The following is a 256,074-nucleotide window of genomic DNA, read 5'->3' on the forward strand; positions in this document are numbered from 1 at the left end:
TATCATCTCCGCACCAGTAGAGAGGGGTTCACAGGACCCTGTAGGGCAGGACCCTACCGGCAACATAACAAGACCTCCTCTCCTTGAACATAAAAAAACCTAGCTGGGTGAGTGGTCCTGTAGTCTTAGCTACTGGGAAGCTGAGGCAGGAGGATCACTTGAGCCTAAAAGACAGAGGCTGCAGTGAGCTCTGATTGTGCCACTGCACTCCAGCCTGGGCAACAGAGTAAGACTGTCAAAAAAAAAAAAAAAAAAAAAAAAAAACCAGAAAAAGAAAGAAGAGAAGAGAAAATGCTATTGGCTTGTTTTCTGATTTAAAAAATTTTAAGTCCAGGCAAGGTGGCTCAAGCCTGTAATTACAGCACTTTGAGAGTCCAAGGTGGGTGGATTGCTGAACTCAGAACAAGCTTGAGACCTGTTTGGGCAATGTGACAAAACCCTGTCTCTACAAAAAAAAAAAAAAAAAAGAAGAAAGTACAAAACTTAACCTAGGATGGTGGCATGCACCTGTGGTCCAAGCTACTTGGGAGGCTGAGATGGGAGGATTGCTTGAGCACAGGAGGTCAAGGCTGCAATGAGCCAGATAGTGCCACTGCTCTCCAGCCTGAGTGACAGAGCAAGACCCTATCTCAAAAAAAAAGTTTTAAAAATCATTTTTATATTTTAATAGACAAATTATCCACAAGTTATAAAAATGTAAAAGTACAAAGGGAATATAGTTTTCCTGCTTCTGTTTTCTCCAGCTGGAAAGATCCTCTCCTTGAGGGCAAACACTGTTACAAGCTTCTTGTTTTTCCCTTCTGGAAATATTCCATGCATTTACAAACACGTAAATCTGTTCATTTTTAGTTTTAGTTTTACTCACATAATTGGTAACACATGATCTACCTGCACTATCCAATATGGTAGCCCCCAGCCACAGGCTTAGGAATACTTGCTATGTGGCTGGTGCGACTGAGGTATTTACTGGAACGCTAAAAGAAGAAATTGATCCTTCTCATGTTGCCTTATTTCACTTCAGGGTACACATTGAAGATATTTGTGCTCAATTTTATGAAATTAATTCTATACAAGTCTCATGACTATAGCTGTTAAAACTAACTCAGTATTTAAGTGGAAATGCTATGAATCATTACTGGCTTTATGGAACTGTTGAAAGCCATGAAAGATAATGAACTTAATGTCTTTTCTTTGTCAAAGTTCATTGCCGGGGTTGTGGAAGAGTTATTCTAAAAAGCCGGGCGCGGTGGCTCAAGCCTGTAATCCCAGCACTTTGGGAGGCCGAGGCGGGTGGATCACGAGGTCAAGAGATCGAGACCATCCTGGTCAATATGGTGAAACCCCGTCTCTACTAAAAATACAAAAAAATTAGCTGGGCATGGTGGTGCGTGCCTGTAATCCCAGCTACTCAGGAGGTTGAGGCAGGAGAATTGCCTGAACCTGGGAGGCAGAGGTTGCGGTGAGCCGAGATCGCGCCATTGCACTCCAGCCTGGGTAACAAGAGCGAAACTCCGTCTCAAAAAAAAAAAAAAAAGAGTTATTCTAAGATTTACTGTACTTTTTAAAAAATTTTTTTTTATTTTTTCTTTTTTACGAGACAGAGTTTCACTATGTTGATCAGGCTGGTCTCGAACTCCTGACCTCAAGTGATCGACCCACCTCGGCCTCCCAAAGTGCTGGGATTACAGGCGTGAGCCACCACACCCGGCCAGATTTACTGTACTTTTAACTAACTCTAAGATTTTCCTGAAACAGGAGCCATGATTACCAAATATACAGTAGTAAGTATTATTACTATTTGTTTTATGGACAAGGTCTTGCTCTGTGGCCAAGGCTGAGAGTGGTGACTTAAGCCTATAATCCCAGCACTTTGGGAAGCTGAGATGGGAGGGTCATGCAGTGTGTGATCATAACTCAGTGCAACCTTGACTTCCTGGACTCAAGCAATCCTCCCATCCCAGCCTCCTGAGTAGCTGGGACCACAGACTTGTGCCACCACATTCCGCTAATTTTTTAAACTTTTTTGTAAAGACAGGATCTCTCTATGTTGCCCAGGCTGGTCTTGAACTCCTGTGCTCAGTGATCCACCCACCTTGGACTCCCAAAGTGGTGGGATTATGGGCATGAGTCACTACTCTCTGTCCAAATATTTACTAATTAAAAAAGATCAGTGTTTTCTCACCAATATCACACTACATATAACTGGGCTAAATTTGAATATCCAAGGAAAGGAAATTCCATTGTGATCTAGCCAGAAAACATAAGCGTTTCAAATTAAATATTTTCATAATAGTAACAAATAATTACAATATATATACTTTTGTCACAAGAATTAACTTAGAGGTTTTAATTATACAGCATTATGTCAATTGGCTATATTTCAAGAAAAATTTGAAGAATACTTAGTTGATGTTGATAAATTTAGAGTGGCTTTTGAATTTATGCAATATCCATTTTGAATTTGTGTTAATGGTACCAAAATGGCACAGGTTGGCAGAGGCACTGAACTTGGACAGCTGTAGTTTTGCAACTGATAGGCTCTTGCTCCAAAGTCAAATCACTTCTTCCAAAAGAAATAAACTATTTTGTCAATGTGTTTGCAAATATTAAAGGACAATGTTTTTTGGTACTCAGTTCAGTTATTGGAAAACTAAGCTTGGAACAACTTGGATATGTGAGTCTGCATTTTTAGCTGTGATGACTGGGAAGATCATTAACCATCATTAAATGGTTAAATCCTGTTGTTGCTCCCCTGGATTGGGACGTGTTACCTGGAGCTGAGCTCATGAACATGCTTAAGTAGTCCTTTCACACGTCCACACTCGTGAGTGCTCTGCAGTAGGACTGTCCACCTCCTTGGGGTGCACCTCACATACCTACGCCCACAGCGAATTTTGTGTGGCCACCGAAGTACAGCCAGACTGGCTCTTCCCTAACCATCTCCCACCAACCTGTTCCCAACCTACCTCCCCACCTCAATCACCTCACCTCCCCTGCGACAGGTGTGATGCAACTTTCCCCCCAGGCCCCAGGCAGGATGAGTTTCCTGCTTTGCTCAGCTCGAGTCCCACCTTGTCCTGGAAGATTTCTTTCCTCACCCATCCTCAGGACGTCCCCCAGCATCCCCCAGCATGGGTCTGTGGGGGGGGCAAAGGAAAACTTCCCCTTTGCCTTCTGAAGGTTTGCTGAAAAATCAACTGATGAAAGGCAGATTAATAAATTATTTATATTTTAGAGACAGGGTCTTGTTCTGTCCAGATAGGCTGAAGTACAGTTTCCCAATCATAGCTGACTGCACCCTTGAACTCCTGGGCTCAAGTGATCCTCCTGCCTCAGCTTTAATAGGAAATACTCATTGACATGCATGGGAGAGAACCACAGAGCGATTACTCCAACCCCTCAATGGGATACAGAAGCTTATTTGCCATCTTGAGTTTATACAAAGATGGGGGCTTAAATAGTGGCAAGACAGGTTATGCATGGGAGGGAAGACGAAGCCTGGTTAGCAAAGGCAGTCTTGTTATGTAATGACACCTCATAGGTAGCAGTCCTTGGAAATAATTGACAGTAAATGTTTCAGACCTGTAAAGGTGTCAGACTCTCAGTTCGTCTTTCCTAGATCCAGACAAGGGAGGGCCTCAGAGAAACCCTAGCTACATCAATGCAGATTTCCTCTATAGATGCCGATCTCTCCACAAAATCAGCTTTTGGTTATTCTATTTCCAGCCATTCTGAACAGCCACCTTGAAATGTGTCAAATAAGTATCTTTTGGGGTGAAATACTTTGATTTTCTTCAAGTTCTTGGGCTGGGAAACATCTTTCAGTGCATCTCTTCTCTCTAACCCCGTCTAAAGCTTTCAGGGAACATGGATCCCCTCTCTTATCTCTGCTTAAGGACAGCTGAGGAGCTCATAGCTGGGGAGTGAAATGCCAGTGGTGGTATTTCAGGCACACGGAAGTGGCTAATGGAAGCCGAGTTTCCTTCTGGTGGCCCAGAGCACACTGTAAAGGAAGCTCTCAGCTCTAAGTGGAGAATCCTGGCCAGGGGTGCGTAAGGAGGGCACAAAAGCCTGGGCCCCACACTGGACACCAGTTGCTTTTCGTGTTTCCTCATTTAATCCTCAAAACAACTCCTCAAGACAGAGTTTCTGATGCCCATCTTACAGATAAAGAAACAGAAGCTCAGAGAGAGCCATGAAGTTTCATGAGATCCTCTACTTGAGGCCATCAGTGCAGTGTGGGAACTAGAGGCATGATGGTGGTGGTTACTGACGTGCAAAGTCCCAGAGCTTCCTCGTCCTTGCTCCAGCGTACCTGGGAATCCAGCCGGTATTTGGACAGTTTTCCTTGACTTTCCGTTCACTTTATGAATTCCATCATGCTGCTCTGCCACAGACTCCCCACGAGAGTCTATCCCATGGAAAACGGGACACGAGGAACGGTCAGGAAAGAGATGCAGGATCCACACTGGACATCTTTGCTGTCGATCAAGGTTGCAGGCACCAGAGTCCTCCCTAAAGGAGAGACCTTCCCTCTCAGTGTGGCTCAGGGAGTGGGAGGTGGGGGCGGGGGAGGGGCCTCCTCGAGGTCTTCTTTAGTTTGAGGATGTCTATATTTCGGGAAAGAATTCCCGGGATGAGTGTCTCAGGGACGCTACGCAATGGTCCCCCGTAAAAGACCCAAGACAGGGCAGCCCTGCCTGGGCAGGAGTGGGGTGCAGAAAGCCCTTGGGGGAGCACAGCCACGGAGAAGAGGCCCAGGCCGGCCGAGACCGCGGAATGCGGGACCCGAGCCAGGCGGAGGTGGGACCGAGGGCTGCACGCCCGGGCTAGCCGCCTGCAGCCTCGGCGAGGGTCAGGGTCATGAGGGTTGGACCGAGGGGAGGGAGGCGGGTGGGATGGGGCGGGAGGGCGCGGGAGGGCTTCCCGCTCAGAGAAGGCCAGTCCACGTCGGGTGGGGAGGAGCCGGAGTTGCTGGAGGGGGCCCAGGAGGTGGGGGTGGGAGGAGGTGGGGACCGCCCGCGGGAAGAGCGGGAAGAGGCAGACGGCCAGGCCAAGATTTCAGCTGCGGGACGGTCGGGGGAGACCTCCAGGTGCAAGGAAGGACGTGAGGAGGGGAAGCGGGCTGGGGCGCCCGGCGGGCAGAGGGGCAGCTGCGCCGGGCGGAACGAGGAACGCCTTTGCGCTAAGGCAACGGCCCTGGCAGCTCTTCACTGAGGGGCCTCGCTTTCCACAACTGTGGCTTTCGGGTCCCAGGACGGACGGGGCTCTCCGGGAGGGTCAGCCCCTCCGGGTGGCCCCAGTCATGCATCAGGGAACCGATCAGAAAGGCTGGGAGAGGGGTCGTGGGGAATGCCCCAGAAAAAAGAGGAAGGAGGGAAGATTTTGCCTGAAGGGGGAAAGCTAAGGGCTGGGGGGTGTGAGACCCCCCCCCATTCCTAACGACTGGGGTGGGCTGGTGGCCACGGCAGCCCTAGCGCCGGGAGGGTTAGGCCTCCTGCGGCCTCTCCACCCAGCCAGGCTCTCCCACGTGTTTGGGTCCAGGCCCTTGCCCTTTCCCCATGGCTGCCTAGGCCGGGAGGATGGGGGCACCCCATGGGAGCAGGGGGATTCTAGAGGGGGAGGGAGTAGCGGTTGGGGAGAAGCTGAGCGGGAAAGCAGAGAGGGGGTCCGGGGACTTCAGGGAGGAGAGGGGGTCCTGCCGGAGACCCAGGGAGAGACAGTGGGCCAGATGAGGGGTGGAGGGTGGGAGTGGGCAGAGGCTTGATTCCCGGCAGGGCAGGGAACTTAGCTAAAACTGCGGGCCCCAGGGAACAGCGCAGGCAGGGTGGGAGGGAACGGAGAGGACCAGGCAGACCCCAAGGCCAATTTGGATAAAGAGCCATTTCCCAGCTCCTTGCACCTCCGCCCAGGGTTCTGCTGGCCTGGCTCCCCAGGGCAGGGCATGGGAGGAGGTGGCTTGGGCTGGCTCAGAGAACTGAGGGGCGCACACCCGCTTCGCAGGACCGGGGTGACACGAAAGCATGCGACGACTGCTGATCCTGCTGGCCCTGTGGCTGGGCGCCGTGGGCGTGGGCAGCACCGAGCTCACGGAAGCCCAGCAGCGGGGACTGCAGGTGGCCCTGGAAGAATTCCACAAGCACCCGCCTGTGCAGTGGACCTTCCAGAAGATCAGTGTGTACAGCGCCGAGGACACGGTGAGTAGCATGGCCCCTGCAGAAGGGAGGGTCGCACCCGGGAGACAGGCCCATTCCCAGGAGGCAGGACAGCTCTGAGCGCCCAGCCCTCTGGAGAAAGGCCCCAGTATAGCCTGCTGGGAGGCTATCCTGACTGCGTGAGGGAAGCACAGGTCACACTAGGGCTTGCTCTGGACGCTCAGCTGGCCACTGGCCATCCTCTGCCTGCCTGTCCACAGCCCTTCCCAGCTGGAATATTTGTGAGGCTAGAATTTAAGCTCCAGCAGACAGACTGCCGGAAGGAGGACTGGAAGAAACCCCACTGCAAAGTCAAGCCCAATGGGGTGAGTGAAGGGGCGTGAGAGTGACGAGCCTCCTGAGAGGTGGAATGGCTCAGCCTGAGCCCCACGCTGGGAGGGTGGTCGAGCTGGGGGCCTGGCAGGCAGGGAAAGGGTTTGGTTACCCCTGGACTTACCTTCATCATAGCAGGGCTCACCTCTGAGTTCCTCTCTCAAGCTTCAGGGCCTGGGTGGAAGGAGCCTGCTGTGTGGGTGTGTGGGGTGCCCTTGTAAACTAGCCGGGCTCCAGTCATCAGCCACGGTGGGGGCGATCCCTGGGCTGAGACTACGGTGACTGTGTTCTAGTTCCCACTCTGTGAGCACCACCTGGGCTCTGTATTACAGGTTCTGTAAAGGCCCCAGTTCTCTCTGTCGGCTCAAGGAGGGTGCTGGATTGTAGCAATGATTCACCAACCTCAAATCAAATCTTACAAGAAAATGGAAATAGAATAGGTGACAGTTGAGCCGCTCTGGAGGAGTTGGGTGGGAAGAACCCATCGGAGGAGGATTCTTGCCTTTGCACTAGCATCGGCACACCCATCCCCCACACTCCTGCACACAAACCACAGACAACCCATCTGGGAAGGACTCCTCCTGCACACACACGAAATTTCCATAGTTCGAAAGCTGCATGGGTCTGGCTTCCAACATTCTGGGTTGGGCTGTGCCTGAAACCCGCTGGCCTGCATGATCCCTCACCCCTGGGCTTGAGGGCCTAGCTGGGAGCTGGTCCCATCACGGGCAGCCCTGGCTCCCACCCTCATGATGCCCAGGCCTCCCTCACCCCTCTCCTCTGCTCACCCTTTGCTCCCCTCCCCAGAGGAAGCGGAAATGCCTGGCCTGCATCAAACTGGGTTCTGAGAATAAGGTTCTGGGCCGGATGATCCACTGCCCCACCAAGACACAGGTTCTGCAGGTAAGAAGGGGCAAAGCTGGGCCGGGTGCGGTGGCTCACGCCTGTAATCCCAGCACTTTGGGAGGCCGAGGAGGGTGGATCACGAGGTCAAGAGATCGAGACCATCCTGGTCAACATGGTGAAACCCCGTCGCTACTAAAAATACAAAAATTGGCTGGGCATGGTGGCACATGCCTGTAGTCCCAGCTACTCAGGAGGCTGAGGCAGGAGAATTGCCTGAACCCAGGAGGCAGAGGTTGCGGTGAGCCGAGATCGCGCCATTGCACTCCAGCCTGGGTAACAAGGGCGAAACTCTGTCTCAAAAAAAAAAAAAAAAAAGAAGGGGCAAAGCTGCAGAGAGGTTGGGACGGGTCTGGGAAGATGGCTGGAATCTCAGCCTACGGGCCAGTCACATTACAGACAGAAGTTTGGCCAGATGCGGAGAGAGGGAAGTGAGGGCTAAAAGGTGCTGTGCCTGGTCCGGACATTCTCCAGGGGATATAGAGGTGGTCCCTGCCCCGGATGCTGGCAACCCTCCACCAGCACTGCCTGCCCCACTCTCCTGGACACTGCCCACCCCTCCCACACTGCCTGAACAGTTGTGGGCACTGACAGGAGCCTAAGGAGTACCAGGAGAACCAGTGCATCAAGGTGCAGCAGGCTGGTGAGGACCCCAACAGCTTCGGCTTTCCTGGAAACACTGCTCTTCTCCAAGGGCCTGCCCAGCACTGGTAGGCACCAGGGGCAGGGGGCACTGTGTGGATGGGGCCAGCCCTGGGAATGCTGGGGGGCTGGGCTGGGCTGGGCTTTGGGAGCCTGGGAAGAAAGCTGGGACTGGGGCCAAAGCAGCCTCCCTCACCCTCAAACCCGCTTCCCCTTTTGTCTAGAGCTTCGTGGCACCCCCAGGACCACCGCCGGTGCTAACCAGTGCAAGACCCCAGCTCCAAGAGAAGACCCCATTCTATCCCCAGCCATGATAATAAAGCTGCTCTCCCAGCTGCCTCTTGGCTCCTTGCATTGCAGGCCTTCCTCCTTGGAGGCGGCCAGAGAAGGCAGGGGGACAGGACCCTTCCTGTGAGACCCCAGGAAGCCACGGGCAGGGTGAGGAGAGCCTCCTGTGCTCCAGAGGCAGAGATGTCCCCGTGAAATGCCAGGCAGGGATGCAAATGAAAACAGAAGCATTTAATAGATGCGTGGGCGAGAACAGGCAGAGAAGGTGCCCAGGAAATACAGGACCAGCCTGGAGAGGCATATTTGCAAGGCAGGAGAGTTCCGCTTCCAGGAGTGCTCTGGCCACTCAGCCTGCCTCTCTCCCAGCAGCTGGGAGTGGAGGCTGGCCCATCCCTACCTTTCTCACCTGTAGCCTCAGGAGGAAGTAATTCCTTCCACTAAGTCTCAGGCTGGAGCAGCCCGGAGTGGCAGCAGCTGTGGACACAGGCTCACAGGTGGTGGGAGCCTTTATACCTTTCAAGGCCCCTCAGTGCGTCCTTGCAGCACGTGGAGGGAGAGCGGGGAGGGGCTTCCCTCAGGACAGGGATAAAGGAATAGCCCAGCAGGCAGTGGCCAGTGACCAGGGTGAAGAAACCAAGACGAGTGTGGAGGCAGGGAGGGGAGCTGTGGGCAGCAAGGTCACCTGGCTGTCCTGGGCCACAGCTGGGTTCAGAAGACGAAGGAAGAGGTGGGGCCCACGGAGCCGAGTGCCTGCTCAGCCTGGGCCAGGCTGTCGCTGGCCTGGCGGTCCAGGTCCCGGCACTCCTGCAGCGTGTCCTGGAACTGCCTGCAGGCCTCCTCCAGGATGGAGCCACTCCGGCTGGGCCAGGACTCCCAGTAGCCGGGCTCCACCCAGGGCTGGGCCTCAGTGGCTCTGGGGCCTGGACTGGAGCTGGGACGTAAGGAGCTGTCCAGGTCTCGGCACAGCTGGTAGAACTCACTACCCCGCCCCATCACACGCTCACCATCGATGACTTTCAGGCCAGGCAGCAGCTCCCGGACTGCAGCCCAGTAGGAGGGGCTGGCACAGAGCGGGTTGCTAAGCCGGGTCAAAGGGTCTCGGAGCCGCAGGTACTCAAGGCACGGCAGCCCAGCCAGACACTGCAGCTGGCCTGGGGTGGCCAGTAGGTTGCCCGAGGCATTGAGACTCTGCAGGTTCTCACAGGCGGCCAGTGGCTCCAGGCCCGTCAGCCGATTGTTGGAAACATTGAGCACGGCCAGCTGGCGCAGGGAGGCCAGCGGGCCCAGGTGGGTGAGCGCGTTCCCTGATAGGTCCAGCCACTCCAGGCCCAGGCACTCTCCCAGGCAGCCCAGGTCGGCCAGCCCCAAGCCACGCAGCTTCAGCAGCAGGATGGACTCCAGGGAGAACTCGCCTGTGCGTGACTTCAGCAGCTGGGGTGTGATTCGCAGCCCACCAGCCTCTCCTGGCTTCTCCCCTGAAGGCTCCATGAGATGGAAGTCGGTTGGGATGGCCTGGGCCCTGGCAGGACTGTCACAGGGTTCTGCTGGGGATCAGCCGGTGCTCACCCCAAAGCAGGCACCTTCCACTCTCCCCGGGGCCAGTGCCCGGAGACCTGGTTCTGATGCCCTGCTCAAAGCCAGCCAGTCCCTGAAGAGAGACAAACAGTTAGCAGGCAGCACTTTGTGTCCCATGCAGCAGGGGACCACAGGGAGTCTGACCCTGCTTTTACCACGAGAACCAACAATCTCGGCCAGGCAAGACCTAAGGACCAAGGTCTGGGACACAGACCACAAAAGCCCACCCAAGGGGGCAGCCCAGACTGGCACCAGCTAGCCAGGGCCATGCTGGATGGATTTGGGCCTAATGTTACCAGTTCTTTCTGTCAAATGCAGAGTAGGGGCAAAACATCATTATTTCACTTTTTCAGTAACCACTCCAATCTCTCCTGATTAATTTTGGGGTGTTTCTTTTTTAACCAGTTATTTTTGAGTAGACAATAGGTAACCACCATCACGAGTTTCTTTTGTTTTCTTCCTGGGATAACCAATGTTTATGCAATGCAAATAAGAGTACACAGTGCCTTGTCTGAGTCACTCAGTATTACTGCAATTCTTTCTAACAGCAATTAGTTCAAACTTCTTTCCAGATTTGGGCCAACTGGTGCCTCTTGTTGGAGCTGTAGACCCTAAGAAGTTGAGCTTTTGTCCTAAAGGACAAAACTGAGGTCAAGGTAGCAAATGGACAGGGAAGGCTGGGGTAAGTGGCCTGGCCAGGCCCGCCACCCTTGCCCCCCACCACCTCACTGCCCGCCAAAGCAAGCTCTTCTGCTCTGGCCTCAACTGGACAGAGATCAACAAACAGCACCGGTAAATGTGCCAAACAGCATGGTGCCAGCTGGAAATACAACATAAATTCCCCAAAGGGCAGCCCCTCTCAGAGGGAGGGGACAGTGGCTCCAGAAAGCCAGGGGAGGGGCACAGCAAATCGCCAGGGGCTGCAGGACTGTGGCACAAAGCAGAGGTGGCCTAGTAGAGGGACCTCAAGATTTAAGCAGTGAGGAAAACAACAGACGTCTTCCAAGCACAGCTTTCCCAACCTGGCAGCCTTTGGCCAAGTCCAGCCCCGGGAGGCTCACTCACGCTGGCGGGGTGATGCCTGCCTTGCAGATCCATGGATGCAGGCTGTCGGAGACTCCGGAGTCGGGAGTTTACATGTCAGCACTTTCATTTTCCCCTCTCCAAGGAAACCAGGCCCAGAGCCTGGTCTACGTAGCTCCTCCTCCCACCCCATCAACAAAGATATTTACTATGTTCCCAGCCAGGGAGCTGGCGAGGATGTAAATGGGTCTTGCCATCCTTATGCCCTCTCCACCCCACCTAGGAAGAGGGTCCTTGTGCTTATGGTCTCCATTTCCTTATCTAGCTCCCCTCTAGTCTGCGAGTCTCCAGTTCATTCTCTTTATACTTCATTTCTTTCCAACGGGACTGGAAGCATCGGCTGAGAAGCGTGGATTCCCTCAATGGGAATGGAATCTTCTGGGGTTTGTAAACAGGGAGTGATGCAATCAACTCTGCATTTAATTAAAGCTGCTCTGGCCCCTAGGGTTGGGGGGCGGATGTGCAGGAGGAGCACCAGGCACTAGACACCTGTCTGCTATGAAAACAAGCAAAAGATACAGGCCCTAAGGAGGGCAGGAACTGATGGGGAGGAGGAAACAGAGCCTAGAACAACTGGGGTTGGGGCTGGGTGACCATATGCAAGGGGCTCCCCCCCACTTTTTTTTTTTTTTTTTTTTTTTTTTTATCAAAACAGAGTTTCACTCTTGCTCCCCCGGCTGGAGTGCAATGGAGTGATCTTGGCTCACCACAACTTCTGCCTCCCGGGTTCAAGCAATTCTCCTGCCTCCTCCTCCCAAGTAGCTGGATTGTAGGCATGCGCCACCACGCCCGGCTAATTTTTGTATTTTTAGGGGTTTCACTATGTTGGTCAGGCTGGTCTCGAACTCCTGACCTCAAGTGATCTGCCCGCCTCGGCCTCCCAGAGAGCTGGGATTACAGGTGTAAGCCACTGTGCCCGGCCTGGGGCTCCCTTCTCAGATATGTGAAATACAGGTGGGACAGGTTGGAGACAAGACATCTTGCTACACAGCACTGAGCTTGAGCGACAGTGTGGCATGGGGCTCAGGAGACAGCTGGAGCTCTAGGCTAGAGGGATGCAGGCACCATCAGCAGGGAGATGGCAGCTGGCATCAAGAAGGGCATGCAACACACAGGACCAACCGTGCTGGGGATACAAAGCTAAGAACCCAAAGGCCTCTCTCTAGGAGCAGGCACCCCTCCCACACACCTCCTACTTCAGGAGTGAATGCGGAAGGTGCCCTGTGCACAGTGAGCAGCAGAGGTGGAGGCTGACCTATGAGGCTGAACGAATGAGTCCGTGAAGATCCTGCCAAGCAGCCAGAGGGAGGAGAACATGGGAGGCTTTTAAGGAGGGAGACCAGCACTGCTAGGACACTCCACTGGACTCAGATGAGATGAGGCCTCAGACGCAGCCACTGGATGAGCAGTCCTGGGCACAGGTGAGCCCAGAGCAGGACGGCAGAGGTTAAGAAGTGAATGCTCTGAGGGTCAGTGGCTTTTTAGATGGAGATGATAGCTCAGCAAAGGGAGAGACCAGAGGAGCAGGCAGACAGGGGCACACAGGCAGGCAACTGTGCATGCTCACATCAGGAACATGGTTTACAGGAGAGGAAACGGAGTGGAAAGACCCTACCGGGACAGAGATCAGCCCTTCCCTGCCGCCCTCCAGCACACAGCCCTGCACCAGTGTGGCCCCATCCTGCCCTCACCACGATGCAGGCCACCTGGGTCTTGGTAATGGGTCATGCAACACCCTCATTCTCTTGGGGGTCAGTGACCTCTGCTGTGTTCCTGGTCCATCATCTGCACACCGCAAGCAGGTGGCCTGGGAGGACTGAGAACCAGCTGGTGCCGACCTGCGCAGACCCAACTAACGTCAGGCTGCCCACAGACACATGGTGGATGGCTTTCTGCACGTCCACCTGCTTCAGCACTCCTCTACAGTGGGAGCCATCCTTGTCCTAACTATGGAAATGAAGGGAACAGAGACTTCCTGGCCCAGCATGAGTCTGGAAAGAGGACTGGTGACAAGGATGACATCCTCAAGTTGGCTGGCAAGGAAGACACTTAGGCCCCTTCGGAGGGAGGCTGACTGAGAACCAGGGAAGATGGTCCCAGGCCTTGGTGAGTGTCATCTACCCGGGAAACGATGCCTGCAGGGCAGAGCTAAGTTTAGGGGGCTCTAACTAGCGCTCCAGAAGAGGCCTTCCCAACCCTGGCGTTACTGCCATCTGGGCGGGCTGAGCCTTGGTGTGGAGGCCGTCTGTGCATTGGGAGAGAGTGCTGAGCAGCAACCCTGGCCTTTGTCCACTAGACACCAATAGAACCACTCCCCATACCCCACTTGGAACAACTACAAACGCCTCCAGACATTGTCAAGTGTCCACTGCAGGACACACTGCCCCTAGATCACAGTGAAGGCTCTAGAGTCCAGGCCCCGTAGCTCAGTGCCATCAAGCTCTCTCCCCATCTTCCTTTCACTCCCACACCCAATCTTCTCAGGTGTTTCCCCCGAGCCTCGCTGCCTCACCATCCTAGGCCTCCCCGTCCTCTCCCGGAACACAAGCCTGCTCGGTGATGCTGACAGCAGAGGGACGACACCATTTCCAAGAACAGCTTGGACTGCTCGAGGATGGCAGCACAGACATGCCAGCCAACTTGAGGATGCGTCACATTCCCGGATCCTGCCCGCCCCGACATGGGTGAATCAGGATCCTGGGAGCGAGGTGCAGGACACTGCAAGGAGATCCAGCCAGCCCTGCCCCTACTATCCAAATGCCGGCTTCAGAGCCAGGGACAGCAGTAAGGCCCCTCCCAGACAAACCTGGCCTCCTGTCACCCAGAAGCCTGCGAATGTGTCACCATACCATTCCCACACCTAGTGCTACAGGCAGTGGAGTGATCTAAGCAATTTGGAGGCCAGACTTTCATCCAAATCATGCTACTCCAGACATTAAAAAATGATGTTTACAAAGCTTTATTTAAAAGGTGCAATTATTATGCTGTGAAAACGAAAATGCTGCATACTAAACAGTACCTAGGGTATCATCTCAATGTAAAAAAGGGGAAAATGTCGAACTATTGACAGAGGCCATATCTGAATGAAAGGAATGTAGTTTTTCCCGCTTTTACATCTTCAGCAATATGCAAATGTCACAATGAACTGGTCACAGTGAAACACAGGACTAACAACCCATCCAGGAGAGGTGAGGGAACAGGCTCCTGGGGCTGCCAGCCAGTGAGGGGAGAGTCTGTCTCCTCACCCCATGGGCAGTGACATGCTCCAAGTTAGGCCTGGAGCCTGTCCCTGCCTCTTCCAACTTGCATCTCAGCAGCCACCGTGCCTAGTGACCAGGAACCCTCAGGCTACCTGGATGCAAGTCTTGTGGGGGTAACGAGCCTCTCCCCTTCCTGCTTCTCCTGTCCAATCCCACTGGTCCCTGGATCCCAGGCCCTCAGCTCTACCCTAAAGGAACTCTGAGCAATCCAGGATGAGCGTGTGCTACACACATCCTTTCTCTTCTCCAATAAGGGACGTCCTCTTTAAAAACGGCCCAGGGCAAGCAGGGGCAAGAGTGATGGCTGGCAGGGTGTACAGCCGCCAAGAGCCCAGGAGAGCGACTGAGGCTGCTGTCACTGGAAGGAGAAACCCCAAGGTTTCCAGTAGTCTGGAAATAGATTATTGGTAAACAGGCCATTTGAGGACTGGTGTCTCAGCTCTCCTGGCTAGCTGGCCACTCTGAAATCCCCAGAAAGACTGGTGTGTTGGGTATGTGTGCACTTCGCTCTGGAAATGGCTATTCTACCCTGGGATTTCCTTCCCCTACAGTGAAAGCCTCAGAAAGTGCTGCAATAGCTTACCCAGGTCCCCAGAGGCTGAGGATATATCCCACCTGCCAGCAAATGCCCATTCCACATCCTTGGCCACTCTGAGAAAGCAAGCCTCTCAAGGGCATGTATCCACTTATCTGCACAGCAAGGTGTAGGCAAGGTCCTTCACACCCACTTATGTTTTAACAGAGCATCACATGTACAAAGCCATGCAGTACAAAATTCAGTCAACTACGAAGAGTAAGCCTCTTCTCAGCACATACCACTAGACATAAAGGAGGCAATGGGGAGATGGAAAATGACATCTCCCAGGAAAAAAATACGGCTATCTGCCAAGAAGGGAGAAACTGACCCATTCTTACCAAATAGGTTAAAGATTCTGGCCATCAGCATGTGACGCTCAGGATGCAACACCCTGCTCTCTGCTTTGACCTACTACAGGCAGGGGATCTCTAGGAGTTCATGGCAGGGTGGGCACTGGCACCTGCCATGTCTGCCTTCCCACCCTGAGCAGACTGCAGGCTCTGTTCCCCTTCGGCCAGGTCACCACTGGAGCAGACAAGGGGAGGCGGGGTATAGTTTGGGAAGTGTTCCAGGTTGGTCTTCAGGAAGAGGAGATGCTCAATGGCCTCCACCTCGAGAGAAGAGTTTTGTTCTACAAGGGTGGGGCTGTTCAGGGAGGCAAAGACGCTTTCAGAGAAGGCTCCCGTCGGGGGGCAAGACAGATAGATGGTGGCCAGTCTGGCCAGGGCTGGCCAGGCTGCTCGCTTCTTCTCCCAGTAAGCCAGGGGGTCATCCTGGGCTCCAATGGTCTCATTCTCCCGCAGGTACTTCTTGACGGTGATGCTGGCCAAGTGGTTCTCAGTGGACAGCGAGCCCCCGCTGCTCTTGGAGGCCAGCAGCCCCACGCTCTCCAGTCGCTCCAGCAAGCACTTCTCCCTCTGGGCAAGCAGAAAGGCCCCAGAGCGGCCGCTACTCTGTAGATGCTCTCCCTGGCTCTTCCCTGCCACCTTGGGGCTCTTGGCTACCCCGCGGCTTTGCAAGGGGCTTGGGATGGTCAAAGAGTATTCAGACACCATAATCTCCTTCACCTTGTACACAAGGACTTGCTTCCAGTGGTCAATGTCAGCCCCCACGGGCAGGATGGCCTCAATCTTGCCCTTGAAGCGGGGATCCAGCAAGGTGGCCAGCACGAACTCCTCGCGGTAGAAGAGCTCATTGAGCTGACAGTCGGTGCAGAGCTGCAGGGCCAACCCCTCAGCCAGCCGGACAGCTGCGCCCGCCTCTCCGACACTCTGCTCCTGAAAGTGTCCGTGAACCTGCTCCAGGAAGATGTGCAGGTAGCGCAGCTGGGGCAGCACCTGGCTCAGAGAGGCCTGCGCCGCACTCGCCTCGCGGACCGCCATCTGGAAGGGCTGCAGGAGCTTGACAAGACTGTCAGCCAGGCCCCAGAATGTGGCCGACAAAGCGGTACCAGCCTTCCCTAGCTGGTGCCTGACCTCGTACTCTTGAAGGGGCTGCTGCTGCTCCACCAGCCACTCCAGCAGGTGGCAGGCCGAGACCCAGTGGTCTGAGAGCTCCTCAAAGGGCTGGTGGGCTGGGAGGCCACACTGACGCTGGAGCTGGGCGAGGAGCCCCTGGGCCTCTGCGGAGCCCTGGAAATGGCTGCAGATGGTCCTGGCAGTGTCCAGGATGATCTGGACACTGTGGTGGTGACGCAGAAAGTTTCTCACCAGGGAGTCGAGGCAGTGGGCGAAACAAGGGATGTGAGTATAGCCGTCATCCTTGGCCGCCTGCTCCAGGCTGGGGCAGCCACTCGATACCAGGAAGCCCGCCTGCAGGGAGCCACGGCCAAGCCACAGGCCGGCCTGCTCCAGCACCTCCAGCTGCTGGTCCTCCATGGTTCCCTCCAGGGGCAGGCCTCGCACCAAGAGCACGGCTCGCTTCCGCAGTCCCCCTGCCAGCCTGCCGCCCGGTGGTGCTACCCCCCAGTGGGCAGTGATGACCATGTACTTCACAAGGGAGTCCCGGGCCGCCATGGTGACAGCGAGGTGCACGCGACCCCCCTCGGCCCACTGCATCTCCTGAAGCACCTGCTCGCCCACAGCCTCGTGCAGCAGAGGCAAGGCTTTGCAGGAGAAGAAGGCTGGAGAGGGCAGGCAGTAGCAAGGATCTACCTGGGCCATAAACCTCCTGAAGGGCCGGGACGAAACAATGGAGAGCGGCAAGGCCAGGCTGCAGAGCAGCTCTGTGATGCTGTGGTTCCAGGCCTGTGCGCCGGGCTGCCTGGGGGTACAGGTGCCACCTCCGTTGTCCCCGACTGCTGTGGGGGAAGCAGGCAGGGGTGGTGGGGCCAGCAACAGCTGCTCTGGCCTGCCCGGAGCCAGCTCCCTGTCACTGCCTTCTGGGCAGTGTCTTGGAGACGGGAGGCCCCCCAGGGCAAGGCTGGCAGGACCCATGGACGAGCCCTTCTGCTGCATCTCCTGTGCCCTCCTCGTGCCCTCCCCTTGGCTGGCAGGGGTTGCCCTTCTCGCCCACTTCAGCCCATGCTTACTTGCCAAGTGGCGGATGAGGCCCAAGGTTTGGGACCGCCGCTTTGTTTTGCCCTGTCTGACGCTGACATGACACAAAGTGCAGATGGCACGGCCCACGTTCTTGCTGTCGATGGTAAAGAACTGCCCCATGTCCTGCAGGGCCTGCGATTCTGCAGCATGCAGAGAGCCTGGGAAATGCTGGGCGGGACCCAGGCCTTGGGACTCAGCCTTCACAGCTCTGGCCAACTTTTCCAACCAGGGGGACTTCCGGAGGCTGGGCTGGGGCCCCGACTTCTCCCGCACGCCTGGAAGCAAATGCTTTTTCTTCCACTGCTGGAGGTGTCGCGCCTCTCTGGCCAAACAAGCTGTCAGGATGTCCACCTGCTTCACTCTCTCACTCTCACTGGACTGGTTCCCCTCCAACCTGTCAGGACTGGACATCTGCCAGGGGCCCGAAAGGGCTGGCAGAGAAGGGGCCTGGCCAGAGCCGAGCGACAGGGACCTCAGCTTCTTTCCCGTCTGCTTCCCTTCCTTTCTCCATCCCCGTGGCTTCTGCCGGGGTACCTTCTTCTTCTCAGGTGGCACAGGGGGCTCCTGCTCACACGCAGGTTTGAGGCCACAGACTCCAGGGTCTCGGCTTGGCTTATTTGGCCCAGGGATGGACCAGCGCTCTGCATGGGAGGTGGGCGGACGAAGCCTAGGCCTCCCCACGGAGCGGGTTTTTCTCTTTTCACTGCAAACAGGTGGGCCAGGAACACTTTCTACCTGCTTTTCCAGGAAAACTTGGTCCAGGTTAGGTGAAAGGATGGATGTGCCACTGGGCAGGGGGCAGGGGCTGCTCCTTTGCAGGGACAGGACCCTTTTCGGCTCTTTTTGGGAGCCAGATGATCTGATTTTCCTCCTACAGCCACTACCAATCTTCTTTCTGTCTACAAGCTTACGTTTGGCCTCAGTCTTTGGCAATCCCTCCCTGGTCGCCCAGTCAAGTCCTTGAGAGGTGCTGGTAGCTTTGGTGCTGAGCTTAGGGGCGGGACAAGTCAGGGTGGCAGCTGAACTCTTGGGCCTAGTCATAGGGGAGTCGGCACACACAAGGGGCTCCTGGCCCACTGATCCTGAGGGAGGCAGTCTTTTGGGTTTTTTTTTTATTTCTTCCACTTTCGTCATGCTTGGAAACTTGGGGAAATGAGATGGACCCACACTGCAAAGCAAGATGAAAAGAATGGCTCTCAGCTGCCCTACTGAGCTCTGTGGAACACGGAGGGGAAGGGGAGGATCAGCTGGGAAAGGAGAGAGGAGGTGTAAGGTGCAGCAAGATAACACAAAGTCAGCCCCAGGACAGAGCTCTCCAGACCCAATCTCCCTGCTGGTACCTTTCACTCCCACAGCTGAATGGGGCAGCCCCCCAGCAGGATCCCCACTGCCCTCTGCACAGGAGTAGTTTCTGAGGCTGTCTTATTTGCCAAACTGACCGATTTTCCTCTTTTTCTCTTTCGAGGTTTATTGGAAACCTAGGACACGTGGCAACTTTTCTATGTGTCGTGGATGTCACTGCCAAGTAGGCAAGGACCCTGTGTCCACATGGCCTTGGGCAGTGGGAGACAGATGAGCATAAAGGATCCACATTGACACAAAGAACTAGAGCCACAGTGACGCTGCAGGGAGGGAACTGACCTCACCAAGACGTCACCAAGGTCTCCCCAAGAGAGAGGTCAGTGCTGGCTGCTGTGGGTGCTGGCCAGGAGGGAGTGAAGCGTCTCCATCGCTGTGTCCTGAGCAACTGGGCTGTACCTGGCACCTGTCAGCTGCTTTCAGAGAACACAGGAAGGGGTGGCCCCTAACTGCATCCCCACAGGCCCCCAGGATCCTCTCAATCTCCATTCTGTGGCACAGAGAAATTCCTGGAAGGGCTTAGATGTTCTCACCTCCCATTCCCCTCAAAACCCACTCTTCTATGGCTCCTGCAAAGGCCCCCAGTGTCCACTCTGTCACTCAAATAGACTTTTCTCCATCACCTGAAGGCCCTGCCTCTCCCTCCCTTTGAGAGCTGTCTTCCCCGGCCGGGATGCCACTTGCCTGGATCTCCTCTCACCTCTCTGGCCCCTTTCACCCGGCCTGCCCCTCAACTGATGCTCCTTGGGCTGCCTTCCCAAGGCCCTTTGCCCTGATCCATCCCAGTCTCCGATGACTTCCCTTCTCCCTCGGCTTGATCACCACCTGCATCCTAACCACGGCCAGGCCACACTCGGCTCACCTCTTCCTTAGGCTCTCCTACCTGTTCTTCCCAGTCAACACAAGCTGGGGAAGTGGGATGCCCTTCCATCCAGATGCTCAAGCCCCAAACCTAGGATAACCCTAATTCCTTTCCCCATAATTCATTTCCCAGAGATTAGGTTAAGTTCAGGGCTCTAAAGAGAAAAGAGACACAGAGAAGCCAGAAGAGACATAGACAGAGGGAAGAAAAGAAAATGATAGGAAAGGAAAAATCCAGTGAACTAGGATGTGCTTCCTTGGCACAGAAAAGACTCCGAGGAAGATGACTTAATAATCCTTCCACAAACATCTGAAAGTAAGCAGGCTTCATCCCTTCAAATCAGGAAGATGCAGATGGAAAATCTGGCTCGTCTGCCTCTGTACTTCTCTGTGGCCAACAGCTGCTGACCAGGGGCCCGGGGTTGCAGGCTCCGCCCCAGAACATGGGCTCTGGGTCCCACCAGCAGTTTGCAGGTGGCTGTGCCAAGGCAGCAAAGGACAGGCAGCGAGCGAGCTGTAGCTGCGGCACAATGCCGGCAACTGCACGGGGTCCAATGTGTGCATGAGGTTCGGCATCCTGCCCATGACTGCCAGCACTGGGGCTGCACTCACACCTGATGGATGTCTTTGTGCACCAGAGCGAGCTGCACACAGAGGGCTACAGGAACCTGATGAAGGGTGAGGCAGTGGGGCTCACCTTGAAGAAGTCCACTCAGGGCCTGGTAGGGTGTGCTGCACTGAGAGTGAGGCAGTCACAGAGGAAGAACATGCAGGAGTGCAGATTACGGGGAGACAGTGCTACAGCTGGAAAGGCCTAGACCATCATAAGCTGCTATCCCAGCCCTAGAAGCTCCCCTTCTGCCAGAGGCTCAGCCACACAGTGGCCTCATGTCCACGGAAGGCCCAGGCAGCCCCCAGTGCACAGGAAAAGCCAACCCACTTTTGGGAGGAAGAAGAGATCCGCAGCCCTGTCCCGCTCCCAGAGGCCAAGACTTGAGTCACAGGGCTGTGGGCTATTCCTCTGCTACCACGAAGTTTCAAGGAGCAGGCATCTGTCAGTAGAGTGGAGAAAGTGGGGCTGGGGTGGGTTGGGGGTGGCTGGCACTACCTACCATGCATCTCAGGCCAGGGTTCACAGCACCAGCCCTTCTACCCTCTTGGTGGGGGAATTGGGAAGGCAAAGGAACCCCAACCAAGCTCCATCCAAATGAAAAGGAGGGGAGCTCTGGGGCCTACAGGCTTTGTCTGAGGCGTCCCCGCTAGAATCTCCAGCTTTCAAAAGTGGCCTGGTCAGGGAAGTTGTTTTCCCTTTTAACAAGGATGGGTAGGCCGGGAATGGGGGCTCACGTCTATAATCCCAGCACTTTGGGAGGCCGAGGTAGATGGATCACGAGGTCAAGAGATCGAGACCATCCTGGTTAACATGATGAAACCCCGTCTCTAATAAAAATACAAAAAAATTAGCTGGGCATGGTGGTGCGTGCCTGTAATCCCAGCTACTCGCGAGGCTGAGGCAGGAGAATTGCCTGAACCCAGGAGGCGGAGGTTGCGGTGAGCCGAGATCACACCATTGCGCTACAGCCTGGGTAACAAGAGCGAAACTCCATCTCAAAAAAAAAAAAAAAAGAAGGATGGGTAATCATAGTATTTCCCATGCTGGAGTGAAATGATTAGGCATGAGACCAGATTAATTAACTAATTAATGGACCCAACCCACAGCCACTACCTTCTGAGGGAGGAAATCCCTCATAGCAGGCAGGGCTTTATTCGCATCTTGTTTCCTCACAGCCCACTCTTGGGAAAGGGTCCTGGGAACGGTCCCAAGCAATGGGTGGCAGAGACAGGCAGACAGGGTGGCTGGGGGACCCACTGCAGACCTGCTGCTCCCACACTCACCCCAGCCCGCTCCGGGCCAGTGGGTTGGGACTGATTCACTCCTTTAGATGCTGTACCTGGGTCCCGTCTCCTGGGTGCCCAGAGCGCTAGCTGTGCTACTGATGTATCCTGCGCATCTTAGTGTCTATTCCTCTTAATGTTCTGTTGCTATTGTTGTCTGTTTTAATCTAGGACTCTCATTCCTGTACTGTTCTCAGGTACTGAGCAACCTCAGGGATAAGTCAGCAGCAGCTCCAGGTCTGCACAGCTAGAATACTTTTGGTTATTTTTCTCACCACGAAGAGCAACTATGTGGAGAACCCCGCCTATTGAACTACCTCATTTCTGCCAATGAGTCGGCTTTTCCACCAGTGTCCTCCTGAAACCCCCTCCACCTTGAAAATGTTTCACGGGAGACTAGGTTTCAACTGGATTGCCCAAGACTTCATCTCTGGCTACTGGAAGATTGAAAATTAGACTAAGGTACAGAGATACCAAGGGACACCAAGGTTAGACAAGGGTTTCCTAATCCTAGGGCATGGGACTTGCTTCACACACCAGATCCACCCTTCATTGGATTGGGTTGGGCCTACCATCCGTAACAGGGGGTATGCGTGTGTATTTGTAAACATGTGACTTGTAAGGCTAAGTTTTAAGACCAGTGCCTTGTACTCATCCTGTGCTTTCCAGAGGATAAATGAGGCAAGGACTAACATTCTTTTTTTTTTTTTTTTTTTTTTCCTTACTTATTTTTTTGAGACGGAGTTTCGCTCTTGTTACCCAGGCTGGAGTGCAATGGCGCGATCTCGGCTCACCGCAACCTCCGCCTCCTGGGTTCAGGCAATTCTCCTGCCTCAGCCTCCTGAGTAGCTGGGATTACAGGCACACGCCACCATGCCCAGCTAATTTTTAGTATTTTTAGTAGAGACGGGGTTTCACCATGTTGACCAGGATGGTTTCGATCTCTTGACCTCGTGATCCACCCGCCTCGGCCTCCCAAAGTGCTGGGATTACAGGCTTGAGCCACCGCGCCCGGCCAGGACTAACATTCTTAACCTTTCTAAACTCTTGGGTCCAAGGGAGGGCCTCCCCATGTGGTATGCATAGCCAGCGTCCCGCCCTGCTGTAGCATGAATTCAGTATGACAGTAACTCAGGGGAAAAGGGAGCTTCAATTACATGCTGTAGGATCACCACAAACCTCCCTTGCTGGACTGAGACAAGCGTGACAGAACGTGTTTGGGGGTGCACATCTGACCCTGGGTTTCTTTGCTGCCCCCTTAATTCCTGTTATTTCTCTGGACTTTGTAGGACTTCACCACTTCTCAGGTGGTGACTGCTAGGTGGCCTAGTTTGTGTAAATAGAATGTGTTGGTCTTTCTCCATGTTCTTTTGGGGTTTCACGGTTTACAAACTTTTTTGTATTGAGAAAAATGGCCAAAGCATCTTTACAGAACGTTCTGAATCAGGCAAAAGGGATCTGAAACATTAGTTTGGGGACCTCTTCTCGAAGTAGGGATCTTGAACTATCCTTTCTTTGTGTTCCCCTACCTCTATTTCCTATTTTGGACCAGATCTTCTAAAACTTGACTTCTACCCTCCCCTCTTCTCCATTCACCTCCCCCAAAAGACAACCTACATACCCACAAACGATTTAATTCTTGGGCTGTCTCTGCAACTCTTAAATGATTTATGCAAACGCCCTGAAGAAATTTGGAGCTCTCCACCTTTCGTTCCCAACCAGAGTCAACGTGGTTCACCCCAAACACTTACAACACTGCTTTACATGGATGGATCAAACGGATTTAATCTATAATCTCAAAGGAAAGAGACGCAACTCGGGGCCTTCCACCTACAAGTGGAGTCAGGAGACCAGGCAAAGGAACATGAGTATATACACAAGTCACTTAGGGACTTTTATGCAGGTGCAAGAAACTTTTTTTTTTTTTTTTTTTTTGAGACAAGGTCTTGCTCTGTCGCCCAGACTGGAGTGTAGGGGTATAATCTTGGCTCACTGCAGCCTCGACCCTCCAGGCTTAAGCGATCCTCCCACCTCAGCCTCCCAAGTCATTGGCACTACAGGTGTGCACCAACACGCCTGACTAATTCTTTTTATTTTTGTGAAGAGACAAGGTCTCACTATGTTGCCCAGGCTGGTCTCAAACTCCTGAGCTCAAGCAATCTTCTTCCCCCGGCCTCCTAAAGTGTTGGGATTACAGGCGTGAGCCACCACGCCTGGCCCAGTGCAACAACTTATGCCAAAGTGGCCACAAGATTGTTTAAAAGGAGACAGATGAATGTAACCTCCATGTTTACTGCTAGAAACCAAAGCTGTATGTGAAATCTTGAATGTAAGGGCAGGGAGGGAGGGTAGAAAGGCTTACACCTTCCCTGATCCCTTCCCCTGATTCCTGAATTGCAGGAGGCCAAGGACCCTTGGGCATTGGTGACCCCTCCCTGCGGTGCATCTGTTGGATGGTTGATTTTTCTGTACCAGGTACTTCCTTTCCCTTTGTAACGCACATGCTGACCCTTTTCACTTCCCTTCTCCTTTCCCTGGAAACAGACAAATAAATGAAGACTGACTGGTATTGAAACTCAAAAAAAAAAAAAGATAAAAAAGATCTGACAATGAGTGATGTTAAACATTACTCACCAGGCTAATGTTTCAAGAGGGTCACCATAGATAGCAGGGCTGCCTCTAACAGGTGACAAGATGGCTAAGGAGGCTCAAGCAAGACTCTGGCCAGAAAGCGGAGCTCCTTCCAGCCAGAAGAGCCTCAGAAACGTTAAGTGGCAACAGCTTCAAGCCCATCTCGCAAGAACTTTCAGCCACTAATAAACCCAAGAACTGAAGGCCCATTGCGAGATGGCACTTGCGGAGGGGCTCGGTAAAGCTGCAGAGGAAACACAGGCTACTGTCTTGGGCCCACAACTGCTCTTGGATGTCACACTGGAGGGGACTTAACTCAGCTCTCACTTCATGACTGAGGAAACTGCAATCCCAGAGTATGAACATCCAGGCCTCCACAGACCGTCTGCAGAACAGGGTCACACTCCAAAATCTTTTTTTTTTTTTTTAGATCTAGTCTTGCTCTGTCACCCAGGCTGGAGTGCAATGGCGTGATCTTAGCTTGTGGCAACCTCTGCCTCCTGAATACAAGTAATCCTCCCACCTCAGCCACCCAAGTAGCTGGGATTACAGGCATGCACCACCATACCCAGCTAACTTTTGTGTTTTTTGTAGAGACGGGATTTTGCCATGTTGCCCAAGCTGATCTTGAACTCCTGGGCTGAAGCCATCCCCCTGCCTCAGCCTACCAAAGTGCTGGGATTACAAGTGTGAGCCACTGCACCCAGTACACCCCAAAATCTTCATCTAAAGACCTACCCAGTTACTCCAGGACACCAATCTTGTTCTGTTTCCCAATTAGCCTTGTCTTATCATAAATGCTATACTCTGTAGATACTCTTGATTCACTCATTTAACAGAAATTCATCAAATGTCTACTATGAGCCAGCATTGTTCCTTCGTGATATGAATAGAGGACAGTAGCTGCCTGGCTGGCACATAGGACTCAGGATGAGAAGACAGCCTGGAAAAGGGCTCATCACTAGACCAGGGGAAAGTGGGGTACGGTGCTGTGAGGTGGGGAGGTGTCCCTGGGGGGTCCCCAGGCTGACTTACTGAGGAACAGGGTCTATTACATTGAAGGGCTTGGACCTGTCTTTCAAGGGGTTTGCTTACCTTAGGCTATTGCTTCACGATCTTCAGTCCCTGACAGACCCGTCAGGTAGGTCTGGGATCTTGCGTATCACTGGCACAACAGTGACACCACCACGTTCCCTTCCACAGGAGTACTTCAGGATGACTGTGCAGCTGGCACTGTTGAGAGCCAACTTTGAATCCAAATGAATCTAAAATGTAAATTTTAAAAAGAAAGTCATTGACAAGCTGTAGTATTTATTAGTAAGAAGTTACTTGTGGCCAGGTGTGGTGGCTCACACCTGTAATCCTAGCACTTTGGAAAGCCAAGGTGGGTAGATTGCTTTGAACTCAGGGGGATGAGACCAACCAGCCTGGGCAACATGGCGAAATCTTGTCTCTACAAAAAATACAAAAAATCAGCCCGGTATGATGGTTCGTGCCTGTGGTCCCAGCTTCTTAGCAGGCTGAGGCTGGAAGATGGCCTGGGCAGGGAAGAGGAGGTTGCAGTGAGCCGAGACTGTACCACTGCATGCCAGCCTGAGTGACAGAGTGAGGCTCTGTCTCAAAAAAAAGAGAAATGACTTGTGACACACATCACCACAGCTGACCACACACTGGAGGCCTACAACCATGGCAAGCCAAGATTCCAAGGGCCTCCAAGCTGAGGCACGGCCTTTTGGGCTCCACACCTGCCCACAGTCCATCACGTGGGCAGCAGCTGGGAAGGTGCTCTGGCCAGGCCACAGAGGAAAAAGGCACATAACTGGGAGGCAAAAGGGAAAGAGGGCCAGGGCCGGGTAATGACAGAGTGGGTGGAGGAGACCGTGCAGAGAGCTGTTCAGGGGGTAGCCCATGCCTGAGCCTCGAGTGGAAGAGGAGGAACGCTAGAGAGAGACTCCATACTGATCCTCTTTACTCCATACAGGTCCATTTGGGCTATTTTGGGGCAAATCTTCAGGCAAGTTTCTAGAGAAACTGAGGGAAAACACCAGAGGGGGGCTGCCCAGGTAATGCTGACAACACGGGGAGGTGAAAGGATGAGCAGATCTCAAAGGTGACGAGAAGCAGAGGGGAGAGACAAAGAAAAACCAAAGTAGCCGGGCGCGGTGGCTCAAGCCTGTAATCCCAGCACTTTGGGAGGCTGAGGCGGGTGGATCACGAGGTCGAGAGATCGAGACCATCCTGGTCAACATAGTGAAACCCCGTCTCTACTAAAAATACAAAAAACTAGCTGGGCGTGGTGGCACGTGCCTGTAATCCCAGCTACTCAGGAGGCTGAGGCAGGAGAATTGCCTGAGCCCAGGAGGCGGAGGTTGCGGTGAGCCGAGATCGCGCCATTGCACTCCAGCCTGGGTAACAAGAGCGAAACTCCGTCTCAAAAAAAAAAAAAAGAAAAAGAAAAAGAAAAACCAAAGTAAAGTAAAGTTAGGGAAACCAAGAAAAGACCTTCCAGAAAGCAGTGGTTCATGGGGTCAAAGGTCCCTTCGGTGGGCAGTACAGCAGGAAATGGGGGAGAAGCAGGATGGGGAAATGCTGGAGGTGGGAATGGGAGGGGAAAGGCGTGGCTGCGTCCCTAAACAGAGAGAGGGTGCCACTGGAAGACGGGGGAGGCTAACTACATAGGGAAGGGAAGCTTCCTGGAGAAAGGGATCCAGGGCACAGGAGGCAGAAAAGATCAGCCTCCGAGACCAGGAAGGAATCTTATTTCTCCCGGCAGAGGAAGTAAGATGGGTCTGGTGACAGGCAAGTCCTAGAGTGCAGTGTAGGAGGGAAGTGAGGCAGTTTATGCTTGAGAGCCAGGCTGTCGATTCCTCATGGGGAGCCGTACATCTGTAACGGCAGCCAGCAGCTGGCTGAGTGATCTGGCTTAGGCTGGGCTGGGAAGCATCTCTGCACAAACTTGTATTGGTTCAAGAAATTAGAGACGTTCTTCTCACTACTCATATCAGGCCTTTTCCCAAGTGCATGCTCAGAAGGAAACGGGCTACTTTTCTACTTCTCTAGTGCCTACAAGAGAAGTAGAACCCCACCCTGGGTATACCATGATTAAGCCAGGCCTTTCTCACCCTCACTCCGTCCAGGTCCAACAGCCCCTCTGCTCTCACTCCAGCACTACGGGAGGAGGGGGTGTCTACTCCACCCCCACCAGGTAGGGGAGTTTAAGCACCTGCTGGGGCCGCAAGTCTCACCTTCCCCCACAACATCCGTGAGAAGATTGAAAGGTGGTGAGAGAAAGGGATTGAGAGAGGAACGTGTGAAAGGAAAAGAGGAGAGCAAGCCATCCCATCTTTTGAGGTTTTGTCCCATATGCAAATTTGCTTTCTTATAAAGCCTAAGCAAGATGTCTTAAATAATCATGCAACATTAGGTTTCATACTGTTCAAAAGAGACGCAAAGTGAGATCTGTTTCAAACCATACGACAGCACTCTGCTCTTTTGTGGAAGCTTAGGGCCAACAATGGAGTCGGAACATGGCATCCAGAGCCCGTCTCCGCGCAAGGCCGTGATGGTGCTCGGTTTCCTCGTCTACGCCGTGAGAATAGTAACAGCACCCGCCTCATGAGGTTGTTAGGGTTAAACGAGTTCATTAATATCACAGTATTTCAGGGCAGTTCTTGGCACAGAGGGAGCGATGGTTAAGGGCCGGCTGTTCCGAAAGATCTCGGCCTCGCCCAGTGTGTTTGGGCGCGGGGGCAAGGGTAGGGGGGCGCAGCTTGGCCTAGGAGGGGGCCCCCGGGGTCGGCACGGTCCCAGTAGCCGCCCCTTCCCCTGAACCTCTGCGGCCCAGTTCCCTCTTACCTGAGAGGGTGGGGCCGGCAGCCCGCGAAAACCACGCAGGCCAAGCTGGGAAGAGCCCCGCCGCCCGCCGCCCGCCGCCCACCGACCCCAGCGCCCACCACCCGAGAAGGCCAACGTGCTTCCCCGCGCCAAGGAGGTGGCAAAAGTCCGGGGTGAGCTTCCGGAACGCGCCAAGTTGCTGGCAAAAGTCCGGGGGGGGCACCCTGGATTCCGGGACGAACCAGGGGTCACTTCCGGGAGCGCAGCCCGCGGAGTCTCCGCGCGCACCCCTGCCCCACAGTTGGTACGTTCCTCCTGCAGGCAGCGCCTGAGTGCGCAGGCGCGAGCCACGCGGCGCGATGAGGAGGGGCCGTGAGTTAAACAGTTGCTAATCGTCTATCTGTGTGGCCTTAGAGAAAGGACTTCCAAGTCCTTATTGAATTACATGTTGGGTGGTGGTCACAAGTGCCAGCCTCCGGGCAGGTGGCGGCCTAGAGTTCCTCTCGGACTCGGTGGCACCCAAGGCCCCTTGCACGCCGGCGCTGCGCTTGCCAGGCCGACAGTTCGAGTGCAACCCGGGCCTCGTCTGCACCACAGACATTAAGGATCCAGGTCTCTCCACGTGGAAGGCCCATCTGTCGGTTCAGGAAACCCACCAGGGTGGCCCCTGGTGTTTCCAGAAAGGGGTCCCGATCCAGGCCCCAAGAGAGGGTTCTTGGATCTCATGCCAGAAAGAACTCAGGGCAAGCCATAGGGTAAAGTGAAAGCAAGTTTATTAAGAACGCAAAGAATAGGGCGCGGTGGCTCAAGCCTATAATCCCAGCACTTTGGGAGGCCGAGGCGGGTGGATCACGAGGTCAAGAGATCGAGACCATCCTGGTCAACATGGTGAAACCCCGTCTCTACTAAAAATACAAAACATTAGCTGGGCATGGTGGCGCGTGCCTGTAATCCCAGCTACTCAGGAGGCTGAGGCAGGAGAATTGCCTGAACCCAGGAGGCTGAGGTTGCGGTGAGCCGAGATCGCGCCATTGCACTCCAGCCTGGGTAACAAGAGCGAAACTCCGTCTCAAAAAAAAAAAAAAAAAAGAACGCAAAGAATAAAACGAAGGCTACTCCGTAGGCAGAGCCTCCTTAGGGCTACGGGTTACCCATTTTTATGGTTATTTCTTGATTATATGCTAAACAAGGGTTGGATTATTCATGAGTTTTAGAGAAAGGGGTGGGCAATTCCGGAAACTGAGGGTTCCTCCCCTTTTTAGACCATATAGGGTGTTTCATGACGTTGCCCTGGCATCTGTAAACTGTCGTAGTGCTGGTGGGAGCGTCTTTTAGCATACTAATGCGGTGAGGATGAGCAGAGGCCCCTCCCACTGCCGTCTTGGCTTTGGTGGGTTTTAGCCAGCTTCTTTACTGCAGCCTGTTTCATCAGCAAGGGCTTAATGACCTGTATCTGGTGCCAGCCTTCTATCTCATCCTGTGACTTAGAATGCCTAACCTCCTGTGAATGCAGCCCAGTGGGTCTCAGCTTCATTTTACCCAGCCCCTATTCAAGATGGAGTAACTCTGGTTTAAACACCTCCGACACTGGGGCAAAGGTGTCTGATGACTCCCAGAAGTCCTTACACCCAACCCAGAGAACATCTGGGTCTGCATCCACTGGGGTGCTCTGCCACTCCCGCAGACTACAAATTGTGCAGCAGCCAAAGAAGCCGCGTTCCCTGGGCGAGCGCAGAATGCCTCTTTCTCCCGTGTTGGATCCACATGTGCACCAAAGTGAACAACTTTTGTCTCCCTGGGTACCTTGAGCTTCTTTCCACTTCCTGAGTTGGACATATTCAAGGGCCTGGCCTGGGGGCAGGCTTCCCTATTCTTCTCAGGGGCAGCCTCAGCTTTGCCCATCTCTTTCAGGTGACCCCCCTCCTACCCCAAGCAAATTAATTCCAAACCAGTCTAGTTCTCCAGCTTGGGCTACAGCTGGGACCCCTGCCCAAGAATGGTGATTTTTATCTTTACACTTTTAAGTTTTTTATTTTTATTTTTTTGAGATGGAGTCTCACTCTGTTGCCCAGGCTGGAGTGCAGTGGTGCGATCTCAGCTCACTGCAACCTCCTCCTCCTGGATTCAAGTGATTCTCCTGTCTCAGCCTCCCAAGTAGCTGGGACTACAGGCATAAGCCACCACACCTGGCTAATTTTTGTATTTTTAGTACAGACAGGGTTTCACCATATTGGCCGGGATGGTCTCGAACTCCTGACCTCAAGTGATCTGCCCGCCTTGGCCTCCCAAAGTGCTGGGATTACAGGTGTGAGCCACTCTGGCCAGCCATACCCAAGTTATTTTTAATCTCACTTGATCTTCTCCATGCCTCAGAGATGGAGGTATTAGTTTTTCCATTATACAGATGAGAAAATCGAGATTCACACAGCATGTTACAGTGGGAAATGGGACTAAAAGAAAAATTATTCAGACAATTATTAAAGAAGGTAAGAGACTTTATTCAAGAACAGCTGCAATGGGGGTTTTGCTGTAGGGGCGAAAGATCAGGCTTAACATCAAATACCAGGACAGGTGGAGATTTATAGTTAAGCAACAGGGTGGAGGTCAGTAGATGGAAAATTACTTAGAGGACACATAAAGGCTAGGGGGATGTTTGCTGAGCGCGAGCCAAGATGATCAGATACCAAGGGTAGGGGATTTTTGCTGAACTGACTCAGCAGGATTCTTGCTAAAACTGAACTAAGTAAGCTAAGGACCAGCCCAGGGTCAGAGCCTAGTCCAAAAGAGGACTGAGAGGAGCCTGACTCAAGTTTGGTCAAGGAGTGAGTCCTTTTCTTGAGCCACCAATGATTTGAGTTGTATTGTCAGAGGCATCCTAACCAGAGTGACTCCATCTTAAAGAAAGGCTGGAGAAAGCAAGACCTGCTGCCGGGCTGCACTCCCAGGAAGTTAGCACTCTTGATCACAAGATGTTTATGGTTGAGGAAACAAGTTAATGGAGAAAGGTATTCTTGTTTTTGTTTTGGAGATGGAGTCTTGCTCTGTTGCACAGGCTGGAGTGCAGTGCCACTATCTTGGCTCACTGCAACCTCTGCTTCCCAGATTCAAGTGATTCTTGTGCCTCAGCTTTCCAAGTAGCTGGAATTACAGGTGTGTGCCACCTGGCTGATTTTTCTATTTTTAGTAGAGACGGGGTTTTGCCATGTTGGCCAGGCTCATCTCAAACTCCTGACCTCAAGTGGTCTGCCCGCCTCAGCCTCCCAAAGGGCTGTGATTACAGGTGTGAGCCATGGCACGTGGCCTGGAAAAAGGTATTCTTAATTTAAAATATGTTTTGCTCTAAAGATAATAGACCACTCATAAATTCTTGCTGAAATTAGTTGTACAAGAGAATGATAATACAAATAGTTTGTCATGAGCTGATCACAAGCCTTTACAGTAAAATATACTATTCTTAGCTCTAATATCTTACACAAGCAAGCATTACATTTGAAGTAGGGGTTCCCCCTCTTGCTTTCTGAGGACACCCTACTCTAATAGATGAGTTTCTAATAAACCATTTTAACTTTACTCAGCAACTCACCCTAAATTCTTTCCTGTGCAAGATCCAAGAACCTGCCCTTGGGGTCTGGGATAACACCCCTTTTCTGATAATAGTATTGTTACACAGGATCCACACTATGGGCTCAGAGCGGGTCCCTTTCCAGCGTTAATCCAGAAGCACTCCAAAACGAGTTTCTTACACAAAAGAGGGCAAAAGACCAGTCAGGGTTGGATTGGGAAAGAAAGAATGGAAGGAAATTCTAATATTCCTGTAGGTGAAAAACTTGTCCCTGCAGCCAAGCCAAATTTCAGGAGGGTGTACCTAAAACCATCTTCTCGTTTTGTTAGGTGTTTTACAAAAGGATAAGTAGGACTGGCTCCTGCCCCTAGAGCTTCCAGCTACAGCATCCCTGTTTGCCTTGTTTACAGGGGTGACAGAAAGTGGGAATTAGCTACATTAGCTGCTAACTGTCTCGGTACAGGGGAGAGGCTGGTGGGGTTAGCCCCAACAGTGTTTTAAAATGCAGAGTAATAGTTAAGACTGGAGTCAGGGCAAACAAACAAGCAAACAATAAATGTAAAGTAATTGGATGGACAAAGTGCTTTGCCTCTATCTCCCCAAAGTCAAAGGCGTCTGAATTTGCTATCCTGTCCTAATGCTTCCTGGACCATTTCATAGCCTTGTGGAATGTCAGAGCTTCACTCTTGTTGCCCAGGCTGGAGTGCAATGGTGCCATCTCGGCTCACCACAACCTTCACCTCCCGGGTTCAAGTGATTCTCCTGCCTTAGCCTCCCGAGTAGCTGGGATTACAGGCATGTACCACCACACCTGGCTAATTTTGTATTTTTAGTAGAGACGAGTTTTCTTCATGTTGGTCAGGCTGGTCTCGAACTTCTGACCTCATGTGACCTGCCTGCCTGGGGCTCCTAAAGTGCTGTGATGACAGGCATGAGCCACCACACCCGGCCTGGACAGACTCTTAAGAAGTCTATTCCACTCTCCCAATTATACAAATACTGTGCAGTGAAGAAGTGTCAAGAGTCACTCAACTTGGAACCGGGGATTTTCCCACTAGAGTGTACACTTTAACTCTTAAACTGTCTAAATTGACAAGACTTGCTCAGTAATAGACCAGGTGAAGATTAAATCCAAATTTTTGTCTGCTGCCCAGGTATCTTCCTACTTCAGCAGTGGTTTGGGATGTAGAAGAACCTGGGAAACTTGTTTGAAAACGCAGAATACAGGCCGGGCGTGGTGGCTCACGCCTGTAATCCCAGCACTTTGGGAGGCCGAGGCGGGTGGATCACGAGGTCGAGAGATCGAGACCATCCTGGTCAACATGGTGAAACCCCGTCTCTACTAAAAATACAAAAAATTAGCTGGGCATGGTGGTGCGTGCCTGTAATCCCAGCTACTCAGGAGGCTGAGGCAGGAGAATTGCCTGAGCCCAGGAGGCGGAGGTTGCGGTGAGCCGAGATCGCGCCATTGCACTCCAGCCTGGGTAACAAGAGCGAAACTCCGTCTCAAAAAAAAAAAAAAAAAAAAAAAATGCAGAATACAGAGCCCACACCCATTTTGTAGGACTGGAAGGAGCCCAGAAAATGACTTAAACTCCCAAGGGAGTGAAATACATCAGAATCACATGGTATATGCATACTTTTGAAAAACACTGACCTAGGCCAGGCGTGGTGGTTCACACCTGTAATCCCAGCACTATGGGAGACTGAGGTGGGCAGATCACGAGGTCAGAAGTTTGAAACCAGCCTGGCCAATATGACGAAACCCTGTCTCTACTAATAATACAAAAGTTAGGTGGGTGTGTTGGCGTGCGCCTGTATGTCCAGCTACTTGGGAGGCTGAGGCAGGATAATTGCTTGAACCTGGGAGGCAGAGTTTGCAGTCAGCCGAGATCGTGCCACTACACTCCAGCCTGGGTGACAGAGCAAGACTCAATCTCAAAAAAAAAAAAAAAAGAAAAGAAAAAGAAAAAAAGAAAAGAAAAGAAAAACACTGATCTAAAGTGAATTTTTGGGCTCACAGTCCCCCTAGAAGAATCTTGAAAAACTGTACATTTTAAAGTTGACATCTGTATTAGTACTAGTTTTCCAGGACTACAGTAAGAAAATACCACAAACAGCATAGCCTAAAACAACAGAAATGTATTGTTTCATGGTTCTGGAGGGTAGAAATCTGAAATCAAGGTCTTGCCAGGGCTGGACTCTCTCTGAAAGCTCTAGGAAAGAATCTCTTCTGTGTCTTTGTCTTAGCTTGTGGTGCTCTCAGAAATCTTTTGTGTCTTTTGACAGAAATAAGACCACTCCATAATGATGTCTGAGCACAGACAAAACAAGAATATTATCCAAACCGCAGGAAACCTCCCTATCCTGGATGATGCAAATAACAACTGCTTTTCACATCATAGCTTTAGCCTCACTCTATTCTTCTCATCTTCTCCATAAGAATTATCTAAAAGATACACAATCACAGAATTAACCATACTTGCTGACATCATCCCATTGAGAGGAAATCCCCACTTTCTTGCACCCTCCCCCAAATCTACTAAAACAAGCCCTGTCCTATAAAAATTCCTTCCTTACACCCTGTTGTGAGACACCCCATAGTTCCTCTTGGTTTACGTTCTTCCTCCTTGCAAGGAACCAATAAACCCAACCCCATTCAACTGCAGGTATATTCTTGGTGGTCATAGATTTAAGGAGAAAAGTCATAATCCATTTCCTCAGCTGCTGGAATGGATTCAACAAAATTCAGTATCCATTCTGGATAATAATTAGATTGTAGTGAAATATAAATAATCTGTATTTCCTTAGCATGATCAACTATATCCACCTCAACCTCAAAGGTTGTCTAATGCTTAAATGGAAAACATGAACTGTATTCCTGTTGAAGTAAAGAATAAGATAATCGGCCGGGCGCAGTGGCTCAAGCCTGTAATCCCAGCACTTTGGGAGGCCAAGGAGGGTGGATCACGAGGTCAAGAGATCGAGACCATCCTGGTCAACATGGTGAAACCCCGTCTCTACTAAAAATACAAAAAATTAGCTGGGCATGGTGGCGCATGCCTGTAATCCCAGCTACTCAGGAGGCTGAGGCAGGAGAATTGCCTGAGCCCAGGAGGCGGAGGTTGCGGTGAGCCGAGATCGCGCCATTGCACTCCAGCCTGGGTAACAAGAGCGAAACTCTGTCTCAAAAAAAAAAAAAAAAAAAAAAGAAAGTGTATATGACTAATGGACTAGATCTATATGTAACAGCATTGTATCAGTCAGGTGTGCTGCAATAATGCTGCATAACAAAACACCCTAAAACTGTGACTTATAACAACAAGCATTTAATTTGGCTAGTGTGTCTCTGCATCAGCTGGGATGTATTAGTCTCTTTTCGCACTGCTGATAAAAACACACCTGAAACTGGGGGGAAAAAAAGAGATTTTATTGGACTTACAGTTCCACAAGGTTGGGGAGGCCTCAGAATCATGGCAGGGGGCAAAAGGCACTTCTTACATGGCAGCAGCAAGAGAAAAACGGCAGGAGGCAAAAGGCACGTCTTACATGGTGGCAGCAAGAGAAGCCGCAAAAGCAGATGCTCCTGATAAACCCATCAGATCTCTTGAGATTTAGTCACGGTCATGAGAATAGCATGGGAAATACTGGCCCCCATGATTCAGTTGCCTCCCCCTGGGTCCCTCCCACAACATGGGGGAATTCTGGGAAATACAATTCAAGTTGAGATTTGAGTGGGGACACAGCCAAACCATATCATGGGGTTTGGCCAATCTAGCCTAGGGTTGGCTTGAGCTGGGAGCCAGTTTATATATCAACTCCTGATGGCCTGTCCAGCCTGCTGCCCAGGAATGAAGCCACTGCTGGCAGCTGGAAGGCACTTGGCGTGCATGGGAGCATGAAGATCATGGGGAGATGCACCACAGCGGCCACCACAGACTCCCCCATTCTGGTCTGTTCTCACAGTCTTGCTCTCTGTTAATATGGTAGGTAACAAGGAGGTTACATTGCTGTTTGTTTTGTTTTGAGATGGAATCTGGCTCTTGTTGCTCAGGCTACAGTGCAATGGTGTGATCTCAGCTCACCACAACCTCCACCTCCCAGGTTCAAGCAATTCTCCTGCCTCAGCCTCCCCAGTACCTAGGATTACAGGCATGTGCCACCATGCCAGCTAATTTTGTATTTTTTTACGGGGTTTCCCCATGTTGGTCAGGCTGGTCTCGAACTCCCAACCTAGGGTGATCCACCTGCCTCAGCCTCCCAAAGTGCTGGGATTACAGGCGTGAGCCACTGCGCCCAACCACATTGCTGTTTTAATTTGCTTTCCTTTATGAAATTATGTTTAACATCTCTTGATGCTCAAAAGTCTTTCATATGTCCTTTGTGAATTATTTTGTGTCATTTGCTCATTTATCTACTTGTGTGGTTTTTGCCTTGAAGAAAATGCAAATTTTAACTTAGTTAAATGTATAAAGCTTTATCTTCATAGCCTCTGGATTTTTTTCTTCCCCTCAGATAGACCTTCCCTATAATATGATAATTTTAAAAATTCCTCCGTGTTTTTTTCTAGTACATTTATGGTTTGCTTCCATTTTGTATTTGTTTTGTTGCTGGGACTCTGGACACTGTTCATTCCCCTATTCATCTCTTCCTTATGGATCTGGTTTGCCATGTTTATAATATATATATATTTTTTTTGAGCCAGTCTCGCTCTGTCTCCCAGGCCAGAGGGCAGGAGCACAATCTCTGCTCACTGCAGCCTCAACCTCCTGGGCTCAAGTATTCCTCCTACCTCACCTGGCTGAGTAGCTGGGACTGCAGGCTCACACCTCCACACCTGGATAATTTTTGTTTTTTTAGTGAAGACAGAGTCCCACTATGACACCCAGCCTGGTCTCGAACTCCTGGGCTCAAGGGATCCACCCACCTTGGCCTCCCAAAGTGCTGGGATTACAGGTGTGAGATGCCGTGTCTGGCTGTTTGTCATATTCTTAATTCCTGATTGTAAATTTATTTCTGTACTCATTTTTCCCACTGAGTTGTCTGTATGTTCATGTGCCAACCGCACTGTTTTCATTTCTCTAGCCTTGCAAATTGTATCTTTATCTTAGACTTTTTAGTATCTGGAAGTGCCAGTGTCCCTCTCAATGCTCTGCTTTTCCAGGAATATCTTGGTTATTTCTTACATGTTTGTTTTTCCCAGAGGGCTTTTGTAACAGCATGCCCATTCTAGTATCCACTTCCTCCGAAAGCATTTGAGTTTTTACTGAGCAGATGCTACATTTCCGCATTAAAGACATTTCACAGGAAACAGAAATAAAGCTACATAAGCAGGCCCCAGGTGTTTCTCATGACACTTATTTGTCAGGTCTATCTTACATATAAAAGCACGCAGGGCACTTGCCACCTCCTCTTCCACAAAGTGCATCAGTGTGGTGACCATGACAGGAACAGAAAAGGGGAAGGAAGCTGAGATCCTGGCAGAATAAAATGTGGCATGGAATTAAATAGTTAATATGTAAATATAACGAAATTAATAGCAAGCATTTATCGACCAGATAAGCACTTTAGTCTGTTATCTCAGTTCATAGCTGCAACTTCTAGAGGCAGGTTCTACTAATATTATCCTGATTCATCAATAAAAATGAAGCTCAGAAAGATTAAGTCACTTTCATTCAACTAATCATCAGTAGAGCTGGAATTTGATCCAGTTGTACACTCTGCACTCTGAACCTCCAAGCTGAGCTGAGCTGCTAAGAGAAGGTAATCTGCTTCTGGGAGGCTGGGTAGAGAAAAACAGAAATATCTTTGTTCAATCAATTGCTGCTGACCAAGGGCAAGGCCTTTGCACCTGGCATCGAAGCTGATTGAAGCTGCAGAATCCACAGGAATTCAGAGCCAGGGGCTCCTGGACACAGGATGAGAAGTTGAAGTCACCACCCCGTATGTCCCGGGTCTTTGTCAGAGGATGAAATGCTGACATTTCAGGAGGGAGGAAGACCCTTCCTGCTATCATGGCCCTTAATCCTGAGGTTAGGGAGCCAAGATGGGGTTCCTGTAGGGGTCTGAGAATATCCATCCCAACCATGTCCACCCACTCTGCTCGGGGAGCCTCCTGGAGGGAAGGCACAAAGTTCAGCTGGGCTCAGGGCAGTGCCAGGGATCCCTGCCCCCGGCCTCCTGGGAAGCACCAGCTCGCAGAGGGACCAGCTCATGCCTGCTCTGACACCTGGTAGTCCCTGGCAGCTTGGGGGCTTCCTTCTTTCTGGGGCGTGGTCTCCTGGTCAGACGTTCCAGTCCTGCTGGGGAAGCCAGGGGGAAGGCTCCCAGCTCCCCTCAGGGCCTCCCAGCCTCTTCCCAAGGGTCTGGGTTGATAACTAAGTTTGGAAATCCCTTGAGGGGTTGAGGTTCTAGAGTAGTGGTTTCAATGGTAGGGGTGCTTCCCTAGGGAGCATTTCAAAATGGCTGCAGACATTTATCGTTGTCATGGCCAGGAGCAGGGAGAGGGGTTCTGCCAGCATCTGGTGGGCAAAGGGAAGGGTGCTGCCAAGCATCGTGGGATGCACAGAACAGTGCCCTCCCTTGCTCCCCTTCCCCCACACAAACCCCAAATAATTATTTAGTCCAAATTGTCAGCAGTGCCAAGATTCGACATCCTGTCCTCGAGGGCTTCAGTTAGCCCCAAAACCCTTGGGAGCTGGTTTAAAATGTGAAGTCTAGAACCCCCTATGTGACACTAAACCCATTGGGTGAAGTGTGGGACCCAGGAACCCATACTTTCAAGCATTTCAGATTATTCTATTTCAGGAGACCGTATTCCACATTGAGAAGCAGCACTGCAGGCTGCACCTGGTGCATGAAGCCGGAACGCTGGCCCTGGGTGGATCTGCCTGCGGGAGAAGCACCTGGAGAGCTGGCAGAAGTCCCAGCCTCCTTCATCCCTGGAGCTTCTGTCATAATAGACATGGCTTCCATCCCAGTATTCCGTGGGTTGTTTGGTTTGGTTTGAGTGGTTCTTTTTTTTTTTTTTCCCAATTATTTTTAAGTTGACAAAAATTGCATACATGTAGGTATATAACACGTTTTGAAAATGTATGTGGAATGGCTAAATTGAGCTAACAACAGATGTGTTACCTCCCTTTTCAATTTGTGAAATCGACTCTCATCGATTTCCAAGCATAAACACAGTGTTGTGTGCTTTGTCAGCATGGGTTGCACATTACATTTCTTGTGTTTATTCCTCTTGTCTAACTGAAATTCTCTTATCTTTTGACCAATATCTTTCCCCAAAGAGATTCGCATTTAGATTTGCTAATCCAGTATGTCGTCTGAATCCACACAGGACTCTGGTCATCTGCCCTCACATTTCGGTGTTATAGGTCAAGCAAAACTGTGGTGGCCACCAACTGATTCTGTTCCTGGAAGCCCAGAGGTTTATCCACAGGTTACTTCCAGCACACAGATAAGGCCATTAGCCACTCGTCTCATTCCACCTCTGGCTCCTCACTTTTCCAGAATTATCAACTACCCTATTTCTGTTCAATGCAGCCAAAATTAACTGAGGGCTGTTTTCTGGGGGCTTCAGCAGGGAGTGTGGACCCCATGGTCAGCAGGAACAATACCTCCCTCCCCACAGCAAGGATCTGTGGCGTCCCTGTGATAGAATGGAATGTGCTAGATCTCTCAGGGGTGTTGAGGTAGGAAACAGTTCGGGAAGATGGAACCAGAAGACGGTTCCAGAAGCCTGGGATTGGAGTGGAGAATGGCCAGGCTCTTCGCATGGCCCTTTGGTTTCCGAAGCAGCACCTGTAACTGCTCAATGCTCATAGCCACTGCCACTATGAAATATCCCTGAAGGGCGTTTCCTCCAGTCTGTGGCATTGTCTGGAGAATTATTGTGGCTCCCTGCCCAAGCCTATGGCTCTAGGGCCACCATCTCTGACCTCAGCACCATCCATCCCCAGCGATGCATAGATTGGACAAGGTCTCGCTGGAGACTTCATCCTGCACACAGGTGCTGCCCTCTATCGGCCACACTCTGTGTGTAGCTTCACTTTTCTTGGCTACCTTCACTTTTTGGTCTCAGTGGCTTTGTCCTCTGTCCCAGGGTGGCCTCCAAGGCCACTTCCCGCTCTGCCACTTGGTATGGTTCAGGGCGGCCCTACTCTCAGCCACAGCCCATTTCCAGAGCTGTTTGGCCTCATGTAGCTTCATGGGCATCTGTGTCAGAGGCTGACATTTACTGATGTGTCGCCCATATTGGGGTGGTATCAGGGATGGGTGGGGTTTGAAACTGAGAACTGTAAAAGAAGTTGGGTACACAGTGACTGTGTCCAAACCCCGGCACCAAGAGAATGGATCGACCCTAGCACAGCTTCTGGCAGCCCAAAGCGGCATCCCTGGGGCCACCCAGCCACCCTTTGAGTTCCTGTCTGAAAAAGCTCCAGGCCGTCAAAATCATTTCGTGTTTGTTCCTACCAACACCTGACAACAGGCCTCTGACGACCCTCCCCCAACACTTACATTACTTAGAGCACTTACATTAAAAAGGCTTAGCGTCGTACCTCCTTCTCTTGTCACTTTGAAATGTACACGCATGTCTGTCCAGGAGTGTCTTTCTCAAGACCCTAAGAGCTTTCCTTTGAAATGGCATCCTCAGAAAGGATGGGGCCCGTCTCCCAGGCTCTGGGGGAGGACAGAACCCAGCTCCCAGCACTGCCAGCTGGCACACACGGCTGGCCCGGCCACGCTAATACGACAGCCCTTTGTAATATTTCATTCCCATGGTTCCTGAGCCACAGAGTGCCCCTTCCTGACTCCTACATTCTCCCATTAAACTGTCCAGTCCCCTGCACAGATCTGAATGGAGCTCAGCTTCTCCCCTGACGGTGGTTAATGAATAAGATCTGTTTTCGTAGCTGTAACTATAGTCCAGCTTAGTTTATCTTTGACAGACCCACTTACTTTGCAGGTTCCCACCTCGGGCGTGGAGGGAAACCCTCTGCGAGGAACATGGTCCTCACCAAAGTGTGGGAGACCAGACTGTGCCAGGGAGTGGAGTGGACATGAGCTCTGGGCCCCTCTCCTCTCTCCCGAATGGCTGCACCGGAAGGAAGGATGGAAAATGTGGGAAAGGCCACCCTGCCAGGGAAGGAGCTGCCAGCCCTCAGCAGTCCAGAGGCTGCCCAGAGAGCAGGCAGCAGCTCTCCAGGACTCCTCCTCCCAGGCCTGGAGGATGCTGCCCAGGGGGCTCAGTGAGAATTCAGCCACAGCCCCACATTCCAGGAGAGTGTCTAAAGATGCCACCAATCCAACACCATGGAAGCCAAGAACCCAGAGAGCAGACATGCCCCCTACCCTAATCCTGAGCCAACACGGATCTTCAGCATCCTGAGCCTGAAGCCCTCATGGTGGGCCTGTGGTGGGCTGGGCATGGCTTCAGAGGTGCAGCGGCAAGAGCTGGCAAAGTGGTTCCCCTAGGCCCAGGGCTGACCCACAGCCACCTGGGAAAAGGGGCACAGAAGGTCCCTCTTTGTTTAGTTCCTTTTCATCTTTCCGGGCCCAGCTTCACTGGGCCCACAGGGTCCACACCCCTAAGGTCACTGTGTTGCTCACCTCCCACCTGCCCACTCACTCCAAGCCCACTACAGTCGGACTTTACTGCCCATCACCAAAGATGCCAGCTGACCTTGACTTCTTGGGGGCAGAGGACAATGGGGGTCTGTGCTACCTCAGCCGCTTTCCTGTTGAACCTCTTGTCTTCCTGAATGACACTCACCTGGTTGTCTTCCGGCTGCCTGCCACCTCCTGGCATCCTCCATGGGCCTACCTTCACCCGCCTACCCCACGACCTCACATTCCTTGGGATTCTTTTATGGGTTTTTCTCACTCTGAACCACCTGAGCAACCCGCACCCCTCAGGGATCACTGGTTATTTATGCCGACGGCTCCAACTCTGCATCCTGCAGCCTCATCTTCCTCCTGACCATCCACCCCACCCATCCAACCACTACCAACACTTCTGCTGGGTGCCCTGGACACACACGACTCAGCAGGAAGCAAAGGGAAACCCAGCTCCTGCACCTGCTCAGACCTGCCCCTGCCGCGCTCCCCACCACTGTGCAGCCTTGGTCTCTGGGTCACCACCATGCAGCTCCCTCGCTTCTCTGTCCTCACCACATCCACCAGGGACCCTAATAAAGATGTCAAGCCAGCCTGCCATCCACTGTGCAGCTTGTAGCGATCATGCTAGAAATCCAACTGGCCATGTCACGGCCCTGCTTTAAATCTCTTTCGCGGCCCCCATGGCCCTTGGGATCCATCCGAGCTCCTCAGCTGGCTTTCAGCCCTCAGTGATCTGGAGCCTCCACTCTGCACCTCCCAGTCCTGCCCCAGCCTCCTGTCCCTCCTGGGAAGTTCTCCCAGCTCTGCCCATGAGCTGCAGGCTGGGCTGGAGTGCTGCGCTCCCTCTGCCCACCTCCCCACTGGCCCTGCAGGAAGCCGTGCAGGCACGTCCCAGCCCCAGGATGTTTAATGAGGTAGGCCTTGGAGCCACTGGGGACCTGCTTCACTGCCCAGCCCCAGGAGTCCTCCGCTCTGTCCTCTTGGGGCCTAGACGAGTGGTACTCCAAGCTGCACTTGAACAAGTCCTCTGCCTTCCTACCAGGCCTGGTTGGTTCTCTGCCAAATCCGGGCAGTCAGCAGGGGCCCAAATTTTCCTCCAGATCTCAGGAGGGCAGACGGTAGCTGCTGGGACTCTTTCCTGCTCCCTAGACCCACCCACCAAAGAAAGAAGAGTCAGGTGGGTTGCGGGGGGACCTGCACACAGGCAGAGGCCAGGGCTTTGTCACCAAACAGGAATCTTCTCATCACCGTTATTTATTAGACATGAACCAGGTTTATCAGCACAAGTCACACTCACAGGAGTGGCTACGGAGGCCGGGAGAGGGAGTTTTTGGGGAGGATGTCAATGGGAGGCCCTGACCTGAGCCTGAGCAGCTGGCCAGCCTGGACCCAGCATATGAGTGAGACCCATCCTATTCTCCTCCTGCTCCAAAGACAATGCCCGCTAAACAGGATGGCAGGCCTCATCAGCAGTCCATACAGAAGTGAGGCTGGCATTTCTTCCCCTGGAGCAGCAGTGAGGACAGGCCCCCGGCTGGGAGCCAGGCAAGGTGGGTGAACTCTGTGTTAAGCATACCAGGACCTCAGGTAAGCATGAGGGCAAGGCTGGAGAGGCCCGGGACCCCTGTGTGCCGCTTCCCACTCCTGCCAAGCCGGCACGCCCCTATTCTTTACCATTCCTGGCACAGAGCCCGGGGCTGGGGGGCAGAGGGTGGGGCTGGCTCAGGAGCAGGGCTGGGCAGCCCAGCAGAGCCGCTCACACTGCCCCTTCCCCGTCTCTCATCCCAGCTTTGGTCACTTACTTAGATGCTGCCATAAGAGGCTCTGAAATCCACCCCCGCTGCAACCCGAGGCCGAGACCGAGCCCAAACCTGCACAGACTGACAGGCTGGGGTGGGGGAGGGGAGAGATCTACTGAGGGGAGGCCCAGGTGGGAGGAGGCAGAACAGGATAATCTGAGGAGAGGCAGCAAAGGGCACCACATCTAGCACTGAGGCCATCTGGACCCACATGACTGTGTTGCTTTTGTGTGCGAATGTTTCTCTACTTCAACATTTGCAGAAATTTTACATCTGGATGTGTTAGAAAATCAACAAATAATTCCATGTCAGAGAAAAGGCATTGCCTATAACCCAGTAGAGGCCCCCAGTTCCCAGCAGGCTGGTGGCAGAGCTGCTGACTGGGCACCAACTCCCTGGCCTGGACTGGAGCACCCTCTCCACGAGGACACATGTCCTCCTCAGGCTGGGCCGAGTCCTGGCATCTGCCCCATCTGTAAAGGGGAAGACCCCACCCTTACCAGCTCCTCAGCAGCATCTCCTCGGGAGACAGGGCAAACCCCAGAGCAGTGCGGGTATTGGAGCAGGACATCCCCTCAGCCGCTGCTGTGCTCAGGGCTCCCCAGGGCCCGGGCTGGCTGGGAAGACTGGGAAGACTTCCACGAACCAGGCAGGACCTGCAGGCCGGGTCCCTGGGTGCCAGCAGGAGGGAGCTGAAGACCAGACACAGCTGAGCGGGGGAGGGTCCAGACGAAGGGGCAATCAGGGACAGCGGAGCCACGGTCATCCTGAGAGCTTGCACCTGGAAAGCACATCACATGGAAGGGTCCTGGCCTCACAGTGGAGACTCTGCTCCCCTCGCCCCTCCCTGGAGAGCACCCTCGCCCCTGCCCGGATATTCCTCAGCTTACTTTCTCCCTCCAGCCAGGTTAGGGCCCAGGTTAGGGCCTTGCCTTGGGGTGAAGCCCTGTGAGGATGGGGGGCTGTGGGAGTGTGGTCCCCATTTCATTCCTGGCAGCCAACGCAGTGCGAAGCAGGAAGGGAGTCGATGCTCAGTCCCCTCCCTGCCTTTTTTCCCACAAAATAGATGCCTGAATCCCAAGGAGAACTCACACCACAGCCTTGTCTTTCCCTCTTCCCCACCCACACCCCTCACCCACACGGTACCTGGGTGGGGGTGGCAGGTCACTCCCACAGGAAGCGGACATACCAGATGGTCTCATTCTTCAGCTGGGGCCCGAACAGGGGGTTCAGCTGTGCCAGGATGGCGATGAGCCAGCTGCAGGGGACAGCAAAGCGCGGTGAGCCCGGCACAGGAGGGTCCTCCCTTACCCACAGGGGAGGCCTCGGTCTCACTCTTTTGGATGCGACCAGCCCAGCGGATGGCAGGGCCTGTGTTCTCAGGGCAGACGAGCCCAGGGCAGGTGCATGGGGTTGGTATGGCACTTGTGGGTTTGGTTTGATTTGATGTTCAGTAGATCTGTAGGTCAGCCCCGAGCTGAGGCTGGACCTGGAATCAGGAAAGAGGGGAGGCAGCTTCGGGGGTGCTTTGGGAGTGACTTCCAGCTATGCCCTCAGACATCTCTGTCTGGGTCTCCAGACTCCACAAACCAGGGAGTGATCAGGATGGGTCTGGCAGGCAGCACATCAGAATCACCTCCTCTTAGGAGGGAGGTGAAGGAACTATCCCAAGACATGAAGAGCTGAAGGGTCAGGGGCCTCCTGCCCAGGCTGCTGCCAGGCCACCTCTGTTCTTCAGGCCAGGAAACCGTCAGGGACTTGACCTCCCTGTCATCACTGCTGGACGTCTGGGTGGCTGTCTGGCCCCGTCATTCATGAAAAACCTCCCAACCTCATTTACCATGGTAGTTAGTAGGTCTCCACGCTCTGACAGTGCCTGACTTGGAAGGGCCCCCAAGACCACATTCACACTGCTTTGTCTGTTTCTGTAGGAAGGATTGATATCTTTCCCTCTGAATCCCCCACAGTAACTAGGAGGGCTTAATGCCCAGGAAGCCATCAGAAATCATTACCTGCTTTATGTTAGCATTCTCTCCAAGTTTATGTTTTGGAAATATAATTTCTGGGCGTGACATTTTCTTAGAATGGCCCCACCTTTCTACCTGTATGCATCCAATTTGCAGCATGTTTTCTGTTTCCCATATGTTGATTCGGTTGGTATTTGGGATTACCCCGTATCCTGTGTAGACCCGTCTCTACCACCCTCCCAGCCACCAAACCCAAGCCCCTCTGAGGCCTGGCCATGGGCAGATGAGGATATTTTGTCAAGCCCTGAAGGACCTAGAAATAGCATTAGAAAAAGGGACTTAGAGATGCTCTGTCCAGAGAGAACTTTGAACAAACCATGTGTTTAAGTTAAACCATGTATTAAGAGTCATCATTAAGCCGGGCGCGGTGGCTCAAGCCTGTAATCCCAGCACTTTGGGAGGCTGAGGCGGGTGGATCACGAGGTCAAGAGATCGAGACCATCCTGGTCAACATGGTGAAACCCCGTCTCTACTAAAGATACAAAAAATTAGCTGGGCATGGTGGCGCATGCCTGTAATCCCAGCTACTCAGGAGGCTGAGGCAGGAGAATTGCCTGAACCCAGGAGGCAGAGGTTGCGGTAAGCTGAGATCGCGCTATTGCACTCCAGCCTGGGTAACGAGAGCGAAACTCTGTCTCAAAAAAAAAAAAGAGTCATCATTATTTCTAACACGTTTAGTTTTTGTCAGTAGGAGGTATTATACATTTCTGGGTACAGTGGCATGTGCCTGGAATCCTAGCTACTCAGGAGACTGAGGTGGAAGGATCAGTTACACTAAGGAGTTCAAGTACAGCCTTAGCAACATGGCAAGACCCTGTCTCTACAGAAAATGTAAAAATCAGCCAGGCGTGGTGGCACACGGCTATGGTCAAAGCTAGGCTGAGGTGGGAGAATGGCTTGAGCCCAGAAGGTTGAGGCTGCAGTGAGCTGTGATACCACCACTGCACTCCAGGCTGGGCAAGACCTTGTCAACTAACTAATTAATTAACAGCCAGGTGCAGTTGTATACACCTATCACCCCAGCTACCTGGGGAGGCTGAGGCAGAGGATCATTTGAGCCCAGGAGTTTGAAACCATACTAGCTTGGTCACAAGACCCCATTTCAATCAATCAATCAATAAAATATAAGGAAAAATAAGAGAATTGATTAATAGGAATAAAGAATCCATGACCTAATCAGATAAAACAGTTTTAACTGTAACATGCATCAAATTTGAAATCAATCAAGTAAAGTTTTTTAAAGTGGGTTTTGTCTATGCATTTTGAAAAATCTGGCAGCTCTTAAAAATATTCCAGTTGCTTTCAAAAGAATCTGTTAGCTCTTAAAGAATTAGCGTCTCATCACTTTACCTGGCCTGTTTTGATTGTTCTCAATTAAGAACACCCAACCATGCCAAGCTTAATCCATAAAAATAATGTACAAGACATAGGAAGACAGGAAACGCCACAGCCTTAATGAAGCTTGATTAATCACGAGACAGGCCTCCCCACAAACTAGAACTTGAAATTATCTCTTGGTTGGCAGCCAGGATTATCCAAACATGGAACAGTGTGACAGCAGAATTGGGACCCAGTCAGGCACAGACAGCACTGAGGTGGCCCAACTCCTTCCTTGCCCAGGTGAGAAAACTGCGGCCCATTGGGGCCAGAACACTGTGGGTAGGGCCAGAGCCAGAGCCCGGGGTTCATGACTGCTGACCTGCTCTCTTTCCCATTCCATACCACCTCCACCCCTGTTGTTTTATAGGTTCAGCCTTTCAAGAGGCGGTCACTATCAGGACAGATGGAAGAGCACGCTAGGGTGAGGAGGAAAGGAGAGAGGACAAAGGAACTGACTGATTTTGAGCTGGGGACAGTAGTACTTACAAGAGGTAACAGCAGACGGCAGTGGCGACCAGCATAGTGATGATCACTCTGCAGCAGAAGAGGACACGGGTCAGGTCAGATGCTGCCAGCACCCTCACAAGGCCTGGCCAGGGCCAGAATAAGAGCTCCTGGTATCAGCTCTTCTCCATTGGCCTTCCTGATGCCTCCTGGACACAGGAGGCTGAATTCTATTCAGGGTAAGAATGGCAAGCCAGAAAATAAAAACTGAAAGTGTCAACTCACAGAGAAGCCAACCTTGACCACATCCAAGTTGCCTGAAGAGTCCTTCCCTTCAGCTGAATGTGGTGGCTCATGCCTGTAATCCCAGCACTTTGGGAGGCCAAGACAGGTGGATCACGAGGTCAAGAGATCGAGACCATTCTGCCCAACATGGTGAAACCCTGTCTCTACTGAAAATACAAAAATTAGCCAGGCGTGGTGGCACGCACCTGTAATCCCAGCTACTCGGAGGCTAAGGCAGGAGAATCGCTTGAACCTGGGAGGCAGAGGTTGCAGTGAGCCGAGATTGTGCCATTGCACTCCAGCCTGGTGACACAGCGAGACTCCATCTCAAAAAAAAAAAAAAGTCTTTCCTTTCATCTCCCTTCTCCACCACCCAGTATTTCTCCATCTTAACGCAGATGTACAGCAGAAAGGCACTGCACAGAGCTGCGTTTGTGATGACCCACGGGGGAGTGGTCTGTGGAATTCAAAATTCAGGGGGCAAGGAGAAAAAAAAAAAGGCTAGAAGACAGGGCAAAAAGCAGGGAGACTGTCAGCCACTTCTGAGGCACAGTGAGTTGTTACAAAGAGAACAGGGACTAGCCACTTTGTGTCTACTCAAAGAAGACCAGAAACAGAGGCTTCGAGTGCAGCAAGAGAAATTTCAGTCAAACGGAAGGAAGAGCTCACCAGGATTAGCAGGGGAGGCAAGACACGAAAATGTCTCACAAAGTGAAGTTGTGGGATGCCAAGCCCTGCATGTCTTTAAGAACAAAGGCAGCACTCATATGTCCAAGCAGCCTTTGGGCAAAGCTAACTTTAATCCAAACCAGGCCCCTGATCTCTGATCTAAAGCCCGCCCTGCAAGCTGCTGCTGGAGACGGGGGCACTCGATCCCTTTTTCAACATTACTAAGCAGCTTGTAGCAGTCCTGGCTGGGCACTGGGTAGACAGTGGTGAACTGGACAAACTCCAGCCTCCGAAAAGCAGAAACTGAAGAACGGTGTAGCAATCTGGTAGAGGACCTTCAAAAAATAACGCCAGCTAAACTATGTGCGATGCACTCATAGGTGTTTTAAATGCGTTACCGCGGGACATCCTCATAGCAGCCTTTTAAGGCAGGAGTCGACATTCTTTTACCCATGAAAAAACTGAGGCTTGATATTGGCTTGAAGAAACGGCGTCAGTGCCCACCCATGCCCTTTACTGGCTGCAGGAGGGGTGACAGCCATCTCCAATGTGACTCTCCTCTTTACCTTCTGTATCTGCCCTCTCGCCCCACCTCCTGCGTGTTCCCGGCTGTCTGAGACCGAGGTGCAGAGACCTCAGAGGAGGTGTCCGGGATCCTGGCGTCCCTCCTGCGGATGCTGGGGCTCGCTGCAGGGCAGGAAGCCAGAGCCCCGGAGCGGAGGGGCAAGTCCGGCCAGGGGCCCGGGATAGAGAGGTCTCCAGGGCCTGCAAGCCTTCCTTACCCGCGGTTGGGTCCCTTCGGCACGAACCAGGGCCCAGCGATGCCGATGAGGCCCCAGAACGTGGTGAAGATGATGACCGGGAGGGCGAAGGAGTGCGCCGTCATGGCCGGGCGCGGGATGCCCAGGCGGGATGCAGGGCCGAGCGGCGGGCGCTGCAGATCCTCTGGTCCCCGGCTGGGCAGCGCGCTGAGCATGCGCCACAGGAGTCGCGCCCCCGAGGCAGTCAGCCGGGCCGGTCCGCGCACGCGCACCTCCTGACCCAGCCCGCGGAGCTGTCACTCAGGGCCTGCCAAGGAGCCCACTCGCTGATTGGCGGAGCTGGGCCACCGACCAAGAGAGATGCGAGATTGAGGGGCGCGGCCTTCGCGGGTCTGCGATGTTGCTCTATGGTCCCCGTCGGTCCCGCGCCCGCATTGCCAACGTCACGCAGCGTTATTTTCAAAGGCCCCTGGAGCTTGGGGTCCCACCCCAGAGGTCCTCTTTGGCGCCCTCTGCCCGTCACGCGCCGCGCCGGCTTGGCCCGAAGCGCCCTGGGGACCCGGAGCCTGGGCTGCTTGGAACTTGGACGACCCCACGGGGGTCGGACGCGGAAAGCACGGCCTAGCCCTCGGAGACGCAGCAGGAGGGCGGTCCTCGCCGTCTCTCTGGCCGGGTTCTCCTTACACCGGGGACTAGCGGGGCGGCGGGCGGCGCAGCCGGAAAGGCGCGAGCGCGCTGAGACGTTTGGGAGAGGGCGGGGCTTCGCCGGGACCGGAGGGTCTCGGTGGCTGGACGGGGAGTGAGGTTGGGCCGACCGCGCCCGCGTTCAGAGCCCGGGCGGGAGGCAAGAGTGCTGGCGTCCTCGCGGACATCCATCTGCAGCGAACCCGGCAGAGGCTGTGGGATTAGATCCCTGACTCCTTGGGTCAGTAGCTACAGCTTGTTTAACTATAAAAATGGGACGGTTGTTCTTACAAGGTTGCTGAGGGGTTACTTGAATAGGCATAATCAGGCTCGGTAGTTTCTTCCATCAGGGCTGGAAGAGACCTCGGAGCCGGGATTCCTTCTTGGGCGTTTGGATCGCACATATTCCTTTGAGATAGGAGCCAGTAGAGGGCCACACGGCCACAGACCTAGGCACCGACATCTTGCAGTGACCTAGGTGCCGCCGCCTCAGAATAAGACCCTGAAACAACAACTGAGGCATAGCTGCAATTCTCAGAACTGTCATTTTCCGTTGCTTCTATTTCCCCATAAACCGCTGACCTTGGCTCCTGTACAGACTGCTTGCTTGCATAACCCCCACACTCCTGGAAACAGCATGTGGGTTTTCAGCTTAAAAACCCTGCTCCGCCTGAGGACGGGGCCACGGGTTGGAGAGACACGAGTCCTCCGTGGTCGCCGGCAATAAAGACCCTGTAATTGATCTGGCCCTCTTTTGTCTTGGTGGTGATTTCTTGCTCGCTCAGTTACATTTGGAGGCCCCAGTGAGATTTTCCATCATCACTCAGACAAAATCCCTGGAGTCTCGCCCAAGTGGCCGCTCCCGCCCCAGGGATGTCTAGGGGAGGCGCTCCCTGAGACGTTCCAGGGCCCCAGAGTTCTGGCCCGTGGCGGAAGGGCAACTACTCGGCCGACATTCACCCAAAATTCCTCAGGGTCTCAGGAACCTCTGGAGGTAAGTCAGGTCTGGAAATCGGGGAACAGGTCTGTCGGGAGCCTAGGTCAGGAGACTGGACGTTTTCGTTAATCTCTGACTAGGCAAGCCTACCGTGAGACATCACTGGAGGCCTGGGTAATTCCGTTGTCAGTTGTCTTCCATAACCTCTGTGTGAGTATGAGAGTGAAAGTGTGTGTGTGTGGTTCCCTGGCCAGAGGGCTACGGGGCCTGTGTGGGCCTTCACCTTCGGTTCCACGGAGATGCCACAGGGCATAACGGTGATTCCCCTCCACAGTGACCAGGCCTGGGGTTTATACAGGTACACCAAGACGCTCTGAAATATCCCTTCGGGGATGCGGCTGCGCAGACGTCAGACTGGTCTCCCGTGGGAGACACCCACTCTGTGTCTGTCCTCCTTTCATGTGGTCCCGTCTTCTTTGTGGGTTTTCTAGTTTTCTAAGACATTTGTTAGCAGACCTGCAGTGGTTTAAACCTGCCTTTCTAGGGCCAGATGATGTTCTTAAGTGGTTAAATGACCATTGGCTTCAGGGGCCTTTGGCCGAGTTTTGGCCCCTAGAAATAATCTTGTTCTCCTTCCTCTTCTAAAATTCTGTCCTCGGTGACTGGAGTGTAGTTCTTTCTCTGTCCATGAAAATAAAACACTAAAAGGCTGTATGAAGTGTAGTAATAGGCTCCCCTAGGCCACCCGGATCAGTTTCCGTACCTTGACCAGTGGCTAGGCTTAGTTCAGCAGCCCTCTTCTTGGCTTAAATGCTACATAAAGCATGCTGGCTTACAAGTTATGCTGGCAGGCCCTAAGAAAGCCCCTTCGACACCAACCATACTCCCCTCCCCAGCAGAAGATCAATAATTACCTCCACCCTACTCAAGGCTCCTCGAACTGGGGCCTCAGCATCCCGTCCCAGACAGCACCAGTAACCAGCTTTTGTCCCCCCGACACACCCGTAGCGGGGCTCCACACCGGCAGTTCTTCCCCTCCGAGAGGCACCCCCAGCGGGAGGAGACAGCTGGGGTCGTCCATTCTTTGTCCACATTCCCTTCTCTTCGAGTAATTTATATAACTGGAGGGTTTCACATCCCCAGTTCTCTAAAAGCCCCTGGCTTTGGCGGGGCTCTTAAAGTCTGAACTCTAAACTCATCGTGCCAGCTGGGATAACTGGGTAGAATTAGGCAGGAAGCCCTTAAGGCCATCATAGGTCCAGGGGGAGGCACAGTAGAGGAGAACCCTTTGCTCAGCCCTAATGGAACCTCAATACCTCAGGGGGGAGGTCACCAGGCTCTAAACACTTTCCACCGGTATCTTCTAGCAGGGATTAAGGGAGTGGCCAGGAGACCCACTAACCCTTCCAAGATATGAACCGTGACTTAAACAATTGTGGAGTCTTAAGAAGGTACACTCCCCTGTCACCAGACTTTATTGAAGGTCAGTGAGCACTAGAGGACAAGTTTAGTACCCAGTCAGCAGCAAACATCAGGAGGACGCTTTGGAAGTGGGCTTTGGGACTAGAACAGAGTTTAAACTCACTGCTAACCAGACAACCTCAGTGTTCTACAATAAACACCAAGACAGAAAGGACGAGGGAAACAGGAGAGATCAGAAAAAGGCTGCTGCCCTAGTTAAGGCTTTCAGGCAAGCAGACCCCCGGGGCTCAAATACGGGATGGGCTCAAGCTATCCACTGGGCTTGAGTATAATATAAATAAAAATAAAACCTCCAGTAAATGGCAACACTTGACATCAACTGTCCCCAGAAGAATAGGCCAATACCTCATCTGTACCCGCTGTGCCAGCGGGATCACTGGAAAGCACTCTGTCCTAGGAGGTAAAAGTCCTCAGGGCCTGAGATGTCTAACCAAATGATCCAATGGCAGGACTAAAGGCGCCCAGGGCAAGCGCCAGCTCAAGCCGTCACCCCCAATGAGCCCCATGTAATGCTGACCACAAAGGGCCAAGTTAAGCTCCCCCTGGACACTGGCTCAGACTTCTCTGTATTGCTCTCTGACTCTCCTTGTAACTCTACCAGCCCCAGTTCTGCTTCCCACTCCTGAGTACTCCACAAGTGACAGTGACTTTGCTAAGGAACAAGATGCCACACAGGACCCCGCAGGGTGGTGGATTTTGCCAGACCAAAGGATTGTGGTCCCCGAGGCTCTAGGACGGGCCCTAGTTAAGGACACACACCAGGCCACTCACTTAGGACTGACCAAACTAATTGAACTGCAAAAAGCCACATATCATATACCTCATTTGCATGAACTTGTCAGGGAGATCACTACTCGATGTGAAGTGTGTGTCCGAGTAAACCCGGGAGGGAACAGGTACACCCAGGTAGGAGTAAGACTCAGAGGGACTAGCCCTGGAGAGCTCTGGGAAGTAGACTTCACTGAAATAAAACCTTCAGTAAATGGCTATAGATACCTCCTTGTGTTTGTAGATACATTCCCTGGATGGGTCGAGGCCCTTCCCACTAAGTCTGAGACTGCCATGTGGTTGCAAAAAAACTATTACAGGATCTTTTTCCTTGGTTTGGCCTCCCTCTAACGTTGGGATTGGAAAATGGGCCAGCCTTTACTGCACAAATTTCTGAGCCTAGCCAAGGCTCTGGGTATATCCGGGAAATTACACTGTGCCTATCGTCCCCAGAGTTCAGGACAGGTTGAGCGAATGAACCGGACCCTAAAAGAAACCCAGACAAGGTTTATCCTGGAAATGGGTGAAAACTGGGTCAGCCTGCTCCCTTTTATTCTCTTCCATGTCCCATGCACACACAATCAAAAAGGCTTCTCTCCTTTCAAAATCATGTTTGGAAGGCCCCCACCCTTACTCCCCAGGCCCACAGACACCGTGCATGCTGAAGTCCATAACCATGCACTCCTTAAGTCCTTACAGGCACGCCAGTCTGTTCAGTCCCAGGTGCATCGGCTCATCAAGGACACCCGTCCCACCCCAGTGGACCTCGCAGACTAGCTGACACACTCCTTCCAGCCTAGAAACTCTTTCCTTGTTAAAAGATTCGCCACCTCCTGCCTGGCCTCCCACCGGAAGGGACTGTACACAGTTATCCTGACCACTCCCACCACACTCAAAGTGGACGGATTGGCGGCCTGGATTCATCACACCCACGTCAAGACTGTCCCACCAGAAGAATGATGGAGCATCGACTACTCATCCCCAGATCCACTAAAGCTAAGACTTGGGCGCTCTTTGTGGTCACCACCCTCGCCACCTTAATCCGTGCTGTAAATCCCTATGGCAACCCCGCCTTAGAACCCACCTACCATCAATGGGTCCTCACCGAGGGCTCCACTGGAGAATATGTTAGTTCCTTGACTGGGAAGGGATCCACCCTAGTCAACATAACCCTAAAGGACATTCCGAAGACCCCCATTACCTTCTCCCTAGACCTCTGTGCCCTCCTGGGCCCAAACCTGAATTTCAGAACAAGTGGAAGTGTAGCCGGGTGCGGCAGTTCAGGGGCAGAGCAACAACTCCAGACCATGGGATTGTATCTGTGCCCAGCATCCACCCCACAAAAAAGATGGAACTGTGGAGACCTAAATGAGTTTTTTTGCCCCCACTGGAGCTGTGAAACTATCTCCACTATATCAGGGTACACCAAAAACATAGACTTCTTCATCTCTTTTGACCGAGACTCTCCCCCATCCCCATGCTACACCGGGTCTTGTAACCCACTCAAGATAACCATAACTAACCCCGATGATAAATGGACAACGGGGCGAACCTGGGGTCTCAGGGTATATATGTCTGGGTGGGACATGGGAAACATTTTTACCATCCAGCAAGTAACCCTGCCCCAACCCAACCACCCTATAGGACAAAATGTGGGGGTCATACAACACTCCCGAAGCCCTCCCTCAAACAACACAGATCCTCCTCCTTCACAACCCCAGTTCTAACCTCCCGTACAACCCGACTACCCTCACCTCCTCCCTCATCACCCCAGCCCTGACCATGGAGGACATGAACCGGTTAAACTTGTTGTCCTCAACCCACCACCTCCTTAATCAGTCTGACCCAGAGTTGGGAGCAGACTGCTGGCTTTGCCTGAACCCACAATGGCCGTTCTACACTGGCCTAGCAGCCCTACTACCAGCAATCCTGTCCAGTTGCCCGTGCACCCTGACCATGCTCCATCTGACTCTAGGGGATCTGGAGGGACCCAGAGAGTGTTACTACTCCCCTGATTACAGTTCAGAGAACTCCCCCTATGAGCTATGTTGTAACACCTCCCATACTATAAGCTATAATGGAACCAACCTCTACTATCAGGTCCCCAACACCACCTGGTTAGCCTGTACGTTTGGCCTCACCAGCTGTATTTCCACGTTCCAATTTAATCACTCCATACTCTGTACTCCAGTGCACTTCCTCCCTGGGGTAAACATCTATGATGGTCAGCAGGGGCTCAATCTCCTGGCCCCCTCAGACACAACCACCCGATGGAAGTGATTCCCCCTTGTTATTCCCCTGCTGGTGGGATTGGGCATTGCTGGCTCCACCTCGGTGGGAATATCAGCCCTCACAACTGGAGACCAAACTTTAAAATCCTTTCTCAACACGTAGACACTGATAGAAGCCATTTAAAAAACTGTATCTCAACTCACTGACCAGGTTGGGTCTCTAGCTGAGATGGTTCTTCAAAACAGGCGGGGATTAGATTTGCTGTTCCTAAAACAGGGAGGTCTGTGTGCTGCTCTTAATGAACAACGTAGCTTCTATGCTAATAGGTCAGGCCTCATTCAAGAAAGCCTTTCTTTGGTCAGGCAGAATCTTGAAACCAGAAAACAACTTCGGGAAGCATCAGAAAGTTGGTACCAGAAAATGTTTTCCTGGTCACCATGGCCCACTTCCCTACTCACAGGTATGGCAGAGCCCCTGATCCTGCTCCTACTAGGTCTCATGTTCGGCCCCTGCCTCTTAAATCACCTACTCAAGCTAATACAGACCAGAATAAACTCTGTAAAACTAATGGTTCTAAGGACTCAATATGAGCCCCTGAAGCAAACCACTCAGTCAGTACTGGTGGAGGAATCAATGATTTGACTCATGTGCTAAAAGACAGAGAGGAATGAGATAGGACCAGTACAGGGCCAGTACAGGGCCACACGGCCACAGACCTAGGCACCGACATCTTGCAGTGACCTAGGTGCCGCCGTCTCAGAATAAGACCCTGAAACAACAACTTAGGCGTAACTGCAATTCTCAGAACTGTCATTTTCCATTGCTTCTATTTCCCCATAAACGGCTGACCTTGGCTTCTGTACAGACTGCTTGCTTGCATAACCCCCACACTCCTGGAAACAGGATGTGGGTTTTCAGCTTAAAAACCCTGCTCCCGCTGAGTACGGGGCCACGGGTTGGAGAGACATGAGTCCTCCGCGGTCGCCGGCAATAAAGACCCTGTAATTGATTTGGCCTTCTTTTGTCTTGGTGGTGGTTTCTTGCTCCCTGGGTTACAACACCTTCTTCTGTGGCAGTCAAAAGGCTCCATCTTCTGTAGAGATCCCTTTTACAGATCAGTGGCCTCCAGGCAGCATCTCTAGCAGGAAGTGCTACCCCAAGCAGCCGGCCACACATATTCCCTGGCTTAATGGCATGGGAAGGCGCAGCCCCCACGTGATGCAGAAGGGAAATGTGCCTGTCCTTACACTGACCCTGTCAGCGATGTGTGCTCCTGGCTGCTTTCTGAAAGCAAGAACCAGTCACATTCGTCCTTCCCTGTTCCCTAGTTGAGACCTCCATGTCTATCCTTTCAACATTCATGCAAGTTGGAGGCGGGTGTGGGGTGACACCAAAATGTTAGGTATAAAGTACCATCCCAGCCTTCAAGGGGTTTCTAAAGTAGTTGCGGAGTGATCTATTCCAGTAAAATCATAATGCTGGCCAGCTCATTTCTAAGAGCCCTGTGATCAACGTAGCCAAATGCCCATTATGAGAATTCAAAGGGTGGAGAAATCGGGGAAGACTCCCTCGAAGAGGTGAAATTTTAGCTGGATTGTAAACCATGGTTATCATTGTCATCCAGAGTGTGCCTTATTGACAACCCTGGCCTAGGAGAAGGTGCACTTGGCATCCAGGAGATAGAGTTAACAGGATGTCCACACAGGCCTTCAAAAAATCACCATGAAAGTTCATACCTCAAAGAAGATGAACTTTTCTGAATTTTGTTCAGTTAAAAAAAAAAAAAAATTCCTCTGTTTAAAATGACAGCTGTAGAGTGAAATGTATTTCCTTCTTGCCTCTGCTCCTTTGTCTTGGCTTCAGCCAGAACCAGAAACAGTGCTGAGTCTGAGCAGCCATTCACGTTAGCTGCCTGTAGCTCTTACTGTTTTCCTTTAATGTCTTTGAAGTTTGATTTCGGTCCAATTTGCATGTGATTGCTAGTGTCATTTGTTTGGCAGCCTTGTGATAGTCTGAGGTCCATGAAGGGATTGAAACCAGGAACTGGCTCCTTTTCCAACCACTAAAGCCTCATTTGGGTCACAAGCTCTGGCTGTTCCCTGCAGCATGACTGGAAGATGTGAGCAGCTCAGGGCTGGAACCCCATTTCCAGGTGCAAACTGTTCACCTGATCAAGCAGCTCCCCAAAATAGAGTTCCACAGTAACACCTGTTTATTTTCTTCTTATTATTCTTTTTTTTTTTTTAGATGGAGTTTCGCTCTTGTTGCCCAGGCTGGAGTGCAATGATCTCAGCTCACTGCAACCTCCACCTCCTGGGTTCAAGTGATTCTCCTGCCTCAACCTCCCCAGTAGCTGGGATTACAGGTGCATGCCACCACGCCCGGCTAATTTTTGTATTTTTAGTAGAGATGGGGTTTCACTGTGTTGGCCAGTGAACTCCGACCTCAGGGGATCTGCCCGCCATGGCCTCCCAAAGTGCTGGGATTACAGACAGGCGTGTGCCACTGCACCTGGCCTCACTTACTTCCATACAACTTTGCTTTTAGCTGAAAGGGATCTTAGAGGCATTCTAAGGCAATCTGCTCACTTTACAGGTGATAAAACTGAGACCCAGAGAAGTGAAGTAACTTGCCTAGACCCACACAGCTCATGGGTTAAAGAATCAGAACATAAGGCCGAGGCTTCTCCTTCCTAATCCAGTGACTCCTCCACACCCCAGCTCATCCCTAGAGCTTGTGCCCAGGCTGAGGACGATATTTTCAGAGGCAATATCATGAGGCAAAAGGCCGTGCCTACACCGGGCTGCTGATGTGGTGCTGTGCATTCCACTGGCTTCATGGTTCCCCTCTGCCCTGGTGGCTTCTGGTTGGTATTGGCACCACTGACTGCAGTGCCAGCTCCTTGGTGAGTGCTTCGGGGTGTGATTGACAAGTTTCCAAGACATCTCTCAGGGAGCGAGGTCCTGACGTTGCTGACATCTCTATTATTCATCTTTTCATAAATTTGGGACTGATGAATTCCTAGAAAGGGTAGAAGCAGAAGGAGCCACTGGAAGAGGCTCTTTAAAACTTCCCTGAATCTTCCCCCAGCGCGAATGAACAACAGCCCCGGCACACTTGAGGCTCTAGGACAGGCGTCCCCAAACTACGGCCCGGCCCGTGGGCCACATGCGGCCCCCTGAGGCCATTTATCCGGCCCCCCGCCGCACTTAAGGAAGGGGCACCTCTTTCACTGGTGGTCAGTGAGAGGAGCACAGTATGTGGCGGCCCTCCAATGGTCTGAGGGACAGTGAACTGGCCCCCTGTGTAAAAAGTTTGGGGACGCCTGCTCTAGGAAATCACACTTCAGAGTCACAGATTATCCCAATACTCTCTGCAGACAGGGCCTGTGTCAGAGTGAGGACAACAGCTCCGGATGTCTCTGTGTTTGCAAGTAAGGCCTATGACACTGAAGGGTGTGACCACCTACCTCCCACCCACTGTTCTGGTGACCATAAGGAGCAGAAGGAACTGTATCAGGATGTGATAAGAAGGAATTAGGAGCTGGGAGCCTCCCTGGTTGAGGACGTTGGCCCCTTGCTCGTTTGCCATCTAATAGGGGTGTCCCTGGCCTGTGGGGTCAGGTAGACCCAGAGCACGGTTGTCTATCACTGGTTGAGCCTGTTTTTCCTTCAAGAGCCCCTGGCCATGGGAAAATGCATCATGACAATTACACTGTTTTATCAGCCCTTGGCACTCCTGAAGTTGCTCTGAAATAAACATTCCTGCTTGTATGCCAGGACCTGCCTGTTTCAGAGCTCTCAGGTTTACAACTTACCCCCCTGTCCTAAATTGGTGGGGTGAGCCCAGAGCATTAAGTGAGTGGTACAAGTCAGGCTTCAGGACTGATGCAGGTCTACGTGCACTCAATGTGGGTTAAGGGGTGGTCGGCTCTTTCTCCTTCTGGTGCGTGCTGCTGCCAAACCAGAGATCACCTGTAGACTTGAAAGGGAACACGAGCTTTGGGTGAAGGATCCCAGCCTCCAACAGAAGCCAAAAGCTACCACTGAGCCAGGTAAGTCTTGATGGAACACCTCTTGCACAAAGATCACCATGTTCATTGAGCCTTTAGTGCCTGCTGGTCTCCGATCAACCCATGAATCAGTATCTGATCAACCACAGCACTTATGTGGTTTGGATTCAGGTTCTTTTTTTTTTTTTTTTTTTGAGATGGAGTTTCACTCTTGTTACCCAGGCTGGAGTGCAATGGCGCGATCTCGGCTCACCACAACCTCCGCCTCCTGGGTTCAGGCAATTCTCCTGCCTCAGCCTCCTGAGTAGCTGGGATTACAGGCACACGCCACCATGCCCAGCTAACTTTTTGTATTTTTAGTAGAGATGGGGTTTCACCATGTTGACCAGGATGGTCTCGATCTCTCGACCTCGTGATCCACCCACCTCGGCCTCCTAAAGTGCTGGGATTACAGGCTTGAGCCACCGCGCCCGGCTTGGATTCAGGTTCTGTACTTCTCTTTGTTGCCGCCTTTGTGACAGGACTTTGGGTAACCTGTGAGAAACACGGCCATACTGTAAACCTCTTGAGACAAGCTACACTGAGGGGACAGTCAGGTGAGGGCAATCAGGCGTGGCTCCTTCAGGAGGGCATGTCTCACAGCCACAGATCTTCGGCTCTGACATGCTCCATCTCACAAGCCCTTTTCTGAAATCTCCTTCGTTTCCTTTCTGATTCTCTACGCAGAAGGAAAATAAAGTATGGATTTTATGATACAGCCCAGCTTGGAGGGATGAAGCAGAAGGTTCTCACTGCACCTCATGGCAGACTGCTGACGGCACATATTTAATGAGGCACACTGAACTGGGCAGTCAGGAAACGGTCGGCTCCTCCTCTGTCCAGCTCTCTTCATAAGGGACTCTGTGACACTTTTATAAACATAATTTTGATTTCTGCATAAGAAGGCTTCCCCGGCTTGCTGTCTAGCAGTGGCTGCTGCAGGGAATTATTAAAGTGGCAGGAAGAGAGCCCTGGCTCCCTGGGCCAGGACATTCCCTGCGCGTGTGTTGGAACGAGAGTGGGAAGAGCGCTGGTCAGGAGTCCCTCCCCAGTGCTCTAGGACTTCAGTGTTCTCAGACCAACTGGGCTGCTCCTCTGAGCTGGGATGCTGACCCACACCCTGGGTGTGGCATCCACAGAACAATGCCCTTAGCAGTAATCTCACTGGGGCTGGGGACTGGGGTCTGAGCAGGCCACACTGAACAAAAGGAGTGTGTCCCCATCACTAGGCTAATGTCTGAGTTTTCTTTAATAGAATTTGGTAACAAAGTCAGAAACGAGACCGAATATGATTCTAGAGGCAACTGGGTCACAGGCTCAATTAGAGTGGTCACACACTAATTCCAGAAGCTGAAAAACTCCAAGGCCAGAATGGCCTCTGAGAATGCCTGAGTCCTTTAGATTCCACTGGAAAAGCCATTGATCTGTGCCAAGTGTGCGAAGAGCTTCAACAGCCATATAGCCCTGGCCGCCAGTGAGCACAGTCACGTGGGGGTGTAGCCCTGAAAGTGTCCTGGTGTAGCAAAGGCTTTCCATTAAGTGTAGCTCAGATGGCACAGGAAGGCCCTCCTGGGGGTGTGGGAGGACACTGCCCTGTGGGTGAGGACTGCTCTTTCAGGTGTGCACATCAAATGTAGAGACAGCCTCTCCTGGCTGCCAAGAAGCCTGTGCATGGCCCAGGACCACGAAACACTGGCAAACCGTCACGACCCAGAGGCCCTGTGCCTGTCTGGAGTGTGCTCCGTGTGTCTGAGCCCCACAGCTTTTCCTGGCCCGTTGGAGGAGCCATAGCACTGCAGGGCTCTTCTGTTGTCACGAGTGCCAGTGCCCTTGGTGGCTGTCCTGAGCGTGGCAAAAGGTTCAAAACAGGAATCTCTGGGCAGCCATTCCCAGGGGTAGAGGGGAGCGGCAGCCATGTGCTGTGAGTGTGGCAGGAGCTGCAGTCAGAGGCAGCATCTCAAGAGCACTGGGAGCCAGGGCCAGCCAGGTGAAGCCTACAAGTGTTGCTGGCATGGGAAAGGGACACAAAGATCATACTGACCCAAAAGAAGGCCCACAGTGAGGAGGCCCCACTGAAGCATCCCCAGCAATGGGGCTGAGGCATCTGAGGCAGCCAGCTCAGTTAGAAAGGCCTGCTGACTGCACTCTGGATGTCAGGAGCACTCTTGGGAAAAAGACAGGCAGGAGTGCAACACCTTTCAGGGTCTCAGATGGCTCCCCTCCTTCTATATCCAGCTGCAGTGATGGAAGAGGCTGTGCTGAGAGCTGCCTCCCTGGGAACCTACCCTGCCTAGCCTGAGATGGGGGCTACCGGCATCATGCTTCCCTAGTGAAATCCATCTGTCTTGAAGGGAACCCAGGAGAGGATGAAGGAGACCCTGTTCACCCCCACCACAGGGTCAGGTCTTCACCGCATGGAGGCCGCACTAACTCCCAGTCCCAAACCTAAAGCCCTGCTGTCTGTGCCTCTGCTTCGATAGTTGTTTCAATGCCTTTTTAAAAAATCTTGTATGCTCAAGTAAGGCTGAGTCTCCTTACCAAAGAGATCTGGTGGTATCCCAAGTCTCTGCAAACCTTTGCTGCAATACCACTGGAACATGCCACCCCGAGGCTGTGGAGCTGCAAGGGCTGGCGGGAAGGCTCTCAGGAGCCTGGCCTTAAGGAGTGCTGTTGACTAACAGGTCTGATGCAGCAGCTTTCACCACCAGTGGAAATCGATGTTTTTTCCTTGAAAGTCTAGCTTTTTAATTTCAGTAAACCAAATGAGATCATGAACGTAAAAGCACTTTGTAAACTGCCGTGCTCCAGAAAAGGCACGAATGGCCCACTCTCATCTCTACCTTCTAACTGGCAAAAACGATTGAGCTCACTTTCAAGGATTAGAGAGAAAAGAAATCAAAAGACAAAAATAAGGTGAGCACACAGGCACTTCCCCTGGGCACCTCTACTGGCCCTGTCCCCTCTCGAGCAAGGGCAGATCTCGTTCCGTTAGCTTCTCTAAGCTCCTGCTCCTTGCTTAGGGACACACAGGACAAAGATGTGTTGAAATAGACTCTGCTTTATTCAGGTAGCAAAACGTTAGGAATCACACATGGTTTTTAAAACCCCTTTCATCTTTGAAAACAGAGGAGAGAACATCCCCGGGCCAGTCACACTTAGTGCACCTGGCTAAGCAGACAACTGTATGAGGGAGCTGCCCCTCCATGCTGTCCTGGTAGGTACTTAGCACCCTAGAAACTCACCTTCTGCAGGAGAGAGAAGCAAAGGTCTGGAGCGAGGTCACACATTCTAAGGTATCTTCCAGGATAGGGGGCTACCTCACTCCCACTTGGAGTCGCTATGGCTAGCGGGATCAAACTACCAGTTACATGCTGGTTACTTGGAATGTCAGACCCAGCAGGCACCAGTCATCAGGGAGAGAGAGGGGAAATGCCAGGACATATACATAAGGATGCTGTCAAGACCACAGGGATGGAGGAGAGGGGCGACGGCACTGGGACTCTAGCCAATGCCAGAGTGTGTGCTCCCTCTACCCCTAGAGCCCTTGTGAGGCATAAACAGGAAGCCTCTCCAACACGGAGATCTCCAGGCAGCCTTCAAACCATGCAAAGGGGCCGGCCAGGGCCAGGGGCGTCTGGTAAGGACGCTCACTGTGTTTCCATGGGGGTCCTGAACGGGGAAATTCAGGATTGAGACGGCAGTCACTTTCTTCCTTCTTTGCCATTAGCTGACAAAGGGGAATGACGCAGGCCCACGCCCCTGGAGAAATTGGGCAGTGCAAACTCTATGACAAACAGCGTTCTCAGTGGTCCCGCTGTAAGGGGACCCACTTTCCCACCACCTAAGGCAGGGATTGGACGGTGCCCTCGGAGCACATGGATGCTGACGTGGAGAGGGTAGTGCTCCCCTGGCTTCCACCTCCGCTCCAGAACTACTCCCACAGAGACACACCCACGGCTGCTCACAGGATGGCCTCGTGCTCTGCGGGATTCTTCAAGGATGAAGAGGCCATGGGAAGCATGTGTGCTGGAACAGCACCTTGGTGTGGAATCCCCGTGCGTAGGGCGGAGGCTCCATCCCTAGCTAAAAAGGCCTTTCTCCCTCCCGTTCCACCAATTCACATCCACAGTGCCTGACCTGGGCAAGCTCCTGAATCCCCATGGAGACGGCACTGGGGAGAGGAAGGCGTGGACGTCTTGGCCACACAGATAGTAACACCACCCAGAGCTCCTGCACCACAGGCCTGTGGGGTCCCCTCTGACCGCCAGACCCAAAAGGGCTGGGAGATGTTGCCACAGGTCAAAGACAGAAAGCAAGAAAGGAATGACTGACTAGCGCCAAAAACAACAGGAAAGCAACAGAGCTAGGGCTGAGTGCTGGGGTGGGGATGGAAGGGCATGTTGGGTACTAGGGCGCCCGTGGCACTGGGGAGGTGCTTGGACGCCAGCATCTACCCCGGGAATGGGAAGGGTACTCGGGTACTTGGATGCCAGCACCGACCCTGGGAATGGAAAAGGTACTCGGGTACTTAGATGCCAGAATCTACCCTGGGAATGGAAAAGGTACTCAGGTACTTAGATGCCAGCATCTACCCTGGGAATGGAAAAGGTACTCAGGTACCTGGACACCAGCATCCACCCTGGAAATGGGAAGCAGCAGACTACAGAGAAGTCCCCACCCACAGGGGCCTGCAGCACAGCACAGGACCTGCCTGAGCCAGGCAACGAGCAAGCTGGGATGGATGGCACCTACTTCCTGCCTATTTAAAACAAGGTGAGGAAGGTGTGAACCTTGCAGTGCCAGGAGCCCCTCTGTCCTTCTAGGGCAGTGGTTCTGCGGTTCTGAAGCTGGAGCAGGCCCACAGTTCCTGGAGGAGGTTGTTCAAAGCCCCCGTCCCTGAACTCCCATCCAGGGATGCCTTAATGGGCCCTGGCAATCCTGATGCAGAGTCCCCAGGGCAACTTGGAGAAGAGTAGACTAGCCTGTCGTGCAGACGATGCATTCGGAGAGCAACTCCTACAAGGGCTTTGGAGACAAATTCCTACCTGTCCCACTAAGGACGAGGCCAGGGTGGAAGGCAGCTAAGTCCACACTGCAGCCAGAGGTCTTTCAGGGGGCTCGAGGCTCTCACTCACTAATCCTAGGGCAGATGGGGAGTCAGCAGGCACTTGGATTCTCTGCTGCCACTTCATGGGGAGGGAAACTGAGGCACAGAAAAGAGGAAGGGATTAATCAGACCACTGCCTCAGCAGAGCTGGGGCTGCATCGCAAGCCTCCCCACTCCAACTTGGACCCATCCTCTCATGAGGAAACCCAGCCAGGCATGCTTCAGGTCAGATGGGGCTCAGCAATACGGGAAGCGCCGGGCCCCCTGCCAGGAGAGCCCCAGCTCCACCATCTGGAGCTGCAGGAAGAGAACCTTTCTTGGGCGTTGTGTGCAAAGGGCTTGTGATTGTTTTGTCCTGAAGGAAGCCCTGGGAAGAGGTAGAGTTCCCCGCCAAATCAAGGCCTCACTGCTTCTGCTGTGGGAGCCAGGGTGGGAAGTCGAAGAACTAAGTCTCTGGGGGTGCTTGCAGCCAGGCCAGCTGTCCCTAGAGAAGGCTCAGCCTCCACCTCTAACAGACTGGCCTTTCCCTCCTCCCACTTAGGCTGTGGGCAGCCTCCCTGGAACATTCCCCAGGGACGTCCAACAGTCTCCCCATCACAACAGTCCTCTCGCCACCACAATAGGGGTTGAAACCTTTCATGATGGGGTTATTTTGGGTTATTTTCTGGAGCACCTTAAAAATGAACTTGCGGTAAGAACCTTCTGGCACACTTGCATGAGGCTTGGCTGTGCTGAGCCGGGCCTCAGGAAACAGGTCATGCACCTCCTAATGCCCACATCGCTCCAGACGCCACTGCCCACTTCCTGCTGCTCAGAGAGCATCCCCGCCAGTGGGAGAGCCGAGGGCAGTCTAGGTCCTGCAGAACCGTCCCTGTGACCAAGGACTCCCTGTCCCTCAGGACAGGCCGGGGGCCTCCCGGCTGCTGTTGGGGTACAGGAGGCTCTCGGGAGGCACCATAATGCAGTCCTTCAGTACCTCCACTGCTTCCCTGGAGGGCAGGGTGGGTGGCTTCTGGGTCCCGGACCCCTCCACATACAGGGCTCCCATCTCCCCCTTCCTGAGCCTGGCGCCTGTGACAGAGGAAGGAGAAGGCAATTAGACCGACCTACAGAGACCGCCTTCCACATTCAACTTCACCCAGGGACTGTCTGGTGAAGAAGGCTTGGCAGAACAGACTGGAGACAGGACCGCGACTGCTCACTGCAGCTCCCTTCTGTGCCTGCTCTGCTCATTCTTTCCTCCTAAGACAAGGGGTCTCAGCTGGGGGCCATTTTGTCCCCCAGGGGCCATCTGGCAATGTCTGGAGATGATTTTCTTTGTCACAAGTCAGGGGTATGCTAAGTGGGTATCTAATAGGTAGAGGCCAGGGATGCTGCTCAAGTTCCCACAGTGAACGGGAGGGGCCCCAGCCGAGAATCCCCCAGCCCCAGTGGCAGCAGTGCCAAGGCTGAGAGCCCTGCCTGGAAGGAGGCCTCAGCGTGCAGTCGGGTAGTGTTTGGACCGATCTGTGCTGGTCCCATTGTCCCTGTGGAAAGAGTAACGCGCACGAGTGCACACCTGTCATCCTGTCTTTCTCCTTCACACCCACAGGGCTGGACACTGAGCAACTTCCTCAACAAACGCCTGGGTGATGGGCTCGCCCAGCCCTCTCTCTTGGCTCTCCCTGTCTCTTATCAGTGAGGGGTCTCTTCTCCTCCCCACCTGCCCTGCTGTGGCTCCAGGGCCACCCTGCTTCCTACAGAGAGCCCCTGTCAACCCTGAGACCCAGTCCCATTTCTGATGGCCACAGACTCAGAGGTGAAAGCTGGAGCAGCCCCAGCTGGAAGGAGACCATCTAGAGACGCCAGGAGAGGGAACACTGCCCCGTCCTTGTCAAGTGGCTGCCAGTGGTCTACAGAACCCCAACAGCTTGCATCTTTGCTTTGGTTTTCCTTATTATTATTATTATTATTATTTTCCCCACTGCAAAAAAAGAATGTGTTCCATCTTTGGTTTTCAAAAGACAACTTGAAGAGAGAAAATTTCCTGTCTATGGCTTTCAGTAAAACTTGCCCTCCCTTCTAATACAGCTTCCCCCTCAAGCAAGTCCCTGGCCCAAGCCCCCCGCTCCAGCGAGGCTGTTTCTGCTCTCCCCTGCCCTGTGCAATTCCTGCCTGAAAGCCTTACCATCTCCTCTGCATCTCAGCTCCTCCACAGCCAGGCTGACCTCGTCCCTCTTTAGAGTCCCGCACAGCCGAGTCTACACAGCCCACTTGGAATGTGATGGCGCTGCCTGGGGCTGGTCACCCTCTCCTATTCCCACAGTGGTCTTGACCTTTAACTAGTACCATCTGCACCACCTGCCAGGCACTGTCCTGAGTGCTTTCCAGGTACAACTCACTCGGCAGATGAGAAACTAAGGCACAAAGAGACAGATTTGACTAATGCCACACAGCGAGGTGGGGACAGAGCCAGCACAGCAGTCACCGGGGCAGACAGGCTCCGGAAATGCACGCTCTCCGCACTAAGCCCTGCTACCTAGAGCACATGTGTGTTGTCTCCCTGGCAGGGGCGCAAACTCCTGGAGGGTGGGCGTCATGCGTCTAGTACCCACTGGCTTAGCAAATGGGTGGGCTCGTGGCAGAAGCTCCACAGGGACCTGCAGTCCTGTCTTGTTGGCCTGTGGCTCAGCATGGGGCTGGAGGGCAAGATTCCCTGACTTGGGGGAGCCCGGCTACTTACTTGCAGGGGAGTGGGCTGGCACCTGGGTGCAGGCATAGACGTGGCTGAAACGCCGGCCTGAGGAGGTCAGGTACCAGTGCTGGATGGCGGGCTGGGGGTTGTACTCTGTGACAGCCACGCCGTTCACAGCCGTCATCATGAGCATGTTGAGCACCTCGTTGGAGAGCTTGGTCCTCTCATCAGTCCTGATCCGGTTCATGGCCTTGAACCCCCGCTCACAGCAGGAGGTGGAGACGGGCACACAGACCACCACGGCCATGAGCTTGCTCAGCAGGGGGAAGCGGTAGTGCTGGGCCAGGGCGTTTTTGCAGAGCATGGAGAACGGGAGGTGCTGGGTGATGGCTTTCAGACCCAGCCACTCCTCCAGCAGAGCCTCCTCACTGTATCCTGCTGGGAGGGAGCGCTCGAAATACCTGGCCAGGGTGAGGATGTCATCATTCCCAAAACCGGCAAGTTCGATCCCGCTCGGCCAGGCCATGGTGTCAAACACCTCCATGTTCTTGAGCTGTGGCGGTCGATCTGCACTGAACCTCTGCTGGAGGTACTCGATTCCCGTCAGGACCGTCTTCTCCCTGTCCGCCTGGAACCGCTGTTCCGCTACCTCCAGTCTGTCCAAGCAGATGCCATGGAGCCGCCCATCCTTGAAGCTGGTGTTGAATTCTTCCTCTTTGGGCCCCGCCTGGTGACGGAGGCTCTCCAGGGCCACATAGGCCTGGCCCAGCGTGGCGTTCACCTCTGTAATCAGCACAATCTCCCTCTGGCACACCTCAGACAGAGGCCTGTAGATGCTCAGGAAGTCCAGCAGGAAGTGGCAGAACTTGACGAAGTGGAAACCACGCATGAGCTTTAGCATCCCCTTGGCCCGGTGCCCAATCTGGCCCCCAGCCTCCGCCACGCTCTGGAGGTGCCTGGCCAGCGCGGGCCAGCTGGCGAGCAGGGCGTGCAGCGTGCGCCTCCTGCTGGCCACCCACCGCACGGCATTCAGGTCCTTCAGGCGGAGGATCTCCTGCTCCAGAGCTGCTGCACCTTCCTGCAGCTCGTTCAGCCTCTTGTTTGAGGACTGATAAAACTTGAAGACGGTGCGGATGTGCCGGTCGCACTTCCTCACCAGATCGATGCTCCCACAGGCATCCACCACGGCCAGGTGCAGCTGGTGGGCCACACAGTGGACAGGCAGCAGCTGCGGGATGACCTCCTGGAACTTCTCCACAAGGCCTCCTCTGCAGCTCAACATGGCTGAGCCATCCGTCCCCAGCCCCACCACCCAGCCAGGCTTCCGGAAGGGGATGTCCAGCTCATCCAGGGCGGAAACGATGGTCTCGAAGTACCCATCTGCTGTCTCAGTGTAGAGAGGGGCCAGAGTGATGTAGGACTCCTTCACCTCCATCTGCTTAAAGTAGCGGATATAAATCCCCACGCAGGCCTGCTCAGAGGCGTCGGTGGAGCTGTCCAGCAGCACGCTCACGCAGGGAGACTTGCGCACGTCCTCCAGGATCTCCCTCTTCAGCGTCTCGGAGATGTACTTGATGAACTGAGTGCACGCTGTGCGATTGCGGTACTTGCCCAGTATCATGGTCCCAGTGCTCTGGAGAAGCTTTAGGATCTTCTCAAAGTCATTCAGGGGCCTTGAGTGGTATGCGATGGAGTAGGCGGCATTGAAAAAATGCTCCATGTTGGCCATGAGGTCACTGGAGATCTCCGGAATGAGGGCAGTCTGAGGGGCATCTTCCTTGATTTCAACCGTGTTGACACAGAGCCTGTGCGCTTTGCTGACTTCATGATATTTTAAAGTCTCCACTTTAAAAGGCCCCGTGTAACCTCTAACTAACCGAGATGATTTGTCGTGGAGATTAGGTCTTTCTTTGCAGGCTGAGCAGAAGAGCTTGGTCTCTTTGGGGTCAACTACCAACCATGGGAACTGCCCAAACCATGACCTCTGAATGGAACGGGGCCTGTATGTCCTCTTGATTCTCCTAGGTCCATCTCCTTCTCCTTCACAAAAGCCGGCACTGCAGCAGGAGGCATGGGCCTCCACGGGAGAGGCTGGAAGCAGCGCGGAGTCTGCAGCCAAGGCCTGTGTGTCCACCTCTCTCACTGCCACCATCTTCTTGTTCCCTTTGGGGAAAATTCAATCATGCTTGGTTCTGCTACCCAGAACTCTGCAGTCTTCTATCAGCTAAGACACCCCCAAATTTATAAGTATCCATTAAGCACAGCAGAGAGGACGAATGCAGTCCTTCTTTCTAGAGATCAGTAGTGGCGTCCACTTTAACCCTCCTCCATTCTTATCTGGGAAAGTCAATCTGGCTCCCCCAGAGTGGTTGCTAATCCTTGTGGGTTCTTTCACCAGCACCCGCACCACCCTATCCATGCAGCTACCCTGGGATCACGTGACACCAGATGCCAATAAGCTCAATTAACCCCCTTGGGGACATAGAGGCTGTCGGATAAGCAGCTGGCTTTCAGCCTTGTGTGAAGCTCCACTATGGAAACAGGTTAAATACCTGCCAAGGCTTCTTACAAGCCTCAGAAAGAAGTAGGTCCAGAAGTATGTGCAGTAGCTACAAGCAAAGATGTTACTGATTGAGTGAGACACCCAAGACAATGAATTCTCACAAAAATGGTGCTGTCACCAAGCACAGAGGAGGAGGGAGAAGGGATGAGAGGCTCACAGACCTCTGGGTCCTCTGGCTCCTTGAGACCAGTGTCCCCACCGACCTGCTCCCACCAGCTCTGCCACAGTCCCTATCAGCCCTTCTGCTTACAAGAGGACCTGTTGTTTCCCAGTTTCACAGACTACTCTGCACTCTGTGGGCAGGGTTCGTTGCTTACTCATCTTGTCTGCACAGGGCCTTCTGCCCGGTTTGGTGCCCTATGGGCCCCAGTCGGATGAGCACAGCTGAACTCATGCTGTGTGACTCATCACAGACACCCTGGCACGTGCCCTTCAGAACGCCATCGGTTTAGACTCACCTGGAGGACGACCTTTCCCCCACGTTGGCCCATTTGGGTCCTTGATCCAGGGCGCAGCCCTCCGCTCCAGTTTGGAGATCAAGTCCGGCTTGGCAGCAGCAGGTCCTGTTGCAGAGATGAAGAATCATGCTGCTATCAATGCTGAGGCCAAGTTGAGTAGCCCGCTCAAGCTAGACTCGGCCCCTGAAATACACAGAGGTGTCTCTGTGTTCTGTCCTTAAAAAGTCTGGTGGGCTGGGGCAGGCTGAGCGCACACCCGGAGTGCGAAAGAGGCAGTCGAGGAGGGGCATGCCTCTGCTAGGATGGGACTTCCTCAGACCCACAGGCCAGCCCCGGGAGTCATGGTCCAGCCATACACACCAGAGTGGGAAGGGTGGAAACAGGAAGAAACGCAGGGACTAAGCAAGAGAGAGAAGCAGTGTGTGTGGTGGCGGGGGAGGGCGTGCAGCCACTTGAGGAGTGGAAGGTGCCACCCACAGCTGGCCCACCCATGTGCCCCTCTACCCCACCACTGGCCTTTGTGCAGGTGATCAACTATATAGGTTTTTGAAATGGGCACATGGAGGGCACCCCCAAAATATCTACCACCTGCCATGCAGCCTGAAATCTGACTAAAAGAGTTTTGTGTCTTTGGATTAAGCACTTTACTTAAATAGGAGTATTGTTCAGGGTATGCAAATAAACTGTTTCCTCTACTGAAAATAAAATCCATCACTATCTACATCATGCTTTTGTGTGTGTCTATGTGAATATGTGCATACACTTTCTGTGGAAGGCCACACAAGCAACCGGGCCTATGGGTGCTCCCGGGAGGAAGTGAAGGACAAAGGGAAAAGGAGGTTGGTTTCCACTGCTTATCTTTGGATCACTTGAATATCTTTATATATATAATGATACGTGTGTGTGTGTGTGTGTGTGTGTGTGTGTGTAATATCTATATATTTATTACTAATAAAAATAAAAAGTAAATTACTAAAGTGTGTTAGATTGAACACATATCCTTCTTAAAATATTTCTAAATGTGACATTTACAGATATTTTAAGAAGGATATATGCAAAGGAAAAATAAATGAGATACTTAGAGATATTTTAAGAAGGATATATGCAAAGGAATAATAACAACAAAATGAGGGATAAGCCCAAGAGAAAAATCGGACCTTCCAATTTTGGAAGGAAAGGAGCAAAAGAGAAACGAACAGAGCTGAACACCACGTGCCTGCGGAGGGGTTAACAAGGAGAAGCAAGTTGGTTGGTACCACGGAATCCCAGAAAGATTCAGCAACTGCAGGCACCAGGTGCAGGAGAAGGTGGTGGGTGGGGAACAGGAGGGAGCAGGGGACTGGCTCAGAGTCTGCACAGAAATCTGCTAAATCCCTGGTCCCCTCACCTGTTCCAGGAAATACCACCACCACACCCCAGAGGAGAAGAGAGGCTTAGTGTACAGAAAAACTTACCCAGAAAAGCTCCAGATCCCAGAAACCATATACAGGGAAAGGTGAATGGGCGGTGTGGTTCTGAAAGCAGGGAGATCAAGTCACGTCTATGGACTGAGGGGTGCACTGCTCGACTCCAAGAATGCTGGCTGGGCTTATCACACCCTCCAAACAGGAGACGGGAAGTGTTTTCTTTAGAAAAATGGAATGGCCCTTCTCTCTTCCCTCAAAAGATCTACGGATACTGACTTTTGTGGGTTCTTCAGTAAGACATCTGGGTTTACAGCTGATTACCCTACAGTGAAAAGTGGAACATACTCTTGATCTTCCCAGCCATGCACAGAGCTTCCAGTCAGTTTTTAAAGGCTTACTCTTACACAGGAATGAACCTAGAAATAATTATTTAAGAAAAGCTTCTAACATAAAAGAGAGAAACCAAAACGAGTAGGAAAAAGTTTGGAAGAACTTGAGATAGAGCAAGGAGCAAAACAAAACTTCCAAATAATGAGAATTAATATTGCCAGTGAGAAAAGTCATGATAGCCTTTCATGAAAGAGGCAATAAGAGTTTTAGAAACTAAAAAACCCAATAGAATAAAAAATTAAAAACTCAATAATAAATACCATTGTTAGAAAATAAAATGGAGGAAATGTACAAGAAAGTAGTCTAGAAAAGATAAAAGCAGAAAACAGGAGAAAAAGAAACAAACAGAAAACCAGAGGCTCAATCCAGGAAGTCTAAAATCAAACTAACAGGAAGGAGTTTCTGGAAGAAAGAAAAGAGAAAATAGATAGGAAGAAATCATACAAGAAAATTTCCCCAAACAGGAAAAGACAAGTTTCTACATGGAAGGGAAATACCAGATACCCAAAACAAAAGATTTAAAACACACTTTATGTAAAACATCAAGGCATGTCATTACAAATTTGAGAAAATCAAAATCAATTTCAAAAGCTTTCGGAGTAAAACAAATAGGTCATGTTCAAAGATTCTGGAATAAGAAGGCACTAGAGCTCTCAACAGCACCAGTAAAACCTACAGGGGCAATGCTTTCGAAATGCTGAGGAAAAGTATTTCCAACCTAGAATCCTATGCCCAACCAAGTCATCACTGAATCAAGAGGGAAGAATATGGGTGTTTTTGAGGGAATGTGTTCTCCTTCCAGGTCCACAAGGGGGCGTAGTTTCTAGGGCAAGAAATTCCCAGCACCGTGCCCCTCTCCCATCTCCATCCAACAGATTTAACAGTTTATGTTTAAATTTCGAGGGCGGGGGAAGAAACTAAGAGTCAATCACTGCAGCGGAAATTCTAAGGAACTCCTTTCATCGGCCAGGCGTCTTAGAGAAGGTGGGGGGCTCCTCCTGGGTTAAAAGTCCCCGTCTTCCACACCCCTCTGGACTCCATGTTTGGGTCCCCATCCACGAACACTCTTGTCGTGGAAGCTGCTTTTCCTCTCCTAAACTGCACGTGTCTCCTCTCAGTGTGGAAGCTGCTTTCCTCTCCTGGGTTCCATCTTTCTGGATTCTCTCACTCAGTGTGAGAGGAGCTTTCCTTCTCTAGTTCTCCCGCTCTGGGAACCCTTCTCACTCAGTGTGGGAGAGGCTTTTCTTTCTCCCGCTCAGTGTGAGAGTTGGCTGCTTCTTTCTCTCTCCACCTAAATAAAATCACTTTCTACAACACTTCTTAAGTCTGGCATTTACTGTGCACTGTGCCGTGGTCTCCTCACCCATTCTTGGGGAATGAGTGACCAAGAACCTGGAGAAATGTCCTCTCAGGGGAACTGAGGGGGTACCCCTGAACCCCAATACTACATTTTTAGATAGGATGCATCACAGAAGGCGGCCTCCCCTGCACCCTTCCTTAGGAAGCCACTGGAAAATGTGTACTAACAAAATGAAGACGTCAACCACGAAAGAAGAGACAAGACTCAGGAGACGGGAGAGACGGGCACGTCTCAGGCCACAGGTGTGCTGCAGGCCTAAAGGGCGCCTAGGTTAGACAGAGCAGGGGAGGGGAAGGCCCTGTGAGCGAAGTCTCCAGAGAAAGAATGAAACGGAGAGGTCACAGGATGTCCCGTCACGGGGAAAAGCCTCTTCAGAGGAGTTTTATTTATTTTATTTATTTATTTATTTATTTATTTTTTGAGACGGAGTTTCGCTATTGTTACCCAGGCTGGAGTGCAATGGCGCGATCTCGGCTCACCGCAACCTCCGTCTCCTGGGTTCAGGCAATTCTCCCGCCTCAGCCTCCTGAGTAGCTAGGATTAAAGGCACGTGCCACCATGCCCAGCTAATTTTTTGCATCTTTAGTAGAGACGGGGTTTCACCATGTTGACCAGGATGGTCTCGATCTCTTGACCTCGTGATCCACCCGCCTCAGCCTCCCAAAGTGCTGGGATTACAGGCTTGAGCCACCGCGCCCGGCCAGAGGAGTTTTATAATTCCACTGGAGAGTCTGGAAGGAATTGATGAGGGCACAGTAAGTGAGAAAAATAAAAAAGAAGAAAAGATTTTCCAATTCCAGGGGGAAGAGTCCTACAGTGAAGGAAATACCATCACACGACACCCCCTTGTTCAACAGCAAATCATACATCATCCTAACTGGGCAAATAATTTATACTAATTTAACCAAAAAAGTGTGATGTACCTGTTCTGAGAGGATGGAGAGAAGAGAAGTGGGGCCCAGGTGATGTAACAGGGCCATATCTCCATCTTCCACAGTAGGAATCTATACAGAATATCTAAAATCAATAAAGCGGGAATACAATAAACACAAGCAACAGGCTGTGAAAGTGTGATTCTGGCTGCCTGCTCTGGCAAAGCCCCCCAAAGTAGGAGCCAGCTCTCCAGTGTTCCAAAGCCAGACACGGACATCTAACCTGGAAAGAGAATGGCTGAGGGCCCAGTGCGGGGGTTGGAGGGGGCGTGGCTCTAGCCTGCACCCATAAGGAAGAGTCACACAGCTGAGACTGAGGAAGCCAGGAAGTTGGGCACCAGGGATGTTTCTGGAAAGCGTTGTCAAGGGTATTGTGAGCCTCTCTCCCTGACTATGGGGAGCGTGGGTGCGCCCTTTCCCCTAACCTGACCTGTATCACTGAGCAGCCAGGAGTTCAGGCCTGGGTAAGACTAAAGCAGCCATAGGCTGCCGGTGCCTTGGAGGTGGCCGTGTCGGGAATGGCCCACACTCCAGGTCTGTCAGAGCACAGGGTCTGGAAGTGCTTCCATGGTTCAGATGTGGGCTACGCAGGGAAGAAGAAGAGGCCTGGTGGTGTCTGTGGGGCCTGCTCGTGGTGGTTGGCTACCGCTCTGATGCTCCCCTGTGAAGGAATCTACATGGGACAGGCTGCCAGGGCAGACATTTACCCAGGTCCAGGCAACTGCAAGCAAGAAGATCCCAGGGCCTGTGGCGGGTATTGCGGAATCCACACACACGCCCAAAGAACCAGCTTTAAAGGACCACAGCTCTTAAGTGGCTGGTGTCAGATTACATGTCAAGTGAAACCTTTCTTTTACCTCTCCCACCTACCCACCATGCCATTCCCACTGAGGATGAGTCAGAAATTCTGAAACCAGCAGGGGGTAGGAGAAGAGGAGACCTTCTTTCTACTGCATGGGTCCAGATTCTATAGCTGCAGCAGACTGAGGCTGGTAAGGCAAGAATTGAGTGTTAAATGGAGTCCAGATTTTCTACTACTACACAGAAACTGCGCTTTTGTTTCCTAAATTTTCCTTTTGGTAAAGTTTAGATACAAAGTCAAATTTACAGAGAAGATCGAATAATATAAGGAACTCCAATCGCTAACATCTCGCCTCATGTGTTCCAGGCAGGCTTGTGAGCTCACAGGCACACGCTCTTGCTGGGTCTACACACATCACTACAATATTTTTCTGAACCATTTAAGAGTAAATTGCTTGCATGCCACTTTATTCCTAAAGACTTCGTATTACCCAACAAAAATGACGCTCGCATAGGTGGTAGGCGGGATTCAAACACGGGCTCCAGGGCCCTCGCCCTGGCCTGACCCCTTTCCCCTGAGGTGAGGGGATGCTGAACAGGATGAGAGGTCACGCTGTCATCATGTCACCTTGCACAGCAAAGGGAGATTAGCGGGTGGACCCGACCTAATTACACAGCTCTTTCAAAGCAGGGGCTGTTCTCAGCTGCCAAGTCAGAGCTTCAAGGCACATGACGATTTCACACTGCGGCCAGCCTGAGCACGGAGGGGCCACAGGGAAGCAACCAAGGGCAGCCCCTGGGCTGAAAATGCTCCCACTGATAGGCAGCAGGGGAACCACAAGGAGCTAGGTTCTGGCAACAGTGTAAGTGAGCTCAGAGCCTCCGGACAGAAGCCTCTCTGGCCAGCCCCTTGGTTTGGGCTAAGACCCTAAGCAGAGAACCTGATTAGGCCCACCTGGACTCCCGACCTGCAGAGCTGTGAGGTAATACATAAGTCTGCAGTCATTTGAAATGGGGCAGCAGAAAGCAAAGGTGTCATACAACCAGAGTTACAATGATCAAAACCAGGAAGCTCAACACTGATATCATAGTATTATCTAATCTACAGTCCATACTAAATTTCTCCCCTTGTCCCCAAAATGTCTCTAGAGCCCAGCATCTCTCCCAGCAGCATGCACTCAAGTTGTCACACCGCTTCAGTCTCCTTGAATTGCGGGAGTTTGCCAGCCTTTCTCTGTCTTTTTTGGATCAGGACACTTTTGAAGAGCTTTGTACTGGGCATTACACTCACTGAAATTAGACCAGGAAGATTTTATGTTATCTGAGTGTGACAAGAAAAAGTTCTGAGCCCTGCCTAGATTTAACCCAGAGGGTGAAAAAGAAAGGGGCCCCAGGGCTGACATGCTCAGATGTGAGCTGGAGGATGCAGCTGTTTCATGAGCACATCCTGCGGAGTCCATCCCTTCTAAGATTATGTCCACATACGTTATTTAGAAATAATGCAGCAAATTACTGGAAGAAACAGCTACAAGCTTCTGGGGAAGAGGACTTCCTAAAAGAGAAAGGTGGGACAGGGGACTGTCATTTTTCTTTTTTTTTTTGAGATGGAGTCTCAATCTGTCGTCCAGGCTGGACTGCAGTGGCGCAATCTCGGCTTACTGCAACCTCCACCTCCCGGGTTCAAGAGATTCTCCTCCCTCAGCCTCCCGAGTAGCTGAAACTACAGGCACATGCCACCACGCCCAGCTAATTTTTATATTTTTAGTAGAGATGGGGGTTTCACCATGCTGGCCAAGCTGGTCTTGAACTCCTGACCTCATGATTCACCCACCTCAGCCTCCCAAAGTGCTGGGATTACAGGTGTGGGCCACCGTGCCCGGCAGTTTGTGTTCTATTTCAAAAAGTAATTAAATGATAATGCAAAATAATATTTGGTTTTCAATTCTTAAAGCATTTGTTATGGAGGGTAAAGTGTAGGAAACTTAAAAAAAAAAAAAAAAAACTAGCCAAAGTAAAAATAATAACAATTACAAAATCTCCACTATGTTTCAACACTACTTTATATCCCAGTTGTTGGCTTGATGCCTTTTAAAAGGTCACTTTTAAACATACAAATAGCTTATGCCAGGCCCTGCCTGTAGTCTCCAGGCTCCTTAAAACACTTTTATATCTCAAAAATGAAGAACTGCTGAAACTGGGGGATAAAGGATAACCAGAGACCCAATTAAAGTAACTGAAAGGAATCACACACGTGCAACTCAATTTCTAGATTCCTACACCTGTCTAAATTTCACGGACAACCCGAGACACCAGGCCCACCCCTAGAAAGCCTGTCTGATTCCTGCCTCTGACCCGCAAGGAAAACAAGTTCCTTTCCCTCTGATAACATTTTATGTTCATCCAAATAAAACTTAAAAGACTTTAATTCCCCTAGTTAGCTAAGATTTCCCTACTGCCTAATTTATGTACATGAAACACAAGCCTGAAGGAATAGGCACAGGCTAAACAATCCTGGCCAGCCCTCCCCACGTGCCCGGTACTTTCACCATCGTCTGGGGGCTTCAGAGGGAAACAGAGTCGCCAGTGCCCATTACTTTAAAAAAAAAAAACCCAACTTTTTGTAGGAGGGTACCCATTTTTAAAAGAGATGTGAATTTCACCCTCACTCTCACTGCTTTTCAGCACGGCAGGGGCAGTGATGCTCTTTGAACGGAAACTCCTAACCCAGGGCACGATCACAAAACCTGTCACCACAAAATAAATAATTTAAGTCACTTCTGAATGTTTGGGGAGCCATTTAAAAATTATCAACAATGGTAAAAACATGTATGTAAGTCAAGAATATTTAGAAAATAATCCAGATCTTAGCTGCACCCGAAAGAGCGGTAACACAAGGGGCTATGACATCAATCAAGTCACAAACTTTCCTATTTCCCGTTTTGCGGAAGTCACAACACAGGCTGCTGCTGGAACTCCTAAGGCACCTACAACAGCCTGTTCTACAAGGTTTCTGTTATAATGTATGTTGGTAAAGAAATATGTAAAAGCTGTGTAAGATGAAGAGTTGGCCAGGTGTGCTGGCTCATGCCTATAATCCTAGCACTTCGGGAGGCTGGGGAGGGGAGGGGGTGGATCACCTGAGGTCAGAAGTTGGAGACCAGCCTGGCCAACATAGTGAAACCCCGCCTCTACTAAAAATACAAAAATTAGCCAGGTATGGTGGTGCACACCTGTAGTCCCAGCTACTTGGGAGGCTGAGGCAGGAGAATTGCTTAAACCCAGGAGGCAGAGGTTGCAGTGAACCAGCATCGTGCCACTGCACTCCAGCCTGGGTGACAGAGCGAGACCCTGTGTCCAAAAAAACGTTGTATTTCCATCTTGATGCTTCATAAGAACCTTGCTCATCTGCCAGAAAGACGCAAAGAGAAGATCAAACAGCAGATGCAGGAGAGGAGAGCACTATCCTGAGTAATGAGCACTGCCCTCTTCCTGCTCCAAGGTCCAAACCCCATGCCCCCCATCCTGAAGGCTGCCAGCCCTTGCTGGCACCTGGCCCAAATGCAGGAGCCTCAGCCCTGAGCTGCACAGATGGGGTGGCTCTGCCAGGCCATCCCCACCATCATGGGTCAATGCCCTTCCTCCTTTTGGTCCACCTGGTTTTGAACTCAAATAAAACATTTCCGACTCTATAAATGCTTCCTGATCTCTCCCGCCAATACCCAGGAAATCAAATCTCTCTTTATCAGTAGCCCTGGCTACTCTTCTGGAAGCTCTTTTGGGGGAGACTGTACTATTTTATGTTTTCTTATTAAAATGTCTGTCTCTCCCACAAATGTGCTACGTCCTTGAAAGCAGAGACGTGGCTCAGCCGTGCTCATCTGGCACACAGGAGGTACTCCAAAATGTCTGGTGGGGGATGAATGGGTGGACGAGTGGGTGGATGAGAAGGTGATAAAGCACAGTTACCCCAAGCAGGGGAGTTCTGAGGTGCAAAGACAGGATTGGTCTCTGTCTGTGCATGGGAGGGCAGGAATGGGAAGATAACCACAAGCCCCAGCTGCCTTTGTGGGCTTCCCGAGTCAAATGAGGATGGCGAATAAGAGTCTCAGTGCGTCTTTACCCAGGGATGCCAACAGCTCGTAGTTCATCCGCATCACGTCCCTGTACAGCTCCTTCTGCCGCTTGTCTAGCATGCCCCACTCCTCCCGGGTGAAATACACTGCCACATCCTCGAACACCACTGGCAGCTCCTCAAACACCACAGGAACCTCCTCCGACAGCCGCTCTGCAGAAGGGTCCTGGAACAAAGAGCAGCGGCCGCTCAGCACCACCTGACAAGCCAGGCACCCACGTGACACTTCCGGGGCCTTCGGAGCCCCATTTCTCCTGGGAAGCTTACCAAGAGGCCCAGATGCACTCGGAGGAACTAATTTATACATTGAAAGTCAAAGAATCAAATTCAGGAGGCCCAGAATCAGTAGGTAAAAACCAAGTGAGACTTGGTCAGACCCTAGAATCCCCTGGGCGGAAATGAAAGTGTGAGAAAAGAATGGGCAGCCGGGCAGAGCGTCTGACTGCTGTCGTCAGTCCTGAGAGCTGCCTTCTGTTCACTACAACTAAAAGGTGACCGTGTGCCTTAAGGAACACCTCTGAGATTTCCCAACGGGATGCGAATGAAGAGGTGGTCAAAAAAGCTAACGATGCTTACCACCAGCAACTGGTTTACAATGCCTCACTGCTAAAGGAGTTCAGATCATAAAAGGTTATGTCTGCCCTAATACTAAAAAATATCAGGAACAGGAAAAGAAATGAGCTATGCTGTTTTTCTGGATTTTGGAAAAATGAGAGTTTATGAACTTGAGCTGGATTTCTTATGATGTCAGCTCGAGGAAGAACCTCTGAGCTATTCTCATGGGACTCCTGGAGGGGAGTTAAAAATGATTTGTTGCAAAATTCTACTTCTATGCAACAGGTGAGAAATGGAGAAGCTTCCAATGAACGTAGTTTCCTTAGAGGACAACTTCCCAAAGCATTCGGTAACTACAAAGGAATCCTTAGGTGGGCACTAGAGTCCTTTAGTGCCCAGCAGCGCTGCCAGGAATGGAAGGAAAGCACTGGGCTGGGAGCGCAGGACTCTGGGCAGATTCTGGCACTGACTATAGGAGCGCTAGGACCCGGGACATGTCACTTCCTCCAAAGCCTCAGTTTTCTTCCAACACAATGAGTTTAATAGCACTTGCTTTACCGGCCTCGCAGCAACATTAGAAACATTACACCAAACAACACGTGTGAAAAACTGCAATGTTTAAAAGTGCAACATGACTCCAAAGTTAAAGTTAACGTTTTTAAAAATACTAGCCAGGTGTGGTACATCATACCTGTAATCCTAGCATTTTGGGACGCTGAGGTGGGAGTTTTGATTGAGCCCAAGAGTTCAAGACCAGTGTGGGCAATATAGTGAGATTCCCATCTCTACAAAAACTAATAAATTATCCAGGTATGGTGGCATACACCTGTAGTCCCAGCTACTTGGAGGCAGAGTGGGAAAGATCACTGGAGCCTCAGAGGTCAAAGCTGCAGTGAGCTATGATCACACCACAGTCCAGCCTGGGTGACAGAACGACAGCCTGACTCTTAAAAAAAGTTAAATACTGACTAAGAGCTCTGTGATTGTTTGTGGTTGCAGGCTATTTCTTGAGATCTATGTTTATTTTAGATTCTGAATAAAGATTATTGTTTCCTTTATACCAGAAGTAGAAATGTTCTATCTCACAAAGTATGTTTTGTTATTTGCAAAAAGGAGATGATAATAATAGGGTTGTTGTCCAAATTAAATGAGATAATACACGTAAAGCATCTAAAACAATGCCTCGTCCACGATACGCATGTCAGTATATGCTAACATTATGATGTCAGCAGTAGGTTATCACTAATGCTTTTTTTCATCATCTCCACGGATACACACTGTTCTCAGTATTGAATCCTTCTCTGTAAGATACAGCAATCATTATAAACGTATTACCTGAATGCAGGATTCTACTGCATCATTACATAAAATACTCATGTCTGAGGAGCTGTGGATGCCATCAGTGGTTTCTTTTTGCCTCAAATCTGAAATGCAGTCTAGATACATTGCAGGAATTGCTCCACTCCCCCCAGGGTCCTCTAGTTCAGCTCTTGAGCTTGGTAGGAGCTCAGCCATGCTATCAAAGCCTCCCAGAGGTCCTGGTGGGTAGAATACGGGGTAATCCGCAGTGAAGAGCTGCTCCGGGCTGGCCAGGACATCTCCAGGTGGGTCTCTGATGCTCCGGAACCGGGCTGCCCAGACAGGGTCCCTTGCTGCCAAGGCATTGACACAGAACACATGGGCCTTGCTCTTGGCGTGGTACTTGAGCGTCTCCACCTTGAATGGTCCTGTATAACCTTCTATCAGTCTTGACCGCTTGTCCCTGATGGAGGGGTATTCTCGGCAAGCAGAGCAGAACAGAGCCGTCTGCTCCTCATTCGCAATCAGCCATGGAAACTGCACAAACCACGACTTCTGTATGGACCGGGGCTTCAGGAGTTTCCTGTTTCTTCCTGCCCAGTCTCCCTTGATGTGTCCACTCCCCGTATTGAGGTGGGAAAGGCAGGCTTTCTTCCGAGGCGGCAGGCACTGTCCACTCTCCTTGGTAGGACCTTGCACGTCCATTTCTTCCATGTAGCCCATCTGTTTTTTTCCTTTAGAGAAAAGGGACAGAAGGAATCTGCTTTAAAATCCTACAGTTCGAGCCACTGCTACTCACAGGGGCTCTGAGGTACATCAAACGTGAAAGGCAGAAAGCGCTCATACACCTGAAATTTCTTCTAGTCCCGGCCAAGTCTGCAGACCCTTCCCTCACCTAATCCAGAAGAAAGCCAAAGAGATGGCTTTATAGAACCCTCCCCGTCCCTTCTGCTTTTTTAATTTAAAGGACAGATACAACTGGCCAAAATCTTTGCAATCTAATCTGTGAAATGTAAGACAGTGGTACAATCTTCAGGAGTCAAAATTTATTTATGGATAAGAACATTGATGTAATAGAACATAGGATTAAAAAAAGATCATTAAAGCCACACACCGCGACTCCATGGAAAGAGAGTTACCTGCCTTCTGGGCAGGCAGTTTTGGTCCGCAGGTAGCTCTCCTTAAGCTGTAATCTATCTTCCAATACTTTTACATCAAAGTACTGGATACTGACTCAGTCCTCAAGAGAAACTCAAGCCTAATTCCTCTTATACCACAACCCTTCAAAGAGATGAGGACTCTCATGACCTCACTAAGATCTTTCTTCTTTATTCACTCCTTAGATGAAATGCAACTCAATATACTGTAACTCCTGTGGAACCATTTCTTATACACCAAGATAAGTTCCAGTGCCCAGTGGACTCAACATTTTTCATGCCAGGCCAACAGACTGGTCTACAAAACTGTAAGGGCATGAGGCGGTTAATAGGAGTCAGAAGGCTCAAAGTAAGAGCCAAGCAAGGAGAAATGAAACAAAACAAATTTGTCTCTATGATACTTTACAGAGTCACAAAGCTGTCTAGAGTGTCTTGTGGTCTATCTGAGAGAAATCACAAGGGAAAACAAACTTCTGTGATTTGATTCATATGGGCTCTTGTTCTCCACCTCTCTCTTCTCCCACAGGAGGGGCTGGGTTAAGTCAGTTATTTTACATAATGACAAGATTGTAAAGGGCTAAGCCAATCCGTGAACAGGAGGGTCTTATCAAAAGAGGAAAGAAAAGATAAACCCCCCAGCACTTTGAGAGGCCTAGGGGTACCTATCATGAGATCAGGAGAACAGGACCAGTCTGGCCAACATGGTGAAACCCCATCTCTATTAAAAACACAAAAATTGGCTGGCCGTGGTGGCAGGCGCCTGTAACCTCCACTATTCAGAAGGCTGAGGCAGGAGAATCGCTTGAACCCAGGTGGTAGAGTTTGCAGTGAGCCGAGACCACGCCATTGCACTCCAGCCTGGGTGACAGATCGAGGCTCCGTCTCAAAAAAAAGAGAAAAGATAAATCCCTAGAAATTAGCAGACAGTTGTTCATTCATTCAGTGATTATCTACTGTGCAACTGCTGAGTGCCAGGTATTGGTCTAAACACTAGGAATAAGGTAGTAAATAAGACAAAGTCATGTCTTCATGGAACTTATACTCATTATAAACAAATTCTCTTGGGTAGAAATAAGACGATGGGAGATGAGCGGCTGGAGAAGGACGCTGGGGCAGTGTGTACATTTAGGTATTAATAAGCTAACTCCCGGGAGAACAGCAGTGTCAGTTGGTGGAGGACGGGAAAGGCCGAGGATGAGCCTGGAGTCCTGGGGCCGCCTCTGCTCCCTCTCCAGCCAAGTGCCCGCTCCTGGGTGCAGGTCCACACTCACCTGGGTGTTGCTCCAGAAGACTCCCCTGGCCCTGGACGCTGCCAAGCCATGGCTCTGGCCCTCGCCCGAACTTACGGAACAGCTCAGGGTTGGCAACAGTTGGTCCTGAGTTTAAAAAAAAAAAAAAGAGTTCAAAGCACTATGAGGGTCTGGCTCCAGGTCACAACGCGAAGGAGGTATCTGTCTGTGACTTTCTCTCAGCATGGTGAGATAAGGGGCCAAGGAGGAGGTAGGAGTCCTGATGGTTCAGCACAGTGGTTCAGTGGTTTAGCAACTCAGATATCTATGAGCCCCCTAACAGAACAGGGGACTAGGAGAAAGGACTGAGGGCACAAGGAAGGCTAAACAGGTATAAAAACTATGGGTCAGAAACCCAAATGCTGAGAGGGGCCAGCCTGGTCATATAACAGAGCAAACCAGGCCAGGTGCAGGGGCTGTGGCAACCTGGAAGGCATAACCCCATGTAAGGGAATAGCAGCTGTTCAACTGTGGCAGAAGGACTGCCACACGGGATGCAGGCTCAGCCCTGCCACACCATCCCATTTGTCGAGAGGTGCCAGAAATCCACATTCTAACGTGAAAACTCCCAATGATTAAATATTGGCAATTTACTTAAATATTTTTAAGAAGCCAAACAAAAGCAACAAAAGCCGAAAAACCAAACAGAACTCCAAGCAGTGAGCCACATCTGGCCCGTAAGCTGCTACTTTGCAACTTCTGGTTTGGAAGAACCAGTGGTTTTCAAACACTTTTAGCAGACACAAGACAACTCACCCCCGCTGCAATCCTTCTACTCACAAAAGATTGGTAGGAGATTGTTGCCCCTACCATGACTTACACAGGGGCCAAGGTGAAATAAGAAAAGAAAGGCATGGTAGACAGTCACCAACTTGCAATCAGCAAACAGTGCATATGTTGAAACACAACCAACCACCTTCGTCCTTGGCGCAGAAAGTCTACCCAAAGAATCAGAGGAAAGAGCATTCAAAAATTAGAAGAGAAGAAAAATACCTACACTTATGCAAAGTTTTAACTGTTTTATCTCACTAAATCTCCACAACCACCCTAAGAAGATGGAAATTAAGGCTTAAAAAAGCCAAAGGCACTCAAGTATCCAGTGGAGAGCTGGGATTGAGACCAGATTCCACATTGCAAACGTAATGCTCTTCCACCACTGCTTCTACCTCCAGCGTCCTATGCGATTCACAGATGTGCAGGCCAAGTTTCCCTCCTGGCCCCTTGGGGCATCCCGAGGCACCAGGAGACAGATCCAGGAGTCTAGCTCAGGCCTGCCAGATTACTCCACTTCTCTTGACCATTTTAAGGGGAGAAGAGAAAGGGTGATGTGTGGATTAGCATGCAATTACAGTAGATACGGGATGGAGCAGATAGGTGGTGAAGATGCCTAGACATCCAGAAAACGGTCTCCATATTCCTGACCCAGATGAGGTTGGGAATGCTGATCTAGACTGACCGCGGCAGGGATGTGGATGGGCCTCCATACCCAGCGGTGGCACCAGCTTGTCGGAACCACAAAGCTCCTTCTGCCGCTGGCTCAGCAGCACCCATTCCTCCTGGAGTAAGTACACAGTGATGTCATCAAACGTCACAGGAGCCTGAAAGGAAAATGACAGCTGCTAAGTACCACCCTCTTCCTTAGATTTATCTTCCACAAGTGTTGCTGCCCACCTGAGGGCTTCCCTGCCTGGAGAGGGGTGTTGTCAATTTACGTGCATGGCCCACACCCCACCTCTCACCACCTGGGTACAGATCACAGTGAGAACAAGACTCGTTTCTTCTGGGAAGTGCCATGCACTGAAATGAAACCGACCCATGAAGGAGGCCAGCTCAGGAGCCTCTCTATCCTCTCCCCGCATGCTCTTCATCTGCCTCTCACATACCTGTTACTTCTCAGCCAGGGGCTGGGCAAATTCAGGGCACATTCTTTCATGGAACCTTAAACGTGGTAAATTTTCACTTAGGAAGACGTGTCTGATTTCTAGAAACAGCTGAAAGTCATTTAGAACTATGTCTGTGAATAAAATCGATGATGAAAACAGACAACACTTTGTGGCTGAGATCTATAGCCCTCGTGGCTTGTAAAGGAGCTCTGTGGGGCTGGGGAATTCAGAAAGTGTTTGGAGGAGTTCCAGATTAAGATGCCGGATTAAATAAGCCCATTTAATTTTGTTCATTCTCCATGAACTTAAAAGACTCCCTTCCCAAAACAAAACCCCCACTATAATAGGAGGCATGACAAGGAGCCAACAGTAACACAATCTTGGAAACCAAGAAGCAGATGAAAAAGCAGTCACTCGCAGATCCAAGAAAATCAAATCCTTGCCTGGCAGCGGGCCAAGTGAAGAACCGCCCAAGGTACACCCTGCATCCTCAAAGGCTTGGCATATTCCAGCAAGGGAACTCTCTAACCCCAACGGAACAAGAACTAGGGGAGGGCTGTGTCCCCAACAAATGCCTCCCCAGTTTCCTTTACAGGAGGCTCCAGCTGATAAGCCCCGCCCCCATGAGCACAGAGCTGTTAGATTTTCGGTCTTTGCTAAATGTTAGCAGACTGGACTACCAGGTGCTTGGGGAAAGGATCTAACAGGGACTATAGGAACCAAAACAGATGGGAGGTGTGAGGGGAAGTGGGGGTTGCTACGGAAATGGTGGAGAGGCATGGAAAAAAAACTTAAAAAAAAAAACTAACATCAAGCTATACCATCAAAGAGGTAAGATACTGCAGCCATGAAACAAAATGTTATAAAAGAAATCATCAGGCCAGGCACGGTGGCTCACGCCTGTAATTCCAACACTTTGGGAGGCCCAGGAGGGTGAATCACCTGAGGTAGGGAGTTGGAGACCAGCCTGACCAACATGATGAAACCCCATCTCTACTAAAAATACAAAATTAGCCAGGCATGGCGGCACATGCCTGTAATCCCAGCTACTCAGGAGGCTGAGGCAGGAGAATCGCTTGAACCCGAGAGGCGGGGGTTTTGATGAGCTGAAATTGCACCATTGCACTTCAGCCTGGGAAACAAGAGCAAAACTCTGTCTCAAAAAAAAAAAAAAAAAAAAAAAAAAAAAAAAAAAAAAAAAAAGAAAGAAAGAAAGATAAATCAGAAAAAGGAGAAATGTTTATCCTTTCAAATTTTGTATCATGAAAACATCACCTAAAGAAATAAAAAATAAATCAATAAAATTATCAGCAAAAAACAAATTTCTCACTCCAAAGAAATATAACTTGGGGAAATAGCAGCATGCCATTTAAAATAGGTGAAATATCTATTTTAACCTCAATAGTAGACATTTCTTGAGGAAAACGATATAGATCATTCTCACTGGTCAATATTATAGTGGATTTTTCTCACGTTGACTGCAGAAAATTTGGGCAATAGAAATAAGCAGAAAAAAATGTATTCAGATCACCCACATTCCCTTTACTGAAAAAGAACTGCTTTTCTTACCCTTCTTTCCTGAGAACCTGTTAACATTTGGTATATAACCTCCCAGTCTTTAGTCTATGAATATGTATGAACAGTTTTAAAAACAAAAGTGGAATTGTACTGCCAAATATGTATGTTTAAATAACTATTTGCTCTGGAGTGTCTTCCAAAACAAAATGAAGTATTTCCAAAAGGCTATTGGAAGACAGCCTCCCCTAAAAGAAAGGGGTCAAACAGGAAAGAAGTCTCCATGAGATACACCCTAGAGACAGCCAATGTGGGGAAGCATGAAAGGGAACCCCAACATTAAGCTGAAGGCAGACTGGGGATGACTGCTGTATCCCAGGACTGGAAGGAACCTGACTAGACTGGGACGGGTGAAAACACTTGTGACGAAGGAGACAGCCAGGCTCCCTATTCATGCCCATCCTTCCTGGGCATGCACAGGTGAGCATAATAAAGGCCAGGGGCCCCATCACATTAGCTCCACTGCAGGGTCCAGCCCTGCTGGGTCTAGAGGGTATTCTCTATGCATTCCATAGTGTCCCCTATGGGACAGCAACCCGAAGTTCCTAGATCATCATGCATAAAGTACAAGAAGGCTTTAAGCAAGGCTTAATATTCAATAAGACTAATATCTAATCACTCAAGCTACTTATTCCTAACTCTAGTCTTCTTTCTATACTCTATTTACTAAGCAGGAACTGGCCTAGGCTTCAATCTCTGCTTCGGCACTTAAGAGACTTTCCACCCACACTCCACCTGAGGAGGAGCACAGACGACCATAATAAAGTGTCTTCCCAGTAAGAGTGATGACACTAACGCCTGGTACTTCTGTTAAGCAGTATGATGGCAAGAGCCTTCTGATTCCAGGTGACTGCAATGTAAAGAAAACACAAATCTGCAAGAATAAGAGGAATTCCTCATCTATGTGTAATGCAAAGATTATCTCCCAATGTTCAATTTTAGCGGTTCCCACTCTCTACAGGGTAAAGCTGTCTGACTTCCCAGTCTAGCACCAACATCCCCTCAGTCTGAATCTGACCCACTTTCTAACTTCAGCTCTATGCATCGCCTCACTGGGAATGTCTCCTCCAGCCAGATTCGTTATCACTGCAATCACCCAACCTATCTCGAACCTTTCCTCTCTCTACACTCCCAATCTTTAGATCCTGACTGTCCACTTCCTCCCACCAAATTAGGATCCATCCACCCACAAAGTCGTGATTCACGTTCTCTTTCAGGCAAGATTTCCTAACCATCTGGCCCAAGCGTTTATCCTTCTCCTGAGCAAGGAAGGCTTTAGATCCCTCCCTAGAGTCCAGCCTTCAGGTAACCTAGCTGGTTGGTTGATTTTACAACTTCCTTCATCAACACCACCCTTCTCCCCACCACTATGTTATATGGAAAGTATTTTATGGGCACTTAATTCATTTTTTCATTCGAAACACATTTATTACTTAAGTGTTTGTGCTTGGTGCATGGTGATTCAAAGATACGAGATTAAAATCTATCAGGAGGTGACACACAACTAAGATGTAAGTGCAATAACAGAACCATGTTCAGAGGAAAATGAAAAAGGAGTATCAGTCACTTGTACAGGAAAGACAGAGGGCCAGGAACCAGAAACGTTGAGGCAACGAATATATACAGAAACAAGTACGCACAGAGACTTCTCTCTGGGGGCATGAGGTGTTGCGCTACAGTGTTCCTTAGAGCGTCCACACCTTGCAGCAAAAGGCTCCTGGAGTGATGCTATTTTATGAGCATTCCTTCCTGAGAACCTATTAAGTGCCAGGAATTGCTCCACTGTTGTAGCCGGGGATATAACAGTCAAGTCAACAAATATGTAAATAAATAAACAAACCTGACAATTTTTAGCGATAAGGATTGGGAAGAAAATAAAACAGGATCATGGGACAGAGCATGATGGGGAAAGGTCTGACCTTTATTCATTATTCTGCCAATAACAGGCAATATATCCTACACTCAAGGTGGGACATCAATCCAATGGCCCAAGACCACAAAACAGCTCGGAGGGGGTGAGTGAATGAGTGATTGCACGGGCAGGTGGGTGGTGAGAGAATGTGAAGGCCTAGGACATTACTGAATTCTTCTGCAGACTTTATAAACACTGCACACTGAGGCTATGCCGAATTTATTAAACATTTTTCTTTCTTCAATAATAAATTAACCCTAGCTTACTATAACTGTTTTACTTTATAAACTTAATTTTTCAAGCTTCTGACTCTTTTGTAATAACACTTAGCTTAACACACTTTGTACATCTGTACAAAAATATTTTTCCTTGAATATTTTTGTATTTTTATCTATTTTCTAGCAAACCATTCTGCCAACAAAAAGTATTTTTCTTGATATTCTAATTATATGGGGTTTTGTTTTTTAAATCTTTATTTTTTACTTTTTAAGCTTTGTTAAAAACTAAGACAGAAACACACACATTAGCCTAAGCCTACACAGGGTCAGGATCATGAAGATGTCACCAGGTGATAGGAATTTCTCAGCCTGACCTAGTCTCAGGGGGACTGTCCGTGAGAGTCGTGCTGATGGAGACCTTGTTACGCAGCGCGTGACTATTTCTCTCTTCTCCCATTAAAGGCTAAGAGAGCCCACGACGGAACAGAACAGCTTGGAAATCAACCTCAAATCACGAATTCCAATATCAATTCCAATATTCTATAAGCCTTCTTCCCCCTACATTTTGCTCCTCTTTATTCAAATTCAGGTTAGATGTGAACCAATCTAGGGATATTTCTAAAGGGTAAGGGCCACAAGCCCCATCTTCGCTAGGGTTCTGTTGAGCATTTATGGTCTTGGACTGTGTACCCTGTAGATGCCGTGTCTGGAAAATGCATCACTGTAGCTTGTGGAGTGGAGGGAGGATGGAAGACGCTCACGCGAGAAATCACCTCTTCTGAAATTCAGAGTCCTTCCTAGTCTTCCCAGGAAAAACTACAGCATCAAAAGAACCTCATTATCAGCCAGGTGCGGTGGCTCATGCCTGTAATCCCAGTACTTTGGGTGGCCAAGGCGAGCGGATCACGAAGTCGAGATCGAGACCATCCTGGCCAACATGGTGAAACCCCATCTCTACTAAAAACAAAACAGAAATTAGCTGGGCGTGGTGGCACGTGCCTGTAACCCCAGCTACTCTGGAGGCTGAGGCAGGAGAATTGGTTGAACCCGGAGGCGGAGGTTGCAGTGAGCCGAGATCACGCCATTGCACTCATCTGGTGACAGAGTGAGACTCCAACTCAAAAAAAAAAAAAAAAAAAGACCCTCATTATCCTTTCTCTCTTTTGGCGGGACAACCATTCCAGGCGTCTCCAAGTTATCGAGATGAAAACTGCAGGAGAGCTCCTTGAGAAAGGTGGTGATTTCCTATTTATCCTCAGACTTCCACCATCTCGTTCAATGCAAATCACAGATCGCAAATGCTTATTAAATGGACAATTTTTTTAAAGGACTCAATAACAGTCAAAAATGTTTGTTGAGAGAATTCTCCTCTGTGCCAAATAAGAAACAATCCTGGAGAAACTGGCAGCAAACAACATCCAGAAAGACGTTAGTCCCAAAGGCTGCCAGTGTCTCCAAGCTAATGTGCCCACAACCACACTGGCCTTTGCGGACACAGCCTGGAAGCGCGGGCAATCCCGTCCAACCCACTGAATTCTACCCACCAAGCACTTTCTCTCCACTTTTTCTTCCAAATCAAAGCCAATTTACGACACATGCTTCTAAGCAATGCCCATATATTCCATGAAGTACATAACCTAGAAAGAGAAGTGGCAAAAAGCATGCCAGATGCCCTCTCTTTTCAGGGCAGGAGAAAAGAGAGAAGGAGGGATCTAGGGAAGAAGATCCCTTCCCAATATCTTGGGAAGGAGGATCTAGGCAGGCCCAAGACCTCAAGCGTCCCACCCTGCGGCTCCCACTAGCGTCCAATCCAGACTCCAAGCCTTTGGACAAGCAAGGCCTCTTGAAAACGCCGGCGGGGGTGGGGGGAACAGGAAGCACCCCCGCATCGCTTCACTCGAGGGTCACCCCACCCAGCATCGACCCAGCGGCCGCGCGGGGAGGACGCGAAGACACCAAACCGGTGCGTCCGCTCCTCTCCGCCACCCTCCCGGGGGCGGGCGCCGAAGTGCGGGGAGAGGGGGCGGGCCGGTGAGTCCTTCCCTGCAAGCCTGGCTCTTCTGCGGGGCCTCCGCCCAAGCCGCCCTGCCTCGCCCGAGCCCAGCTCTGGGATCCTCGGGAGGGAGCGGGCGGCCCCGGGGCCTTCCAGTCCTACCTTCCCCGACTCTCTGGGCTCCATGGCCCGGCTTTCGGAGGCCCGTGCCGCCCCCTCCCCCCGCGGCCTGGCCTGAGGATGCAGCCGCCGCGACCGCCCCGGGAACCCGGGCTCCCGGAGCGGGAGGGCGCCCGGGCGGGGAGGGAGCGCGGCCCCAGAACTTCGCTCTCTCACGTCTGGGGGCGGTAGCGCCCGCGGACCCGGGAGAGGCGCTGAGCTGGGACTCGCGTCGTACCGAGCAAACAGCTTTACGGCCGCTGTCCTGCCCCAGGCAGCGGGGCGTGACGGGAAGCGTAGTCCGCTCTAGGTGAGCGGCTCCCGAAGCTGCTATTGGCTACCGGAATGCAGGTCCTGATTGGACGCCGGTGGCGTGCTTGCGACCCTGCTCGCCTCCCTCCGGTGATGGTTACTAGGCAACAGTCGCGTGGCGTCCTTTGGTCCTCTGCTGCAAGGGCAAAGCGCCCTGATTGGGCTACGCGAAGGCCAATGTCAGCCTTGAAGGTTCTAGGTTTTCTTTTATTAAGAAGGTCAATACTTTTTGTTCTAGTCACTCAGAAAGTATCGTTAATTGCCTACCATGGGTCAAGCCGTGTTTTAGGGTTTGGGAGTACACCGTTGAGTAAGACAAAGCCCGTGCTGTCAAGGAACTCACAGTCCATTAGGGAAACAGACCAGAAACAGATAATTAAAAAACAGAGACAAGTGCCGTGAAAGAAGTAAGCACAAAATATGAATTCAAGCCCGTGTTGTCACCTTAGAGTGAAGCGGGGGTGGGGGGTGGGGGGGGGATATGAGGTGCTTAATCAAGGATTTCCTGAGGAAGTGATGCCTGAGCAGAATTAAAGCAAGAGGTAGGGGTCCGCCAGGTAAAGGAGACGCAATGGACTGACCGGTGTTCCCCTCCCAGGAGATGGGACCTTTGGGAGGTTTAGATGAAGTCGTGAGGGTGAGGCCCTCATGATGGGATTAATGTCCTTATAAGAAGTTTTGGCCTAGTGTGGTGTCTCACACCTCTAATCCTAACTCTTTGGGAGGCTGAAACATGAGGATCACTTAAGCTCAGTAGTTTGAGACCAGCCTGTGCAACATAGTGAGAGATCCTGCCTCTATAAAAATAAAACAATTTTGTGAGGTGAGAGGATCACTTGAGCCTGGTTAGTCGAGGCTAGAGTGAGCCAGGATGGTGCTCAGCACTCCAGCCTGGGTGACAGAGGGAGACATGCCTCAAAAAAAAAAAAAAAAAAAAAAAAAAAGACTTTTAGGGGGCCAGGGAAGGGATGTGCCCTCATAAAGGTTAACAGTGACCATATGGGTGCTGGGGGAACTAGCTATGCCCTTTGCCCTTCTGTCCCTCTCTCTGCCTTCTGCCACGTGAGGACACAGCAACCAGGTACCCTCCTGAAAGCAGAGACCAGGCCCTCGCCAGACACAGACACTGCTGGCACTTTGATCTTAGATTTTCCAGCCTCCAGAACCATAAGAAATTAAGTATCCATACTTTATAAATTACCTAGTTCCAGAGATTTTGGTATAGTAGTGCATACAGATTAAGACAAAGACCAACTGATTTTTGTATTTTTAGTAGAGACGGGGTTTCGCCACGTTACACAGGCTTCAAGAAACCATTTTCCTTTACTCGATTCTGCTCTCCTGGCTAAGGTTGAAGAGACCTAAACTTTGTTTGAGGAGGTAGGGGAGACTCCATTACTGAAGAAGAAGGAGACACGAGAAATGTGGAGGAGAAGGCAGAGAGTGAGGACTGTGTGGATTCCAAGTGGCCTGCCGCCCGCCACCTCAGCTGTATCGCTACGTTAGAGAGCTACATTTCTGCCCATGACTTATCCCTGTTTTTATAACACATTCTCTTTTGGGGGTTAAAAAACTGGAGAACAGCTAGGGTAAATCATTCTTTTGACACGGTTTTCCATAAAAGGTTTTCCATTTTCCCCCAGAAAAATGGAGCAGTATCTAGCGGGAAATGGGGAGTGAAAGCAGCAGACCTAAGATATGAACACAAGATCTTGTTTCTATGTTGATAGGAAGGAAACTGACGATCCAAGAGGGGACCGTTCACGGACCCAAGTCCTTGAGAAAGCAGGAGGGTCTAGGAACAGAGTATCAAGGGCCCTGCCTAGGGATAGGAACACTTTTTTATTTTTTGAGACAGAGTCTCACTCTGTCACCTAGGCTGAGGCTCGATCTTGGCTCACCGCAACCTCCACCTTCCAGGTTCAAACAATTCTCCTGCCTCAGCCTCCCGAGTAGCAGGGACTACAGGCGTGCGCCACCACACCCAGCTAATTTTTGTATTTTTAGTAGAGATGGGGTTTCACCATGTTGGCCAGGCTGGTCTCAAACTCCTGGCCTCAAGTGATTCACCAGCCTTGGCCTCCCAAAGGGCTAGGATTACAGGCATGAACCACCGTGTCTGGCCGGGAGAGGAACACTTGATTATGCCAGGAGGAAAGAAGGAGATGGAGTAGAAGTAGGTTTGTTTGTAGATTTACTGAGGGAATTTCCATCTGATGGTGTCTCTTTGAGACAAGATCATCTCACGAAAATGAAGTGAGGGAAGAGAAAGTATACCAAGTCATATACCAAGTCTTCCTGGAGAATGGGAAATAGAGCTTACCACAAACCTTGAGTTAAAGGCCAGATTGAAGTTTATGATCACAAATTGAAGGTTTAAAAAAGCCTAGCTGGGAAATTCTGTTTAGAAGCAGAAATTTGGGCAGATACTTGGGTTCATCCTGGCTTGGAGTATTGCCAGGTGGGTATGAATGAGGCACAGAAAAGCTAGGGAATGAACAGTACTTGCACTGGAGTAGTAACGGTAGGAAATTGATTCTCAATTCCAGCTGCACGTTGGAGTCACCCATGGACCTTTCAAACATCCCGATTTAATAGGCCTAGGATGAGGCATGGGCACTGATTTTTAAATTTTATTTTTAATTTTTTTTAGAGCAGGCTTTCACTCTCACCCAGACTGGAGTTCAGTAGTGTGATCTTGGCTCACTGCAGTCTTGACCTCCTGGGCTTAAGGGATCCTCCCACCTCCTCCTTCCGAGTAGCTGAGACTGCAGGAGTGCGCCACCACACCTGGCTAGCTGTTTTTCACTTTTTGTAGAGATGGATCTCACTGTGCTACCCAGGTTGGCCTCAAACTTCCGGGCTCAAGTATCCACCTGCCTCAGACTCCCAGAGCGCTGGGATTACTGGTGTGAGCCACCATGCCCAGCTGGCTTTGATATTTTTTAAGAGCTCCTCATGTGCTTCTAATGTGCAGTTTGTGTTAAGAATTACTATATAGACCATGAATCTAGGCTTCATCACGAAGGAGGATAGGAGGAGACTAATGAAAAAGTGAGAAAGTGATGCAATCAGTGAAATGGAACTCCCCAAAGCAGCCATAAATTATAGCAGAGGAGTACTAGAGCAAGTCAGCTGGAGGGTTGGGAAGTCACGATTGGTAAGTAAATATTTGCAAGATTTTGAAAATAGCATAGCCGTGGGAGTTGATTCCCAAGACGGAGTGAAGAAGGTCATTGTAGGTGAGCAGGCAAAGAATGTGAGGCCAGAATCTTGAGAGAAGTATCCACATGGACACAGAAAATGGGTGGAAAGGAACACTGGGCCATGAGTTTTCTTCTGTGGATGATGGGGAGCAAGCAGGGTGGCATTTGGGAGTCAGGAGGGTTGTGCACCTACAGAGAGGCTCAGACAACCCGGGAAGAGGGCTCTTTGCAGGAAGAACAGGGAGAACTGGCCCAGCAGAAACGTTAAACATGAACATCTTAGAAGACAAGTATCTCTTTTCCTGGCCCAGAGATGGGATGTGGGAGAAGTCTCAGCTTCCAGTGAAGTGAAGGCTTCAAGGGATGGGCGACCTGGTGTCAGTCATGACATGATGGTCAAAGAAATCTCTGGAGATGGGGGCAATGGAGCAGAGTCTATGGAAGACAGATGCAGAGCCTCAGAGGCCCAGTGGGTATCTGGGAGGGAGAGGAGGTGTGGGGGACCCGGGGAGACCGTGGGACTTACAAGGAGAATGGCATGAGAGGCGGTGGTGCTGAGGGATGAATGGGGAGTCTTGGTCTCCTGAAGAGGAATGAAAACCATGGGGACACAGAACAAGCAGAGCTCGTCTCTTGCAGCTCAGTGGGCCTCTTTTGGTTTTCGTCCCCAATACTTATCTCAATAGTGTGCCTTCTAGCTAGCTGCTGTCTGTGGCTTCACAGGGTAGGACAGCACTTTGGGGTGAATAAAACAAGGAAAGCAGTTGGGAGGTGGGCAGAGTGGTGGGGAAAAGGAGGTTGTAAACAGGAGAGGGAGAAGCAGACATCAGCCCACATGTACGGGACTGTCCGCCACAGCTGCAGCTGAAATCACACTGGGTGGAGGAACATGACCTGGGACACTAGAGACGTCTAATGCGGGAGGTCTTCAAGCTCCATTCAACCCTGTCCTGCTAACGATGGAACCGAGGCTCAGGTACGGGAATAACTTGTCCAGGTTCACCAGTCACGGGGAATGCCGTGGTGAGTCCATAGCAGATGCACAGAGGTCTCCAGGAGACAAAGTCCTTGTGTGGGTCCAGGCCAGGGCTCGGGCCCACCCTCCCTCTTCCCTCTGGGCTCCAGGATGGAGATGCTGCACAGGGACTTGTTGCCAATGTCACTTTATTTGGAAGATGCTAATGTCAGGTCATGGACCCCCAGTTGGGGGCAGGTAGGAGAGTGTTCAGTGCCGCTGAGTCCCGCAGTCATAAGAGGGATGGCCATGGACTCACCGAGCGTAGCCTGTTAGCGCTTTGAGAAGTCACCTCCTAGAGGACACATGGGGGGAGATGGGTTAGTAAGACAGGCAGAGAAGTCAGGCTGGTGCCAGGAGGACGCCCAGAGCCAATGCCAGGCCTCCTACTGTATTCCACCTGGGTGGAATCGGTGCCTTCCAACTCTGTTTCTCCCTCACCTGCCACATGGTGGGACCTCAGGTTATCATATGGCAGGTACTTAACAGAACCAGGCACCTGCCAACCACCGCACACACGTGCTCTCAACAAGTCCACCCAACAAGCCTGCACAGCGATGACAGCCCCGCTCAGAAGATGAGGTCAGGGGCTGGGTGCAGTGGCTCCTGCCTGAAACCCCAGCACTTTGGGAGGCTGAGGCAGATGGATCACTTGAGCCCAGGAGTTCAAGATCAGCCTGGGCAACGTGGTGAAACCCTGTCTACAAAAAAAAGCAGAAAGAAGAAGAGAGAGAAAAAGAGAGAGAAAGAGAAGGGGGGGGGAGAGAGAGAGAGAGAGAAAGAAAGAAAGAAAGAAAAAGAAAGAAAGAAAGAAAGAAAGAAAGAAAGAAAGAAAGAAAGAAAGAAAGAAAGAAAGAAAGAAAGAAAGAAAGAAAAAGAAAGAGAAATTAGCTGGGCATGGTGGCTCACACCTGTGGTCCCAGCTACTTGGGAGGCTGAGGCAGAAGGATCACTTGAGCCCAGGAGTTCCAGGCTGCAGTAAGCTGAGATCACGCCACTGCATTCCAGCCTGGGTGACAGAGTGAGACCCCATTCAAAAAAAAAAAATGAGGTCAGGAAGGCTGAGCAAGGAAACAGGTGAGCTGGAGTTTGAACTAGGTGCAGTTACCCCAGACACCCATGCTCACACACAATAGAAGACAAAATGAACAGGAATATTGAGAAGGGAAAAAACGGACTGGGACTCAAGGAAGAACGGTGGAGTGAGGAGCCACGCGTGTGTTCCTGGGTCTGGTGTATAACACTGGGTCCTTTCCCCAGGCTCCTGCCCCGTCCCCTCCCTGCCCGGAGCCCTGCCCAGACCCACCCTGACAGGAGCTGCACTGGCAACTGTGGATGACTGGCAGCACCACGGGCTCCGCGTGGCCACCCGGACAGCGCAGGCTCAGGATCCGCACGGGACTCTCCGGGTCTAGGCGGTAGCTGCAGCAGTCACACTGGCTCTGCAGGTATGGCTCCTGGGTGAGAGGGAGCAGCTGAACTGGGGCCAGATGGAGTTGCCTCCCTTCCCTTGGCCTTTCCCATCCTAGGTGGGGTGGAGTGGCAGGAGGCACAGGTCCCACCCTCTCCACCAAGCAGTGGCTGGGCCACAGGCCCCTTCTGCAAGAAGCCCACCTCCTTCACACCCACATGTCTGAATGTCCAACAATCTACAGGTTAAATGAATACTTTTAACGTTCCCATTGGCGCCCCCTGGCTGCAGGGGGAAAGACATACTTCTGCCTCAAGGAGCTTAGAGTCTAGTTGGAGAGGCAGACTTAGAATATAGGAAACTGCAAATCAGTCCGTTCTAACTGCACAGTTCTGAGCACAAAGGGAGTTCTCACTCTAACGCAGGTCCCTACGTGCTGCGGGTAAAGCACCTCCATCAGCGTCCTCTGAGAATATCATTTAATTTTATGTATAATTATATTTATAATTTTACTTTGAAATGGGAAATCCCTCCAATTTCTACCCCACTATCAATTTCTTTCCTCAGAAAAAAAGCATCTTTTACTTTCTCTCTTTTCTCACTCTGTTTTTAAAATTCCAAAACTGTAAAAAGAAAAAAAAAACCAAATTGATTTGGGAAAGTATTTCCAGCAGGTGCAGGGGTGCCTGGGGACCGTTGAGGGGCAGTGTCTTTGGGGACCAGGGAGGAAAGCATCCTTGTCTTCCAGGATGAGGTAAACCAAGTGGGCCGAGGTGGGTCCAGGGGACGGCGGGAGTGCTGGGAGTGGAGCTGGAGAGGGGACCCAGGCAGAAGGCAGCTCAAGTCACAGCGCGGCAGGCTCAGACTGAGGGGAGTCAGGGTGGGCAGGAGCCCCTCGGAATATCCTAAGAAGGATCAGGGCTTCTGAGTCCACAGAGGGCAAACGCAGAGCACAGCCACCTGCCTGAGACTCAGAGCGAGCCTGGCTCGGACACCTTCCGGGAAATGTGTGCGGTGACCCTATCTGTAGAGAGTGCATTCCCGCCGAGCTCCCGGTGCCGCGTGATGGGTTCTGATTTCAGAGGCTAGCTTAGCTCCTTCATTCCTTTCTTTGCTGGGCCCCTGGCTCATTGCCGTGAGGGGCACAGCGGGCACGCCGTGGGAGTGGTATGGGACCAAAAAGACCTCCGTGGGAGGAGTTGGGCACCCAGAGAGACCTGTGGCCCACCCGCAGGTGCATGCCACTGCCTGGAGCAAAGCGCTGACCATCTGACTCCCTGACTCTGCTGTTACCTCTGTGAAAAGCACCTCGTGCCTCTTGGCCTCTGGCTCTGCCCAGGTCCCAGGCTCAGGGCAGGCCCTCAGCGGCCACTGGCCACCCTGACTCCCCTGGCCTGGATGGCAGGACCCTGGCTCACCTCTGGCATGACGTGGGTGCTGGACGGGCAGTGCCCACTGCAGTAGTTCACTTCTACCTGGTCCAGGTAGCAGGGCCCCTTGGTCAGGTTTCGAAGCTCCGTGAGGAGCTGGCAGGAGGGCATCTGCTCCTCTGTGGGGAGGGGCATTGAGTGGCAGGAGGTGGGGGCAGGGCACTGGAGAAGGAGGTGACTGAGGGGACTATGGGGGGCACAGGAGGAGGGGGGACTGTGGGGGCACAGGAGGAGGAGGTGACTGGGGACTGTGGGGGGACACAGGAGGAGGAGGTGACTGAGGGGACGGTGGGGACACAGGAGGAGAAGGTGACTGAGGGGACGGTGGGGGTGGGGCAGGGCCTAGGTCTGAGGGACATCTGGGCAGGGTGGCCAGGTGCTATGATATGTGCTAGGGTCTTCATTCCCCAAATCCCCTTGGCGGGTTGGCTTGAGGGAGGCAAGCACCTGCCAGGCTGAAAAGGTCGCCTGTGGGGTGGGGCTGGAGAGAAGTGTCTAGACCAGGGAGAGGCACCTCACAATGTGCCCAGGGTCCCTCCATACCTGGAGTCTCCCGGTGGCAAGAGGGACAGCAGCTCCCTGGCTCCAGCACCATCTCCTCACCCTGCAGAGGGAGAGAGCCCCAATGCAGTCCTGACACCTGGCCCCAGTCCACTGTGCCCAGGGACACCAGGGAGGGTAGCAGGGCTGCAGGGGATACCTGAGCACAGGTGAGGGGGAACCACCCCGGAGGGTAGCAGGAATGCAGGAGGTGCCTGAGCACAGGTGATCGGGGAACCACCCCAGAGAGTAGCGGGAATGCAGGGGGTGCCTGAGCACAGGTGAGGGGGGACCACCCCGGAGAGTAGCAGGAATGCAGGCGGTACCTGAGCACAGGTGAGGGGGGACCACCCCGGAGAGTAGCAGGAATGCAGAGGATGCCTGAGCACAGGTGAGGGGGGACCACCCCGGAGAGTAGCAGGAATGCAGGGGGTACCTGAGCACAGGTGAGGGGGAACCACCCTGGAGAGTAGCAGGAATGCAGGGGGTACCTGAGCACAGGTGAGGGGGAACCACCCCGGAGAGTAGCAGGAATGCAGAGGATACCTGAGCACAGGTGAGGGGGGACCACCCCGGAGAGTAGCAGGAATGCAGGAGGTACCTGAGCACAGGTGAGGGGGGACCACCCTGGAGAGTAGCAGGAATGCAGGGGGTGCCCGAGCACAGGTGAGGGGGGACCACCCCGGAGAGTAGTAGCAGGGATGCAGGGGGTGCCTGAGCACAGGTGAGGGGGGACCACCCTGGAGAGTAGCAGGAATGCAGGGGTTACCTGAGCACAGGTGAGTGGGGAGCAGCGCTGGGTGCAGACAGGCCTCCCACTGAGGCAGATGCAGCTCTCACAGGCCTCCTGCCATTCAGATCCAGGCTGGGGAGAAGAAGGAGAGCCTCCTTTTGGTCTCTCCCAACTTGTAGACTCTTTTCTGTAATAGTATCCCGGTCCCCCAGCCCAGCCTGCGAGTGCCTAGCTGGGGCAATGGGCTTGGACGGAGTCGGGCAACAGGAGACCTAGGAGGGAGATGGGCTGTTGGGGCCAGAGACCGTCCCAGGGTGACAGAGGAGCCCTGCTGGCTACTGCAGCGCCTGGAGTAGGGGGAGGAGCCAGTGAAGTTATAGACAGATGGGGAGGCGTGGGGTCAGAAAGGGGTGGGGGGAGCAGAGGGGATTCGGTGTCTCACCAGGTGGGGCCGTCCCAGGTGCCAGCACTCGCAGCGGTCTCTGGGGACACAGGGGCCCGCCTGGCTTCGGAAGTGCCCAGGCTGGCACACACAGCCTGAAGCTCGAGCCGAGCTGCAGTTGCCTGGGGTCTCTGTGGCGTTCATCTCCTGGCACGTCTGCTCGCAGAGCCCCAGCTCCCCCGGGGCCACCTGCTGCCGCGTTTCCCCAGGGGGGCATTCTGCCAGGGAATACCATCCAACCCACCTTTCTGGCCAGCCCCAGATCCAGCCTGGATTCCGCCCCCAAGCTGAGCACTCCATGTTCCCGCGCTGCCTTCTCAGCAGCAACAGCCTCCGACCACACCTCCTGCTCTCTCTTATCCACCCTCTCAAACATTAGCTGGGCCCAGGCCAAGTCCGCCTCCTCCAGAAAAGCCTCCCCTGACCAATCCTGTCCACCCAGCCGCTCTGTGCTCCTCTCTGCGGTGCTACCTGCTTGTCAGAGACCTAGAGACTGTCCCATCTCTGCCTGTTCTAGGGGGTGGTCTGCCCGACGCTGGCTGTGCTGCATGTCTGCATTCAGAGCCCAGCATGGCAGAGCTGGGCACCTGGTGGGTGGGCCACTGGTCTTGATCAGACAGGGCAACCCGGCACTGTGCAGGGCAAACGCCACCGGCCTGGAGGCTGCCAGGCCAGGCCCCTCATTTCCACTCCCCCCTCCAGCCCTCAGTTTCCTCACTGGCAGGGAAAGAGCCTTCTACTTCCTGGCACCACTCACAGCCCTGGTTCTGTGTACACTGTGCACTAGAGAATGCCCCCGCACATGGGGCAGACCACACTGAGTGCCCAGGAGCCCTGGGCAGGGGGCGCTGGGTGTCCGGTTAGAGAGAGGTCAGTGTGGGCAGGCAGGGGAGGAGGGGAGGGCTTCCTGAAGCTCTGTCTAGGCTGGGAGCAGGGCCCTCCTCCCCTCCTCAGTGCCAGTCCCTGGCCTTGGCTTTGGAGGTGCAGCAGGGCATGGAAGCCACATCTCACCCTGACAGTCGACGAGGGAGCAGCTGAAGGCTCCACTGCGGCAGACGCTGGGAAGACAGAAGCCTGCTCAGAGGCCGCCCATGCCCTCCTCCCGCCCCATGCTCAGCACCCGCTTCCTCCATCCCTGTTCCCCACCCCCCCCCGGCCAGTCCTCACCAGCGGGTGCAGTTCTGGGTGAGTACAGTCCCTGGGGGCAGCTCCTGGGCCTGCTCTTCTGGGGTCAGGGTGAGGCCCCAGGGCAGAGAATGCTGGGTGCAGGGGCAGGCAGCAGGGGGCACACATGTGCCGTGGTGCAGCAGCTGTAGTGGGGCGGGCTCCGTGACACTCAGACCATTGCCTCTTCCCTCCCCACCTGCCAGCTTTGCCCACATGGGAGTCAGGACACAGCACTCAGTACCCACCTGCCCTCCAGGGCAGCCACAGCCAGGCTGGCAGGGCTCCTGCACACAGATGGCACCAGGCTGCAGATGCCAGCAGAGGCGTGGGCAGGAGGTGGCACAGGCGCTAAGCACCTGGCCAGGGGGGCACTCTGTGGAGAGCACACAAATAGGGAGTTGGGAGGGACCAGCATCTCCAGTCCCAGGCAGAAGGCTGCCTTGGGTCTGACCTCTCCCCACACGGACCCCCCACAGCTGGGACAGGGCCTGGGCCCAGGAGTAATGGAGGGGGTCAGACACCCACCGCCCAGGGCACTCACTAGGGCAGGGCTGCAGGTTACACTCCTGCCGCTGCTCCATGTCCTGGGCCTGGCATGCTGCTACCCCAGGACCCCCCTTGCAGCTCCGATGTCGTGCTGTAGTGCCCCCACCACAGGAGACCGAGCAGCTGCTCCAAGCTGACCAAGGCCCAAGGACTGGACACTCCTGGTGTGGGCACACCAGGGACCCGTTGACACAGGTACTGTGGACGGATGTAAGCACAAAGGGCTCCAGTCAGGGTGAACAGAACCCTCGATCCCCGGCGATGCCAGTGAAGGCCGACCTGCCCCACGCCCCCACCCGAAGCTCCCTCCGCCCTGGCATGGCTGCAGCCGTACCAGTTTTTGCAGTCCAGCTGCACCACCTGGGCTGGGGCCAGCTCCCAAGAGGCATTGGCACTGGGGAGGCCACAGCGGCAAGAGGAGATCGGCACACAGCGCCCATCCTGGACCAGCTGGCCCTGGGGACAGCGGCAGCCTAGGGGTGCGAGTAAGGAGGCCCCATGAGATGGGGTGCTCAGGCAGGGCTCACAGATGGATCCTCCCCGGCAACAAGACCGAGTCCAAAGCCTGGTTTCCACAACATCTCCCACTGCCCACGCACAGGAAGGGGCCGCTCCAGCCCACTCTGTGTGGGCACCACCAGTAACCCTGACGGCCGCCGGAGCATTCACATGGAACAGTGGCCCTGAGTGAACTTCACTCCACGCAGGACGCAGGGCTGGCTGCTGAAGTGATCATGTTCCTGCCCCATCATTCAGGCCCCAGCCAGTCCGAGCCTCCCCCACCTCTGCCTGAGGTCACACACTCTCTGGGAGCAGGAGGCAGCTGGGGGAGGCCCCGGGCTTCCCTGGAACTCCCAGCCGGGTGGTGGGGCCTGCCAGCTACCTGGGCGGCAGGGTCCCTGCAGACACTGAACTCGGTCCCAGAGGTCGACACAGCTGCGTGGGCACCGGTTGGCACAGTCGATGGTGAGTACAGTGTCTCGGGCCTCACAGCTCTCGCCTGAGGGCCAGATGATGGGAGTCTGTGTTGGGGACACTCTTGGGCCCTCCTTTCCATGGCACACCTCGGGGGCAGGGCCAACTCTCCCACAGGTTTGGTCTCTGATGTTACTGTCCCAGGCCCTCCTCTGGATGAGGGATGGGAGTTACCTGGGCAGGGCCCTCTGTTGCAGCTTTCTGTCTGAGCCCATGGTCCCCGGCAGCCTCCTCCATGGGGGGCCCCTGCCTCTCTCCAGCGTAGCCTGAACCCCCCACTGCAGGGGACCTGGCAGGAGCTCCACGGCCCCCACGGACTCCACTGGCATGAGTCTGGGGACGGTAGGGCGGAGTCAGTACCCAGGCCCACCTCCTGCCCCGCCTCGAGCCTTGAGCTCTGCTGCTGCCCCTCTAGGCTGTCCCGCTCCTCTTTCTAGCTGCTGCCCAGACCTCACCCAGCTTCAAATCCTGCAGGCCCTAGAGGCAAGCAGGAGGGGTGGCAGGTCAATGCGCTCCATAGCCCAGCCCTTCTGGCCAGCTCCTCGAAACCCGCACTACAGGCCCCTCCTGTCCTGTGGCCTCTGCCTCTCCCCATTACCAGGGCAGGCTCCAGGGTCAGGGCACAGGCGCTGCTGGCTGAGGGGCTCAGTGCAGAGGTGAGGGGCCCCAGTCCAGGGCTCCCCTGTCGCAGGATCCAGACAGAGCCGGTGGCGGTGCTGCTCTGAAGCCAGCACCGGGGCAGGCGTGGGGGAGAGGCCAGTTGGGTCCTGGAGCCAGCGTTCCTGTAGGGCAGTTCTGGAGGCAGGGGCCAGGGCGCTGGGCGGCAGGCAGGGCCCACACGGCGACCACTCGGACCACTCACTCAGAGGCAGAAGACCTAGAAGGGCAGCGTGTGACCACGTTCCCAGTGACCACCTCCAACCCAGAGACCCTGGTGGACAGGCAGGAAGGGCTCAGGGTCATGACCAGGAAGTGCTGGAAGCAGGGAAGGCTGAGAGAGGTGTGGGGGCAGGGTAGGGTGCCCACCATCCTGGTTTGCCTGGGACTGTCCCCGTCTTAGCACTGAAAGTTCTGCATCCCAGAAACCCCCGAGTCCCAAGCAATGGGGACAGCGGTCTCCATAGGTCAGGGTTACCTTGGCAGCCCTGGCTGGTGCACTGCAGCTCCCCACGCCGGCATTCACTGTGGGAGGGGGTGGTCAGGGTGGACTATGGGACGCAGGACCCAGCCCGGGTCCCCCGGAGGTAACCTGCAAGGGTACCTGAGCCCTCCGCACATTTGGGGCAAGATGAGGGAATTGCGAACTCTGGCATCTCGGGGCCCTCTGTCCTGATGCTGGACTAGGCCCCCAGAACCCCCCTGCCCTCTGCCTCCCCTCCCCCATCACTCACCACTCCTTACAGCCCAGCTGCAGGCGGTCCCCAGGGGCCAGGGTCACCCGGGCTCCCTCTGCTGAGGTATGCCAGCAGTCACACTGCTCTGGGGGAATGCAGCCCCCAGCCTGCTCCAGCAGCCCCTGGGTGGAAGGAGAGACAGGACGGTGATCATCGTGTCACTCCAGCACCCAGCACTGTGCCCAGCCTGCAGCAGGTGCTCATGCGTGGTGCCGAGTAAACCGCACGGGCACAAGCTGGGAGGAGGCACCGACTTCCAAGGGGTTGAAGGAGGTGGGGTCGCCATGGCCATCACAGAGGGGAGGGGGAGCGGGAGTATGGGCAGAGGACCTCCTTCTCCTTGGAAGGTGCCCCAGCTCCCAGCTCTCACCTTGGGGCAGTAGCAGCCTGGCTGGCAGGGTGGCAGGTCCTGGCAGAGCTGACGGCTCAGGTGTGTGGCACAGAGCCCAGCACAGGGGGAGCCGCAGGCCTGGAACTCAAAGGGAGGCGTGCAGCTGTCCTCTGTGGGAAGCGGGGAGAGGCAGGCTGACGGGGGAACGGCCCAGAGACACCACTCCCAAAGCCAGAGCACATGCTACATGGTTCCTGAGGCTCCCTGGGGTCACCTGGCAAGAATACCAGACGCCTGCCCCCCACATGTTGGAACAGACCAGTGTCCCCCATCTGGCACCCACTCAGCACCTGTGGGCACCTCCAGGGAAAGATCAGGACAGCTTGGGCCTTGGAGAGCCAGGAAGCTGCCTGGAGGAGGCAACTGAGGAGGGGGCTGCCGGAGTGAGGGGCCTGGCAGGTGCGCCAGAGATTGGCAGATGGAAGACAGAGGGGCAGAGGTGGAGAGCAGCCGCAGCAGGAGGTGGGCAGGACACCCTCCTAGAGGGCCAAAGCCACAGGCAGGCCGGCAGCTGCAGCGTGGATAAATTGTGGTGAGGGATTGGGGGTGCAGCTGTGACGAGGGAGTAGCTGGGGGAGCAGGGGAGCAGCTGGGTCTGAGGGCAGGTGCGGGTAGGTGCAGGCACAGGCAACTGCTCTGAGGTCTCAGGGGCACTAGGTCGACTTCGAGGGGAGCAGGGCGTTCCAGCGGGGACCCTTGGCAGCTGCTGCCCTGCTCAGCTCCTCAGCTTCTTGCTCCTGGAGCCTCACCAGAGCAGTTGCCAATGGGGCAAGGCCGGAAGTGGCCATCCAGCCGCGTGCAGGGGGCTCCCGCCCTGGCCACTTGGGACACTGGGCCCTGGTGTCGGTAGCGCTGCTGCACCAGCACCCGGCAAGAGCATCGCGTCCAGCTGCTCCAGCTGCTCCACACACACTCCTCTAGGGACGGGAGGGATGTGTCAGCCTGTCTTTCCCCTGCCTGCCTCCCTGTCACCCCAGCCCTGCCGAGACCCTGCACAGGACACGGGCAAGAGAGGCCTGGAAGGCCCAGCCCCTGGACGCGCTCTCACCCCACAAGGAGGGCTCCAAGGGAAGAGATGGTGGGAAGAGGAACGGAGCACACCGTGGGGGCAGGACGGGGCAGGCTTATTTGGAGGGATCATCTGGGAACCGGGAAATACTTATTTTCTGAATCTCCCAAGGTGAGAAAAGCGGCGAGGTGACTTCGCTCCCCAGCACACTCACCCGGGCAGGGCCCTGGGTAGCAGCCCCGAGTGTCCAGGTGGAGGAAGGTGCCGTTGCAGGTGGGGTCGGCCTCAGCCAGCAGGCAGGGGCAGGACCCAGAGCGAGAGGCCAAACCCAGGCCACAGCTGCGGGAACAGGGTCCCCACGCGCCCCAGGCACAGGCCCCCAGCAATCCCGGGCAAGGCTGCTGCCCACAGGGCTGGGTCTGGGTATCGGGGCCCAGGCAGGGTGAGCTCCCGTGGGGAGGGGCTGCAGCCCTGCAAGCCCGGATTCGGACCTGGTTTCCACCTCCACAGGAGACAGGGCAGTTGGACCAGGGAGACCACAGCGTCCAGGCCTCGGGCACTGTGGGAGGGCACAGGTGGGGTCAAAGGAGGCAGAGGGAGCAAAGGCCAGAGGGCTGGGTCGGGACCTGCATGGCCCAGGGCGTGAGAGTTAAGTAAGGTGGGAGAGAATGAGACACAGGGCACATGGCGGGGCAGGCATGAGGCTAGGAGGGCGGCTGAGGCGGGGACGCAGAGGTGCCCAGACCTGCACACTCGGTGTCCTCGCAGATCACGCCCTCCGTGGTGCAGGAGCTGGGAAAGAGCCGGGACTCAGGACTCTGCTCTCCAGCAGGGCACTCCCAGCCCCACTCCCTGCCCTGCACTCACCACTGCTGGCACTCCCCCTGCAGCCAGCTGTCCCCCAGGGTGCGGGGGCGCGTGCCCTGCAGACACAGGGGCGGGCACGGGGACTGAGGGCAGGGCTGGCTCTGGGACTGCTCCTCCCGACACTCTGGAGCCCACGAGCCCGATGACGAGGACCTGGGTAGGGCCCGGGGAGAGGAGGTGAGAGATGGTCCAGGCCCCTCATCACTTCTGTCTCCTAGTGACACCTCCCGACAGGAACAGGACACGTAGGGTGGGCATGGGGGTAGCTAAGGAAAAGCCAGTGTAACCAGGGACAGAGCTGGCCCAGGGCCTGAGGTGGTGCTGTCACTGGTGAGAGCGGGACCCAGGAACTCTCCATCAGAAGGGAAACTGCGCCATGCAGAGGGAGGCCCTGGGTGGCAGAGGGGACATCTAGCCCTGTCAGCCCCATACCGGAAGCGGCTCTGCTGCCCTCCGGGCCCGCATGAGTGGCTGCAGGGACTCCAGGCTGACCAGTGGCTCCAGGCACAGTGGGTGGGAGGTGGGCAGGGCTGAGCCGTGCAGTAGAGCCGCCCAGCTTGGCATGAGCAGTTGTTGCAGGCATCTTGGTGCTGGCTACCTGGGGCCCAGCTGTGGCCCTGGGCATCGGTGCAGTCACAGTGCCCAATTGGCACGCAGCCGCCATCCTGCTCCAGGGATCCTGTGGGGCAAGGGCTGACGCTGGTACCCCTGACTCCCCCCACACCCTCCCACTCAGCCACCCTGACACTCCTGAAGGGCAGGGCGGCACCTACCCTTGGGGCAGCGGCAGCCTCTCTGGCAGACCTGGTCATCCTGACACACGATTCCCTCCTGGAGGTCTGAGCAGCGGTGGGGGCAGCGGTTGGCACAGGTGACCACCTCCATGCCTTCTGGGCAGCCGGTCTCTGAGCAGATGTTGGGGGGTGGGGGGTGCCCAGAGTCAGGAGGGCCTGGGCCCCAGGGCTCAGAAACCCTCCTTTTGCCCTACCGGGGACCCCCTTACCTCCATGAAGCTACAGGGCCCATCCTATCCCTCATGTTGGTGCCCCCTGAAACATGGCGTACTCGGGGAGACTCTGGGATTGGGACGTACTAAGTAGACAGTGAGTTTCTCTCACCTCCTGTGAGTTCTCAGCATCTAGCCTGGCACTCAATAAATGTTTGTAGAGTTAGACTGGATTTGTGGGTCTCGAAAGACAACACTGTCACCTGGAGCCTCTTTTGTGTCTACCCAGAGAGGGCGGGAGTGTCCAGGGTGGGTGGGGATAGAGGAGGAGGGTCCTGGGGGAACCCAGGCCATGGGGCTGGTGAGCTGGGCAGGGCCAATTAAAGGAGTTGAAACTTGGGGGTGAGAGGATGGGGCCCAAGCTCAGCTACAGCCTCTGGCTCCATCCACCCCCGTACAAGTGCCACATCCGCTCTTGATGGTGCCACTGTCAAAGCCTCCAAAAATCGTGACAGGATGGGTGGCTCTTTCCCACCTGGAGGGGGGAAAGCTGAGGGGCGGAGCTCTCCCACTGGTTAGGGTGGCCGGGACGGATCCCTGGGCCTTGGCACAGCCCACAGACATGCCCAGGGCATCCTTGCCAACTGTCAGGCCCTGTCATCCAACCCAGCGGGCTCAGTTTCCAAACTGGTCCAGGAGGTAGCAGCTGGGCCCCATGCTGAGTGGAGCCCAATAAGGTGGGACAGGACTGTCACCATTGCCATACCACAAGGCATGGAATTGCAGAGTCGGGCCTGGTGCCGCTCCCCAGCACAGGTGGCACCCCCGTTCTTGGGTGGGGGGCTCGAGCAGCTGCGGCTCCTCAGGGACCGGCCTCCCCCACAGCTGCGGTCGCACCAGGACCAGGGGCTCCAGCGTGACCAGCCCCCAGGCACTGTGTGGGAAAGAGAGCGGCCACCTGAGGGGTCGGCTCAGGCATCGATCCCACAAGCCTGGGTCAGGGCCTGGTTTGAGAGACGGAAGTGCCACACTTGGGTAGGTTGGGTGCCTGGGAGGGGGCACTGACACCAGGGGCCTTCCAGGGGCAGGGCCTGGGGCTCGACTCGGTCTCCCCCAGTCCGCCTCACCTGGGCAGGCTCGCAGGTTGCAGAAGCGGCGCTCTTGGTAGGCAGTAAGGATGTCGGGGCACCAGTGCCCGCCAGGCCCAGGGGGACGGTATGCCCGCAGGCGGCGCTGCTGGCCCACCCCGCAGCTGCGGGAGCAAGGTTCCCACGGGGCCCAGGAGGTCCAGGAACAGTTCCCAGCCCCACAGCCAGGGCCGGGGCACAGGGGCAGCTCTGTGACACAAAGCGGAGCTGGAGCCATCCCAGCTGCCTGGCACCTGCCCAGCCTCTCCTCTCTGCTCCCAGCTCAAGGGCAGACCTCCACCACGCAGACCAGCAGTGGCCTCACCCAGAGCTCTGGGCTCCCATTCTGGATCTGACACTGACTGCTGTGTGGCTTTGACAGCTGGGCCTCAGTATCCCCTATATTCATTGGGACAGTAATCTCAGACTTACAGGGCTGTGGAGGGGTTTGGGTGGAGAGTTCAGTGCACACACATGAGAATAAGGGATGTGCCAGAAGTCACGCTCCCCAGCAGCTGCTGGGGTTGGCAAAGAGGACCCAGAGCCCAGAGTCAGACACTGATTTGAAATGAGATGTCAACACTAGAAACCAATGATCGCTTGAGGGGTGTTAGATGTTGGGACTTGGGGGTTACAGTGAGTTGTCTGAGGGTGGCGGCTGGGGTCAGAGGCGAGGCTGGAAGGTGCACCTGTGCACGAGGGCAGGTTGCAGGGGCGCTCCTGGGACGGGTCCCCCACAGTGCAGTTAGCCAGGCAGAGTCGGGTGCGGCTCCGCCATGCAGGGCGAGAGGGGTCCGTACAGCTTCCGGAGCAGGGGGACCACGGGGCCCATGGGCCCCAGCCGTCTGGGGGAGGAAGTTGGGAGGACACCTCCTGATGAGTCAACTCTGAGTTTCAACATCTCCAGGAAGCAGGGAAGGGAGGAGGTGGCCCTGGGCTTGCTCTTCCCACAGGGAGGCCACGAGGCAGAGGTGCAGGGAGTGTGGAGCTACCTGGCAGGCGTGTCACTGGCTCCACCGTGGACCCTTCAGGCCCTGTGCCAAAGGAAACCCCACTCAGAAATGCTTCAGAACCCACAGTGCACCAGGACCACACCTAAGGCTGGTCCAGCCTTCCTCCACATGAGCTCCTGCGGACGCCAGGCCCTAAGCACAGCACTTCCTTGCGGGATTAAAACCTTTGCTCAAGCCATTCCTTTCCTCGAAGTGCTGGTCAAAGTTCCCTCCCTCCCTCAAGACCCCTCAGATACTGCCTCCTCCGAGAAGGCCTCCTAGATGTCTCCCTAGTGCCGTTCTAACCCCAGCCCTGCCCACCACCTTCCTGCTGTCCTTACCAGGGCAGTCTGGGCTGGGGCAGTACTCGAGGTCCTGACGGGGCCCATGGCAGCCCTGACCACTGGGGGCAGCCATGGGAAGCACACACTGGCGGCTGCGGGTGCGGGTGCCCAGTCCGCCACAGGAGCGGGAGCACTGACCCCATGGGCTCCAGGGACCAAAACCGCCACCGGCCTCGAAGCAGTCCTCCAGGGAGCAAGACAGCTTCCCATGTGCACAGGAGCTGGGGAAGAGCCAGCTTAGCAGAGGCCAAGTAGGGGCAGAGGGCAGACTGGGGTTCCCAGTCCCGGTCCTCTTACCCTCTCACCCCTCCCTCCGTTGGAATTCTCCCTGACTCTCCCCAGCCCAGCCCCCACCTTCTCCGTCCCCCTCACCAGTTGCCACAGCCTGTATGAAGTGTCTGGCCCGAGCCCAGCTCATCTCCAGGCCCGAGGGACTGACCAGGGTCACCTCTGGCAGCTCCCAGCTCCTGCAGCAGCCAGGCTGTCAGCACACAAGGGCACTCCTGGGGGGGTGGGGCAGAGGAGTCAGTGTCACAGCACAGCCAGCCGGGAGGAGGGACTTGGGGGAGGACGGTGAGGACCCGGAGGAGGGCTCCAGGCTCCAGGGAAGCATTTCCAGGAGCAGGGGGCTGTTTACCCACGTCAGGGGCATGAATGCAGCATGAGAGGGGCACGTCCTGGGCTTGGCCAAGCTGGCTTCCCCATGCAGAGCGCCGAGCAGGACACAGCAGGCGCCAACACAGTGAGGGCAGGAAGAGCCTCGATCAGGAATCCAGACGTTAGGTCTGGGTCTGGCGCTGCTGCTGTGTGTGACCTTGGTGTGTCCCCTCCCCTCTTTGAGGCTCACTGTCACCATCTCTAGATCTAGGAGGTGGGACCAGGTGGCTGCTCAAGTCCCTCCTGGCCGTGGCACCCTGGAACTCTGGCTCAGGAGTGGCCACAGGTCGGCCAGTTTAGGATGAGGAAAGGGTCCCTGTGTGCGGTCGGACTCAGCAGAGCAGAGCTGGCACCTGGCTGCCGTTGGGATGCACAGCGGGAGACCAGCTGGGTCCGGGAGGAGTGACGGTGAGGGGCACTGTCCCCAGGAGTGTGTGACAGGGAAGAGAGGGGCAGTGAAGATCCATGCCCCGCAGTGGAGGACAGGGAGGTGAGGCTGGACCTGTGAGGTTGGGGGATGTAGGGGCCTGGCAGGAAGCTGCCCCTCCCTGCCAGGTTGAGAGCTGAGCGGGGCCCACAGGCAGCACTCGGTCAGGGGTGGGTGAGAGCCCCGGAAGGGCTGGGAGATGTGCCAGTGAGGAGCAGTGCCAGGCAAGTTCAGAGGCGGCAGGTGGTGCCCATTCCCGGGTAACCAGAGACCTGGGGAGGCCTGCCGCATCTAACTCTGCCTCCCTCCGACGCTGGCAGCAGAGGCCCCAGCTGGCCTCATGAGCCTGTATGCTGCTTAGGGGCCTGCCCAGGGGCGACAGGGTCTGCAGGAGTGACAGATATGGCAGAGGAGACAGGTGAAGGGAGGACAGGGAGGGCTGCGGGCTGGACGGGCTCTGACCTGCACACAGGCCAGGCGGTGCTGGAAGGTGCCCTCGGGGCAGTGGCAGCCCTCCTCGCAGCTCTCGGAGAAGCAGCCCACCTGCTGCATGACGTGGGCGCAGGAGAAGGGGCATCCCTCGCTGGGCTGGCATTCTCGGTACAGGCGACCGGCCGGGCAGCCTGCCTCTGAGGCAGTGGCCACATCAGCACCTGCTCCAGCCCCAGCCCTCACTGCCCACCTCTGGGAACCCCTTTCACCCGCCCACCCCCTGCCCTGGGCAGTGACCCCTCCCACAGGCTCCACAGCCTGGCTGAGTCCTCCTGCACTTGCCCATCGCTGGGGGGAGGGCCCTGGGGGACAGGTCGGGGTGGGGAGGGAGAGGCCAAAAGGCACCCACGAGTCAGGGTCAAAGGCCAGGATGGGACTCAAAGGTCAGAAGGGGTCAGGTCCCGGGCTGGCGCTCACCTCTGCACACCTGTGTGCTGCATATGCGGCTCTGGCGGGCAGGCCCTGGGCAGGGGGGACGGGCACAGCGTCGGGAGCGCAGCTGCTCCCCGCCCCCACACGAAACACTGCAGTCCTCCCAGGGGCCCCAAAAGCTCCACACCCCAGGATCTGGGCAGCCAGGCACCTCCTGGCATTGCAGAATGCCTGCCACACAGGTGCTGGGGACAAGGGAGGAGGCTTCAGAGATAGGGCCAGCCCCATCCCCTGAGGGTTCCACCGCTGGGCTCTGCACACTTCCTGGCCCCCACTTCTCTTGGCTTACCAGTTGTCACACGGCCCAGTGACCACCTCGCCGGGTTCCAGGCTCTCCCAGGAGCTGAGCCTAGACCCTGCTGACCGGCTCTGGTTCTCAGGGATCCCTGAGGGGCAGAGGAGTGGGGGCGGGTACTCCAGACAGCTCAGTACCCCCCATCCATCCCTCCTCCCACCCATGGCCTTCTACTCCCCACCCTCTTGGCCTCCACCCCATGGCACCCGGTGTCCTGAACAAGGGAGGTAGACGCTCCGACCAGCCCAGCCCTGGGATTGGGGGGTGGGGCTGTGGAGGAACACGGAGTCCTGGGGAGCTGGCAATTGCTCATTTTTGTCCTGCAGCCTCAGGCTGGGCCCCCGAAGCAGTGACACAGGGCCAGGCAGGTGTCTTTGCAGTGCTGGGGGCTGGGGTCGAGGGGGGGCACTGACCCATGGCTCCAGGCTGGTACTGGCAGCGGCAGTGGGCTGGGGGCACGCACAGCCCATCCTGGAAGAGCTGGCCTGGGGGGCACCCACAGCTGGGCTGGCAGCCCGCAGAGCCTGGCTGGCACACACTCCCGGGGGACAGGTCCTGGCAGGAGCGGGGGCAGGGCTGCCCACAGGGGAGCAGGCTCTGGCCACCCCCGCAGTCTGGCAGGAAGAAAGCAGAGAGGTCAGCCACTGAAGGGCATCCCGAGGGGTTCCCAGCCCTCCTGCCATGCCACCTCCCCGCCCCCCCTCCCCCACTGAGACCCGCCACTTTGACCAGGTCCATGACTGAGTGACCTGGGAACTGTCCCTTGAGAGAGTGATATGATGTGTGTGGAGGTTGAAGTCAGTCAGCATCTCCCTAGACCTAGAGGGGCCTCGCAGACCTCAGTGAAGCCTCACCTGCGCACCGGGTGGAATTGTCTTGGCAAGAGCGACTCTGCGTGTGGCCCCCAGGGCAGGGCCTCCCTCCCTCAGGGGTGGGGGGCCGGCTGCACGCTCGGCTCCTGTGGGACTGCCCCAGGCATGTGTCGCAGGAAGACCACGGTCCCCATGGGCCCCAGGCTCCATCCACTATGCCAGGAAGACAGAGCATCTGCATGAGGAGGCCCTGGAGGCCCCAGGTTATCAAGGTTGGGGCGGGGGTTTAGGGCCTTTTGGGGGAGGGACACAGGCCTCACGGGGGCATCACACCTGGGCACATGGCGGAGCTGGGGCAGGCCTCTCTCTGATGTTGGGCCCCTGCCTCCCCAGCCTGCCCGGGACATGGGGCACCCCCATGCTGGGGAGCAGGGCAGGCGCAGACCCTGGAGCGGCTCCTGGTCTGGCCCCTGCAGGGCTGGGAACATGCTGTCCACTCCGACCATGGGCACCAGCCTCCGGGCACTTCAAGAAGAATGGTGGACACTGGGGTGCAGCCCGTCGCTTCCCGGGTCCCAGGCCCCCTCCTCACCTCCCTCCAAGCTGGACGCATACCTGGGCAGGGCAGGTCCGTGCAGTTCAGCCTGCCCTCCAGGCAGGTGCTGGGCAGGAGGGGGTGCAGACACAGAAGGAGGAGGCGGCAGCTCAGTCCCACCCCATCCCTCACTCTGCACCCACCCCGCACCGCCTCTCCCCTCCGCTTGTCCTTATGACCCATCCCCAATTTCCTCCCAGACACCGGCCCATCTCCCAGCTCTCCAGCGCCTCCCCATCCTGCCCCCTGTCCCACCTAGCTGGCCCCCTCAGGGTCACCAGCTGATGTCTTCTCCCGGGGAAGGACAGCAGGTACCCTGGAGCCAACTGTGTGGCCACACAAGTTGCAAAAGCCGTATCTGTCGCTCCTCCTGCCCAGACCCCTTGTGCCCCTGAGCACACACCCAGCCCCTGCAGACAGGTGGGCTCTGCTTCAGCATCCTCGCCCATCAGACGCTGGTCAGGGTGGTGGCCCCACATCTGCTCCGGGATTGTGGGGGACGAACATGACCATCCGCAGAGACTCTGGCGCACTCAAGAGCATGGGACGAAGTGGGGTGACTCCTGCTGACATCCCTACCTGCTGCCATGGCAAGGCCCCCTTACCAGTGGTTGCAGCCGTCGGGCCTTGCCAGCCGAGCGCCCGGATGGTGCCGCTGTCCGGTCAGCAGGTCCAGGCAGCCGCAGTGACCTGGATGCACGCAGATGGCCCCGCTGGAACTCAACACCTGGCCCGGTGGGCAGTAGCAGCCAGGCTGGCAGTGCCACACGCAGTGCTGGGGGACAGCAAGTGGGGGTCATCAGCAGAAAAAAGGAAGCTGTGCAGGGAAGACGATGGAGGAAGGGGCTGGAGAGGAAATGTGACAGAGACTTCACGTTTTCAACAGAGTCCGCCTTGAAGTGCCGTTGAGACCTGAGACCGGCAGGAAGGGGACCGGTCCAGCCTTGCAGCTTCCACTGAAATCTCTGAGTAGGCCCCTCCCTGGGGGCGAAGGGGAGGGAGGAGCCACGGGGGAGGTTCCCTTTGACTCCTCTGGGGCAGGGATTTGGAGCTAGGTGTTCCCAGATGTAAAACCCGAATTCCAGTGGGTGACCTGGACTGATGGCTGGGAGCTGCGGCATGCCCCAGACCTCTCTAGAACTTGGGAGCTGGCTGGGTGAGGGGGCAGTCTGGGAAGGAGCTGGGGGGTCCTGGGGCGTCTGGGAACCCGCACTGCCTGCGACCACCTTCTCCTTTCCTCTTCTAGCTCCACTTCTTTCTCCTCCACCTCCCCACCTCCCTTAGCACCTCCACACTCCACACCACTGGAAGCCCCACCTCATTCTTCACGGCCCCTGGTCTGTCCATTCCTTTGTGCATGTCTGTCTTGCTCAGCCCAGAATGTGGGCTCTGTGGCGACCCTGTCTGTGTTTGCTTCCCTCTGTGTCCCGGTCCCCCGTGTGGGGGGGGGGCACACAGTGGACACCCACTCCCCGACCCACGAACAGACTCAAGGCCCGGATATCAACATGCTCATGGCATTCAGGAGATGATTTCCCCCTTCCTTTGTTGTTTATGTCATTTTTGTCATAAAGTTTTAATCTGAGAAACAGCTGATCTACAGACAAGGGCTGGCGGGTGAGACTGGAGGGTGAGGCTGGCTGTCTCTGGGGCAAGGCTGGCTCTCTCTGGGATGGCCTGGCATGCTCTGTGAGCTGAAGCCAGGGCCCCCACCCATGCCCTCCCATGCTAGGCTGTCCAGACCACGGCAAAAGAGGCCATGAGCCCAAAGCCACGCCCTGCCCTCCCGCAAAGTAGCCCTTGGGTCAGGTGGCATTACCAAGGGAGCTGGGACTCACCACTAGGTCATCACAGGAGCGAGGGCATGGAGGGCCACAGGGGCTGAACTCAGTCCCCTCAATATCGGTGCAGTTGGTCACTGAGGACAGACAGGATGGGCTGAGAGCTGCGTGGGGTCATCCGCCCTGGCCTATCTCTCTGGAATGCACCTCTAACTCCCCTTCCTCTGTCCCTCATCCCCACCCCCACCCCTGGCAGGTACCTGGGCAAGGCAGAGCTTGGCAGGCCTCCCCCTGGGCCTGTGGCCCCTCGCAGTAATCCCCCAGGCCCTGGGGTGGGGGCTGGTCACAGGCCCGGGTCCGGCTCCGCAGGCCTCCCCCGCAGCTCCGGCTACAGTGGGACCAGGGCCCCCATGGACCCCAGCCCCCAGCTCCTGGGGGGATAGCAGAGGAAGGAGTGGAGAGGGGCTTGACTGGGGCTGGGGGCAGCTGGTATAAAGCAGCAGCATCCACAGGGCACAGTGGGCACAACCTGGGCTCCCCAGGACGGTGCAGGCGGGAGGGCAGGCAGGTGCTCACCATCACACGCCGGCAGGACACATGGCTCCTCCTCAGCCTCAGGCCCGGGACAGAGAGGCGTGGTGGTGGCTGGCAGAGGCAGCAGAGCCACGGTGGCTGGTGCTACACTGGGGGACCTGGCACAGAATCGGTGCCGATGGCGTCGGGCAGGGCTGCAGGAGGCTGAGCACTGGCTCCATGGGGTCCAGGGTGACCACACGGGCTGACCTAGGGGATGCCCGGCAGGCAGGCAGGCAGAAGGGGGACAGACGCAGGCTGGGAAGGCTGCAGATGGAGCTCCGTGCCCCTGCCCTCCACCTCTCCTGATGGCCTTCCTCTCCCAGTCTCAGCCCTGACCCACTCCTGCAGCCGAGAGGTGAGGGACCCGGGGTGCAAGTCAGAAGTGGGGACATTTCCTTACCCTCCGCACAAGGCCAGGAGCTGCAGTTGGCGATGAGCCCGGAGACACAGGAGCTGGGGGAGCAGCAGAGGGTCGGGTGGTCTGTGGGCTGCATGGTGGCCCCAGATCCTCATGTTCAAGTCCTAGCCCCCATCCCCAGGAATGGGAGCTTATTTGGAGATCGAGTCTATACAGAGGTGATCGAGTTAAAAGGAGGCCGCTGAGATGGCCCTAGTTTTAATGCAGATTGTGTCTTTCTAAGAAGAGAAAATGTGGGAAGATGAAGTGAAGAGACAGGGAGAAGGCCACCTACGAGCCAAGGAGCACCAAGGATTTCTGGCAAGAAAAAGAAGAGAGAGGCCTGAATGGTGTCTGGCGCAGCCCTCAGAAGGAGCCCACCCCCGACACCTGGAGCCTAGGCTTCCAAGATTGCTGCTCGAGCGCCCCAGCACGTGGCACTCGGTGGCAGCAGCCCCAGGAGGCTAACACAGGAGGGAAGAGGGAGACAGGTGGGGGACGGGGGAGGGGTGCAGGTAGGTGCAGCCTCAGAGGGGCCGGAGGTGGGGGGCCATGTGTCTCTGTCCAAAACTGGAGCCACGGTCCCTGCCACTGAGGAGGGACAGTGGGTTCTTGGAGGTCACAGAGCCATGATGGGGTAGGGGCGGTGTCTCACCAGTTTTCACATGGACGAACCACAGTGCTGCCCGGAGGATAGAGGTGCCCCTTGTGGGCACAGGGGCAGTCCTGGGTTGGCACACACACGTTGTTCTGGAATAAAAATCTTCTATCATCTTGTTTCCAGATGAGCTGGGCCTGGCCTCCCCAGCCCTCATCAGAGCCAGCATGCCATCCTCAGGCTCCCCCTAAAAGCCACCCACCCTCTTTCCACAGACATGCAGCTCTCCCCACTGCCCTCCCTCCAGGCAAACACAGCCCATCCGCTTGGGCGCCGTGGGGGCATGGATCCTCCAATTTCTAGGAGAAAAAGACCATCTTAAACTGCAGGACATAAGACTGAACTGTCAGATCCCCAAAAGTCAGCCATGAAGACATGAAATGTGCAATTTGTACAGCAAAGACAGGAAAAAAATCACATTTTCATCAATGAAACAAAAACAGAAAAACACTGTGCGCAGGGACGTAGACAGAAGTCACTCAGAGTTAAGAGAAACGGCCGCTTAGTGGCGCACGATTCAAAGTGAAACGCACTGAAGTTTATGCACCAGGCCCCGGGAAGCACTTTGCCTGCACCGTCTCACTGACTCCTATAACTCGCTGTAATTTTCCCCCAATCTGACAAAGGAAGGGACTGAGGCATGAGAATGCTCCCCCCAAGCTCACAGAGCTACTAGCAGAAGAGCCTGATTTGGACTCAGATTTGATTACAACGTATCCCTTAACCACACCCCGCGGCTCAGCAGAGGCTGCCACCCTTTGCTCAATCCCACCACACAGCGGGCATTTCCTAGCCCCAGTTCCCACCACCCTCTGACTGGAGTGGTCACCTTTCTGCTCTCCAATCTTGGATCTTCAAGTGTAGGACCACTTCCTCCAGGAAGCCCTCCTTGCCTCCCTGCTCTCCACACCCTCCAATCTCTGATGTTCCAGTTCTGAACTTGAACTCCACACCCTCCAATCCCTGATGTTCAAGGGCTCCTCCTACAGGGAGCCCTCCATGACTGGCCCAGCCCACTCCACAATGTGCAAAGCTCACTTCCTGCCCGTCTGATGGTTCTGTCTTCATTCTAGGGGCTCTGGGTCTGGTTTCCCCAGGCTGGATGCTTCTTGAGGACAGAGACTGCTCCTTCCCCACAGAGTAGCTCAGCCAGAGATTAAACATACAGCAGGTGCTCAATAAATAACTGATGATAACACAGTGGACAGAGTACTTGAGCAGGGACCATTCACAAAGACCTTCTAGAGCGATCTCCATTTTTACAAGTGAGGAAACAGGTCAGGAGAGAGGGATGAGACCTGCCAGGGTCCCCGGCTGGTTCCTGCCAGAGCAGAGTTGTAACCCATGAGTTGAGCACTCTTCCTCCACCTGGCGGGGTCTCCCTGCCTCCAGCCCCATCCCTTTGGCTCTTCGCTGCCCAGGTCCTGCCTGTCCCTTCCTTGCCACCCCAGGGTCCTCAGGCTCTGCAGCAGCCCTGCTGGGGCCAGGCAGGGAGACACTCACCAGCAGAAGCATCCCGGACGGGCAGTAGCAGCCAGGGTGGCAGGTCTGGTTAGTCTCTCTTGGGGCACTGAGCTCTGCACAGGAGGCAGGGCCCTGGGCACAGTCCAGCCACTGCTTGCCCCTGGGACACACGCCAGGCACAGGCCCTGGGGACACAGAAATTGACAGCCTTGCCCCAGAGCACTCAGCTCTCCCCTGACCTCCCAGCCTGGGAGAGGCACCAGCTCTGGGTATGGCCAGGGTGGTCGTGGGGGCTGCACAAGGACTGAGGGACCGCGCTGAGCCAGGATAGCAGACAGAGGGTTGACAGTGCCCTGGGTTGGTGAGAATGAGAATGTAGGGTCCCCAGGGCAGCCCTCACCTGCACAGGGCTGCAGGCCACAGGTGGAGAACTCCACGGGGCTGTGCAGGCCACTGCCACGGGTGCGGTTCCTGTAGCCACCGCCACAGGGCACGGAGCACGGAGACCAAGGGCCCCACTCCCCACCAGGACCTGAGGGTGGCATCCAGGTCACTGCAGGCCCTGCCTCCCATGGCCACCCCATCTCCTCCTCCTCCCACCCCAACACCCCTGGGCATTCACCTGCAGTGTCGCATCCCACCTAAGGCACCTGACTCCTGCTCAGGGGGCTCCGGGATTTGGCCTAGAAGGGGGGCTGGCCTCTAGGGAGAAGCTGAGACTACTCTGCGGAGAGGCCCTGTTAGGGAACAGACCCTCAAGGAGTCTCTGGGGACCACCTCTTAGTGGCATCTCTTAGCGAAGACACTTGCACTTCTCTGGAGGTCCAGGGTGGGGGGTGATGGGAGTCTTCTTGGCTTCTCTCTAGAAGGTTTTTTTAAGGAGGTCTCGTCTCAGGACCTCAGTCCTAGCTCTCACCTCGACATGGCCACAGGCTGCAGAATTCAGACTCCATGGTGGGGCCCAGGCACGCAGCACCCCCAAAGGCAGCTGGAGGTGCGGTGCCTGCACGGAAGCGCCGCCGAATGCCCACGTTGCAGCTGCGGCTGCAGAGACTCCACGGGGTCCAGGGACTCCAGCCACAGGCCACTGCCAGGGCGTGTGGGGGCAGAGGGCAGTGTGTGTGAAACCAGGTCACTCTTCTCACACCCTGACTTCCCTGGGCACCACCAAGCTCCCAGGAATTGATCTCAGAAGGGGTCCAAGCCCCCTATGGTCCCTGAGGACCCACCGCCACCCAACTCCCATGCCCCAAGTGTGGAGGTACCTGGGCAGCGCTCCGAGGTGCACGCCATTGCGCCAGAGACACAGGTGCTGCGGAGACAGGGGACAGTGAGGCTCCACCCGGCCATCATGGCCACAGGCAGCCCCTGCCCCCGGGGAAGCAGCTGAGAGCACCGCAGAAGAGAAATCTGAGCGTCTGGGGCATGAAGCTTGCTCCCCGTGTCCCCCGAAAAGTTCATGATGTACCCTCAGTGGGCCGCTTGACGCCCAGGCACTGTGCTGACCTGTGTCCCAGTGTTCCATTTGTATTTATTGGGAAATGACCTCGAGGGCCAGGGCCCTGCAGGAGGGACTTAGAGAGAGCCGGAGTTCCTAGGAGGGAAACCTGGATCCTTCTCCACACTGGCTGTTCTCTCCAATATGTGTTTTAAAGCCTATTTATTAAATACTGGAGGTCCCAGCAAAAGATCAGAGAGATAAACAGTGAGAAAGGACAGGAGGAAGGAAGAAGGAAGGAGGAGGAAATTGAAGGAAGGGCAGGAGGCTGAGGCGGGTGGGTCACCTGAGGTCAGGAGTTGGAGACCAGCTCGGCCAACATGGTGAAACCCTGTCTCTACTAAAAATACAAAAATTAGCCAGGCATGGTGGTAGGTGCCTGTAATCCCAGCTACTAGGGAGGCTGAGGCAGGAGAATTCCTTGAACCCAGAAGGCAAAGGTTGCAGTGAGCTGACATCGCACCACTGCACTCCATCCTGGGTGACAGAGCTAGACTCCATCTCAAAAAAAAAAAAAGAAAAAAAAATTAAGGAAATGAAAGAGAAAAAAAGAGAGAAATGGCTTAGAGCACCCTCTGCTGGCAGGTCCTGATGTCAGCTTTGGGTTTTGGGCACTTGACCCGTTTCTGAGCAGAAATCAAGTGGATCCCAGGTAGGAAATTATACTCAGGAAACAGAACTAAAGAAAGCTGTGACGAATGGTAGAAGACCCTCTCCCATCTCTAGTTCTATCATAAATCTCTCCATCAATCTGAGATCCAATCTTCCCATAAGTCAAATGGGGATGACCATTGATTGACTCCAGTATTCCCAGGGCCCTTCCTGGCACCCGTGGCCGCTGTGTTGTGTTTGAGGAATGGAGCACCCCCAACGAGGTGTGTGTGCAAAAGGGAGTCCATGCCTGCCCACCTCTAGAGCCCCGGCCCCTCCCCCACCCCGCCCCCACACTGTGCCCCACCAGTTGTTGCAGGAGTCCAGGCGAGCCATCGCTCCTGGTGCATAGAGCTGCCCATGCAGCTGGCAGGGGCACTGGCTGCGGGGCAGGCAGCTAGCGTTGTGCAGAAAGAGACCAGGGGGGCAGGTGCAGCCAGGGGCGCAGAAGCCTGTACACTCTATCCCGGGGCCCTGCGTCAGGCACAGCCGAGGGCAAGGACCCCCCTCCTGGCGACACTGCTCTGCTGATCGAAACACCATGTTCTCTGGGCACTGGGCTGGATAGGAAAACAAAGCAGGTCTCAGCAGGGGCAGGAGGGAAGGGAAGGGAAGGGAGGCAGAGGGGGCGGAAGGGAACTTGCAAGCCAGGCATGGGGTGGTACCCTGCCGGGTGGGACTGTGCCTGAGAAGCCATCCCTCCTGCCCTGAACCTCACAGCTTTGCTCCAGTGTCTGGGATGGCACCACTACACAGTCACAGCTTTGATCCACTTTAATACAAATATTCTTGAGAATAGATCATGAGGACTCCAGTCATCTGGGATAGGAGGAGCGCTCAGAGGACAAGGGAGAGTGAGGAAGGGGCCGGGGTTTCGAAGTGCGAGCTCTGCTCCCTCAGGATTCTGGCCCTGAGTGTGTTCTGCCCTGAGGAAGCCCTGTCTGACTCCCTTGGGGAGCCTGTTCTCCGGGGAAGGAGGCTTGCTTCCACCAGGGTGTTAGGCCTCCAAGTCCAAGCCTGGCCCTTATAGCCTTGGTTACCTGCCCGTACACCACTGGATGGTCTCCAGGAGCCAGAAAGTCTCAAGTAACCAGATGCTCCGGCCTCAACTGATTGCTCTCCCTCTGCAACCTTCAACCATTGTTCCTGCTCAGCCTTGCGAGATTCCCCCCAGGCATGAGGTTTCTCAAAACCCCCACCCCAGTAACTATGTAATTTACTGCATCCTTCCCTCTGCTTGCAACTGATAACCCCCAATGCCTGTTTGTAATAGATAACCATGCACCCGGTGACACCCTCCCCCTCCCTAAAATAGATGACCACCTTTAACTGACCATTTGCCCCAACCTGTATAACCAGTCCCCTTTCCTACTCCCCTCTAACTCCTTTCTCGGACTTGGCCCACTTGCACCCAAGCTCTAAAGAAAATGGCCTCGTTGCCCACACAAAGTCTGCCTGGTGGTTTCTTTATGCAAGCGACATGCATAACACAGGAAAGAGCAAAAAGCCTGAGGGGTGAGAGCTGCTGGGACCTGATCCCTGGCAGCAGGCAGGAGAGGCAGGGAGCTAGAGGAGACACAGGAAATCCCAGGCTCCCTTCGCTGCAGACATCATCTGGCCTGTAGTCAGAGGGCAGCGAAGGTGAGGGTGGGGAAAAGGTCAAAATCCCCAGGAGCTGGGCCAGGGAGACCCGCTGGAGAACAGGCAGGGAATCTGGTACCTGTGCAGGGCTGCGTGTTGCAGTCCCTGGTCTGACTGTGGGGTCCTGGGCACGCGGTGTCCCCCGGAGTCACGGAGGAGCAGCTGCGCCCACGTGTCTGGATGCCGCCATCACAGGGAGCTGAGCAGGTGGACCAGGGAGCCCACAGACCCCAGACGCTTGGCACTGCCAGGAAGAGCCGAGTCCAGGGTCATAGACAAAGGCCGGGATAGGGCATGGTGGGTCTGGAGCTGCATGGCTCGGAGAATCTTAACTGCAGCCTCCAGCCCCCACCAACATCTTACTACTCAGGCTGGCTTACTGGGCGACGCTGTGGCGAGGAAGAGGCCTAAGGACATCAACCAGGTTTGCTCCAACCCCTGGACCCTCCCGGTGTTTAGAACTGGCTCAAGGGGGCATTCTTCTTTGCTCCTCATCCCTCCCCCATGTCCAAGCCACACCTGGGCCCGAGGGGGAATACCTGGGCATACAGGGGGGCTGCAGGGCTCCTCCTGGGTGGCCTCTCCTGGGCAGGATGTGTCCTCGGGGCTGGAGCAGAGTCGGGAACGACTGCGCCAGCCAGGGCCCCCTCCGGGAGCAAGGCAGCTCTGGGAGCAGGAGGACCAGGAAGTCCAGGGCGTCCAGCCCAGCACCTCTGCGGAGGGGGACAGGACAAGCCATTTGTGCAAAGGCGTTTCCTGGCGGGGCTGGGGAGGGTTGGAGAGCCTGGGTGAGGTCAGAGAAAGAGGGGGCAGAAGAGGGCTCGCAAGGAGGAGGGAGACTGTTCTGGACTCGGTGCAGCCTCTGCCCCTTCTCAGCTCGCTTGCTGGGACCCCCACTCTTCAGCCCCACCTTGCTTTCTGCATTTTGAGGGGTTGGGACAGGATCTGTCAGCTGGAGTGCAGTGGCATGCTTATAGCGTGCTGCAGCCTCTACCTCCTAAGCTCAGTGGTCTCCCATCTCAGCCTCCCACGGAGCTGGGACCATGGGCACGCGCCACCATGCCCAGCTACATTTTAATTTTTAATTTTTTTATTTTTTAGAGATGGCGCCTCTCTATGTTGCCCAGGCTGGTCTTGAACTGCTGGCCTCAAGCAATCCTCCCAACTTGACCTCCCAGGGTGCTGGAATTATAGGCATGAACCACCGCACCCGGCCTCCAGCCCCACTTCTCACTCTCAGGAGCCCGGCACAGAGCCTCCTGCGAACCTGGGCCCAGCTACATTCCCACACCTGTCTCCTGGACTCGGTCAGCACCTCAGCAGGACCACCACCAATCCTGGGTTTCCCCCAGATTAATGCTTCCTGATCCTTCTATGCTGGAAGCTTCACAGTCCCTGAGGACACTGTCACTGTCCCACCAGCCACTCCCCACTGGCCCCTCTTTCCCTCCTACTGCCAGAGCCTGGCCCAGATGCCCTGGATGCACTCTGCCTCTCTTCCCCCTCCCCTCCCCTCCTCCTCTCCCTTCCCCCTCGCCACCTCTCCCTTATCCACCTCGTCCCATTGCCCTGCACACCAGCGAGGCTTGGCCTGCTCTGTGGAGAGACACAGCCTGAGAAGCACTTGGTGCATGGAAGGAGGGAGGCCACCTGCACCCTCATCTGGCCTCTAAATGCTGCTGCCAGCCTCCCTCAACCCAGCCGGCTTCGCCTTTCTCGACCGGCTCTGCAGTTGCCTGCTCTGTCCAGGCCAGCCTGCTCCTGGCACCAGAGCAGTCTGGGTGGAAGCCTCTGCCTCTCTTGACAAAGCCCCTTCTGCCAAGGCCAATTCAAGGGCTGCCTCTCAGACTTCGGAGGCATTACCCATGCCCCACACAGAGTGGTCAGTGGGTCCCATCCCATGTGTTCCCAGGGCACAGACCTGGGAGGAGGAAAGGGGCTCCTGTGCCCAGGCTCCCAGCTATACCTGTCCCACACTCTGTGTGGCAGCCCTGCTGTTCCTGCCTGTCGCCTTCACATGGGGCACCCCCCCAGGCTGCCGGAGGGTTGGAGGGAGACCTGGGGAGAGAGGCAGCCCTGAGCGCCTTCCCTGCTCTCTCCCCACCCTCACTCCTGCCTTCTCATCCTTCATCCCCTGTCCACCATCTCCCCGCTCCCGCGCCCTCAGGGCTGGCCCAGCTTCTCCCTCCCTGCCCCCAGCACTCCTTCTCACACTGGGCCCACCCCATCATCGCACACCTGAACCTGGCCCTCACTCCAGAGCCACAGGAGCGGTCGCAGGGAGCCCAGGAGGACCAGGCAGACCAGCCGCAGGGCAGGGGGCAGCCCCCTGGCTGGCACAGCAGATCCCCCTTCTCACACACGCTGCAGGGGAGGGATAGGCTGAGGAACTGGTCAGCGCTGGGGAGACCCCCAGCACCATGCCCTCCCTGGTGCAGCCGCCCTCACCACTGGCTGCAGTTGGCCAGGAGGAAGGACATCCCCGGCCACTTCAGCTCTTCGCCCACCAGGCAGGGGCACTCAGAGAGAGGCAGGCAGCGAGTGTCATGCAGGAGAAGCCCTGGGGGGCAGCGGCATCCTGGGAGTGTGTGGAAGAGGGCACTCAGCCCCAAGGGGCACAGCAGGGAGGGGAAGCTGGAGACTGGGAGCCGGTGGGCCTGGTTGTCTCCCCAGACTCCTCTGCAGGCCAGGTCGGCCTCACCTGCCACACAGTGCCCACTGCAGCTTCTGTTGGCCTTGGGATCCAGGCAGGAGGGTGGGCATGGGGGCACCAGCCCCTTCTGGCACAGATCAGCACTCACATACACACGGCCCAGCTCGCAGTCTGGTGGGAGATGGGTGCCAGGTGAGCATGGGTGCTGGGAGGCCCAATCTCTCCCTGCCCCCAGCCCAGCTCCCCATTACCTGTGCCGCCTGAGCAGGGCTGCAGGCCGCAGGGTGACCTCTCTTGGGAGGGCCCAGGGCAGGGGGCACCACCATTCTTGGGTGGGGGGTCCACACAGCTCCTCCGGCGACTCTGATGGCCACCCCCGCAGGAGACGCTGCAGGGTCCCCAGGCCTCCCACATGGCCCACGCCCCAGCCACTGTTGGGGAAGGAAGGACATGGTTCTACCAGGAGAGGTCCAAGAGACACAGGCTGTGAGAGAATGGCTGCAGCCAGGACTCCCTGCCTCCCCAGGCCTGGGCAGTGGCCAGCGAGGCAGCCAAGGGCTCTCCCCTGGGCACTCCGCAGCTCCTCTTCTGTCCCAGGAAACCTCCCATAGTAGGCAGATGCCTGGCGAAAGGGCTCCAGGTGCCTCCCAGGACAAAACTCTGCTCCCTGGGAAGGGGCCAGGCCCACCGGAATCCTCGGGAGAGCTGCCCTGATGGCAGTGGCAACTGTAGGGCCACCCCAGCCAGGGAGGAGCCAGGGTGGGGCTGAGGAGGCCCCCATGTGGGGATCCCCTCTCTGCCAAGCACAGAGGTGAGTGGGGGCCCCTCCCTCAGGTTCAAGGTACAAAAGAGCGACAAGGCCTTCAGCATGGAGCCCAGGGACAAGTGGCACAGCCGGCCAACATCTGCGGCCTGGCTCTGAGCACCCTCCCACTCCCATCTCCCTGAATCCTTGCAGTGCCTTCGGAGGCAAGAATGACTGTTATTCCCAGGATATTCACAAGAACCTGAGTCTCAGCTCAGGCAGGAAGAGAGAGGTAGGGCCAGCTGGGAGGGTCTCAGATAGAAACCCACCCCAGGTTTCCCACCTAAGCTTCCTGAGGAGACTGGGCGGGGGCTTCCCCTTTTGCCTCTGGGAGCAGGGGCTTTCCTGAGGAAGGCTGGGGTGCAGGGTTACCTGGGCAGGCCTGCACGAAGCAGGACTGGCTTCGGAACCGGTCTCGAGGGCAGCTGCCCCCTGGCAGAGGAGGCCGCAGCAGCTCCTGGCGCTGGAAGGTGAGGCCCAGGCCACAGGTGCGACTGCAGCTGCTCCAGCCAGACCAGGGGGCCAGCACGCAGTCCACTGCAGGGGCATGGGGGCCGGGGCTCAGAGGGGCTCACGCAGGAGAGGGCCCTCAGGGCTGCTCCTGCCCCTGCTGGCACATACCACAGTCATCCTCGTCTGAGCCGTCCTGGCAGTCGGGCCGCAGGTCACAGCGCCGCTCAGCAGACAGACACTCCCCACTGCCACAGCTCAGCTGGCTCGGGGAACAGAGGGCCCTTGAGGCTGGAAGCCCAGGCAGGGCCGTGGTGGGCACCGTGAAGGGCACAGTGCTTGCTGCCCACAAGGCAGGGAGAGAAGGGAGCCACATAAGTAGATTCCTGGCTGGACGATTCACTCAGCCCCTTCAACTCAGGCCAAGAGCTGAAATGAACTTTCTGACTGGAGGCCCTTGCCTTCACTTCCTCCTGATGCCTCCTGCATGCCGTGCCCAGAGCAGGCTTCCTTCCACTATGTGTGGGTGACGTCATGGAGTCTTTGGTGTACACAGGCTCTCACACAGAGATTCTAGATGCTCGGGTACCTTCTTCCTGAATGCGTATGCCCTGTGGGGCGCCCTTGTTGTGACTGATTAACACTTGATTTCTTTTGCCATGTTTGGAAGACTAAGCTTTGGTCATAGTGATCTACTTTGCATGGATGGTTGGATGGATGGATGGATGGATAAATGAATGGATGGATACATGGGTGGGTAGATGGATGGATAGATGGATAGAAAGGTAGCTGGATGGATTAATGGATGGGTATATGGGTAGGTGAGTGAACAGATGGATGGGTGGATGCATGGGTGGATGGGTAGATGAGTGAGTAGATGGATGCATGGGTAGCTGATGAACGGACAAATAGTGGGGGGTAGATGAATTGATGGGTGAATGGTGTGGGTCACTGATAGATGCATGGGTGGGTGTCGGATGGATGGATGGATGGATGGATGAGTGGGTGGCTGATAGATGAATGAATAGAGGGGTGGGGAGATGGATGAATGGATGGATGGGCGGGTGGATGGGTGGATGGATGAATGGATGGATGGGTGGCTGATGGACAGATGGATAGATGAATTGATGGATGGATGGGTGAATCGATGGATGGATGGATGGGTAGATGGACAAATGGGTGGCTGGCTGGCTGGCTGGCTGATGAATACATGGATAGAGGGGTAGGTAGATGGATTTAGATGGATGAATTCATGGATGACGAATGGATGGATGGAAGGATGGATGAATGGACTGATGGATGGATGGGTAGATCGATGAATGGTGGCTGGCTGATGGGTGGGTGGGTCGATGGATGGACGGGTGGGTAGACAGATGGGTGGCTGATGGATGGATGAATGGATTGATGGATGGATGGGTGAACAGATGGATGGATGGATGGGCAGACAGATGCATGGTGGCTGGCTGGATAGGTGGATGGATGGATGGATGGATGGATGGATGTGTGGGTAGACAGATGATGGGTGGCAGATGAATACATGAATAGAGGGGTAGGTAGATGGATGAATGGGTGGGTTAATGGGTGGAAGGGTGGGTAGACAAATGGATAGGTGGATGGGGGGTGGGTAGACTGTTGAATGGGTGAGTGAGTAGATGAGTCTCTTCAAAGGTCAAACAGGTTTCATAAAACAGGCTGAGATCCACGGCCTATCCTATTCCCCCTATTGGCCAACCCCAAAGACAAACACACTCCTGTTTTTACTCATTCTCTCCAATCCCTGCTGCCCAAGCCTCTCCCAGATCCTTTTCAATATGAGCTAGAACTGGGGGCAGAGACTTTCCTACCCTGAAGATCCTCTTGCCACCCCCTGCCTATAGGACAGCAAGTCCTCTGGGAGCTCACCACAGTGCCTCTCATCGGAGCCGTCGAGGCAATCCTCCCTGCCATCACACACCTGCACCTGTTCCACGCAGCCCAGCACCTCACAGGGCGTCTGGCCGGGGCCACACTGCACAGGTGGGAAGGGCCCTGGGGCGACGCTCTGGCCTGTGGGCACAACACCACCAGTTGACCGGTCACTCAGCCCGCCCTGTCCTTTCTCCTTTGTCACCTCCCCGAAGCCCCCAACCTCGCTCCTCTTGACATCTTCTGTGCCCCATTCTGCCTATCCTAGGATAATAGAAAAAGGGTAAACTGGGCTAGGAAGCTTGGATCCTCCCCAAAATGACCTTGAGCTGTAGGACCTTGAACAAAGGGCCTCTCTCCCCCCTCACAGGGAAGGTAGGCTCACAAGCCTTTGCACACAGGTAGAAGGGCTTGCCGTCTTACCAGCAGGGGTCACTGGAGTCACCGGGCGTGGGGGCAGAATCGTCACAGCGGCCATTCCTGGTGGCAGGGTCCTGGCCTCCATCTGGGACATGGGGCTTGCGGTCACTGTCTGCACGGATTCCCCATGGTCAGGCCTTCTGGAGGCTGGGCCAGGACTCACGGGCCTTGTCTCTGTGGGTGGAGGCAGAGGGAGGTGAGGCTTGCTCAGCTCCCCTTCCTAGAAAAGGAAGCCACGGGTCCTCAGGAGGGTATCCCAGGGTTCTGGGTGGTGCAGAGTAATCACAGGTAGTGCAGACCACACCCCGCTTTCTGAGAAGTCTCAGATCAAAAAATCCAAGGAGCACAAGAAGAGCTTGGGCTGAAAGTAGAAGACTTGTTTTGATCTGAGATTTTATTCTATCCCCAAGAAGAAACACATGGCAACTTCCAAGTTCAAACTCACTATAAAACAAGGTCTTTAGGGAGAGAAAGAACTGAGGTCGTTTTAACTCAGCAGCAGCAGGAGTCAACACTACCGGAGATTCAGCATGAGTTCATTGCTTCCGTCGTAAGCAAACAAACAAATAACAACAATGACAAAAAACTGATTTTGGGCTTCCTGGCAGCTATAGTGAAAACGGTTTAGAGTTTCATTTTCTGACAAGAGACTCAGTCAAAGACAGTCTTTTTCTTTTTTTGGTAGAACCAGACTTCGAATGAAATTAGAACGCACCCCATGGGCCCGCATGTTATGGATATGAGGGGTGGCATCAATTGCTTTGTCTGCTTTTTTGCAAGACACAGAAACAGTCTGGCCAGGCTTCTGAATAACTTTCATCAGCACTCACGGGGAGGGGCCACGGAAGTTGCCTATAAGTTCTCCTAGCTTCACAGATGGGAAAAAGCAGGTGGATAGTGAGGCCCAGGGGAGGGCCAGCTGGAATGAAAGAGCAACCCTGGCACCCTCACCCTCCTTTCTCTCCAGCCCCTGCTGCCACAAGTCTCACCCAGATCCTTCCCTTAGGAGCTAGAAATGAGGGCAGGAACCTCCCCCCACACCAAAGCCCTCTTGCCACCCCCATCCCCACAGGGCAGGCCCTCCAGGAGACAGCTCTCTGCTGGCTAACGGGCAGGTGAATGATCGGCTAGCTCCAGGCAGCTCAAGGGAGGCTGGTTCATGACCAGGCAGAGCCCCTGCCTTGTCTTACATAGGAGCAAGCTAACTTGGTGATGGCATCCAACCCCCTTGCCCACTTAAGAGACACTTGCTGCCAGCAAATCCTTCAGAAAGGGGGGCCTGGCTGCATGGATGGTGAGCAGAGGGAGTGTGGGCTGGACCAGGCAGCCTCCCACTTCCATGGGGGAGACCTGTCCTGACCAGGCCTCTGGGGAGGCAGCCGGATGACAGGGCACAGGTCAGTCCTGGGAGCTGGCCTGGAGCCACCCGACCCACAGACCTACAGTCCTCATATCTTGGAATCCCAGGGGGTGGGCAGGGGCAGGACCTGGCCATGTTCCATGGTGACGAGTATCTCCTCCCTGAGCCAAGCCTGCGGTTGTGGGAAAGTCAGGGGTCAGGGGATTTGAATCCCTGAGATGTAACTGCCTGGCTCTGGAAGAACAGACAAGGGTATGGGGAGGGGGCCTGGAGTCTGTGCACACACCTGTTGGGGCTGTGGACTCCTGCCCAGGAGGCCAGTGCTGAGTCTCTGCCAGGCCCTGCGGAGGGAGACGGCTCAGCACCCCACGCAGCCCCACGCCCCGAGGGCAGCTGCCGTCCACTGAGGATGCAGCCCGGGCACTCACAGTCCCAGCACTGCCTCCTGTCCATCTTCCTCCCCACAGCCCAGTGCGGAGCTGAGAATGCGACTGTGCCTCCAGGCACCAGCCCACTGCCCTCCAGGAGCTCAGGGACCTTTTTCTCACCAACCCACCAGGGCGATCTATTTCGGCTCTCGCCCTCAAACTCCCCTTCCCCACACTCAATGCACGTGTCCCCCCCACCTCCTACCCCACCCTCACACTCTGGGTTCCTGACCAGGCCATTCCAGGTGGGAGGGTGTTCCGCCCCATCTTCTCCACACGACAGACACCCCTCTCCATTCCGCAAGTCTTGTCCAGGAAGCCCCTGGGGGCCTGGGCACAGTGCTCTTTTCGGCTCTGAGCACCAGATGCTCCGGTACCTGCCCCATGGGCATAAGCTCCCTACCAGGGGTGCAGGTCTCTCTTGTCCCCAAATCCCTCTAGGCCCTTGCTCTGCTCACACGTCTGTGCCTGTGTCGCCCAGCCCCCAGCCCTCTTCGTGGCACCGGGAAGGCTCCTGAGGGCCTGGCTGAGAGCAGCACCAGGGAACACGCAGGCAGAAATGCTGCGGAGAGGGCGGATGCCACGGCCGTGCAGGAGCAGGGCTGGTGAGGCCGTGAGGCAGGGTCCCTGTCCCCTCACTCCACCCTCCCAGCCCAAAGCTCTGCACTCACCTCCCTGGGCCAGTGTGGCAGCTCCCCTGGCTGGGCAGAAGAGAGGGCCAGGGTCTTGGCTGTGGAATGGACTCTGGGGAGAAAAACAGCCAAAAGGGCTCCAGGGGTCCTCCCAGTGCCAGTGTCCCCATCCAGGCAGGGGCATTGGTGTTCTCTGGCCGGGCTTGGGGGTTTCCCTGGGCTGGGCATTCAGGAAGGACTCTGCCCGCCGAGGCTGGACCAAGGTGATGTTCCCAACAGAGGCTTCCAACTTGACCGTGGGCTAGTATCTCCTGGGGGGCTTGTAAGACGAACATTGCTGCGTCCCACCCCTGGAGACCTGGGTGGCCCGAGAACCTGAGCTTCTCACAAGCTCCAGGTGCTGCCAAGGCTGCTGGTCCAGGGCCCACACTTGGAGAACCCCTGAATCAACTATGAGAAAGGCAGGGAATCACAGAATCCAGGCGGGACGGGGCCTCGCAGGCGCCCGGCTGCAGCTCCTCGGCACGCAGGGTCTGGGCACCTGGGGGTGAAGGCAGTGCCGGGGCCCTCCCACATGGCTGTTCCCTGGAAGGCCAGGCCAAGGGTGTGAGCGGCACAGCTGGGCACAGCATACCTGCTAATGCCCTCAGGTGGCAGCACACAGCCCTCCTCGTCTGAGCCATCCTCACAGTCCAGAACTCCATTGCATGGGCCCCCTCTCAGGGCACACTCACCACTGGCACAGCGGAACCCAACCCCTGGGCATGGAGGTGCCAGTGGAGATCCTGCATGGGGGACATATGGCTGAGGGCTCCAGCCATCAGCCCTCTTTCTCCTGCCCTACCCACCCCTGAGCCACCTGTACCTGGCTCGCAGCCCAGCAGCTCCACCCGCAGGGGGACATCGTTGTGGTGGTCATCACGGGGCCACACCCTGACAAACCTCGCCTCCACCATCCGGCCAAAGGTCCATACGGTGGGGTCCAGATCATCCCAGTTTCTGGGGAGAAGCTGCCGGCAGAGGATGCTGCTGACAGAGCTCCACCTCTTGCTCAGGCTGGCCCTGTGACTCTCTGAGTGACCCCACTTTTCCCCCAGCTCTCACAGCCCCTCCCAGAGCCATGCACCCAACCGTGGCAGTCGACGTTTTAGTCTCTCAAGGCTGGAGGGGGCTGGTCCCGGACTGAGCTCCTCCCACAGGGCTGGAGGTGCCCCGAGGGCAAGGGCCGGGTCCTATTCACTGCTGTGTCCCCAGGGCCTGGCCCAGCACCTGGCACAGAGCAGGTGCTCCTGAAACAGTTAAGACTTAACACACAGCATGGACTGATTCCTGCGGCTTCGTGGGGTTTGTCTCGGGGAAAGATGCAAACCCCTTGAGGGCGGGGCTGTGCCCAGACTGCTCTCCACAAAGACCTGCCTGGGTCTGGACGCCTGGAGGCCCTCTGCGAACTTGGCGTATCCACCCTCTCTCCCTTGTGGACCTCACATACCTGCCCCGAGTCTGAGCCACTTGGACGGTTTCCAGCATCCAAGTGACACTGGCACCCAAGCCTCGGCTCTGCAGAGCACGGTCCCAGCTACTCCCCAGGTGCTCAACCAGCATCGAATGCAGGAAATGCCCCTGGGGAGACTGGAAGGCACTTGGGGACAGAGACTGTGGAACCCACAGAGGGGCATGGTGAGCCACTGGCCCCGTGGGCCTTGGGTGGGTGGTACCTTGGGCAGGGGTAAGATGCCAGGCAGGATGTCATGATAGTCATGCCAGTGTAGACCACTGCTGCTGAACTGGAGTGAGAAGCTGGTGGCGTAAGTGTTGGAGGAGCCAGTCTCTGGCACTATGATGCCTGGGGAGGGGCCACGGCAAGAGCAGAGGTCAGAGCTCAGGAAGCTACGCCCACCGCCACTCACCACTGTCTTCCCCTCGAGCACTGCCCCCCTCACTGACCAGTGAGGTTCCGGGGCCGAAGCAGGTCCAGCTGCAGGAAATGGGGCCGGGTGTGCCACTTGGCATAAGCGTCCTCTCCACCATGCCATCCCTGAGGGCTGGGCCCCTGGGTGGGAACCCCTGGGAGGGCAGCCCAGGTTGGGTGTTCCAGCTGCTGGGACGATGCACGAGGACTCCCGTTGGCCAGTCTGGCCAGCCCCAGGGGAGAATAGCAGGGGTCTGGGTGCGGAAGAGAGAGAGAGGCTGGAGCAGGGGAAGACAGAGGGCGGCAGGAGCCTGCGGGGACGCAGTTAGGAAGTCACATGGGGACCTGGGGAATGTGAAAGGCCCACACAGGTGACCTTGGCCCAGGGAGGGAAGAATCGAGAGAGGCAACTGAAGACAGGACGAATTCCAGACCCTCAGGATGGCCATCCACTGTGTGAAGGGCACGTAGGATGTCCTCAGGGTCCTGCTTCCCGCCCAGGTTGGACAACCCCTGGGCAGTATGGCCCCTCTCAGCACTGTACTGCACGGCACGTGGCTCTTACCTCCCGGCGGAGGCAGAATGTAAGTGGCCAGAGGGAATCGGATCTGGGGACTGGGGACCGGAGCTGCGGTGGGAGTGGCCATGGGCTGGACTGTCCGGTTCTCTACTGTGGGAAGAGACTTCAGGGTCAGGAGGGAGAGACTGAGAGGCTCACAGATCCTGGCCAGCACTCAGGCCTCTCCCTACCTCCTAGAGCACTTTCTCGATGCTGACTTCCCAGGAGCAACCTCCTAGCCGGGAAAGGTCCCTCCTCCTTCCCTTGGTGTGCATTGGGAGTTTTCACTTCCACCGAATATTTAGAGAACATAGAGTTAAACTGCCAGGGTGGAATGACTTCAGGCCCCATACCCAGCAACTGCAGTTCCTCATCCAGGGATGTTGTCACAAAAAAGGTACCTTTGGGGGCGTCAGAAAGGGGCTGCCTCAGCATGAAAGCAGCTCTGGGGCCTGAAGTCCAGGCCCCGATCACCAGCTAACTCGCACAGTGAACAACCCATGCAACTGAGTATGCTGGCTCTGTTTTCACCTCAGCAACCTGTGGATGCACTTTTAGGATAAGAAAGCTGCAGCCTGGTCAACATGGCGAAACTCTCTCTACTAAAAATACGAAAATTAGCTGGGCATGGCGGCACACATCTAGCCCCAGCTACTCGGGACACTGAGTCACAAGAATCGCTTGAAGCCAGGAGGCAGTGGTTGCAGTGAATTGAGATCACACCACTGCACTCCTGCCTGGGCATCAGAGCAAGACCCTGTCTCAAAAAAAAAAAAAAAAGAAAGAAAGAAAGAAAGAAAGCTGGACCCATAAATGCATCTGTTTCAAGCCTTTGTATTTTCCTGTTTCATTTATAACTCATTTCCAAGCAAAGACACTTTTGAAAAGTCCAACTTAACGTTGTCTTGGCTGCTCTGAGGGGAAAAGAAAAGCAACCAGACCTGGCTGAGCAGAACCAGAGGAAAGAGGGCACCCTCAAAGGTGGCACCATAGGGGAGGCAGAAAGCTCCCAGAGCACAGGGAGACAGGTGGAGAGGGAGGGCAGAGAGAAGCCTTCCCACCTGATGGCACCCCCTTCCCTCGGCATGCAGAACTCAGGCTTCCTGCCACCTTGAGGCTGGGGTATCCAGCCACCCACGCTCAGTGCCCCTGGTTCCCTCTGAGACCCCACCGTTTGGTCTTCCTTCCCAGGGCTTCTCTGACATTCCTCAGGCACACTCACCAGGTAGGGCACAGTGGCAGCACGATTCTCCTGTCCCCTCCACCAAGACCCAGCCCTGTGGAGGCGCAGAGGTCAGGGCGCCTGCCCATCCCCAACCCACTCTCCCGGCCTCCACACGCCCTCCAGCTCTGCCCACCACACACAGTCCACTGCCCTCACCTGGGGACAGCCGCCCAGCTGGCAGTAGGGTGAGCAGCGTGTGGTGAGGTTGTGCAGACACTGGCACACCCTGCAGGGGCCCCCACGCCAGCGTTCCCCGACACGGTGAACCTGGCCTCGGTGCTCACATCCCTCACAGGGCTCCGTCTGGCACCTGAGAAGGGAGGGGTGTCCCTGGTGAGGGGCTTGCTCAGGGTCAACGACTCTCCTGGTTTGCCTGGATTGATGGCATTCCTGGGACTTGGGACTTTCTGTGATAAAACTGAGAAAGTCCTGGGCAAACTGGGACATTTGGCCACCCTATAAGCCCACTCTGCCCCTGCACCTGAGGCACTGCAACTGGCCCAGAAGAAGGCCAGGGAAGTAATTTGGGCCAGCACTGCAGCCAGGCAGCAGGTCCCAGAGGAGGCCGGGGAGGCAGATACAGCAACAGCCTCCCGCAAGCCTCAGCCCAGGAATTCAAGCTGAGTTTGTCAAGCTGCAGCTATGGGCTCTGTCTATCCACCTTCAGGACCCAGAGGGCATACAACTAAAGAAGGAGAAGGTCAGGGCTCCCCAGAGAGGTGCTGGGACTCCTGGGGTTTAGACGGGTACAGGAACAGGGCAGGGGTTCTGAACTGGGGGTGTGTGTGGTGCACGTGGAAGGGGCACGAAGGAAGCTTCCTAAGCGGGAGGTGGGATGAGGGTCAAGGTCCCTGCGGGTCCCCCCGTGGGTGGGAACAGAGCACCTGCGTGCCTTGCGGTGAATGCCACGGCACTGGCGACCTTGGCCAGAGGGGCGGGGGTTGTTAGGGCTCCGGAAGGACCACTGGATGCTCTGGCTTCCACAGGGGCCCAGGCACTCAGCCCAGGGCGACCAGGAGGACCAACCGCAGTGCACTGAGGGAGGGTCAAGAGTCAGGGCCTGGAGGAGGTGGCGGATGCGCAGCCGGGCGGTCCAGGGAGGGGACTAGGGACCCTGAGGGAAGGGCCTCACCGGCACAGTCTGGGTTGAGTCGGCAGCGCCGGGGCCGCCCGTCTTGGCAGATGCAGAGCTGGCAGTCGGCCTTGATGCGCTGCCCCGGCCAGTAGTGGGTGCCATCCACCCGGCAGGGGCACTGCCGGGGCCACACACACGACCCCTCACTGCCCAGCACCTGCCCTTCTGGGCACCAGCAGCCTAGAGGGGGTGCAGGGGGAGGCTTCCATGCAGAGAGCTCAGTTGCCATAGACCCTCTGCCTGGAGCCCGAGCCTGGACCCACAGCCCCCTTACCTGGGCTGCCGCAGGGCCGGTCAGATGGGCACATGACCTGACCAGAGATGTCATCACAGGTCAGTGGGCAGGGGGCACAGGGCTGGAACACCAGCTCCCCAGAGCAGGTGGTATTGAGGCAGCCGTCCCGAGGGCAAGGCTCTGGGAGAAGCCGGGAGTGGAAGTCGGAGGTCAGGGAAGGAGCTCTGCGGAGGGGACGGCCTCCCGACAGCAGGGCAGTCCTCTCTTCCACTCACTGGTCTGGCGGGTGCCGTGCGGGCCTCCGGGCAGTGCATCGCAGGTGAGGCCTCCATTCTGGGGTGGGTGGCACTGTCGCTGCCGCGTCATGGTGCCCCTGCACGGCTCAGAGCACAGAGACCAGGGGGACCAGGCGCTCCATTCACCATCCACTGTGAGGCAGGGGAATGGTGGGGGGTGCTGGTGGGGACCATGGGGGAGGGCTGAAGGCCTAGTGACCTCCTTCTCCCTTCCTCTCTCCAGGCCCCACTGCCCCAGCCCCTCACCTGGGCAGGCTGCCATAAAGCAGGCCTGAGACTGCTGCTCCGGCCCCGGGCAGTGCTGCAGCACCAGGAGGCCAGGTGGGGCGCAGCGGCGGCTCCGGGCCTGCACCCCCGGCCCACATGTGTGGCTGCAGGGCCCCCACGGGCTCCAGGGACCCCAGGCCCCACAACCCTGCTCTTCTGGGGAGAGGCCCGCCTGCCCTGGCCCTCCACAGTCAGGCTGTCCGTCACACACCTGGGAAGGGAGTGGGGTCAGGGCTCCCGTGCTGGGGGGCACTATGGCGCTGCCACCTCTACCACCCAGTCCCACCCTCACCAGCTGGAAGCCTATGCAGGTGCCATTGGGGCAGGCGTATTCCGGGCAAGGAAGCCCTGTCCTGTTGGGGCCTCCTGGGGCTGGCAAGCCCCCTGGGGAAGAAGAGGAGAAAAGACACAGTGAGCAGGAGGTGTGAGCTTGGGCCTGGAGCCAGCCAGCCGGGCCTCCCTCAAGGAACAGCGTCCTCACCACAGTCCAGCTCGTCCTCGCCCTGGGGACAGTCTGGGATCCCATCGCAGAGCTGCTTGGGGGTCAGGCACAACCCGGGAGCCCCACCACAGGGAAAGAGGCCAGGGCACGGAGGCAGCTGGGTGGAGCCTGCGGGCACCGCGAGAAGTGTCCTGCTCGCTCCTGTCCCCTCCTGCCCCCTCCTGCCCCCTCCCTGCAGAGGGGCAGGAAAGCCGGTGGAAGGCTGCCGGGCAGGCCAGCCTGGGAGGAGCCGGGGCCTCTGGACAGCTCCCTCTAGGGGGAGATAGGGAGGACCCCAGGGCTGGCTTGCAGGGACACAAAGGGTCTGCTCAGGTCTGGTGGGAAAACGCTGAGGGCTGGGACCCCTCCAAACAGAACCACTCCCCACCCCGGCAGAGCTTCTGCCCACCCTCTTATCCTTTCTTGCCCAAGTGTGGACAAAGACAACAGCCCCTTTCTTCTCTCCCCTGGGCTTAGGTAGGAGAGCAAAAAGTTTTCAAATAAAGTTTCATGCAAAAGATCAAAGGAACACAAACGTGGCCTAGCCTCGGATGCCCCAAGCCTAAATCGCGCTAGCTGCCATGCCCGCGCCCAGGTGCTGGGGAGAGGTGGGGTCCCTGCTTGGCCAGCGGGGGGTGGGGGGCGCACGGGCGGGGGCGCGGGGGCCTCACCGCAGGCGTCGGGGCCCTCGTCGGAGCCGTCGGGACACTGCCGCACGCCGTCGCACAGCTGCTCCGGGGACACGCAGTGCGGGCCGCGGGCGCAGGGCGCGAGGTGCGGCGCGCAGGGACCTCCGCAGTCGTGCTCGTCGCTGCCGTCAGCGCAGTCGTCCTCCTGGTCGCAGCGCCAGCCCCGCGGGGTGCACTCGCCACTGCCGCACGGAAACTCGAAGGGGCCGCAGGGCGGCGCTGCGGGGTGCGTCCGCGCTGGACCCTCGGCGGGTGAGCGCCCTCCCGTCCCCAGCCGCGCCCAGGCCCGCCTCGCCCTTCCGCCTCCACCACCGCTCCCCTCCCTGCTCCAGGTCCTTCGGCCCTTTCCTGGGCCCCGGCCCTAACCCACCTGCAGCCCCTTCCCAAAACAATCCCTCCTGCATGTTGCTGCCTGTTGGTTTTCCCAAAGCTCTCCCCTGGGCCAAGAATTTCCACGCGACTCCCTGCAGCTGGCAGGGAGACCTTGAACGCCAGGAAACAGCGTGGACTCTTTCAAACGCCCTCCACTTCATTCGTTCCAGTGTCTTCGGGAGTCTCCCGCTGTGCCCTGCTCCTTTCCATCCCAGAGCAGCGCCACAAATGCCTCTCTCCGCGGCTCCCACGGCCCTCTCCCCCAGGCTTCCTGCCACCAGCTTTCCCACCCCTTCCTTCCAGGATACTCACCAGGGCTGGCGCTGGCCAGGGGACTTGGCATAGTGTCCAGGGAGCCAGGGGAGGGGCCGAGTACCGTGCCGGCAGGAGGCGTGGGCAGAGAAGGGAGGGGGCAGTGTCCTGGCCCCTCATCGGCTCCATCTGGGCAGTCCCAGATTCCGTCACACAGCTGGATGGCCCCCAGGCAGGTGCCATCAACACAGGACACCTCCCCGGGGACGCAGGTCACCTGCCCTGCAGCCGGAAAAGAAGAGCTGGCCCTTGGGCACTGCCCTGTACTCTTACTGTTTGAGATGCCCAAACTCCCACACCCTAGGGGCCAACTTCATAGCAGGAACCGGGCAGAGGAGAGGGCAGGAGAAGTCGGGGCTCCTGAGGAGATGGGCCTTGTGGGAGGGAGTGCTGGGTAGGCTGGCGTCCAGGGCAGGGACAACTCACCCAGACAGGACTCCTCATCGGCAGCATCCGGACAGTCGGGATGCCCATCGCAGAGCAGAGCCGGGGGCAAGCAGCGTCCATCGGCACAGGCCAGCAAGCCCTGTGGGCATGGGCAGCCCTGCTCATCCGTGCCGTCTCCACAGTCATCCTGGCCATCACAGAGCAGGACCAGGGGCAGGCAGTGGCCGGAGCTGCAAGCCATCTGCCCCTCCCCACAGCTTGGGGCGGCACAACCTAGCACAGGGCAATCCGGCAGGCTCAGGATGATGCTGGAGGGGCCCAGAGAAGCCCTCAACCCCAGAGGGACCAGAATACTCTCCCTTCCCCCATCTCTCCAAGCCACAGATAGCCCCTGGCAATGGGAGCAGCAGCTAAGGAAGCCACCCCGGGACCCAGGAAACTCTGTTACATGTGCAAGTACTGACCAACCCTGTTGCTTCCACACACAGACAGACACTCACCCTCCTCGTCAGAGCCATCGCCACAGTCGTCCTGGTTGTCACAAAGCCACTCATGGGGCACACAGTGCCCACTCACTTGGCACATGACCTCTCCCTCTGCACAGCCAGGCACCAGCTCCTCACAGTGGGCACCATCACCCCCACAATGCCACTGACCTTCCTGGCACGTGCTGAGCACACAGTGTCCTGGGATTAGCCACAGGCTGGGCTTGACCTCCTTCTGTAGGTTCCCCCACTCCGGCTGACCCTCCCCCCACTCACCAGTTCCCACAGTCCTTCTGCAGCACAGACCCTGGTGGGAAGGAGTTGCTGCCCCACTCACAGGGGCAGGAAGCTGGCTCCAAGCAGGCTCCTCCTGAGGTCACAGAGTACAGGGCTCAGAGCAAAAGGGCACAGCGGCCCCTTCCCAGTCTCAGTGCCCCTCCCCTCCGCCCTTTCTCACCCTACGCACCATGCAACAGAGTCCCCTCAGGGCAGAAACAGCCCTCCACGCAGGCCACCACCTGGCAGTGCCACCCGGGCTCAGGATGCTGCTCATGGCAGGTGGGGGGACATGTGGGGCCACAGGCCTCATATACCTGTCCCCCTTCACACTGCAGGGCTGGGTGGAGAGAAGAGAGGCTTGGATCACCGAGGCACAAGGGCAACAGGGTGCAAGACCCTCCTGGGCCAGTGTGTGCCATGTCAGCTCTACTCGGCTGCCGTTCTTGCATATAGGGCTCATCTAGAAAAGTGTCTGGCACAGAGTGAGCACTCAGTGCTCACCTCGCCCTTGAATGAATGAACCGCCACCTCATGGGACAGGAGAAGCTCTTTCAAGAAGCTGAGCCTGAAGCAGGATTGACCATCGTGTCTGAGGGCGGGGCACACTCACGGCAGAGCTCCTGGCTACGCCAGCGCACGTGGCGCCCATGCCGGGCGCACTCGTCTGCATAGGTGGCAATGGCCGAGCAGAGGCACTCACAGTCACCCCCTGAGTCGCAGCTGTGGGAGGAAGCATTCAGTCCCAGCACCTCCACACCCTGGCACCCCCACCTCCACCCCTATCCAGGTTGGCCCCTCCTTACCTGCAGGCATCGTACAGGCACCACTCATAGTGCTGCTGTGGGGACACCTCCTCGTGGCATGATTTGAACAGCGGCTGCAGCAGCACCCCGCAACGGGCCCTGGCCCAGCCAGCCCGGTGTGTGTTCACCTGCAGGCACAGGCGGCATCTCCAGCACAGGGGACCAGCGGGCGCCCTCCCCAGTCCTCAGCCTCTAGGAAGCTCCCTTCCTGCTTTCCTGCCCCCACTCACCATGCAGGGGTGTGGCAGATCTCCTGGTTCAGGGCAGAGGGGGCTGAGGCGCCAGGAGTGGGCAGCCAGTTCAGCTGTGGGCTCCAGGACGCCCTGGCGGCTTCGCAGATCATTACTGGCATCTCCATCAAAGTCGCCACACAGCCCAGACACGCGACCACGGAACTGAGGAGACAGCTGCACCAGGACCCGAGTCCCTGGTAGCAGCATGGTTAAAAGTGACCCTACCAGCCCTCATCTGGGCCAGAAGACCCAGGGTCTGTTTTACCACCACGGGGTACCACCTCCACCAGGGGGTGTGGGTACCTCTTTTCGGGGGAAATGATTGGTGATGATAAATGAAGAGACCTATATTTGGGGGGCTCAAGGTGGGAAGTAGGAGCCTATTTTCCTAACTAACACCAGACCAAGGGCTCAGGGAAGGGAAATTCTCCATCAGGTCAGATTCCGATGGAAACCAGTCTCTAGGAAGGACTGTGAGACACAGCACAGTCCTCGGTGGCCTTGGTGGCCGCAGGCTGGGAGGGTGGCCCAGCAGCTCAGAGCCAGATCCATATGGGGGTTGTTGGGGTTTCACTCTGTTCCGTAATAGCAGTGACACTTCTAAAACACCAACTGCTTGTGTCTGGGTGATGGGAAGTTAGGAGGTGTATTTTCATTTTGCCTTTCTAAAACTTGGTATTTTCTCAATGTTTTCTTGGTGTGGAAGGATTGCTTTCATAATGATGAAAAAGACAATTATGAAAAAACCTAATTTAAAAAAAAAATTTCTCTTGCTCTGTTGTCCAGGCTAAGTGCAATGGGATGATCCTGGCTTACTGCAGCCTCGACCTCCCAGGCTCAAGCAATCCTCCCACCTTAGCCTCCCAAGTACCTGCAACTTCAGATGCCCACCATCGTGCCCAGCTAATTTGTGTATTTTTTATAGACGAGAAACCTCTGCCATGTTTAACCCAGGCTGGTCTTGAAGTCCTGGGCTCAAGGGAATCCCAAAGTGCTGGGATCATAGATGTGAGCCACTGCGCCTGGCCAAAACCTGATTTGGAAACTCTGACCTCTTGCATGGGCTGGGAGGTAGGGGTGGCACTGGGCTGGGTGTGGGACTGGCCAAGTACCAGCCAGGCAGGGAGGTCAGGTGAGAGCTCAGGGTCCCAGCCTGGCTGTCAGCCTGGAAATCTGCCCTGGGGAGGTGTCAGGGGCTCAGTGGAGGGAGGGTCAGGTGTTGGGAGAAAGAGCTTGGGGTGAGTCCAACCCCATGGTGCTAAGGCGGGTCAGAAGGTTGAGGGAAGACAGGGGCCTGACCTCCGTCCCAGAGCAGCGTGAGGCCTAGGCGGGTCGAGAGCAGCAGGAAGAGGCCAGCATGACGCAGGCTCAGCCCAGGGCCTGTGTAGACCTTGGGGGGCGTCACATTCACCCCATTCACTGTCACTGCCCTGCCTGCGGAGCAAGAGAGGCATTCAGGTTCACCCTGGAGAAAAGGAACCCCCAGTTCCTCATGAGGCTCTCTAGCTCCCCACTCCAGCCCTTTTACTTCTCTACATATGTGACCCTGGCGCGTCATTAGACTTCCCTGCAAGCCTAATTTCTGGAAGGCTTCCTATATTACGAGTCCCAGCCAAAAGGAGAGGCACCAACCCCATGGCATGGAGGGCAGCCAAGCCCAGTAAGGAGCGGGCAAACACAGGGAACCCCATCCCTGCCCACCCTGCGCAGCTGGGAAGCCACACAGCTGTGCCCCTCCCTGGCAATGTCACCCTTCAGTGCTGCAGCCACCTCTGAGCATGTGCACAGTAGTGCCCTCCAGACGCACGGCCAATGCTTTGGTGCAGGTGAGACCACTGGCCCCACAGGGCAGGTTCTGGGCAGAGACTGTGAACAGGCCACTGGCCTCTCGCACCAGCAGATACTCGCAGGCCCCAGGAAAGGTGAAGGCCAGTCCATCAAATGTCACATAGTGCGGGGCGCCTGATGCCTGGCACCGCCCACTGCAACGCTGACCTGTGCAGTGCCACTGCCGGCCCCGGCACACACTGTGGGCAAGGTGGGGGAAACAGAGTCACTGAGGACAGGGCCCTGGGGGCTGGATCCGGGGGGCAGCTGGTCCTGGATCCAGGCAATTTCAGCAGCCCCCAGCGTGGAGGGATCCTGCAGGGTTCCCCTGGCCCAGGCCAGTCCCCACCGCCCCGACCCCTTCTGCTGGAGGGAAGGATGATGTGTGGGGAGCTGCGGGCCACAAGGTCAAAGGGTCAGAGGTCACTGCAGCTGGGCATACCAAAGGTTGCAGTCTTCCTGGATGGTGGCGTTGGGCAGGTACCACTGCCCACTGTGACGGCAGGGACAGAGGTCAGGAGGCACACAGCGCTCATCCTGGGCAGAGGGCAGGGACAAAGGGCACCGTGTAGGGGTGCAAGGAGAGCAGGGCAGCGCCCTGGCTCAAGGAGGGCCATCCTGCTTCCCCAAGCAACTCCTTCTTGCACTCACCAGCAGCACGGTGCCTGATGGACAGACACAGCCATCAGCACTGCCTGCAGGGCAGGAGTGATTGGTGCCGGGGCTGTCGCAGGTGAGGAGGCAGGCACCAGGGGCATAGACAAGTTCCCTGGGGCAGAATGCCTGCTGTGGGGGGCAGCGGTGACCCGTGCAATTCCAGAGGCCCCTTTCCTGGCAGATGCTGCAGGAGGTTGAGGAGTAAGAGCCAAGTCCAAGCCACAGGGACCTGGTCTGACATGGTGAGAGTCTCTGGAACCCAGATGCTGGGTTCCCAGGTGTCCAGATCCCATCATGTTGAGTGAAAACCCAGCCCTGATGCTGCAGACCTGAGCATCTCAGCTCCCAACACCCAGTCACCAGCACAGGGAGTTGGGCTGTTTCCAGCACCCTGACATTCTTGGGATAGACATTGTCACCCTTTCTGTCCCAGCTCCAGCAGGGCCATCCTCCAGGCTCTGGAGCAGGACAGAGATATCCACTCTACTCCCAGCCCAGTAGGAGAGGGATTGCACTGAAGCTTGCACCCTCAGCCCCTACGTTTACCAAGCCCTGGATCCTGGCCCTGCCTGCCCAGGTCCATAACCTGCCTTCACTTCTCATGAACAAGCTGTGTGACTCTGCATGCTGTTTAGTTTATCTGAGCCTCAGTTTCCTCATCTGTGAAATGGGTACAATTTTTCCACTTCTTACTTTACTAGGTTATGGTAGGAAAGTAAAACTAAAGAAAATGATACACATGAAAGTGCTTTATGGACCCTAAAGCGCCCAGTGACGTAGGGGAAGTGATCAGCACTCTGTCACCCAAAGCGTGCGTGCTGCGACTAGCAATGCTGCACAGCCCACCCATTGTCTCCCAAACTACCTCTTCACTCCACATTCTCCCTCTTGCCCCAAAGGTCGCTGCCCTCACCAGCGGTTGCAGTCCTTCATGGTGGCACTGCCAGGGGCATAGCGATGGGCTCCAAGCTGGCAGGGGCACAAGCTGGGGGGCACACACTGGCCCTCAGGGTCCCACAGTAGCCCCTGAGGACAGTTACAACCGGCCACACAGCTGCCCAGTTCCTCACAGTCCTCTGGCTCCCCGCAGTGTTGACCGCATATTGGGGCACACTCTCGGTACTCCTGACCACCGGGACACAGAACAGCTGGGCACAGGAACACACACAGGTCAGGGGCGTAGCCACCGCCGGCTCTCTCCACTCCCTGTGAACCCCATACCCCACACCCCCTGTGCCTCTACAGGAAGAAAAGCCCAGCAATCTGCCAAGGTTAGAGGTGCAGCCCAGGCCCCCAGCCCTTCCTGGAAGGGGGATGGACGAGGGAGGAGGGGAGGGGCCTGGGGTAGGTCTGGCTGGGCTGAGCGAACTCACGGCAGAGGGTCTGGTTCCTCCAGGGAGGTGAGGCACCTTCCTGGGCACAACGACGTGCATAGGCAGACAGCACTGGGCACAGGCAGTCCCTGCCAGGGTCACAGCCACAGACGGCTGCCAGGCAGCGCAGATGGAATGGCTCCCTGTCCACCAGCCCGTGGCATTCCTTGGGAGGAGATGGGGAACTGAGTCAAATTCTCTTCCACGGAGTCTACACCCCCTTGGTCCCCAATACCCCCTCTCTGGGCTTGTCTGGTCTCCCTTGATCCTCCCGAGAGCCCAGATGGAGGGCAGGGCAGGTGTTGGTTCATCTTATGGATGTGGGAGGAGCCCAGCCCAGCTACCTGGAAGACAGGGCTATGCAGTACTGCACAGGCTGCCTCTGCGAAGGCGTGGCGCTGGGAGTGGGTGGTGCACGGGAAGAGCGGGGCACGATCCCCAGAGGGGCATCTTCCCTTGCTGGCCACCAGGAACTTGCTAGCAAAGGCGGAAATGCTAGTTTCCACATCCCCAGCTGGTGTCAGGAAGTCATCCTGCTGGTTTTGGGTAAAGGTGCCACACAGACCCTGCACCTGGCCACAGGCGTGCATGTAAGACAGCTGAATGCAGTCCCACCACAGCCTTGCGCAGCCACCCACCCACCTCACTGGCACACCTGGTGGGCATGGCGGGGGTCCAGGGTGATGTAGGCTGCAGGGTCAGACACTCCCCAGAGCACCTGGGCCCCAGGCCAGCGCAGCAGCAGGAAGGAGGAGGAAGCTCGGTGCACACTGAGGCCCTCAGTGCCAATCCAGGGCAAGCCCACGTCCTGCCCGTTGACCAGCACAGCTCCTGGAACAGGGGGGCCTTGTGATGGGGGTGGGGCAGGTGGAAGGACAGGGCCGCAAGAAGGGAAGGAGCTTGGGTGGGAAGTAGGAGGGCCCGTGTCAAGGTGGGCTGCTGGGGACAACTAGAGCTCCCCCTGAGCTCCCTGCCCCTGCGGCCCAAGGACTACTCTCGGCACACAGATGTGCCAATCCCTCACCCACATGGGCAGTGCGTTGGGGAGCTGGATGGGGAGGGTTGGAGGGACCCTGCTGAGGGTGGCCTGCCCGGTCTGGTCATGCCTTGAGGCCTGTCAAGCTCTCATAGCTGTGTGGCTCGTATTTGACCCCAGGACAGGGCAGACGATGCCTTGGAACATCTCCTCAGGACTCTGTGTCTGCTTCAGAGACTCAGAGACTCTGTGTCTGCTTCCCCAGGAAGGCCGGGGAAGTTAAGGCAGTGTGCTCAGGTGCAGGAGTCTGGGGGAGAGTGTTTGGAGTCCAAAGCCACAGGGCAGTGTGGAGGGGGAGCAGTGACAGGAGGCCTGGGACTGCCCCAGGAGTGCAGAGCAGAGGCTACCTGAGTCCCTGAGCTGGATGTGGGTGTCCTCCAGGGAGACAGAGATGGCGTGGAGGCAGCTCCCAGCCTCACAGGCGCCGTGCTCCAGCACGATCAGTAGCTGTCCCTTCACATAGTCCTGGGGTGGGCAGGGGGAATTCAGTGGGGCTGGGCAGGCCGATCCTCTCCGGGGAGGGTCTCGGGGGGGATACTGGGAGATCTCCCCTACAGAACACCTTTAGCACGCGCCTGGAGGCAGCTGCCCACCTTCCAGCCAGCCAGATGCTCTGCCAGGTCAGGGGCTTCACCCTCACCAAGGGTGGGCATGCATGGATGTGTGTGTGTATGTGTGTTTAGGGCCATGGATGTGCACATGGGTGTCATGTGGAGGTATGTGTGTGCATGTTTGTGTGTGCACCAGTGTGTGCATGTAAGTGCATGTCTGCATGTTGGGGTGAGATGACTCCTTTCTTTCCTCCCTATGGGTATGTATGTTCTTCCGTATGTGTGTGCATGTGTACACGCACATGAACACGTGTCAGGTGTGTATGTCTGTGTCTCTGTGTAAGTGTGAACATGGGTGCCTGTATATGTATATGTGTGCATACAAGTCTCTGTGTTGGTATGCAGCCTGTGTGTGTGTGCATACAAATCTCTGTGTGTTGGTGTATAGCCTGTGTGTGTGTGTGCACATGCAGATCTCTGTGTGTTGGTGTGCAGCCTGTGTGTGTGTGCGCATGCAGATCTGTGTGTTGGTGTGTAGCCTGTGTATGTGCACATGTAGATCTCTGTGTGTTGGTGTGCAGCATGTGTGTGTGTGCACATGCAGATCTCTGTGTGTTGGTGTGTAGCCTGTGTGTGTGTGCACATGCAGATCTCTGTGTGTTGGTGTGCAGCCTGTGTGTGTGTGTGCACATGTAGATCTCTCTGCGTTGGTGTGCAGCCTGTGTGTTTGTGTGTGTGTGTGTGCGCGCGCACATGCAGATCTGTGTGTCTTGGTTTGCAGCCTGTATGTGTGTGTGCACATGCAGATCTCTGTGTGTTGGTGTGCAGCCTGTGTGTGTGTGCACATGCAGATCTCTGTGTTGGTGTGTAGCCTGTGTGTGTGTGTGCACATGTAGATCTCTCTGTGTTGGTGTGCAGCCTGTGTGTGTGTGTGTGTGTGTGTGTGCACATGCAGATCTCTGTGTCTTGGTTTGCAGCCTGTATGTGTGTGTGCACACGTAGATCTCTGTGTGTTGGTGTGCAGCCTGTGTGTGTGTGCACATGTAGATCTCTGCATGTTGGTGTGCAGCGTGTATGTGTACACACATGCATCTTTGGCCATGTGCACTGGGGGAGATGGCTGTCTTCTTTCCTCCCCATGGACAGGTACAGCCTCTCTGAGGATTGTGCTCCCAGGACCTCCTCACCCATCACTACTTATGAGAGGAGTGGGAATGGTCCAATAGCTTGATGGAGTGATCCCTCAGAGGACCCCAGATGATTGGAAAAATTGTGGCCGGCACCTGAACTTGAGAAGTGGCCTCACTTTATTGAGGGAGGTTTAGGGTAGGGAGCAGGGCCTCTTATTTCCCCTGGGGTTGTTTTGCATGAAGTAGCCTGTGACGAGCCCAGCCCGTCCCATCCGTGAGACAGCACCGAGGATGGGTTTTGGTTAGTGGCCCTAGGCTGGTGGTGATGACAGAGGGACCTTCACAGAGAAGCTGGGGGGAAGTGAGAACCCAGCAGGAGGCCTCCAGGCCTGTGGCAGCCACCCGCCCCCAGCGTTGGTTGTCCCTCGGCCTTTCCTAAGAAGACTCTGGGTTTCGCTTATTTATTTAGGGGTTTCCTTACAGTCAGCCCCACTGCCCCTTCTAGAAGGTCCCCTACTCTGGCAGAGTGCCGCCTCTGCACATTGCCCTCTGCCCACCTGCACCAGGCTGTAGCGACAACCTTGACCGCCCTGGAAGGAGAAGCTCCGCCCGTCGAAGGTGAGGTAGTGCCCGTCCCCACCCAAGGCACACTCGGCGGGGCACAGTGCCTGGGCGCAGTGCCAGTGGCCATCCCTGCACACGCTGTGGACACGTGGGTGAGACAGTGAGCTCTGGCATCAGCTTCACGCTGAGGGGGAGTCTGAGCTGGATATGACCCCCCCAAAACCTTTGTTCCTCCCCTCCGGTGAGAGCCTCTCCCGCTGAAAGGGGTAGAGGTCAGCTGGCAAGGCCATCAGCCATGCCAGCATCAGTCCCAGGTCTCCGAGAGGAAGGCCCGGAGTGGGCTGGAGACTTGGGGGAAGCAGGCTGAGGAGAGGGCATAAAGGGAAGGATCCGAGGGCACCACGCAGCCACCACCCCCCAGCACAGCCCAAGGACCCACCAGGGGTTACACAGCTGGTGCACGGTGTCATGGGGTGCGTAGCGCTGGCGGCGGTAGTAGCAGGGGCACTGGGCGCCAGGCACACAGAGGGTGCCGTTCCAGAAGAGGCCTCGAGGGCACTCACAGCCGCTCACACACTCTTCCCCGCAGGACTCCTCCTCTCCCTGACCCACTCTCTCGCAGCTGGGTGGGCAGAGGGAGACGCAGTCGGAGTAGAGCTGGCCCCCGGGGCACAGGCGCTCTGTGGGCACAGGAGTGAGCTGTGATCCCCCGCCAGGTCCCAGCCAATCCCGCAGGGTGGGGAGGCCCAAGCAGTACCACAGAAGCCAGGCTTCCTCCAGCGAATGTGGATGTGCCACCTGGCACAGGCCTGAGCGTAGCTGGCAAAGGTGGCACAAACAGCCTCTTGCCCACCGCCCATCAGGGCCCCTGTGCAGTAGGCAAAAAGGCAGGCCTCGTGGTACTCAGCAGGGGAAACCTGCAGGAAAAGACGGCCCCTCAGCAAAGAGCCTCAGCAAACACCCCCTGCCTCCTGCTTCCATCACTCCATGACTTGTAACCAAACAGATGGGCCCCAGAAGAGACCTCAGAGATCACACATATATATGTGCTGGCCATTTCCCAGAGATAAAGCTGACGATGGGGAGGTGGAGGTTTGACAGAGGCCCAAAGTAACCCACAGGCAGGGCCAGACCAGCTGGCTGCCACCTCTCTAGCACCCTCCCTTGGATGCCAGATACCACCCCCACCCCATCCATACCTGGGCATGGCACTGCCCAAATGGACCTTCCAGCAGCTGATGGCACACGTCCTGGGCTTCAGCCCGCAAATGGCCAGGCTCCACGTCTGCCTCTGTGAGCCTCAAGGCGCCGTCACAGCCCTTGGCCACCTCCACCGCATCCAGGCACCCAGGCTGGGGACAAAGGACATCAGGCCAGGCGGCAGTAATGAGGGATATTAACCAGGACCCCAGAAAAATGCCTGCTGCTCTCACACAGCATCAAGGCCCCACTTCCAGCCTGTTGATGTGCAGCCTGTGTGTGTGTGTGTGTGTGTGTGCACATGCAGATCTCTGTGTGTTGGTGTGTAGCCTGTGTGTATGTGTGTGTGTGTGTGTGTGTGCACATGCAGATTTCTGTGTCTTGGTGTGTAGCCTGTGTGTGTGTATGTGTGTGTGTGCGCACATGCAGATCTCTGTGTGTTGGTGTGTAGCCTGTGTGTGTGTGTGTGTGTGTGCACATGCAGACCTTTGTGTGTTGGTGTGTAGCCTGCGTGTGTGTGCACATGCAGATCCCTGTGTGTTGGTGTGTAGCCTGTGTGTGTGTGCACATGCAGATCTCTGTGTGTTGGTGTGTAGCCTGTGTGTGTGTGTGTGTGCGCAAATGCAGACCTCTGTGTGTTGGTGTGTAGCCTGTGTGTGTGTGTGCACATGCAGATCTCTGTGTGTTGGTGTGCAGCCTGTGTGTGTGTGTGTGCACATGCAGATCTCTGTGTTGGTGTGTAGCCTATGTATGTATGTGCACATGCAGATCTCTGTGTGTTGGTGTATAGCCTGTGTGTGTGTGCACATGCAGATCTCTGTGTCTTGGTGTGCCGCCTGTGGCTGGGAAGAGAGGCAAAGTGGTAGCCCCAGGCTGGGCTGCAGTGGTCGGGATAAACGACCAACTGGTTCACCAGTGCTGGCCTCTGATGGCTAGTTCACAGCAGGCAGCCAGGCTTCCTGTGGGACCCCAAGGCCTGCCCTCTGCCCCTGAGGACCTGAGAGAGGGCCAGGCCCTGTCCTAGGTTACAGGCCAGCAATGAAACTGGGACAGGAACTTGGAGGTGCAGGAGTCAGGAGCCAGGCTAAAAAGCTGGGAGTGGGCAGGCAACTGGGAGGGAGGGGCCCCCAAGGCAGCCTCACCTCCGAGTCAGGGAGCCTCCAGGAATTTCCAAAGGTGGCTGCTAACATGGCCAGCCCTCCGCCTGGCTTCATGAAGTCATCTGAGAAGGGGTGAGGCAGAGTGCTGGGTCTGGGGCCTCCGGTCTTCCCTTCCCTGCTATACCAGCAACCAACCACACCCCACTTACCCTCTGGCAGGCCATTGTAGAGCCCACAGAGGCCTTGCGTCTGTCCCCAGAGCTCGTGGTCCACAGCGATGGAGATGGAGCCAGCCCTGTCCAGTCGTACCACGACCCCCAGGCCCCCTGACAGCACCAGCCAGTCCCCCAGCCACTGCAGGCTCAGCCCTGGGCACAGGAAGCAGTCACTTGCCCCCTGCAGCCACAATTCTCACCTGTCCCCCCACCACGGCAGGGCTCAGCTGCCCAGGGAAGGAAAGGAGAGGGAAATAACTCACACAATTCTCAAATTCTAGAGAGCTCTGCGCTTTATACCAAAAGTATATAATTTAAAGCAGAGTGACTGATTTCCATCACAGCTCTCTTTGAGAAGCTCATGAAAGCTGCGGATGCTCTCTGGAGAGAGTAAACTGCAAGTGAACTACGAAACACACGCATGCATGCACACACACGAATGCACACATACATGCACACAGGCACACACAGGCCTACATGCAGGAAGCTTGCCCCCACCTCACACTGCAGCCCAGCCAGGACAAAGGTTCTGTTAGGAGAGCTTCCCATCTCTTAGCACTGAAGTGCTACCTCACAGCACCCCTTTGAGGCTGGTAGGGAAACTGAGGCTTGGGCAGTTAGGTAGAGGGACCTGTCTGAGCTCGTGCTGCAAGAGTTTGGTGGAGGTAGTTGCAGAGGGTCGAGACTAGGCCTGGTTCCTCCCGGCCCCTCACTAGGTCTGCGCTTCAGTGCCTCCCATCAGCAATGGCTGGGGGCCCACAGTGGACTCGGTCCCAAACTGTCCCCTGCTCCTTTTCTGACTCTGCCTGCAGGGTGGAGAGACTGTCCCAGAGGAGCACGTGGTGGCCCCGCAACCTCTTGCTCCCCCAGCACCCTCACCGTGGAGCAGCCAAGACTGCCCTTCAGGTACCAGCTGCCCCTTCACAGACACATTTCCAGCCTGGATCAGCACCTCCTCGAGTCCCATCGTCACCTGGACCTTGGGGAGATGCATGGTGGAAGAGGGGGTCTAGGCTCTCTTCCTCCCCTGTCCAGCCTCCTCTCTGTGGCTGCCCCATCTCCCTCCCTCACCAGCTGACAGTGTCCCGGCTGGGGGCAGTGGTCCCCGGGTCTGAGGTGGACAGCCCAGGTGGAGTCTGCAGCACCCGCCAGCAGGTAGGTGCAGCGGCCCAGGAAGTGGTAGTGGCGTCCATCAAAGGTGCGGTAGTGGAAGCCCGACCAGGAGGCGCAGGTGGCCGAGGGACGCTGGTGCTGGCTCCACAGCTGGCCCACGGCCCCTGCTAGGGGCTGCAGGGGGGTTGGAGAAGAGGCACTGCCTGGGAGAGACACAGCAACTCTGAGAGAGAGACACCTCTGAGTGTGAGGAAGAGACGCAAGGCAAGGACACAGGGCGGCTGGCACAGCGGGAGGCGGGAGGGCAGTGTGTGGTCATCCTAGTGGCCTAGGGAGCCGGTATGGGCCCTGTAGAAGGGCCCAGAGCAGAACAACTCCACGTGAGAGTGCCTGGGGAGGCAGGAGGGGTGATGGCCAGGAGTGTGCCTGTCTGGCAGGCTGAGGTCTGTGGACCCACCTGGCAGGTGTTGGCTGGGGCAGCTGAGGCAGGCCTGGGATCTGCCATCCTGCCAGCTTCGTCCCCAGGGCCGGGCGCAGCACTCCTCCAGGCTTCCTGCCGAGGCATTGGCTGAGCCTGCCTGTAGCTGGCACTGCCACATGGCGAAGCAGTGGCCTTCACGACTGGCTTTGGTGAGGGCTGCGATAGGTGGGGAGAATGGGACAGACTCAGGCAGTGAGCGTGGGGCAGCCTGGAGCTCTCAGCCCAGCCCTGGTTCCCTGCCTGAAACCACACATCTGAGCGAACATCCCCTGCCCAGGACTCCCAGAAGGTACCGCTTCCCCAAAGGCACTCAGGCGCTTACCCTCAGTGCAGTGGGCACCCCCCCAGCCTGGGCAGCAAGCCCTCACTGTCCGGTTCCATGTGGCAGGCCGGGTTTCTGGGGGTCTTCATGCACCGAGCAGGTGGAAATGGGAGATGTTAGCATTCAGTCCAGTCCCACCCTGCGAAGGGCATTATTTCCCCTGGCCTTAATTTCCCCACATGCAAAGTGAGAATAATGTTGGGAAGGAGACCGTGGGGGTTGGGGGCAGAGGGAACAGACTTTGGGCCTCTCCCTGTCCTGTCCATCCCCCACCCTAATCTCACACTCTCCACGCTTCTCCAAGCCCACTCCCGACCTACTTCCCAAATGCCTGCTTCTGCCAGGGCCTCCCCACTCTCAGGATGTCCGGCCTGTCACTCCTTTCCTGCCCGGCAGACAGCCCAGGCTCTCACCCTTACTCACTTGTAGATAGGACAGAGCCCAGGCGCTGGGGACCGGGTAAGCCCCATGCGGCCACTCCAGGGCAGGTCCAGCCGCCAGCCCAGGCGGCTGTAATGGTCGAGGCTGGCACAGGGCACCAGTTCCTCCTGACGGGGTGCTACTTCCTCCTCCACACGAATGCTCTCCGTCCACTCACACCACCGCCTGCCCGTGATGGGGAACCACCGCTGCTGCCACCATTCCCTCTGTCACCAAAAGCCCTGTCCTATGACCCCACTCCCAGGGGTGGTTACTGAAGTAAGGAGGATGCTGAGGTAGGGAGAAACACTCATGGGAAGCGGTGGGGGTGGAGGGAGGACCCCAGGGGTGAGGGCGCGAAGTCTGATGCCCCAGAGGGTCCCTGGGCATGGGGCAGGAAGAGGACTCTTGTCAGAGGGGTCTAGGGTGGGCTGCTTACCCATCAGCCAGGGCCCTCACCATCCCAAAGAGGAGGGCAAGGAGCAGCATGGTGCCCTCACCCCTGGGGCACATTTGGGGAGAGTGAGGCTTGGGCTCGAGAGAGGCGTCGCTGCAGAGGGCACGGAGAGGCCAGTGCCGCTCTCTCCTGCCGAACGCAGCCTCCCCGAAGCCCAGTGGCCAGTCCTGAGGGCTGGGGAGGCTTTATTCTAGCCTCATGCTCCAGGGCACCAGCTGCCCACAACTGGATTGGACCTGCCACACTAGCCCCTCAGAAGCCAGCTCTCCCTGGAAACAGTCTCCTTCCCACCCCCTCCCAGGGTGTCTGTTTCTGCGTGTGTGTGTGTGTGTGTGTATTTTCACGTTCTCCGGCACTACCACAAATTAACAAGGGGCTCTGGGCAAGCCACCCTCCCTTCTGGGCCCCAATTTCCTTCCCAGTAAAAATTTTAGGGACTTCCCAGGAATGCACAGATGGGACTCAGACTCCAGTCATTCTTTGAAATTGTATGTGCACATTTTCCTGAAGACAGTTCTCTAAGTTTTATTATCAGATTCTCAAGAGGGCCATGACCCCATGAAAAGGTTAAGAGCTCGTAGGCTAAATGACTGATGGGGTCTTCCAGCCTTGAACTTCTGCCTGGATGGTGCTCCCCTGCCTCCCACCCCTCTCTTGCCCAAACTTAAGAGTGAGGGCCAGTGAGCAGGAGCCTTTCCAGGGTAGCTGGGGTTCCTGAGTGTTTGAGATGGGGGGGGGGCAACATGTACCCTTTTCTCCAGGGTCCAGATTCTTGCTGGGGATGATTATATGCGGCTGGTTGGGACCACCCTGTCTCCTCCGAGGGACTTCGAGTTTTTGGGGTCTAGAACTGGAAAGCCTGTGCTGAGGAATGACACGAACCTCTGGAAAGACGGGGTGGGGGAGCCAGCCCCCCCCCCAAGCCCTGGGCCAGAGCTAAGCCGGATGAAATAATCCGAGAGTCAGGCTGGGAGGGGCAGTGACAGGCTCCACGGGGGAATCCGGGGTCCATCCTGGTTCCAGCAGAGCTCCGAGCACACCCGGACACCCGGGCTGGAATGCGGCCTAGACCTCGGATTCCAGGCCCCTCCGTCTCCTAAACCTGATATCCCTCCCAGCATCCTATAAAGTGGTTCCACCTGGGGGAGGAGGGGGCATACTGAGGACCAGAGCTGGGCCGGGCTCCCCTTCTCCCGGGTTCACATTGATCCTGGGGCCAAAAAAGGGTCCGGAGTGAGTCTCTCAGGCGGTCGGTAAAGGATGGCTGGGATCAACCCCCCTCTGGAGTCCTCAGCAAGGGCCACACTCACACCCAGACACCCCCTTTCCTGTTTACACACGCGCACACTCTCGCTTTAAGTCTCACAGCACCGACACAGGTGCGCGGCCACACCCCAGCATGAACAGTGACACAAGCCGCTCCAGGGGCTCCCTTCAGCCTGCAGGCAGAGGAGCCGTCACAGCTGAGCCTGGGCATGGGGTGCTCTTCCAGGGACTCAACCCTGTGGTGGGCTGCGGTAGCAAGAGCTCAAGGGTCATGCACCTGCTCCCCTTTCCAGCCTCATTCTCAGCTCCGCATTCACACTGGGGCTGATCCACCCGCACTTGGATTGGGAAGCGAACCGAGTCGCAGTCACCCTTTCCCCTAAAGGGGCAGAAGGGAGTAAGCTGGAACCCAGGGGAGTTTGGAGAAAGCTCAGGGAGAGGAGACCAGGAGCAACAGTCCAGACTTTAGCATCTGTGGCGCTTTCAGGAGCGGGGTGCAGCGGGGACTAGGCCGAGGAGACACCTCGTAACCCAGGCTGGGAGGGCGAGGGGAGTTCCCTGAGGAGCTGGCGCTGGGGCTCACAGCTGCCCTCCACATCTAACGCCAGGTGGTGTCCGGACCAGCAGGGCCTCCTCCCCGCCAGCGTCTCCCGCCCAAAGAGCCCTCCCCTCTCTGCAGCCTCCACGCAGACCCTCCCCGGACCCTGCCCTCAGAGTCTCCGCCCAGTCCCGTCCCAGCCTCGCCCCCCGGAGCTCCAGACCCGGCCCGGCCTTCTCCCAGGGGACCCGGCTCAAAGTCCTCTCCCCAATTTCTACTTCGAAGGGCCGGTTCTCGAAGGCACCCGCCCAGCCCTCTCTCCCGTCTCCCCCAGCGGCTCCCGCGGCTGGTTTCGAAGCGGGTCCTGGGGACTCCGGGAGAGGGGCTGTGGATCTGGGTGGAGCCGGGTGGCATCCGGGTGGAATCCGGGTGGAGAACGGGGTCGGGACCGGAGCTTGCCTACCGACCACCCCCCCGGGGGCCGTCCTCCCGCGGGAGTGCGGCGCTGCACACCCGGCTAGCACCGGCGACTTAGAAACCGCAGCGCACGACTCTCTCGCTCCCCCGACACGCCCCCTCCTCGTCCCCCCAACTCCTCCTCGTCCTCCCCACCCGCTCGCGCTCCACCTTTCCCCGGCTCCTCCCTCCGCGGCCGCGAGCACCCTCCCTCAGCACCCTTCCCCGCAGCCCGAGTGCCCTTCCTCCCCAGCTTCCTCGCCCTCCTCCACCCGCTCTCGCATCACCCTCCCCTCCCCTCCCCGGTCCCGAGCTCCCACTCCGGCACCTACTCCGGAGAAGGGGCCTCAGGACCATCACCTGCCCACCTAAGCCTGCCGTGCTCCCTCCCGGGACCCCAATCCTGAAGCCTCTTGCCCCTGACTCCCCCAGCCCGGCGCGCTGGGGCTCCCCTCCCGCTCCTCGGTCCCTCCTCCCTCACGGGCGCGGCTTCCCGGCTCCCGCTCCCAGCGCGTCTATCCCTCTCCTCCCCGCGAAGTTTCGGGGCTGTCAGTCTGTCAGTCTTTCGGGCCGTCAGCACCCGAGCGCAGGCGGCGGGCGCCATTGTGAGTAGAGCCGGCGGGGCCGGAGGCCCGGGCGCCTGGGTCCCCGCAGCGCGGGCGGAGCGGCCGGCCCGCCAGGTAAGGGCCGGGGAGGCTTCGCTGCAGGCGGCCCCGCCCGCGCCTCCCGCCGCGCTGCGCTCGGGTCGCGGCGGGCTCCGTGCAGGTGACAGCCCCGGGGTGGGGGCGCGGCCGGCCGGCGTGGGGGAGGGGCAGGGTCGGGGGAGCTCCGGGACTGGCGGGAGGGAGGGCAAGCCCGGCGCGGGCGGGGTGAGGCTGTGGGGGTCGAGGGGGCCGGGGGGGTGCTGGAAGGAAGGGCGGCGACTAGGAGGGGGCCGGGCGGGAGGCAGGTGGAAAGGGGCCGGCGGGCCCCGAGGGGAGGAGAGAGGGAGTGTGGGAGGGGGCCGAGGGGGAAGGGGAGGAAGAAGCGGGCGCTGGGGACCCGGCCGCTAGGGAGGGGAGGGACAGGAGGGCGCTGACAGGTGAGCCCCGGAGCCGGGGAGGAGGCCGGGACCCGGAGTGACGTCGGCGATCGGAGCTGCTCGGGAGGACGGCGCGGCAGGGAGGTGGAACTGAGGGTCCGGTCCGGAGGAAAACTTGGGAGGGGTGAGAAGAAGTCCGAGGGGAGCAGGAACGGGGAAGGGGCGCTGCGGGGGAGGGGAGAGGCGCGGAGGGATGCTCCGAGGGGAGGCGGGGTGGGAAGGACAGGACCCGCGAGAAGGTCCCGAGCGAGCGGGTCAGTCCTAGACCCCCAGGCTTGGAGGCCGGAGGACCCGGGAGCTGGGGAGCGGCCCGGGAGGGGGAGGGGAAGAGCGGTTCGGGGGACTGGGGACGGGGAGGGAAGCGAAGCCGGAGACTGCTGGGGAGACAGAGGGGGAAGGGAGGCGGGGGCCTCGGAGGGGAAGGAGAGCTGCAGCAGGGAGGGAGGGAGGGAGGGAAGGAGGGGGAGGGCGGCGGGGAGACGGGGGGGGAGGGCTGGAAAGGGGGAGGGGAAGGGAACCGAGGTGAGGCGAGGGAAGGAGAAGGAAGGGAAACCGGGGTGGGGGAGGAGAGGAGGGAGGAGAGGGGAGGGGAAAGGAGAACGGGGTTGGGGAGAAGCGCTGAGAGGAGGAGGGCGAGTGTTGGGGAGGAAGGAAAAGAGGAGGGGGAAAGGAAGGGAGAGGGTGTGCAGCCGGGGAGGGAGATGGAGCGGGGGAGAACCGGGAGGGCAGGGAAAGGCAGCCCGGAGTCTGGAGGGGGAGGGGAGCTCTGCCGCTGAGACGGCCGGGAGCGGAGGGTCGGGGAGGCGGTGGCAGAGGAGGGCCGACCCCGAGGGGGCCTCGAGGGGTTGGCCCTGCCGGGCGCGGGCGGGCGGAGCCGGAGGGCTGGGGGCGGGGCCGGGCGGCGGCCCGATTCGCGGGGAGAGAGGGCGGAAGGCAGAGAGAGCGGGAGGGGCGGGGCAGAGGGAAGGCAGCCGGGGAGATGGGGGAGGGGAGCCTGCTGGGGGAGGGGCGGGGGAGCCGAGGGAGGAGGAGCAGGGAAGGGGCAGTCCGGGCGGTGTCCGGGCCTGGGGCAGCCCCTCGCGGATAAGCGGTGGTGTTGCGGTAGGGGTTTAGGTAGAGGCCGTCATTTTCTACCTACAAGAATCTCCTCTCGAGGACCTCCCCTAGCCCTAAAGTGACACTCACCTCCGCCCCTGGGCTGGCTCCTGTTTCACCAGCTCCGGCAGTGACAGCTGGAGGGCCTAAGAGATGAAGTTTCCCACTCCCCACCCTGGGCCCTCACCCTTCAGCGTCTCCCCAGAGAATCAAATCTTTCTGCAGTTCCCCAGGCAAGGACACTGGGGCATGGAGTTGGGGTGCTGATGGGTTGGGGCTGGCGCTGAGAGACCTGCCAGGTGAGGGGTGGTGCGGCTGGTTTCCAGAGCTGAACAGAGCTGGCAGAAATGGCTTCAAGGCCTTCTGGTGCCACCTTCAAAGATCTTGGTTTTCTGAAATCCATTTTCCCTAATTTCCCCTACCTGTACCTAGAGATGTCCCTTTTGAAGCTCCTGGGGAGAGCCCACAGGGAGAGGTTGGGCAGAGCCAGGCCTCAGGTGGAAGCTGGCGTGGGACGAATCTGAATATGGCTGTCTTTTCTCCATAGGGTCTGTGGCCTGATCCCAGGAGGTGCTACTCTGGGTTGCCATGAGGGAGACCTTGGAGGCCTTCAGCTCCCTGGGTGAGCTGGCAGAAATGAAGGGACTTGAGGAAGGGCTTAGGAGGATTCAGGGGCATCTATGACTCATACAGCAGAGCCACCCTCAGGAGGCTGCAACCCTGAGGCCCCAGGGGCCGTAGGGCAGCCTCCTTTTCTGTAGCATGGGTTCTCAGTGCCTGGAACACGGTGGAGGCTGTGCTCTAGAACATATGCACACTCCCGCACTCACAGAGCACAGTGATATTTACATCTGTGCTATCTCTCCCTTCTGTCCTTTTTGACTCTACTCAAAAGGACTGAGCTTGACACCTGTCCATGTCCATGCTGGCGAGAGAGCCTGTCCTTCCTGAGCAGGTTGGGAAAAGCCTCTTGGGCAGGCTGGGAAGGGGAAAAGCCCCCTCCTCTGATTACTTGTTCTGTACTGGATGCTTTACTTGGACCCATCCTTCTGCCTGTAACAGGATTCTCTGTGGGACAGCCAGAGATGGCCCCCCAAAATGAGCCCAGGGAAGGATCCCATAATGCCCAGGAGCAGATGTCCTCTTCCAGGGAAGAGAGAGCACTGGGCGTGTGCTCAGGTAGGTAACAGGAACCAGGGAGAGGCTCAGGGAGGAGTCTGCCTGCTTCCCTCCCTCCCTCCCTGCTTCCATCCTATCCTCCCTCCCTCCTTCCCTCCCTCCCTTCTTTCCTTCCTTCCTTCCATTCATTAAATATTTATTTTATTTTTTTATTTTTTTATTTTTTTATTTTTTATTATTTTTTTTTTTTTGAGATGGAGTTTCTCTCTTGTTACCCAGGCTGGAGTGCAATGGCGCGATCTCGGCTCACCGCAACCTCCGCCTCCTGGGTTCAGGCAATTCTCCTGCCTCAGCCTCCTGAGTAGCTGGGATTACAGGCACGCGCCACCATGCCCAGCTAATTTTTTGTATTTTTAGTAGAGACGGGGTTTCACCATGTTGACCAGGTTGGTCTCGATCTCTCGACCTTGTGATCCACCCGCCTCGGCCTCCCAAAGTGCTGGGATTACAGGCTTGAGCCACTGCGCCCGGCCTCATTAAATATTTATTAAGTACCTACTATGTGTGGGGTGCTATTTTAAACATTTGGAATACCTCAGTAACCAAATAGTCAAAGATCCCTACCTTCAAGAGCTTAATCCTAATGACTGCAGAGAGTCAGCAAACAATAAATGTAAAAATAAGGAAATTTATGAACTATGTTCAAAGATGATTATAGCTCTGGGGGAGGGGATAGTGTCTGGTGAGGGGATTGAAGGGGCCTGGGAATGGGTGGGGCATGTTACAGGATTAAATACGGTGATGAGAGTAGGTGTCTTTGGGAAGGTAAGATTTGTGCAGGATTTGAAGGAGCGGAGGGAAGCCGGGCATGGTGGCTCATTGGGAGGCCAAGGTGGAAGGACTGCTTGAGGCAAGGAGTTCGAGAGCAGCCTGGGCTATGTGGTGAGACCCTGTCTCCACAAAAAATTAAAAATTAGGGAGGTAGTGGCTTATGCCTGTACTCCTAGCTACTTGGGAGACTGGGGCAGCAGCATCCCTTGAAGCCCAGGCTGCAGTGAGGTATGACTGTGCCACTGCACTCCAGCCTGGGTGACAAAGAGGACCTTTCTCTAGAAAAATAAAAATAAAAGAGGTGAAGGAGGCAGCTCAGCAGATTTGGGAAACATGCCTCAGGCAGGAGTACAGCCAGAACAGAGCACTAAGGCAGGAATGTGCCTAGATTTGGACATCCTGATCCTCCCCAGTGATTTGCTTGGAACTAGGGTCCATCTGGGGGCTGGGAAGGCCCCAGCCCTTCTCCTGGGGGCCTCAGGTCAGGGGCCTTCCTTGCTTCCATGATCTTATGTACACATACTCCCGAAACTCCTCACAGTGGTGGGTCTTGCAACCTGCATACCCTTAGCAGCTGCCCTGCTTGAAGGAGGCTGAGCAGTCCCAGGGAAGCTGGGAACTCAGCCCCTGAATTCAGGTAGGATGTGGGAGGAACCCTGTGGGGTGGGCTGGAGCCAGGGTTTCAAATGCTCCTGCTTCCCAGCATCAGTGGGGCCCTTTGCCCATCTGTGATATCTCCAGAGTCCTTGAAGTATCCTATTCTCTGCCAGGGCAAGAGGCCCCCACACTGGAGGAAGGAGCGGGCACAGAACAAGCCAAGGCCCCCTGCAGAGGCCAGGCATGTACAGCACAGAAGGCTCAGCCTGCGGGCCCCTGCCCAGGTAAGTCTTCCCATCACTTCATCCCACCATGGGTTCAGGCCAAGGGAACAGGGGCCCAGCAAGCTCCAGAGCTGCTATCTCATGAGGCAGGTAATCCCCCGAGACAGGCAGTCCAGGGCCTTCCAACCCAGGATGAGTTCAGGCCCTGGTACCTTTCCGCTGTAGAGCTTCAGTGCCCAAAGAGAATTTCACATCTGTAGATGGCAGGAGTCAGAGAGGCTGGTCACCAAAGAGAAACACAGCCTCCCTTCAAATGCCTTCTAGAAATCCTAACTCCCCCTCCTTATTTCCCCCAGCCTAAGTCTAATTACAGTTGCCAGGAAGATACATGGCTTTGACCAGACTTTTCACTGCCTCTCCCCTGACACGCTCCCTTCCCAGCTTCCACGGATTGGGAGGGCACCCGGATGCTCCACATCTGCCATATCCAACTCATCTCCCCATACCCAGGGTGATCAAACTGCTCATTCACTCTCAACAATCCCACCAGTACTTCCTTCCACTGGCACCATCCTTATTGCCTTTGCCTGAGGGATATCATTTCTCTAGCAAGAATTTATAGAGTGCCTACCACATACAGGCTGTGTTCAGTGTACAGTGTAAAGAGATGAGCCGTCGAGTTACCTGGCCCTGGTTTGAATCTTTGCTCTGCACCTGCTAGCTGAGTGCTCTCAGATAGGCTACCTTGTCGCCGGGAGCTTTGGTTTGTGAAGATTTGTGACAGTGTGTGTACACTTCATCTACAGTTGCTCCTCAATAAGTGGTGGCCGTCCCCATTTTTATCAGATGCATAAAGACACCTTTCTTATCAGACATAGAAGAAATGGAACACAAAATGTCTGCTCCCCAGAAGATAAAATCTGTTTGCGATGACATTAATATGAGCCAGAACAAAGAATTAAAAGAACAGTATGAAGGCAAGTTACAAAGAAGTTCAAAAGTGTTCACAGAAGGTGCTGTAGGAGTTTATGCTAAAAGATCCACATACTTTGGGAATTCGTCAAAAAGCATTAACTTGTGGGGCATTTTGAGAATGGCGTAGATGTCAGTTCTGAAGAGGGTGGGGTGGAGGATAGGAAGACGTTCTAGGCTGAGAAGACCTCGCAGCAGGAAAAGCGGGGAGAGTAACTTGGCTGAAGTGGAAGGTCCATGCCTGGGAGAAAGAAAGCTGGACTAGGTTGGGGTGAGCCTCAGATGCAGCCAGAACCTGTTTTATCTTACAAATAATAGAGTGCTGGGCTGGGCACTGTGGCTCATGCCTGTGATCCTGGTGGCTCAGGAAGCTGGGTGGGAGAATTGCTTGAGGCCAGGAGTTCGAGACCAGCCTGGGCAACACCGCAAGACCCCATCTCTGAAAACATAAAAAATATTAGCCAGGCATGGCGGTGCACATCTGTAGTCCCGGCCGCTTGGAAGTTCGAGGTGAGAGAATCACTTGAGCCCAGGAGTTTGAGGCTGCAGTGATCATGCCATTGCACTCCAGCCTGGGAGACAGAGCAAGACCCTGACTCAATGAAAAATAAATATGTGCTATTGATGGTTCTTGAGTAGAAAAGTGAAGAGTGACACAATGAAGGTGAAAGCAATATCACAGTAGGATAAGTAGACAGGGATTTGGAGTCAGTGGGCTGATAGAAACTGGGAGTACGTAGCTTCAGCTCCAAAACCAACCTGGTCTGCCACCAGGTGATCCACTTCTGATTGTGGAAGTCCACGTGTGATGGAATCAAGGCTCAAGCCAGACAGGAACTCAAATTACCTGGTTCAGTGTCTCACAGATGAGAATCACTTTGGGAGCTTTAAAAATGTGAGCACATTCATGGGCCTTGCCCCCTTTGAACATCTGCTCCAAGTTCCCCAGGAGCTGATGGTGCAGCACCAGGCGTAGGAGCTTTAAACTAGTCCAACTCTTAACACAAAGGCAGAACTTTCTGAGCAGACTAAGAAATGTAGCTCAAAGAGGGTAAGTGACTGAACCAAAGTCACACTCCTCGTTAGTGACAGAGGAGAACCTAAGTGAGATGCTCCTGTCTGGACCCCGGGCTTCTTCCTCTTGGCTGGACCATTGCAGCACCTGAGAGGGGCAACACTCCAGCAGAACCCCCTGCAACCTGCCCTTTGGCTGAGGCTCCCCCAGAGCGCCCTCCCTGCTCCTCTGGATTCAGTGTTCTTTAGTTCCCCAGGCCCCGTAAACTCCATCCTTGTCTTCCTAAATGGCGATTTATCTTCAGGCTGTCACAGCAGGAAAGAAGGGAGTAGCAGGAATATGAGGGCACCCTGGTTCCGTGGCCACTAGAGGCAGGGTGGGCTGCGGGTGGCGGTTAGAGAGCAAGAGAAGCAGCCCAGGTGAGATGTTGCGGGGAAGGAGGCTCTAGTCCTAAGCTTAAAGTCAGCCAGGTCTGGGTTTGGGACTCTCAGGTGTATGGTGAGAAAGCTTCTGAGTGTGGCCAGTTTGCAGTACCAAGGAGAGCTGCTGAACGGAAGGTGGAGACTGAGGTCCCAGAAAGGCAGTGCTGGAGCAGGAAGATCTGGGCCAGCCACCAAAGTGATGTGAACCTGGAGTGAAGCAGGGGACTGAAGCTCTGACGACCTTCCTCTTCAGGGTTGCGGGAGGGCTCCTGGGCACAAGCAGGCCGGGAGGAAGCCCCCAGGAGGGATGTGGTGTTCACACGCATCCCAGGCTGCAGAAAGTGCAGGAGGAGGACTGCGAAGATTTGCGGATTTGTCACTCCAGGAACTGCTAGGTAGAGTGGACAGCAGAGCCAGACCGCAGGGCTCCAGGAAGTGGAGATCCTGTAGTTAAATAAACGTTGCCGCATGTGGAGCTCAATACACAATTCTTGCTTTGACTTTTCAGGAGACGAGTGGATGATTCGGAAGGTGAAGGTGGAGGATGAGGATCAGGAGGCAGAAGAGGAGGTCGAATGGCCCCAGCATCTATCATTACTTCCCAGCCCCTTTCCTTCGCCTGACCTGGGGCATCTGGCTGCAGCTTACAAACTGGAGCCGGGGGCCCCGGGGCCGCTGGGTGGGCTCCCGCTGTCCGGGTGGGCTCCGATCCCCGAGAAGCCCTACGGCTGCGGGGAGTGTGAGCGGCGCTTCCGGGACCAGCTGACGTTGCGACTGCACCAGCGGCTGCACCGGGGCGAGGGCCCCTGCGCCTGCCCTGACTGCGGCCGCAGCTTCACGCAGCGCGCCCACATGCTGCTGCACCAGCGCAGCCACCGCGGCGAGCGGCCTTTCCCGTGCTCCGAGTGCGACAAGCGCTTCAGCAAGAAGGCCCACCTGACCCGCCACTTGCGCACGCACACTGGCGAGCGGCCCTACCCGTGTGCGGAGTGCGGCAAGCGCTTCAGCCAGAAGATCCACCTGGGCTCGCACCAGAAGACCCACACCGGCGAGCGGCCCTTCCCCTGCATGGAATGCGAGAAGCGCTTTCGAAAGAAGACTCACTTGATTCGGCACCAGCGCATCCACACGGGTGAGAGGCCCTACCAGTGCGCGCAGTGCGCACGCAGCTTCACGCACAAGCAGCACTTGGTACGGCACCAAAGAGTGCACGAGGCAGCCGGCCCGGCCCGGCCCTCTCTTGACGCGCCCGCTTCTCCCCATGCCACCGCCCAGTCCTTCACCGCATCCCCTCCCGGGCCAAAGCCTTTCGCCTGCTCGGACTGCGGCTTGAGCTTCGGCTGGAAAAAGAACCTCGCCACGCACCAGTGTCTGCACCGCAGCGAGAGTCGCCCCTTTGGGTGTGACGAGTGCGCACTGGGCGCCACCGTGGATCCCGCCACCGCCGAGCCCCTGGCCAGCGCGCCTGGCGGACCAAGCTGCGTCCCGGTATCCGATCCTGCGATGCCCCAGCGCGACCCCTCGGGCGATCGGTCCTTTTTCTGCCCGGACTGCGGGCGCGGCTTCGCCCACGGGCAGCACCTGGCGCGGCACCGGCGCGTGCACACGGGCGAACGGCCCTTCGCCTGCACGCAGTGTGGCCGCCGCTTCGGCTCGCGGCCCAATCTGGTCGCCCATTCCAGGGCCCACAGCGGCGCCAGGCCTTTCGCCTGCGCTCAGTGCGGCCGCCGCTTCAGCCGCAAGTCGCACCTGGGCCGCCACCAGGCGGTACACACCGGCAGCCGCCCCCACGCCTGCGCCGTCTGCGCCCGCAGCTTCAGCTCCAAAACCAACCTGGTCCGCCACCAGGCGATCCACACGGGCTCCCGCCCCTTCTCCTGCCCGCAGTGCGGAAAGAGCTTCAGCCGCAAGACCCACCTAGTGCGGCACCAGCTCATTCACCGCGAAGCCGCTCCCGTGGCCCCGGACGCCGCCCTCGCGCCCCCAGCCTGGTCCGCACCCCCCGAGGTGGCGCCACCCCCGCTCTTCTTCTGAGCTTTGTTCTCACCAGGACCCTTCCTCTGCCCACAGTTTCCAGAGGCCCTTGCCGTGAGAACGCCTGGGTTGTGTACTGCGGCTTGGGTTGCTGCCGGAAGGCTTGGCTGCCGCAGGACTCCTGTTTCCTTCCAGCAGTGTCTGAGTCCGCACTGCACTCGCAGCTCAGACCTCCGAGGGCAGAGACGCAAGCGAACCCGTGCTGGGAACAGTTGAGGCTGAAGTCCTTGCAAGGCTCCCACCCAGGTGCCCCATCGGAAAGCAGATGTTTTCAGCGCGGCCTCGACTGGGGCGGGAAGGAGTGGTTATCTATGTCCTTAAAGTTTCATAAAAATTAAACTCACAAAGTTCCGGGGCTGTTACACGACGAGTCGAGAGGGAACCCCTGAGTCTCCTTGGCCACTGTCCCGCCTCCATCCACACACAGACTACCCCCTTTCCCTTTCTGTCCTGGGTAAGTTACATTTAGCCAGATGCTGTTAATTGGTTCTCCCAAATCAAAATGTAATATACTTATTCACCAAACTACCACCCTGGCTCCTGCTTCTAGCTCTGAAGTATAAGGAAGGATGTACATTAGGATGCATTTCTCCTGTGCCAGGTGTCACAGGCTGGAGCCGAAGCGGGGCAGGCCGTCCTTTGTCGTGGGCTTGGAAACTCTGTCCGGCCTCTGTTTGCAGCTCTTTCCGGGGTTTCGGAGCTCAGGGCGTGAGGAAGGAGGGGTTGCATCCGCTGCAGGTGAAGATTGCTTCCACATCGCACTTGCTGCAAGTCCTCTCTTGAGGTTGCTGGGTCCAGAAGTCTCTGTATTGCCCTTCTCTAGCCTAGGCAGGTACGAGAGCTGCGGCTGCCTGTCGGTGAGCAGAAAGGGTAGGATAATGGGCTGGCAGTGATTATCTTGGGTTTGACCCTCCTCTGCCTCTCATGGGACTTGGAGCGGAGTATTACTCATTTCCCAGTGAGCGGGGATGAGAGGCCAGAGCAGTGGCTTGAGAGAGGGAAGGGCCTTTCACACCTGTGAAGGAGTTTAGACCACGTCCCAGGGAGGGGGAGCCCGGCAGTGTTATGTGGGGAAGGAACAGAGCCGCACTTAACATTCCTGCATTTTGGAAAGATGTCTGGCTAGACAACTCAGGAGTGAGACTGGAGGCCTGCACATCAGTCGTCCTGGTGACAGGTGGTGGTGACCTGGGACCATAGTTTTGTCAGAAGAAACAGAGAAGTAACGTATTCAAGAGACACTTAATAGGCAGAGGACACAGGACCTGTTGACTAGTGTGGGTGGGAAATCAATGAGCTCAGCCCGATTTTTTCTGCTTGACGCTGACTGAATGGCGGTGGCATAGTCCCAGAAGGGAGATGCAGGAGGGGAGGGGCAGCTTCATGCTAGGGGTGCAGTCCTGGGTCTGCTGAGTCGTGAGCAGTGTGTGGCCAGCAGGGAGTAGGCTGTGTGGGTGGAGAGCTCAGGAGAGGGCCCGGCTGCAGACATAGACCTGAGAACCATCCACATGTGCTCCTGAAGCCACAGGAGAGTGGATGATCTTCCCAAAGAACCGAGTGTGGCGTGAGAAAGTGGGGGTCTGGGACGGAAGCCTCTGGGACGCCGTTAGGGAATGTAGAGAGAGGCCTGTAAACAAGGCTGGAGAGTGGGGGTGCAAGGGCTGGACAGGAAGACCGCAGGAGAAGGGGACAGAGGAGCTGGGGAAAGACCGCTTCAGGGAGGAGGAGGCTGCTGGAGAGAGGTCACCAAGGCAAAAGACTGCCCATCCCTTTGGATTTTGCTGCAAGCCAAATCCAGTCTTGGTGAGAGCAGCATCTGGAGCAGTTGGGTCCGAATTGAGATCACAATGGTGAATTAGAAAAGCAAAGTCCCAGAGAAGGTAGGCGACAATGAGACCTGATCTCAGGGGACGGAGGGACATCGGCTGGGAAGCCTGTCGGCGGAGGCATGAATGCAGGTGTGTTAAGTTTTGTGGCCAAGAATGAGTAGGTGATTCCAGGTTATTTTAAATATCTTGAAATGGCACATAAAAATCTGGACTTGCAGCTTGTGTTGTGAAAAAAGCAAAAGGTTTGGTAAGTGGTGTCTGGAGCTGAGCGGAAGGAAGTTGGCCTCTTTGGACCAAGGGATGGGAGTCCTCAGCACTCGCCCTCATCTTAAAGCCCAGCTGGGCTTCTCCGACGTTCCCCCGGCCTCTTAGGCACAGAGCTTGTGATTCCAGCTAAAAAAGTCACTTACAGACTTTTAAAATCAAACACATAAAAACAGTGTTTGTGTTGGTTAGAGCAATGTTTTCCTTTCTTGAAACATTCAGGAATTCTTGTGTAAGAACAGCTTTGCATCTTACAGCATATTTGGTGAGGCCTACCATGTGCCAGACACTTTCAGGATTTCACATTCTTTTAAAGATTCTCTACCAGGCGTGCATATCTTTGTCCTTATTTTTGAGCTTGTTTGCAAATAGTCAAAATTTGTTTAGCATCCAGTCTGGCAGTAGCCAACTCAGAAGACGTCTGCTTGACAAAGGCACCGTGACTGCGATGGCAGGATGAGGTTTCCGAAGGCTGTTCCCAAGGAGTTCCAGACTCAGAAAGCGGTGGCCTCACTGAAATCCATCCCTCACTAAAATCCTCACCACCCCCATGCTCCCTCAGGTCTGAGCCACCCCCAGGTACAACTACCTTGATAAAGCACCAGACTTTTAACCTTAGAACCACATCCTGGTGTATGAAAATGCTCAGAGAAGTGAAGCACTCATTAACTAGTTCTATAGATAGAAGAGAAAGGCCTTATTAATTAGCTAAATTGACTTCTCCCCAATCCTGATCAAAAAAGGAGACTCACTGTATAACGGGTACAGAGTACCCAGTATGTGCCCAGAATGTGCCAGTCCCTGTGACTAGCACAGAGATGTCTAGCACATGCCACCTGTTCATAAGGAACCTGCAGTCTGACTGGAGATGAGACACTGATGTCCATGAAGCAGAGAATGTAAGTGTTAGGTGGCATTCTGTGGGCTCTAAAGACCCGAGGTGACAGAACGCTCTGGAGAGGAGGTGGGGCTGAACATGGAGCTACGTAGACAGGCTTTGTGGATGGGGGAGGAGGAAAGGAGGCCCCAGACTCCCCTTCTCACAACACATTTCTTCCTCAATTCTCTGTCCTTCCAGTTCTTATCTGCCCCTAGTCAGTGGCCCCTCCTCCTCCTCTAATCTCCATGGAGCCTGTGCCTCCCTGTCGTGGACCGTCCGGACGGGTAGGCACGTCTGCCCCGGGGTCTCTCGACCTGCAAGAGGGTCCCAATACCTGGAAGAGGGAGTGCGCCTGAGAAAATAATAAAGACAGAGAGAGAGAAAGCGAGGCGTCTGGAGGGCTGATAGGCTGTGCCTAAACAGCAAATTTTATTTTTCAAAGGCCAGGAATAAATACACTTTCTTGGCTCTGGTTTACGTCATAGTAAGAGGAATGTAAATGTATGCCTCACATGGCCTATACAATAGAGAAATCAGATACACAATGGTTGCAAGACGAAATGTAAATGTATACCTTACATGGCCTATACAATTGAAAAGTCAGATACACAATCAGTGGTTGTAAAAAGTAACAGAATTTCCTGTGATCACAAAGCTTGTTTACATCCAGACATTATTCCTCCTGGCTGCAGGTATCTCTGGTTTGATCTTGTTTTAGAACTGAGATGTGAAAAGGTTTTCTGGTTTTGCTCATCAGAATATCTCTTAACCGGATTCTCCTTTGTCTACTCCTAACTCAACTCAATTTCCCTATTCAGGAATCTCTGAGTCAGGAATCAAAGCCATCCCTTATGGTGGTATTTGCTTTGCAAATATCGACAGTTAAACCATTATCTAGGGTACAAGGCAGTCTGGTAAGTAAGGTTTAAGGATTATTCTTAAAGTCATAAAAAGGTTAAAAGCAGGAACCGGTTGCCGGCAGGGGGTCACTCGGTCTAGCAGGAACGCATAGTTTTAGGCCCAAACGATATTGTGGTTGATATTAGAAACTGATCATTCATCTTTCAGTTCCTATATTCTGGATAGCTCGACTGCCTCCAGTAGGAAACTGTGTTTGGGATCAAACTCACCGTATAGTGAGACTCACGCCTTTTAGGGGTCTCACACGGGAGTGTTCCCCACACCTCCCAATATTTTTTTTTTTTTTTTTTTTTTTTTTTTTAGACAGAGTCTTACTCTGTCACCCAGGCTGGAGTGCAGTGGCACTATGTCGGCTCACTGCAACCTCTGCCTCCTGGGTTCAAGCGATTCTCCTGCCTCAGCCTCCTGAGTAGCCAGGACTACAGGCACGTGCCACCACATCCAGCTAATTTTTGTATTTTTAGTAGAGATGGGGTTTCGCCAAGTTGGCCAGGCTGGTCTCAAATTCCTGACATTGCCCGGCTCAGCCTCCTAAAGTGCTGGGATTACAGGCATGAGCCACTGAGCCTGGCCCCCAATCTTTAAATTTTTTTGTATTGTGGTAAAACATAAACAACGTGAAATTTACCATTCTCACCATGTTTAAGTGTGCAACTCAGTGGCTTAAGCATCCTCCCAATGTTGTGTCACCATTACCACCATCTATATCCAGGGCTTTTTCATTATCCCAAACAGAAACTGTTCCGAATCTTTTTAATGGGATGACACACTTAGGTAAGGATAATATTAGGGTTACTGGGGAGTCCACTCAAGGCCTGTGACGATGGCTGAGGCTGCCCCAGCCCCACACCTGGTGGTCCTGAAAGCTGAGAGGCGACCTCCATCTCTGGAACTCCCAGCACATTGGAGAGCTCTGTTCCATGTCACAGACCCGAATTCTTGTTTGTGAGGGAGATGGGATACATTCACTTGTCACCAGAATGGTAATATCCAAGTTCTCTGGATTGTGATCATTAATAGAAGAAACACCATGGAGGCCTTAACCCCACCAGGCATCAACTTAGTGATGTCTGAGCCTTCTTCATGGCTTAGTCTTTATCAGAGCCCCCAGTTCTCTGTTCCCCACCTCTACCCCATCTCAAAGGTTTGAGCTTTTGAGCTCAAACTATCTCATTCCAGAATTTCTGGCTGTCGTTGACTCAGATGATCTTTACACGCTTATGTCTGGCTAACCCTTCATCTTCCTCTCAGCCTTTTCAGTGGGTTCTTATCTCCTCCCTCCACTGCTAACCTAGCCTAGTCTTAGAACCTCTAACTGATTTAGATACCTGAAACCTGTGAAATCTTTCTTTCTTTTTCTTTCTTTCTTTTTTTAACAACAGAGTCTCGCTCTGTCACCAAGGCTGGAGTGCAGTGGCACCATCTCAGCTCACTGCAACCTCTGCCTCCCATGTTCAAGCGATTCTCCTGCCTCAGGAGTAGCTGAAATTATAGGCTCACAGCACCACGCCTGGCTAATTTTTGCATTTTTAGTAGAGACAGGGTTTCACCATGTTGGTCAGGCTGGTCTCGATCTCCTGACCTCGTGATCTGCCCGCCTTGGCCTCCCAAAGTGCTGGGATTACAGGCATGAGCTACTGTGCCCGGCCAACCTGGGGAGTCTTAAATGGAACCCAGTCCACAGCCATTCTGATGACGCTCTTGCTGGAAGGAGGTAGAGAAAAACAAAGAACAGGGCTGCCCTCCCACAGGAGAGGTTAGGCACCCAAGAGGAGAGCAGAGCAGTGGTTAAAGAGGGCAGGGTTTCTCATCTGCTTAGGATTTCAAGCCTAACCCCAAGACTCAGCTCCTTAGAGCATGAACACCAATTCACAAGTAGCCAGTGTGTCCAGGCGCTTAGTTCCCAAGATGCTGCTGCCTTTTCAATTTGAGGAGCAGGGGAAATCGTCAGGTAGCAGCCAGTGTGCCACGTGGCCAGTGTATTGCTTTATACTGGAAGATACTCAGGTGCCTGGACTGTTTCTCTTTTCCATGCTAAGGAAATGAAATTAATCGTCAAGACTGGGTTTGGCAGGGCCAAGTCAGACCAAAGTGAAGTGAGGAGACTAAAGCCATACTCTATTCGGGCTTTCGTGAAGCCTGCTTAGCACAGGACGAGCAAGGCACGAGAATCTTTTCTGCAGCCTGGCCTCCTGTATCTTCTCCCTCTCCATCTGCAGGGTTGGACAACAAGAACTGCTGGTAGAGTGATCTGGAGATGTTCCCCAGGCTTGACTGCCTCAGGCATTCAGGGTGAGTCTGGCATTTTAATCCTCCATAAACATTGGCTGAGCTTTAAAACCTCCCCAGCCCTTGGATCACAAGTTCAGGAGATTGAGACCATTCTAGCCAACATGATGAAACCCCATCTCTACTAAAAATACAAAAATTAGCTGGGCGTGGTGGTGGGCGCCTGTAATCCCAGCTACTCAAGAGGCTCAGACAGGAGAATCGCTTGAACCAGGGAGTTGGAGGTTGCAGTGAGCAGAGATCGCACCACTGTACTCCAGCCTGGCAAAAGGGCAAGACTGTCTCAAAACAAAACAAAAACAAACAAACAAAAAACTACCCAGCCTTGTGCAAACATGGTAGGAATAGAATGAAAGCTCTTGCCCTCATGGAGTTGATAGTTCAGATGTAAGACAAGTTTAAGGATCACTCATGGCCCTGGATGCTGGGTGCTCTGGGAGACTCCAGAGAAGTAAATATCATGCATGGTTCCTGACCCACAAACCTAACCCTTAGCTAGGAGAGAAGGCTGGAGTTTCATGGCATGCCTAAAATTCAACCCAGGTTAATATCTTGTTCTTCAGAAGAGGATGTGGGCTGGAGCAGTCAAGGAGTTTCTGTGGGAGGAGGGTCCTGGTTGAGTTTGGACTGGAGCTGGGACTGGAGCAAAGAGGAGGCAGAAGAACAAGAGATCAATGCAAGACAATTAAAGACAGAAGTGCAAGTCGTGCTAAACTGTGCTGGCCACGGGAGGTCAGCGATCTGCAATACTAAGTTAAGGTGAGAAGGGCTCATCCTGCTTCATGTCAGTTCATGGAAAACCCACCTCTGCTGTGTTCCCTGTTCTAGTTCCTGTGCCATTGAGGCACTGGATGAGTAGAACTCTTCCTTTTTCCATAACCCTTCACAGAGCCACAGCTGCATGACGTCTCTGCCAGTCAGTGCTCCAAAGAAAGGGGTGGCCAATAGAAGTGTTTGCCATTATTACTACTAATAATAATGGTAGCCAATATTTGTCTAATACTTCCTGTGTCAGGCTCCCCAACCTGATTTTTCATATATATATATATATATATATGTGTGTGTGTGTGTGTGTGTGTGTGTGTGTGTGACATGTGCATGCATACACACACACATTATATATATTTCCACAATCAATCTTCATGGTAATTATTATTATCCCCAAATTTTTTAGATGAGGAAACTGAGGCACAGAGCAATTGAGTCATTTAAACAAGGTCATTCATTCAGTCACTTATTCAACAAACATGCACTCAGTACCTGCTCTGTGTCTGGCATTGTTAGATGCTGGGAATAATAATACTAATAAACCAGGCCAGGCACGGTGGCTCATGCTTGTAATCCCAGCACTTTGGGAGGCTGAGGTGGGCAGATCACTTAAGGTCAGGAGTTTGAGACCAACATGGCAAAACCGTGTCTCTACTAAAAATATAAAAAAAAATTAGCCAAGCGTGGTGGCACATGCCTGTAATCCCAGCTACTGGAGTGGCTGAGGTATGAGAATCACTTGAACTTGGGAGGCAAAGGTTGCAGTGAGCCAAGATTTCACCACTGCATTCCAGCCTGGGCAACAGAGTGAGACTCTGTCTCAAATAATATATATATCTATATATATCTACTAAAATATATCAAACACCTACTTTGGGCTAGATACAATTTTAAATTGTGGCAAAATACACATAACTTAAAATGTAACAGCTTTACCATTTTTAAGTTTGCAGTTTAGTGGCATAAAGTACATTCACATCATGTGACCATTGCCACCATCCATCTCCAGAACTCTTTTCATCTTGTGTGATGGTTAATTTTCTGTGTCAACTTGGTGAGACCATGGTGCCCAGATATGTCAACTTGGTGAGACCATGGTGCCCAGATATGTGATCAAACATTATCTTGGATGTTTATGTGCGGATGTTTATGGATGATATTAACATTTAAATCGGTGGACTTGGAGTAGATTACCCTCCATAATGTGGATAGGCCTCACCCAATCAGTTGAACAGAACAGCAGACTGACCCCCGACAAAGAAGAGAGAACTCACCCAGCAGAAGCCTCTGGACTTGCACAGCAGCATCGGCTCTTCCCTGGGTCTCCAGCCACCAAGCCACCCTATAGATTTTGGACTTGCTAGCCCCTGTAATCATATGAGCCAGTTCCTTAAAACAAATCTCTTTCTCTTTCTATATGTATATACACACCCCGCCATGGCTCTCTTTCTCTGGAGAATCCTGACTAACACACCTTGCAAAGCTGAAATTCTGTGCCTATTAAACCCTATTCTCCCCTCTCCCGACCCCTGGGAACCACCATTCTACTTTCTATCTCTGTGAATTTGACTACTGTAGGGACCTCTGATAAGTGGAATAGCAGAGAGTTTGTCTTCGTGACTGGCTTATTTCACTTAGCATGATGTTCTCAAGGTTCATCCATGCTGTAGCAGATGTTAGAATTTCCTTCCTTCTTAAGGCTGAACGTTCCAGTGCCTGTCTACACTGCATTGTTTATCCAATCATCTGTCAATCAGCACTTGGTTGCTTCCACCGTATGGTATTGTGAATCATGCTGCTGTGAACAGGGCTGCACATATAGCTGGTTTTGTTGTTATTGTTGTTGTTGTTTTGAATACCTGCTTTCAGTTCCTTTTTTTTTTTTTTTTTCACGGGGGATGAAGTCTCGCTCTGTCGCCCAGGCTGAAGTGCAGTGGAGTGATCTCAGCTCACTAAAACCTCTGCCTCCTGGGTTCAAGCGATTCTCCTGCCTCAGCCTCCTGAGTAGCTGGGATTATGGGTGCACGCCACCAGGCCCGGCTAATATTCTTTAGTAGAGACAGGGTTTCACGGTGTTGGTCAGTCTGGTCTCCAACTCCTGACCTGGTGATCTACCACCTTCAGCTCCCAAAGTGCTGGGATTACAGATGTGAGCCACCACGCCCGGCCCTGTTTTTTCTCTTGGATATATACCCAGATATGGAATTGCTGGATCATATGGTAATTCTATTTTTAATTTCTTGAGGAGCTGTCAGGCTGTCCTCCACCGTGGCTGCACCGTTCTGCATTCTCACCAGCAGTGCATGAGGTTGCCAATCGCTCCACATTCTTGCCAACAATCAATTATTTTCTGGTTTTCCATAGTGGCCACCCTCATGGCTTTGAGGTGGCACCTCAAAGTGATTTTGATTTGCATTTCCCTAGGGCCTGGGTTTTTAAACACCAAGCTCCACTGTCCCCCTTGCAAAGAGGTGTCTTCAGGGCACACACTCAAGGTCTTCAGGCCACTTACAGACTTGTGGGTGGACCTTGTAGGGGGTCAGTAAGAGATGTATATGCAAAGGGTCATGGGACAAAGAGCAAGGAGCAGGGATCACACCTGGTGGTCAGGAGAGCATCTCTGAGGAGGTGAATTAACTTGCCAAGACCATAAGCAACTGGGGGCCAGGCTCCCGGCCAGCCAGGAGACCTGTTACACACACACGTGACATTAACACGCATCTGTCTCCTAGGAGAGGACAGTGCTGGGTGGCAGAAACCTGGGAAGAAGCATGAAGCGGTGGAAGTTGGGCTTGGGAATCTCATGCAAAATGTTCCTTTTCGGACGCAACCATGAATCACGGAGGCACAGCCATGGGAACCTTTGTTGAGGTGTGAACGTCAGCCGTGATTCAAAATGGGTAGGAATCGGCAGGCAGAATGAAGCTTCGTTTTTGTGGAAAACATATATTGTGGCATCCTGAACTGAGGCACTGGGAAAGGGTGGCTGCTGTCCACGCTGGTGAGGTACCAAGGAGACCAGGCGGCACAGACAGGTGCAGCTCCGAGAGAACAAGGGAAAAGAAGGCGCAGAGTCTCAGGATATGTTTATGGGGCAGGCGGGCAGCAACCTGGGAAGAGGGTCGAGGCCTCGCAGGCTCCACGACACTGGCCAGCCTGGGCCCAGCTCCAAGTCGGGATTACAGGTGTGAGCCACCGTGCCCGGCCCTGTTTTCAATTCTCTTTCTTCTTGTTACTTTATTCTTCGTGTGATTTTTAAATTTTTCTTACTCCTATAACAGTAAAATAGCTTTGCTAGCACAGTAAACAGTTGACTTTCAGGAGACTGTAGGAGCAACTGGGAACTCGGGCGTTTTTCCATCAAACGTCACTGTTTTGTTTGGTGTTTCTGTAAACTGTGTTTGTGGGGGGGGGGTTGGGGTGCACGCGAGGATTTACTTGCGGAGAGACGTAGATGAAGGAAGGAGACAGCCTCCCAGGGAAGAGGTTGCCTGTGGTGGGGAGAGGACCTGAAGGAGAGCTGGGGTGCGGGCTGGAGAGGCGGGCTGAGGGTGGGAGGGCTTCTGCTGGCATGTTCAGGGAGACAGCCAAAGCGAGACGGCTCAGTGCGTGCATTCAGGGGACATGCCGGTTTCCAGTAGTGAAAGGTTTTTTTCTGTCTCTGGGACTCAAGAAACTTCTCATAGTTGTGAACTCCAGGGTCCGGGGGATGCTGTCCATACCCCAAGGAAGAAAACCTCTTCACTCACTTACTGATTCTTGAAATGTCTTTTAACCAGAGACAAGTCTTGTATTTCATAGTCAGGGGGAGTATGTGAGATCCCGGAAGCGGGTGCGCGGCCACAGTTCCACGCTGGCAGAAGGACCGGAATCCTGTCCTTCCCTGGAGCCCTCACCTGGGGATGGATGAGTGAGTGTCGCATGAGGCCCCACACAGTGCAGAAGCAGCAACAGAGAAGGAGGCCCAGGAACCCTAAAGACAGAGATGTTGAGGTCGGGAGGGTTTGACAGAGGCTTTAGGAAACAGATTTATCCAACTGCCGGACAAGGGACTGAGCCTTCAGGCATGGGATTAGGTCAGCCTCCGGGCAGGGGACATTCTTGGTCAGTGGCAGGACTTCGATTTATGTAACAGTCTTATGCAATACGATTACATAACATCATTAGGGGCATCGCAAATTGGATTCTATTTCAGGCTCTACAGGAGCCAGACCCAGGGCTCCCCTCCAACCCAGCAAGAAAGGACTCCCGTGGGCCAGCGCCCCTTTCCCTCACTGGGATTTTCTCTCTTGAGGTTTCACTGGGGGGCTTCCAAGAGACCTCCTAAGCCCTCACCCTTGTCCCCCTCAGTTTCTCCCCAGAAGGGCTGCATTTTGGGTGAATGAGGCTCTTTAGAGTATCTGTGTCCTCAGGATCCTCTTTCTCCAGAATGACAGAGCTTAGCTCGTAACAGCTCCTCCTTTGCAGATGCCTGCCCCGCTGCCCCTCTGCCCTGGCTGCCCCTGCCCTCCCGGTACTGTCCGCCCAAGCCCAGGCCAGTGGGCAACCTTTTCCTATCGGGTCCTCCTCTGACCTCGCCCCAACTCCTGCTTCCCCATCTACCCTCCAACTGTCAGACCGATCTTCCTTGTAACTTATTACACCCCAGCTTGGAAACTTCTGCTCATCTGAATATCCAGACACCTTAGCGGTTGACACATGGTGCCACATTATGCTGTGTGCCCCTCTGGGGGTGGCAAGCTTCCCTGGCACAGAGCACGGTGCCCACCTAGCCAGTGTGTCATGCATGCCTGTTCTAACTCAAGGCTCTCTACGGTTGGCCCCAACAAACTTTTAAAACTTATTTTCCAAAACTCCTGAGTACACACAGCCCCTTACACCAAGCAGTCTCACTCCTGTCTCCTGGCATGCTGTGGTCCTCCTGCCTCGTGCCCCAGCCTCCCTGGGCTTCCCCATCACCAAATGCCCACTGCCCTGACTTCCCTTTTCAATCCTACCTCTTCTTCTAGCACAGATGGAGACCACCTCCTGGGGAATGTCCTTCCTCAATGACCCCAGCACACAACAGTCTCCTCCTTTAAGCTGTCGTGGTTTCTCTGCTTCCCACTTTGCCAGACGTCATCTGCAGTTGTTGGTTGTGTCTGTGTGCGCGAAAAACCTGGGAGTGCCTCCTGTGGCCGATGCTCCTACTTAATTCTCCTAAGCACCCTTTGGTATGGGGTTGCTGTCCTCACTTCTCAGGTAAGGAAACTGGTTTAGAAAGGTTACGTCCCTGCAGGAGCCTCATCTCTTCAGTCCCACTGGGAGCATCTCGAGGGCAGAAGCCATGTTTTTGTCTTGGAATTTCCAGGACCTGGCACATTTGAGCACTCACAATATGTTTGTTGAATTGTACAGTCAGAAGAGGAGCCTTTACAAGGCCTGCCCATTTCACTATCTCTCCCCTACCAGGTAATCTGAGTGCCTAAAATCCACCCCTGCCGAGTTATAGCTGTGGACTAAGGGTGACAGCAAATACAAATCCCAAAGTCGATACATTCAGCAGTCTATTTTTTTCACGTGGCTGCTGAGATGGTTAAAGCTAAACTTACTGCTCAAACGCAACGGCGTGAGTTAGATAGCTGGTATGTTTCATGTACTCTACACCTCCCATTTAGAGCCTCACTGGAATATATCACCTTCTTTGGCTGTTACTGCAGAGTGTATGTATTAGATGAGAAGAGAGCTACGCAAACTAAGAAGAGAGCAGAAACCACGCTCAGGAAAGCAGACAGAAGTGGAAACTAGGAATGTTAGTGTAGGAGGGGCCTGGAAACCGATGGCTCCTCACCTCTCCCAAACCACCCAGCCCTTAGTTGTTTAAAGCTCCCTCCAGAGTAATGTGCATAGAAATCATGATTTGCACATCATTTCAGAGAGTATGTGGACACTCTCTTTAAGGCCCTCCCTGGGCCCTCATAGTCCCCAGAGCTGGTTTAAGAACTTCTGCTCTCATCCTGCATGAGATGCTGGAGGACTGGAGGAGACGCTCTGCCAGGGCCTGAAGGGTAGGAGGGAGGGAACGAGGAAATCCATGATTTTGCCGGACAGGCCCTGCTGGCGGGTTTCCGGTTCTCTTTGTCATCCTGTGCCTGGGCCTCCCCTGGCACAGGAAGAGCCTGTGTAGCCAGAGGAACCTGCTTCCCGTCCACCCACCTCTGTGTGCCCCTCCCTGCTCAGAGGGCTGGGAAGGGTGGGGGTCCCAGGGTCCCACAACTAAGGTGGGCCCACATTCTAGGACCAGATTAGGACTCACAATTACCCCACAGGAGCCTTCCACCCATCCCCCTCCTCAACCCAGATGGAAGCACACTTGCCGGCTGGGCTGGAGGCAGATGACACACCTAGGGGGGTCTGCCTGGGGCGGGGGTGGGAGCAGAAGCCCCAACTCTGCACTGGGAGAGCTGCTCCTGAGTTATCCCCACCCCCACCCCCTGTGCAAAGGATGCTAATGAGAAGCTTTTCATTTCGCAGCTGCAGCAGCACAGCGTGCACACACTTGTCTCATTTTGCTGTTTCAGGAAAGAAACAAAGCAGAGCTAGCTCACCCCAAGCCCCTACTTCTATTCCCAGTCAAGGTCACGGCTTCTCCTCCGTCCTGATTGGCAGCCGCCTTCTGAGGGCCAGTGCTGGTTACCAGCAGTCAGGCTGCAGAGAGGGGTCTTCTGAGCTTTCCACAGCTCTGTGAGGAGATGTCTGAAGGGAAACATTGCAGAGTGGGACAAAGGGAGAGTCCCACAGATGGGAATTACCTATGTTTTTTTTTTTTTCTTTTTTGATACAGAGTTGCACTCTGTTGCCGAATCTGGAGTGCAACTGGCATGACCTCCGCTCACTGCAAGTTTCGCCTCCTGGGTTCAAGTGATTCTCCTCCTCAGCCTCCAAGTAGCTGGGGTTACAGGCACCTGCCATTACGTGTAGCTGAGTTTTTTTTTTTTTTTCTTTTTTGGTATTTTTAGTAGAGACGGGGTTTTACTCTGTTGGCCAGGCTGGTCTCAACCTCCTGACCTAAGTGATATGCCTGTCTTGGCCTCCCAAAGTGCTGGGATTACGGGCATGAGCCACTGCGCCCGGCTGAGAAGTGTCTATTTTAAACCAAGTAGGCATTTAGGCACTTGAGAATATTCACGGGGAAATCTTATACCGCTGCAGGGGTCTGCCTTTTGCAAATATTGCTTGTAAATTAAATGAGCTGGACTTGGGAGATGGTGAGAAACAACTTTATTTTCTTCTTTCATTATCACATTCAAACCCATTCTGTTGTATCTGCCTTCTTTGCTATATCACCTTTTTATTGTTGTGTAACAAGTCATCCAAAATTGAGCCACTTAAAACAGCCTTTTATTTGCTTACAGTCCTGTGGGTTAGCAATTTGGACTGGGCTTAGCAGAGTGGTTTTTGGCCGGTCTCACGTGGGTTACTCCATGCAGGTGTAGTTATCTTGTGGCTTTTGTGGCTCAACTGGATCTGGGTGGTCCAGAATGGTCCTGTTCGAATGTCCAGTGGTTGGTGCTAGCTATTGGCTGGGCCTCCCTCCTCTTCCTCCAGGAGGCTGACCTGGGCATCTGACATGCCAGCTCTATATTCTAAGGGGGCTGGTGCAGAATCTGTAAGAGCTTCCTGAAAGCCATGGCTCCACCACTCACACAATGTCACTTCAGCCATATTCTCTTGATCAAATCAAGTTACAAAACCCCCCAAGGTTTAAGAGGGTGGGAAAACAGTTCTTTGGTGGGAATGACAGCCAAGACCCATGGCACAGTAGTGAGTATACAGGAGCAGGAAAAGTTCTGGTCCCACCCACTCCTGGACCATATGTTAGGTGGATTCTAATATATCTTGGATATTAGAATATTAGAATAGTCTCATTTCAGTTACTAAAAAGTCTAGCACCATCTAATCCACAACGTCAATGTCTCATCCACTCTGAAGCGTCTCTCCAATCCCACTGGGGACTGACCTAGGCATCTGCTGTGATGGGAAAAGAGGCCCAGGTCTCAGTGATCTCCATCTTGTTCTTCCACTCCTCCTCCTCCTCCTCACACCTTGGGCCCCAGTTGGCTCCCCCAGGGGGATGACAGGAAGAAGGGGAGGGAGAATTCATCCCATCTGACCCGTGTTGTTGTCGCCCAGCCCGGGTGTCCTCTGGGTGGCAGGATGCTGCTGGAACAATGACTTTGTCTCTCATGACTTGCTTTGCTGAGTTATAAGTCACTCGCTCACTGTGTGGGGCCATGTGAGACTTCGCTGCTCCCTAATGAGGGCAATGCACCCTCTGTGTGACCACTCTTCAGCTTCTGCTCTGCTGTGTACCTCACATAACTGCCAGGGTTACTCACCAGATGCACTGTTTTCTCCCCTGCTTGTCCATGCATTCCTTCCTTCCTTCTCTGCGGACCAGCTTTCCTGCTTCTTCACTCACAGAGCACAGCGAAGGTGGTCTCTCTACAGCTTCCACATTGACCGGTTACTGGTGTAGTCATTCCAACAATGGGCTGACTTTCTCAATTCCAGACTTCTGGAAGAAAGAATCTGGTTAAGCTAAGGTCACGCTGACCCCAGGGTTGTCCAGCTATGATCAAGGGCATAGGATGGCATCGTTGTCCTATGGATGTCATGACCCACCGTTTATGGAAGAAATGGGAGTTCCCAGGGAAATGCTGGCCCCCAGGCTGGACAGACAGGCCCAAGTACCTACTGCAGTGGAGACAATAGCTAGAGCCAGTCCTATGTTAGCAACTGTTATGTTGACAGTTCAAGAGGATCATCAGATTTATTAACCTTAAAATCATGGGCGGTCACTTAGAAAGCTGCTTCAGTAGAATGATGGTGGCCAAAGTTAGACTGCGAATGTCTGAAGGGTGAATGGGAGTGAGGAAATGGAGGCAAGATGTATAGATCACTTGGGACAGATATCTAAGTGTATGTAGTGAGTGCTGCTCTTTTTCTAAAAACAAACAAACAAAAAAAACACTCCCTCCTTCTTCCTGGCGAAGATGGAGCTGCTGTGTTTCTACATGGTACTAGCCCTGGCATCAGGTGATTGGTCCAGGAGTGGGAACCCAGCCCAAGCTGGGCCGGTTGGCGCCCTTCCCCAGGATTTTGAACTTTAGACCTGAGACTGTGTGGGTCAGACCCTCTTGGTTACAAAAGCTATGGGAAGTGACACGTGGAAGCTTCCATAGGTCATATTTCTTATCATGTGGGCGAGGTTGGTCTTCAGTGAGGGAGAGTGGAGCTGACCCCAGAGTAAAGTAGGAATGAGGAGTGAAGAAGATCTTTGTATCAGATGAGCCACAGATTCTTGGCATTCCTTAGGCCAAACTGCATCCCTTGTTTCTGTGGCAACCATGGAGATGTGTCCTTGGAGTTCCCTTCCAAAACCAAGGCCACTCCTCTGTGAGCGGGTCCACATCAGCTTGTGAGCCGCGGCCATGCTCCTCCCAGGAAGTCCCCAGCCAGCGACCACACTGGGCTATTTCTATCCAAAACGGAAATCATCTACGTATGTTTATTGCGGCACTGTTCACAATAACAAAGACTTGAAACCAATCCAAATGCCAATCAATGGTAGACTGGATAAAGAAACTGTGGCACATATACACCATGGAATACTATGCAGCCATAAAAAAGGATGAGTTCATGTCCTTTGCAGGGACATGGGTGTAGCTGGAAACCATCATTCTCAGCAGATTAACACAGGAACAGAAAGTCAGACACCACATGTTCTCACTCATGAGTGGAGTTGAACAATGAGAACACACGGACGCAGGGAGGGGAACATCACACACCAGAGCCTGTCAGAGGGCAGGGGATTAGGGGAGGGATAGCAGTAAGGGAAATGCCTAGTGTAGATAATGGGGTGATAGATGCAGGAAGCCACCAAGTTATGTGTATACCTATGTAACAAACCTGCATGATCCACACATGTACCCCAGAGCTTAAAGTATAATAAAAGTCACATATGTGCTTTAAAAGTTAAAATGTTATAGCCGGGTACGGTGGCTCAAGCCTGTAATCCCAGCATTTTGGGAGGCTGAGGCGGGTGGATCACGAGGTCGAGAGATCGAGACCATCCTGGTCAACAAGGTGAAACCCCGTCTCTACTAAAAATACAAAAAATTAGCTGGGCATGGTGGCACGTGCCTGTAATCCCAGCTACTTAGGAGGCTGAGGCAGGAGAATTGCTTGAACCCAGGAGGCGGAGGTTGCGGTGAGCCGAGATCGCGCCATTGCACTCCAGCCTGGGTAACAAGAGCGAAACTCCGTCTCCAAAAAAAAAAAAGTTAAAATGTTATAATTAATAAAGTTTAAATAAAAGTCATTGAAAAAAACATCTCAGTAAGTGTGAGTTGCTGTTGCTGCAGTTAGTAAACAGAGTAGGTCAGGCAACATTGGGTCAAGTTAGGGACTCACCGCTGCCAAGATGATGTAAGAAATCTGGCATAAAGTCAAGCCAATGTCAAGGAAATGTGCCTGGAAAATACATGAAATTTGCCCTAAGAGTCTAAATGAGAATCTAGTTTCTCCCTCCAAATATTTGCATCCATTGGCACAAAACGTCAACCTTTCACAATTATGCTTTCGATGATCTTGTTTGAGGTACACACTCAAACAATATTATCTTTTCTTTTGAAATAGAGTTTCGCTCTTGTTGCCCAGGCTGAAGTGCAATGGCGTGATCTCAGCTCACTGAAACCTCCACCTCCTGGGCTCAAGTGATTCTCCTGCCTCAGCCTCCAAAGTAGCTGGGATTACAGACACTCACTAATTTTTGTATTTTTAGTAGAAACAAGGTTCCACCATGTTGGCCAGGCTGGTCTCGAACTCCTGACCTCAAGTTATCCGCCCACCTTGGCTTCCCAAAGTGCTGGGATTCCAGGCATGAGCCACCACACCTGGCCACAATATTTTCAGTGTACGATTTCATCTTGGCCAGGCATTATAGGGTGGCTCACACCTATAATCCCAGCACTTTGGGAGACAAAGGTGGAAGGATCACTTGAGCCCAGGAGTTCGAGTTCAAGACATACCTGGGCAACATAGCAAGACCCTGTCTCAAAAAAAAAAAGAACTGTGCCTAGTGGCACATACCTGTAGTCCCAGCTACTCGGGAAGCTGAGGCGAAAAGGTTGTTTGAACCCAGGAGTTCAAGGCTGCAGTGAGGTGTGGCCATGTCACTGCACTCCAGCCTGGGTGACAGAGTAAGACACTGTTTCAAAAAAAAAAAAAAAAAAAAAAAAAAAATCTCACATCAGACCCGACAGGTATATGAAGTCCTAAATTAGAGAGTGATGTTAAAGTTCACCTGGCTCTCATCATTCACTCCCTCCAAGCAGGAGTCCCTTCCACAGCCCACACAGGTGATGTGTTCATCTGAGCCCAGGACTGTTGCCCGTGGCTACCTCCCTGGAAGGCTGTGCCAAGGTTAGGCACAAACCTGATTCTCTGGGCAGTGGGGAGCCTCTGAAGGAGGCTGCCCTGCCCCCGCCTCCCAGCAAGGTGGCTGCAGAACCAAGCTCTGCAGTAGGAAAGGAGCTGGTAGCAAGGCGTCTCTTCACCCTCTATCCAGTAACGCACACAAGGTGGCTTCATACACAAGGCAGCGCGGGATCTCTGAAGAAGTCCTCAAGGAGTAGGAAGGTGGGCTTCACGGCTTCTGTTTTCCTCTCAGCCCACTATGGGGACCACTCGTAGCCCTGAATTGTTATTGCCTCTCCTTCCCCGCAGATGGCGCTGAGGCGCTGGAATGGAAGCCCCTTTCCTTGACCAGCTCTACCCTCGGAAACAGGGATTCCAGAAATGCAGGTTCCCGACTCAGCCCTAGGTCTGGCAGAGCAAGTGGTCTCAGTGTGGTCTGATGGATGAGCAAAGGCATTCCAGATTCACAACAGCTTCCTGTTCTGCTCACAGCAGCCTCAAAGTTGATTGAAAGTTTCTGGCAAAATGCAAATTATTTCCTGGGAGGGGTTAAGAGAATGGATTAATTTACTTCATTTCCTAGTTGAGAATTTCCCAAGGGACTGGGACTCAGAGCAGCAGTTTCATTATTGGCAGGGAGGGGAGGTGAAGAGAAGTCTGGCGGGATTCGTTTCAGCTGGGACACCGACCCTGGAATCTGGAGGGGCTTCCACACACCCACAGCTCCTTCTGGAGACCTCTGCCCACTTATCCTTGGGGACCTATGGTCCCTCCCTGTCCCACTGTTCTGGCGAAGTGCCACCAGCCTGCTGGGGGCCATAGCAGCTGCTCCAGGGCTCCTGGCACTCTGAAATCTACATGAAATAAACACATGCTGCCTATGGAAAGCAGACAGATGCAGAAGTTCTCTGTGGTTAACAGGGAGAATGGCTGGGAGGCAACAGTGGTACACTCTGATTGTTCTACAGTTTTGCCAACAAGAATGGTTCTCAGTACTGGCTGCATGGCAGAATCTCAGGCAACTTAAAAATATACCAATCGAATGTGTATTTTTTTGTATATTGTATTTTAATAAAGAGTTTACACATGCATGCATATGGCTAGAGAGATGACAGATGCCAACTCCATCTATCATCTCGTTCTATTATCTGTCGTCTCATTTTCCATGAATGAGAATCTGTGTAGGTGGGGCCTCAACCTGATTTTTTAAACTTTTCCCAAGAGACCCCAATTTGCACTCAGGGAAGAGAACTGTTGCTCTATGAACTCCTTCATCGTCTTTAAGATCCCAGTCCAGATGACCACCAAGCCAGAATCATTTTTTAAAATTTTAAGTGGGTAAGAGGAAGCAGTGTCTGAGGGCATGCAGGGTCAACAGAGATGCCCTAGGACAGTGCTCTGTCTTCTGTAGCAATGTGTGACTGGCCTGTTAACACAGGGAAACAGGCACGGTGCTGAACCCGAGGTGTTGATGGTACCAGCTCATGGTTTCCATTAGAATCCAAGGTGGATGAATTCCAACATCTTCACTCTCTGTTTTTGTCTTGTTTTGTTTTGTTTGAGACAGAGTCGCACTGTGTCTTGTGGGCTGGAGTGCAGTGGCACAATCCCCTCTTCGCACTCTGTTGCATGGCCTGGAGTGCAGTGGCACAATCTCGGCTCGCTGCAAACTCCATGTCCTGGGTTCAAGCGATTCTCCTGCCTCAGTCTCCCAAGTAGCTGGGATTACAGATGGGCATCACCATGCCCAGAAAATTTTTTGTATTTTTAGTAGGGATGGGTTTCACCATGTTGGCCAGGCTGTTCTCAAACTCCTGACCTCAAGTGATCCACCCACCTCAGCCTCCCAAAGTGCTGGGATTACAGGTGTGAGCCACCACACCCAGCCCACTGTCTGTCTTAAACCCAAAGAAGAGTGTTATTCAGAAATTCAGTTCAGGTTTATTGAAGCCCCACTATGTAGCAGATCCAGTGTTGGTGCCAGAGATACCATATGTATCTGCCTCATCCACAGAGCTTACAATCGGGAGCTGGTGGGTGTAGGGGCCAGACATTCAACAGAGTTAACACACCAATACGTGCTGCGGGTTACTAATTCTTAAAACAATCTATTTATTTCTTCCTCCTTGATTTGCCTCAGACTTCGCCAAATCTAACGTGAAGGCCTGGTGTTCAGGGTGCCTCTTGCCCTGCATGTTTTGGGGCCTCCCTTAGCTCTGAAGGCAGAGAATCGCAGCTCAAACTCACCTAGCAACTGTGCAGCTTTCAGCATTTCTTAACTTTTGCGCCTCAAGGAAATCACAAAAAGTGCTCAATAGTTCTCTCCACATAGATCTTTTTTTAGATTTATTCCTAGGCTCTTGAGTTTTTTGTTACTACAAATAAAATCTTTAAAGTAATGTTTTCTGACTGTTGGCTGTTCGTATATGTAAATATAACTTAGTTCTGGTATACCGGTTTTTAGCACTTCAACATGTCACCGTTAAGTACATTGGCTATTGACGTGGTTTGGCTGTGTTCTCATGCACATCTCATTTTGAATCGCAGCTCCCATAATCCCCGCATGTTATGGGAGGGACCCAGTGGGAGATAACTGAATCATGGGTGCGGGTTTTTCCCTTGCTTTTTTCACAATAGTGAGTAAGTCTCATGAGATCTGATGGTTTTACAGAGGGCAGTTCCCCTGCACGTGCTGTCTTGCCTGCCGCCATGTAAGGCATGCCTCTGCTCCTCCTTTGCCTTCTGCCATGATTGTGCCTTCCCTGATGATTGTGAGTCGTCCTCAGCCATGTGGAATTGCGAGTCTATTAAACCTCTTTTTCTTTATAAATTACCTAGTCTCAGGTATGTCTTTATTACCAGCACAACAACAAATACCGCTATCATCTTTTTTTTTTCCTTTTTTTGAGATGGAGTCTTGCTCTGTCACCCAGGCTGGAGTGCAGTGGCACGATCTCAGCTCACTGCAACCTCCGCCTCCTGGGTTCAGGTGATTCTCCTGCCTCAGCCTCCTGAGTAATTGGGACTACAGGCGTGTGCCACCATGCCCAGCTAATTTTTGTAATTTTAGTAGAGACGGGGTTTCACCATGTTGGCCAGGATGGTCTTGATCTCTTGACCACGTGATCTGCCCGCCTCAGCCTCCCAAAGTGCTTGGATGACACACGTGAGCCACGGTGCCCAGCCTCTTTTTCTTTATAAATTACCCAGTCTCAGATGTCTTTATTAGCAGCACGAGAACAGACTAATACAGCTATCATCTTTTTTTCTTTTTTGATATATAATCTTCATCAAATTAAGAAATTTCCTTTCTCATCCCAGTTCACTTAGAATATTGGTGGGTGCTGGCTCTTATCAAGTGATCTTTCTGCAGCTATTGAGACGATCATGTGAATTTTCCCTTTTAATCTATTCTTGTGGTGCATTACCACTGGTGATTTTCAAATGCTGAAACCATTCTTGGATCTAAAAGATGAAGCCAACTTGGTAATGACATTTTACTCAGTAAAACATTTAATATATTGCTAGAATCTCTTTGTTGAGTGCTTTTCTTTCTATGCACATTTTTTGAGATTAGCCTGTAATTGAGTTCTCTTGTACTGTCCTCAAGTTTTGGAAATTTCAAGATGATGCCAGTCTTGTAAAATGAGTCAGAGAGTGTCCCATATTTTTCCATTCTTTGAAATAGTTTGTACATTATTGAAATAATTTCTTCTCTCTCTCTCTCTCTCTCTCTCTCTCTCTCTCTCTCTCTCTCTCTTTCAAGGGAGTTTCACTCTTGTCACCCAGGCTGTAGTGTAATGGTGCCATCTCGGCTCACTGCAGCTTCTGCCTCCCGGGTTCAAGTGATTCTCCTGCCTCACCCCCCTCCCCACTCCGAAAGTCGCTGGGATTACAGGGATGCACCAACACTCCCAGCTAATATTTTTTATTTTTTAGTAGAGACCGGGTTTCATCATGTTGGCCAGGCTGGTCTTGAACTTCTGACCTCAGGTGATCTCCCCATCTTGGCCTCCCAAAGTGCTGGGATTACAGGCATGAGCCACTGTGCCTGGTCCTACAGTTCCTTTTGTAAGAAGATGTTTGATCTTACAAAACGCATTTTTTTTCCAATGGGATGGAACTATTCAGGTTTTCTTTCTTCTTTTTTTTTATTGAGTCTGTTTTAAGTTGTATTCTTGTGGGAGTTATTTTCATTGAATTTTTAGCATTTTGGCAAAAAGTTGCTTATAATATAATCTTATTGTCTTCCTATAGCCTGCAGCCACCTGCAGTAAGGTCACCTTTTTCATTTCTGAGACTGGACTGATCATTCGTGCTTTCTTTTTTCATTGACGATTTCATCACAGGCTAGTAGTCAATATTATTAGTTTTGTAAAGAAACAATATTTGCCCTTGTTGATTATATCATTTACATGTATGCCATTTCAGTAATTTCTGCTCTTATATTTGTGTGCCCTTGTTAACTTTTCTTTGGCTTTCCTTTGCTGTTCTGTTTGTATCTCCTTGTGAATTCTGTCCTTCCTTTTCCACATACTCACTCACTTTGTCTATACATTTCTAAGTACTGATAGCACTTTATGCTACACAGAGTCCAGTGGCACAATCTCGGCTCACTGCAAACTCTACCTCCAGGGCTTGAGTGATTCTCCCACCTCAACCTCCTGAGTAGCTAAGACTACAGGCACATGCCACCACACCTGGCTAAATTTGCGTGTGTGTGTGTGTGTGTGTCTGTATTTTTCTGTAGAGATGGGGTTTTGCCATGTTGCCCAGGCTAGTCTCAAACTCATGAACTTAAGTGATCTGCCCACCTTGGCCTCCCAAAGTTTGGGGACAACAGGTGTGAGCCACCACACCTGGCCTGTGGTACTTTCTTAGTAGTGGGAAATATTTCTAATTTCCATTATGATTTCTTCATTGACACATGTGTTATTTTAGCAGCATAATTCTCATTTTTGAATATATAAGAATTTCTGGTTATAATTTACTTGTAGCTTAAAAGGTAAAAGTATTGTCAGAGAACATACCCTATATAATTTCAATATTTTAAATGTATTTAAATTTACTGTAGGGCTTATTATATGGTCAATTTTTGTAAATGTCCTGTGTATGCTTGAAAAGAATGTGTGTTAAGTAGTCCCATGGCACACTGTTTTTATTTGTTTGAGATGGAGTTTCACTCTTTACCCAGGCTGCAGTGCAGACATGATCCCGGCTCACTGCAACCTCCGCCTCCCACATTCAAGCGATTCTTGTGTCTCAGCCTCCCAAGTAGCTGGGATCACAGGTGCATGCCACGATGCCCAGCTAATTTTTGTATTTTTTGTAGAGTCAGGGTTTTCACTGTGTTGGCCAGGCTGGTCTCAAACTCCTGGCCTCAAGTGATCCATCTGCCTTGGCCTCTCAAAGTGCTGTGATTAGATGTGTGAGCCACTGCGCCCGGCCCCATGGTGCGCTGTTGTGTATGGTCGTCAATCAGGCCAGTTTTGTTAAGGAGCCTGTTCCAATCTTCTACATCTCTCCTGATTTGTTCTATCAATTTCTGAGAAAGATATGCTAAAACCTCCCAAATATGATTGTGAATATATGTGTTTCTCCTTTTAGTTCTTTACATGTTGAGGCCAGCAGAGGAAAAAATGGAATGATTTTTTAAACCCACAACAGTGTTAATACAAAATAAGGCAGGAAAGAGAAAGCCCCTCAGAAGAGGTGGGACAAACAAAAAAACACAGGGCAAGAAGGTCTGTTCACGACTAAACGGATCAGTCATTCGATTACATTTAAATGGACTAAGGGCTCGCAGTGAAGAGCAAAATTTGTCAAGATGGTTTATGGAATAAAATCTGTAGGTTCTGCATAGGAGCCACATCCAGAACACAAATCCACACAAAGGGCAACAGCATGCCCGGTGCTGTTGACCAAGCACCCTCAGAGGGAGCAGTGAACTGTGGTCTTTGCACCCCCCCAGGCCAGCCTCCCTTTCATTAGGTTTCCCGGGGATGGCCCGGAAATCATAGGGACGGGAGGGACCCATTCATTTGTATTTTGAAGCAGAACCTTCACATGTTGCTGCCTGCTGGGGAACTCTGACTGGCACACTGGGAAGGTTGCACCCAGCTCAGCCAGGACCTGTTCGGCCAGCCACCCTCCAGGATGGGGTGAGCAGACCTGAAGCCTTCTCTGTCCCCAACCCCAACCCCCGGCACTCCTTTGAGTTCAAAAAGGTCCTTCAGTTTCTCCCATCAAAGCGACCATATTTGCTCTTCCAAGCCACAACGTACAGTTCTTAAAGGAGACGGGCACAGTACCGAAGACCTACACACATCTAGATTTCCCACTGGATCACTGATGCTAGAAGGCGTTTCAGTGACTGCGGACAGATCCTGTGTGTGCCCCAGGAGTCCTGTGAGAATTCCTCCGACCCTCCCTGGCAAAGTCTTGAATGTTCTAGAGGATGTCTGGGAGAGAAGGCAGCTTGCTGGTGGCACAACCAGCCCCAGCCCGATGTGGGCCCCCATGGAGCTCCCTTTTACAGGAGTCAGAGCCTTCCTCAGCAACTCACTTCTTTAATTTCTGAAACCACAGGGTACGTCCAGCTTAGACCAAGGAGCCGAGTTCTCCCAAATGAAAACTGTGCCAATATTTACTCCAAGAAGACAAGAGCCCAGCCCTTCATGGCTCCTGGGATCAGGAATGGCTGGTGGTCAGAAGCGCGCGCGCGCTCTCCCAGCTGCTCTGTGTGGGGCACAGACCCAGACCTAGAAACCTGCTTCTGTGGGAGGGACGTGGCTGCAGACCATGGGACTTCTTACCACTTACAACTTAAAATCCACATTCTTAGAACAATTTCAAACTTATTATACAGTCCAACTGCATCTGGACCACCTAGACCAGGCTGTCCTGAAAACCCTCACCTGTCCTAGCAGGCAACGGCCAGGAGGGGGCATCTGTGCTGGCACTTGTGAGGCTCAAGCTCTCTTCCCAGCTCTGCTGGTTGCCGTCTGCCTAACTGTGACAGTCACTTAAAGCTACCACACTCATTTGTTCACTTGTGCCTGTCAACTAGGGTTTGTGTGATGGCTGTTTGTGAAGCCAGCAAAGCGAAACCACCTGAATGTGCCACGTTAAGGTGGTGCCTCTCCCACTGAGCCGACAGCCCAGTGGCCCCGGCATAGAAGTGAAAGGAGAGAATGGGATACAGGCAGGCAGGATGGGACTGGGCCAGCTGCAGCAGGGGTGGGCACGAGTCCTCTCCTCACAGCCAGTCAGGACACAGGTGGTTTCTCAACTCTCCTGTGAAACTGTGTCCCACCCCTTGCTGTGTCCCTGAAACATGCTCCCGGACTACCATGGCAAGGAGAGTGCCTCAGGCTGGGGGAGCCTAGAGCCTTTCTCTCCCCGATTCTGTGCAAGCCCGGCTGTGAGTGAAGAGCCTCTGTATTTAAACATCCTACTTGCATGACCATAGGATCTGTTTCCAGTCACCTCGGGGCTCACTCTAGATCTGAAAGCATCTTCCCGCCCCTTTGTGATATTCAGTCTCTCACGGGTACTTCCCTCCGCCCGGTGTCCTTGCCCTGCTGCTTCCACAGGGCGGCTAAGGGCAGAGGCTTCAGCTCCCAAGCCCCTTGCTCAGCTGCAGGGCACTTAGGCTCCAGGTGTGTCCCCAGTGACCCTTTATTTAGGGACACACTGGGCCCTGCAGCCACAAGGCACTGCTCCTGTAGTCAAGGTGGGCAGCCGGCACTGCCCCAGGCCACAGTGCTGGTATTCCCAGGCTCCTCAGGGACCTGAAGGCAGGGCCAAGTGTGCCAGTCCACACCAGGCTGGCCCTGCCAGGCAACAGGTGCACACACAGCTCCTGAAGCCGCCTCAGGTCAGATGAGGGATTTGGGGCACACAGGTTGCACTTTGCCTGTCGGGAGGATGTTGAGGGAATAGCAGCCAGGCTGCTTCCCAGGCACCGCCAAGCGCCAGCTGAGGGGGGTGTTGAGAAGGCACATTCCGGTCACCAGCACAGAAGTGGGCTAACAACACCTGGTCATGCCTTTTCCCAAGACAAACCCAAGAAGACTGGCCCAGCCCTTCCGGTGTGTTAACAGGCTGAACCGTGCCCCTCCCCAAATGTACATGGTGAAGGCTTAACCTCCAGTACCTCCGAATGTGACCTCCCTTGGAGAGGGGATCTTTAGAGAGGTCAGCAGGTTAAAACGAACTCATTAGGGTGGGCCACAACCCCATACAACTTCAGCCCTGATAAGAAGGGGGAATTTGGAGACAGATGTGTAGAAAACACCATCTGAACAGGAAGACAGCCATCTACAGGCAAGGAGAGGCCTAGGGCAGATCCCCGCTCGCAGCCCAGAGACGGAACCGACCCTGACACCTGGACTGTAGACTTCTGGCTTCCAGGACAGAGAGAGCAAGTGCTGCTGCTGAAGCTGCCCAGTCAGGGCTCCTCTGTGTGGCAGCCCCAGGGGACTGAGTATGTGCCCCGGGAGTCCTGTGGGAATTCCCCCACCCTTCCTGGCACACTCTTGAAAGTTCTCAAGGCTGTCTGGGAGAGGAGGCAGCGTGTGGTGGCACAGCCAGCCCTGCCCTGGCGTGGACCCCCGGAGCTCCCTTACACGAGAGGCAGGCCCTTCCTTAGCTACTCACTTCTTTAATTTCAGAATCCACAGGGGTAAGTCCAGCTTAGACCAAGGGGCCCGAGTTCTGCCAAATGAAATCTGTGCCCATAGTTACCCCAAGAAGGCAAGAGCCCAGCCCTTGGTGGCTCCTGGGATCAGGAATGGCTGGTGGTTAGCAGGAGGCATTCTCCTGGCTGCCCTAGCTGTGTGGGGCACCCCCTGCATGTGTGGGGCGCACATGGCCTGCGCACACCACCCACCTACAAGTTCGGGCGGTTCCAGTGGGAAGGACAGGAGAGGGAGGCAGCGTTGGATTGAATCTGAGCCAAGGCCAGACAGAGGCTAAGCAAGGCACCACCACGGCAGCCTCCCGAGCAAACAGCACCTGGGGTATCTGCGCAGTTGGGACAAAGGGCGGGGCTCCCAGCAACAGGAAGAGAGATTGCATCCCCTGAGAGGGTGGCCTGGGGTGGGGTGATGGGGCTTTCACGACACCACTGCACCCTCAGCAAGAATAAGCAGAGGTGGGGATGAGGAATGCCATTAATGCGCCCCCCACCTTGGGTCCCTGTGCTCCCCGCCCCGCAGTTCCTCCTGCAGGGCTCTCGGGACTCCTCCCAGCAAGCTGCTCGGCTCCTTGGGCCGGTCTGGGATCCCGGCTGGTGCCACTCCCGAGTTCGGCATGTCTGCATCCGCACTGGTGGCAAGAGAGGCTCCCTGCAGGGGTAAGGCAGCAGGCACTAAAGGGGGAAGGGGGCTCTGGCGGCCCCCGGAATGTCCCAGGAGGGAGTGTGCCGCTGGTGCAGTGTGGCAGCTGGGTGCGGGGGACCGCAGCTGCTGGGAAGGGCTGCGGTGGAGCCCTGGAGCTTCTGCCGGCAGAGCATCTGGAGGCAGCAGAGGTGCCCGGTGAGTGGTCCCTCTGGAGAGTCCTGGCCGGTCACCAGCCCTGCAGCCCTCTCCCTGGCTGCGCAGAATCTTTGGTTTAGGCCTGGTGGGGCCCTTCTGCCTCCAGTAGGGTAGGTGTCTGTGACCAGGGCCATGAGCCCAGCGAGGTCTCCGAGGGAGGGTCCACATCCAGGAAGCTCGGCCCATCGGCCCAGGGCCTTGGGGGCGCCTCCCCAGCCGATTCACCTGGGTCCTCATGGAGGCCACCTCCTGAGCCAGGCCTGCCAGCGCCGTGGCGAGCCGATCCAGCTTCTCTGCGAGGGCAGCACCAAGGCTGTGCAGCTCCTGCTGCAGGGGCTTCCCACAGGGGCACGGCGGCTGCGGGGATGCGGCTGGCAAAGCAGGAGGTGCGGCTTCCAGAGGGGGCAGCTCCGGAGGGGGAGACTCGCGGGGCGGCTCAGGCGGGCCCTGGGGGAGCAGCTGCCCATGCGTCTTGGCTAAAACCAGAGCAAGGACCGGTCAGAGTTCCTGGTCTGTAAGGACCTGTCTCACCCCAGCGGTACCCTGAACTAGGGCGCTCAGTACCCTGCCTCCTCTAAGGCCCGGCTTCCAGAAGGGGAGGGAGGCGAGTTGGGCCTGAGAACACTGTTGCCAATGCTTATGACGTGAAAACTGGCTACGTCTCCTGGCTGTTCCCCAAACTGATGGGCGGGATAACCACAGGTTGGGTTCCGTGGTAACCAGGCTTTCCTAGACTGGGGTCTTCCTACCCTCTAGGAATTGGGGGGGGTCTTTGTGTTGTTGATGAGAATACATGGCAGCCCTGCCCTGGGAGTCAGTGAGAAGGGCCCAGAGCACCTAGGACAGCATGAGGCCAAGGCCGTGCAGACCATCCAGGAGACGGGCCAGGAGAGCCAGGCCAGCCAAGGGTCTCCTGCATATTTCTTGTGGGGTGACCCTGGGGCCACTCCAGTACTCAGTGCTCTTGGCTACAGGCAAATCACAAGGGTTCCCACCCCCTCTGCCTTTACTCTCCCTATTCAGAAGTTACAGATTCATAGGATTTTAAGTCAGAAGCTTTTTTTTTTTTTTTTTTTTTTAAAGGTCACCAAATCCTTTACCCTAAGTTCCCCTGGAGCTGGTCCCAACCCTGGGTAAACCACTAAGAAGGCTTGGCCAGGCCCCTGCCATTCCTACTCTGCTCAGTCCCAGGCTGGGTGCAGAGATGGCATCTTCGCCGTTTCTCTGAGCCCCCAGCTATGGCTCTGCCCTTCTCTTTCCAGCATGGTCCAGGGCTTTAAACCCAGGAAAAAGTGAAGACTGGAGTAGCTAAAGGACCCAACCGCTGTTTGGTCAAGTTCTTGGCCTGGAGACCCCAGCCAGGACATATACAGAGGACAGGAGGCTCGGTGGCCCCAGGCAGCTCAGAGCTCTCAGCAAAGCGGTGGCGCTGGGACAGAAGCCAACACCCTAAGCCAATAAGAGTGCCTGCTGCAGGCCACACTGAAAGCTCCTGGTGTGGGGCTGTCCCTGAAGGACCCAGGGCACCAGGTGCCAGCCCCCTGTATGTCTCCACCATGGGTCCGCAGGGGCAGGTGTGTGACATGGAGCCAACGCTCTCACAATGACCGTGGCCAGGTCATCCTCGCCTGTTTCCTCACCTATTCTCTAAAGTCCCCTCAAACCCCAAACTTCGATTCATCACTTCTCAACTTCCACCTCTAAAAGGTGTGTCTGCTTTTATGAAAATCTAACTGGTTCTATAATAAACACTGAAATGAAATATGCAGCCTGAACCTTCCTACCCATGACCCAAAACCTGAAAGGCTATTTTTGCCAAGCTGGGACTCTGGGTCCTGGCCTATGCACAGGGACTCGGGGAAGCCACCAGTTCACCTGCAGCTCTTGGTCTTCCGTGTCCAGGCTCCAGGCCTCTGGATGCTTCACTAACCCTGGGCCCAGGCCTTTTCTCCAGCCGAGAAACAGGGCCGGGATCCCCAGCTGCACCTGCAGAGAGCACAGAGACCTTGGGGCAGGGAGGCAATCGTTTGGCCAGAGCCATTCTGACATCCCCTGGAATGTCAACCTCTCAACTTTTAAACAACGAGGAAATGAGATGGAAGGACGGACACTTGGCCCGTGAGGGAGCCTAATTCTGGTGGAAGGGCCCACTGTGGTCCATGTGTGTGGTGTTCCTGCCCTGTCTGGAGGGGGCTCCGGCTGGGGAGGCAGCTGGGAGAAAGGGCTCTGATCTTCTGATCCGCGAGTCCTGCCCCAGCGAGACTTCCAAGGGCGTGGGGGGGCATCCTGGGCATGCTGGTCCACACCCAGCCCACTCTGCCATTTTACACCAGGCCCACTGGGTAGTGAGGAATGTGGTACAGCCTGGGCCTACACAGAACAGGGCCGGGGCCTGTAACGGAGCCAGGCAGGAGTTGGGGAGAGCTCCCGCCCCTGGCCATTTCTGGCCTCCTCGTCCTCCTCCCCATCCTCCGCCACTGGTTCTCCCTCCTCCTCCGCCTTGTCCTCCAGCACTCCTGAGGGGCCAGGCCAGCAGGCACCCTCTAAACTCTCTTTTCTCCCAGGCAACTGGGACCTGTCTCCTGTCCCACCTTCTGCTTTTCCTGCTGGGAGCAAACAGTGGGTCACAGTGAGACTGAGAAGCCAGGTGGCCCGGGCAGCAGGCAGCATTTCCAGCTTTCCTAATGCGACACTCTCCAAGATGCCCCCCAGGTGGGGAAATCTCACTTTTGAGACTTTCGTTGTTGACTGCCAAGTTTTAAAAGCATACATTATTAGTCTATAAATACATCCGTATCTGTCTACACACAGGTGTGTATATTAGCAAGTGTATATGCCGTGTACGTGGTATCAAGTGGGTGGCCCAGACCTCCCTGCAGCTGCTCACCAGCACACCAGCAGCCCCGCCCTCCCTCTCGGTCACAGCTCACCCTACAAGGACCTAAAGCACCGCCAATGTACAAGACTCCCCGGCAAGAGCCAGGCAAAGTGACAGGTGGGACTCAGAGGATCCAGTCTGGACTCCTGGCCCTCTGGGGGATGCACGGGCAGCCCCCCAGGAGACTCCAGGCTCACCTGCACCAAGGCCGCTGCAGTATCTGGGCTCTGTTCTCCTGGGGTCTTCACCAGGGCTGCTGCCACTGCTGCCAGTAGGAGTCCCACCGGGGCATGGGGACAGAGGAACAGGCGGCTTACAGCTGGGAAGGCGGTCCCTCTCTAATACCACAAACAAAGCTGGCATCAGAGTGATGACCAGTGCCCTGGCACACACCCCACCGTCCTCCCTCCCCGCACAGGCTCACCCTGGAGGAGTGGCCTCCAGAGCTCAGGCTCTGGCCTCGGGTCTTCTCCTTCAGAGCCGCTGAAGCTGGAGCTGGAGCCGGGGCTGGGGCTGGGGCTGGTGCCTGCCACGCAGGCGAAGCGTAAGGGCCGAACAGGCAGGATCCCCCTTAGGGCGCTCTCCAGACAGTGCAGCGGGGAGGGCTTGGGGGCAGGCCCTGGGCAGGGGACCAGAGAGTGCTCTGTCATCAGCCTGAAGAGAGCCAGGCCTCTGCCTAAGTGTCTGGGCACACAGAACCGGCCCCCTTTCAGCTCAGCCCACAGCCAACATGAGTTCTGGGGGACTCTAAATGGCTCCCTCTCCTGCCGTAGAAGTAGGACAACAGTGAAGCCGGAGCCTGGCCAGGACCCCAGCAGCTTTGGAAAGTCTGCCGGCAAACTTTCCAGAAATCTCCAGTGGGTCACAGTCTTTGGAAGCCATTAGCAGTCAGGATCTAGCCAGGCCTAGGTCTCAGAGGCCAGGCGGCCTCTCCCCCCCCGGAAGGCGCCATCCCTGCACCTGAGTATCTCACAGGGGTCAGGAGCCCAAGGGCAGGGTTCGGTTGGGGCCCGCCCTCATCTGGCAGGAGGGTCAGCAACACCGCATGTATTCAGCAAAGGCATCCCACCAGCCCTGCAGCAGATCCAGGAAGGAATCCTGCTGGAAGTTAAACCAAGAAGCAGCAGTGGACAGCAGGAGCCCTCAAGGAGCTTCTCCCCTGGAGAAACCCAATGGATGGACACAATGATCTTCCCGCCCCCACTTCCTGTCACTTTGTGACACTTTATCTTCCTGTTTAGTGAACCTTAGTTTCTGTTTGGCACCAGCTTCTGTGCTCTGGGGAAAGGATGAGGCGTGGGGAAGGAACAGAGGGACCGAGAGGGGAAGTCTATTTCCTTGCCAAACATTTTAACTAAAGCGTGGCTGTCGGCACCAAGGGCAGGTGCCAGCTCACCCTCTGGGAGCCACCTCCACGCTCGTGGCCTGGTGGCCCCGGGGTCTTTGAGCCCCCGTTGGTGGCAGGCAGGGACGCAGCTGGAGGTGAACACCTGTGGGCTGGCCAGATGGAGGCTCCGGGTGGGCGCTTCTCCCCCACCCTGCCCGAGACGGGCTGACTCACAGGCCTCGGCCCTCGGTCCTGTTTTAAAGAGAAACCAGAAGGCCTGTCAGCCCCACTGTGTCAGCCTCATACTGCCACAGAAGGGAGAGGGAACAGTTTCTGCTGTTGCTGGGCTCTCAGTCACGCCAGCGTCAGGAGTGGGAAACACCCACCCTGCTGTGTTCCTGGGAGCGCCCGAACCCTCCAGAACCTCTCTGTTCCCAGACCCAGCTGCCTGGACCCCTGGGCTCAGAGACTGGTACCCAGACACTAAGACACATGGGGCCAGCACAGCCAGGACAAGGACAGTCAGCCTCAAGGAGCCAGCTCCAGCCAGGACGGTGGAGCCACAGAGAGTGGCGCCAAGGTGTCCCCGTCCCCGTCACTCGGATGCCAGCAGGTCTGCACATGTGTGCTGAACAGACTATCTGGCTTTCTGGCCTCCAACAAGGCTCTGCCTAGGCCTGTTTCCAGAGCACCATGTTGGCTCAGGTGGGGATCTGAGCCCGCAGGTGCAGCACCCAGGACATCCTCGGAGAGGCCCTGTCTACATGCAGGGCCCCGGCAGCCGCTATTACCTTCCTTGTCTGCTGTCCAGGTCCTGGGCTCTGCTCTCCTTGGTCCCCTGTCTGCTGCTGAGGAGCAGGGCCAGGCAGGCCACGGCACAGGCACGGCTATCTCCTTGAGGCAGTTCTCCAGACCCTGCAGCGGGGAGCTTCCTGGTGGGCTTCCTGTGAAGAGCAAGCGTTCGCAGATGAGGAGGGCTGTAGCTCAATCTCTGCGAGCCGCAGAAGCCTCCCCTCTTCTGCTGTGTCCAGGGAAGGGGGGTCGCGGGGGTGCTGGGTACAGAGCACTGGACTTGTCAGTCCTGGCTCTGGGGTGGCCCTGCTTTGGCTGCCGTGGAAGAAGCCGGACCTGTCTGGCCACCCACACAGAAGCCTGGCCTGCGGCTGTCGTGAGGACACTGGCCACAGGTGCGGGTTCTAGTCCTGAGCACACCCAGCTGCCACCACTGTGAGGGTCGGCACGTCCTGTGTGGCCAGCACAGGGGATGGCCCTGCAGATGGAATGCGCTAAGACTTCCTTCACCACTCGCAGCAGGGGAACAACACAGGCCCCCTCGCGTCTGGGCCAGGACAGGCCAACACATATGCAGCTTCAACTCAGCAAGGACTAAACACACCGCAAACATCCTATTTCCAATGACAGCTACGCGAGTAACGGGAACTAGATGGACTGAGACGCCAGAGTGAGGAGAGCCCTTCCTACGGGGCAGACAGTGCTGCCGCTCTCTTTCCTGGAGGTGTCTGCTGATGCTTCTGGGCCCAGGCATAGGGCGAGAGAGCAACCCTCAGAGCTTCCGAATGTCCATGGGCTGGAAGGGCAGGGTGGAAAGCAGAGGACCCCCGCATGCATTGTCTCCACAGCACATCCGCTGAATTCTGGGGCAACAGAGGCAGCTGGGAGGTGGCTGGAAGCTTCTGAAAGGCAGTGTGAAATTTCCTGCACTTCGCGTTACTTAGAAAACAAGCAGGATGCAGGTAGCATGCTACTGAATACCACGCTGCTGTTCGAAAGAGGAAACTGGGGCTGGTGGCCAAGGAACATGAACGTATACAAACAGGTCAAAGACCAAGGCTGATGACAAAGACTGGAGGGGACATGTATAGATGCTGCCCTCTGTGAGGAGAAGGAGGGCAGTGAACTCACAGCAGTGGCAGGAGGGGCTGGAGGACAGACGAGGGAAGACGACTTCATTTTTCCCACGTAACCTTTTTAGCTTTTGAATGAAGCTATGTGATCATATTACCTATGAAGTCAGTTGCATTTTGAGGAAAATGCCCCACACCCAAGGGGTTAATCCGTAGTGGGGCTTGGGATTTCAGGCTGCTGTGGATGCTGGCAGGTCCCAGGCCTTTTCTACAGGCCCCACAGGCCTGGCTAGAGCCGTGGCTGCAGCGAGAGGCCTGTTCAAGAAATATGTTTGCAGCCAGAACACAGGCGAGCGCAGAGGGACTAGGTCCACAGGACAACTCAGACAAAGAGGACTCGGATTATTCGGGTGGGGGAAAGAAGAAGGCCAAGAGGGGATGCTGAGAGTCCCACAAGAGCCCCAAGTCTGCAGCAGTGACTCCACTGGAGTGACCAGGGAGGCACAGGTCACCAAGCACACTCCCAAGTATCTCTGACATGAACCTCACGGTACATTTTCCTAAGCTGGAGGTCAGTCTCATACTACAGGCAATTCTTTGTGGCTAGGGTAAGGAATTCAATGCAAAAGGAAACTTATATTTATTTATTTATCAGATGGAGTCTCACTGTCACCCAGGCTGGAGTGCAGTGGTGTGATCACAGTTTATCACAGCCCCAAATGCCAGGGCTCAAGTGATCCCTCTGCCTCCTGAGTAGCTGGGACTAAAGGCATGTGCCCCTCCACCCAGATAATTTTTTAAATTTTCTATAGAGATGGTGTCTTACTATGTTGCCGAGGCTGGTCTCAAACTCTTGGTCTCAACTGGTCTTCCAGCCTCAGCCTCCCAAAGTGCTGGTATTACAGGTGTGAACCACTGTGCCCACCCAAAAAGAGATTTTAAAAGAAATCTTAGACATTATCCTGTCCCTCCTGAGATAAGTCACTAAAACGGAGCCTCCTCTCCACCCTCAGCTCCCACAACCCGCCTAAGATAAGTCCGGCCTGTGCTCCTGCCTCAGTATCCCTGCCTTAGTATCCCGGGCTCTGCTCCCAGCACTGGCATAGGGGTCTGACCCAGTCAAGCCAGAGAGACTGGGCAGGGGATGTCTTGAGTCCTCTCGATGAGTCCCCAGGATGAACTCCAGCCTTGGGCTGGCCCAGCTCACCTTTTCCAGGCCGCTGCCCCTGGCTCCCCACAGGGCTCCCAAAATCCAGGTCCCAGTCGGTGCTGCTGGATGAGGAAAAGCTGGTGGGGGTTCCTCGGGGTGCCAGGGGCCGGGCAGGGCCATCTCTCACACAGCCCTGCAGACCCAGAGGCAGAACAGGCTCCCTGGTCGCTTCTGCAGAGAACAGCACAGTTGTGGTCACCGGGGGGCTCACTGGAGAAGAGACCCCTGGGCCCTGGAGTGCACGGGCACCAGAAGACCCTGTCCTGAATACCTCCCACTAGGGTTTCCCTAAGGTACTGATTAAACTCCTGCGGCATGTTCCCCACAGAAACCCCACAGTAAGTCTCGTGTGACTGGAGAGTTCTGAGAAGGAAGTAGGGCAGGAAGATCTGCACTGGCTGTCATCAAATGCGGGCAGCTGTTTAGGGGTGAGAATGAAAGGGGACCTAGAGGAGTGGGCCTGTGCCTCAAGGGGCGGGGAAGACAATGACCCCACAGCCATCGGCATCTGCCTCTGCAGCCCGCCCAGGGACATACCACCCCATACCCATAGCCACAATCTACCTTCACTATGTGATCTGTGGGGCTGCAGTTCAGGTCTCTGAGACCCACAGTCTCCTGGCTGGGGGTTCTGTGACCAAGAGGTGGCCAGCGGCTGCGAAGGTGATGGCCTGCTTGGGGGAATGCCCTTCAGACAGGCTTCCAGGGCTTCCAGCGGTGAGCTTGAGGCACCGGCAGCTGGGATGGGAGAGCACCCTGTCACTGCCTCCCACACACCCCAACCCTGCCCATGCCCATCAGGACCGTGGCGGCTGCGCCTGATGTGCTTTCTGCAGGGGTGATGAGTCCTGTACCAGGCTCTGGGACCCGCCAGGCAAGAAACCCTTCTGTGGGGGACAGATCTGCTCTCGCATCCCACCCCGCTCCCTGGAAGGCGTGAAGATAGGAGGGGAGTGCGGAGGGACACACGCCAGCAGGGCCAGCTTCCGGGGCCAGGAATCACTGCAAAGTGAAGGTCCAAGGCAGGGGGCTTGGGCAAGGGCCTGAGCTGAAGAGGGCCTGGAGGAAGGGATTCACTGCTTGGGAAGGAAGGCCAGGGGACAGCTCCCGGCTGAGCTGCTTTCCTGGAGTCTGGGGTAACCTTGCCAGGGACTGACAAGCCCATGGTAAAGACCACCGGAGCAGCCAGCCCCAGGCCTCACCTTCAGCCGCAGCCAAACCCCCTCACCTTCAGTCTCAGCCAACCCCAGGCCTCACCTTGAGCCTCAGGGCCCCAGCTAGCCCCAGGGACTCCTCTGGTGTCTCTGGTGGCAGAGGGGCTGAGGGATTGCCTGCCAGGCTGACAGGATGCGGGTCCTGGGGGGCTCTGGACCCAGCTGTTCTCCATCTTCACAGAGACCAGGCCACCAGCTCCAGGACCAGGACGGGGAGGGGGGGTCAGGAGGTGTCCAGACCCTGCAGGAAGAGGCCACTAGGAAGCCCAGGATTCAGGCCTGAACTCGCCTTGAGAGTCCCTTGACTCTCAAGTCAGGGGTTAGGAGGGGCTTCCAAGACCCCTGTGTCTCCACAGCAGTCACTGGCTCAGACTGCTGTCACTTGTCAATCACCAGCAGAGAGACTGAGTCACACACCTCCTCCCCTAGCACGGCCCCTTGGGGTGCCTCCGAGGTTTCTCCCAGGCCTTAAGTCCCTGGACAGCATCCCCATGGCCAGCATGCCTGACTCCACCCAGCTGCCCAGGGCTTTGTTCTGAGAAGTAACAAGCTGAGGTGACATGCACAGAAACGTGAACCCACGTGTGGGCTGGGTAGGCATAATTAGGATTTGGGGTTCCCAGCCCTCACACACATAGCAGGAACCCCAAATTTCAGTTATGCCAACCTGGCTCAAACACACAGGGACCCTAAATCACAACGATGAGCTGCATGTCTGCTGGGCCAGAACGCCATCCTCGCTTTCTTGGTCTTGCTCCCTCCCCACTTCCCTTTTGGAACGTCCAGCTTTTCCTCTAAGAGCCAGCCTGAGAATTCTCAAGTGCTGACCGAGCCCCTCCTACACAGCTCACTCCATTTACACAGTGGGGATCCCCTGCATCTGGCTCCACTCCCTGACAGGCCAGCGTGGGGGCCTGAGTGTCTATGGTGGGGGCCACCTATTGCCCTGCCTGGGGCAGGGTCATGGAGGACGTCTGGGGGCCTTCCCAGCCCAGTGAGAAGCCTTTACCTCCAGAACCCCTTTTCCAGGCCCCTGGATCCTCCTGTAGTCGTGGGTCCCCCACTCCTGAGGGACTGGGATGCCTGGCCTGGGCCTCGGGAAGCTCCTTCAGACAGTTCAGCAGACCCTGGAGGGGACAGTCCCCTGAAGCTGCCTCTGTTTTCACTAAAGGAAAAAGGAACATGTTTTCACCCGGAGCCCAGTATCCTCAGCCTTCATGACAAACAACAAACAGGGGACAAGTTAGAAGGGCATAGGGCCAACTCTGAAGACGAGGATCTTCCAGTGGCTCACTGAGTCTTGTGGGAGCCACTGTCTTCTCTGTGCCTGGGTCCATGCACCTGCCAGAACTGGATGGGGCAAAGAGGGAAGGCATAGAAGGTGCCCTGAAGGCAGACATGTGGCATCACTCTGAGGACAAATTGAGCAGAGTGGGCTGTCAGGGTCACTGCTCGAGACCACCCTGTGGGTCCTGGGCAGAGCTTACATCGGAGGAGGATGGGGTTGTACAGTAAGTACATGACTGCGGTTAAGCTCACCGCGACCCTGCGTGTGGGAACAGCCAAGGCTCAAGACGTCAGCAGCCTTTCAGGGTCTGACTCCAAGACCCGTGCCCTGGCCCCGACACCATTGCTGTCCAGAGCCCAAGCACACCCCATGCATCATGCCTGGTGTCAACGCAAAGTGACACATGAGCAGCTCTTCCCCTCGGGTCCCAGGTCGGGAGGAGGAAAGGACATGAGGAAACCAGGGCAAGGCCTGCTTCCAAGTTTCCTTCCCAGCTAATCAAGCGCTGGCCTTAAGAGAGCCACCTGGCTCCAGAGAGGTGACACTGGCAACGCAACAGCGGCCAAGCTGGTAACAATTCCTCAGGGTGACAGTTTGGAGTGGGAGGACTCGCTGCTGGAACGTAAACCAAGCTTCAGAGGGCTCGGCCTGAGACCCCAGCACTCACCTGCCCAGGGTGTGCTCCCCGGCCCCAGCTCTGCTTTGGATGGCCTGGACGTGCCCAGGCTGGGCAGAGGCGGTCGGAAGGTTGGGGATGTCTCGGGGTGCTGGGGCCCAGGCACGAGGATTTCCTTCAGACAGTTGATGAGGCCTTGCAAGGGGCTGTTCCCAGGAGAAATTCCTGTGGCACACACAAGGTCGGCCGAGGTCAGTGCAGCCCTGACAGGGCCCCGGGCTGCAGCAGGCACTCAGTCTTCCGGGCAGCTGAGATTCCCGTCCATGAGAATATGTCTGTGGAGCTGCCACCAGGCCAGGACGGGGAGCAGCATGCCCTCCTCGTGTGAACTAAACAGGCCTCCCCTTCGCCATGCCCCTCAGGGAAGCCCGCCTCTCACCGGCCTGCGAGGTCCCTCTCTCCTGCTCTGCGTGGCTCCTCCTCCCGCCGGGGCTAAGGGTGGGAAGGCTGCGCTCCCCGCCAGGGGCTCCTGGGCCTTCCTTCCTCGTAGGCCATGGTTTGTTGACAGTTCCTATTGCAGAAGAAGACAGGAGGGCCTTTCTAGCCCCAGCTCCAGACTCCAGGAGTCACCTCAGATCTGGTCCCCGTAGAGGACAGCCCTCTCCAGCTGCCCAAGTCCCTGTTCCAGGTGGGCTGAGGGGCTTTCCCTGGTTCTCTCTGGTTTAACTGTAAACAGTAAGACTGCTGGTTCACTGTGAATACCCGAGACCCTTCCCCGAGCCCAGCCTCCAAATTTGGCTCAGCAAGTGATGCTGGCAACCTGGACATGTAGGCCACAATCTCACACTCACGCTTCTCAGACCAGGGCACACGGAGCCCCAGAGCAAGTGTGCCCAACAACCCCTGGACTCCAGATGAAACCACAGCTCAATGGGGTATGTTTCTGGGGAGTGACAAAGCCACAAAGAAACCACCATGAAAAAGTCAGAGCTGCCCTCTCGCCAGCTATGCCCATGTGCTCCAAGGGCAGCACATGGCCTGGCCATGAGGAACAGCAGGTGACTCTGCCTCCCCGCCTGTGATAATTTTATTCCATATTAATCTGAATGATTTTTCATAAAAAGTTAGACAAATGCAAAATTTATGAGAAGTGTTAAAAATAAAATGTGACCCCAGAGAAATCCTAGTAGCTCCCCTTGCCCTGCTCTGCTGATAGGGTTGCTGTGATGAGATGATCTGAGGTCAGGCCAGGGCACACAAGTATGCAAATGTTGCCTGCCGTGGGCCTGCATGTTAGAAACTGTCGGAGGCTTTCTGTGTACAAAGTACTCAGAGATCGGGGCAGGATGAGAGCCTCCCAGGGACTGGGCATCACGCCTCTTCTTTGGTGTTTACACCCGAGGCTAAACATGTCCTGCTCCCTGGGGTACTTCGTCAACAAGAGAATGGTGCAACAAGGGAACTGAGTCTTAGAAAAAAATGAAGAGGGCATAGGCTCCAGGTCCCCTGATGCCACGGTCAGGGGTCCTGAAGTGCTGGTTCTGCCTGTCCCTGCTGTGTCAGACTCACTGGTAGGGAGAGGACTTCCCTGGACCGCATCACCAGGTGGGCCGCTGGAGCACGAGCTGTCGGTGGGTGTGGTAGCCAGGCGGGACTGGCTGGCAGGGCCGTCCGGAAGGCAGTTGAGCAGGCCTCGGAGAGGGCAAGGCTCTCTTGCCACAGCTGTTATCAGGAAAGAGGGAGAAGACAACAGCTAGTAAGATGCCCCTAAGATGGTCACACTGTCACATTCTGGGTCCCTTCCTTGCCATGTGCTGTTGTTAACAATGACCAGGATGTCAGCCATCTATGTGCTGTCATCACTGGGCTCTGAGTAGGGCCACGGGGCATGGGGGGGTGACAAAGCCACACGGAAACCACCATGAAAAAGTCAGAGCTGCCCTCTCTATAGCTATGCCCGTGTGCTCCAAGGGCGGCACATGGCCTGACCATGAGGAACAGCAGGTGACTCTGCCTCCCCACCTGAACCTGGGAGCCTGCATGCTGTGCAGTGCCATGGACTTGTGCTTCATCGTGGGGAGTGCAGAGGAGGCTGTGTGTGCTGCCTCTGCTATCTACTTACCCTCGGGGCTCGCTCGCTCTCCATCCAGGCTGGCTCCCCGGCTCTCACTCTCGGGGCTGTCCATGGCACCCTTGACTTCCCCAAACAAGAACTCTGGGATCTCTTTCACCAGCTGTACCAGGGCGGTGAGGTGCAGGCTGTGATGGGGCTGTCCCCCTGCGGAGAGACCACAGTGACCCCCGCGCCCCTGCGGCTGCTCAGCACTCACACCTATGTGTGTGTTTCACAGCCAGGATCCCACGTAACCCTCCCAGCCACAGGAGGAGCAGCCAGAGGAGACACCGTGTCCCATGAGATGTGGAGGACTTGGGCTCAGGCCAGGCGCTCTGGCCAAGGGAAAGCCAGGGCAAGGGGCAGGGCCTGGGTAACAGGGCTCTTCTGTTCTCTGTTACTCGTTCATCTCCCTGCCTCCCAGGGGGATGCCCAGGCGGGCTGCTTCCACACCTCTCCCACCATCTGGGCTCTCTGCCTTTCCCGGCACCCCCTAAATGCCCAGCCTCACCCAATCTGGGCCAGTGGAGCACATCCACCATCTGAGGTCTTGGGACATGAGCCTTGTGGCAGGACTTTTGGGAGCTGTGGGCAGGTTCTGCAGGGGTGGCTGGGATAAGGCTTCAGGGTGGTGGCAGGTGGGAGGCCTGAGGCAAGAGGCACTCTCCAGGGTGACCCCAGGCTTCCTCTGAGTGCTTCTCTGCATGACAGGCTTCCAGCCCAGAGGCATGAGGGGTGGAAGTCCAGGAGGCTGCGGTAGGGGAGCCAGGGAGGTGGGAGGCTGGACTGGGCAGGCTGAGGTTGTATACTGCCAGGGGCTGAGGACCTGTGTATGGGAGGAGAAGTCTGACAGATCACTTACCCTGGGGACCTCCGCAACCAGCAGGCTCCTGCCCCTCATCAGCGCGGCTCCCTCCCCCAACAGCTCCTCCAGGCTCTGAGGGTGACAGGAAAGCAGAGAGGGGGAGCAGCTCAGCTGTCCCTGGGAAAGAAGAGGGAACTGTGGCCCTGGAAATGGAGTGACCCCGCCTTGCACATGGCTGTGGAGCAGCCCAGGCCACTGCGTGTCTGTGCACATTCACATGATCACTTACACTCAAAGAACCACAGAGTGGCCAGAACCTCAGAGGCCACTGCATACCCCCACCTAATTGTACGCAGAACCCGGCCCAGGGACGCAGAACAGGAGCAGCGTGAACAATCCCCAGGTGGAAAGACTAAGGCTGCCGCATCCCAGGGACCGTGGCCTCCCTTCCACCGCCCACCCGGCTCCTGCCGTATGTGCTGCTGCCTCCCGTCCTTACCCACGGACACCAGCGTCTCGTAGTTCTCCCGCATCACGTCTCGGTAGAACTCCCGCTGCCCCTCCTCCAGGAGCCGCCACTCCTCCTCCGAGAACCGCACAGCCAAGTCCTTGAAGGTGATGGACACCTGCAGGCACAGTCTCCGGGGGGGTTGGTTGTTCCATCCCTGGGGGGCCAGCCTAGCTGTCCCTGAACCTGGTGACCCTGCCCGGGCCTCCAGGTGCACGCTGGGGAGCAGGAGAATAGCCAGAGCCCGGGGCAGGGTCTGACACGTAGGAATCCCCTCAGGAGACAGTGCTGGGGGTGAGCTGCGTCCCTGCAGACACACTCTGAAGTCCTAACCCCTGCGCCTGTAAATAGGACCTTATTTAGAAACAGGGTCACTGCAGAGGGAATTAGTGAAGATGAGGTCATACTCCTAAGTAGGGGGTCCCTTAGTCCAGTATGACTCATATCCTTATCAGAAGAGACACAGAGACAGACACGCGGGGAAAAGGAGGCTGTGTGAAGACAGGCAGAGACTCCAGCGATGCCGCCACAAGTCAAGGAATGCCCAGGGCCACCGGAGGCCACGAGGCAAGAAGGATTCTGCCCAGAGCCTTGCCAGGGAGTGTGGTCCTGCCTACACTGTGACGTGGGGGCTCCAGGCCTGCAGAGCTGTGAGAGAACACGCTGCGTTGTTCACCTAGTTTGTGTGCGGGTTAGAGAATTGCTCAGAAGAAACTCAGGCTGCCCTTGGAAGCTTTGGGTCACCAGGGTCCTCTACACTCTGTATCCCCATCTCCTAGTCTCTGTACTCACCTCCTCCTACCCTGTGGCTTTTTAAAAGAACAGGACCATTTTTGTCTAAGTGTCTTTAAAATGGTCCTTCAGTGGACTTTAACATGGCCATCAGACACTAGAAAATGACCAGCATCAACAGGCTTGAATTTAAGATTATGGCAAAAATTAACTGTGCAAATTAAGCAAACAGGAGGTAAATTACGGGACGGGTCCTTCGTGTTGAGAAATGAATGTGAAACTATTTGTAAGAACGAATTATTGAAGAAAACGAAACGCTCCCAATAAAGCAAAGATAATTCACTTGTTTCATCTGTTCAGGGCAGTGATTTTAATTAATTAATAAAGACAGGATATTACTTTGTTGCCCAGGCTGGTCTTGAACTCCTAGGCTCAAGTGGTCTTCCCACATTGGTCTCCCAAAGTGCTGGGATTACAGGCATGAGCCACCGCGCCCGCCCAAGTCAGTGTTTCTAAAAACCATCCCAGGTGTGGTGGCTTCTGACCTATATGGTGAAACCCCATCTCTACTAATAATACAAAAATTAGCCAGGTGTGGTGGTGGGCATCAGTAATCCCAGCTACTTGGGGGGCTGAGGCAGGAGAATCACTAGAACCTGGGAGGCGTAGGTTGCAGTGAGCCAAGATCACGCCATTGCACTCCAGCCTCTATCTCAAAAAACAAAACCATCCCTGCTCCATGCAGTCACACCTACCAGTGCAAGGGGCAGTCCCTCCTGTGACTGCCTGCCTGCGGCCCAGAGGCCTATGGGCAGTGAGATCCCATGGCCTTCACCTCCTGCCTTGATGTGCAGACTCTCCCTGAGCAAACCTCTGTGGCTCTGGCCCAGGTACGGTCACTGCCTCTCAGGAACAGTCTCAGACACCCTCCAAAACTTTTCTCAGAGTCATTTACATTTCTTCCTGGCGTCTTGGAACAGAGAAAATATAGCCAACACCAGGGTCTATGCAGAAGAGCTCACAGAGCAGCTCTAGACCACTGTCCTTATGAAGGCAAGGCCTGCTTGGCAGGAGGGCCCCGGGCTGGCTTATAGGCACTTAGGTGCCAGGAGGCTTCCCACTATTTCCTAAATGATGGGAGTGGCTCAAGATGCCTAAATTGTGCAAACAACCTGGTGTGTGCCACACCCCTGCCTTCCTTCTGGGAGTCTGGAATTTTGGTTCATGCCAGGCAGAGGGCTCCCACATCATATTTTGGTGGCTCAACACAGAGCTGGCAAGGCAGGTCTGAGCCCAAGGTAAGAACACGACACCAGCTGTGCTGGTTCCACTGGTACCAATGCTGGCCTGATGTGGCCGTTAAGAAGTTCTGGACCCAGAGGCTGGGGCAGAGCGTGGTGACTGGGGCTTGGCCTCAGGAGCCAGGCTGCCAGAATTCCAATCCCTGCCTTGTTTCATATTAGTTATGAGGCCTCAGCCAAACCTAATCCATCTGGGCCTCAGTGAACTCACCTGTAATATCAGGATCATAACAACCTGCCTCATAGAGATGTTGTGAAGACAAAACAAATATGGAAAGAGTGCCTGGAACCAATGCAGGGACTATTAACACTAAGTGCTATGATTAGTAATACTGCAGCTAGGCCTGTCTGCCTAACACCCACTCGCAGGTCTGCCCCGCCAGCGGAGCTCTTCCACACACTGCTCCTGACCACCGGTGCCTCTCGCTCCAGGCTAAATATATCCCCGCTCTTCCAGGAATCCTAAGAGATGCTTTCCAGGCCTCTCACCATCTCAGCCTCAAGGCAAACTGTTTTGAGACCAAGTTCTTATAAAATGCGAATGGGAACTGACTGTGGCCAGGGTAGGCGCTTCTGCCAGTGGCCTCCCTCTGCCCAAAAAAAGCAAAGGAAGAGTGAGGGTTTTGTATGTGAGGGAGAGAGCAAGTGTGAGAGTGCAAATACTGGGCCACAACACTCTTCGAGAGGAGGAAGGCCACCATTAGATGGCTATGCCCACACACCACCAGACTTCCTCCTGAGGCCTCACTTCACCTCTGTTCCCCAACGAATAGAGAAAAGCTTTCTGGGCTGATCCAGGGGGCTGTAACCCGGCAGCCTCCTAGCTCATAGCTGCACACCGGTCCTCCTAACACAGCCTTCCACTGTGTCACTAGCCCAGCACAAAAACTGCAGCGTCAGTGGCTGCTGGACCTGTCCCTCTCTCAGGGTCCTTCCCAGCCCACACCTGCTCTCCCAGTGAGTATCAGGCTCGGGCTCCCAGACCAGACCCTGGACCAGGACCCCTCAACCTGGAGGCTGTGCTCACATCCCCCTGGGCTTCTGGGAGCCCTCCTTGCTCCCCTCCACCTGACTGTAACCTACCACTCCCCAAGGTCACTCCTGGCCACCTTTTCCATGAAGCTACATGGCCTGAGGATATTCCCCTCCCCAAACATCAGATCTGAAAGGTCAGTGGCCCAAACTCATCATTTTACAGAAAAGGAAACTGTGGTATGTGGTATGGGGAGGCCCTAGGATGGGGCCATAGGCATGTCTCAGCCAGGGTGTCCCTGGGCTACTTAACTGTGCAGCCAGCCCTGAAAAGGACACTTGACCGTCCCTGCCTAACAACATCCAATTTGCCTGGCTTCTCCCTTCTCCCCAAATGCTTGGGAGCACTAATGATGCCAAGGGCCTGGCACAGAGTATGCTCTGCCTAGTCACACACTACCCCCCATCCATGGTGACCTCAGACTGGCCGAAGTTCAGGAGCCACCACGGTTGCAGAACTGGCTCCAGGTGTCCATCCAGAAGGACGTGCAGCAGCTCCCCGCTGGTACCAGCACCAGAGTTTCCTGGCATCATTACAGCCCACAGACAACTCAGCCCAAACGGTGCCCAGGCTGTCACAACCTGGGGCTCTCCCTCCAGCTCTCGGATCTAAATATCTTACCTGGAGGCTGTCCAGGACAAAACTTGGGGCTCGTTCTATCTTCTGTTTCTCCCCATTTCCACATCCCCATCCCCCCGGGATCCAGGATTCCACCAAGAATAGAAGTATGAGATTTACTCTCTCCTTCCAAGGCCTTCATGCCCACCCTACTGGGATAACTTGTAATGACAGAAGCCACGCCAAGGAGGTTTCCCCAGGTGGATACTGGGACGTGGGTACCCGGGGGCGGAGAGCTGGAGGGAGGTTGTCCGAGGATCTGAACTTCCCGGCACGAATCCCCGAGCATTAGGCCTGCCCTGCCCCGCCCAGTCGATCCCGAAGTTGGGGGGGTCCCAGCTCTTTCCGGCCCAGCAGTCTTCGGGGCCGCACTGCGCCGAGGGGTCCGCGCGTCCGCCTGCCTTACCTTGTGCGCCATCCCCGGCCTCAGCCTCCCCGCCACTGCTCGGTTTCCGGCGCGGCCCCAGCCGCGGGTGCGCGCGACCCTCGTAGGCGGCGGCCCAGGTCGGCGCAGGAGGAGGCGGGGCCCTGGGCCGCGGAGGAGGGGCGGGGATGAGCGCGCTCGGGCCCGCCCCCAGCCTCGTTGAGCCCGCCCCGCGCGCCTCGCATCCTTTGGTGGGTGGTCACGTTTCAGCCCTGAGTCCCCAGCCTCGGCGGCCCGGCCGGCGTAGGAGCGGACTACACTTCCCAGAAGGCGCCGCGGCACCGGCCCGGAAGCGGGGGGCGGGGACAGGGGCGGGGAGGGAAACGAGGGGTAGGCGGACCCGGCTGCGGCCTCGTTCCTGCCCCATGCCCTTATTCCCGCCCACAGCTGCGGGCAGAGGTTGGGCGCCAAGACCCGCCGGGCCGACGGTGGGCGTGCGAGCAAGCCCACTGGTGAGCCCCGCGCATCACCCATTCTTTCCAGCAGCCAGCACTGAGCGCGTCCCATGTGCCAGGGACTGATGCTGGGGATGAAAAGGAACCCGTCTTTCCCAGAGGCTGCGGTCCAGGAAACCCGACCCGGAGTGGAAGGGGTCCAGGGTCCGTCCGGGCCAGGCCCCCGCGCGTCCTCAGATCTGTCGCCCGCGCCCCTGCTCGCCACAGCCGTGACCTACCTGAGTGTCACATTTTGCGTGCCTCTTTGCTGGTGGGGTAACCCCAGTTGTTCCTGGCACGTAGTAGGCCTCAAATAAACGTGTGATGCTGGAAGGAAGCGGGTCCCACCCTCCTCCGCCTCCCCCTGCGTTTACCGAATTCGAAGGCCTGCTCCGGGCGGACGTGGCTAGAGCTGGGCGCTCCGCGGGTGCGGGCGAGGCGCAGCGAGCCTCGTTTTCCTGTCTGCAGAAGGACCCCGTCATTTTTATAGAAGGTTCCGGGAAGGGGGCCTGCGGGGCTAAGCCTGCTGTGCCAAGCAGAAGCTTGGAGGGGAAGGGGAGGCTGGGGTCCCGAGCAGAGGAGACGCTGCTCTGGGTTTGGAAGCCCGTTCAGACCCTGCGGCCCACAGATCGCTCTGCCTGGGCAATATCGGAGAAAAGGAAAGGGAATTCCTAGCTCAGCCGCCCAGGGCTGGCCCTTGCAGCCGCGCCGGCTGTGATCACCTCCTAAAATTCTGGGGTACGATGCTGACACCCCTTGACCCGGTCTCCGAGGAAAGGCGCGCGCCCACCTGGGCAAAGCCTCCTCGGTCATACCCGAGACACCTTAGACGCTGCACCGGCGTGTGTACCGAACAAGGACTTGGGGATATCACCAGGGCCCCATTTCGCGAAAAGGGAAAACTTAAAAGTCCAACATCTCATCTCAAGAGCCCTACAGGCCACAGCCCTCAGGGTAAGTCCCCGCCAGGGCTTTAGGCCGGGTCCCAGCTCCGTGCTGAAGTGAAGTAGGCTCCTCACAGTAATGTGTTCCTGCTCCCAGCTCCTTTCCACTGCCCATCCTCCGGCCCTTGATCCCTAAACTTTAAAATCCCCTAAACCAGGGTTCCCCAACCTTTTGGGCCCGGGCCCAGTTTTGTGGAAGGGAATTTTTGCATAGACGGGGAGAGGGGTTGTTTTGGGATGAAACCGTTACACGTCAGATCACCAGGCATTAGATTCTCCTAAGGAGTGCTCACCCTGCATCCCACATTCACAACAGGGTTCTGGCTCCTACTAGAATCCGGCACCTGCTGATCTGACAGGAGGCTGATCTCAGAGATAATGCGAGCCATGGGGAGCGGCTGTCACTACAGATGAAGCTTCCCCTGGCTTACCCGCCACTCACTTCCTGCTGGGCTGCCCAGCTCCTAACAGGCCAGGACTGGTACTGGTTCACAGCCCGTGGATTGGGGACCCCTGCCTTGAATACTTTCATAAAGAAATCTCCATTCAAGAAAGATGCACCTTTGTTTTAACATGTGCAGGTTCTTGGCACCTCTTTGATTCAAACTTCCACTTCCTGCCTAGGCTTCCTGACCCGCTTGTGGACCATCAGTCACTAAAAGCCGTTCACCAACATGAAATTTGCTGCATGGCCAATTATTTAAATTATGGAGACACTTCCTGGCACCCCCACCCCACAAATTTTAGTTGCACCATTGACCTGGTACATCTGTATTAACCCTGTGTGTGTGTTAAAAAATAGTTGTGAAGTCCAGTCCTGAACCGGGTTTATTGGGTGGCTCTGGGGACAGACAAAGGCAGGAGATGAAACACATCTTTAAAAAATCCTTGCTGGGAGCAGGCATGGCGGTTCCTGCCTGTAACCTCAGCACTCTGGGATGCCAAGGCTGGCAAATTGCTTGAGCCTGGGAGTTCCAAACCAGCCTGGGCAACATGGTGAAGCCTCATCTCTACAAAAAATACAAAAATTAGCCAGGTGGAGTGGTGCACCCCTGTAGTTCCAGCTACTTGAGAGGCTGAGGTGGGAGAATTGCTTGAGCCTAGCAGGCAGAGTTGGGGGTGCGGTGAGCCAAGATCACGCCACTGTACTCCAGCCTGGGTGACAGAGCAAGACCCTGTCTCAAAAAAAAAAAAAAAAAAAAGAAAAGTATAATTTAAATTGGTCGTTTAGCAAATTGATACTCAGTGGTTTAGCTTTCACCATATTTGGCTTTTGGCTATCTGGTCGTTCTGTGAATTGACTTTTGGTGAACTAGTCAGCAGTTTTCCCAAACGAATCTGCTAGTTTCCTCTAAAGGCAAATTGTGCTGGCCAGTCCTCCATGTGAAAATGGCTGCGACTTTAAAATATTTTTAAATTTTCATTATGATTTCTTTTTCCATCCATGAGGTTATTTAAAAGTACTTTTTAATTTCCAAATGCAAATCTTTTATGTGAGTTACCAGTTTGCTTTTGAGTTTTGCCTTATAGTCAGGGAATGAAGTATGTGATGTTAATTTTTTAGAATTTTCTGAGACTGCTTTGTGGCCAAGTGTGCAATAGATGTTTGAAAATGTTCCATGTTTGCCTATAAGAGTAAATATATTCTAATATTGGTGTAGGATCTAGTTAGAGCTTTAAAATCAAGCTTATCAATCACTTTGTTTATGACTTCTAAGGCTTACCATCTTTTTGCCTTGGAACAATCAGCTGCTAAAGAGGTGTTCAAATCTCATATCAAGATTGTGCATTTGTCAATTTCTCCCTGAATTTGTGACAACTTTTGCTTCCTGTATTTGGAGGCTATGTGCTTACAAACTTAGAATTGTAATATTTTCCTGAAGAATTGTTCATTTTATTATTAGAAAGTAACAGTATCCCTAGTAATACTTTTTGTATATAATCCATTTTGTTTGATATTGCTGTAACTACACTAACTTTATTTCAGTATTTCTTTGATATATCTTTTCCTGTTCTTTTAATTTCAAACTTTGCATATATTTATGTTTTAGATGTGTGTCATATAAGAGCACATAGCTAGATTTTGTTGTTGCTGAATCCAGTCTGACAACTGCTATCATAATTAGCAAATAATCCATTTGCATTTATTGCAATTATCAATGTATTTTTATTCATTTCTGCCATCTTATTTTGTGCTATTTATTCTGATTTTCTATGCTTTTTCTCCATTGTTTTCCTTTATTGGTGTGATCAATTTTCTTTGTTCACTTTTTTATTTCTACTGATTTGAAAGTTATGCTTTCCTCTTCTGTTCATTTAGGGGTTACTCTGTAGTTTTACACATATATTTGCTTTAATAGAATCTAATATTAATTATTATTTCTGATCTTCTTCCAAAGCTTTTTTTTTTTTTTTTTTTTTTTTTTAAAGACGGGGTTTCACCATGTTAGTCAGGCTGGTCTTGAACTCCTGACCTCAGGTGATCCACTTACCTTGGCTTCCAAAGTGCTTGGATTATAGGCGTGAGCCACCATGCCCGGCCTAGAAAGCTTTTTTAATATGAGTTTAATCACGCTATTCCCCTTCTGAATTGTGTGTAGTTGTTGTTCTTTTCAGTTACATCTTGTTTTTAAACCTCTCTCCTGACATTTAAAGTAATTGCTTTTGTTTTATACAATCTATGCTGTTTAGATTTACCAATGTGCTCACCACTATCTTTGTTCACCCTGTCTTCTTGCCTCTTTCTCCTTCCTTCTGGGTTCAGTGTTCTTCCTGAAGCACAACTTTTAAAAGTTCTTTCAGTAAGGCTATGTTAGAAGTAGATACTTTCTGTTATATAAAATGTCTTACATTTTTCTCACTCTTGAATGATAGTTTAGCTATGGAGAGAATTCTAGGTTCTAGGAGAGAATTCTCTTTCATGCCTTCAATATTTTATTCCACTGTCTTCTGACTTTCATTGTTGCTGTTGAAAAGTCTGCTGTCAGTCTAATTATTTCTTTGCATATGATTTAACTTTTCTGGCTTCATTTAAAATCATCTCTTTATCTGTGGTATCATGAAGTTTCACTGCAGTTGACTAGGTATGGATCTCTTATTTACCTTACTTGGAACTCATGAGTCCTAAATCTGAGGTGTCACATCTTTGTACAAGTCTGGAAAATTCTTAGCTATTATATCTTTTAATATTGCCTCTTCTCCGTTATACTTTCTTCTTGTGGAATATGTATTTGACATATGTTGACCACTTTATTCTGCTCCAGCTCTTTTAGCTACTCTTTCATATTTTTCATTTTTTTTACCTTTGTGCTTCATTATTAGTAATTTTTAAAAGACATATATTCTTTTATTCCTAAATCTCTCTTTAGCTTTGTCTAATATGTGTTTAATCTGTTAATTAAATGATCAATTTTACTGACTGCACTTTTCATTTTACATGTGTCTGCTTAAGCTTTAAAAAAAAAATCACAGGCCGGGTGCAATGGCTCACGCCTGTAATCCCAGCACTTTGGGAGGCAGAGGCAGGTGAATAAAGGAGGTCAAGAGATTGAGACCATCCTGGCCAACATGGTGAAATCCCATCTCTACTAAAATACAAAACTTAGCTGGGTGTGGTGGCATGTGCCTGTAGTCTCAGCTACCTGGGAGGCTGAGGCAGGAGAATCACTTGAACCCAGGAGATGGAGGTCGTGGTGAGCCAAGATTGCGCCATTGCACTCCAGCTTAGGCAACAAGAGCGAGACTCCAACTAAAAAAATAAAGAAAAGAAAAGAAATCACAGGTGTCCACACTTTAAATTCCTCATGTCTTTAAGATTTTTAACTATCCTTACTTGATAGTATGTGTCTGGTAACTCTATGATCTGACTTTATGACTTTATTTTGTTTGGTGGTTCTCACCCAAAATAGGCTGGTTCCTTGTATACTTTATTACTTTAAACTGTGAGGCCATCTTTAGCCAGGCTTTATCAGTAGGAAAGCTGTGCAGCCTGGCTTGAGGGTATGTCCTTCAGAGTTTGTTTTTGCTTCTTTTGGATACTCTAGAATCATTGTTAGCCTGAGTACTTTTTATGTTAACTTTCAGGTTGAGGAATTTCTGAACCATGTAGGTAGTATACATTCAAAGCCCTAACAAGTGCGAGGATAGGTGTATGGTTATGGATTCTCAGGGGTGATGCCCTCTGCCTCCCCAGGAAGAGAAAGATGTCTTATGTTTTTATGCAAGTGGATACATTTTTTTTTTCTATGCTTTTACTAATATTATGGCTTTCTAAGAGTTTGACTTGTTACAAGAGAAGGGAGACTCAGATCTTAAGCCAAATCTCCTATACTCACATGGCTGTGAAAACTGAAGCACCTTGGTTAGCTTACCACAACCACCACAGGCATTCCCAGGGTCAGCCCATATTTAACTATCAGGGTTTTAGTTCATCCCCCACTGCCACCCCAGAAATATCCTTTACTGTTATGAGAGCTCAGAGATATATGTAAGAATATACATTCACTATATCTTATCTTGCATTTCTGGGTGTCTTGAGGTAGGAGGAGATTTAGCTAACTAGTTAAGAATGTTGATGGTAACAGAACATTTCATTTAAAAATAGCACCCCCTTATTTTTTTGTTCAGCTATCCTTGTCATTGCTTGATCATATTTTCACTGGACTATTTTGCTCACCATAGACAATTCTTGCTTATCTCTGCCTCTCCTGTGTCTGGTGTTGAGTAGGAATCCAGTGACGAGTGAATGAATGATTCCATAGATGAATGGGCAAGTGAGAACCACTGTTCTGATGTCAGGAGGCATTGTGAAGATAGAGCAAGGTCAAAGAGCCCACGCCTCTGTAGGGGAGGTGGATTGGGGCAGTGTTATGCTTGAGCTGGCTTGCAGAAATTACTTGTTAGCATATCTTCCCAACTCCATGTTCATGATCTCATATTTGTAGCTTGAAATAGCCATGGTGGGATTATTTTTCACTCTGTGAAATTGGAAAACACTACAGATCATCCCCGACAAAGCTGGTAATTAAACATTTACCAGCACATCACAATTTGGGGCCATGAAAACCTGTAGAAAAAGTGAAACAAAACCAGGCAAGGTAGAACAAAACCTTTGGTAAGTGAAACAAAAAGTCAAAGTTGAAGGAATTTACCACTCTGGGACTGTGATGCTCAGTGACAGGGCTTAAAGTTGGTCCTGGCTTTTCCCCAGATTTAGGGAGGCTCAGTATCCTAAAATTTAGGATGGGAGAAGGGTGCTGAATCTTCAACCCAGCTCCAGAGAGCAAAATGAGAACATAGCAGGGGGCACCTGGATTTGAACCAGGGACCTCTTGATCTGCAGTCAAATGCTCTACCCCTGAGCTATACCCCCCGATAGAAGTATGGGCCTAAGCAAGTCCTTCTATCTGTGCAGGCATGCCCACCATTCCTATAAAATTACCACCTGCTCATTCCAGCTGGGCCTCATCAAAGCTGCCAAGCCTTCCTAAGTACAATTATATCTCCCTGATGCAAAACAAGTGACAGCTCCCCTTCCTGCCACAGCTTTCTTGCACTTTGTGGAGGACCGACACTGGCATTTAGAGCTGAAGGGCCTTCAGAGCCACGCATCCATGCCCTTCACAGTGCACACTTGACCACAGAGATTCAACATTAGTGTTCTTCCCAGGCACACAGACTCCTTTGTGGGTAGAAAGTCTCATAAGTGCCGAGGCAGGAGACAAGCCTCAGCCAGTTCCTGTTTAATAAATAGAATATAGAAAGAAGAATCTAGTTAGGAATAAGTATCATGAATGATTAGCTATTAGTCTTTTGAGTATTAAGTATGAGTGATTAGATATTAGTCTTATTGAATATTAAGCCTTGATTAAAACCTTCTTGTACTTTATGCATAATTATCTAGGAAATTCAGGTTGCTGTGGTCAGGGACTGATAAGGGACATTATGGAATGTGGCCACCAGGCAAGAGCGTTAATACCTGTCGAACATTGACTGGTGTTGATCAGCAGAGATAACCTGTGGAATGCCGAAACCAAGCCCTCTGACACACCCGCGTAAGGGTTGCTGGAGGGCACATAAAATCTCTGTGGTAGTGCCAGTGCTTGGGGAAGCACTCCTTACTCAGCAGACCTTGGAAGAGAACATTCCCTGTCCTTTCCCCACTGCGCTCTTGTGGAAAGACTGATATCAGTCAGCCCAACCTGCAGCTACCCGGGGGCTTGTCTCTATGTGGTGCTGTGCTATATTGGTTGCGATCTGTGGCTGCTTTCCTCTCTACTTCTGCACCTGGTTTCTCTTTTGAAGATAGTAAGAAGTAGCATAATTTTTTAAGCCTTGGTTCTTACTTGGCAAGTATAACATAAAGCGCTGACGCGTCTTGCTGCCCCCTGCTTCAGCTACTTGAAAGTCCTGGGACCCTTGTTCCTTAGACATGTGATCTGTTTGAAGATTCACCCTACTTACCCTGCCCCCCTGTTTTGTACCTAATAAAAGTCAGAGTGTCCAGGTACTCAGGACCACTACCCGTGTACTGGTGGTAGTGGTCCCCTGGGCCCAAACTTTTTTTCTCTTGATCTCAGTATATTGTGTCTTTATTTCTCCAGTCTCTCGTCTCCACACCCGTAAAGAATACCGTCTAGACCCAGCAGGGCTGGACCCTCCACTCCTTGACAGATTAAATCTACTCTTTTCTGACTTTGGGTTCAGGACCCTGTTACTAAAAGGGACTCTCTTATCATCTCTTGTACCTGTCTTTTATTGGGTCAAAAATACTAAAAACTTCATAGATAGAGCCATATGAATAGATTTATACACACCCAAGACCATGGAGTGGACTGGAATATGGACATAGAAAAGCCGGAAGGTACTACACAGGAAGCATTTTCTGCAAGGAAAAGGGAACTCCAAGATTTGAACTGGTGCATGAGCTGGACCCCTGGGGCCAATCCTCAGACTCCATGTCCCAGCTTCAGGGATCAGCCAGAGCAGGTAGCGAGCACCAGAGTTTAAACCATGGACCATGGCAAGCTGCTTCTCCTCTGACCATGAGCTAGTTCAGTGGCTCCTGATTTTGGGGGGACATAGGGCACAGGGAGCTGAGGCTCAGGGAATGAGACTGGCAGGAGAGGGGTCATTCCAGGGGTGAGTACAGGAGGCACTGGGCTGGAGGAGAGTAGGCCTGACCACGCACTAAGAGTGCAGACACTACCTCTGCAGATGGCATACAGGGGCAGTCCCACTGAGGGCAGGCTGCGTTCACTCCCAGGTGTCTAGCTTGGGGATTTGGAGAGTTAGCAGTGCCAATCACCAACACAGCACTTAAGAGGAAGAGGAGGTGGGGGAAGGGATAAGGGAGGAAGGAGAAGAGGAGAGAGGAGGGGAAGAGAGAAGTAGAGGATGGGGAGAGAAGAGGGAAGAGGAAGGGGGGAAAGAGGAGAGGAAAGGGAAGGAAGAAGAGGAAAGGGAGGAGACAGAGGAGGGAGGAAGAGGAGGAGTTGGAGTGTGGACTTTCTGAGTGTGAGTTTTCTGCAAGAACTATGGAATGAGAAGAAGAGAGTTTTGTTTTACATGGGCAGAGGAAAGAGTGGCCAGTGACCCAGGCAGGAGGAGGAGAGGGAAGGAGCAGTGTTCTGAAAGCAAAGGAAGGAGAGTTCTAAGAAGAGGGAAGAAGGGGACAATAATATTTGTTAAAAAAAAAATAATAATAGGCCAGGGATGGTGGCTCACACCTGTAATCCCAGCACTTTGGGATGCTGAGGTGGGTGAGCCACCTGAGATCAGGAGTTCGAGACCAGCCTGGCCAAGATGGCAAAACCCCATCTTCACTAAAAATACAAAAATTAGCTGGGTGTGGTGGCATGTACCTGTAATCCCAGCTACTTGGGAGGCCGAGGGAGGAGAATCGCTTGAACCCAGGAGGTGGAGGTTGCAGTGAGCCAAGACCAAGCCACTGCACTCCAGCCTGGCTAACAGAGCAAGACTCTGTCTCAAAAAAAAAAAAAAATGCTGCTACCAATAATAACATCTCTTACACAATGTATATTCTGTGCCGGGCATTGTTCTACATGTTTATATATATTTATTGGCAACTGAGTATTATCATTGGAAGGCAGTTTTGATGGGAGAGAGGTAGCAGGTGGGGAGGGAAGACAGCCTACCTCAGTTGAGGAATGAATGGAATTGACAGAGTTGTGAAGACAGAGCTCGGTGAGCACTTTTCTTCCAAGGGCTGGATAGTAAGCATTTCAACTTAGCAGCCCAGATGGTCTGTGTCACAGCTCAGCCCTGCTGTTGTTCAAGAACAGGTATAGACAATAAGTAAATGAATGAGTGTGGCTGTGTTTCAATAAAACTTTATTTACAAAAACAGGAAGCAGGCAGGATTTGGCTGTGGGCTGTCTTTCGCTGACCTCTGAAGTAGAGCACACCTTGATGAAGAAATGCCTGGGCTGGGCGCAGTGGCTCAAGCCTGTCATCCCATCACTTTGGAAGGCCAAGGAAGGATTGCTTGAGGCCAGGAGTTTGTGACCAGCCTAGGCAATGTAGAAAGACCCCACCTCTAGAAAAATAAAGATGAAAAATGTAGCTGGGCATGGTGGTGTGCACCTGTAGTCCCAGCTCCTTGGGAGGCTGATGCAGGAGGATTGCTTGAGCCCAGGAGTTCGAGGCTGCAGTGAGCTGTAGTTTCACCACTGCACTCCAGCCTGAGTGACAAAGCAAGACCCTGTCTCTAAAAAATGAAATTAAATAAAAATTAAAATAAGTAGAGAGGTGCATCAATATGGCCGTGAGGAGGCAACACCGGAATGCAGCTCCCAGCAAATGAGACACAGAAGGCTAGAGGACTTCCCAATTCCAAGTGAGGTGCCAGGTTCATTTCAGTGGGACTGGTAGAACTCTGAAAATAACACAGGGAAGGAGCCAAAGCTGGACTAGAGCCACCCAGGGAGGGTGAACCAAGACAGGGTAGCGTGTCCCCGCCTGGAATGTGTAGCTGGCTCAGAGGGTCTGGGACTTCACCCTCTCGGTGCTCCAATTAGGATCCTGTGCTTACCTCATCCCTCCTACAACCCAGTCATTAGAGCCCTGCCAGACTGAGTGGCACCGTGGGTTGTCGATGCAAATCTCAGTGATGGCTCCTGCCTGGTGCCACAAGTTGTCAGCATGGACCTGGGCAGAAGTTTGAACCAATGCCAGCAGGATGGAACAACCCATCCCACAGAAAGAGGTAGAGTTGAAAGCAAGGAAACAGACTATAAGGCCTGGCAGGCTCCACCCTGGCAAAACTCAAACTGAAGCCAGTGTACCAGAGAACTTGGCAGTGAAACACCAGTTTAACCCCAACAGGGAAGATCGAGCTCAGGGAAGGAGAGACACCGTTGGAAAAGTGGGGCTAATTTCACCTGCAAACAAACCCCAGGGGAAGACCACCTACCCAGCAACCTGACTGAATTGGAGGCAGCCCAGCAGCGCCTCTACAGGCCAAAAAAGATATAGCTCCAACTGCAACAGAAAGGACATCCACTCAGAGATTCCTCCCAAAATCACCAACTTCAAAGATCAAAGGGAGATAAATCCACGAAGATGGGAAGAAACCAGAGCAAAACGGATGAAACCATCAAAGACCAGAGCACCTCTTCCCCTCCCAGGGATCACAACTCCTCACCATCAAGGGAACAAAACAAGAGAGAAAATGAGTTTGACAAACTGACAGAAGCAGGCTTCAGAAGGTGGATAATAACAAACTTCTCTGAGTTAAAAGACCATGTTCTAACCCAATGTAAAGAAACTAAGAACCTTGAAAAAAGGTTAGATGAAATGCTAACTAAAATAACCAGCTTAGAGAAGAACATACATGACTTGATGGAGCTGAAAAACACAGCATGAGAACTTCAGGAGGCATACACAACTTTCAACAGCCGAATCGATCAAGCTGAAGAAAGGATATCAGAGACAGAAGACCAAATCAATGAAATAAAACGAGAAGGCAAGATTAGAGGAAAAAGAGTGAAAAGAAATGAACAAAGCCTCCAAGAATTATGGGATTACTTGAAAAGACTTAATCTATGCTTGATCGGCGTACCTGAATGTGACGGGGAGAATGAATCTAAGTCGGAAAACACTCTTCAAGGTATTATCCAAGAGACTTTCCCAGCCTAACAAGGCAGGCCAACATTCAAATCCAGGAAATACAAAGAACACCACAAGGATATTCCTCAAGAAGAGCAACCCCAAGGCACATAATCGTCAGATTCACCAGGTTAAAATGAAGGAAAAAGTCCTAAGGGCAGCCAGAAAGAAAGGTCAAGTCACCCATAAAGAAAAGACCAACAGACTCACAGTGGATCTCTCAGCAGAAACCCTACAAGCTAGAAGGGAGTGGGGGCCAATATTCAACATCCTTAAAGAAACGAACTTTCAAGCTAGAATTTCATATCTGGCCAAACTAAACTTCATAAGTAAAGGAGTAATAAAATTCTTTACTGACAAGCAATTGCTGAGATATTTCGTCACTATAAGACCTTCCTTACAAGAGCTCCTGAAGGAAGTACTAAACATGGAAAGGAACAACCAGTACCAGCAACTCCAAAAACATACCAAATGGTAAAGAACAATGATGCAATCAAGAAACTGCGTCAACTAGCAGGAAAAACAACTAGCCAATAACAAAATGGCAGGATCAGATTCAAACATAACAATATTAACGTTGAATGTGAATGGCCTAAATGCCCCAATCAAAAGACACAGACTGACAAACTGGATAAAAAGTCAAGACCTGTTGTTGCTCCTGTATTCAGGAGACCCATCTCACCTGCAAAGACTCACAGATACTCAGAATAAAGCAGGGAGAGCATCTTACCTTTATAGTTAGAGACTTCAAGGATCAGCGAGGCCCTCTCCAAGAAAAAACAAAAACCCAGTATGGCTCACTCAGGGCCATTCTGCTACTCTGAACCCAGGCTGGAAGCCAGGGTCTGTGTCCCAGACTTGAATCTCTTTCATTCTTTTAGGACAAATGAAACCACAGAAAGTTATCTCCAAGACTTTGTAGAGAAGTTGACCTTGAAGGAAGAAAAAGGAAAACCCAGTAAGTTAAGAAGCAACAACTCAGAAGAAAGGGCTAGGTGGAATTGCTGATGATTTAAGTGAGGGGACATGGTGTGTTGAGAAAACGGTAGAATCTGGGGTCAAACCTGAATGAGCTCTGGTGCTTGGGCAGGTTCCTCAGTGTATCTGAACCTCGATGTTTATTTCCAAATGAGCTTGCTCACACTGGATTTGCTGGGCTGTGGTGAGAATTTGCTGGGGAATGACAGCTGAAGTGTCCTTACCATACCTGGCATATAGTATTGCTGTGTAGAAGCCAGTTTCCTTCTGTTCCTCTTCCATACTCCTCTACAAAAGTCAAAGTCGCCCAGGCACGGTGGCTCATGCCTGTAATACCAGAACTTTGGGAGGCTGAGGCAGGCAGATCACCTGAGGTCAGGAGTTTGAGACCAGACTGACCAACATGGTGAAACCCCATCTCTACTAAAAATACATAAATTAGCCGGACATGGTGGTATGTGCCTGTAATCCCAGCTACTTTGGGGGTGGAGGCAGGAGAATTGCTTGAATCTGGGAGGCAGAAGTTGCGGTGAGCCAAGACCACACCACCCACTGCACTCTAGCCTGGGTGACAGATTGAGACTCCATCTCAAAAAAAAAAAAAAAAAAAAAAAAAGCGATCCATGTTTTTCTAGAAGTGACCTGGAAAGGGATCCTCTACTAGGGGGACCCAGGTGTGTAGTCAGCGTCAGGGAAAGCATTATTATGGGGCGGAGGACTCTTTAGTGACACCACCAGCCCCCAGCCCTCTCCCCTCCTCCAGCCCCCTCCACCTCATCCCTCACTCTCACAGGAAGCAGTGCTTGACCTTGCCTTCTATGTCAGAAAAAATAAGGAGCTGCTTGGCCTGACTTCCTTCATTTCTTTAACCAACATTTCAGTGTATGTCATGTACCAGACATTGTGCTAGATGCTGGGATACAGAATGACCAGATGAAACTGGTTTTGGCCTCCGCTCCCTCCATGCCTCACAGCGTCAAAGGTTTCCCTGTCTTTCCCCATCCACACTCCATCTTCTACCATCTTTTCTCTCCTCTACCATCTTTTATTTCCTAAAGGTCACCTCTCTCTCATGCTCTTGCTTCTGTGCACACCAGCTCCTGACTTTGGCTCCTGGTTCAGCAAACCTCCTCCTAGCTCTCGCTCCTCTATCTTCAATGCCTCCCTCTCCATAGAAATGTGCTAAGGCAGATTCATCTCATGCAAGAATGAACTGTGCTACAAGTAACAAAATTGACCTGAGGGTAGCTGAACCGAAAAGGGAGAATTTATTGTCACAACCAGTAATACCTCACGGTATGTTTGGGCAGAAATGCAGCCTCCATTTCTCTGACTGTAGTGCAGAGACATGGTTGGTAGGGGCCAAAAGTGGATGCTACTGTATTCCAGGAACAGCAAAAGTTATTATAAATCACAGTTTTCCCCAAGAAGATGATAAATCAGGTGTGAAGTTAATGATAGATGTCAAGTTGAGAGAGGAAGACAGAGCAAACTGGTGGTTGTTGAATTTCAGATGTACAGTACAGCAGAGCACTTGTGACCTATGTGTGGAGTAACAAATACTTTGCTTAATTCTGGATGAAATTATGATGAGCAGAATCTGAAACAGATACAGGGAAAGTGCTTCTCAACTCTGTTCTGCTCGTCACTGACAACCTCTGCTCTGGAGAAGATACTTTCCATGTGATTAATGCTTACCTGATAAGGCATGTCAATATCAGAAAAAGTGTGTGGGCATCAGTTTCACCAGGCTCAGCTGCAGTCACCAAGGGTAGTGCCACACAGAAAAGCCTGCTCCTAAACATTAATCCACCCAAAAAATATGTTTCTTGATCACTGTGGAAGGAAGTAGTGGAAACTGGCGCTGACAAAATGGCAGCCGCTAAGCGTATGTTGTTTCAGCATCCTGCCCAAAGCAACAGGGAAAGTGTACAGGAGTCTGCTTTTTGATGTATGCTAGCTGCTAATGATGGCAGCAGCAGCCCGTCTGGAGTGGCTGCTGCAAAGACGCCAGCTGCAGTGAGGTACGGGGGGCAGGAACAGGTGGGAGCCCTGCCTTTTACTGAGTTGATGGGATAGGAGCCCCATCCTCCCAAGCACAGGTACAGCCATCCAGTCAGGACTCTGGACCTAGGCATCCCTGCGGTCTCAGGGGCCCAGGAAACCCCATGTTTTCTCAGGCTTGAAAGTGCCTGCTCCTGCTCCCAGGCCTCTCCCTGCTCCCAGTGCCTGCTCCAGTGTGGAGCAAAGTTATGGCTGAGCCTGGGTGCTGTCATGACCTGGCCAGATGTGTGTGCATGCACTCGGGTTAATGCTGACATTCCAGCTTTCTGCCACCTCTGCCCCCTCCAGACTTTGGGCACTGAGGAGCACAGGATAGGGACTGAGGGCAGCTCAGTGCGAGCCTATCAGGCACCCTTGGCATGAACAACCTGAGTGCCACGGAAGGCATGTTGATAGTAGGAGGCAGACAGGTTTTTGAGTGGAAAGGGGCAGGTTCTTGCCCACCTTCAAGCTAGGGATGGCTGGAAGCCTGAAGGCCAGGCTGTCAGTTCTGGGTGCAGTTCTCCCTAGGGAGTGTGAACTTATAGTGCTTTTCCTGGGCCACCCACAGCCATCCATGGACCAGTCAGCACATACTTCCTCCCTTCTGAGCCCATGAAAACCCCAGATTCAGCCAGACTCGGACAGATTGCCAGCCTACCAGCTATAGGAGGGAGCTACGCATTTCTGGTCTCCAATGACCTGTTCTCCTGCTCAGTGAAGCTCCTCTCCACCTTGCTCACCCTCCAGTTGTCCATGTACCTCAATCTTCCTGGACATGGGACAAGAACTGGGGACCCACCAAATGACAGGATTGAAAGAGCTGTAACACAAACAGCATTAAAACATGCCTTCCAGCTCTCCGGGTAGCAGGCAACAGGAGAGAAGAGTTGTGGCCCTTAAGGGAGCCCAGACCTAGGGTTTCCCAGAGCCAGGACTGTAACACCCTCTTAGGGGCTCTGTGGTTTATGGTATCTCCAAGCTTTTGGGTGCCATGTCACTTCCCCTGTTCATACACCAGTGCCCACAGCAGAAGCTGCTTGCCATACGTCTGGTCCAGCACAGCCTTGTTTAGAGCCAGCATTGGTGCCTGTGCTGGTGCCTGGAGCTGCCCGCTGCCATAGCAGCTGATGTATCTGGCTGTACACAGTGGCCAGACCCCACACTCACTTGCTTACACACCCCTGGCCACTCCACGCCTGGATTGCTTGGAGGCATGGGATCCAGGGCAGTAATGTGGGCTGGTGGGCTAAGTGGCCTGAGCCATGGGCCACAGAGGTTTCTGTTTAGGGAAGAGTCACCAAAAAAATTCTGTGTCACTGAGAGTGCTTACATGAGTGTTTGAAATGAGAGAGGAGATGAAAAGATGTCTTCAAAAGGCTGCTAAGGACCATTTCTGTGACATAGAGAGGCATGGCTCAAGAAGAACATCTCAGGCATACATGTGTTTTGAATACCCAGAATTTATCACACCAGGGCTTCAGTACTCTGCTTTGTTGTTGTTTGGTTAAGAAGTTGTTGTTGTTGTTGTTGTTTGCAACTGTGGTGCACACAATTTGATAGTTGAGTGTCTAGCTTATTCTCTATGCTTGACGATTTTCTTCATCCATGGTATAGAAAGGAATCAATGGTGTGTTACTGGGCATATTTTGAAACCACATTTCAATGCTACAAATGAATCTAAAGAAATACCTCCCAGAGCCAAAGAGTGGACTAGAAATCCATTTACTAGTGTCTCCCATGTTGGAATATTCATGTCTCTGGACTTAAGGACTTGTCAGTGTATTATTTGAGTGAATGCTGAAAGCAGTCTTTAGTGAGAAATTTAATTTCTGGGTTCACTTAATAGGAATAATCATAACTATCTGCCACAGTCCCCAAACATTTGCTACCATTCCTTCTAACCTTTAAGTTATGATTCTTTGCGTGGTTGGCTCACACCTGTAATCCCAGCACTTTGGGAGGCTGAGATGGACAGATCACTTGAGGTTAGGAGTTTGAGACCAGCCTGGGTAACATGACGAAAACCCATCTCTACTAAAAATACAAAAATTAGCCGGGCATGGTGGCGCACCCATATAGTCCCAGCTTCTTGGGAGGCTGAGGCACGAAAATTACTTGAATCTTGGGAGGTAAAGGTTGCAGTGAGCCAAGATTGTGTCACTGCACTCCAGCTTGGGCAACAGAGTGAGACCCTGTCTTCAAAATAAATAAAAAATAAAAATAAATGTTTAAAAAGTTATTATTCTTAAGCTTAGCAGAAATAAATGAAATGAAAGCAACAGATTTGGAAATTTAACCTATGGTTCAAGCTAGCTATCTTTAAGCCAGGTAAAGATAATTTGGTGAAATACTGCAAATGATATCTTGCCTCGCCATTGAGAAACAACCATTACTCATTTAAAAAATCATATTTTACTTTTTATTCTGATGAAGACAAATTGATTTATCTTTTTAAAATAGTTTTTTTCTTTGTGTTGTTTAATTTGGAAAGTTCCCCCCACCACCACCACATTTAGTTACATAATGCATCCAGAATCTACCTTTCTGTATGGTGGTGTTTTCTGTTGTTGTTATTTTAGTATGGAAAACTAGTTATTTCAATGTCATTTGTGGAACAATTCAGTATCTTCCCCACTAGTTTATAATACCACTTTCATCATGTATAGGAGGACCATATATTAATTATCCAACCTGAAACTTTTAAGAGTGAAAGGGAATGCTATTCACATTTATGCTGGAACAAGCATAAACTGGGACCGTCCCAAGTAAAGCAGGACATACATTCACCCTTTTCAAATGCCAAGTTCCCACATGTGCATGGGGCACATTTTCTGTTCCATTTGTTTGTCTGTCAGTTGCTATGCTTCACCAGTTTAATTCCCTTTATAAGTCGTGTCATCTGGTAGAACAAGTCCTACCTTCTTTTCGTATCTGAAACTGTCACGGTAAGTCTTAAACCTCTGCTGTTCTTTATTTGATTTTTTTTTTTCATGTTCTACTAAAATATTTTTTTAACTTTTGCTTAAATTACATCAAACATAATAAGAAAATTGGAGAGGATTGACATCTTTATAATATTGAGTTCCTCATCTGTGAATATAGTATCATCTCCATTAATTCAGGTTTCCTTTATATCCTTCAGAAATATTTTATCATTTTGTCTGCAAAGAATTTACACATGTATTACTTTTTTTAGTTACTTTATGGTTTTTGTTTTTGTTATTAGTAGGAGTTGTACAGTAATTCATTGTCTAGTTGATTACTGTGGGTTTATGAGGAATCATATTCATTGTTGTAGGTCAATTTTGCACTCAATAATCTTGCTGAATGATGTTGTTAGTTCTAATAATTTGTTTACACTTTAAGTGTTGGCAATCATAATATCTGCAAAAAGGGTATGTGGTCTCTTCAATCCTTATTCTTTTAATATATCTTTCTTATTGTAGAGGTTAGGATCTCTAGCACAATGTTGAATAAGTGATTGTGGGCATCCTTGTTTTTGAATTTATCAGGATAGCTTCTCATGTATTATGTTTGCTGTTGTTTCATGGTGAATTCTACTTATCAGATCAAGGAAATTTGTTGCTATTCTTGATTTGCCATAAGCCTTTTTAAAAAAATAAAACATAAATATATATTGAATTTTACCAAACCCTCATTTATTGAGATCTTATAATTATTCTCCTGTAACATATTAATGGGATGGATTTCCTAGTGAAGAAACATCCTTGTATTCCTAGAATAAACTCTCCCTGATAATAAAGTATTTTTTAAAAAAAACATTGTTAGGTTTAATTTGCTAGTATTTATTAAGAATTTTTACATTTTTTTTTTAAGTGGAGTTTATCTGTATCTCTATGTTCTTGCACAATCTTTGTCTGACTTTGGAGATGATGTTATACCCGCCTTACAAAATACACTGGGTAGTTCTTTTCCTACCGTCTGGGAGAGACAGGAATAATGTGTTTCTTGAAAGTGTGAACAAAAGTTCTCTGAAAAAGGACTTTGGAGGAAACAGATTTTATTGCAGGAACAGTTTGCAAACCAGAGAGAGGCACAGCCTCTCTGATGTAAAATGAAGATACCTTCCAGAGACCAAAAGGAAGGCTGAGTTTGACAACAACGCTTTCTGCCCAGGTTCTCTATACGGTCTGTTTATGCAAATGAAGGCTTGAAATTTGCTTAGTTCTGATTAAGACAGCTGAGTTCTGATTGGTCAATACGCCACCATGCCCAGCTAATCTTTTTGTATTTTTAGTAGATACAGGGTCCTGTTATGTTGCCCAGACTGGGCTTCAACTCCCGGGCTCAAGCCATCTGCCTGCTTTGGCCTCCTAAAGTGCAGGCACAAAAGTTTTGTAGAAATCATCTATAAAGCCATCTTTGTTTTGTCCAATTTTTAATGAAATTTTTATCACTTAATAAATTTATTTATAAGATATACATTTTATCTGTGTACATAAGATGATATTGTATAACATAATTTATTTTATAGTTATACATATCTAATTGTTGTAAACTCGTTTATGGTAGCTCATGATTTTTTTTGCATTTCTACGGTATCTGTATTTGTATCCCTTTTCCTTTCTTATTTTTTTTTTAATTCATACGTTCTGTATTTTTCTTGATCAGTTTTGCCAGAGCTTTGTCTAATTTATGATTTATCTCAAAAACTAACTCTTGGATGTGTTCTTCTCTGTCATTTTCTTGATTTGTATCTTTTTTCTCTTTGTATCTTTTAAATTTCCTTCCTAGCATTTTTAGGCTTTATTACTATTTTTCTATAGTCTTATGTTGAATGATCAGCTCATTAATATTCTTTCATCTTCAAACATAACTATTTGAATGTCACATTAAAGAAATCTTTCATATACAGTGCTTTGTTGTGTTTATATTGCCATTTTTTGGTAGTGTGTTTCTGAACATATGTGGCATTTTAATATTATTTTATGAAAGTTTTTTAATGTTTCTGCGTTGTGATCAGTATGATAGTGATTCCTTAGATTTTTAAATTATTTTTATTTTTATTTTTATTTTGAGACAGGGCGTTACTCTGTTGCCCAGGCAGGGACGCAGTGGTGCAGTCATGGCTCACTGCAGCCTGGAACTCCTAGGCTCAAGTCATCTTCCCACCTCAGTCTCGAAAGTAGCTGGGTCTACAGGCACATGCCACCAGGCCCAGCTAGCTTTTGTGTTTTTGTTGTGGGTCTTGCCACGTTGCCTAGGCTGGTCTGAAACTCCTGGGGTCGAGTGATCCTCCTGCCATGGCCTCCCAAAGTGTTAGGATTACAGGGTTGCACGACTGTGCCTGGCAGAATATTTTAAAGACTTATTTTCTACCTTAGTATTTGCTCAGTTTTTGTAACTATTCTGAGTGCTTTAACAGTGTATTTGCTCTATTTGTTGATTATAGTTGCCTCTCCTTTTCTCTCTCGTCTTTCTAGTACTCTAGAGAGGGCAAGAGAGATTTCAACATATTTATACATATATATTCTTGGTAATTTGAGTATTTAATTTTTAAAATATCCTTTAGCCTTACTCATGTTTTCACCTTTGATCTGTTTCTGACAGAGTTGTATAGCAATCTCTCATTGGGGATTTATAATTTTTTTGAGTAATTTTGTCAATGTTTGCTGTAGATAGTTCAAGACAGCATGGTTGTATACCTTGAAGGATTTTTTTTCTTTTATTAGAATATAAAATCTCTGTTTCCATGAATTTTTTTTGCTATAAATTTTATTTCTGATATAAATATTTCTTCTGATATCTTTTCTTGGTCAGTCATTTTTCAGTTACTTTATTTTAAATCTTTATTTTTATGTTTTGAGAAAATCTCTTATGAACGGCTAGCTGTGGATCTATTTGAGTTCAATTCATTGATTTTTTTGTGATTACTAATAGATTTAAGCTTATTCCTATCATTTTGCCTTTTTCATTTCCTTCTTTTTTCCTTCTTCCTCCTTCTATACCTTCTTCTTCATCTTTCTTACTGTTTTGGATCGATTATTTAAAAAAAAAAAAATCTGCTCCCATCCTTACTGGTTTGTAAGTTATGTATTTTTTTTCCAGTGGTTGCCCAGTACTTTTTAACGTGTATACTTAATTTTTCTAATAACATATTTTCTCACTTGTAAATAAGATAGGGAATTTGCAGTATTTTAACTTCTCTCAAAACTCTCGTATTTCTTGTATTGTTACCCTGGTATATTATACCTCCTTCACCACCACATGTTCTTAAACCCAAATAAGCTGTGTAGTTATTTATCATTTTTACATATAACGTTTATGTTTAAATTTGTTTATCTACATGTTTATCTCTTTGTTTACTGTTTATTCATCCATTTATTCAACAAATACTTTTGATTGCTCAGTAAGCATCGGGCACATAGAACAAGACAGATGAAGTGTCTGGCTTCATGGGGCTTCCATCACAGGGAGGGAGAGGATCATTAACAAAAATCGGTATTACTATAATGCAGATCTAATAAGGGCTGTTAGGAAAAGGAAAACTGAGCAAGGGAATAAAAAGTGATGGGGGGTGAACGTGGTGGCTCACGCCTGTAATCCCAGCACTTTGGGAAGCCAAGGAGGGAGGATCGCTTGAGTCCAGGAGTTCCAGACTAGCCAGGGCAACATAGTGAGATCTCATCTCCAGCAAAAATATTACAAAAATTAGCTGGGCGTGGCGGTGCGGCTCCTATGGTCTCAGCTACAGGAGGCTGAGGTGGGATGATCGCTTGAATCCAGGAGGTCGAGGCTGCAGTGAGCCCTGATCCTGGCGCTGCACTCCAGCCTGGGCGGCAGAGCGAGTGACGAGAGGGTTTGGGTCAAGCTGCCAGGGAGGCCTCCGGGGGCGCGCACGCCTGGGCCGGGCTCTGCCTGAGGCGAGGGGGGGCCGCCCTTACGGGGCAAATGGCGCGGGCTCTCAAGTGGGAAGGTGATTTGTTCCCTGGAGGCACAGCAGAGAGGCAGGGCTCCGAGGGGAAGGAAGGAAGGAGTCGGGCCGGGATCCTGCGCGTTATTCGTCCGGAGGGGAGCGGGCGCTGCCAACCCAGGGGAGAGAGGGTCGCCGCAGGTTTCCAGCGTCCCTGCGGAGCCGGGACAATGGACGCGGGACAGGGACCGCAGCCGGGGCTGGTGGGGGCTGTGACAGCGGCTCCAGCGCGGGACCGGTGGCTCCCCGGGGTGCGGCGGCGAGGAAGGGTTGGGGTCGCTCGGGGCGGTCGCAGAGCTGAGCGGCGGTGCCTAGGGCCGGGCTCACCAAGGAGGCGCCTGTGCCTCCGTGGGCGGCGGCGGGAGCGCTCAAGGCTGCGCGCGGATGGAGATGCCCGCGGGCGTCGCGAGGAAGGCCCGATTGACCGAGGGCGCCTCCAGCCGGGGACCCGGAGGCTGCGGCGGCGCGGGGCGTACCCCGAGGCTCCTTCAGGGAGGCTGCGCTCTAACACCCGCGCCAAGGGGGCGCACATCCGGAACGGCTTCATTTCGCGGCACGTTTGGCTGTCAGTTTACCTGGGTTCAGAATCAGCACTCAAAGAGCATTTCCTAACAATACAGTGTTAGTAACACAACTGTACTATTCGGTTTCTCAGTTCAGCAAAGCATCAGGACGTTACTTCATTTTGAAATGACATGGTTCTTGCGTCTTGACAGCCAAAAGGATGTGTCTACTAGGCCTTAATAATTAAGACTGTATGTTTCAGCTAAATATTTTTTAAACTAACATACGAATAGTAAAGGAAGAAATTACATCTTTCTTTCTTTCTTTTCTTTCTTTCTTTTTCTTTTAAGACAGAGTTTCTCTCTGTCGCCCAGGCTGGAGTGCAGTGGCGCGATCTCAGCTCACTGCAACGTCTGCTTCCGGGTTCAAGCGATTCTCCTGCCTCAGCCCCCCAAGAGCTGGGATTACAGGCGCCGGCCACCACTCTCGACGAATTTTTTGTGTTTTTAGCAGAGACGTGGTTTCACCATGTTGGCCAGGCTGGTCTCGAACGACTGATCTCAGGTGATCCACCCGCCTTGGCCTCCCAAGTGCTGGAATTACAGGCATAAGCCACCGCGCCCAGCCAAAATTATATAATTTAAAAACGAGAAAACTATACATTTTGAACAATCCTTCTTGAGGAGGGAAATGTTACAAGTAAAGGAAGTACATAAAAATAAGATAATAAAAATGCAATTAAAATGAAAAAATAAAAGCAAAACAAAAATTCTTAGTAATTGTGACCATTCTGTATTTAATCTGAGAATATTAATTTTTAAAAACTATGTATAACAGGCCGGGTGCAGTTGCTCACGCCTGTAATCCCAACACTTTGGGAGGCCAAGGCGGGCGGATCATGAGATCAAGAGACTGAGACCAACCTGGACAACATGGGGGAAATCCCGTCTCTACTAAAAATTCAAAAATTAGCTGGGCGTGAGGGCATTCACCTGTAGCCCAAGCTACTTGGGAGGCTGGCGACAGAGCGAGACTCTGTCTCAAAGAAAACAAAACAAAAACAAACAAACAAAAACCATGTATAACAGTGCATGTGTTCGATTTGAGGCTGTGGAATTTGAGATATGGTTAGAATTTTTTTCTATAAAACTTGTTTCCTACTAAAATACAGGAGTGTTATATCTATTTTGTTTTACTCTATTTTATTTTGTTTATGTGAATGATTTTACTTAACTATACCACTTTTTAAAATAGGAATATATTTCTAATTAAAAGAAAGCAATGTTTAAAAAGGTATAAACCCACAGGACAAAAAGCAGATGGGTGAGCGATAACTGATTTCACACAGAAGAAAGAAAAGGCAGTGACTCCAAGAGCCTGCGGTGGAATCATCCCACAGGGAGGAAACAGCCCCGGGGAGTAATGAGATCAGAGGGTGTGGGTGTGAGGGATGTAGCCAGCAGATTCTTGCGGGCTCAGTGGGAGTGAACGAGGATCACCTTGCACTGTAGGACACCCAAGCATTGCAACACGGTGAAATAATACCAGCTGGGAAGATAGGCAAGCTGTGGGGGTATAGCTCAGGGGTAGAGCATTTGACTGCAGATCAAGAGGTCCCCGGTTCAAATCCGGGTGCCCCCTTCTCATTTTCTTCCTGCTTCTGGATACCCTATGAACTCTACCATTCCGAGTCCACTCAAGTCACCTTCAGCCCGCAGAGTAGGTGAGTTTTTCAGGCGGCTAATTTAAGTCAGGGGCTCATGGACTGGTAGGGAAGGTGGAAAGAAAAGGAGCCAAGGAGTCTCCTTTCTTTTTCAAAAGTCACCTGGCTCAGAAAGTGGCTGTGGGAGGCTTCCATCATGACCCAGGCTGGCCATTTGTATTTTGGGAGCTCTCATTTACTATTTATTTTTCCACAGGAGAAACATAGGCAGGAAGTCAGGGGAGCAGGTTGAATGAAGCCTGATGGCACGAGAACAGCCTGGGTGCTGCTCCTGCGCAGAGTTCCTGGACCTCAGCCCAAGGCTCCAATGTCGTTCTGAGGAGAGCACTGGATAGTTAGTTTTAAAAACAACGCGTACCTCCACTCTTCCCCTACCTCCTCCTACCCAGCACACAATAGATGAGTCTGACACGGACATTCGGGGGGAAACTATTCTAGATGGTTCTGAAGGGCATTTCGCTCAAACTGGCCTGATTATCAAAGCTGATGTCCTCTGCAGGGGACTGACGGCCACAGGCACAGGCTGCCAGGCGGGCAGAGGAGGAAGAGGGTGGGAAGGAGACTGGTAGGAAAGGTATCTATCTGCCATGGAGACTTACTGGAAGTCTTAGCTAGAGCAGTCACACAAGAGAAAGAAACAAAGGACATCCGAATTGGAAAGGAAGAGTCAAATTATCCTTATCTGCAGATGATATGATCTTATACTTCAAAAATCCTAAAGATTCCACCAAAAACCTATTCGAATAGATAAATTCAGTAAAGTTGCAGGGTACAAAATCAACATACGAAACTTAGTAGCATTTCTATTTGCCAACAGTGAACAATCTGAAAAAGAAATTAAGAAAATAATCTCATTTACAATAGCTATGAGTAAAATAAAATATCTAGGAATAGCATTAACCAAAGACGTGAAAGATCTGTATGATGGAAACTATAAAACATTGATGTAAGAAATGGACGAAGACACAAAAATGGAAAGATATTCTATATTCATGGAGGAACTGATATTGTTAAAATGTCAATACTACTTAAAGCAATCTATAAATTTAGTGCAATCCCTACCAAATACCAATGGCATTCTTCACACAAATAGAAAAATCAATTATAAAATTTATATGGAACCACAGAAGACCCAGAATAGCCAAAGCTGTCCTGAGCAAAAAGAATGAAACTAAAGGAATCACATTATCTGATTTTATACTACAAAGCTATAGTAACCAAAAATCATGGTACTGGCATAAAAAAAGATATAGAGACCAACTGAACAGAATAGAGAACCCAGAAATAAATCCATACATCTACAGTTAGCTCATTTTTGACAAAGGTACCACAAACATACATCAGGGAAAGAATAGTCTCTTTAGTAAATGATGCTGGGAAAACTGGATATTTGTATGCAGAAGAACAAAATGAGACCCCCGTATTTTGCCATATACAAGAATCAAATAAAAATGGATTAAAGACTTAAATCTAAGACCTAAACTATAAGAAAACATTGAGGAAACTCTTCAGAACATTGGACTGGGCAAAGACACCTTAAGTAATACTACACAACTGCAGGCAATCAAAGCAAAAATGAAGAAATGGGGTCACATCAAGTTAAAAGGCTTCTGGACAGCAAAGGAAAAAATCAACAACTGAAGAGACAACCCACAGAATGGGAGAAAATATTTGCAAACTACCCATCTAACAAGGGATTGATAACCAGAATTTGTAAGAAATTAAACAACTCAATTTAAAAAATCTAATCCAATTTTAAAATGGGCAAAAGTTCTGAATAGACTTTTCTCTAACGAAGACATACAAATGCTAAACAGGTATGTGAAAAGATACATCTCAACATCATTGATCATCAGAGAAACGAAAATCAAAACTATGATATGTCTTCATCTTATTCCAGTTAAAATGGCTTTTATCCAAAAGATGGGGGAATAAATGCTTCTGAGGATGTGAAGAAAAGGGCACACTTGTACAACCTCTAAGAACAGTTTGGAGTTTCTCAGAAACCTAAAACTAGAACTACCATGTGATCCAGCAATATACACAATAGCCAAGATTTGGAAGCAACCTAGGTGTCCGTCAGCAGATGAATGGATAAAGAAAACATGGCATATATACACAAGAGAGTACTATTCAGCCATGAAAAAGAATGAGATCCTGTCATTTGTAACAACTTGGATGGAACTGGAGATCAGTATGTTAAGTGAAATAAGCCAGGCACAGAAAGACAAACTTTGCATGTTCTCAATTATTTGTGAGACCTAAAAAAATCTAAAACAATTAAATTCATGGAGATAGAGAGAAAAGTGATGGATACCAGAGGCTGGGAAAGATAGTGGGGGCAGGGGAGTGGGATAGTTAATGTTTACAAACATGTAGTTAGACAGAATAAATAAGATCTAGTATTTGATAGCACAACAGAGTGACTACAATAAATAATAATTTGTTGTACACTTAAAAATAACTAGAAGACTATAATTGGATTGTTTGAAACACAAGGAAATGATAAATGTTTGAGGTGATGGTTATCCCATTTACCCTGATGTGATTATTATGTATTGAATACCTGCATCACAGTATCTCATGTACCCCATAAACATATACACCTATTATGTACCCACACATTTTTAAATTAAAAAATAATGAAAAGAAAATCAATTAATATAATAAATTATGTACATAGAACAAACCCAAAATATCACATGATCATCTCAATAGATGCAGAAAAAGCATTTAGCAAAATTAAACAGCCTTTCATGGTAAAAAACACTCAAAAACTAGGAATAAAAGGAAACTTCCTCAGCCTGATAAAGGGCATCTTTGGAAAAATCTCACAGCTAACATTTTACTTAATGGTGAAAGACTGAATGCTTTTCTCCTAAGATCAGGAGTAAGACAAGATTGTCTGCTCTTACCATTTCTATGCAACATTATACTGCAAATTCTAGCCAGGGCAATAAGCAAGAAAAACAAGTCATTCACAATGGAGAAGCCGTAAAACTATACCTATGCACAGATAATATGATGGTATGTATAGCAAATCCTAAGGAATTCTCTAAAAATTAATAAATAAGTTCAACAACATTGCAAGATATAAAGTTAATATACAAAAATAAATCTATTTATAGAAACTTACAATGAACAATCCAAAAAATGAAATTAACAAAACAATTTGATTTACAATAGCATCAAAAAGAATAAAATACTTAGAAATAAGTTTTACAAAAAGCCTATTATCTGGAGCTAAAACACTGTTCAAATGGATTAAATACAATCTAAGTAAAAAAAAAAAATACTCCATGTTTATGGATTGGAAGACTTTATATTGTTAACATGATGCAATAGACTGAACGTTTGTGTCCTCCACCCCACCCCAAAAAAATCGTATGTTGAAACCGAATCTTTAGAGTGATGGTATTTGGAGGTAGGACATTTGGGAGGTGCTTAGATCACGAGGATGGAACCTTCATGGAGGGGATTAGTGCCCTTATAGAGACTCCAGAGTCTCCCTTTGCCTCTTCTGCCCCTTCTGTAGCATCAGGATGAAGTGAGAGGATAGCCATCTATGAACCAGGAAGTGGGCCCTCTTCAGACACCAAATCTTCCAGTGCCTTGATCTCAGACTTCCCAGGCTCCAGAGCAACTAGAAATAATTTTTTGTTATTTATAAGCCACCCTGTCTATGATCGTTTGTTACAGCAGCCACAACAGGCTAAGATAATGCTACTACTCATCAAAGTAATCTACAGATTCAGTGCAATTTCTATCGGAATCCCAGTTGACTTTGTAGAAATACAAAGTAATCTCAGGTGATCTGCCTACCTCGGCCTCGCAACATGCTGGAATTACAGGCATGAGCTACCATGCCCAGCCTGTTCATATTTTAAAATACTTCTTTCTTTGTGTTTCTCGTAGTGGGTTAATTTTAATCCCTTCCTTGTCTTTAAGCTCTGAAGTGCTTTCTTCTACTTGTTCTAGTCTATTGTTGAACCTTTCCAGTATTTTATATTTCTCTAAGGGTGTCTTTCATTTTCAGAAATTGTCATTATTTTTTTTCATGATACGTATTTCTCTTGGAGACTTTTTCATCCTTATCCTGTATTTTTTTTTTTTTTTAATTTCTTTAAGTTGGTTTTAACCTTTCTCTGGTACCTCCTTGAGTAGCTTAATAATCTGAATTCTTTACTTGGAAATTCATAAATTTCTTCTTGGTTTAGATCCATTGCTGGAGAGCTAGTGTGATCTTTTAAGGGTGTTATACAAACTTATTTTGTCATAGTCCCAGAATTATTTTTCATTTGGATAGACTGTTTTAGTGGAAAGATCTGCAACTCAAGGGCTTCTGTTCAGATTCTTTAGTCCCATAGGGTGATTCCTTGGTGTGGTGCTCTCCCCCTTCCCCTAGGGATGGGGTTTCCTGAAAGCTGAACTGCAGTGATTGTTATTGCCCTTCTGGATCTAGCCACCCAGCAGGGCTACAGGCTCTGGGCTGGTGCTTAGGAATGTCTGCAAAGAGGTCTGTATTCAGGCCTCCCAGCTGAAGAAACCAGCGCCTGCTCTGGCGGAGGTGGCAGGGGAGTAAAATGCACTCTGTGAGAGTCCTTGGTTGTAGCTTCATTTAATGCACTGATTTTCTTAAATGTTGGTTGTGCTAGCAGTAAAGCTGTCATGCGGCTGGACCCAGGATCTCTGGTTAGGCAGGATGTTACTGGTGTGGAACTAACTGTTGTTTTTTCCTTCTTTGGAGAAGGATGTTCTGTTATTCATTGCTGTAACGGCTTGAGTTGGTTGGCCTTTAGCCAGGAGGTGGCACTTTCAATAAAGCACCAGCTGTGGTAGTACAAGAGGGATATAAGTTTGCCCTAAGTTGGCCAGGATAAGTGTTCAAGTTTCTCAGGTGATTGGTGGGGCCATAGAACTCCCAAGAGCTTATGTCTTTTGTCTTCAGCTACCAGAGTGGGTAGAGGAAAATCAATAGGTCAGGGGCAGTGTTAAGAGGGTCTGAGCTCTGACTCTTCTTGGGTGGGGCTTGCTGCAGCCACTGTAGGAGATAGGGTGAGTGGTTCTCAGGTCAATGGAGTTATGTTTGAAGGGGGGTTAAGGCTGTCTCTGCTGCATTATACAGGTTACCCAGAAAGTGGGAGAAAGCTAACAGTGACAGGCCTCACCCAGCTCCCATGCAGTCAGCAAGGCCAGTCTCACTCCCTCCAGGCCCTGCCAACAGCACTGAGTTTATATTCAGATAGTTGGCACACAGGGTTGCAATCCTGCTTAAGGCTACAAGCCTCCCCACTGAAAAAGCAAGCAGGGCTTTCAGGCCTCATCCCTCCTGTCTGCCCATGCTGTCAGGTGCAGCTCCTATGCTCGTATCTACACTTCTCATTCATCCCATGGATTCTGCTAAGGAAATTTCTTGCTGAGTTGAAATTATTACAAAGTTCAGCTAGAAGCTTCTTTAACCCTGTAGCCCCTCTATAATTCTGCTGGCTGCCTTCCCTAAGGACCCTTGTGAGATAAAGTCAGAAATGGCTTCCCTGATCTTGAGCTGGAGTCTGGGAGTGCCTAGGGGGCCCTTCTTGCTGCTGCTTCTACTTTTACATTTTGCTCAGCTCCCTAAATCCATTTCAGCTCTAGGTAAATTAAATCCTACTTCTGTAATCTGGGTTTTTAGGTTCCACAGTGAAGATGTGTGTTCAGAGGTAGACCTTCCCCACTCAAACGTTGGGAACTCACAGTTTTTCTGCTATCTCATGGAGTTTGCAGCAGAAATCTGCTTCTTTAAAAGGATCTGTGAGTTCTTTTGGTTTTTCTGGTGTGTTCCTAAGGTGGTTCTTGGAGCAAAAGTTCATAATGTGAATCTCCACATGCTGTTTTGTTTGTCCAAGTGGGAGCTGCACATTGGTCCTCTCATCCATCCACCATTTTCTACACTCTCAGCATTTTAATTTCCATGAACCAGTTTCTGTGACTGTGCATCCTTTCCATTTTGTCCAATCTTTGAATGTAAATGTTTATTGCAATAAGTCTGTTCTTATGCTATCAGTGTATTGGAGGTGTTCAATGTGTAGAAATCTTGTCTTTTGAGTTCATAGATCTTTGAGTCAAGAGAAGCCTCATCTGATTTAATGTAGATCACAAAAGCCTGGACTTTGTCTAATTGAATGAGGCTTTGAGAGCCTTGGGATAGAGGTGAGTATATTTTGCACTTGGTTGAGCTGTAAATGATTATGACCAAGAGGGAAGTTTGTGGTAGATGAAACTGTTGGCCCTGGATGTTGACTTATTTCTGCATCTGTGGCCTTCGGCTTCTTTTCAGATCTTCCCACTGGAGATGAAACATGCTTTCTTGCACTTGAGTCATGGCTTCGTCTTGGGACTGGCCATGATCAATGAGGTGTTCTCACATGTCATGCAAATAAGGGCTCTAAAGCAGCTTGCAAAGTTGGGCCTGCCCCTTTGCATTTCTGCTGTCACTATAAGCAAATTTCCCCTTGCTAGGTGCTACTCCTCCACCCAGGATCATAGAATGAATACACATGGAGCAGACCTGAGCCCAGCTCAGACAGAAACCAAGCACAGATGGACCCACAGCTTGAAGCAGAGACACCAGGGAAAGCTGAACCTACATCAGCTGATTGGCATCCATGCTGCTGACCTATGAGGATGGGAATACATGCTTATGGTTTCAGGCAGCTGAATTTTGGGATGATTTGTTATGACACATTGCTGTGGAAATAGCTGATAAATAGAGCCTTGATTCTTAACACCTGCCTCTCACCCCACCCACATCCCCTACATCCATCAGGTATCGCGTAGGGAAATGGGAGGAGACCTCATTTGAAGGAGTTCAGGTTGTGGCTACAGAGTAGCAAAGTATCATTAGACAAGTGAAGGGGCTCTGATAATGAAGGGGTGAACTCATGACCCGAAGAGCAGTCTCTAGTCAGTAGTGGTAGAGCTGCCAATTTCCATAAGCTGGCTGGGAATGAATACAATTTACAATGCACTATAGAATCTTTGGGTGTGGTGACACAAGTGAAATATGCTAAGAAGGAGTTTTCATCAGTGAAGGGGGTATAGCTCAGGGGTAGAGCATTTGACTGCAGATCAAGAGGTCCCTGGTTCAAATCCGGGTGCCCCCTGCTGTTGCTTGGCTGTGGCTTCTCTTTTCCTGATGTTGAGCTTGTCACCCTTATCACTGTCCTTCCTCATGTCAGTTTTTCATAGGTGACTTCATTTTTCTGGCACAAGTCATGGTCCGGTCACTAATAATATGCATGTGTTTCAGAAGTTCTAATTAGCTGCTCTTCTTTGAAGTTTTTATTTGAAGTCTATATTATGTAAGAACAGGCTGAATCAGAGGTTACCCAGTCTGACTTTGCATCAGAATTACTGAAAGATCTTATTAAAAATACAGATTCCAAATAGAAATTCCAATTTAGTAAGACTGAGGAGGAATTGGAGAACTTCTACTTTTGGGGGGCAAGTGGGGCATAATCCCCTGTTAATTCCTATCCTAACATCCAATAACTCTAAGTGGCTGGAAAATTGTTTTGGAACTTAAAACAACATGTCGTTCTACACAAGATCATAGTGGGAAGCATCAGTGACGTTCAAGCTAATGCCTGCCTTCAGTCTATCACTGAGGGCATGTGGGGTGCTAAGCTACAGGCATAGGCAGTGGCCAGGCATGTAGAGGTGGGAGAGTGTGGGAAAGGTGGGGGACGTCAGAATGAAGCTGTGGGCATGGTAGGAGGGTGACCAATTGCAATGGCAGTAGGGGTGGTGACACTCCATAAGTGATTACTCGACTCCCTCCACTAAAGCTTAGAATTGAATCACGCTCAAGGCAACACTAGTTGTTTTTGAATAAAGCATTTGACTGACGATCCACAGGTCACTGACTCAAATTCACGTGCTCCCTACCTACACTCATTTCTTCCCGTACTGACCAGGGTATTCAAAAACAGTTTCCTTTCACCTCGTGAGGTCCCTGCAGCTGAGTCTTCTGCAAGGAGAGATGAAAGGGTAGGGAGATTGGTTTGTCCCATGCTCCCGTGCTTTCCTGCTGCCCCATGTGACCTGCTCAGATCTGCTCTGCAGGCCTGATTCAGTCTGTCTTCCTTTTCTTTGGTGAGCATTTCTCTTGTGTTTTCTTGTTTTTCTCCCCATTCTTCCCCAGCCTGTGAACCCTCTGTCCACATTTTGAGGATCCCCAGTTGTGTGAGGCGCAGTGGAAGACATGGCTCTGCTTGCAGCCCCTGAAGTTGAAGGAAAAAGCCACTTTCTCTCTTTGTCTTCCTGACATTTCTGGCCACTCAGGTACCCCAAATGACACTATGCATGCAGACTGTGTGAATTGTAGAGGCAGAGACAACTTAGCATTTATTTCTGGGCTGGCGGAGCTCAGGCACTGTCCAGCAGCTCCCTAACCAATGTGACTTCCTGACAGCCTGGCTGCATGGGTCCCCTGGATTTCCCCTGCTTCAGAAGCCCGAGCTCCCTGGAACATGGACAATGGCCACCTTAACTGTTTCACTGGACAGAACCGTTTTGTGTAACAGTGTCCCTAGGCAGCTACCACAGTTGGAGAGGTTGCAGGTAAAGGATCCTAAAGAAAATGGGGTGAGTGTAGGATGGATTTTCTGTTGTGATTGGGATTGCACAAAGTAGAAATCCAGTTGATTGTTCAGGGTTGACCATCTGGGAGTCACACGTCTCTGGGGTAAAGTAACTGAGTAACTGATCACCTGGATGCAAGGCTGCTTACCACCTGGTAGGCATTCAGTGGTTGCTGTGACTGGAGCCCATTCTGTTTGGTCAGTGTCTGTGTTGTAGCTGTGGTTAAATATTTCAAGTGTCACTCCTTGGAATAAAGTTCCCACTGAAGGACAGAACTTTTAGGGACCAGAGCAGCATAAAGGGCCCAGCCGAGTCTGAGAGCATTGGGAAGCTCAAAAACATGCAGTGGAGATCTCAGATGTCTACAACGCCTTCTTTAGACACGGATGGAATGTGCAGATGTCCCCACGACAGCAGCAAAAGACTCGGCCCTTGCTGCTGAATACCTGAGATTGCTGAAAAATAAAAAGGCAGAATTGTTCATCTTCAATTATGGTTGGTTTCACACTTTCCCGATCTCTGATGTTATGAATTGCTACTTCAGTGATAGCTGCAGGGAATTTTTAGAAGATGTCAAGAGACCACCTCAAACTTGAAGACAACTTGTGGCCAGGTGGGGTGGCCCATGTCTGTAATCCCAGCACTTTGGGAGGCCAAGGCGGGTGGATCACGAGGTAAACAGATCGAGACCATCTCTACTAAAAATACAAAAAATTAACTGGGCATAGTGACACGCGCCTGTGGTCCCAGCAACTCGGGAGGCTGAGGCAGGAGGATCACTTTAACCTGGGAGGCAGAGGTTGTAGTGAGCCGAGATCATGCCACTGCACTCCAGCCTGGTGAGAGAGTGATCCGTCTCAACAACAACAACAACAACAAAAAAAAAACAAAAAAACCTGCTACAGCCTACTCTCATATTAGCCTTTGTTGGCATATTTTTCTATTCCCGAGATAATAGTTACAGCTAGGAAAAATGCTTACGTTCAATGAGTCTCCCTGATTAGTCAAGAAGAACACTAGGGAACGGATTCTACTTGCCAAATTCTACCTACATTTATATGTGTGTGTGTGTGTCTATATGTGTATATATGTGTGTGTATATATATATATATATAGTTTGTTTATTATTATTATTATTATTTTTGAGACAGAGTCTCACTCTGTTGCCAGGCGTGCAGTGGCACAATCTCTGCTCACTACAACTTCCACCTCCTAGGCTCAACCAATTCTTCTGCCTCAACCTCCGAGTAGCTGGGACTACAGGCGTGCACCATCACACCCAGATAATTTTTGTAGCAGGGACGGGATTTCACCATGTTGGCCAGTATGGTCTTGATCTCTTGACCTTGTGATCCACCCGTCTCAGCCTCCCAAGGTGCTGGGATTACAGGTGGGAGCCACCGTCTATATTTTTAATAATCCAGAAAGTTACTTTCTAATGGCTATGTGCACATACACACATTTGATATGTCTCATTTTGAGTGTCTGTGGTGGCCTATCCTTTCGGGCTTTTTATCAAAAAATAAGCTGAAATTTGTGATAAGAAAAACAGCCTTGGCACTAAATTCAAAAGGATAGTTGGCAGATGCTTCAGCCAAAGGAAAAGAGCAAGAAAACACTGTTCTTAAATTCCCTGTTCTCTCACATGTCCACTTGTGACAACTAAGTTTGTGTTGCCAGCACAACAGCATTCCTTGCTGAAACATATCCTGATGCAAATGTCTCAGTGATACTGAGGTAGTGGACACGTGGGAGGTTTTTTGGCTGCCCAATGTCCGTTTCCCCTTCCTAATAACATCCTGGTTTCCTTTTGTACAGTCTGGGCGGACTAGAATCCAGGACCTTCTATAACCTTGAAGTGGACATGCCCTGATGCTAGCTGGGTCATATAGGTGCCCTTTTCTTGGTCCTCGAGACCCTGGGCCAAGGGACAAGTGCCCAGAATGGTTGGCGCTGGACCAGGCAAATGCCATCTCAGGCCATGCTGGCCTCACGGTGAAATCACTGCTGTGTCCTCAGAATCTTTTACCCCCATATGGTCCTGCCGTTACCAAGCCTTGTTCTCTGCCTCCTAACAGTTCTTCCAATAAATTATCTTATTAAATTAACCAGTCTTTTTCAACAGTTTGTTGAAAAAACCCAACTGATACGACTACCTTCACCCTCTTCTGACATGTCAGTAACTGGAAGACCAATGTGTTTGGAGTACCTGTGGATGAAGGATGGCAGCTTTGTGAGTAACCTGTTTGCTTCTGCAGAAATGGAAAGGGACTGCCAGATAGCATAGCCATTTGGGTTGCCAAAGAGAGATGCAGAATCAAGTCTGGATGCCGGGTCCTCAGGAAGAGGGCAGATGGGATTCTGATAGTCCAGATCTGCCTTCACCGACCCATTGTGATTCTGTTAGAATCAGTTTCTTTTCAGATGAAAGTATCTCTTGTTTAAGGCAACTGGAATTGTTGTTGTTATTTTACCAAAACCAAATTATCTAGAAAAAAGAAAATAGGTTATTTTAGGGACAATTTATGTATACAACATAGGTAACTTCCTTACAAAAGTACAATTATTCTTACTTTGATTTTATGACATGTTAATCTTTTTTGTAATACGGATGGGGTCTCACTATCTTGCCTAAGCTGGTCTCGAATTCCTGGGTTCAAGTGGTCCAAACACCTTGGCTCCCAAATCGCTGGCATTACAGGCATGAGCCACTGTGCTCAGTCTGTTTTAACATTTTTTAAAGTCTAGATTACTTTTTCATATTAAAAACAACAACAACAACAACAACAACCTTTTAGGACAGCTTTCTTCATGGCTACATAGTATTCCTCTGGATGGCTGGCACTACAATTTGTTTAGCCAATTCTCCGTCGTAAGACATTTGTGCAGTTTCTAATTTTTACTCTTACAGACAGCGTTGCAAAGGACCTTAATAAAGATGCATCTCTTTGTCATATGGCTTTACTTTTAGCATAAATTGCTAGACATGGAATTTTCATGTATGCGTATTTTAAGCCTCTCTGTTGTCAAATTTGCTTCCAGAAAAGCCCCATGGGAGTGCACGTCCACCAGCAGTGTATGAAAGTACCAACCAATGGATTTTTTACTTATGAGATATACATACAGATTAGCATATAAATGCATATATGTGCAGTTTCATTAACCACCTATGTATCCACTGTACAGGTCAAAAATTGAACATTGCCACCCCAGCCCCAGGATCCCTGAGTCTCCCTTCCATATCACAACATCTTTCTTGCCTCTATCTTGATTTTTGTGCAAATAGTCTGCTGGCTTTTATTAATAATTTTACCACCTGTGTAATGCATCTCTGAACACTATCATTTAGGTATGCCAGTTTTAAACCCTGATGCAAAATGGATCTTACTACAGGCATTCTTTTGCAGCTTTTCTCTTTTGCTCAATATAATCTCTCAGAGAGTCATCATTTGGTTGTGTATAGCTGTTTTGTTCATTTTTATTGTTATATCATATTTCATTATAGAAATACATCACAATTTGCTTATCCAATTTTACCATTAAGAGATATTTGTATGTAGCCTTTGTGTCTGGGGTCTTTTACCCAACATGTGTCTGAGAAGTTTCTCCAAAGCTTTGTGTGTAGCTATAGCTCATGATTTTCCATTGCTGCCTAGTGTTCTCTTATATGACTATATTACACTTTGAAACTTACATAAATATATGCTTAAATAAGTTTGGGTCTGTGTTTGAATCCTGTGTTGGGGTCCATTGGATTATGTGTCTGTTCTTGTGCCAATAACCCAGAGTCTTAATTTCTGTAGATTTTGATAAGGCTCGTTACTTGACAGTGGAAGTTGTCGGCTTTTTCTTTTCTAAAATAGTCTTCATTCATCTTGATCCTTTCCCTTTCATCCTTGTTGCTGCCTATAGTCGTAGTGTGTCTATTCCCGTTTCTGTTTCATATTCTATCCTGTGAATATACCACAACTTATCTATCCAATTACATGTATGTTAGTGCAGATTATAGTTTGAGGCTGTTACACATGGTGCAGCTATGAGCATTTTGTATGTTTTTTTGGGTAAACACATATGTGTGCATTTTTAGAAGAGAATTTTCTGGGTCACACAGTTTGTACACATTCAGCTTTAGGAAATACCAACAGTTTTTCAGACTGTTCAAGTTTATACTACCATCATCTAGTCATTCCATAATGCACACCACATGTGATATTTTCTGTCTTTCTCATTTTAGTGATTCTGGTCAAGAGCAAAAATTATGAATCTTAGTATTGCCCAATTTACCATAAGAAATGACTGCCTATGTACATGTTCAAAATCATGAAGGTAGCGTATTTTGAAAGCGTTGTTACCATATCTTTCACATTTATATCTGTAAAACCATCTGGAACTGATTGCTACAAGCGGTCTGAAATAGGTTAGGTTAGTTTTTTTTAAAAATATGGATATCAAATTGACCCAGAATCACTTACTAAAAAGACCATTCTTTCCCACTGTTAGTGTCACCTTTTCATAAATCGGGTGACCATTTATGTTTGATTTTTGTTGGACTTTATATTCTGTTCCATTGGGTTATCTATCTTTGATCCAAATACCACAGTGTCCAAATTACTATAATTTATTTATTTATTTTTATGTACAACATCTTTATTTAGGCAACTGTTATTAGGCTCTGGTCTAGATCCTCACAGTCACCAGAGCGCTCTTAACCCACAGTCCCACCCAAGCCTCCCTTCCTGCCCCACCAGAACACCACTCCCTCCTGTTGGTCAGGAATGATTTGGGCAGCAGACCCAGGTGGTCCCAGGACTCCAGCAGCCTGTTGTGGTGGGGTGGGGTAGGGGCATGACAGAGCTTCCTAAGGAAGTTACGGGACCTTGCTTCGAGATATTCAGAAGTGCTAGTCAAGTTCTGGCAGCCTAAACTCTTCCTCCTCCAAGCTGAAATCCGAGAGATACTCATTCTCCTCTTGGCCATACCGCTTCCAGGGAGAGCAACTGACTTGAATTAAACGATGCAGCTCCTCTTCCCATCTGACATCTATGATCTCTTCACTGGGTCTGTACTCCACAGCTATTTTACCACTTTCTAGAACCACAATCAACAGTTTCTGGAATGCGTTTGACAAAGCCTTCTGAATAGCAAGCTTCTGGGCTGTCTTCCTTTTCATAAGGAATGATAGCGGTCCTTCCTCCATCTTATTCACAGGCTCCTCCACCAAGCCAGTGCCAGGAGTCCTGCAATCACAGGATGGCAACACCACCTCTAAAGCACAGAAGAACTTCAGGCTTTGCTTCGGAAGTGGCACCATGGTATCTCCATTCTCCCTTTCTTCAAGGTCAGAAAGCTCCTGCAGCCTGATGATCCTTTTTGAACATCCATTGAAACCGAAGTAGTAATTCGCTAGTTCTTGGCATTGGGAGCTGTTCAGGGGAAGGGCCTGATGTTGAACTGCCTTATGTCTGGTGCCAAGACGAACCTTGACAGGAGATGTCTGAAAAAGCTGCTTCCAGTCGCATGCCTTTTGGGCTCTTGCTGAATAAAACCTAATGACCGCATAGAAACCAGGTTGAGCCACCGCAGCGTTTGGGAAGACCCGGACTGAATACAGAAGGCCAAACTGGGAAAATGCTGTGAACGGAGAATGATGCAAAGCTTCAGCCTTGGGTCCGGAGCTCAGCTCCCACACTAGCAAGGTTTTGTCACTCTCGGTGGGAACCGCAAAAGGTACCAACTCCGCCATCCTTCCTTCACCGCGCCTGCGCGGCTAACCTAAATTACTATAATTTGTAATACACTTTATTATGGAGATAAAATGCCCATAACATAAAGTTCACTATTTTAAGCAGTTTAAACTGTACAATTCAGCCAGGTGCGGTGGCTCACGCCTGTAATCCCAGCTCTCTGGGAGGCTGAGGCGGGCGGATCACCTGAGTCAGGGGTTTGAGAACAGCCTGGCCAACATGGTGAAACCCTATCTCTACTAAAAATACAAAAAAAAAAAATTAGCCGGGCATGGTCAGGGTCACCTGTAATCCTAGCTACTCGGGAGGCTGAGGCAGGAGAATCACTTGAACCCAGGAGGCAGAGGTTGCAGTGAGCCAAGACTGCACTACATCACTCCAGCCTGGGCAAGGAGCAAAACTCCCTCTCAAAAGAAAAAAAAAAAAAAGGGCACACGCATTGGCTCACGCCTGTAATCCCAACAGTTTGGGAAGCCGAGGTGGGCGGATCATAAGGTCAGGAGATGGAAACCATCCTGGCTAACACGGTGAAACCTCGTCTCTACTAAAAATACAAAAAAAATACAAAAAAAAAAAAAAAAGTAGCCGGCGTGATGGCACGCGCCTGTAGTCCCAGCTACTCAGGAGGCTGAGGCAAGAGAATCGCTCGAACCTAGAAGGTGGGGGTTGCAGCGAGCCGAGGGCGTACCACTGCACTCCAGCCTCAGTGACAGAGAGAGACTCAGTCTCAATAAATAAATAAATAAAGTGTGCAATTCAGTGGTTTTTAGTTATTCATAATGTTGTGCACCGATACCACCATTCTAGAACATTTCCATCATCCCCAAAAGAAACCCTCTACCACCTGATTCTCCTCTCCTCCCATCTGCTGGTTGACACTAACCTACTTTCAGTCTCTCTAGATGTTTTTATTTGAACATTTATATAAAGGGAATCATACAATATGGGATCTCCTTTGTCTGGCTTCTTTCACTCAGCATAATGTTTCCAAGGTTCATCATGTTGTGCCAAACACCAGTATTACATTCCTTTTTATGACTACATAAAATTCCATGATATGGATATACCATATTTTGTTTATCCTTTCATCAGTTGGTGGACATTTGGGTTTTTTTCTATTGTGGGATTATTATGAGCATTGCCGCTATGAATGCTCAAGAACAAATTTATTGTATGACCATGTTTTCAATTCTTTTGGGTATATGCCTAGAAGTAGAATTGCTGGGACATATGGTAAATCTATGTTTAAGATTTTGAGTAACTGCCAGACTGTTTTCCAAAGTAGAAAACACATTTCATTTATACCAGTAATATATGAGGGTTCCAATTTCTCCACGTCCTCACCCATACTTGTTTTTAATTAAAAAAATTATGATAACCATCTTAGAAGGTGTGAAGTGATAGCTCACTGTGGTTTTGATTTGTATTTTTCTAAGCTAATAATTATGTTGAATATCTTTTCATGTATTCGTTGGCTATTTCTATATCTTCCTTGGAGAAATGTGTATTCAAGTCCTTCACTCATTTTTAATTGGGTTGTCTTTTTATTGTTGAGTTGTCAGATTTCTTTATATACTCTAGATACTACACCCTTATCAAATATATAATTTACAAACATTTTCTTGCATTCTTTGGGTTTTTTTCACTTTCTTAATAGTGTCCTTTGATGCACCAAATTTTTTAACTTGTCTTTTTCTTTTACTCTTTAGACTATTGATACTATATTAATAGTTAAAAAATTATTTTCTGGCCGGGCGCGGTGGCTCACGCCTGTAATCCCTGCACTTTGGGAGGCCGAGGCGGGTGGATCACAAGGTCGAGAGCTCGAGACCATCCTGGTCAACATGGTGAAACCCCGTCTCTACTAAAAATACAAAAAATTAGCCGGGCATGGTGGCGCGTGCCTGTAATCCCAGCTACTCAGGAGGCTGAGGCAGGAGAATTGCCTGAACCCAGGAGGCGGAGGTTGCAGTGAGCCGAGATCACGCCATTGAACTCCAGCCTGGGTTACAAGAGCAAAACTCCGTCTCAAAAAAAAAAAAAAAATTATTTTCTAACCTAAGATCATGAAGATTTACAACTATGTTTCCTTGTAAAAGTTTTACAGTTTTAGCTCCTATAAATTAAAACTATAGTAATGTAATTCCTCTACTCTTGGCTCTCCTCAGAAATTTGCACTTCTGTATAAATTTTAAAATCGGTTTAACTATTTTATAACAAAATTAAAATCTCAACTGGATTTTCATTGAGTTTATGTTAATTTATAGATTAATTTGGGAAGAGTGGACATTTTTACAATATTGAGTTCTTCAAATCATGAATACGATATATTTCTTTGTTTATATTATCTTTATATTGTCTGAAAATTGCATTGCAATAGTCACCATAGAGGAACTTGCATGATTTTTGTTATATTTATTATTAGACATTTGACTTTTTAAATGCTCTTGTATATACTATACGTTTTTCTTTTCTTTTCTTTTCTTTTTTGAAATGGATTCTTGCTCTGTAGCCCTCTGTAGTACAGTGGCATGAGCTCGGCTCTCGGCATCCTCCGCTGGCCAGGTTCAAGAGATTCCCCTGCCTCAGCCTCCTGAGTAGCTGGGACTACAGGTGTGCACCACGCCCAGCTAATTTTTTTTTGTATTTTAATAGAGACAGGATTTCACCATGTTAGCCAAGATGGTCTCGATCTACTGACCTCATGATCTGCCTGCCTAGGCCTCCCAAAGTGTTGGGATTACAGGTGTGAGCCACTGTGCCCAGCCTTATACTATACATTTTAATTTTATTTTCCATGTATTTGTTGCTAGCATTTAGAAATACAACTAAAGTTTTGCATACTGAACAGATCTTGTAGCCATTGACCAACTCATTTTTTAATTCTAGTAGCTTATTTATAGGTTATTTTGAATAGTCTACTTTCATAATCATTTTGTTTGATAACTGATTTATTTATTTTCAATTTTCTTGTCTAATTTATGACTGTGGGGGAGAGTTTCAATATTTCACCAGTAAGATAATGTTTACTGTGAGCATTGACGTCCTTTGTCATGTTAAGGTAGTTCATTTCTATTCCTACTTAACCAAAAATCTTTACAAAGAATGAATGTTGAATTCTATTCAGTTTTTTTCTTCCATTTATTAAGACAATTTCATTATATGTCTCCTTTTTTGTTAATGTAATGAATTCTATTAGCCAATTCTTAAATATTAAACCACTCTTGCATTCTTGGAATACAACTTAGCTGTGCTGAATTATTCTTTTGATATTTCATTGGATAGTATTTACATCTATCCTCATAAAACAGATTTTTTGGGGGTGTTTTTCTTTCTTGTAATGTTGTAACAGAACTTGTTATCAACGTTATGCTGGCTCATAAAATGAATTGGGAAGTGTTCTCTGTTTCCTTTTCTCTGATAGAGTTTGCATAAACTTGGTGTTATTTTTCTTTGCAAGTATTTGGAAGAATTTACCAATGAAGTCATTTGAGCCTGTTTTTGTTGTTGCTTTGCTACTGTTGTTGAAAGGTTTTAAATGATGAATTTAATAGATATCACACTAATCACATTTTCTGTTTATTCTCCTGTTTAAGAAGATGTGTTTTTAAAGAACTTGTTTGTTTACCTAAGTTGACAATTAGTTTTGAATTAAAGTTGATCATGATATCTTATTATCTGTTTAATGTCTGTTGGCTTGGTAGTGATGTCCCTTTTCATTCATGATGTTGGTAATGGTAGGGTTTCTCCCTCTCTTTCTGTTTATCTTCTTAAGTGTTTCTAGAGTTTATTGGTTTTATTATTTCTGATAAATCAATGTTTGGCTTTGTTGCTTTTCTCTGATTGTATGATTGGTTTTTGTTTCATTGATTTCTCCTCTGAAATCAATTTCAGAGGAGAAATTTGCTTGTTGTTATCTTCTTTTGTACTTTAAGGTTAAATTTACTTTAAGGTTAAGGTTAAACTTTAAGGTTAAATTTTACTTTAAGGTTATTTTTTTCTTGATATTTAGGTATAAGCATAGATATAATGCTTGGTAAAACTCATACTCTTAGTTGAAGATAAAAGAAAAAAGGTTGAATATCAGTTATCTGATATAAGAAAAATAAGGCTAAATGTCAGATAATCTGATCAGTTAAGAGTATGAATTTTTAGCTGGGTGCAGTGGCTCATGCCTGTGATCCTACCACTTTGGGAGGCTGAGGTGGGTGGATCACCTGAGGTCAGGAGTTTGAGACCAGCCTGGTCAACATGGCAAAATCTGTCTTTACTGAACATACAAAAATTAGCTGGGCGTGGTAGCACATGCCTGTAATCCCAGCTACTTGAGAGGCTGAGGAAGGAGAATTACTTGAACCCGGGAGGTGGATGTTGCAGTGAGCTGAGATTGTGCCACTGCACTCGATGAGAGCAAGACTCCCTCTCAATAAAAAAAGGTATGAGTTTAACCAGGCATGACTTTACCTGTACCACATGAATTTTGACTTGTTATAGCTTTGCTAACATTTGGTTCAAGATACTTTCTAATTTCTATTTTGATATCTTCTTTTGCTTATAGGTTATTTGGAAGTGTATTGTTTAGCTTCCAAGAAGCTGGGGATTTCCTAAGTATTTCTGTTTCTCATAACTTAGCCTAATTCAGCTATAATATGGTCCAAAAATATTCTCTATGATTTCAATCCTCAAATTTGTGGCAACTTACTTTACATGACCAAATATAGTTAAATTTCATAAATGTTCTGTGTGCGGTAACAAATATAAAATGTACCATTGTATGATGCATTGCTGATTATATAGGTCACATTTTTTGGTTGTGTTTTTCAGATTCTTCACATGCTTACTAATATTTTATTTGCCTGTTCTATTAGCTACAGAAAAAGATATGTTAAAATCTGCCACTACGATTGAAGACATGTCTATTTCTACTTTTAGTTCTATCCATTTTTGTTTTATTTATTTTCACACCATATTTTTGAGCGCATTCAGATTTGGGATTATAATAGCTTTCTGCTGGATTGAACTCCTTATCATTTTTAAATATCCCCTTTATCTGTAGAAACTCTTACCAAGTTAAAGTCTATTTTGCATCATATTAATATTGCTATCCTAGCGTCTTTGGTTATTGTTTGTATATCATATTCTTATTTATATTTTCACTTTCCATTTTATGTGACCCTATGCTAAAGCTTCATCTAAGCAACTTATAGTGTGGTTATTTTTTCTCATTCAGTCTGAAAATTTTATATTTTAATTAAAGTTTTAAATACTTTTATATTATGTAAAGTAGTTACTGTTGTGTAGAATTTTATTTGGGTTATTTACTTTCAGCACTGTAAAACTATTGTTCCATGTCACCTGGCTCCCATAATTTCTTTTGGCAAATCATCTGTTAATTGTAAAAACTGATCTTTTTCCTTACAGGCTGCTTTTCAGATTTCTCTTCCTCTCTCTCTCATTCTCTCTCTCTCTCTTTCTCTCTCTCTCTCTCTGAGATGAGATGAAGTCTCATTATGTCACCCAGGCTGGAGTGCAGTGGCATGATATGGGCTCACTGCAACCTCCATCTCCGGTATTCAAGTGATTCTCCTGCCTCAACCTCCTGAGTAGCTGGGATTACAGGCACATGCCACCAGGCCTGGCTAATTTTTGTATTTTTAGTATAGATAGGGTTTCATCACTTTGGCCAGGCTAGTCTTGAACTGACCTCAAGTGATCTGCCCACCTTGGCCCTACCAAAGTGCTAAGATTACAGGCATGAGCCACCAGGTCCAGCCTCTTCCTCTCTCTTTAAAAACTGGTTTTATGATAATATATCTAGGCATAGTTTCTTTTGGCTTTGTTTGTTTGTTTTGTCTTTTGTCTTTTCCTCCATCACCTGTGGAATGTGTTAATGGTCTCCTTTGTGGGTTTTTTTTTTTTCCTTTTGACTAACTGAATTTCTTTAATAAGTGAGTTGATATTTTTCATTAGGTTTGGAAAATGCTTGTCAATTATCATTTCACATCTTGATTTTGTGTTATACACTTTCTTATCTCCTTTTGGGATTTGAATAACATGTAAGAACTTTTAACTGTTTCCCATTTATATCCTATTTTCCTTTTCTTTTTATCCATTCTTTACCTTTCTTTGTTTCAGTTTAGACATTTTTCTATTGGTTTGTTTTTCTGTTCATGAATCCATTGGTTCAGACTGAACCAATGTACATCTCACACACATTGACTGATGTCTCATTTCTCCCTAACATGTTTAAAACCACCACATTCTAGCCTCAACATTTGCTGGTTTCAGAAAAAAAATGAAATCTTTACTCTAGTGTCTAATAAAAAAGAAGTTAAAACATAGGCACCTATTTAAAATGTCAAAACTGAAAATGCAGAGGGGTTATCTGGATCTGAACTGGTGTCTCATCAACCTGCAGTCCAGTACTCTACCCCTGAGCCATCCCCCATACTACTAGCGTATGGGTTAGTTAAAGTCTTTGACTTGTACCGTCACACCCAGATTACCAGTAACCTATGAGTTGCCACTTCACAAGGGAAGCTCCTAGGACCCGCCTGAGTGAAAACTCACTGACCTTGTACATAACAAGAGGCAATCCCCCTCCTCAAATACCCCGGAGCCTGTGTCTTCCCTGCCTTGAGTCCTTGGGTGCAGGTGGCAGCCTGGAAAACACTGCCACTGGCTGCTAGAATGGCCTTCAGGGTGAGCCTCCAGTGCCTGTCATGGTGGGCACCTACAAGAGAAACTCCGTGTGACTGAGGTGTCTGTTCTAACACACTCAGTGACAGAGTTGGGCCTGGCTCTCCTAGCCAAGTATTCCATTCAGGGCATTTTCAACACAACTCTAATCCAGGACAAAAGATGATTCTTCCAACTTCCACTTCTTCAGTTAATATCCATGGAGAATGATGAAGAAGGAGCAACTCCAAGAAATAGTGAGAACTGGGTAGCTAAGTAGATTTTGGAATCTCCAAAAGCCTTAAAAGGGCCAGTGTCAACCTAGTTTTAAGGACCAAAATATGTTGCTAGAGGACAACGCCACTTGACTCTTTCATTTTTTTTTTTAAGCAACAGGGTATTGTACTGTTACCCAGGCTGGAGTGCAGTGAAACAATCATAGCTCACTGCAGCCTTCAACTTCTGGGCTCAAGCAATCCTCCCGCCTCAGCCTCCCAACTAACTGGGACCACAGGTGTGTGCCACCATTCCCAGCTAATATTTTTTATTTTATTTTTTTGTAGAGAAGACATCTCATTTTTTTAAGATGGAGTTTCACCATGATGGCCAGGCTGGTCTTGAACTCCTGACCTCAGGTAATCCACCCACCTCGGCCTCCCAAAGTGCTAGGATTACAGGCGTGAGCCACTGCGCCTGGCAAGACATCTCACTATGTTGCCCAGGCTAGTCTCAAACTCCTAGCCTCAAGCGATCCTCCTGCCTTGGCCTCCCAAAGTGCTGGGATGACAGGTATGAGCCACTGTGTACAGCCTCCCACGTGACCTTTTCTGATGGCAGACAGAGCCCTGTCCCGTCTAGAAGGAACACTTGGAGTAACACTTCGGTTAGCTCCTTTTCACTTCCTCAGCAGTACCAAGGCCCACCTCTGCTCTTGTCACAGAAGGTTGTAAACTGTCCCTTCTGCGAACTGCCTTTCCCTCCTACTGGAATTTTCTCCTTTACCCACAGTACTTTGCCTTGTAGCCCTGGCAACCTACTCAGAAGGCAGCCAGCAGCCAGCCAGTCCTCTCCACTCCTGGTCTGAGGGCCTGGGAAAACCCTGATTTCCACAGTGATTTCTATGATGATGTCGCATTCCTTCAAGGAACACAGAGATGGTCACTTAAGTCCAGACTGCACTTTGCTCCACTGCTCATGTCCTTCAGGACACACCATGAAAGCCCTAGTTCCCCTAGGAGCCATATTGCCATGGATGTAACATCTCTGTCTCCTCA

At 52.6% G+C, this 256,074-nt stretch overlaps 8 protein-coding genes, 1 long non-coding RNA gene and 3 other non-coding genes across 29 annotated transcripts; 5 read left to right on the top strand and 7 right to left on the bottom strand.

The window, feature by feature from the left end:
* Positions 1 to 4,973: 4,973 nt before the first annotated feature.
* Positions 4,974 to 8,410, top strand: RARRES2 (retinoic acid receptor responder 2). 2 transcript variants are annotated; one of them, XM_003929843.4, is made up of 6 exons: positions 4,974 to 5,107; positions 6,004 to 6,197; positions 6,416 to 6,520; positions 7,335 to 7,430; positions 8,025 to 8,140; positions 8,297 to 8,410. In XM_003929843.4, coding segments are annotated over exons 2-6 (492 nt in total). In that variant the 5' UTR covers positions 4,974 to 5,107; positions 6,004 to 6,023; the 3' UTR covers positions 8,298 to 8,410. The 2 variants fall into 2 exon arrangements, with proteins under 2 accessions (XP_003929892.3, XP_010338751.3); XM_010340449.3 differs by having other exon boundaries at positions 4,974 to 5,093.
* Positions 8,411 to 8,570: 160 nt separating this feature from the next.
* On the bottom strand, positions 8,571 to 28,294 carry LRRC61 (leucine rich repeat containing 61). 3 transcript variants are annotated; one of them, XM_010340446.3, is made up of 3 exons: positions 27,998 to 28,294; positions 25,238 to 25,407; positions 8,571 to 10,008 (listed from the first exon to the last, which is right to left on the bottom strand). In XM_010340446.3, exon 3 carries the CDS (start codon positions 9,846 to 9,848, stop codon positions 9,069 to 9,071), a length of 780 nt encoding a protein of 259 aa, XP_010338748.1. In that variant the 5' UTR covers positions 9,849 to 10,008; positions 25,238 to 25,407; positions 27,998 to 28,294; the 3' UTR covers positions 8,571 to 9,068. The 3 variants fall into 3 exon arrangements, with proteins under 3 accessions (XP_010338748.1, XP_010338750.3, XP_074235030.1); XM_010340448.3 differs by lacking the exon at positions 8,571 to 10,008 and adding an exon at positions 13,962 to 18,563 and having other exon boundaries at positions 27,998 to 28,283; XM_074378929.1 differs by lacking the exons at positions 8,571 to 10,008; positions 27,998 to 28,294 and adding exons at positions 13,962 to 18,563; positions 27,576 to 27,976.
* Positions 28,295 to 42,400: 14,106 nt separating this feature from the next.
* On the bottom strand, positions 42,401 to 48,831 carry LOC101029359 (V-type proton ATPase subunit e 2). The gene is made up of 4 exons (XM_003929841.4): positions 48,549 to 48,831; positions 46,855 to 46,902; positions 44,108 to 44,219; positions 42,401 to 43,742 (listed from the first exon to the last, which is right to left on the bottom strand). The coding sequence occupies exons 1-3, from the start codon at positions 48,740 to 48,742 to the stop codon at positions 44,126 to 44,128; spliced, it is 336 nt and encodes a 111-aa protein (XP_003929890.1). The 5' UTR covers positions 48,743 to 48,831; the 3' UTR covers positions 42,401 to 43,742; positions 44,108 to 44,125.
* A 436-nt stretch (positions 48,832 to 49,267) lies between these two features.
* Positions 49,268 to 55,645, top strand: LOC141580009 (uncharacterized). Its single transcript, XR_012511997.1, has 2 exons — positions 49,268 to 50,205; positions 53,089 to 55,645. It is a non-coding gene; the product is annotated as an uncharacterized LOC141580009 (long non-coding RNA).
* A 3,332-nt stretch (positions 55,646 to 58,977) lies between these two features.
* On the bottom strand, positions 58,978 to 90,653 carry ZNF862 (zinc finger protein 862). 6 transcript variants are annotated; one of them, XM_039472562.2, is made up of 9 exons: positions 90,548 to 90,653; positions 84,291 to 84,402; positions 82,787 to 82,891; positions 80,395 to 81,092; positions 78,493 to 78,670; positions 69,484 to 69,588; positions 66,511 to 68,625; positions 64,765 to 64,859; positions 61,723 to 63,884 (listed from the first exon to the last, which is right to left on the bottom strand). In XM_039472562.2, exons 1-9 carry the CDS (start codon positions 90,569 to 90,571, stop codon positions 63,870 to 63,872), a joined length of 3,447 nt encoding a protein of 1,148 aa, XP_039328496.1. In that variant the 5' UTR covers positions 90,572 to 90,653; the 3' UTR covers positions 61,723 to 63,869. The 6 variants fall into 6 exon arrangements, with proteins under 6 accessions (XP_074235031.1, XP_039328496.1, XP_074235033.1 ...); XM_074378932.1 differs by adding an exon at positions 83,625 to 83,742 and having other exon boundaries at positions 61,723 to 64,859; positions 84,688 to 90,635; XM_074378933.1 differs by adding an exon at positions 83,625 to 83,742 and having other exon boundaries at positions 61,723 to 64,859; positions 84,291 to 84,795; positions 90,548 to 90,616.
* Positions 90,654 to 93,149: 2,496 nt separating this feature from the next.
* Positions 93,150 to 155,397, bottom strand: LOC101044730 (SCO-spondin). Its single transcript, XM_074379876.1, has 108 exons — positions 155,211 to 155,397; positions 155,013 to 155,121; positions 154,077 to 154,178; positions 153,900 to 153,972; positions 153,283 to 153,377; positions 152,080 to 152,262; positions 151,657 to 151,739; positions 151,311 to 151,490; positions 150,812 to 151,056; positions 150,620 to 150,719; positions 149,735 to 149,893; positions 149,568 to 149,647; positions 148,425 to 148,577; positions 147,983 to 148,142; positions 147,665 to 147,905; positions 147,219 to 147,363; positions 145,328 to 145,445; positions 144,600 to 144,775; positions 144,289 to 144,516; positions 143,945 to 144,110; positions 143,485 to 143,719; positions 142,566 to 142,755; positions 142,357 to 142,451; positions 141,858 to 142,114; positions 141,387 to 141,521; positions 140,085 to 140,281; positions 139,855 to 139,982; positions 139,662 to 139,771; positions 139,239 to 139,388; positions 139,049 to 139,142; positions 138,788 to 138,957; positions 138,327 to 138,560; positions 137,901 to 138,122; positions 137,199 to 137,435; positions 136,528 to 136,656; positions 136,339 to 136,430; positions 136,026 to 136,257; positions 135,759 to 135,911; positions 135,523 to 135,663; positions 135,246 to 135,428; positions 134,998 to 135,148; positions 134,270 to 134,423; positions 134,111 to 134,165; positions 132,895 to 132,999; positions 132,365 to 132,583; positions 132,136 to 132,263; positions 131,286 to 131,430; positions 131,055 to 131,205; positions 130,460 to 130,532; positions 129,647 to 129,701; positions 128,004 to 128,174; positions 127,578 to 127,721; positions 125,847 to 126,017; positions 125,598 to 125,762; positions 124,672 to 124,851; positions 124,469 to 124,591; positions 124,216 to 124,345; positions 124,006 to 124,131; positions 123,734 to 123,825; positions 122,307 to 122,480; positions 121,847 to 122,011; positions 120,434 to 120,686; positions 119,243 to 119,289; positions 118,894 to 119,064; positions 118,378 to 118,509; positions 118,017 to 118,162; positions 116,511 to 116,605; positions 115,859 to 115,911; positions 115,459 to 115,665; positions 115,143 to 115,313; positions 114,940 to 115,019; positions 113,707 to 113,876; positions 113,122 to 113,168; positions 112,840 to 113,031; positions 112,549 to 112,719; positions 112,108 to 112,308; positions 111,689 to 111,785; positions 111,385 to 111,584; positions 110,938 to 111,104; positions 109,764 to 109,894; positions 109,389 to 109,612; positions 109,048 to 109,089; positions 108,745 to 108,900; positions 108,056 to 108,265; positions 107,695 to 107,862; positions 106,756 to 106,887; positions 106,415 to 106,661; positions 105,983 to 106,135; positions 105,861 to 105,907; positions 105,330 to 105,674; positions 104,856 to 105,023; positions 104,086 to 104,216; positions 103,713 to 103,837; positions 103,457 to 103,503; positions 102,920 to 103,198; positions 102,496 to 102,654; positions 102,230 to 102,346; positions 101,681 to 101,819; positions 101,342 to 101,544; positions 101,046 to 101,173; positions 100,801 to 100,943; positions 100,645 to 100,691; positions 99,634 to 99,851; positions 99,228 to 99,323; positions 98,462 to 98,522; positions 97,907 to 98,037; positions 96,384 to 96,534; positions 93,150 to 95,372 (listed from the first exon to the last, which is right to left on the bottom strand). The coding sequence occupies exons 1-108, from the start codon at positions 155,395 to 155,397 to the stop codon at positions 95,350 to 95,352; spliced, it is 16,065 nt and encodes a 5,354-aa protein (XP_074235977.1). The 3' UTR covers positions 93,150 to 95,349.
* Positions 154,759 to 164,278, top strand: ZNF467 (zinc finger protein 467). Of its 4 annotated transcripts, none has more exons than XM_039472568.2 (6): positions 154,759 to 155,473; positions 157,092 to 157,202; positions 157,517 to 157,591; positions 158,032 to 158,148; positions 159,690 to 159,800; positions 162,658 to 164,278. In XM_039472568.2, exons 3-6 carry the CDS (start codon positions 157,558 to 157,560, stop codon positions 164,181 to 164,183), a joined length of 1,788 nt encoding a protein of 595 aa, XP_039328502.1. In that variant the 5' UTR covers positions 154,759 to 155,473; positions 157,092 to 157,202; positions 157,517 to 157,557; the 3' UTR covers positions 164,184 to 164,278. The 4 variants fall into 4 exon arrangements, with proteins under 4 accessions (XP_039328502.1, XP_039328503.1, XP_039328501.1 ...); XM_039472567.2 differs by lacking the exon at positions 154,759 to 155,473 and adding an exon at positions 155,485 to 155,998; XM_039472569.2 differs by lacking the exon at positions 157,092 to 157,202.
* A 26,965-nt stretch (positions 164,279 to 191,243) lies between these two features.
* On the bottom strand, positions 191,244 to 210,303 carry KRBA1 (KRAB-A domain containing 1). Of its 5 annotated transcripts, none has more exons than XM_039472991.2 (17): positions 210,048 to 210,303; positions 205,949 to 206,075; positions 205,507 to 205,581; positions 204,654 to 204,809; positions 204,101 to 204,253; positions 202,971 to 203,102; positions 202,583 to 202,756; positions 201,637 to 201,792; positions 200,671 to 200,868; positions 199,978 to 200,151; positions 199,411 to 199,584; positions 197,130 to 197,282; positions 196,408 to 196,590; positions 195,436 to 195,630; positions 195,209 to 195,349; positions 194,009 to 194,119; positions 191,244 to 192,609 (listed from the first exon to the last, which is right to left on the bottom strand). In XM_039472991.2, exons 1-17 carry the CDS (start codon positions 210,057 to 210,059, stop codon positions 191,771 to 191,773), a joined length of 3,153 nt encoding a protein of 1,050 aa, XP_039328925.1. In that variant the 5' UTR covers positions 210,060 to 210,303; the 3' UTR covers positions 191,244 to 191,770. The 5 variants fall into 5 exon arrangements, with proteins under 5 accessions (XP_039328925.1, XP_039328924.1, XP_039328926.1 ...); XM_039472990.2 differs by having other exon boundaries at positions 205,507 to 205,626; XM_039472992.2 differs by having other exon boundaries at positions 205,507 to 205,626; positions 205,949 to 206,088.
* Positions 210,304 to 216,742: 6,439 nt separating this feature from the next.
* On the bottom strand, positions 216,743 to 216,814 carry TRNAC-GCA (transfer RNA cysteine (anticodon GCA)). The gene has a single exon. It is a non-coding gene; the product is annotated as a tRNA-Cys (tRNA).
* Positions 216,815 to 233,602: 16,788 nt separating this feature from the next.
* Positions 233,603 to 233,674, top strand: TRNAC-GCA (transfer RNA cysteine (anticodon GCA)). The gene has a single exon. It is a non-coding gene; the product is annotated as a tRNA-Cys (tRNA).
* Positions 233,675 to 240,826: 7,152 nt separating this feature from the next.
* On the top strand, positions 240,827 to 240,898 carry TRNAC-GCA (transfer RNA cysteine (anticodon GCA)). The gene has a single exon. It is a non-coding gene; the product is annotated as a tRNA-Cys (tRNA).
* A 6,126-nt stretch (positions 240,899 to 247,024) lies between these two features.
* Positions 247,025 to 248,150, bottom strand: LOC101028393 (RAD52 motif-containing protein 1). 3 transcript variants are annotated; one of them, XM_010340441.1, is made up of 2 exons: positions 247,737 to 248,121; positions 247,279 to 247,382 (listed from the first exon to the last, which is right to left on the bottom strand). In XM_010340441.1, the coding sequence occupies exons 1-2, from the start codon at positions 248,119 to 248,121 to the stop codon at positions 247,279 to 247,281; spliced, it is 489 nt and encodes a 162-aa protein (XP_010338743.1). The 3 variants fall into 3 exon arrangements, with proteins under 3 accessions (XP_003929887.1, XP_010338743.1, XP_010338742.1); XM_010340440.1 differs by having other exon boundaries at positions 247,279 to 247,462; positions 247,562 to 248,121; XM_003929838.2 differs by having other exon boundaries at positions 247,025 to 248,150.
* Positions 248,151 to 256,074: the final 7,924 nt, after the last annotated feature.

The sequence above is a fragment of the Saimiri boliviensis genome, chromosome 10 (genome assembly GCF_048565385.1).
Source record: "Saimiri boliviensis isolate mSaiBol1 chromosome 10, mSaiBol1.pri, whole genome shotgun sequence".
Taxonomy (NCBI): domain Eukaryota; kingdom Metazoa; phylum Chordata; class Mammalia; order Primates; family Cebidae; genus Saimiri; species Saimiri boliviensis.

Coding starts and splice junctions, on each gene's coding strand:
- RARRES2 (XM_003929843.4), top strand. CDS start 6,024: ATGCGACGACTGCTGATCCTGCTGGCCCTGTGGCTGGGCGCCGTGGGC. Junction 6,198..6,415: donor TGTACAGCGCCGAGGACACG/GTGAGTAGCATG, acceptor GCCTGTCCACAG/CCCTTCCCAGCTGGAATATT. Junction 6,521..7,334: donor GCAAAGTCAAGCCCAATGGG/GTGAGTGAAGGG, acceptor TCCCCTCCCCAG/AGGAAGCGGAAATGCCTGGC.
- LRRC61 (XM_010340448.3), bottom strand. CDS start 18,529: ATGACGAAAGTGGAAGAAATAAAAAAAAAACCCAAAAGACTGCCTCCC.
- LOC101029359 (XM_003929841.4), bottom strand. CDS start 48,742: ATGCTCAGCGCGCTGCCCAGCCGGGGACCAGAGGATCTGCAGCGCCCG. Junction 46,903..48,548: donor CCGAAGGGACCCAACCGCGG/GTAAGGAAGGCT, acceptor CTTCTGCTGCAG/AGTGATCATCACTATGCTGG. Junction 44,220..46,854: donor GCCGTCTGCTGTTACCTCTT/GTAAGTACTACT, acceptor TGTCCCCTGCAG/CTGGCTCATCGCCATCCTGG.
- ZNF862 (XM_003929840.4), bottom strand. CDS start 90,571: ATGGAGCCCAGAGAGTCGGGGAAG. Junction 84,403..90,547: donor AGCCCAGAGAGTCGGGGAAG/GTAGGACTGGAA, acceptor TTTTCCTTTCAG/GCTCCTGTGACGTTTGATGA. Junction 69,589..78,492: donor CGAGCTGTTGGCATCCCTGG/GTAAAGACGCAC, acceptor TCTCTGCAACAG/GACCTGCTGCTGCCAAGCCG.
- LOC101044730 (XM_074379876.1), bottom strand. CDS start 155,397: ATGGCGCCCGCCGCCTGCGCTCGGGTGCTGACGGCCCGAAAGACTGAC. Junction 139,143..139,238: donor TGAGGGGACTCTGTTGCATG/GTGCGTAGGGTG, acceptor CTGTGACCTCAG/GAGGAGCCTGCTTGGAGCCA. Junction 115,912..116,510: donor GTTCGTCCATGTGAAAACTG/GTGAGACACCGC, acceptor CTGCTCCCCCAG/CTCCTGTGTCTCCGGGCTCA.
- ZNF467 (XM_039472568.2), top strand. CDS start 157,558: ATGAGGGAGACCTTGGAGGCCTTCAGCTCCCTGG. Junction 157,592..158,031: donor GGAGGCCTTCAGCTCCCTGG/GTGAGCTGGCAG, acceptor TGCCTGTAACAG/GATTCTCTGTGGGACAGCCA. Junction 159,801..162,657: donor GCCTGCGGGCCCCTGCCCAG/GTAAGTCTTCCC, acceptor TTGACTTTTCAG/GAGACGAGTGGATGATTCGG.
- KRBA1 (XM_039472990.2), bottom strand. Junction 200,869..201,636: donor CTGGAAAAGGGGTTCTGGAG/GTAAAGGCTTCT, acceptor CTCTTCCTGCAG/GGTCTGGACACCTCCTGACC. Junction 195,350..195,435: donor CTGGAGGCCACTCCTCCAGG/GTGAGCCTGTGC, acceptor TTGTGGTATTAG/AGAGGGACCGCCTTCCCAGC.
- LOC101028393 (XM_003929838.2), bottom strand. CDS start 248,121: ATGGCGGAGTTGGTACCTTTTGCGGTTCCCACCGAGAGTGACAAAACC.